The 288,358-nt window shown below is 41.9% G+C and overlaps 1 protein-coding gene and 2 long non-coding RNA genes across 7 annotated transcripts; 1 reads left to right on the top strand and 2 right to left on the bottom strand.

Moving 5' to 3' along the window:
- Positions 1-76,482: 76,482 nt before the first annotated feature.
- On the bottom strand, positions 76,483-94,353 carry LOC128350327 (uncharacterized). 2 transcript variants are annotated; one of them, XR_008319261.1, is made up of 2 exons: positions 94,146-94,353; positions 76,483-76,704 (listed from the first exon to the last, which is right to left on the bottom strand). It is a non-coding gene; the product is annotated as an uncharacterized LOC128350327 (long non-coding RNA). The 2 variants fall into 2 exon arrangements; XR_008319262.1 differs by lacking the exon at positions 94,146-94,353 and adding an exon at positions 92,744-92,857.
- Positions 94,354-120,471: 26,118 nt separating this feature from the next.
- On the top strand, positions 120,472-279,258 carry TIAM1 (TIAM Rac1 associated GEF 1). 4 transcript variants are annotated; one of them, XM_053308446.1, is made up of 27 exons: positions 120,480-120,609; positions 123,864-124,024; positions 134,693-135,672; positions 166,323-166,767; positions 170,480-170,652; positions 178,760-178,993; positions 184,113-184,298; positions 185,294-185,440; positions 189,657-189,731; positions 196,267-196,437; positions 202,933-203,037; positions 205,072-205,153; positions 213,240-213,326; positions 215,677-215,901; positions 228,954-229,057; positions 244,504-244,683; positions 246,282-246,350; positions 246,654-246,779; positions 248,111-248,219; positions 254,615-254,794; positions 256,128-256,246; positions 261,025-261,133; positions 266,730-266,788; positions 269,610-269,712; positions 273,014-273,101; positions 273,430-273,602; positions 276,420-279,258. In XM_053308446.1, exons 3-27 carry the CDS (start codon positions 134,704-134,706, stop codon positions 276,902-276,904), a joined length of 4,803 nt encoding a protein of 1,600 aa, XP_053164421.1. In that variant the 5' UTR covers positions 120,480-120,609; positions 123,864-124,024; positions 134,693-134,703; the 3' UTR covers positions 276,905-279,258. The 4 variants fall into 4 exon arrangements, with proteins under 4 accessions (XP_053164422.1, XP_053164420.1, XP_053164421.1 ...); XM_053308447.1 differs by lacking the exon at positions 123,864-124,024 and having other exon boundaries at positions 120,472-120,609; positions 273,430-273,575; XM_053308445.1 differs by lacking the exon at positions 123,864-124,024 and having other exon boundaries at positions 120,472-120,609.
- LOC128350326 (uncharacterized) lies at positions 120,598-148,293 on the bottom strand. Its single transcript, XR_008319260.1, has 3 exons — positions 148,063-148,293; positions 127,680-127,764; positions 120,598-120,795 (listed from the first exon to the last, which is right to left on the bottom strand). It is a non-coding gene; the product is annotated as an uncharacterized LOC128350326 (long non-coding RNA).
- Positions 279,259-288,358: the final 9,100 nt, after the last annotated feature.

Genomic DNA, 288,358 nt, shown 5'->3' with positions numbered 1-288,358 from the left:
AGAACAAGTGTGACTCTTTGAGTATTGTGTATGCTTGTGAATTTCTGGTTAAAGTTGGCCAAATCATGCGTCAATGGTATTCACAGCACATAAGTAGTGTATATAGAAGGATCAATTCAGTCTTGGTGTTGAGCGGTGGCTTCCTTTTCCTGCCTCCAATTCTGTTTTCTTGGCACCTCAAATAAATTATGCCTTGTCCTTACTATATGGCCATCTGCTTCCCTTTGCACACTTTGCATTCTGATGAGACTCGAAAGGTGTGTTTAAATGCTTGTAATGAGACCTGACGGGTTCCTGATGTCTTAAAAGAAACTATGCTCTCTTTGCTGTCCAGTAGTATGTTTAAAAGAACAATAGTCACATTGGAAGTGTTTGTGACTTTGTTCATGCATCTGTATGAAAATGCTTGGTGGAGTAAGGGGTTTTTATATCCTCTAATCTTAACGGTTTTTTGTTTTGTTATGAATTGTCTGGCGTTTCTTTCAGCTTATTGTTTTATATGTATGTTTGTATAGTATTTTTATAATTAAAATTTTAAAATGCATGGTAAAGACATTTTAGAAGATACTTGGTCAGAAAAAAATATTAAATGGTAACAAAGCATCCCTGTGGATTTCCTTGTTGTAGCTGCAAGTTTAAACTCTAAATGTGTACATTGCCTACATTCTACATGTAATACTTATATTTTTAGCACTAATCACAGAAGAGTATTTGGCCCATGTCAGACATAAGAAATTATAGTTTGTCATTGGGAGCTGAGAATGAGTTGCAGAATGGAACAGGCTTGCGCATGTGTAAATGTGTGTGTGTGCACGCACGCATGCATCTTGGTTTTGTTGTAAATCTGTCAGGCTAGCCAGACGGAGCGTAAAACAGGCAGAGGCAGAAGCAGAATAACAAAGTCTTATAGGAAGAAATTCTCCAAACCAGGTTCAGTCCGAGTCAAATTCAATCAATCCAACAGAGTCCAAATCGCAGTCCATGGGCAAGGTCAATACAGTCCAGGGTCCAAACATGGTCAAGGCAATACACGAACACAGCCAATTAGCTCACAGGAAATTGATGTAGCTATCATCAGGGTAGCTGTGGTGCAGTCGTCTTAAATAGGCTGACCCCCGGTGCTGTTAATCAAGACATCCTGAGTCAGCAGCTTTGCCTGTTCTACGCATGCGGTTCCTTAACTCTTGCTGTCTCTTGGACTGACGCCTCTCCGCAGCTGAGATCAGCCGCGCATCCTCCATAAGAGCTGCCTCACCCAGCTCTTAACTCATTTTCAATTTCCCGTGCGTCAGACCCACTCTCCTTTGCAACTTTTGGTCCTTTCCTTCCCTCCTCTGCTGTAAACTCCATCTCCTCCTCCAGCTCCTCTGCGGAGTCTTCCATCATGTCCATGACAAGTTTATTTGAACTAACCATAGTTAGAACAAAACACAGTTTCCAGTGTCCATATGTTATAGAAAAATGGAAATTTATTCATAACTCTTTCAAACTCCTCACCTCATACATGGAAGAGTGGCTGGGGAGAGCTTGCAAGCCTAAGTCTTGTTCACAATAGTCTACAATAGGTTACAGTGTAGCTTTGATACAGCTACAGATAGATGCTGGAGATGTGGAACAGGACAAGGTACATTTTCCATATATGGTGGGACTGCATGCTAGTCCAAAATCATTCTGTAACAGATGAAGGGAATTATAGGTTACGAGATACTTGTGAACCCAGTTATAGTGGAGGAAAGCTATCTTCAAGGACATCTTAGGAAAAGAGTATCATTTAATGATTAACTATGTATTGTCAGCTGGCCATATATTACTGACACAAAATTGAAAAATGACATAACTCATCTTTGTTGTGTTATGAGAATATGGAATATTATGTTTTAATAAGATCTTCTGTTGTGAGAGGGAGAAATCCAGGAAGCAAAGTTATTCAGGAGAAATTAGCACCTGTTTCTGAGTTGCTGGAATAGAATTATGCAAAGGAATGTTATGTAAGGATGTTATGCAAGGAATTTGGCGTATTCTTTAGTATTGTTTCTCTTTTGGATTGTTGGGAGTGGATAATATAAAATAGTAAATATATTGCTCTTTATAACAGTGAATATTTTAAATGTCTGTTGCATTTATTGTGGTGTTTTTGTGCCTGTACACTTTATTGTGGTAAAGTAAAAATTAAGTATATTTGGTAGTATAGTAAAATACCTCTTGATGTTTTATAATGGGAGCTTAAGGGTTTATGTCCATGTTCTTCCAATACATACACTTTAAAATACTGTCTACATTAAAAACAACAACACAGAAAACCCAAACACTAAGCATTCTGTTGAATTTTGCCCACTACTGTGTTAGCTTTCAAAGGTACCTGGAGTCAAAACTGGTTGCTTAGCAACCTGTTCCAGTTTAGGGTGTTGGTGAATGGGTCACTGATTAACTATTAGATACATCTTACCAAATGGGCTATGGTCCACAAAAGCTTATGCTGTGATAAATTTGTTAGTGTCTCATGGCACTTTGAGCACTTTTAATTATCGTATACCATCAAGGTTTATAAATGTAAGAGAGTCTTCAATATGATCTGATATTTGGAATATTTGAAAAGTTATAGTGGTTGACGTTATGGCAGTTGTAAATGAATGTGTAGTAGATTTAATCAATACACTTATTTAAGAGGGTACAGAACAGAAGGAGTGCCCTTTCCTGTAGTAACATAAACGTTGCATAAAAGTATTGTTTTCTGGAAGATCTTTTCTATTTATATTTGTTGCCTTAAATTTGGTTCTCTTGAAACTCTTGTACTATTTGCCAGAATTGTTCTAAGGTAATTCACAATCTTAGTAGTAATTTACCACAATTGTAGCCCAAACAAAAAGCCACATTTAAGAACTTCTTAGCGAGGAGAGGGTAGATGGAGTCTTCTTGCCCTTCTCCATCTTGGAATGCAGGAAGATCTCATTAGGTGGCCTCGGGAGGCTGAGAGAGAAACTTGGCTTGCCTGTCTACAATAAAGTGATGATAATGTGGGTCATAAGGACTACTAAGTGAATGTAAAGTGCTCTTAACAATGAGTTAAATAACTATATAAATGCTAAGTATCAACATATTAATGCTTTAATAAGATTGAGTAACCTGTGTTCATATAAGAAACTCTGAGCTCAGTGGAAGAAAGGTGGGGGATATAAATGTAATAATAAGATGAGGAAGATGGCTGAAGGGATACTTGCCAGTAGGGGTGGTCCGAAATTGATCCGGTGGTTCGAGGCAGCACTGCGGGGGGTGGGGCGGGCGGTGCGGTGAGTGTCATCTTTAACAGTAAAGACGGAGGGCCTTACCATTGGGACCACCACTCCAGGCAGCTTCCTGCTGTGGTGGCATTCTCCAAAGCAGCCTGCGTGTGGCAGTACAGGTCCACCACTCACCTGGCATGGTCAGCATGGCCTCAGCATGTGCAGAGGCCAGGTGAGTGATGGAGCTATGCTGCCACCACATGCAGGCTGCTGGGGGGAGTTCCACATCATAAGGGAGCTGCCTGGAGCAGCAGTCCTGCTGGTAAGGCCCTATGTCTTTACTGTCACACTCTCTGCCCCCTGGTGCTGCCTCAAACTGCCAGACTGGTTCGAGGTTTAGCTGAACTGGTCCGCCGGACTACTGCATGAACTGCAGTCCATGCACGCCCTTACTTGCCAGTTCTTTTCTATATACTGGCAAAAGCGGAGGCTAGTGTAGGATTCTGGTTCTCTGAACCAGGGCTCCAATATTTTGATTTATGTTAGGGCATTCAAAACTGCTTACAACAGAAATACTTTTAAAAGGCACTAAATAATCAAGGTAGTTTTGTAGTTCTGAAAGCAATAATGTGTGCCTTCATTTGTGGAAAATAATTGAGTTTAATTGTTAAGCCAGTTCATTAAATATTTTGCACACTTATATTTTTGTTTCTGCATCTTGCCAAAGAATGGCCATGTGATTTAATATATTGTCTCTTCCCAATTGTACTGAAGCATTTCATCTTACTTTATTTACTTTCAGATCAGAATACAGCCATTAGTTTCTGCGTAGCTTTTTGTAAGATCAGGCATCACCTTTTTGGCTCAGGCTTTTAAAGTGGAATTTAAATTAAGTTATTGGTATTAACCTGTAAATTATACAAAAAACCTGGTAACTTTTATTTGTCCCTTCACATGAAAAAGAATTTGGATTTAACTGAAGCATGCAGAATGCTTAAAGCAAAAAAGCTAGGCATTATGGCTATCAAACATTGGCCAGAAACAAATAGCTTTCGTAGTTTGATCTTGTATCTTAATCTGGAAGCATGCCTAGAACACTACAGTACCATATATTACTCAATTAGTATTTTACCAAACAGATCAATATCTAGCTAGAAATGGTAATTGATGTTGCATTAGCAGCAGTACCTAAAATCCAAAGATTGCTTGGAAGAAAGGAAGAGAAGAGTATATATTTTACATAGAACGAAATCCAAGTCAAAGTAGAGTAATGCCTTTATACCATAAAGTTGTGAACAAGCTTTAGAACAAAACAAAATACGATACAAAAAAACCAACCACAAAAATAAGTACTGTATAATGAAATGCTATTAAGCTACTCACTCAGCAAAATCCAGTCTCTTATTTCTTGTAAGAATAAGTTTATATTTACAATTTTCATTTAATGAATCTACCATCATAAAACTAGAGAGACTGCTTATCTATCTAGCCAGCTTGCATCATAGTGAGATGACTGTAGTCTTTTCTTGGCTCTGTGAGGTCTCATTCCCCATTCTGTTCAAAGGTTGAGTTTTTCTGGGGAAGTAATGGTTTGTTCTTTGGGATTTGGGAATTTTTGGTAGTCTGGGCGAGCTCTGGAATCTACCTGCGAAACAACATGTTTCTATCTTTCGTGGTTTGGTCTGGGAGTTTCATGCAGGCCAATGAGTGAGTGATGCCCAAGAAGCGTGCTCTCTCAGATGTACTGGGCCTGGACAGAGAATTATTTTGTAGTAATTTCTGTATTGCTTTTACCCTTTGGAGTTCCAACTTCCCCTTTCCCTTTTGGATGTTAAATAAAACAACTAAGTTTGTGGAGTGGCAGAAGAGACCTAGGGCCATAGTATATGGCTGCTTCCTATGTTCCTGAGTCAGACCACAGGTCCATCTAGCTCAGGATTGTCTACATTAGTGTTTCCAACCACTGGTCCGCGGACCGGTGCCGGTCCGTAAGGTGTTGGGTACCAGTCCGTGAGGCATGACTAATAAAAATCACCCCCCAAAAACCAATTTTGGCCTGGTGAGGGCCGACAGGAGCTCTTTGGAGTTCATTTCTAGGCAGCCTTCACTGCTGGATAATGTTCATTTTGCTTCTTCGAAATGAACATTATCCAGCAGTGAGGCCTGCTTGGAAATGAGCTCCAGAGAGCTGCCCAAAATTGGTTTTTTGGGGGTGTCTGGGGGTGAGGGGGGTGACCCCCTTACTAACTGCTGGTCCAGGAAACAGCACACGAATAGTGTGCTGGTCCATGACTTCAAAAACGTTGAGAAACACTGGTCTACACAGACTGGCAGCAGCTATTCCTCCAAGGTTGCAGGCAGGAGTCTCTCTCAGCCCTATCTTAGATGCCAGGGGGGGAACTTGGAACCTTCTGCTCTTCCCAGAGTGGCTCCATCCCCTGAGGGGAATATCTTACAGTGCTCACACATCACGTCTCTCATTCATATGCAACCAGGGCAGACCCTGCTTAACTAAGGGAACAAGTCATGCTTACTACCACAAGACTAGCTCTCCTCTATCAGATAGAGACAAAGTTGGTCTTAATGGAAAAAGCTCCAAAGTCTGCAGTTTGTAACTATCCAGGCAAATTCATTTGCCAGCTTGCCTTTGGTGAGTGCCCCCAGACCTCTGGAGAGCAGAATATCCAGCACCACACAGATATCTTCACCAGAGCTCTTGTTTTTAGGGATGTGTACGAATCAGTTCGGAGGCCCTTTTACAGGGTCAGGTTTGAACTGAGCAGGTTCGAACTTTAAGGAGGGTGCACTTACCCCTCCCTCCGCTTTCTCTCTGCTGGCGCTTGGTGTTTGCAAAGTCCTACAGGGTGGCAGAGTACCTCCCTGTTGCCCCGTCCGTTCCCTGGCCGGAAGTACCTCAGGCGCGTGCAGATGCTGGGTGCATGTGCTTGCACACCATGCTCACGCGTGAACCTGGCTAACGTGCAGCAGCTTTGTGAAATACACAAAGTTGATATCATTTCTTTTTCTGCATGGCAAGAGAAAGAGATTGCATAAAGTTCTGTAGAAAATGTATAGTAATCTTTGATATGGAATTGTAACAAATTGTAGAGAAACCTGCCTTGTGCCAGATGCCCAAGACAGACAGAGGAAAATGTCAACATACCACAAATTCATTATCGGAAACATTTCTCACATTCTGCGCTAATAAATGTAGACCCACTTGTAGTACTTTCCCATAATGCTAAATAAATCTCAACATGTACATTGTGTGTTTTGACTTTTATACTTTACTAACACTGAACACCCTGTTCTATCACACGAACAACTGTGATTATCTCTGCTAGCTCATTTAATAGTGCTTTACCATCATTGCTCCTATGGTGAGCAGTGGGAGATCTCTTTGAAGGTTATTTACCAGGAATCCATGGTTTCTCCTTTCTACAGAACATTTATGCTTTCTGCATTTTGTAGTGCTTTGCTCTGTATGATTTATTGTATTTTTGCCTTTCTGCTGTGATGGTGCTGCCCCCAGGAACCTGCGCATAATGGCACCGCATGCGAGTTTTTGGGGGCAGTGCCATTGCAGCAGGAAGCTGCATGCAGCAGCCGAGAGCCGGTAAGGAGGACCTGCTCTCCTCTTTTTTAAAAAAAAATCCTGCTCGCCACTCTTCTCCCTGTGGTACCGAACTGGTGTCTGCGTGCACATCCATAGTTGGGTAATGATAGTTCTGGGTTCTATTACTAGGAAACATACATTGTGATTATCTTTCAGCTTCTGAAAGATCACTGCTCCTGTATGCCATACTTGATTTTTTAAAAGCTTTTGGTTTCAGGATGTTGGTACATAAGCAAGATTCATATTCTGACTGGGGCACTTTCCAGATTAGCTGCTCAACAGCAGCAAAATGCTTCCACTCAGGCAAATCACATTTGAAACTTCTACAGCAGGGGGAGCAGTCTCGCGGAAACTAACAACCTGAAAAACCAGCAACTTTTTAACATCCGATACATGACATCATAGCACTATATTGCAGCGATTAAATTCGAAACAAGGCATCGGAAATGTGAACGGCACCCTGCTGTCTGCGTAGGATCCACCGTGACCCCGTTGCAGGGTGTCATGTGGAAAGTGCCTGGTGCTCTTACCTATTGTGAAACTGTGCAAACCTTTAAGCAGCTGAGACTATAAGCACTATGGAACAGCACAGACTACCCATTTTAAGACCTGTTCTTAAGATCACCTATAACCACTGAGGCTTAGGGGGATAAAACCACTCCTTGCAGCTGTCTTATTAGGTGGAACCTAGTGCATGGGAGTGTGCGGGCCTAGCAAAATAGCATTACTTGCCAGATGGCAGCCCACAGGCTGCCTGAGGGCTGCTGTTTGATTGCTTGTGGTGGTAGGGGAGAAAATGGGAGCTCCCTGACCATTCAGATTGTTTATCTGAAGAGGCAAGCACCGGAACTGGGGAATATTCTTCCCAAGATGTGGAATGCTGGGTGTCATCCGTGTGGGCTGTGGCTAGCTAGTGCCCTTCCCTCTGTTGCTAAGCACAACTTATCATGACTAAAAGAGCTGCTTCTCTCCTGCCCCAACCTCTGTTTCAGATGACAGTGAGGAGTAGAAAAGATAGGGGAGTAGAACTTAGTTTGCCAGCAGGGAAGAGTGACTTGACCATTCACTCCTTTTTCTGACTTAATCTGTTGAACTAGCCCACTGGCAAAGTCAGAAGCATAGACAATGAATGTTCCACATAAGATGAAATTTGTGACATCTGAATAGGAGCAGCAGGTACAAAGATTAATACACAGACAAATTGCCAGACTTGCAGTAGAGGGTTTTGATGTGTTAGTGAATAGAGGTTGTGACTGTTCCTCATTATTGTTGAGGGTTCTTTTTCCTAAGTAGGTTGCTTTCACAAAAATTGGTGGATCATGCAGGGATGTGCTTCTCTGTCTTGCTCCCTTAACTGATGGGAGCTCTCAAAGGAGGTGACCTTGGGTGGGGGGAGATATTTGGGGTGTGTGTAGAGAAGATGCAGAGACTATGTCCCCTAGATCATTAGGAACTGCTCAGAAATTAGTAGAATGTTACAAAAAACAAAACAAAACCATGGTACATGTTCAGACCACATAATTTGTGGGGTATGTGTGTCTTTATTAATATTTCAAAAGCAATGGAGTTGTTTGTCTTTTGCTGTTGACAATTTCCCCCCTAAAAGTGTGCACTTTGTCATAGAAAAGCATCTTCCCTGCAGTTTCCATGGTAAGCACTCCTCCATAATTGAGTCACAGATGCAGAAGGTTATATAAAGGAAGCAAATTTCTGGGTCCTAACTGGTAAAGCTTCCCCCTGTCAGCAGCATATATACGTTAAGCTTTTTCACAACAAATACCATTGGGAGCACCAAAAGACTTGCTGGCAAAGCTGTTTAACCCATTAAAAGTGTATAAAGCTGTTTAACGCTTTTGATTTTTAACAAAAATCGGAATCATTCTTGCCATCTGAAGTCATTTTACTGCAGTATATTCAGGGCAAGGATCACCATGTTATCGATGTTACAGTATTTGGTGTGTGTTACATAATTAATAGGAGACTTACTTAGCAGGGGTCAGGTGATTTGCAAGAGAGAAAATAACAGGATTTGTTTGTGTTTAATTAGGTGAGTGAGACTTCCCTTTGTGATATTATCTATTATTTGTATATCCATCCTCGTATATTCAACACATTATATTCTTTAAAAAAATAATAATTTCCCCTTTGGAAAATGAGTTTCTGCTGCACCAACTATCTGGAGAAGTCTGAATAACTTGAAATATGAACGTATTCCTGAGAGCAAGAGAGAGCCTCCCCTATCCTTACAATGTGTGACTTCTTTGGGGGTGAGTAGCAGGAGTCCTTGGGTGACAAACACACTGCTAATTCCTCCCCACCTCCACCTTCCTTGAAGTAGTACAATTTGTGGCCACCAAGTTGAACCATATCTTGTGATCTGTCAAGTGCTTGATAGTTCACCTGCTTTTGCACTTCTCTAGGTAAAGAGCTTCTGGAAAGGATATTTAAGAAGCCTTTGATGGACTACCATACATGTGTGGTCAGTCTTGCATTGCTAGTAAGAACATAAGAACAGCCCTGCTGGATCAGGCCCAAGGCCCATCTAGTCCAGCATCCTGTTTCACACAATGGGCCACCAGATGTCGCTGGAAGCCACAGGCAGGGGTTGAGGGCATGCCCTATCTCCTGCTGTTACTCTCCTGCAACTGGTAGCCTATCTCTCTGTGCAACAGTAGCTGGGACTGGTAGCATCCTAGCAGCCTACTGTTCTGAGAGCTCTGTAAATAGAAGAGAACTTCCTCATGTCTCTTTTTTCCTTCTCACCCTCAGATAGATTTGATTTAATGTATGTTGAGTGTCCCTCCTAGTTTTACACAAGAAAATAAAAGTATGTCAGCTCTGTCTTGGGGCTGGAGTCTTTACCTAAGCCATGAGGTTAATCTCAGTGAACATGTTTTTTTTTCTTAGTTAATTAATTAAATTAAAATATTTATATGATGGTGTACAACAAAACCAATACAAATTGAACAAAAGTTAAAAGGATTAAAACATTGAACTCACTTAAAACTCAACATTAAAAACTATTAAAACTATAAATCTAATTAAAGCCTGGGTTAACAGTAAAGGAAGCACCGGTGCTGAAATGGGTAATCAAAACATTAAGGGGGCACCAACCTATGGGGGCACCTTTCCTGCTGGAAATGGGTCTTATCCCCTTACAATGTTTGTATTGGATGGAGGGATGAAGGATGGAGGGATGTAGTAGATGAAGGATACCAACCTTTGACTGATTTGGTAATATCCCCTTACAATAGTTCCTTATTCCCTTACAATAGTAGTTCCTTAGTTATAATAGTTCCTTAGTTACAATAGTTGTTCCTTATCCCCTTGTTTGTAGTAGATGAAGGATACCAACCCTTGACTGATCTGGTAATAGAGCTGCAGTTCTATGCCTTCAAGAGAAGGCAGGGCACACTAATGTTGATTTTAATCCCCCAGCAGCCATTTGGCCCCACCCTTAGAAGGTGTGTATGTGTGTGTTTCTGGAGCTGCCCTGTCCAGCAGGGGGGTAACCATGGGGCTTCCTTTCAGCTAAGATTACAGCCTGGTCCAGCTGCACATAGTTGGCACAGCTGAGAAGGAAAGGAGGCAAGATAACTGGGAGAAGGACAGGAACAGGGGACAAAATGGCTTGAATAGAGGGGCTGAAGTCTGGGCCATAAAGAAGAGGGGAAACTCAGCCTTAGTCTTTCAGTGAGCCTGTGGAGAAATGCCTGCCAGGTTTGGGCTGGCCTTGTTTTTGGAGTCTGGAATGAAGGATAGCTGTTTTGGGATAAACAGTCACAGTATACCAGATAGAAGGATCTTGGGGGGAAATCCATTTACTTTTGAAGACAGAGAAGGAAAGCACACTTGTAGTGGTATTATGTAATACTAAGAAAACTTGACTACAGTTCTGTGTCCAAGCTTCTTTCCATTTGGCATGAACAATTCTAGTGTGGACCTCCCCACTCCTCCCATGGGAGGGGAATGACAAAATATCAGAACAGCTTGCAAGTTTCAGCAAGTCCTTTGAAGTTGTACAATATCAGCTTACGAAATGGAAAGACAGGGAAAGTTCCGCCACCAAGACCAGATATAGTTGTTGGCAAATAATCTCTCTATCCTGTTACCAGGTGTGTTCAGTAAGAGGAGAGTGCTAAACACCTTCTTTTATGCTATCTTTTAACTCTGGGAGCACCATCTAATTAACTGATTTGCTGTTTAATCTTAGACATCGTTTGATTAGGGAGAGAGAAAGATCCTTAGATCTTTAAGCATAACAAATTTTTGGCTGGCCATAGTTCATGGCTGCCAGAGTACAACACCTGAGATCTTGCACCTCTCTTGAGTACAGAGGGGTGCAGGGAGAGGTATGGCCTCCCCTCTGACATTTTTCTGAGTTTTGAAGTCACTCAGAAGGCAGTGTGAGGTGCGCTACTTTTGCACACTTCCAAAAGCAGAGATGCAATGGCAGAGATGAGCCCCTGTAAGCTTGGAGATGGGTTGAGCTCATCCTCATAATGATGTTGAGGTTCAGAGCTTCTTGGAAACCTGCTTTATTAGCATCTCTGAAGTTTAGTGCAACTGTTGGGGGAGTTCCCAGCTTCTCCTATGCTCTGTTTTCCAGATTAAATTGTATGGTTGCACAAATGTGCTTGTCAGGGACAGTGACTTGCCAAGGGCATTGCAGAGAATGACTGCCTGCATATCCTATATAATAAAAGCCCTGTGTGTGATCCCGTGCGCCCGTGTCTTTTTCGGCAGTTCTGGGCATGCGCAGAGCGCATGCTCAGAACTGCTGAAAAAGATACGGCCGCCCAGACACGGGCGGCCATGTTGCCGAAGTTTAAGGGCCAAATCGGCCCATGTAATTGCCCCCGCGGCTGCTGCCGCCGACCACTCCTTACCCACACCAGACCTCCACAGCCCCGGCCCACGTCCTTCGCTCGATCACAGTTCCTATTTAGAGAAGGAGAGAGGAGCTCGCATGCAGAGCTTTGCGCCCTTTGCGCCCAAAGCGCCAGTTCGGGAAGAGGCTTTAAAGAGAGAGGAGCTCTGCTTGCGAGCTCCTCTCTTCTTCTCTAAACAGGAACTGTGATCGAGCGAAGGACGTGGGCCGGGGCTGTGGAGGTCTCGGCAGCTGGGAGGGCGGGCGGACGGTCGGGCATGCAGGCTGGCGGCGGCGGGAGGGGGAATGGCGGCGGGGGGCCAGAAGCGCTGTTACTAGCGCCCGTTATTCAATGGGCCGAAATTCACTAGTTTAGGCTATAAAGCAGAATAGAAAACTGCAAACTGTTCTTCATAATCTGACTGGTTCTGTCCTGAACCATAGGCCTTCTGTGATTCTCATTAAGTGCTTCATGTACATGGTTCCAGACTTAAGACTTAGTTGTGGCCTGTTGTAATCTGAAAGAATGGCCCTTTGGAGCAGGACTGCACAACTATGGCCCTCCAGTTGTTTTTGGACTACAGCTCCTATTACCCCCGGCTACAGTGGCCAAAAGTCAGGGATGATGGGAGTTGTAGTTCAACATCTGTAGGAGAGTTGAAATTGTGCAGCCCTGCTTTAGAGCACAAGGAACTAAACCAACTAGACACACAAACTTGGATGGTGTGAAGAGGCACAAAGATAAATTCATCTTGGAAAGGTTAATTCGATGAATTTTGTGCGTGATGAGTTCAACTGTAATGGCTGGAATTGGGGAAGGCCTTTCCTTCAGGTCAGATTAGCTAATGATCCAGAGTTGTTTGTGTTTTGCCTTGTGGCTTGAATTGGTTTGAATCACGAGGAGCTGTTCTCTAATGGTATCCCTGTTTTCTGCTCATAGTATTGTTTGAGCTAGATCAGGCCTGCTCAACTTAGGCCCCCACCCCAGCTGCTTTGGGGCTACAACTCCCATAATCCCCAACCACAGTGACCAATAGCCAGGGATTATGGGAATTGCAGGCCAACATCTGCAGGAGGGCTGAAGTTGAGCAGCCCTGATCTAGGTTGTTCAGGTGCATCTCAAGGGGGTGTCGTGGGGGAGGAGGGAGACTCATGGGTGGGTCGTGGGTGGCTCTGTCTTGATCCCTTAGGCTGTAATTTGAGCTGAAAGGATGAAAGAAACTGAGACCAAGTAAATAACACTTTATCTGAACACATTGTGGTGTGGGGTGGGGGCACAAACTAGAACAGGAATGGCCAGCAGGTGGCCTACAGGGAGCATTCATCCCATAGTATGACTTTATGCAACTACCAAATTGGGAATACATTGCTGAAGGTGCAAAACAGCCAGATACTTTGTGGGGAGTATGGTTTTAATGGGGTAACACGTTCCCTGTGGTGCTGTGAGAGGGGAAGTCCTACTACGACTACGACTACTGTACTGCTAATATATCACTTCTCAACAAAAGTTCTCAAAGCGCTTTACATGGAAATAATAAATAAAGATGGAAGCCATGCTCACACCCCACCTCCCACGTCCATAGATGTGCAATATCATGGCTGGAGAGGTGTTAGGATTCCCCTAATGCCAGTTGCTTCACTGTTGGGTGGGAGGAATACATCTGTCCCCAAGCAACTTGACTGTATACTAGGTTAAATAATACTGCATTGGCCCACCAGATACACAAATTCAGCACAAAGTGGTCATTCTTGTCTGAAAGAGTGCTACATTTTATTCAGGGCTTATTTTAGATTTGTGACTACTTACTGTTTGGGAAACCTATAAGCAAGAGCAGCAACATACTTTGTCTTTAGGGCATTTTCATTAGAGGACTGTCTGCCTGTCTGTCCATAACTATGAGTATCTGTATACTGCTTTTCAACAGTTCCCAAGGCGGCTTATGTAGTAAAATAAACATATAAGATGGTTTCCTGCCCCCCAGAGGGCTCACAATCTAGAAAGAAATGCAAGATATACACCAGCAACAGCCACTGGAGGAATGCTGTGCTGGAGCTCGATAGGGACAGCTACCTATCTATCCATCACACTTTAGATGGATAGCAAGGGTCTTTGCTCTCCAGGGAGAGCTTCCGACTTGCCATGATTGAGTAGAGTTTGTTTTCAAGCCCTTCTGACCAAAGAGTTGTTAATAAAAGCTGCCAGTAAAAAACTCCATATTGCAGCAGTTAATCATCATCCCTAATATTTTCTGCTTGCAGTGGAACAAATGACCCTTGCTAGAAAGTGAAGGTTAGTTTCTCTTTTTTCTTGAGTGACTGTAGTACTGGAAGACGCCATATCTAGTATGACGCTAGTGGAATAACTTGTTTAGTGTAACATTTTCTGTTCTTGTGGCTGCTAACATGCACTTGCCTTTTCTAAAGAGGATACATGATATGTTCTATAACGGTATGTTTCTAGTGGCAATATTTGGAATATGAATTATTTTCATCAGTTTATATTAAAATTGATCCATAAATGTCTGCTTCTTTTCAATATGGACATTTATCTCTTAATCTAGATTATACCAGCACAGCAATCTCTGTGCTGTTAAGCAAAACCGTACAATGGATTTCTGTGGAAATTTCCTAATGAAGTCTTATTTAGTCTAACAGAAGAGCTGTCATCTCTGGCTTCCAAATGCAGGAGTTCAAGGAGCTCTGACTATCCAGGGAAAACAAATTTGAAGAGACTTCTGTTTTCCTTTGTGGCATTTACACCCTATTAGTACAGCTTGTCAACTGCAATCTGTACAAATTCATATGATTCTGAGCAATCTGACATTTTCTATTGCATAACTGGCTAGGCATTCATGTTTAAGTGTTGTTTTCCTGATCTATTCTCAATGGTTTTCCAGGAGAGTTACTCAAGGGAATACACTTTGCGTCAGGGAAAAATAAAATGCCATAGAAACTGAGCTTGGCAAAGGACTTAGATGTTCTGATTTGCCCTATAGAATATTTGAATTTCCTTGGGAAAAGGTGAATTTTTGGTGGAAATGAACAAGTCACAGTCATACAGCAGACCTTGATAAATTTTCTTTGGATTGAGGAGCCAGCCCAAATATTTAGTGGCTAGACAATGGACACTTGACAAAATTACTGGACCTAGTGATGGACATTGTGGAGGGGGAGGGTAGATGAGATTTTCTTTATTTCCTGTACTTAGACAGAACTAGGGCTACCTGGGTCAAATCAAGATTCTGTAAAACAGCTCTACCTCTGAATATCCTAGTCTAGGTACCACTATCATCATCAATTTTATTACAGCCATTGGCCAGCATCTAGCTAACACTATTAGATTTCTACGTGCTATGGCTCCCTGGTGCCTGAGATTTTATTTATCAATTTATTTATTATTAAATCTTTTTATACCGCCCTTCCAAAAGGCTCAGGGTGGTTTACAGGCCCTGCCATATAGTTTTGGAATACAGTACTAATTGATAATCACTGTATTACTATTATAAAATTATTGGACCTAGATGGAATCACTTTGTAGGGTTACATTAGTGCTAGGCCAAGTCAGATTTACTACTTTGTTGGTCTTGCATTGATTTTTTGAAAAACGTAGATTTTGCTAACTTGCACCATACTTTGCAAATGACCTGGCATTTCCTACAGCCTTTCACAGAGGAAAAAGTAAAATATTTGCATTATCTGAACAGGTCTGGTAGTGAACACATCGCCTAGGCAAGCCATTTCCATTGTACTGAAAGAGTTGAATTCACTGCCCTTAGATGTTTTGAGATAAGCATGGACGTATATATACTTCTGTTACAACCCAGAAATTTCCCTCTTGCATTGGATGTCAAATAATGTATTTTATTTCAAATACATTATTTGTATTTTGGATGTCAAAGATAATGTATGCATTATCTTGGATGTCAAAGATAATGTATTTTCATTATCTTACCAGTAAAAGTGTCAAGTTTCAAAAAGGTGTGTGTATTAAGAACTGGTAAGTAAAATTAGCAATTTGTAAAATATTTACCTTTTTAGAACTTCACAGACTCCACAAAGCTGTGGGATGTAGTTTTTAAGGAAGCTGGTCAATGTATTGGGCAAAATCCCTGTCAAAGTGTCTGGCCATATCTAATGTGTATACTTAAGTCTGGGGACCAGGGATAGACTAAGACTCTTGTTGGTGTACTGCTGCCCAACAGAGTTCCTAACTGAGCTGACAAGACTTGGTTTCGGGCTTGGTGTTGGAGTCTCCCAGGCTTATGGTGGTGGGTTTACTTATTGGTCCACTTCGAGACTAATTTGTCTGCGGTGGCTCAGGAGTTCATAGTGGCCATGACAACTATGTGCCTATCCCAAGCAGTCTTGGGATCATTGCATATTACGAGTCGCATGCTTGATCTGGTCTTTTACTCTAATCAGAGTGGTGGTCTGTGAGTGGGATCTCCTGTGATTTCCCCATTGTCATGGATGGGCCATCTGTTTAAGATTGGACTCACAATCAGCAGGGTTGAGGGTCAAATGAGGATGGTCCACCTGAGAAGGTTATTGGATCCTATAGGATTCCAAGAAGCCTTGGAAGGATTTAGTGTTGGCTCTGCCAGTGATTCTGTTGATGCCCTGGTAGAGAACTGGAACAGCAGACTCACCAGGGCAATAGACGTGATTGCTCCTCAGTGTCATCTCCAACCCACTTCTAAATTGGCCCCTTGGTATATGGAGGAACTACAGGAGCTGAAGTGGCAAGATAGATGAATGGAGTGCAAATCCACAGAAAGACTCAACTCGAATCCGACAGATTACAACTTAGAGCACATTTGAAGACTTGTGCTCAGGCAATATGTGCGGCAAAGAAGCATCTCTTTTTTGCCCATATTGCATCCACAAGCTCATGCCAAGCGGAGTTGTTTAGGGTTTGAGAGGGCTAGTATATGCCCCTCCTCCTTTGAATCAGAATTTGGAACCATCAGTTACTGTTGTGATGTTTTAAATGAGATCTTTGTGGATAAAATCCCTCTTATTCAGGCTGACTTAGACTCAAACTCCACAATTATTGCAGAGTCTAATGCAGATGTTTCCAGCAACTTCTCTTATGTAGTTATGCTGGATCAGTTTCAGTTTGTGACTCCTGATGATGTGGATAAGCTGCCTGGAGCGGTGCGGACTACCACCTGTTATCTTGACCCTTATCCTACATGGCTTAAATTATCTGGTAGTGGGGTTGTTGTAGAAGGCCTGGTAGATATAAATACTTCTCTTAGGGAGGGTAGGATGCCTTCCTTTCTTAAGGAGGCAATTAATAGACCTCTTTGGAAGAAACCTGCATTGGATCCCTCAGAGTTAAGCAACTATAGGCCTGTCTCCAACCTTCCATGATTGGGCAAGGCAGAGGGTAGGGGTGTCATGCCCCCACTTGCGGACACTGGAGAGGAGTGGGGTGCAGGCAACTTACTAGAAGCGGGGAGGCACCTGAGGAGGAGCAGGCTGGTGATGTGAATGGGGAGATAATTGAGACAGGCCAGGGTGAGTGTTTGGCGCAGGAGGGGCCAGCAGGGCCAGGTGACCTTTGTAGAGAAGGGTCAGGACCTGAGCCAGAGTTTGAATGGCCACCATCTCCTCGAGGATGCAGACGGGAAAAACGTCAGCAACAGGTGAGAGAATTACGGAGGAGTAATCGGCTCACGAGGAGGCTGCAAGAGCCAGATTGAATCTATGGCAGCTGGTGGGGATGGAGTGTTGATTAAGTACACATGGCTGCTGACTATAAATCAGGCAGCCTTTGCCTTGAACAGCTGCTGGAAACAACACGTCAAATCGGCTTGAGCCTCTGCCAGAGACATGGTGACGTTGGAATTTGGGCTTCTCACTCCTGTATCCCTGGTGAGACTGTCAAACCTGTCTATTAAGCAATAAAACTGAAACCTGAGCTACTGGCTGTTGTATCATATATCTCTGGTCAGAGTCTGCCGTTGAATGAGCTTGTGACAAGGGGCTAGGGATGTGCATGGAACCAAGGGGGGATGGCTCGAGGGTGGATACTCTTTAAGGGTGGGGGAGGGTGCTTTTATCCCTCCCCACATTTCACGAACTGGTGATACACTTGAAAAAGGTCCGGTGGGGCAGCAGCATACCTCCCTGCCCTGTTGCCTCATCGGACCAGAAGTGACCAGAACTACCGGGCGTGTGTGTTCACATCAGCACATGCCTGATGTGCACACATGCACCGGATACTTCTGATCCAAAAAGCCAATGGGGTGGCAGGGAGGTAAGCTGCTGCCACGCCGGACCCTTTTAAAGTGCAGTGCTGGTGGGGGATATGTGGCAGGAGGGGTAACAGCACTCTCCCCATCCTTAAAGGTATCCCCCCCCTTCGAACCAGCTGAACTTGAACCAGCTGAACCGCCAGTATTTCAAACCTGTTCGGAGGCCCGTAAAAGGGTCTCCGAACAGGTTCGTGCACATCTCTATTAGTGGCCTCCCAGGTCCAGATAGTCTTGGAGGAAACTGATTTCAGACTGGTTTTCGGGTGGGCTGTGGGATGGAGACTGCCTTGGTTGGCCTTATGGATGATCTGCAATGGGGAATTAACAGAGGGAGTGTGAGTCTGTTGGTCCTTTTGGATCTTTCAGCGGCTTTCTATACTATCGATCATAGTATGCCTCTGGATCGTCTGAGGGTTGGACGTGGGAGGCACTACTGTTCAGTGGTTCCGCTCCTGCCTCTCAGGCAGATTCCATCTGGTGTTATTTGGAGGCTGTTGTTTTTCAAAATTTGAACTTTTATATGGCATCCTGCAGGGCTCCATACTGTCTCCAATGCTTTTTAACGTCTACATGAAATCACTGGGAGAGATCATCAGGAGATTTGGTGCAGGGTGTTATCAGTATGCTGATTACACCCAAATCTATTTCTCCATGTCAACATCATCAGGAGAAGGCATAACCTCCCTAAATGCCTGCCTGGAGGCAGTAATGGGTTGGATGAGGGATAACAAATGGAGACTGAATCCAAATAAGATGGAGGTACTTAATATATCAGGTTGGAACTCAGAAGACAGTTTTGACCTATCTCAGAAGGAATAGATACACAGTCTGAGGGTGCTTCTGAATCCAAATCTCTCCCTGGTGTCTCAGGTTGAGACAGTGGCCAGAAGTGCTTTTTATCAGCTTTGACTGATACACCAGCTGCGTCTGTTTCTTGAGATAAACGACCACAGAACAGTAGTACATATGTTGGTAACTTGACTACTGCAGCATGCTCTATGTAGGGCTGCCTTTGTACATAGTCCAGAAACTGCAGTTGGTACAGAATGTGGCAACCAAGTTGTTCTCCGGGTCATCTTGAAGAAACCATATTACTCCTATACTAAAAGAACTACAGTGGCTGCCGATAAGTTTCTGGGCAAAGTAGAAGGTGCTGGTTATAACCTATAAAGCCCTAAACAGCTTAGGCCCAGGGTATTTAAGAGAACATTGTCTTCGCCGTGAGCTCCACCACCCACTGAGAACATCTGGAAAGGTTCTTCTGCAATTGCCACCAGCTCGTCTGGTGGCCAAACAGGGCCGGGCTTCTCTGTTGCCGCCCTCAGACTGTGGAATGTGCTCCCTGATGAAATACGAGCCTCCCTATCTCTGACAACTTTTAAAAACTCATTAAAGATGTGTTTATTCATCCAAACATTTTAACTAGGCTCCCCAGAGATGAAGGTTTGGGGCTGTGCACAAATATAATAAATAAAATCCAGCTGAAATTAACCATCTTTAAGAACCATGGATCTCAGAATATATGTGTAACCTGTACCATTTGAAATCAATGAGACTTAAATGTGCTTAACTTTGGTTGTATTGTACCCATTTTGTCTACAAAACTGGTATATGTGACAGATTTTTTCCAAACTGCCCTAGCACATACAGTGGGGGGAAAGGGTTCTGTGTATTAAGTACAGTTGGAGGTTTGGATTGGCTCTCCATGTGACAAATACAGCCACTGTAAAACGTACTCAGCCAATACCATTTTACTTGTATTGACAGTGGACAGAACTTTCCTATTACTGTTTTGAATTCAGGCTTGAAGAGGGATGAAGGAAAAATTGTTGAAAAGCTGAATTTGGTCCAGAGTGTACTGCAATGCTAATGCAGTATAAATTTTTTAAAAAAATTATAATTATTTATAAATTAGGGCATACGAGTTGAGCTTTCATATGGTTCACAAACAATAAGCTCACTTAGTGTGTTTGTGTGTATATGCTCTTTTCATTTGCCACAGATACTGAACTGAGAATTTACTGTGTGACCCAAACGAACCAAAAGTGCAGGTCGGCACATGCTGTGCATTGATGGCTTCATGTGTATTTTTTTTTCCAGAGTTAAAGCTGTGAAGTGAAGTGATGATGCCTGCATTTCCTATTTCCCAGGCTGGTATGTGTAATAGTTCCTTTTGCTCTTTGTTTACCTAGATCCAGGATAAATGAAAGCTCCTTTAAAGTTAAGGTACTTGTTTAGACTGGATAAGTCTTTGTCTGGTTTCCCAAATGCATTCCAGTGATGATCTTTTTGTTTGAGGTGTGGGATAAAAAGAACATTGCGAGATAAATGGAATACTTCAATAGTATACATATATCTGCAGGAATTGTGAGAATTTTGGAAAGGATTAACCATTTAAGGGGAAAAGATTTAAAATGAGAAAAAAGCCTACCTTGGTGGTCCTGTTAGCAGTGGGGAAAATAAACCAGCTTTGCACTGGGGTGCATGAAGGCTCATTGTAAGTTATGTTTGTAGTAGTTGATTGCTCTAGACATATAGGAGCTCATAATGGGCTCATTTCATTGCAGGGAGTACTTAAATTGTTCTCAACTTGGACTGAATACAACGAGCTTATGTTGGAGACAGGATTCACAAGCAGGCGCCTGCCAAAATCTAGCCCCCAACTTGTTAATATTTTCCTGAAACATTATGTAGATTTAAAGTCTCAGCATGACGACTTTCCACAGGAATAATTCCAAAGGCCATTCAGGAGATGTAAAATATCACATTTGAGCCAGTCTTTAAAAACTCCAGCTTCCAGGGTAATTTCACTTGTCATGTGCAAATGATGCCTCTATGAAGGGATCACTTATCCAGACTGTGAACTGACTTGGCCGCGCAATGAGCCATCAGCCCAAAGGAGCAACACTTTGTTTTCTCTATCACTTCCAGCAATGGCCTTCATTCCCCCCACTTCAGGTCAGGGCTGTTCATCCATCCTTTGATCTTTCTCAGATCCTCTCCTGTCACATACCTATCCCTGCAAAAGGAGAGGAGGACTGGTTCCTGCGTAAGTGTGGCAGATTTGTTATCCTCCTTCTTACATATTCATTCAAATGCTCCTGGACTTGTGTTTTGGCCAGCACCAACACTTCTTTATAGGTCTTCAGCTAGTGGACCACTTTTGCCCAGCAGTCCTCTGACTGGCTGCCAAGACTGCCTCTTTCCCTTGACCCTGTTATGCCCTCTTTTCTTATGGCTATATATACTCTTGTCTGCAACCTTGGAGAAGCTTCTGCCAGTCTGTGTAAACCATACTGAGGTAGATGGACCAATGGTCTGACTTGGTATATAGCAGCTTCCTATGTTCCTGTGTTCTAATGTCTAAAATGAATTATTACCTACTCAAAGAATAAGGACAAGATGATATATACAGAGAGAGTCCTCAAGTCCATTTCTTATACTTAGCAAGTCTTTATGGGTTTATTTTATTTACTTACTGTTTTCGACATGTCATTTTTGTCAGTCACAATATATGGTTGCAAAAACAGGTCAGTTACATCCTTCTAAACACAGAGTTAGGGTTGGTGAACTTGGCAGTGAAAGCATGTTATTTCATTTCTTTCCAGTAGGTTTGTTTGTATGTTTTTATTTTTCAGGTGCCATGGAATGTTTGTTCAGGGCCTTGACTCTTTGCTGACTGGTCTACAAAGTTACCATACATCTCTTGATAACTACCCATAAATTTGGACACATTCTTCTGCCCTTTTCTTAGATTTGGATCTAAACCAGCAGTAAATTCAATCTTTCATGGGTAAGGCTTGTAGTTGAACTGTTGACTTATCTCATTCTGATATTGGGACTCCCCATAGCAAAAAATGAAAAATGTGCTGCTTAGTAGCGTTATGCAGTTCCTCTCTGTCATAAGTAGGACCTTTCCCCCTGCCACTGTGAAGACCCTGTCCAGTACCTATTGTAGCTATTGAAGAGGCCTCTTGAGAGCCAGGTGTTGCAATCCTAGTTACTTTTCTAGTTGTTTGTATTTGTTGCATCAGCATCTTCAGATGCTTCCATATCTTATGAACTAGTATATTTTTCTTTCATAAAAACCAAAAGAGATGATGTAGTTATACAAGTTGCCATACTGGATCAGACCAAAGGTCCAAATATGGGCAGATCTTCAGTACATAAAGAAACATTTTGTTTGTTTTTAAAGGCTTATACCCTCTCTTTTGATCTAAAAGATCCATAAGGCAGCTTAGAGCAAGTTATACTGTGCAATAAAAGTGGCACTGCTGGGGCAGCTAAGAGAAATGCTGTGATTAAGTCTGCTGCTCTTCAGGGCTGGTGGTGATCTCAGGAAAGAGCCTCCCTCCAGGAGCATACAGCCAGAATGTGCCAGATGATGTCTAGATTGGTGCCTCTCCTTACACAGGCCAAGGTGGAAAATGATGCCTGCATAAATATAATGCTAGTACTACTGAAGCTCTTTGCACACACCTGTCTAACCTTCATATCCCAGAGATTTCTGCAGTTCTCTGGTTTGACTCATCAATGAAAGACACTTAAAACCTGCTAAATGTTACTAGGCACCGGTCATGTAAGCCAGAGAGAAACACAAAGCGTTATATGATTCTCTCATCCCCAATCGCTTAGTGCATAATTACATCATCTCTACTGCCAGCCATGAGGGAGCTATACTTTTAATTACTTCATCTTTCCTATGCCATGAAAGGCATTCGCTTGAAAAGAAAAGTTTGACAGTTTTTCAGATCTGATATGCATACTTTCTTACAGTTCTGCTTTACTTGGGTACAGTGCTGACCTAATGAAAGAAGATTCGAGGAGCAAACACAACTTTACCCTCTTAATTTGACTGATAGGGATGACTTTCTGACAAAAGCTACTAATAGCATCAATAGTCTTCACTGTGAACACAATTTTAAATGGCTGTGTTTATTGTCATGTATGCTTGTAATGAAGGAGGAAAGCACAGTTCTTGGACAGAATATGAAGGAAAAAGTTGTTGCCACTGTCTTACACAAGTGGCAAATAGAAGAGTATTTGTTGTACACTGTAATGATTTCAGAATGATTCAAAATGCATTTTCTAAAGCTCCTAAGATTGGAAACAAGATTCACCAGATACTGAGGGAAGGATGAGATGTAATTTATGATCTGGTAGAAAAAGGTTAATTTCCCAGTTCCATCATCCATCTTGGATAATTTTGGACAAGTGTTATTTCTCTTGCTTCAACAGAGTGAGGTGTTACAACATGTGAGGCAAGACTGGTGTGTACTAAGGGAGCTTGGCAGCTAGGGCTAACCTGAGCGTAGAGACTGGAGCAATACAAACAGGGACAACAAGCTTCTAATGTGAAATAATCAACATTTTATTAAAAAGCAATCAAAATACAAGCTTGGATATTTTAGTGGTCACTCTAGGTATGAGGTTCACTCCTAGAGGCGTATTCTAATCATGAGGTGCTAGTCTTCAGCACTGTTCCCTCTAAGGTGTGCGCATGTGTGTGCGCTCTCACACATTTTCTGATGTCCGCTCAGTTAATTTTAGATCCCGTTCAGGTTGAATCAGGAAGGCCCCCCTCTGAATATATATACGCGCACATTGCCTTGATACTGCCGTCCAGAACAAAACTCATTCTGCACACAGATGTAAAATATTAGAGAACAGTGGTCCTCAGGGCTAATCTAATTGCTAGTAGGAAATAGTATTCACACTTGTAGGGAGGAAATTGCTCTTAGCTGAGGAATTTATTTACTTTACGATTACCTTTAATTTCCTGGGGGAAGATATTTTATTATATGCATTCCAAACTTTGTTACTGTTGCATCTAATTTTCTTTCTAGGGTCTTCCCAAGTATTTGATTGCTCAAAGACCTGTTTAGCTTTTTTATTATCAAAAGAAAACCACATGGCTCTGTGGTTGCCAGTAGTCAATACCGACTTGAGGGCACAACTTTAGTTTATCAAGCAGAGGAGAGGGGCATTGATGCCAACCGTCTCTCAGATTCCATTGCAAAATGTATTTCCCTTTTTGGTTTCTGGTATTGCTAGTGTGAACCTGAAAAGTCCTGGTTCTGCCTGGGGGTTCCTCCCAACAGAGGGTAATTATAGTTTGGGAGAACTTTTTATCATAAGTATTATTTAATGCTTATGGGTCTGAAAAAATGGCCAGTAAGATATACTTAAATCTATGCTCATGGCTTATAAGTAGGTTCGGGTACAATAGGTCTAAAAGTTTCAAAATTACTTTCAAACACAGTTCTCTTCTTCCCTCAAAAAATAAATTTAAAAATGCAGCTCTTTGATTAGATGTTTCAAAATTCCTTTTAGGGCTTATAAGACCTGAAAGAAATCTTAAGAAAGTTTTATGACTGTTTGATGCTAGTTCATTGTACATGGAAATGAGCCAGTGGATCTAGATTTAATCCCAGTTTGACCATAGGTTTAATAAATTAGTTTCTCTCTCTTGCACAGCTTGTTTCTCTTCCTGTAAGCATTGTGGCCATTATGGTCTTCTGTCTAAGTGATGCTGGAGATGGATGAGAAATATTGTGAAACACTTTGAATGTTAACAGCTTGATCCTAGGCACATTTTACTCAAAAGAATGTCCCACTGAGTTAAAGCATTAGTTAAAAAAAATATACAATAGGTATTCTCTGAACTTGTAATATCAGTCTTCTGTAGTATTGATGTAGGGACATGAGGTGTATGAAATAATCTGATCATAATTTTTGGTTAATCAACTTCTAAAAATCCTAGAAAGCCCTTCTGCGAGGCATAGTAGGAAGTGTATTTAATAAGCTGCATAGCTCTTCCCTACACTTAGTGAGAAGTGTATAGCTCTTCATTTATCAGGGTCATGGCCTACTGTGATCCAGCAACCCTGCCTGGATGATCATTTGTACTTGATAGGGTACTGCTTTTCTTTGCTTGCTGGATCATCTACTATAAGGTCAGAGTGCAGGTGTTTCAGTTGTGCTGATCTGTTTCTCTGTAATTACAGGACGTGACTATATACATTTCCTCTCAACCTTGAATTTAAACCTTCCCATCCCCAATTTCTTTTGCAAATCAGATTCTGCTTTGTAGCTGATGCATGTCATTTCCAAAGCCTTCCCTAGCAACCAGATATTGCTAATAATAGCCCCAAGCCCAGCACCAAAAATATTTAAATGTGGCAGAGTATCTCTGAATGAGGATATAACACTGCAGTCTTCTTTAAAGCCTTCAGTCTCCTGCCTGAAGTAATTGATTCAGAGGAGGCTGTACCGTAAGTATAAACAGACTGTGAATAGAGTAAGGCTGGTTGAGCCATATGAGATTCCTTCTGATGCTTTTATAATAGAAAAAAATTCTAGCTGAAGTGGGAATAGTTTTTTTGTTTTGTTTATTGGTAATGTATATCTATGTGTGTGGTTTAATTTACAGCTTGCAATCTGAACAGTCATCTGCTTGGTGAGCACCTCCTCTTAGGAGAGACATGTATTGTCTTGAAAAGCCGTGCTATACTTTGATGTGATTGGTGTACGTTGTTGCCGTTGAACCCTCTGTGTATATGTTACTTGGAAATACCATACTGTAGGGTGACAACACATCAAGAACATTGAACTGTTTTTCTCATGGAGCAGAGGTATGTATTGACATTTTTGTTGTACTGCCTTCTCATTCTGTGGTTGCTTAAATTCACAGTATTCAGTAACGAGCAGCTTGTCTTTTCAGTACAAGAGCTTCCAAGTCACAGAACTGTAAAGGTACAAGCATAATTTAGTTAAGGCTTCTGTTCCAAGGCAGGTACTCTCATTTATAAGACACAATAACCCTGCTATGTGCTAACCCATGTCACTGCACTGTGTCAGAATGTGTTTGACTAATGAACCAGTTAGGCTTTATATAAAGAATAGCTGCATGTAAATGGAAATAACAAGCAGAAAGCAGAGTAATTAAGGTTCTCCGTGCCAGATGTTTTCACTCTCACTTAAAGTATATCAGGATAAACAGTTCAGATGGCTTGAATAAGTGAACCAAGCCACATGTTGCAGAGGAAAACTACCCCCTTCTCTCTCTCTTCCAGTCTTCCTAAATTCCAGATTTCAAATATTTAACCTTCTAGTCCCTAAGAATAACAAAAATCCCATGCACTTAACCTTTAGAAGAGAAAATTTATCTCTGCTCTGCCTTCCATGTAATTACAATTTCATCTCCAATTATGGTGCATCATGGTGGAGGAAAAGAGAAGAGAGCTGGTCTTGTAGTAGCAAGCATGACTTCCCCCCTTAGCTAAGCAGGGTCCAACCAGGTTGCATATGAATGGGAGACCTGATGTGTGAGCACTGTAAGTTATTCCCCTTAGGGGATGGAACTGCTCTGGGAAGAGCAGAAGGTTCCAAGTTCCCTCCCTGGTAGCACCTCCAAGATAGGGCTGAGAGAGATTCCTGCCTACAACCTTGGAGAAGCTGCTGCCAGTCTGTGTAGACAATACTGAGCTAGATGGGCCTATGGTCTGAGTATATGGCAGCTTTCTATGTTCTTATGGTGCCCTAAGAACATTTTTTTCATTACGTGGAGGAGTTGATAAGCCAAAGTTGATTATCTGTGACTCTCCACTATCTTCTCATCAAGGCCCCCAAAGAGCCTCTTGTTGGGTTTAACTATCAGGTTGAAGTTCTGTCATAGGTCCCATAATTGAGGTTTGCTTTATATACCACTCTTTTCCGATGTGAAGGTCAACAAAAACATATACACCACCATGCTTGGTGTAACTCTTTATGCTACAAATATATGATTTGGGTGTTATCTTTGAGATGCTAAGATTTTGGATAGGTACTTCCTCTGAGAGGTTTCTGGAAATTTATGTGCTTGGTGAATGAATTATGACTGTAGTGGAGGACTAGTCATTTTCTACTTCTGAGGTTCAAATATTTCCCCTTTTGAAAGATAATATACAGTTCTGGATTTTGCTGTTAATATTCTTCCTGATATTCTTTCCAAACTTCTGTGTGTGTGTTTTCATCACAGCAAGGTATGTTTATTTAGTTCCACTTAAGCAGTACCCTTTTCTGACAGTGTTTTTCTTTCTGTTCTGCTACTGTATAATCTACCTTGTATGATAGGATAGCAGTTTGCCTAAGGTGTTTGCTTGAGCATGTTATATTGAAATCCAAATTTGTAATGTCTAATGCCTACCCATTTTTTTTAGGGGAAATTAGAATATTTTATTTAATTTTTAAAAACCACACCCATACCCACATATCCATTACCCACTCCTTACTGAGCAAATTCTAGTCTTTCCCAGATGCTTCTAGACCCACATCTTGATAGGCTGCCATCACTTTCTTAGCTTGCACTGCTAATCTAGATTCAGTGCTGCAAGACTTGCCTTCTCACATCCCTGTTCTCCTTGAGGTGTGTACTGAGGGATAAGAGTTGTTGCTTAACCTCATGTGTTGTTTGATATACTGGATTGTCAGACTGGTTGAGATTCTAGATGGAGAGTGGAAGCTTATGACACTTGTGGAGTGCATCAGCTAATTTTGATGCAACTTTCATGTTCCTCTTTCCACCTTGCCAATAGGGACTGACTGTCTGTCCTAAGCAACAATCCGAGAAGCAACTTTGGGCACACTGCATATGTCCAGTGGGAACTTGAATCTTGAAATAATAGATCTCCATTTCATATCCCCACACATGATGTGTGGTGCACATGTCAGTATTTCACTGTGTTGGGTGTGTGTGGTGGTGGGGAGGAGTAATTGTCCAAAAATGGTATTAGAGAAAACATCCAAAACCAATGCAGGCATACAGAATGATTTATGAAGCCACTTGGCGGCTATTCTAAGACACTATATGACCTGAGGAAGCCCTGATAGGCTAGACACTCTGTTTGTGGCACACTACTATATGGATGGCATAGGTTTGTTTCCTTCAATGCAGGAAGGTTAACTAGAAGTTTCTTAGGTCATTTTCAGTCCTTCAGTTCAAAAAGGAAATTTAGATAATCAGGCTTTCCCAACAAGGGTTGACCTTGTTCAGGATCAGGTGAAACTAGGTTGTCTGACGGAGTCCAGTAACTCTGAGCTCCACAGCTACCACACACTGGAAAAGCAAAAAATATCTATAATGTGATGGCTGCAAAGTGTATTGTTGGATCAGTTAGTGATATGGAAACCACTTTGTCCCCGACCTAACTCTGTGAATACACTTTAAAATCATGGACAAAAGGGCAAAATCCCATTCCTGCATGCCTTCTGAGGCAGCCAACTCCACTATTTATGTGGCACTGTCCTCATGGGATTATGTCCCTTCAGAATGGGAAATAACGTGTTAAGCTCTCCCTGAACAAGCAAAGGTCAGGGAGAAGACCCCCCCCCCACACACACATTTATTGTGATATGGCATAGTCCTGGAGAATGCTATATCGAATGCCTTCTTTAATTTTTAATGTGTCTCTTAGATATCCAATCAAGAAAATAGCAAATCCCTTTGTAGTGGTATATCACATATTGGCTATAATTTGTGCTTGGAGCCTTCTTAAGTTACTGCCTCAGTCTTGAGAACTGGAAATGTAGCCATGGGCTTATGTGTGCAGATAGATAGATAGATTCAAAGTGAGCAATTCATAATTTTCACTAACTTTCAAAATAAGGTTTGAATTGGTCTCTGGACCATAGTTTGGAGTTTAGCTTAACCACAGCTGCCTGATTTGGATGTGATTACAAACTAGTGATGGCAAATTGGATAGTTCAAGCAACACAGAAATGGAGGTAGGAATTAATGTGCAAGGTACATGGAGGAAACATACAAGCTGTTGCATGTTTTTAATCCCTCAGATTTTAGGGGTGATGTCTGAATTTGAGTGTTTTCTCATTGACCAGGCAATGAGATGATAGATTTCCTTCATACTGATATTATTAAAACCAGTGACAAAACAGCAAGTATGTGCCTTGATCTCCATTGCTAAATGTTAAGCATGGCACACTTTTTCTAGTTCTTAGAAAAACAAAGCATTTTCTTGAACATCTGCTGTCACCCTTCCATTACTGACCGGTTGCTTTTAAATTGTGAGGAAACAGTTGAGGGAGCGGGGGAGGAGCAGTCCTTTATGTGGTTGAGTTTCCTTCCTGACATGTGCAATGATAGGACTGCATCCTGAAGTATGGGGTTGTGTTACTGCCAACATTGATTTCATAAAATGTTATAATAGTGCTAGATAACATTTAATGCCTTTTGCTTTTTTCTTCTCAGCAACACAGATTAAATCTATTCCAGATCTCACGCAGCACATTCACTATAGGATGATACTGCAAATCTTCATATTGTTTTATGCTCCAATGATTCATAGGGAGGATCAAATATATTTTTATTAAATCACAAGCACAGGGCTGATAATTAAGCTGTATTCCCCAGCATATTTCTCCCTTATGCTTTTAGTTTCTGAAGTTTAACCATATACAACATCTGTTAGTCCCAAATAATACAATATTTATTACTGAATTAATATCAAGCTGTGTATTTTCATTGCCATGAAAAGAGTCAGAAGTTAGCTGGCTGTTCTTATGTGAGCACCACTAGAACCTCTGAATAACTCTCATAATGCTACACATTTTATAGGATTTAATCTTAACAAAAGAGTGTCCTGACTAAATTTACTCAAAGTTCTATTGGAATTAAAAGGGCAAGATAGGCATGTTTAACTTGTCCCTTTAAGAATGGAACTTCTTCCAGTGTGATTGGGAATTGTTCCCCCTGCAGAGCAAGTGGAAGCATCCATGGATCCAATCTATTGTCTCTTTAAGAACAACACAGATACTCTTCTATTGCTCTCGCTTTTGGTATTTACTTCCTACTTATTTGCTGTCATTTTATAGATATCCAGAGCTAAAATTGATTCATCAGATCAAAGGGAATCTTCAGACTTTGTCACACACAGTTACCTTGTTAATTGAGAAAGAAGTAAATAATTTCTCATGAAGTTTATTGTTAATATAACAGCACTGTTTATTGCATCTAAATAAAAATTGTATTGTCTTTTTTGTGGTGTTTTGGAGACCACTCAAGAGTTTTCTGTTTATTTATTTGTAATATCATATCACTGTGTCCAATAGCTGGAACTAGCAGTAGTATGTAGATCTGCATCCTGGAAATGCACAGGGATTGTTCTATTATTTTAAGGCCTGTTCTCAGTTTGCCTGCAATCTTGTGAACTACATGGCAGTAAGCCCCATTGACACCGACTGGGCATACTTCTCATTAAATATGTCTAGGATAAGCCTGCAAGCCCTAGAAGGTGCTAAAATTTTCCTTCAAGAGATTGATTGCCTGTTTTAATAGATTGTTAAGGTTCCTAATAAATCAAGAATTAAAAGTTAAAGGCTGGATTGCTGTCATAAGTGAATACTCCAAGTTGTCATGATTGACTCTTGGACAGCATCTTTGAATGCCCCCTATGTTACTAATGTTCCCTTGCAAGCAGTTGCTATGGATTTCTAGTTATGGGAACAGAATGAGCTGATCTTTATAGAGTCTATATGGACTTCCTGTTGTTCTTGGGGGACACTAACTAATTGCATATAATTTAATAACAAGATATGTACCCTTTTGGAAGTGTTGCAAGACTTTGGTTTGAACTGAATGTTAATAGTTGAGATTAAACAGGTGTGAGGTAACTTTTATACATGTTAACTACCTTGAACCTTGGGAAAAGGCAGAATAGAAAGCTGAAATAAATAAATATGTAATATTTCTCTTTTGTGCGGAATGGAACACTTTTTGGATACTTCAGAACTTCAGAAGCAAGGCAGAAATTCTGTGAAAATTCACTGTGGTTGTTATCCAATTAAAGTGCTCATTTATCTTAAAACAGATGCGTTTTTAGTTGCCTTTTTGAGTCCGAATTTGTAGATGGGTAAAAACAAAAGTTCTGAAATTAAAAAAAAAAAATTCAGATGATGTATGGATGTGTTGTAGCAAGTAAAGTCTTAGAGAAATTTCTTCCAGTTTTATTTATTTCTATGTAAACCACTTTGGGAACTTTTGTTGAAAAGCGGTATATAAATATTTGTCATTTTCATATCCAATGTGGAGGAAAGGGGGAATTAATCTTAAAATGGTAGTTGCCATCTGCAGCTTTTCTAACAAATACTTGAATTAACATCAGAGGCATAGTGAGGGGAGAGTGGGCCCATTTATACATAGATAGCCTTCCCACTTGCAGTGCCCCCCCCCGGTGGCAATGCTCATGCACTCCTACTCGCTCCTCATGATTGAGAGGGGCCGCCGAGCTCCCCCCTTCCCCTGGCCTTGGCTCATGCCACTGCCTCCACCAGCCACCTGCAGCAGATGCTGCAGGCTAGCCATCTCCTTCGGCTGCTTGCCCAACTCTTTCTATCCTCCTTCCACAGTTTTTAGTCAATTAAATATTGCAACCCTAAAATTCACTTGATTTCACATTGTCTGGATCTTAAGTCAGGATCTTGTGTAGGAAGAAATATAAAGCTATCCCCCCTTCAGAGGTAGGTTTTTAGTAGCTTGCCTATGTGTTCAGTGCCAGCTGCTGAAGGAGAGCTGGCGCTGTGTGGACACATACAAACAAGTGACTCAAAAGTGTCATGTAAATTAATGGAGGAGAAAGGGGAACAGAAAAACTTCACGTCAGTGCACTTCTCAAAGCAGTGTGACTTATTCTTGACAGAAGAGCAGTTAACTGATTTCTAGAAGGTAGAAATCATAGCAAAGGAACTTGCTTGTGGTGGCATTCTCCAACTCTGGAGCTCAGTCTCTTGAGAAACTCACCTAACCAAGCTTTTCTTTTCTAGTTTTCAGCATCCAGGGAAGTCTCTCTCTCCCCCGCCCCATTAAATTCTGTTAGCAGTTTGGGTCTTTTTATTGTTAGATAATTCTTAGCTGCTTGCTTGGAAGGATGGTTTGTTGTTGGGCAGATGCTGTTCCTTCTTCTGCTGTTTGAATATTTTACTTCTGCTTTAGAAGTTTATTTTTGCTGTTTTAGATTTAAATTGGGGGTTTATATGACAGAAGCAAGACTAGGTAGGTTCAGACTATGTCCCTGACCCAACAAACCATGGTTTATTAACTTTATTTGGTTGTTTGAACCAGCCCAGTTTGTACTAGCTGTTGCAAGTGCTATCTCATAGCATATTGGAAATGGGAGATAAGACTGTATCAAATCAAAATGTGAGACATGCATTGAACTGATTGTGTAAATGAGAAAAACACCTGGAAGAACACACCATCTCTCTCTCTATATATCTCTATATGATTTTAACCCTGGTACAGGAGCTGATATTTCTGCTGTTCACCTAGCTTCTGGCACTGGATGTATGATGGAGGAAAGAACTTAAAAACAGTCTTACAAAATAGGACGTTCATCTTCTTGCATTTTGACTTGATTGACTTCAGCCTAATAAAACTTGGATGCTGATCTCTTGACAGACAAGAGTTCCAGAACTGGCATTTTTTAACCCCCCCCCTTTTTTTGCCATGGGACAAAATTTTGCCAGTCCTAATTTTGCCATGGCAAAACCATTGAAATGAGAGATTGATGGTTTGTTTGTTTTTTAAAGGAAAAGTGTTCCAAAATTTGTAATGCAAATGCAAATGTCAGTTTCCAAGCTGTGAATTCAATCTACATTTCTGTTCATTTTCAGAAGCTGAAGAGGAGTGAAAGCACAATACTCATGAGCAGAGGAGAGGTTTTAAGAGCAGTTTCCTTAATTGAGGAGGGGGAGAACATTTGCACCCTTTCTAAAATGAGAAGTGAATACATTGCATCTGCTTTGTGTGGGAGTGCAGTCTCAGACTTCTATCTGACAGCTGCAGTATCCAGATAAAATTGCCGTTTTCTTACTCCTACATTCTGAATACTCTTACACTCTTTCTGTTCAGTTGAAATCCACCCCCTATTGAGCATAGCAGAACTAAGCCTGCTGGGCACTCGGGCCTGAGTTTGTTGTCTGTGCAGGAGATAATTTCCATCATGCCATGAGCAAAACCATATACTTTGCATGTACTCTGCAGTCATGAAGCTATGATTACAAAGAAGGCATAGTTTTGCTTAGTTTTTAATGACCCCGCTTGAGATTGCACTTTTTTCTGAAAGTGCTTTGGATTTTGTAAAAAAGAGCAAAGTGATGTATCATTTTTAAGTTGGAGATGTGGGGAAGTTGAGGCCATGTAAGTTGAACTCTTCTAACAATCTTACATCTGACAAGATGCTAGAGTTGGCAGCAGAATCATGGAGCATGCTTCTGAAAGTCTGTTTCATGCCTTCATTGCTCAAGAAAGCAACTAGGTAGAACAGTGGAAAGCACATACATGCGTAGAAGCGCGCAGAGCAGTGAAGGTTGTGTGTGAATTCTGATAGGCACTGAGAAGCAGCTGAGTAGCTTCCTTAAGACGACCTTTTGCCAGAATAAAGAGTAGCAACAGCTCCTGTTGAAGGAAGTGGGAGTTAATTGGTTCCTGTTGATCCTTCTAGTCAAGTAATTCTACCCAGAAGTGTGGAGGAGAGTTGGTCTTGTGGCAGGAGGAATGAATTTTCCCCTTTGCTGAGCAGAGCTTGTCTTAGTTTGCACTTGGATGGGAGACTATATGTGAGATAAGATATTCCACTTATGGGATGGAGCTGTTCTGGGAAGAGCACCTGCCTGCTTGCATGCAGAAGGTCAATCCGTGGCATCTCCAGGTAGGGCTGGGAGAGACTGCTGTCTGAAACCTTGGAGAGCCACTGCAAGTCAGTGTAGGCAGTACTGAGCTAGATAGACTGATGGTATCTGGCAGTTTCCTGTGAGTTTCTCTGCTTGCTTGAAAAGTTTAGTTAATCCTTCTGACAACTGTTCCGGTGGCCCAATGAGTAAGGAAGTTAATGCCTGACTTCCAGAATTCCTGGGTCAAGCCCTGCATGCTTGAAACTCAGAAATAGCAACCAAGTCTGCTGTGATAACTGGTAGCTATTGCATTTGTTCACATGATGGTTGCCAATGGAGCTATACAGATGTTCACAGCAACTTGTGGTTTGGAAAATCCCCAGCGATCAAAACCAACAGTGAAGGAGTGTTCACAATGATGTTATGGGTAAGGAAAGCCTTGAGAGAAAATAGAGTAGCGCAGTGGGAGCCTTTTATGGACTATCAGACCCTCGGCATTAGATGTTCAGGATAGTGCTGGACAAGGGACTGAGTCGGGGATGATAGAGATGGAGATATAATCCTAGTGCTGAAAAGGGTTATTTTAATTCAGAATGATTGTACTATGTCCAATCTGTTTTGATCACATAGCAGCCCAGAAAGCAGAATAAAGTTTTAGACAGAGGAAAGTGAGACTTTTAGTAGGGATGAAGCTGTAAGGTGGCAAGAATGGTTAATAGCTGATGGAAAAGAGCAGAAAGCAAGTAATTTTGGATGAAGCAAAAAGGCAGGAAGTGATGAGGTCAAGGAGAACATTAAAAGTTGATATCTGATTGAGAAAAGGAGGAAAAAGACAACAGGATTAGTTAAACGATGGCCACACCTAACTTGATTGTGACAGCATAAGTGTGCAATGTATTTCTTAGGAAAATGGGCTAAATTGCACTTACTCTTCCCACTATTTTCTCATAGGAATATACCAAAGGGAAGCTATTTGCAAAAACTGCTTTTATTTTGGTCACCTATGCATTCAGAAAATCATGAGGTTTGTACAGTTCTTCAAGTAAAATGGTTGCTCAGAAAATCATGAAAGTATCTGGGCAGTATCTTTGAAAAATATGGCTGATAGCCATACAATTTTTGACAACGAAATAGCACTATATGTTGTATTTTGCATGTCTTTAAAATAACAATTCCAAGAAATAAAATTTGCGTGTTCAATGTATCTTAAGAGTTGCTCAGAAAAGGCAATGCAATATTGCCATTGATTATGATAAAATTTATTTTCAAGAACCTACTAAAATGCTTTTAAACATAAAATTAAGAGGAAATGTTTTTCATTGTTGAAAACTAAAGAACTTGCATAAATATTGCATTTTTTTCTTTAGTGGATACAAAACTGGCTAACAATTATAAGTTCTTAAATTAATGTGTCAGTGGGAGTATGGGTAGTGGTATTAATGGTATGAAGTGTTACATTATTATTTGTTCTCTGCTCTTATGAATGATTTGGTTCTTAAGTGCTAGGACTTTATTTGGTAGGGCTCTTTAGATTGCTGACACAGATGTTTCTATAAAACAAATGAAGAATTTTCTACAACTCATTTTAGGTTTTGAGCTGCCAATAACTTGGGTGTGCAATGTGAAGTAATGGGATGATGTAAAGTAAATTGGATAACTATAGACAGACAGGTGCTGCCGTCAGCAAGGGAGGAGACAGTGTTAACAGGCTTTAAGTATGTGATGTAAATGTGGGTGATTCAGAAAATACAAATGTGGAAGAGCTGGGAACATAGCCATTTAAACTGTACCCTTTTAAAAAAAACTCTTGCTGGTGCACCTAAAGAAGGATATAGGCAATTTCCTTAGAAAATTAGCAGTCCAGGCTTGCTTTCCTGGTTCCTTGCAGATACAGGAAGTACAAAAGTGTTCCAGAAATGACAGATATTTGGTATCCATTGTGGGTTGCCATTTTGCTGTTACTTTCTGAAACACCCTTTTCTGTCAGTGGAGTCTTGGATAAAAGTAACCGACTGGATATTTGGTAAGGATGTGCACGGAATGCTTTGTGCACATCCTAGAGGGTGGGGAGTGGTACCATTTTAAAGGAAGTGGTACCTTTTTAAAGGAAGTAGTCCTACCTGCTTCTCTGGTGAGGCCCCCCCCTCCTTATTGCGGCACTGTCATGCTTTAAGCTTAACTTAAAAGCAGTAGCCGCGCTGCTGTCCTCTTTAAAATGCCACACCAATGGGATGCTGCTCCAGTGGCCCTCGCATGGCATCAGCACACAAAAGGCATCGACACAGGCGCTGACGGCCTTTGCATGCCGATGCTGCACGAGGGTGGCTGGGAGCAGCATCCCATTGGCGCGGCGCGGCATTTCAAAGAGGACAGCAGCACGGCAGCTGCTTTTAAGTTCTAAGCCCAACAGTGCCACGATAAAGCAGTGGTGGCTCACAGGAGCAGCGGGTAGGACCTGCCTACCTCCTTTTAAAAGTACCCCTTCATGCTGTGCTGAAACGTTTTGACTTCAGGAGTCCGAATCAGTTTGGCGGCTCTACAAAGAGGCACCGAAATGATTTGGGCACATCCCTAATATTTGGTGATACTCAGAAGATAAGGCGATAATTTCCTGCCCCGACATGTATTTCTGGCACTTAAAACCCCCCTGACTTTAAGGTGTCGGGTCCATCCTCTTACAAGTTTTGAGCCCTTTATAATTTTCTGTGGCTTGTGATGTTTTCATTGGTACACGTGTGGACCTGCAAGAAAATGTTGCAATATATTCTTGGTGTGCATGTGTTACGTGAGCCCGTAGCTGAGCATAATGAAAAAAAACAAGTTAATTCCAATGATTCCCTGCTGTGACTTGGGACTTACTTCATATGCATTGTTTGTTTTCAGGTGGGGTTTTTGTGGGGAGGGGCACTGGTATTCTATTCCAGCTCCTTTTCATCCTGTTATTGTTCTGATGAAGTATCTTTTAAGCTGAGGAACTTCACACTTTTTTTCCTTCCAAACCTTCCTTGCTCCTCTGCCTGCTTGCCACTGAGTTCCATTACCTTTGCTCACCTGGTTGTCTGTTCTATGCCCTCTGAGTCCATTGAGTTACACCGAAGCAGTTTGGGATTTCAGGTTGTTGGGTTTTTTTTGGCCTCCTTTTAAGATTTGTTTCTCCTCCAGGTTTTTGTGAAACTGGTGTGTCTGCAGGTTATCCCAAGTCTGCAGGTTATCCCAAGTCTGCTGGTAGCTCCCTCTTGCCTGTGGGTGTTCCGGTTCTGTGTCCATAAAGATAATATTTCTAACTCTATTAGAAATAGATATAAAATTACTGGCTGTTTTTATGGTCATTATAGTGTTGCCTTTAATGGTGTTTATTCAGGGATGACTGCAAAGAGTTGCAAGCATCCCTCCTCTCAATATTTCCTGCTCCCCCTTTTGCTCCACCATCAACCAGACTGGAACTCAAAGCAAACTGCCAGACAATACAGTAATAGTGTGTTGTGGTCTTTATAGCTTGAATTAATTATTTTGAAATGCCTCTATTATTTAAAAAACTCTCATCCACTCACTCCTCTACACCAGAACAAGCAGCAGAAACTAGTGCAGCAAGCTAGGTGGGAGACTCCTCCAGCCTCTCAGGAGCCAGACCAAACCCTCTAATGGTTGCCAGCTTGGCAGTCACTCTTCCATCCTGCTATGTGGCTTTGTCACCGAACCTTAAATTACTTGTGTTGTCCTCAAATCATCTCAGCTGCATTGTGGCACAGTAATAGGAGGGCCCCAAATGTACCCTCCGCAGTCCTTGCAGTGCTTCATGATTGGCATGAAACACAACTACCAGGACAGGCTAAGATATGTTTTCAGTTCTGTTATTTATTGTTTTATTTTATTTATTTTTATTTTACATATTTTAATACCGCCCAAAACTTAAGTCTCTGGGCGGTTTACAACAAGATAAAAACAACATTAAAACATTTGTTAAAAACAATAAATTTAAAACATAGCAATTTAAATTTTTTAAAACAATATTCTAAAACATTAAAAACCATCAAAACAGTATCAGTTAAAAGCCTGGGTGAACAGATGCATCTTTAAAGACTTTTTAAAAATTGTCAGAGATGGGGAGGCTCTTGTTTCACTAGGGAGTGCATTCCAAAGCCTCAGGGTAGCAACGGAGAAGGCCCGTCCCCGAGTAGCCACCAGACGAGCCGGTGGCAAATGCGGACGGACCTCACCTGATGATCTCAATGGGCAGTGGAGTTCATAATGAAGAAGACGTTCTATTAAATGCTCAGGGCCCAAGCTGTTTAGGCCAAGGTGCTTCCAATTTGCAGTCTGGAACAGCCAGACTAGCTTATGGGTTTGTCCCAAATACTCTCTTTAACTCTCGTAAATATTGTCTATGTGTTTGTGATATGCAAAACCTATAACAGTGGCAACTGTCATTGATCTTAGAATTAAGTATAGTGAAGACTGGAGATATCAAGAACATAATAGATTAAATTGAGAGCTTTCAGAACACAGTTTAATTGGTTTAAATAGTGCACCAAGAACAGTACATTTGGGTTCAGGTTAGGGTGTAAGTGTAGCTGATTTGGTAGCAGATGGTGTTGCATTGAAGTAGAAAATGTGCATTACATATATGCAAGAATGAAAGGTCAGTGATAAATGGAGAATTTTTAAAAAGATGAATGTATGGCACAGATCTCTAGCTCTGTCATAATCTAGGCTTGGATTGCTTTATGGCCTGTGCCAGCAGACAGGTGAATTGTGACACAACTGAGTCCAAGATAGTTTTTTGTTATATTGTTTTGCAGCATTGCTGATGAGGGCTTGACGTTTATAATGCTCCATTTACACAGAACTTCTGATCCAGATCACAAGCAATGCCCAAGGATAGTGGGTTTTTTAAAACATAAGATAGGAAGAGCCTTGGCAGGCCACATGGTCCCTTCCCCTTTCTTCTTCCACGAGATACCTTGTCTGTTTTGAAAAGTCAGAGGATTGAGTGGTGACCTTCAGCTTGTTTTAGTTCCCCCTTTTAATAGCATCAGCATTTCTGGCTGCCTTACTTATTGATGAGCATGGCAATTTGACACATCCATATTAATTCAACACAAGTGACAATTACCTTTTGAGACATTGTTCTTCATCCCTGAAATCTAGTGTCTTTGTACTCTGGAGACCAGAGGCCTAGTTTATTTGCTCCCATCTATTCTGTGGTCTGTTCCTGCTTCTTATGGTGCTGGCTGGCCTGCTGCTATGCACTTGTTGTGGCACCTCGTGCTTGTGCAGAAGGAACATCACACACTGTTATGGGGAAACGTAGAGGAGGTATGCCATTGGGATGAGGACTAAGCTTGTTCCATAATCTTGGTGACCTCGGTTGTTGAGAATCCAGCCTTCTCCTATCAGCATAGCCACTTCCTGGATCTCTCTCTCTCTGTGTGTGTGTTAGATTTCTTGAATGCATTTGGCATTATTTTGTGGTTTTTAGGTGGCAGAAATTGTCATAATTTAGTGTGTGAGTCAGGGCTTTTCCTTCAGCTATCTATATATTTATTTCTCCTAGGTGTACCCGTTGCTAATCCCATGTGTGGCAGCTCTCACGAGAGTTCGCGAGCAGCTGCCGGACTAGCGATGGGGAATGGGAGAAAATGGCCACCAGAATGAGGAGGCGGCGGCGGGCCCAGAATGAGGAGCCGGCAGTGGCAGGCCTGGCCTGGCCGCCAGGAGGAGGCAGAGGAGGGATGAGGAGGCAGAGGCGTGCCTGACTGGGCTGCTGGGATGACGAGCTGGCAACGGTGGGCCTGGCAGCTAAGATGAGGAGCTGGCGGTGGTGGCCCAGCCTGTCCGCTAGTAGGCGGTGGTGCTGGGCTTGGCTCCTGGTACAAGGAGGTGGTGGCGGGTTGGCCCAGCCACTTGAATGAGGAGGCGGCGACAGGTCAGCCCAGCTGCCAGGAGCAGGCAGTGGACAGGAAGAGGGGCCAGGCTGGTTTGAAAGCCGTCCAGAAACCACGGCCAGGTGGGTGGGGGGAGAAACCACTGGTATGAGAAGCTAGCGGCAATGGGCCTGGCATGGCTGCCAGGAGAAGGCGGTGGCCGGCCCAGCCACCGGGATGAGGAGTTGGTGGCGGGTTGGCCCGGGCGCCAGAATGAGAAGTTAGTGGCAGGTTGGCCCGGCCACTGAAAGCAGGTGGCGGGCAGGAAGAGGGGACGGGCTGGCTTGAAAACCAGCTAGAAACCACAGGCAAGTGAGGGGAAGAAGCTGCCCGGGCGGGCCGTCAGAGGCACAGATGCTCTGTGCCCAGCCCAGCTAGTTCTTATTGATGCTTGTTCTCTTTCTAGCATAGATACCTACAGCACCACTGGAGGCAACAGACAGTGGCAGAAGGGTAACTTTCTGTGGATTTCTTGTTTCTTCTTATGGTAGGATAACATCAATATAGTTTTCCAAACGCTTGTTGAGTTTTTGGTGGTGGTTGGCTCTGTGTGTGTGTGTGGGTGTGTGTGTGTGTGTGAGAGAGAGAGAAATACAGAATTCAGTCAATCGGCATGCAGTTCATACTCTGTACACTTTTACAGATATATTCCTTGCTTTATTGGAAATCTGTTAACTTATTAATGGAAGACCTGGTTTATCTGTTCTGTTGAATAAATTGAAGAAAATACTGTGTTGCGAATTGCCTAAAGACTTGAAACATTTCTTGTTTCCATGAGTGAAAAATGATTTATGGTTATTGCAGGAAGACAGGGAAGCATGTCCATATAGTTAAATGAATAGATAACAGGTTGTGATTCAGAAGTGCGTTAAATTGACATAGTTTGCCTGAAATAAATACAGCTATACAAATTTACTCTGACTCTCTGCTTCCTGTACTTCAGAACTTATTCCATGTGGAACAGATATTTTTAAAGATTTCTTGTCAAAGAATTGTTACCATTAGCAGTTTTCATAATCTACTTAGCAATCAAAATTTGTCATAATATAACACTGCTCACCAGTATCATTTGATTGATGTAGCATTATGAATGTATAAAATAGCAGTGTGACCCAGACTGTCTGGTTGCTATGAAAGCACGAGGAGCTGCCTTATTAGGTTTAAGTTACTAAACCCGTCATGACATGTTAACTTTTTGAATGTTAAATTATTTGGTCACTTTTTTAAAAAGGTACTGTTAAATGGAGGTGATTGAGACATGGTCATGGAGATGAAAAGGTTTCTATAATATCGCTGCACTGATTATTAATACTGTTCATGCAAAAAGAGAGAAGACTGCACAATGATGTAATTTTTTTCCACCCATGTGGTGTGGTTTTGGGTTTTAGAAGAGAGCAATGAATTGCACTTTTTCCCAGGCATTTTACCGATGTCAGGAAAAGAAGAATTATAATTTAGCCTGACAATTTGATGCATTTTCCTTGGACTGTGAACTCTCAGGCCATATCAGAAACTGCTTTTAAAACTGCCTTTGGATAAAAAAGGCAATTTGCTATGTGGCTTTTTGGGGGGGGGGCATGTGGCTGTTACAAACCCCCAAGAGCTTGCTGATTTCATGATTTGTTAGATATGTGTGTGTTTTCATACCTCTTGCTTTGTAAAATGCTTTAAGTACTTTGATGAAAAGCAACATATACATGTTTTTTTTAACAATAATACTAATGCAATTGATTATTAATTACCCTAAATATAGGCAGCTGAAACTTTATAAGGCAGTTCACATGGTGATAAATAGGGTAGGACAAGTGTACTACTCAAATTCAGGAGTTTTGTGCGCTCCTGATTTTTGATAATTTGAAAGGGGGAAAGCAAGGTTGGAAGTAATTGTGTCTGAGGTTTGTGCTGGATAATGAGGGCTCTCTCCTACCCAGCAGCTGAACCCAGGTGCTGAATGAGGTAGGAGGAAAAGCTGTTAGATGAGGCAGGAGGAAAAGCCCTCATACCCAGCATGAGCCTCACACATGATCACTTCCTACCTTGCTTCTTCCTCACTGACAATCAAAAACCGTGACCTGTAGTGTGCTTTCTGTAGTTCTGTGCCAAGCTTGGCAAGAAAGCAGCATATGGACCTGGTGCTGCTGCTTTATTCATTCCTGGTAAGGCCTGAGCCAGAGTAAAGTTTGATGGCTGCCATATGAATAAAAAAGCTGGAGAAGATTCATAGTGCTCTAAAAAAGATACTTTACACATTGGATCATGAGAAGAAAGTCTGAAGGAACTGTTCATATTTGAAAGAAGTGGACAAAGGTTAAGGGAAGGGCATGGTAAATGGTTTCAAATACCTGAAATACCTCATAATAAAAGTGTAGGAACATATGTAAGTACCAAGCTCTCTGAGAGAAGGCTGAAAAGAAAAGATGTCAAGCTGCTGCAAATCCAGTTTAGGTTTGGCTTTCAGGAAATGCTTCCCATGAGCATGATGAATTGAGCAATGCAGCTGCCCAGGGGAATTGTGGAATCTCTTTCTGGAGAGTTTTACGATGACAAGGGACATTGGCCTGTCAAGTAAATCTAGGGAACCTTGATCTTGCCAAAGGATGGTGGACTAAGTGTTCCATAAGGTCCCTTCTCATTCTTGCTATTCTGTGAACTTGTGTGATCTGTGACTACTCATACAATCAACTGCAACTACTCAAGTAGACTCCCAAGCTATTCAGATGAATGAAATTATACTGTCATATTTCTACTATAGTGTATTTATATTATAATCTGTACACTTAAACACTGTTCAGCAGATCTTTTGTAAATTAAGGGGAAGGAATCCATTTGGGGCACATTAGAAGAATCCTCACGACTGTTTTTATTTTACTGTTGATTTCAGTAGTGTGACATTGGAATGCAATTTTTGCCTGTTTAACTGGTGGGGAATACATGGGGCACACTCCTAAATAAAGTGGTAGCAATAGGGGTTGAAATAATTTAAATCAAATCAATGTAATCATTGATTTATCAGCCCTCGACTCAAGAAAATTTTTATTTATATATATATATATATATATATATATATATATATATATATATATATATATATAAATGAAACCTGTTGCAGACCTTCACAAACTGTGTCCAAGGTTTCTGCGTTATTTCAGTTTTTACTTCCACAACATTGAATTGATTTTTTGCCTCACAAGAGTGTGTTAGCACAGCTTTATCTACAGCAATCTGATGTGCATAGTTATGTGCACTTTAGGGATTACATCATGTTCTGTGCACCTGCATTCTTTCAGCCAAGCTGAGCTCTAATCTCCCTTTCATAAGCAGTTAATTTGGCTGGTTTATAGGTTTTCTAGGCAAATCTCTCTCCTGCATCTTCCATTCAGTACTAAATTTGATGTGTAGAACTGAAGAACTTTCTCACTTAAACTGATAATTACTTCCCTGCTGGTGTGCTGTGAGGTTATAACTGAATTGGCTCATGGTCTAGAAATAATTTGTTCAGGTCACCAAGGGCAGCATTTTTTGCATACCAAAAGCATGTTGCATTTGGCTCCCCTCCTCTGCCACAACTGCAGTTGATTTAAATCTAGCTCATAATTGAGTAGGCCTGGTTGCAACCCTCTCCCTGCCTATTTGTGACTAGGTATGTGGGATTCCAGATATCAGTTTTTTAAAGGCCCTTTATGGCCTCCTACATGGACCTGTGGCTAGTAAAATCTACAAAAATGGTGTAGAGCTGTGGAAATGCATAGAGAGAAGACAATGCTAGAATGGAGGAAAGGGAAGGTTAACAGAGAGGCCTGTGACTATGCAGAGAGTGAGAGTGCAGAGATAAAAGGGTTAAAGAATGAGTTAAAAAGAGATTCGTTGAAAAAACCCACCACATTAAATTTTTAATGCTAATTTCTCCGCATAAGAACAGCCCTGCTGGATCAGGCCCATGGCCCATCTAGTCCAGCATCCTGTTTCACACAGTGGCCCACCAGATGCCACTGGAAGCCTATAGGCAGGAGTTGAGGGCATGCCCTTTCTCCTGCTATTGCTCCCCTGCAACTGGTATTCAGAGGCATCCTGCCTCTGAGGCTGGAGGTGACCTATAGCCCTCCAGCTGGTAGCTGTTGATAGACCTCTCCTCCTTGAAGTTATCCAGACCCCTCTTAAAGCCATCCAGGTTGTTGGATGTCACCACATCTTGTGGCAGAGAATTCCACAAGTTCATTATGTGTTGTATGAAAATGTACCTCTGTTTGCTAATCCTAAATTTGCTGGTAATCAATTTCATGGGATGACCCTGGTTCTAGTGTTATGTGAGGGGGAGAAGAAATTCTCTCTAGCCACTTTCTCCACACCATGCATGATTTTATAGACCTCTGTCATGTCTCCCGCAGTTGTCTTTTTTCTAAACTAAATAGCCCCAGGTGTTTGTTTTTATTTATTAAAATAAGGAGCCAGTGTGGTGTAGTAGATAGAGTGCTGGACTAGGACTGAGGAGATCCGAGTTCAAATCCCCATTCAGCCATGATACTAGCTGGGTGACTCTGGGCCAGTCACTTCTCTCTCAGCCTAACCTACTTCACAGGGTTGTTGTGATGAGAAACCTAAGTATGTAGTACACTGCTCTGGGCTCCTTGAAGGAAGAGCGGGATATAAAATGTAAAAAGCAAAAAAAACCCAACACCCCAAAACAAAACCCCCCCACATTTTTATACTGCCCAAAACTTACGTCTCTGGGCGGTCTACAACAGAATAAAAACAAAGCAAAACATTCGTCAAGACAAAAATGGGGGAGGGGGGACACACACATCACAACAACTTAAAAAATTTCAAAATAATATTCTAAAACAGCATTAAAAGCATTAAAAGCATTAAGACAACATTGATTAAAAGCCTGGGTGAAGAAATGTGTTTTTAAAGACTTTTTAAAAGCTGTCAGAGATGGGGAGGCTCTTATTTCACTAGGGAGCGCATTCCAAAGCCTCAGGGCAGCAGCGGAGAAGGCCCGTCCCTGAGTGGCCACCAGACGAGCCAGTGGCAGCTGCAGACGGACCTCTCCAGCAGATCTCAGTGGGTGGTGGGGTTCATGCAGAAGAAGGCGTTCCCTTAAATACCCTTGTTGTAGCCTTGCTTCATAAGAAAGGTGCTCTAGGCCCCTGATCATCTTGGTTGCCCTCTTCTGCACCTTTCCCCATTCTACAATGTCCTTTTTTAGATGTGGTGACCAGAATTGTATGCAGTACTCCTGGTGTGGCTGCATCATCATTTTATATAAGGGCATTATAATATTAGCAGTTTTATTTTCAATCCCCTTCCTAATGATCCCTAGCATGGAATTGGCTTTTTTCACAGGTGCCACACATTGAATTGACACTTTCAATGAGCTGTCTACCATGACCCCATGGGTAATGGAACATAGGAATCTGTCTTATATCAAGTCAGAGCATTGGTCCATTTAGGTCAGTATTGTCTACACTAACTGGCAGCAGCTTCCAAGGTTTCAGGCAGGAGTCTTTCCCAGCTTTACCCGGAAATGCCAAGGATTGAAAACGGTACCTTCTGCATGCAAAGCAGATGCTCTACCACTGCACTACACAGAGGTGTAAGTACAACTGGGCAAGGGGAGACATTTGTCTCAGGGCCCACTGCCTTGAGGCCCCCCTGGCAAGTCACATGATCACCGTTCCGGTTCCCCATCTATCTAGCTCGTGATATCTTAGCATGTATCTAGCTAAGCAGCATAAATACTCCTACCTCTAGTGTTTCTAGTGTGTTCCAGGCATTAAAGGTAGCACAAATATATAGTATTCAATGTATATCACTATATATTGTGAAGTGTGCGTGTGTGTATTCAATGAAATGTATTTCCAGGCAGCATACTTATTTTGAAATATCAGACTTAAATCCTTGAATTAGTTGGTTCTGCTGTTATTTACACCTTGTAACTAGTTGGGATAGTTAGCAGAGGCATCAGGCCAGGAGAAGGAGAGGAAAGCAGTGAGGGGGGGGGCATTTAAAAATCTCGTTGATTTATCAGCCCACTCCAACCTTGCTATGCCCCTGGCACTACAGCGTCATCCTGGGTAGTTAGATTAGTTGGCTAGATCTTTATTATGGTCAATGACCAGCAACAGAATAGAAAAGAAAAAGATACTGTTACAGATGCACAAGGTATTCTTATATTTCTGACCAATATAGTCTAAGCAGAAGCAAGAATACAATAAGCTGTAGAAGCTAAAAAGCAGAATTTAGTTATTTATAAGTCACAGATGAGTCTTTATCTAAAATAAAATTAAAATAAAAGTCACCCAGGTGACCTGGAAATTTCTCTAGTATTGGTAAAATCAAGTCTAGCCTAGATCACGATAAAAGAAACACTGAAAAAGGGCTTGTGGTGTTCACTCAATCTCACCAGAGCCACAAGGATATTGGCATTGTAATACAGGTATATGCTGGAATCTGCATTCTAATTATGCTGAGAGAAGGGCATTAAAATTTGCCCTAGAAAAAGCCCAGCAATATTTTGGGTAGGTGAGAGAATGCTAGCACCGATCTACAAAGTTCCCTCAGCCGCCCATAGGAACTAGGCAGCAAGCCTAAATCATCCTGCGGTTAGATATCCAATATATGATGTTGGGTGATAACTTTAGACTTTTCATGGCCCAGAGAGAGTAGAAAATCAGAAGAAAGACCATAAGAGAGCCATTTGTGTTTTATACCCTTCTGCCAAGCAGATTGAAAATTACCCGACATAATTAGAGGTGTGATTCCTACAGGGATAAAATTGAGCCTAACCCAGGAGAAAACAGTGGCCATCCAAACTCTAGCTTATCCTAGGTAGTTTAAGTGACGTTCATATAATGTGGTAATATGGGCCTCTTTGAGTTGGTAAAATGTATAAGTGGCCTCAGAGGGATTTTAGTTGTGCTATCCCTGTTGTAGAGGTTGTTCTGCATATTTCTCCCTATTGCAAGGTACAGTATCTTGTTTGAAGATAAACTGCCATATTGCTGTTTTGGATAGTACTTTTAATCTGTTGTGATTATCCATTGTTGTAAGTGTTGTTGAGGTGGAAAAGCTGGATATAAGTATTTTAAATACATAAAATTATTTCCCAAGCCCACACAATGACCAATCTGTCAGAATCATCTCCACGCCATTTGAGGGTGGGGAAAAGAAGCCATATAATAACTTTGATGCATTTGTTTTTGCACAACCTTCTTGAATTTCTGTGGGATTTGGTCAGATAACATTTGCTGTGATCATAATCCAGTGTTTCTCAAACTGTTGAGGGCGGTGGCACCAAAAGCTGGAGGCAAAAGGGATTCTCCATATGATGTGTGAAGGATTGCCAGCCTTGGCTATCAGTGGCTCACCAGTTTATAGTTTTCCTCAGATGAGGGCAATCAGCTTTTCCAGTTGGGTAGCAACCGAGAGAGGAAAATATGGCACTGTCTATCTCAAGACCTCCCTTGTGGCTGCCTCTTCACTGCTCCCAAATATCAGTGCAACTCAGCAAACAGTGAGGCTATTCTCATGACCGCTGGAAAGTGCTCCGCTAACCCTGTTTTGGTGATTGTGTGTTGCTGTTGCATGCCTCAGCACTGCGGAAACACTAAAGTTGAACCTCGACTGGGAGGCCACAACAAGCCTCCCTTTGTTGGGGGTCCCCCCAGAATGCTCCGCACACTCACATGGGGCATGCTGGGACTTCCAGGGGGCAGACGGCCCCTGATCCCCACTGCACCAACCAGGTCCGTGATGGAGCCGGTAATTGTGTGGGCGGCCGATCCGGCCCCCAGGGAGGGCAGAATGCTTGTGTGCGGGGAAAGCGGGCCAAGCCTGCTCGTCAGCTCTCCACACTGCTCGTGTGGAGAGCCTCAGTGGTTGCTCATTGGGGACCCAATCAAAGGCAAAATACTCCAAACCAGCAACTTTCCCCATGTGGTTGAGGGGCCAAAGACAGAAACACTTGGAAGCCTTGGCACATAGATTAAGTTCTATGTACAGCTCTCTTCATCCCATGCTATATTGGAGGCCTCAAAGTAAAAAGCATTCAGAAGTTGGGAGAGAGAGAACAGGTTGTTTTTGTTGAACACCACTACAGTAGTCTCTTTGTCACATGTGACTATTTCTGATGTAAAAAAAAAAAACCCTGCTTACAATGAAACACTCAAACACCAGTGTAACTCCTATTCCTTGAAACTCTTGTTCTACTGTTGAGATTCTACACTAATTAAATCTATCAAAAATGCCCTTAAACAATCGATACACGGGGGTGGGGGGAGACATAAACGAGGGGAAAAACCTTTATAATTTTTAATATATATGTATATTTCAATTTAAAGAGCCACATGTCAATTATAGTTTAGTGCTGAATTCCATAACATTTAAAACTTTGTCAATGGAGCAGGAAATTAACTGAATATAGCCCATCAACTAACCTTTTGGGGCCTGATGGTATACAAATGTGAGCCCTTTCTCAAGATCGATGAGAAAGGGTTCACGGGAGAGCAGCAAGGAAGGCTGCTTGCACTTACCTCCCTGAAGATGATCCCTCTTGGCTTTCTGGACAGACAGATCACCTGTCTGCATGATTGCTGGCAGCTGCTGGCAGTGAAGAGGATAGGGGGTTGGGACATTTCATCTCAGCCCCCAGAACTCCCATAATACACTGAGCGAGTGTGCTCAGTGTATTATGGGGATTCTCCTGATGCTGGTCAAGAGCCCCGCAAGTAGCCATGGCTGGCAGACGATTGGAAAAATGGGGCTAAATGAGCACTTGCTTCTTTAACCTTAATTTAAAGGCAGGCTCTGGAGGCAGGTTTGCCACCAAGAGCTGCACAGCTCCTGGCGGTTCTGACAATCAGCCAAGATAGGGCTTGACTTTCTTAGCCTGGTTTTGGCTGATTGTCAGAACAGCATGTGACTAGTTCTCCACTCATGACTAGTCATTTAAACTCTAGCACTGCTGAAATATTTGTAACAGCCGGACCTATAATTACGTAAGACCAGCCTCTCCCCCCTCCCATTAACAACACCCCCCCACCATGTTATAACAATGTAATTACAACAAAAAGGTGGGGATATGAGGAAAAAATCAGAAACAAACAGAAAAGCACATGTGGAAAGAGAGGAAGGGATTTACACAGTTATTGATTTGAAATAAGCAGAGGAAATTATGCAAATAACTTTAAATAGTCCTTCCATATCCTTGTATGGGAGTCCTCTTTCAGCATACAACGGTAAATTGTTATTTCAAAAGTTGCCAGATTAGAGAGGTGGTCTATCCATTGATAAACTGAGGGGCTGAAATGATATTTCCAACAATGTAAGATAATACACTTGGTGACAAGTAGTGCACGGAACAACCATGATCTGCTCTCCCATGAGAGATTCCAGACGTGGTAAACAACCACGAAGAATTGTTCAGTCACAAAACTTAAAATTGGAATTCAAAACTAGGTTGATTTGGTCAATCATGTCTTGTCATCAGGGAGCTATTACATTGCAACTCCACATCATATGAATTAGGGAGCCCTCAGCAACACCAGAGCACTACCATAAGGGAGAAGCAGTGATATGTTTACGGAATAAGCATCCAGGTGTCCAGTAGGCACGGGATATCAATTTTTGTTGGATAAGCTTCAGTTTAAGATCTAGGGTAGAAGATTTTATGCTTGCTAGATCGTTGGTCCCCTGGGCTGAAAGCATTTGGGTTTCCAATTCCTCATTCCACTTATCACGTAGGAGCGATAAGTCATATTTATTGTGAGACCAGCCTTAATCACTGCCTAACATTGTATAAGGTGGTCCTGTTTCTTTTAGAACCTAAAACCCTCTGACTGTCCCAAGTGAGGACTTAGCTGAAATGTTTGTCTTCCCTACCTACCTTCTTCCTTTTTAAAGTAGCTTTTTTGGACAAGTCAACCATCAGAGCTCATGAAAGAGTTGCAGACAACTCTGGAAGAACTGAGAACTGACCTTTATGGAATAGTCTGCTCTACTGAGAATGATTTAGGACAGGGTGGGCAACAGGTAGATGGTGGTTCATCTAGCACAGAGCTGACAACTTCAGCCCTCCAGCTGTTTTTGGACTACAACTCTTATGATCTCCAGTCACAGTAGCCAGGTATGATGGTAGTCCAACATCTGCAGGAGGGCAAAAGTTATGCAGCCCTGATCTAGTACCTGCTAGTTTCTGGGATTCTGGCAAAGAATGCTGGACTAGATTGACTTTGGAGTGATCCTGCAGAGACTTCTTTAATCTTTAAGTAGGAGTGCATACTCAGGATTGCTTAACACAGTTAACCTTAACTCTTAATAAATGCTGAATATGCACTTTTGCTGTAAATTTAACACACATGTGGACATAGGGATCCTTGTTTTGCTTTGATTTTTTAATTGACACAAGACTGAGGACAACCCACTCTTAATCTAGAAAACGTAAAAGAAGAAAAATCAGTGCTGTGGATGCTCACAGCTGAAGATGTAACAGCACATCTTCTTAAGGCCAAAATGAAGATTCCAGAAACTTCACTTGTCAGTATGTAGGGGAGAGACAACACCTGAAAATTAAAGATAATTGAAACTGAAGGTTACTCTTGGAAGTGAAGTTTGTGAATTACAGTGGTACCTGAACAAGAAGAATAAGAGAATGTTTATTTCTTCTACCAGACATTTTAAAATGATGCATGTGATATTGATCGATGTCACTGGGCTATGACTAGGCTACCAAGCTGAGAGCAATAAGTCCTATTTCTTAAAAGAGTAAAAAAAAGGACTGGAGACGTTGTATGAGAGAGTTTAATAGAGCCAGCAGTATGGAGGCTGTTCTACATAATAATTTTTGAATACTGAAGCACTGAATCCGGCTGCTAAGAAGGGCACTTATTAGCTGTTCTAGGAAAGTAAAGAGCTGCATTATTGTCAACATACTGTGAGCCCTTTCCCACAATCATGAGAAAAGGCTCGAAGGGCTGAGGGGAGGAAGGCTTTAAAAGCTTACAGTCCTCAAGTGTATGGCGCAAGCAACAGGGACTGGCAGAAGATTGGGGGGGGGGAATGAGGTCAAGGAGCACTTGTGCCCTTAACCTCATTTTGAAGGCGAGCTCCCCAAGTGGTTTTGCTGCTGTGCTGCCACCAATGATTCTCACGTGCAGGCAAAACCAGGTTGGGCTACCTTAGCTTGGTCTTGCCTGTGCGTGAGAACAGCCTAAATATATGGCTCTAAAAAGAATGTTCCTAGCTTCTTCCTTAGACTTACATTTTAGGGAGTGGCATTTTAGGGTGCCACTGTTCCCGTCTAAGGCGGGTGCATGTGCATACGCTCACATTTTAGCTCCCGCTCAGGTTGAATCAGGAAGGTCCCATTCTGAATGCAGGTGGGCACACACTGCCTTGATTCTGCCGCTCAGAACAAAACTCATTCCACACAGAGATTAAAAAATAAAATAAGAGGGACCACTATTGGGGGACTATTTTAAGGTAATGGGGAGAAACTCAAATGAATTACTGGACCCCGTACTAGATGGGAGCACCAGAGGCAAATTGACAAGTGCAAAACCTCAAAAATTGTACTTAATTATCTACTTTTTGTGTGGATTTATTTATTTACTTACTTAAAACATTTATACCCCATCCCTCCAGTACACTACTGCTTGGGGCAGCTCACAACGATAAAATAGATACAATAAAAGTAATAAAATTAACCAAATTAAGTAAACAAGCTAAAAGTCTGGTTTAAAAACCACAATCAGTATTAAGTTTCAAATTAAAAGTTATTTTAAAAGCTAAAAATTGAGAATTATAAAAACAAAAGAACCTACCATATATAACCAAAGATGGAGCATTAAAAAGCCTCTTTAAAAAGATGTGCTTTTAGTTGTTTTTTTAAAAACACTGAGGGAGGGAGCATGGCGAAGCTCTTCAGGGAGGGTGTTCTAAACCGAGGGGGCCACAAACAAAAAGGCCCTGTCTCTAGTCCCCACCAACTGGATCTCTATTAGGCCACGAGCAGGGCCTGAGACAATGAACGGAGGGCCCTGGCAGGTTCATATGGGTTGGTTGGTAAAAGGCGCTTCTCACACCACCGCCACCTGCGCCTCAAAGGATAATGTTGGGTCTAGAAGCAACTCCAAGCTGCAGACTTTGTTTTTCAGAGGGTGTGTGACCCTGTCCAAGACCAGAGTTACCTCATTACTCAGATGATCAGTTCTACCAACCCAGAGAACTTCTGTCTTTTTTTTGCATTTTAAATTTTATTAGCTTTTACAATAGCTTTACATTCAAATTACATTCATTTGTTTAATTAAGTAAATATTGATTTCCCGCTTACCTATCTGTGCGGTTCTCGTTAACTATACATATAAACCATTGCTATAATAATTCAAAACATAGATACTCCACTTTACTACTCGATTTTACCCTACCCAACCTGCTGTTATTACTATATTTCAAACCCTGCTGAAAAGTCCATATTAGAAAAATAGTTCTTTAAGTAAAGTAAAAATGGTTCCCAATCTTTGAAACATTCCAAATTTTTGTCCCTTATAAGTGCTGTAAGCTTTGCCATCTCAGCATATTCCAAAATTTTTATCAACCAGTCTTCTTTTGAGGGCATTTTAGTGTCTTTCCATTTCTGCGCATATACTATCCTAGCCGCCGTGGTTGCATACATAAAAAATGTTAAACAACTTATGGAAAATTCTCCTTGAGTTATTCCCAGCAGGAAGGATTCTGGCCTCTTAGGAAATGTCATTTAAATTTTTTTCTTCAACTCATTGTACATCATATCCCAAAAAGCCTTTGCCTTCCTGCATGACCACCATTTTTGGAAAAAAGTTCCTTCACATTGTCTACATTTCCAACATTTGTTTGAAACATTTTTATACATTAATGCTAATTTTTTTCAGTGTCAGATACCACCTATACATAATCTTATAATATTTTTTTTAAGTATAACATGCAGTAAATTTTAAATCAGTTTTCCATAATTTTCCCCAAGCAGCCATATCTATATTATGACCCACATCTTGAGCCCATTTTATCATAGTCGCTTTAACCACTTCATCTCTTGTCTCCTCCAAAAGCAACATATACATCTTAGAGTCATTTGGTCTAATCTTTGGTCATTTTCACACAGCTCCTTCTCGAATCTCGACATTTGATCCACAAATCCAACTTTAATATCCTTTTTATAAATTTCATTTAGCTGATGATACTGAAACCAATTACTGACCAAATTTTGTACTTCATTTAATTTTTTTAATTTACAGCCCTTCTCTTGAAAACATAACAAATCCCTATAGGTACCCCATTCAGATTGCATATTTGTCTCTTTATGTGCCAAAGCCTCAATCAGGGATACCCATAATGGAGTTTTACACTCCAACCATTTTTTATATTTTAGCCAGCGTGGTGTAGTGGGTAGAGTGCCGGACTAGGACCGGGGAGACCCGAGTTCGTCCCCATTCAGCCATGAAACTAGCTGGGTGACTCTGGGCCAGTCACTTCTCTCTCAGCCTAACCTACTTCAGAGGGTTGTTGTTGTGAGGAGAAACCTAAGTATGTAGTACACCGCTCTGGGCTCCTTGGAGGAAGAGTGGGATATAAAATGTAAAAAATAAAATAATAAATAAATATTTTGCCCACTCTCCCATCAGACTCCTTCTTATATAGTAATTAAGAAAGTCTTTATGCACTTTCCTTTTATCATACCACAAATATGAGTGCCAGCCAATCCTTCTATCAAATCCTTCAAAATCAAGTATTCTGGGATTTCTTAATGTTATCCATTTCTTTAACCACGTCAAACAAACAGCATCAAAATGCAGCCTTAAATCAGGAAGGGTAAGACCACCTCTTTCTTTAGCATCTGTTACATTTTTAAATTTAATTCTTGGTCTTTTCCCTTGCCAAACAAATTTAGTTATGTCCTTCTGTCTTACCTGGTTTAAGTTTCAGTTTGTTTGCCCCCATCCAGTCCAGAACAGCCTCCAAGCCACAGTTCAGAGCATCCACTGCCTCCCTGGTGTCTGCTGACTGAAAAGATCAGTAGATTTGGGTGTCATCGGCATACTGATGGCACTGCAGCCCACACCCATGGATTACCTCTCCCAGAGGTTTCATGTAAACGTTAAACAGCATGGGGGACAAAATAGATCCCTGTGGCACCCCATAGGTCAAAATGTGGAGTGGAGCCACCGTATATCTGTGCCCCCAAGCCCCAACCCGGAGAGATGTCCCAGAAGGATACCATGGTCAATGGTATCGAAAGCTGCTGAGAGGTCCAGGAGGATCAACAGAGTCATTCCCTCTGTCTGTCTCCCGGCGTAGGTCATCCATCAGGGCAACCAAGGCAGTTTCCGTCCCGTATCCAGGTTGGAAGCCAGACTGGGAAGGATCGAAGTAATTAGATTCATGCAGGACTGCCTGGAGCTGAGATGCCACAACACTCTCCAACACTTTGCCCAAGAAGGGGAGGTTTGAAACTGGTCAAAAGTTATTTAAATCATCTGGGTCCAATGAGGGCTTTTAAAGGAATGGCCTAATGACTACCTCCTTCAGGCGAGGGTGGACCACCCCCTGCTCTAGAGAGGCATTCACCACCCCCACCACCCATGGACCCACTCCCTCCCTAGAAACTTTCACAAACTATGAAGGGCAGTTGATAGATCTCAACCTTCCAAGCAGCCTGTCCACCTCCTCAGGCAACACAGTCTGAAAACCATCCAATATAACAAGATCGGATGGTGCATTGGCAACATCTAGTTCCGATGCCGCAAAAATCTTAGCATCCAAGTCAGAATGGATATTTATATATTTATTTTGGGTAAGCTGGTGATTTATTTTTTACATTTATATCCTGCTCTTCCTCAGAGGAGCTCAGAGCGGTGTACATGGTTATTTTTATCCTCACAACAACCCTGTGGGGTAGGTTAGGCTGAGAGAGAAATGACTGGCCCAGAGTCACCCAGTGAGTTCCATGGTTGAATAGGAGTTCAGACTCGGGTCTTCCTGGTCCTAGTCCAACACTCTAACCTCTATGCTATGCTGGTATGGTATGATATGAGCGATTTTATCTGCAAAATGTAAGGCAAATTGGTCTCAGCAGGCTGCCGAGGGTTCTGTTTGGTGGTTTTTGATGGTCCTCACCTCGGAGGCCCCGAACAACTTGAAAAAGCTCCACTGTACAAACATTGAGCTGACGCGATGACTTCACATGATGGAGTTCCAGGATATAAGAAGTTCACTACATCCAATTGAAAGGGAGTATTTGTTTCTCCTTCAGACACTCAGCAATTTGTTTTGATTTTACTTAGCTCCTCTTATATCCCATAGCTAAAGATTTTAAATTGGCTAACTATTCCTGATGACACACAGTGCTATTAGAACTGAAAGCACTGGAAGACCTAACCAAATCCAGATTATATATTTTCTTCCTGACAGACTCAGCCTTCACCCAAACCATGAAATACCATTTTGCACAATTCTTAGAAGCAAATACCAGAGAAAATGCTTCTTGATCACTCCTTTGGGACACTAAAAGCTAATCTGTAAAGATTAATCATTACAGGAGTACAGCATGTCACAGGGAAAAGATCAAGCTAGAAAGCAATTGCCTTAGAAACCAAGCTTAAACAATTCCTTGAACTCTAGGTTAACTCAGTAACATCTGCAAGTGCTGATGTTCAAGTTGGAGAATGATACAGGATGCATTCGGGCCAAGCTTAAGATATTCTGTCCATCAGGCAAACATGCTGAGATTAAGGGACAAAAAGCTGGTAAACCTTTAGCATTCAGTTTCAAAGAGCTATGAACACACATGTATGAAATTTGTGCCAGTTAATGTTTTCTTCATATAATTCAGAAAGCAATAAATGATCAATTCTTAAATAAATAAATAAATAAAGGCCCTGATGCTAAATCATGATATTATTCACTATGGGAGGCAAATCAAAAGAAATTGGGGGAGTTGTCCCACGGAGGAGGAAGCCTCAATTATGGTGCTCTGGTCTATAGCAATGGCGATCATGCCCCCAAATCCTGGGAACACCACTGGCTGGGTGAATACTGCTACAGATAGTCCATTCTCATAAATACAAACCAAGTAGACTTTGTTCCTAAAGAACAAGGGACAAATAACATCATTACCAAGTAAATTGGATTTATTGTTGCTATGAAGATCTCCTAGTGCCATTGTTAGATGCTGAGACCTCCCAACTATGGTGTTGGGAGAAGGTGGGGGAAGGAAAAGAAAAGCCAAGAGGTAACCCGCCCCCGACTCATTTATTAAAAATCCAACATAGAATTTTTTTAGAATATATACTTTGGCACTTGTGTTTTGTACCTAACACAAAGGGGGAAATACTTAAATCTAAACAATTTGTAATGTTCTATAAGAAGTTAAATTTCTATGCACAGATATTGGGAAACTTTGATACACAGTGAAGTTGTTTACATGACCAAATGGCGGGGTAGCTTGGGGAAGGCAGGATCCTACCTACCTTCCCCTGCTGGCTCTGTGACGGAGCTGGCAATTGTGTGAGCAGCCACCCCGGCTGCCCAGGGATGGCTCCCTGTCGTGTCCATGACAGGAACAGCTAAGCCCGCTCTCCCTGCACTAAACATTGTCAGGCTCCCCCTCCCTTGCCTGAAGGACTGGATTGCCTATCTGGTTGGGCGACAGCATCACGGGGAGTCTGGGAAGCTATGGTGGAAGCAACGGTCCATTTGGCTCTTTCCCCAGGCCAGGGGGAGAAGTGTGTGGTGGAGAAGTGTGTGGTGGCTGCCCTTGGGTGGGTCGGCACAACCCGGCAGGCTGCTGCATGGTGGCAGCGAAGAGAGTCTTGTACCCATGCTGCTGCTGCTGCAGCCTGGCTTGATGATGCAGCAGTGGGGATGGGGCTGAAGAAGAAGGCCCCTTCAGAAGCTAGGGATTGGGTGGCCCAGTCAATTGCCTGGCCTGGGCGGGGAGGAGCAAGGATTAGGAGGTCAGTCAGGATGGAGACTGCCTAGTCTGGATGGCTCCTGGGGAGGAGCGTAGCTCTTTCCTCCCAGTTACAGGTGAAAGAGGGTAAGGGTGTGAGTCAACCCCCTCCCCACCAACTCTGAGGCATCTCTGGACCCCAAAATGCAGATAGAACGGCCCCTATGACCCTCTTGCCAGGTAGCCAGTGGTGGAGCAAGACAAACATGAATAACTTATATTTCATAAACTTATCCTGTAACTAAAATAAAAAATAAAAATCTAATCAGAGAGTAGACATTTCAAAAACAGTCCAAAAATGGACAAAAAGAATCACTGACCCAGAATCCACTGCCAGCCACAGTGCCTGCACTGCAGTAACATCATTGGTACAAGTTGCTCTCTCTCACACAGTTATGACTCTTTGTGTTACTTCTTTCTGTTTTTGCATAAGCTCAACTAGAGCAACTTCAGTCACATTTTGACTGAGTACACCTTGCAATGCAGATTGCAGAGCAGACCATACTAGAACAGTGAGTGAACTACAAGCTAGTCTAGAGACCAGATATGGAGCTCATCATAGCAATCATCAAGAAATTTCTCAGAGAGAGAGAGAGAGAGAGAGAGAACAAGAGAGAGAGAACTGCCACTGTCCATTTATCACCACAACTATCTCACGAACAAACCAAATCACAATTCTAGCCGGCAGGCACCCAAGTTCTGCCTTTGGCATTCTGAGATCCAGAAAAACTAGATAGTTATAGCAGCAATAGTACCGCTTGGTGCTGAAAAAACACAACCTTCCTTGATTCCTTCCTCTTCTCTGTCCTGATGTATCCTCTTCAAGAGAGGCATACTATAGGGGCTCTCTCTGCCTCCTTTGAATACATTTTGAATTTGAAATTCCCTCCAAATGTGTCTCCCCTCTCCCACCCCCCAGCCAATGGGGGTACAGTTGCCCATGACTACACTTGATTTGTATGATGATGAGCCAACTAAGAAGCAAGGAGAAAGCAAGCCATTCGGTAGCTAGTGCCAGAAAACAAATCAGGAAGGGGAAAACAGGCCTCCAAAATGGTGCTTGGAAAATAAAAACATTTTGACTCAAAATGGGGTGGTTTCATTCCGAGCTCAAAGCAGGCCCTGTAATTGAAGGGTGTTCTGTTTCAAATTCAAAATGGCCCATTTTGAGTTTAAACATTTTGCTGTCAAAATGTACTGAACATCCCTGCTTTCTAATAGTCATCTCAACAGATATCTCAGTACTTCAATATTTTCTTTCTCTCTGTCTGCTGTAGAGTTACTGAGGAAACTTGCCACATTCCTTATACAGTGGTCCCTCAACTTACGAAGCACTCGACATCCGAAGATTTCGACATACGAACGACCAAAAATACCGGAAGTCGTTGCCGGTTTAGATGCGGCTTCCTCGACCTATGAATTTTTAGATGCAGTTTCCTCGACTTACAAGTGTTTCCAGACCTCCGTGGATGCACTTTTCGTCTTACGAAAATTCCGACCTATGAACGTGCGTTCGGATCGGATTATCTTCGTAAGTCAAGGGACCACTGTAAATGTTCACTGTCAGTGGGCCAGATGGAGATGTAACAAATAAATAAAAACTAGCCTGGATCCAGAATAATAAACCTATCCCTTCAATGTAGGATTAAACCCAGGCCCTGCTTATAAATCTTTCAATCAGAATCCAGTCGTATATCCTAAAACTTATTTATAATGCAGCTAAGAGTATCTTGTTTTTAAACTGAAATCTGCCTAAACCACTACATTGCCCTTAGTTCATTTGAGTGTTAAAGAACTCCTACTTTGTCAGTATTCCACAACCTTTTCGGTTCTTGTATTTGGTTTGATTTGGTTTGATTTTGCTGCTGGTTTTGCTGCTGCTTGTTTTAGTTGTGTTTTATTTTATTAACAATTTTTTGATTGTGAGCCATCTTGGGCTTCATCTTAAGGAAGAAGGTAGGTTGTAAGTACATTTTTGTATTTTTTTAAAATAGAATTTGGTAAGTTCTACGTGTGCAATGGCTGGGGTAGGGTGCTTGCTAATTTCTGTCTCCCAACTGCAGCCTGCACTACACCACACCCTCTGTTATTCTGGAGGGTCCACTGACCTCAAGAATGATTTTTCAGGCGAAGCAAGGACTGCCACAGGAAGGGAGGGGGGAAAACCCCATTGCATGATTGGAGTTCTTTGCATTGACGCCAGAGTCTGTTTCAAACACATTAGGAAATTAAAATGTATACTGAGAACAGTTGCTTAAACAGTATCAAATTATGTTATTATAACTGCCCATGTCCCTTGTTGGCTAATGCATTATGTGCAGAATTGCCTGATATGCTAATGCACAGCTGGCAACTCTAGCTGCAGTGTTAAACACTCTTGCATTGAAGCTAGTTCCATAGAGATTAGCTGTGTTTGCTGCCAAATAAACATGTTATGGGTTAAGGTGCAAGCAACTTCTCTAGCGGAATTTAGCATTTATTTCCCCATTTTGGAAATGGTTATCATATTTTTGGCAATTAAGCAGTTCCTCTTGTCAAAACATACACAGTAATTAGGTTGGGAGGTGTTTGGGGAAGAGCCTACGATTCCTCCAGCAAGTGTTTGCATCTCCCTAGTGACGTGTACATTGCTCTGAAAGATTTCAGTTTTAATAAAGAGCCAGTGGCTTAAGGCTGTCAACTGTGTCTGGTAGCACCATGATGGGATCCATCTCTTGCCTATAATGAGTTGGACAGATAGAAAAAGCCCCAAGAACAGCTGTTTTACCTGCACCTCCTCATCCTATGCCTGGTGTGTTTAGATGGAACAGAAACTGTTTCTCAGACCCTGCTAAATGGACAAGTGGTAGTGCTCACATAATTAGCAGTGGGAGAGTAACTGCCTATTTGGCCCAGCCTGCCATCACTCAGTGGCTATTGCAAGTGTCTACCTTGTGTTACTTTTGATATGGTGAGCTCCTTTGAGACAGGGAACCATCTTTTTATTCCTTTTTAAACTACTTTGAGACCTTTTTTATGGGAAAAGTGGTATATAAAGGAAGTTGCTTATGAATGTATTAATTGGTGCCTTAACTTAGGGATGCTTATTTTGATGCATTTTGAGACCCTTTAAACTACTGGATGAGTTTTGCCTTGATCTCTGTATTCTGAGGTAGAGAACCAGTCAGTTCTGAAGAATGTGGACTCACCTCCCTTTAATTAGGGAAAATAAACTAGGATATGTTCCTTTATAGTGGATTATTTCTCTAAAGCTAAACCTCACTAGCTGTTTGTACATAGTATGCTGTTTCTGATGTTAATTGATCTTGACGTTCAAGAAGTGTTTGCATGGGGAGTAGCTTTGGGGATGCAAACCAGGATTAATAGTTGCTTCATGGCAACTATTCTACATGGAAAAGGCCTTTTATTTGGTGCCATTCTCCCCTTGGTGTCAACCCCACTATGCCAATGGAAGAAGCAAGAATGCCCATTAGAGGCACAGAGCTTCTTGCCCTCTCCCAGAGTTGCATTGCATATTAAAATCACGTAGAACGCAGAGTGAAAGTTTTCCATATTTATAGCATTACCATTCTGACTGTAGTGGGTAACTTGTATGCATAATAAAAGCAATAATAGTATTTATGCTGCCTGTAACAAACTCCGCACAGGTTGGCAATTTAATTTGCAGTACAGAGGTTTGTTTTACAAACCTTCAGCACATGAGGCAGTTTGCTTATGAGCCAGTCCTCTTCTATTAAAATCCAAGCAATCCTTTGCAGATTCTCATCTTTATTTTTTATTTTTGCAGCATGGTCTTTCTCTGATTTCTTTTCTCCCACTTAAACCAACGGCTGTCAAGATTCTATTTGTGAAGGCCCTTGATCTACACTAATTCTGATTCCTCTGTTATTGTAGTGCTCTGTGTGTGTGTGTGTGTGTGTGGTGGGGATGGTTTTTTCTGTTTTCTAGAATGGCCTTACCTGAAAGTATATTGGGACAATTACATCTTCCTTCCTTCATTGTTAAACTTTTGTATCTTTCATTAAAACAATCTCAAGGTGGTTTACAAAACATTTAAAACTATATAAAGTGATAAAACAGTTACACAATAAAAATATTAAATTGGAATATAATCCAATCCAATCCCCAGTGACTGACTGGGCCAGTCACTTCTCTCTCAGCCTAATCTACTTCACAGAGTTGTTGTGAGGAGAAACCTAAGTATGTGGTACACTGCTCTGCGCTCCATGTTAACAAATGTTGGTAGTAGTAGTAGTAATAATAATAATAATAATCAGCCAATTACAAAAAGCAGCTTTACTGGGAACAGCCTATATTCTGCGACGATATCTATAACGATTGACAATAAAATTCTGGCATCCCAGGTCCTTGGGAAGGACTCGATGTCTGAATAAAACAAACCAGTCAATAACACCTGTCTGACTGTGTAAACAAGCAATAATAATAATAATAATAATAAATAAATAATTAATAAAATAATCCCAGTAGTAATTGGCGCCCTAGGTGCAATTCCAAAAGATCTTGAAGCGCACCTCAACACCATAGGGGCCACAGAAATCACCATCAGCCAATTACAAAATGCAGCTTTACTGCCAGCCTATATTCTGCGACGATATCTATAACAACAACAACAACAATATTGATAACAAAATTCAGCCATCCCAGGTCCTTGGGAAGGACTCGATGTCTGGATAAAACAAACCAGTCAATAACACCTGCCAGTGTAAACAAGACATCATCATCATAATATAATATAAAAATACAAATCTAATTAAAAGTTTTAAAAAACATACACAATGATTTTTGTGTACAGTCCTTCCAGATTGTAAGATATAAGTGGGATGCTGTATTTCATGCATTGTATAAAGGAAGTTGTAGTTGGTGAAAAACTGAGTTTCAGAACATTTGGTCTTGCATTCCAAATCACAAAATTTTTATTTGGAATATTTTGCAAGGTTATGTATTAGTATGCTAGAAGAGTCCAGTTTTCTGCTGAACAGGTTCTACTTCAGTGCAGCTTTATAAATGACAAGTATTTTTCAGCCCGTTAATCTAACGGGTGCTAGTCTGCGCCCTCAACCGCCACCTCCTCCCACCCGGGCCCACCGCCTCCTTCGGCCGGGGCCAGCGCCATCTGGGGCCGCCGCCGGCCTCCCTGGCCGGGCCAGTCCCCCGCCACCTCAGGCCTCCCACCTCAGGCCCCCCGCCACCTCAGGGCTCCTTTACCCTCCCCACGGCCGGTCCGGTTCCGCGGCTGCCACCTCTGGGCTTCCCGCGGTGGCCGCCACCGCCAACAAACCCAGTCCTCCCGCCGCAGCCAACGCCGCCAGGGGGCCCAGTCTCCCGCCGTGGCGGTTGCCGCCAGCGGGCCCAGTCTCCTTGTGGCCACTGCCGCCACCATCGGGACCAGTCGCCCCGCCGTGGCGGCTGCCGCCAGCAGGGCCAGTCGGCCCGCCACGGCCACCGCCGCCTCGCCTGCACTCCCGCCGCGGCCGCCCCCGCCATCAAGGCCAGTCGCCCCGGCACAGCCACTGCCGCCTCGCCCACACTGCTGCTGCGGCGGCGGCGGCTGCCATCGGGGTCAGTCGCCCTGCCGCGACTACCGCCTCCGGCCTTCCTTCCAACATGGCCGCCCGTGTCCCTGCGGCTGTATCTTTCTCGGAGCGCATGCCCAGAACGGCTGAGAAAGATACGGGCAGGGACACGGGATTACACTCTAGGGCTTTATTATGGAGGATGTAAATCCCTAAGTATATTAAAAATAGCATTTCCTGTGTATGAGCGTAAACTTAGGAGCAACTCCATTGGAATGAAACAGCTTAATATACAACAAAGCTGTGGCTTTCACATTTTTTATTCCCCCTCCCACACACCTGTCTTCCACACCGAGAAATCAGATTGAATACAACATGCAACCAAATCAAGAAATGAGTGCCAGCACCAGGTCATTTCTTCTCTTCTCGGGGTTTTCAGAAGAGCTTGGCAGAAGGAGACCTCTGAATATCTCCAAATGCAAACCCACATGCAGGATAACGAACTGTTCTGAACTCAGTACTCTGACTTTAAGCAATATCTGGTGTATTGACCTCCTCCTCCTCCTGCTCCTCCCCTTTCTTCAACTGGGAGCCATTTTATTTATTTATTTATTTATTTATTTATTTATTTATTTATTTATTTATTTATTTCTATCTATCTATCTATCTATCTATCTATCTATCTATCTATCTATCTATCTATGTAAACAGCTTTGGGAACTTTTGTTGAAAAGTGGTATATAAATATTTGTCATATTCTTCTTCTTCCTCTTCCTCCTCTTCCTCTTTGTAATGCACACATGATTATAGAGATGTTACATCCATTGTGCTGTCCTATAGGGCTGTCTAGACTATCTAGAATAGTCTATCTTAACTATCCAGAATTTCTCAAATTTGTTTGAAGACAAACCTGACAAATCTTTGCAACCTGACAACTGGATAATATTCATTGAAATCAAACCTCCACCAAACACCCACTTCTTCCCTCCCAGTCAAAACAACTAGATCATCGGCACTTGACTTTTTGTTTTGAATTAGGAGGCGTAACAGTGAGAGTGAAACTAATGGAGGCCTGAAACAGTGTGTTGAGGCAGAAGGGAAAGATCTAAGAGCAGACACTGAAATGATTTGGAGATATCTGGGACAGAAAAATCAACTGTGTATGTTTTTCTTTGGCAAGCCCTCGAGGGTGGGGGAGCTTTGTAATTGTTAGTGTGCTTTTTGCATCTTTTGGTTTCTATCTTTGTTATTGCCACTGCTCTCTGATGAGTTATGTGCCTTGACCTTATGTCAGTGTTTGAGCACTAATTTTTTTTTTTAATTTTAATCTCACAATAAAGAGATATTAGAAGAGTAATGAATCCCACTTCTTCTTTTTTTTACTTGTCTGAACAAACCTTGAATTAGCCTAGTCTAATGCCATTGGAGTTCATTTTGGTGGGAGAGGAAAAGCCCATGTCCAGATAAAAGTATACGTTCTTGGCAGGCACATATAGATCCTCATCAAAAGCGTCATATCCGTGACAGTGGTTTTGTAGTTTGGCTAACGGTGGTAGATGACTGAAAAGGATCAGGAGTATGAATTATATTTATCAAAATGTGTTTATTGACTAATAACTAATCAGAAATTTGTAGTTATATAAATATTAAAATCCAAATAAATCATGGTCCAGATAATCTCTATCCACATAAATAACCACAGGTATTCTTATAACAAAACTTGATGATATATTTCATACATTAGTATAAGGTCTAACAACCTTGCTCATTTCTATACATAAAAATTTTGCAGGGTTATAATAAGAAATGCTCCCAATGTCAAAAATATTCTAATATCCACATATTACCTTGACTGTACTACAAATCCTTTGATTTCCCTAATTTTCAGTGTACATCAGATGATTTTCAACAAAAATGTCTTCCTCCAGACTTTTCTAAATTACATTTCATTCACACAAAGGGCAATTATGCAATTCCATTTTCTATTAATAAAAAAAATAAAAATAAAAATAAGAACAGCCCTGCTGGAGCAGGCCCAAGGCCCATATAGTCCAGCATCCTGTTTCACACAGTGGCCCACCAGATGCCTTACTTGGGGATTCAGGCAAGAGGTATGTCCATGCCCTCTCTCCTGCTCTTGCTCCCCTGCAACTGGTATTGAGAGGCATCATTCCTCTGAGGCTGGAGATGGCCCCCAGCCCCCAGACTAGTAGCCATTGATACACCTGTCCTCCATGAGCTTGTCTAAGACCCTTTTAAAGCTGTCCAAGCTGGTCGCTATCGCCATATCCCATGGCAAAGAATTCCATAGCTTCCATATGCACTGTGTGAAGAAGTAATTCCTCTTGTCGGTCGTAAATTTCCTGACCTTCAGTTTCATGGGATGACCCCTGGTTCTACTGTTGTGAGAGAAGGAGACAAAATTATCTCTGTCCACTCCATGCATGATTTTATACACCTCGGTTATGTCTTCCCCCCTCTTTTCCAAACTAAAAAAAACCCAGATGCTGTAGCCTAGCCTCATAAAGAAGGTGCTCCAGTCCCCTGATCATCTTGGTTGCCCTCTTCTGCACCTTTTCCAGTTCTACAATATTTTCTTAAGATATGGTGACCAAAACTGTATGTCGTTTCCAGATGTGGCTGCACCATAGATTTGTACAAGGGCATTATAATATTAACAATTTTATTTTCATTCCTCTTTCTAATGTTCCCTAGCATGGAATTAGCCTTTTTCACATCTGCCATGCACTGAGTTGACAGTTTCAATTAGCTGTTCACCACGACCCCAAGATATCTTTCCTGGTCAGTCACAGACAGCTCATATCCCATCAGCGGATATGTAAAGTTGGGGTCCCCCCCCCAATATGCATCACTTTATACTTGCTTACATTGAAACACATCTGCCATTTTGTTGCCCACTCCCCTGAGTTTGGATAGATCTTTTTGGAGCTTTTCACAATCTGTTGTGGATTTTACTACCCTAAATAGTTTAGTATCATCTGCAGATTTGGCCACTTTGCTGTTTACCCCAACTTCTAGATCATTTATGAACAATGATCATAAACTGCCCTGAGCCATTTTGGAAGGGTGGTATATAAATTGAATAAATAAATAAAAATAAATAAATAAATAATAAAATAAGTTAAAGAGCACTGGTTCCCGTATTGATCCCTGAGGGACCCCACGTCCTACCTCCCTCCATTGTGAAAACTGTCCATTTATTCATACCCTCTGTTTCCTGTCCTTCAACCAGGTACCGATCCACACATGAACCTGTCCCCTTATCCTATGATTACTAAGTTTGCTCAAGAGCCTTTGGTGGGGAACTTTGTCAAAAGCTTTCTGGAAGTCCAAGAAATGGACTTCCAAATGTCCTATGTCAACCAAATCACCTTTTTCCACATGCCTATTGACACTCTCAAATAACTCTTAAGATGTTAGTGAGGAAAGACTTGCCCTTGTAGAAGCCATGCTAGTTCTCCTTCAGCAAGGCCTTTTCTTCTATATGTTTAACAATTTTGTCCTTAAGTATGCTTTCCATCAATTTACACGGCACCAAAGTTAAGCTGACCGGCCTGCAATTTCCCGGATCTCCTCTGAATCCCTTTTTGAATATTGGAGTTACATTGGCTAATTTCCAGTCCTCTAGTACAGAGCATGATTGCAGAGACCAGTTACATATTTTTTGCTGGGAGATCAGCAATTTCACATTTGAGTTCCTTCAGAACTCTTGGGTGAATGCCATCTGGCTTTGGCGATTTGTTGATTTTTATTTTTTTCCAAGACAGTTTAGAACATATTTCCTTGTCACCGCAGATTGGCCCAGTTCTTCAGCCTCTAATCCTGAGAATGACCAAGTAGTGTTAAAAGTATCTATACCCCCTGTTTTATTACATTATACTACTAGTTTTAAGCTAGGTCAAAGAGATAACAACTTATTCCTCTTGAGCAATTTTTAAAAATAAATCCTTCATCATAACTGTAAGCCTCTTACTAGGGGCAGATCAATAATTGAGTGCTTGTGAGTTCTGTACACAGTGGGGGGAGCTGCTGTGCTCACCCACCATAGTGACCCCCTGCTCACTGCTACCCAGTTTGCCAATCCAGATGAAAACTCAAACTGTAGTTTGCCTTAAACCAAGAAAGGAGGGAGGGAATTGCCAACTCTGGTCGGAAGGAGCAGGGGCGTAGCCAGGGGAGAGGGGGCAGTGTTCATCCCTCTCTCTGGCAGCCCCCCAGAGTGAGGGAGATAATGAAGAAAATAGGGAGGGATGGAGTTGGAGGGCCCTTAGGAGCTGGGGGCCGGTGTTCTTTGAACCCTTTCGCTCAATTATAGCTACGCCCCTGGGAAGGAGTGTGCGAGACCAAGACTTCTGAAGGCTTGTTCTTGTAGCACAATGTTTTGGTATTCTGTCTGAACCAAACCAGTGTGAATATGCTTTTAAAAATTTAGCTTTGTTTCTGAGTGTGACTCAGGATTGTCAGAAGGTTTTCATTCCTAGATACTTAACTGTGGGAGTTGTAGATACTAGTAGCATCTCTTGCTTTGGGCACAAGATCAAGCTGGGAAATGCACTCCTTCATCCCACCTCCTGATAGCGACTTTCTTGCCTTGCGTAAGTTGCTCAGACCCCGGACCTAACTGTTTACACTGTTGTGCCTGTTTGAAACATTGACATGAGCTCCATGCATTGCCAGCATCACATCATGTAATATTGTGCTTCTGCTGTACCTGGAATGCTCCATTTCTAGCACTTTTTTTGCTAGGCAAATTCTGGAGAATTAAGCTGCTAATCTTTATTTCTCCATCTCCAAAATGGAGTTAAGATACTTCCTGAAGTGCTACTGAGGCATGAATCACTTCACCATCTGAAGACGGAAGTGCTACGCAAAATGATTTTGATTTTCACTGTTCAAAGGAAGCCTTTTGATGGCAAGCATTGGACTAATATGTAACAAATTGTTCATGATGATGATTAAAAGGCAAAAGCAGATGTGCCTCTGCTGCAGTATTGCCCAGATCCAGAGAGCTCATTTTCATATTGCTAAGGAACTGAATACATGCAGCAGGGCTCTTTTTGATTTTTTTAAAAAAATAGAATCACAGCTGCTTGATTCTCATATGTGATTTGCAATATAGGTGTAAGCATGCTTTGAAAAACAGCTCCTACTGCATACTGGAATGTAATGTATGAATTGTGGCACTCATACGTGATAAGAGAGCCAGCGTGGTGTAGTGGTTAGAGTGCTGGACTAGGACCAGGGAGACTCGAGTTCAAATCCCCATTCAGCCAAGATACTAGCTGGGTGACTCTGGGCCAGTCACTTCTCTCTCAGCCTAACCTACTTTACAGGGTTGTTGTGAGGAGAAACTCAAGTATGTAGTACACCGCTCTGGGATCCTTCGAGGAAGAGCGGGATATAAATGTAAAAATAAATGTTAAAAAAAAGAGAGTTTTAGCCTTCAATTCCAATCTCCCCCCCAAAACCCCCCCTCACATTTTGCATTAAACACCAGTGTTGGAGAAGGAGATTTGCGTCACTACACCTTTGCCACTGATAAAATTCTGAGCAAAATTTTGCAGCAGAAGAGGCATTCTGATTATAAAGGAAATGTGTCTTTAAGTGTTTAATCTGTTCCTTAAACTTACAATCTATTCCTTTTTAAAAAAGGGAATTTTGACGCTTTTTTATTACTGCCCTGCAGTAATTGGTTTGCAGGATGGAAGAGACCAAAAAGCCATAAAACTAGAATATATAGCCTGAGGCAGGAACCTCTGCATATCATTCCCCCTACAGGCAGGTCCACCGTGATATAATAATCTGCCTCAAGCTCTGTCTTGATTAAAGAAAGGTCAGGTCCTCAGGTGTGCCATTAAGTAAGAAAAGGAGTAGATGTAGTAGGTTGTTGATCTGCAGTAATTGATCTTACCTGTAAGATATGAGCCATATTATTTTTGAGTAGGTTGGTGCTAGGATAAGGAAAGTGTCTGGGTTTTGTGCCTTTGTAATTGGAGGTTTTATTTCTGAATCTTCTAGAATTAAAAACAAAAACAGAACTACACAAAGATGCTGCTGTGAGGTCTCATCCACATAATTAATTGACTGCAGTTTGCTGCCAGTTAAAGCAGGGGAAATAAAGGCAACTTAAAGCAGGAGAAGAGAAGTAGATGTGGCTATAACTGATCAGTTAATTGGCCTGTATTGTTCTGAATATTGTTCAGGCGGAACTATATTGTTTATATTGTTCAGACTGAACTACGCTGTTGTTATTACAGGGAAGTGTTATATATTTTTAATGTTTTGGAGAAATGTTGACTAGTTCTAATTTCTCTTAAAATAATATTAAGAACTTTGTTGCTTCACAAATCCTTCCTTCAACATGTGAAATATTCCTCAATAAAAGGTAAAATGTGAGACACTATTATTCTAGCTTTTAAAAGGGTTCATTCACTCTATATGTTCATTTTTGCAGGAAATAATAGACTGCAGCATCTATCAATTTATCTATCCTGTCTATCTGTCTGTCTGTCTGTCTGTCTATCTATCTATCATACACTAAGGTCCTACGTGGCAAGCCCTGCCCACACAGTGCTTTACCAATCGGAAGTAACAGAACAGGAGCATCTTGGTGATTGGTGATGGGGATTCTATATGCAGATAGGGAAGAGAAGCAGGTAGGGCGTGAGGGAGTGAGTGGGCAGGGAGGAGGCAAGCGAATGAGCGGGGAGGAGGTGAGCGAGTAGGCGACTGGCGGGGAGGGGGCGAGTGGCAGGGAGGGGGCGAGTGAGTGGTGGTGAGTGGGTGAGTGAGCAGTGGGGAGGGGCGAGTGGGTGAGCGAGCGGTGGGGAGTGTGCAAGCGGTGGGGAGGGGTTGAGTGACAAAGTGAGCAGGGAGTGTGCAAGTGAGCGGCAGGGAGGGGGTGAGTGAGAGTGGGTGGTTGATACTGCAGTAAAGCAGGGGCTGTGGCAGGGAGCAAGGAGAACAACAAAGTCCTAGTGCACAGATGATCTGTGTGGGTTTAGCTAGTTTTTTTAATTACTAGCTAACCTGCACAAGCAAGAAGGTGAGAAATCTGGCTTTTCAGAGCTCCAGCTTAGTTTGCAGGATTAATAGCTAGGAAAATACACATATAAATGCATTTTGTAACATGAGTAGCTTTAATGAGAACTGTTCTGAAGAACAGAAATATGCACACCTCATTCACAGCTGCAATGCATATTTACTTAGTTGCATTCCTGCTTACATTCCCTGTATAGTATCGGTACAGTAGCACAGAATCGGTTGAAGTCAATGTCTACTTTTTTGTTATTTATTTATAGTTGTGCAGGAACAGGCTTTGCAATCTCTGTCTTGGAAAGTCATTTGTGGAGGTGATACTTTTAAAGGATACATGGAAAGTGATCACCATATTAAAAATATCATGTTGTAGCTGATTTTTCTTCTTCCTGCTGATCTGCAGTTCACATCTTAATAGTGTGGGGGAATGCCTGCTCCTCATCTCTGCTGGATCTGTCTTGTGACGACCTTAGTGAGAGAGCGCAGAGGTTGCTCAACCCTGCCCCATAGTAGTTACTAGCCACAAATGAACACATTATTCTCCTTGATCAGCTGCACCATCGGTCATTATATGTGCTGCTGTAGGTCTACTTCCCTCACCACACTTATGACCAGAAACTGGCTCTACCTTCCCTAGATCCAGCTGTCACACCTGGTCAAATTGTAAAACCATAGTGACTCCACAAACTACTTGTACTGTTGAGCTTAACACTTCCAGTAATGACGACACATGAATTTGTGTTGGTTTCCCCCCTTCGCTTTGTTTGTAAATCAGTTCCTCTGATTGTAAATTAGTTCCTTGGGGCACATTATCTATATATTTATTTCTCCTAGGCGTACCCGTCGCTAATCCTATGTGTGGCAGCTCTTGCGAAAGTTTGCGAGCAGCTGCCAATTAGCAATGGGGACGGGGGAGAAAATAGAGATGCTGGCCACCAGCAGGCTAGCCAGCGGTGGGCCGCCCGGCCAGTGGAAGCAGGTGGCGGTGGTCGACTCGGCCACCAGGAGCAGGTGGTAGCAGGCAGCGGGCCAGGCCAGCCACAAGGTGCAGGTGGTGGTGGCAGCGGGCCAGCCCGGCTGCCGGGAATTTGACAGTGGGCAGGAGGTGGTGGCCTCCTGGCCAGAAACTGTGGGGGGGGGAGAGAAGTGGACCGGCTGGGCCACGGAGGTGCAGATGCTCTGTGCCTGGCCCAGATGCTCTGCACCTGGCCCAGCTAGTTATACATTATTATTTACTGAACTATACTAGAATTGGAAATTCATGATTCTGGGGTATAACACATGAATGGTATACTCTTGTTCAGAGATTTTATCTGTTGCAGTGCATGCACAATATATTATGCTAGCATATTATAGGTAGTTCATAAATATTACAGGGTGATGCAGAGGCTTATGTTGCAACAGCAAAAGCTGTCTCCTCTGTAGAGCTGTTTGCTCTGCTGACCTCAGACTGCTGTGGGGAGAAAGAGAGAGGCATCCTTGCTATATGTTCCAGGTGCTAAAAGATTGAATAAGCCATGATTACACTGGCAGCCCTTGTGTAGTCAAGCACAAAGTGCTATGCCCTTTCTTTCCCAAGCCCCTGGTCATATATGAGAATTTAAGTTTACACTCAAAGGCTGCAATTCTATCCATACTTACGTGGGAGTAACTCCACTGAACACAACAGAACGTCTGTGAAAATCCTAGGATTGCTCTGGAAATGTCTTAAACTGTGGAACTCATTTGAGAAGCAGATAGACCTTTTGATAGTAACACTTAGGAAGAACCTCAGTTATTAAGCAGCAAGTGCCCTTGAAAACCCTGATTTTGTCTCTTTAAAGCTGTACTGCTGTTAGACATGCTGCCTTTTCATTCCCAGTTTCACTGATGGTCAAGTAATTGAATGATATACATTTCACATGTATTGTAAGTCCCAAACCTGCTTTTGATCCAAGTGGTAGTATTTAAACAATGGGTTAATTCATGATGCAGAAGTTAATTAGCAGGTGTTTCAGGGTGTGACAGCCCATTGACATTTATTAGGGTTCAGCCATGTATCTTCCCAGTGCTCTGTTTAAACATGCATCGGCTGTGAATAGACTCAGTGATCCCTTTTTTATTTTGTGTGTCAAGCACCAGATAGTGACTTCCTCATCATGTCATGGACAGGATAATGTTGAACAAGCGCTTCTCTTGCTGCTCCACAGAAGCAGATCCAAAGCTTTGGATGCCTGATTGTATTGCCTGAGCATGTTGTTTGTCTCCAGTTTGTCTGGGAAGTCTGTCTTGTGACATAATTATGGTAAGGAACTCTGCTGGAGCAATATTAATGGGAACTTGTAAAATTTGAAATGTTTTATGTTCATTAATTGTGAGATTTTTTCCCTACCCCAGATGTATGATGTAGGTAACTGATTAGGTATCCAAAAAGTTTTTTTAAAAAGAAAGTGATGCTCAAAATATATTTCAAAGAGATCAAGTAAATTATAATCAGATTAAGTTGAAATTATTTTTGTTCAGCATACAAGGTCCAGAAAAAGCTATGGTGTTAGTCCAGTTTTCTCTGGAATACATAGCAATTGATTATTGTATTAACTTATATGTAGATTGCTGTATTATATATATATATATATATATATATATATATATATATATATATATATGACCCAAGGTCAGCATAAGATTGCTGTATATTAATATATAGCATAGTTAGATCAAGGTGCTAATCTGAACAAGCAATCTTATTTGTCTATGAAGAGTGGGGAATACAAGAAGGGAGAGTATTGTGCATATTTTGGAGAAGAATTGAGAGAGCGGGAAATCTTTACGGTCCTGAGCTGCATATTGTACATTTGAGGCAAGAAATTGGCAGCCTCCAAAGCAAATCTGGCCTGTACAAAGGCTGTCTGTTCCTTCACTGTGATTGCTATGCCTTTTTCTCTGCCTCGTCTATTAGAGACTAGTGATGGTGGGAGATCTCCATCTCAATATTCAAGAGTTGGGGAAAGGGGAAGAGTGCTGTGGCTGGACATGCTAATATGTCACTAGGGTGTGGGAATTGCCCCATTAGTGGTATTACTAGCTTTTCACTAGGGTGTAGGAATTGCCTCACCTGTCTCACTTGTTGGCCCAATGTTAATTAGTTCTAGCCTACTTTGTACTACTTGATATTATACTAACCTGTAGAGTACTCTGTTATTCCAGGATTGTATTTTTAACTACATTATCAAGGTCCACCATCAAACATTAGTTCCAGCATGCACTTGGTGCAGATTTATTTATAAATTTTATCTATCTATCTATCTATCTATTTATTTATTTATTTAACATATTTTAATACTGCCCAAATCTCACATCTCTGGGTGGTTTACAACAAAACAAAACCAAAATAGAAAAAGTTAAAACATTAGATAAAATAAATAACAGAAAAATTAAAACACTGGTTAAAATGAATAGTACAGAAGAAGTTAAAACATCACAACAATTTAAATTTTAAAACAATGATAAAACTGTTAAAACAATAGTTAATTAAAAGCCTGGGTGAACTGATGTGTCTTTAAAGACATTAAAAAAGTTGTCAGAGATCGGGAGGCTCTTATTTCAGCAGGGAGTGTGTTCCAAAGCCTCGGGGCAGCAGTGTAGAAGGCCTGTCCCCAAGTAGCCACCAGACGAGCTGGTGGCAACTGCAGACAGACCTCTTCTGATGATCTCAGTGGGTGGTGGGGTTCATGATGATGAAGGTGTTCTCTTAAATACCCAGGGCCCAAGCCATTTAGGGCTTTATAGGTTATAACCAGCATTTTGTATTTTGCCCTGAAACTTATCGGCAGCTAGTATAGATCTTTCAATACGGGAGTAATATGGTCTCTCTGAGATTGACCCAGAGACCAACCTGACTGCTGCATTCTGAACCAGTTGTAGTTTCTGGACTACACACAAGGGAAGCCCCACATAGAGTGCATTGCAGTAATCCATTCTGGAGGTTACCAGCAGATATACTACTGTTCTGAAGAGCAGCTGACGTATCAGCTGCTTAGCCATTTAAGGAATGTCATCTGCATGCTTAAAGTTGATCACAGTCATGTGTTAATATGCTGTTGTGCAGTGTGGTATAGCTTAGACCAGGGCTGGGCAAACTTGGATCTCCAGCTGTTGTGGCTGGCATGATTTGTAGCTGGGTATTATGGGAGTTGTAGTTCAGCAGCAGGAGGGCCAAGTTTGGAATAAAATAAAAATTAAAAATAAATAGAATAAAATAAAATAAAAGGTGAATTAAAAAAGTTTGCCCACTGTTCCCTTTAAGGCGCACATGCTGATGTCTGCTGATGTCCACTCAGTTAATTTTAGATCCCACTCAGGTTGAATCAGAATATATATTCTGAATTCCTCTGAATATATGTGCACACACACTGCCTTGATACTGCCACCCAGAACAAAACTCATTCCACACAGAGATGACAAAAACTCGAGGGACCACTGCCCCTGGCCTAGACAGTAAAACTGTACATTTTTACCAGGGTAAATATGGTACAAAATGCAAAACATTTTGGTCCTGCTTCATAAAGTGTTCTAACAGAGTGTCCCAACTTAGCTAGTAGTTTGATAGATGATTGAGAGTCTGGAAAAGCCTGTTCTCAAAATGCAGTGGGCATGAGCTGACAAGCCATTGTTTTGCCTTGAAGAGCCATCGGCTAGGGTGTTGTCAGTCATACTCTGCGAATCTTCAACTGGTATGTGTCACTCGTGATTTTGGAACATGTTCAGACCGTAATATGTCATCCATATGAATCACCTTCTTTTGTCAGACCTAAATGTAGGCATGTTTGCTTGTCTTATAGCTGATTCTCACTGGAGGGAAAGGTTAGCTAAAAACACGGTTGAAATACATGACCAGAGAAAAAGCTATTTATCTGTCCCCACTAGAAAACTAGCTTCTTGCACTTGTTAAACAGGATTAAGCTCTGTATCAGCATAGCATACACCCAGAGTATATTACTGAATGTTTAGCTTTGTGATCACTCCCTAGGCACCTGTTGGCTTTTTATTTCTGATGCACCATACCCCCTTAAAGCTGAAAGGTCAAATTCACTGTGGTTCTCTCCCCCCCCCCATTCTCCACTAATTAAAAGTGAGCCAAAGGTCAAATTGACATGATTCCCTTTGTTATCGGTGTTTTCTAAAAGAGCTCCCTATGGAGAAAAACCAAATCACTAAGGTTTTGTATAGAGGAATCTCAGGTAGAACAAAGACGTAATTTACTCTGCAAAATGGCAGGTCATTTTGTCTGTAATGTTGCCAATTTTTATGAGTGAATGCAAATGAAAAGAGTGCTGACAGAAAGAAGGTGTGTCTTGCTTAATCTCCCTAAAATTTGTAAGTAATTTAAAATAGAGGTTCAGTAATTGGTTTTGGTTGGTGGCAGTTGGTGAAGATCGTCGTCCTTTAGGAACAAATACATAACTGTGTGTTCATGTGTTCCAGTAGCTGCTGCAGAGTGGGGGATGATATAGAATAGAAGTGACTCCTCCATGTACATGTGATGTCTGCAATGCTTCTGCTTTTAGATAATGAATAATATTCCTTTCAGACCCATAAGCCTATAAATGTCCAGTGCTCTAGTGGCTCACTCAGAACCCAGGAGTATGTTTATAACAGTTTGCATTTTACAGCCATCAGTATGACTATTACCAATAAATTACCTACCGTTAATGTACTTGAAAGATATTTTTATTAGGGATACCTTTCAGGGGCCACAGTTAGAACATAAGAACAGCCCTGCTGGATCAGGCCCATGCCCCTCTAGTCCAGCATCCTGTTTCACACAGTGGCCCACCAGATGCCTCTGGAAGCCTACAGGCAGGAGTTGAGGGCATGCCCTCTCTCCTGCTGTTACTCCCCTGAAACTGGTACTCCCCTGAAACAGGCATCCTGACATGAGGCTGGAGTGGCCTATAGCCCTCCGACTAGTAGCCGATGATAAAACTCTCCTCCATGAAGTTATCCAAACCCCTCTTAAAGCCATCCAGGTTGTTGGCTGTCACCACATCTTGTGGCAGAGAATTCCACATGTTGTTTATTCATTGTGTGAAAAAGTACTTCCGTTTGTTGGTCCTAGATTTCCTGGCAATTTCATGGGATGACCCCTGGTTCTAGTGTTATGTGAGAGGGAGAAGAATTTCTCTCTATCCACTTTCTCCACTCCATGCATGATTTTATAGACCTCTATCATGTCTCCCCATAGTCGTCTTTTTTTCTAAATTAAAAAGCCCCAGGTGTTGTAGCCTTGCCTCATAAGGAAGGTGCTCTAGGCCCCTGATCATCTTGGTTGCCCTCTTCTGCACCTTTTCTATAATGTCCTTTTTTAGATGTGGTGACCAGAATTGTACGCAGTAGTCAGGGTGTGGCCACACCATCATTTTATATAAGGGCATTATAATATGAGCAGCTTTATTTTCAGTCCCCTTCCTAATGATCCCTAGCATGGAATTGGCCTTTTTAACAGCTGCAGCACATTGAGTCGACACTTTCAACGAACTGTCCACCACGACCTCAAGATCGCTCTCCTGGTCAGTTACCGAAAGCTCATATTCCATCAGCGTATACTTGAAGTTGGGGTTTTTCATCCCAATGTGCATCACTTTACACTTGCCAACATTGAACCACGTTTGCCATTTTGTTGCCCACTCACCTAGTTTGGAGAGAACCTTTTGGAGCTCCTCACAATCCGTTTTGGATTTCACTACCCCAAAGAGTTTGGTATCATCTGCAAATTTGGCCACCTCGCTGCTGACCCCTGCTTCTAGATCATTTATGAATAAATTAAAAAGCACTTTAAATGATGGAATTTGCCGAACTGGATACTGTCCAGCTTCCATCAGCTATTCCCCAGGCGTCATTTAAAAAGCTGCTCTGTAACCATTTTGATTTTAAACGCCAGCAGTCTGGTTCCATCTTGGTTCCAGTGCAGCCCGTCTCTTTCGTACAGGCCTTGTTTGCCCCCAAATGTATCCCAGTGCCTAACAAATCTAAACCCCTTCTCCTGGCAGCAGTGTCTTATCCACACATTGAAACCCCTCAGCTCTGCTTGTCTCATTGTACCTGCATGTGGAACAGGTAGCATTTCTGAGAAGGCTACCTTGGGGGTCCTGGACTTCTATACGCTACCTATCAGCCTAAATTTGGCTTCTAGGACCTCCCTACTACATTTCCCCACATCGTTGGTGCCGACTTGCACCACAACAGCTGTCTCCTCCCCAGTTAAGTTAGTAGTGGGCTGGGTAACATTTATTTCATTATGTTTTGGTCATCTTAATGGAGGATTAAGTAGATATTTCATATATTAATTTTTGATGGAATTTTACATGGCAAATTTATATTAATATTTTATATCATCCAAGATTTTGAGATACGGTTGGCTACAAATTATTTTCATGAAGAAAAATAAGGAGACTTGTGAACTGTGAGGCAGTCTAGGATGGCTTGGTTTGGGGCACTCAGTTCCCGTCCCTGTAGTGATTTCCTGGTACCTCTGTGGCAGCAGGGCTGATTGTGGTGACGAGGAATCCTGCATGCTGGGCTGCTCTCAGCTAGTCTGTGTAAGAGAAAGTAGAAGAAGGTGAATAAGTAAAGTCTCTTGCTGCAGAGAGATAGAATAATAATAATAATAATAATAATAATAATAATAATAACCACTTTTCAACAAAAGTTGCCAAAAGTTTACATAGAGAAATAAAAATAAAGATGGATCCCTGTCCCCAGTGGGCTCACAATCTAAAAAGAAAAGATAGACGCCAGCAACAGCCACTAGAAGGATGGTGTGCTGGGGCTGGATAGGGCCACTTGCTCTCCCCCTGCTTAATAAAGAGAATCATCACTTTTAAAAGGTGCCTCTTTATTCTGTTAGCAGGGCAAACTGAGGGATGGAGCATACAAGGAAGGCAAACTGCCCGCCAGGAAGGTGTGTGTGTGTGTGTGTCTGTGTCTTAGAACCACAAAACTGTTTTCTTTCTTTACATTGCAAAATAAATGCAAGGTGACCAGGGTGGCAGTTTCTGTCCCATATCCAAGCTTGAAGCCAGACTTGAAAGGTTCCAAGTAATCAGTTGGCCTCTGATTTCACTTGATCATTTGGCATCCTGTTTGTATGCAGGTTCCCCCCCCCCTTTTTAATGTAATAACTCAAAACATTGGACCAATTGAGACAATATTCCAACCAGTCTGTCCTAAACATGTGGGGCAGGAACATAGGCATGCACATCTCCCTCCTGTTGTGCCACCCTGCTATTGCCTAATCGTGCGTGGCAGGGTAATTAATCCGAACTGCACCATAACGTGTGGATTAAATATTATTTTAAAATAATACTTTATCTGCATGTTGGGCGCAGTTTGGACACCCCCCCCCCGTGATTATTGTTAAATTTCTTTACCACCTTTCATTAAAACAATCTCAAGGTCATTTGCACAAAAGTTAAAACAAAAATTACACAATTAAAATATTAGCTACAATATAAAACGATAGATATGATTAAAAGAGTAAAAAACAAGCATAATATCACCATGAAAGATACAAAGTAGCAGCAATAGAAACAATCATATAAAAGCCTGGGTAAAAAGCCAAGATTTCACACGTTTTCTGAAAACTCTGATGGAGACTGAGGAGCAGATGGCCACCTGAAGAGCATTCCAGAATCTGGGGGCAACAACTGAGAAGGCCCTGTCCACATGCATGACAGCTGAGCCTCCCTCATTGTCAGCACCTGGAGTAGAGCCCCCCCCCATGACCTTATCAAGCAGACAGCAAGCTTTGGGAGCAGACAGTCCCTCAGGTATTCAGGCCCAAAACTGTTAAGGGCTTTAAAGGTCAAAACCAGCACCTTGAATTGGATCCAGAAACAAATTGGCAGCCAGTGCAGCTCTTTCAAAATGGGTGTGATGTGATCCCAGTGGCAACTCCAGATAAAATCCTTGCTGCCAATTTTGCACTAGCTGCTGTTTCTGAATATTCTTCAAGGGCAGCCCCACATAGAGCATGTTACAGTAATCCAGCCATGACGTGACCAAGGGGTGGGTAATCGTGGCCAGATCTGTGTTTTCGAGAAAGGGACGTAGCTGGCGCACTAGCCAAAGGCATGCAAAGGCACCCCAGCCACTGCCTCCACCTGAGCTTCCAAAAGCAGAGCCAAGTCCAGCAGTACCTCCAAACTACATACAATACCCCCAAGCTGCATACTGCATATTAGACAGAAGCAGGATGAAGTGCTGGGGGGGAAACCAAGTGCACCCATGTGAATAGGACAGAGCTGTGGACATATAATCTGATCTGTCCATAGAGATACTGGAATGGAATTTGTTTCCTGGCAAAGTAAAAGTGCTGGTTACTACCTTTAAAGCCCTGAATGGCTTAGGTCCGGGTTACCTGAGACAGTGCTTTCTCTACAAGATCCCCACCACTCACTGAGATCATCAGGAGGGATTTGTCTGATGGCAATCTGAGATTGGTCCTTCTCAGTTGTCACCCTTAGGTTGTGGAACTGCATGGATATGAAAAGTATGAAACATATCTGCATGGATATGAAAGTATTATCTTCCTTGGGGGCTTTCAAGAGAGCCTTAAAGACCATCTTTTTAGCCTGACTTTTAATGATATCTAGTTTTAATTTTAACTTTAATCTGTTTTAAATGTTTTTTAATTTTAATTGTTTTATTATGTGTGTTTTATTTTTAATGTAAACTGCCCTGAGCCACTTTAGGAAGGGCAGTACATAAACTGAAGGAATGAATGAATAGATAGATAGATAGCCATCGCACAAGAGTTGGTTTTAATTGGAAGTATCACATGGTGGCAGCATTAGAGCCCTTCAGTATAGTGTCTTTATAGCAGATTGAGGTAGTTTTGTCCCAGTACTTTCTGGCAAATAAACCTCAAAGCAGTTTTTTCTTAGTTTAACATTCTACTTAACTTAATTCCTTTAGTGTCTGTCAGATAATTAGTTTACTGGGTGTGCTTAATGTGAATTCTTAAGAGCTCCTATGGTGCTGTCCTTGAATTAGCTGCTTTTCAGAGTCAAGTCAGATAAAGATCCTATGTGCATTAATCATACAATATTTTAAATGAGTAGTGCACTTCTGCAAGTAACTGAAAGTTTCTTAAATCAGTCACTGTTTGGGGAATCATGGCACTACTCTTGAGCATTTATTTTTATACAGCCAATGCACAATGCTTTGGGATAATTCATGCTAAAAAGTATAGCTTGCAAGACAGTATTCCCCCCTGCCGTTAACAGAAGAGGGGATGCATGTGGTAATATTTATGACAAATTTTTCATATGTTATTCAGGAGAAACCATATACATGCAAAGTGGTCAAGTGTATATAACCTGGACAAACATAATTGTAGTAATGCGTAGAGGTGAAAAATCGTAAAAACAAAGACTGCATCTTCCTCCAAGGTCTAGCAGAAGGGGAGAGAAAAAATTAGCAAGTTGAGAACTGTGGGATAAGTTGAGATTTGTAATGAGCCATTTTTGGAAGGGCAGTATAGAAATTGAATAAATAAATAAATAAATAAATATTATTATTATTTATTTACATTTTATATCCCGCTCTTCCTCCAAGGAGCCCAGAGCAGTGTACTACATACTTAGTTTTCTCTTCACAACAACCCTGTGAATTAGATTAGGCTGAGAGAGAAGTGACTGGCCCAGAGTCACTCAGCAAGTATCATGGCTGAATGGGGATTTGAACTCAGGTCTCCCCGGTCCTAGTCCAGCACTCTAACCACTCAACCACGCTGGCTAAATTGCACTGAGATTTTCTCAATGTTTTTATGAAATAGTGACCCACTCCATTGAAGTCAATGGAACCATCTTATTGCAGAAGTCTAGTGTGGTTTTCCCGTCAGCATTCTAACAGTGGGGGATGGGTAGCAAGGACAGTGTCAATTGAGGCAATTCTGCAGAAGTGTGAGGGTGTGCCTGACAGATAAGAGAGGCTAGTGGAAGGAAGAGCAAAGGATGTAGCAATCCTGGGCAGACTAAGTCAGAAGTAAGTCTCTATACTACTGCTCACCCACTTCGTAGGGATTTGCACGGAATTGGCAGGGGCTTGAAGGTGGGGGGATACCTTTAAGGGCAAGAGAGGCTGCTCTTATCCCTCCTGCTACATTTCCCCCGCTGCTGCTGCACGTTAAAAGGGTCCAGCGGGGCAGCAACATACCTCCCTGCTGCCCCATTGCCTTGTCGGACCAGAAGTACCTGTCGCGTGTGCACACGTCCGGCGTGTGTGCACGCAAATGGCTGGGAACTGGAGTTTAACTTGAGCATCCAAAGCAGGATATGAAACCAGAGTTGGTTTCACATTTGAAGCCAGAGTTAAACCATAGTTCCCCACTATGCATGAGAGCCATGGTTTAAATCAATCAGGATGTTGATATCATGACTTTTTGATTGAGTTGAGGAGGTAAAGGGAAGGAGGAAGTGTGTGGTCTCAAGAGTTAGAAGACGTTAAAAACAAGTTGTTTTAGTAAAAACTAATCAGCCTACTTTCCTTTCACTGTCTCTACAACTGGACTACATTTGGTTCAAATCGAGGTTCAAAAGTTAGATCCTTTAAGTCAGGGAGAGTCAGCACGGGCTGATTTCAGCTCCAAACGGGGCCCTGTGGCCCTGTTTGGGACCAAAATAATGCCCCCATGACTGATGTCAGACATGGGTGTGTGCCTGGGTCCGTGCTTGTGACCCATGTTTAGTGGCGGCCTGGGTTCTTTGAACTCGTTCGCCCAATGGTGGCTCCATCCCTGGGAACAACCCACCTCTTCTCTTGTTTGACTTTCTCCAATGACTACTTGGATTCTGTTTATTGCTCATGGTACACACATATCCCAGTAGCCAAGTACGATTTTGAATATTCAGCCTTTCTGTCTGCTATATTTCCAGTTACTGCCTAAACCTGCATTTGTTTCAGGCTTCTTAATTCAAGAGACCCTGCTGAGGAGTTATGGGTATTTAGATCTGAGGAGACTGAAGAGGATCCTAATAGCTAGCTTTTGTTGCTGTGTGAGAAATTCAAAAAAGGAACTTCAAACTAGAGAGAGGAGGGAGGGGGTGAGAGAGAACCATTTACACACACCCAAATGACCCATCTCTACTTAGCTTGAAGCTTAACAAGTTACACCCACATTCTGAGCCAGAAGAGAATGAAAGACTAACGTTTCCTCATTTTTGTTGCTGGATCTGAGTGCTTTGTGAAATGAGACCAGAGAACATGTCTGTGCGGCTGATTAATGGTAAGCTGCAACCTTTGTTAAAAATGAAAAACCTCTGATAATGTTCTTAGTGGATATAGATTATAACCCTGTGTGTGTGGGAGTGGGAGTGCTGTGATACGTTTGTACTAGACATTGTGGTGTTGTCTATGTGCCGCTTGTATTTTAGCCTTCATCGCTCTTTACTCTGTGATGAAAAGGAGACACAGCTAGAGGCATAAAGGTGGCTGTTTCCCTCTAACGCATACAAAATACATTCTGAAGAAGTAGACTCTTTCAAAGTATTTATGCTGAATTGCTAGGCAGTAACAGAAACGGCACATAGTGTTTTTCATGTTGGGCTCTTTGGAAAAGTAAGTTTGATTTAAAGGGCATGAATCATTTAGTTGCTGAATTTCCTGAGAGGAAGCAGCCAGTCTCATGTTACTTATTAAAGATGCACCTTTCCCCCATGCTGTCTGGCTCGGTAATTATAGGTTACCATCTCTGTAACCATTTAAAGCTAATCTTATGAAAGTTTTGTCATGATTCTGTTATGGGTAGTGAAAACCTGGAAGGTAATTCTACAGTGTATATACAGTACATATACAGTACATGGAAGGGCTTTGAACTGCAGTTGGATTTGCAAATATTTCCGAACACTGTAGAGTACTGTACAAGGACGACTCTGAGCTACCATAAGGCAACTCCTTTTTCTAGATATTTCCAGATGAGCTTGACATTGCCTTTAACATTTTTATTTTAAATTGCTTATGTCTTTTGCTTGTGCCATTTAATTAGATGATCTGAAAACCCAACTGACAAGGCAGTTACTCATGTCAGAAGTGTTACTTTCCTGGGTTGAGTGACATGATCATGCGGGATTCTTATTTTTTTAAACTTCTGGGAGATACTTATGTGGGCGTTTCATTCCTTCTTGAACTTAAACCTGATCGTCATTTCATCTTAAGATGCACAGAAAATTGTTATGATAATTATGTGCTTAGTATAATAGCACATAGAAAGTGTATTCTTGACTATCTGTACCTCTTGGAGACAACTTATTACTCTCAAAGGATAATGCAAATTTCCTGCATGCCTCAGGACAGCTAACATAAGCTTTGTTTAGGTCATGTTCCGGGTGGTTTGCACGACCCACATCAAGTGCTCCTGTACTCAGGAGGGGTGCATTAACTCTTTGCTGCCCGTAGGCAAGCAAGGATTTTGCCGCCCCTACCTCCTCTGCTGCTGGCTGCTCCCACGACACACCACATGAGGGTGGGCGCTTTCCCAGGCAGCAGTGACCTCTGGGCGGGCTGCCTGTGGGAAGGCAGGCCCTGGCCCTGAGGAGCCTGGTATCTCTGGAGTGGAGATATCCGCTGTTGCCAGGAGGCCTACACAGGCACACATTGGGGCTGATGGAAGAGCCTTGCTTCATCACACCCACCCACCACTCTGGAGCCACTCTGCCGTGGCCATCGCATGGAGTGGATAGGGGATGTTGCGAAGTGCCAAAAACACACACACTCACTGGCCTGGAGAACAGGAGGAGGCGGCAGCAAACCCACCCACCCCCGCTTCAGGCTGCTTATTTCCTGCCCAAGCCCAACAAGTCACCATGTTGTGCTGCCGCCCTCCCCATCTGCGCACATTGTTGGTTGCAAATCTCAGTCAGGTGCACCTATTTCTTTATTTATTTCCAAAATTTGCCACTGAGGGAATTTTTCCGCCCTAGGCAGCCACCTCTCCTTTAATCTGCCACTGCCTGTACTTACTGTGGGATGTAAGGCAGCAGCCTCAGTCCTCCCCATGACTACATTATTTGGGCTTTCAGTCTGTAAATGTGTTTGTGACATAAAAGGGTCATTCACACAATCAAAAACTGTATTCTACCCAGGCTGGGAGCTGTATGTGCTCTCAATTTTCGGCTGTGTGGATGCAAGGTAAAAGGAAACCTGGTTAGAAGTGATTGTGTGGAAGCAAGGTAGGAGGAAAAGCTACCTAGGTTTTCCTCTTACCTTGCTTCCACACAACTGCACAGCTCCTAAATCCCAGGTAGAACACAGTTTTGATTGTGTGAATGACCTCAATATTTGATTTTTCTTTCTACAGAGTCAGTGACAAGTCTTACAATGCCCACGGCCTATCACTCAGATAGAATGGAAATAAAATGCCACTTCACTGGGTCATAGACCATACCACTCTATTCTACTTGTTTACACGAAGAAACTTTATAGACTGTTATCCCAGGCTGGCTATTTCATCACAATCTCTGATAACAAGATCAGGGAATTCCAAGTTGTTGATAACTGTCTTGGGTCATTCACAGATGTTTCTCCATGCAACTGTGAACTTGCCAGAAATAAAGAAAGCCCTGGTTCAACCCAACCCCCATTACTAATCTAAGAACGAAAATGAACTGAGCAAATGCAGCCAGGCTGTGGATGCTGCAGACATGGAGGGTGAAGAGAAAGTTATAGGAATCCTACACTTTCACTTTTATTCACAGTTGGTAAGGTTTACCAAGTCTAGACTGAGAATGCAACTTGCCTATAAATATTTACTGTTTGTCATGCCTATTCCAATTTTAATAAAGTATAAACAAATATGAAGATATTATTCCTTCAGCTCAGTAGGTATGTTTTCTGCTGGTTGCTCTGTGGGACAGTGTCATAAGACTTTAAAGAAGTTGGAACACAAAACATTTCTAATAAGCTGAACACAAAATAGCAGCTATTTTGTGAAACTTCCATGGAGAACTCTGTGCAGAAGTGAGAAAACAATCCCATTTCATTTGAGTACACTTTTGTATATGTGAGTTGTATATCTTTTATATGTGGGTTTCTTTGTTTAGAAATTTTGAGAAAGTTTGGACATGTCTGAGCTAAAGCTAAGCAGCCAGAATCAAGTGCTATGGATTTCACCAGGACTTAACACTTTTAATTAAGAAAGAGATGTACTTAACAGGTTGGATGACTAATAAGACTTTTAATAGGCAGACATTAGGAAACTTTGTTAGGCTTTGGCATGTTTATTGTTAAATTATTTATATATTTTATATAAGGGTTTTCTTTATAATATGAAGTGCTAGCAATAATAATAATAATAAGCATTTGTATAACTCTTTTGAGTGTCCAAAGGACTTCATGTGAATCATTGTAATCTTTATAGCAATTCTGTGAGGTGAGTATTAAGTGAGTACTAGCCTACCCTGCACAGAGCATCAGTGTGCTCTTTGGGGCCAGCGGTTACCTCTTCCCCCACACCTTCTGCCCCAGTCTCCACTTCCGGGCCAAGCCGCCTCTCCTCCCCACCGCCACTTCTGACTCCCCTTCTTTCCTCCCTCCTAGGCCTTGCCTCTGGCCTCCACGGCCGGGCCGCAGCAGCGGCAACCAATCCTGTGGGTGCACCTCAGCCAATCAGGTGTGTCCACCGGCCATCCAATCAGCTGGGCTCTGGGATGCACATTCCAAGGCACACCCAGGAGAATTAATATAATAGATAGATTATTCTTCCCATATTCCAAGGCTGAGTGGGAGTGACTTGCCTCAAGCCACCTACTGATTTCATAATAGAGGTGAGAGTTGAACCAGGGAATTCCTGATTCATAGCTCAATCTCCTACACACTGTATTACAAAACAACAAATAGACAATGTTCTTCCTAAATGTTACCTTAATTTATGAAACACAGTACTTGGGAGTAAGCCCTGTTGACCTCTGTGAGACTTTGGATCAAATAACCCATTGAGGCTCTTCTTACGATCAGCCAAGGCTAAGGAAGCCAAGCCTGATATTGGCTGATTGTAAGAACCGCTGGAATTGTGCCAGATCCCGGCAGCGCTTCGGCAGCAAACTGCCAAAGAGGCCAGTCTCTTAAATGGGGTTAAGGGAGCAAGTGCTTATTTTACCCCATTTTTTCAATCATCTGCCAGCTCTGGCTGGGAGAATAAGGGGCTCCTGCTCGTTGCTGGGGGGGGGACCTAGTCCCAGAATGCGTGGCGCACTTGTGTGGTACATCATGGGATTTCCAGGGGCCTGGCCCTCAACCCTCTGCACTGCCTGGGGCAGTGGGAGATCATCTGGGTGCGCAATCCATACACCCAGCTCCTTCAATGGATCAACTGCGGGGAAGGTAAGGTTAGGGAACCTCCCTCCCCACCTGGCAGCCAAGCCCTTTTCATGGATCATGAGAAAGAGCTCGTTGTATGAAAACATGTCACATTAGTGAATTTTGGCCTTTTTTGGTTTAAGAAAAGCTTCTTCACAACAGGGTTCTTTGGTGCAGAGAAACAGCAGGGTGGAGGAAGTGCTTATCTTGTTCCCTGCTCAATAGTTTCCTGTTCCAGATCTCCCCCTCCAAGTGTTAATCCTCAGTAAACTTTCACACAAACATTTGCAGATGGGTGATGGCAGACTTAAGCCTACAAGTATCTTGTGCCATGTATCTCCCAATGTTTTTCAAAGGAGACAGATAATATAATTCAATATTATTCTATGTATTGAATATATACTTCTACCAGGGTAATCAGGTAGGGGTTTGTAGTAGTGTGGAACCTATGGCAGAGTTAAAAAAAAAAATTAACCAAGTGACAGGAAAATAATGGCCTACCAGTAGAAAAATAGGTGTTATGAGGATTTCCCAAATTTACTTGTCAGGCAAGTGCTTCTGGCCCTCTGGTGAGCCCCTGCTCAATACAACACTTGAAAGCCCTTCCCTGACAGAAGATGGCTCTTACATCAGATTGAAAGGGTTTTAATACTGAGCCTGGGAAGGAAAGGGAGATTTCTCACATCATGCTAAGCTTTGGAGCAGACAGATGCAGTGCAAGAGACTCTAGATCTTCTTCCTGCTTCAAAGCCCTGTGCAATATGAGACCATTCTCCCTGAAAGTTCTCTCGTACACATACACGACATGTAGAATGGATGAGGTCAGTGGTGATGAAAAAGTTATGGCTGCCTAGTAAGGCAGGCCAAAGTTTGTTGACCCCTGGTTTATACTCTCTGTCCAGATTTTACAAGTTATTTTGGTACCCTATGAAGTGGATACACCCTGTTCTTGCTAGCACTGGTTAAATGTGAGCGTGCAGCATGAGGAAATATCCTGTGAAAATGGGCTTGGGTTTCCTCCAGGCAACAAACAGCAATAACAAATGATGACAATATTGATTTTTGCTTCTGAATCAGCATGAAGTGCTTATGTGAAACCTAGGGAACATTTTTAGCAGGTTTTGTAGCATTGTTTCCATGTGGGTCATTTACGACTCAGTTCAGTAGATCTTGAGCAAGAAATCTCACGATTGGCAGGTTTCCTGGTGGCTTTTTCTCCCTTAACCAGATTCTGAATAATTCCTAAATAACAATGTGTTCATGCCTGTGTTGTGATACCAACATAAAACCAATTTCACTCCAGAAAATCAATCGGGAAACAGTTGCATTATTTATGCAGTCAGGAGATCCTACAGAAATGATTGTTGTGCTTTTCAGATGCATGAAAAGTTAGATGCATGAAAAGTTAAGGATTTCCAATAAAACATATCTGCCCAGGATCAAAATGTTAAACTAATACAATATGATAAACTTCATATGGTAAACTAATAAAAATACAACAAAATGTTAAACTAATAGAAAGTTGGAATTCAATGCACTTACAGTTATCTCAGTAATCCTTAAACTGACATTAAAAGGCGTGAATTGAACCCAGGACTTCTAGCTTGCAGCTTACATTCTTAGTCATGACACTGCATTAAGTTTCATTCATAGAGGAAGGAGTGTGAAGGGCTGTGCAAACCGTTCTGGCATCAGCAGTCAGCCAGCTTAGGCACTAGCTAAGGGCTTAAACCCATCAAATTGCTCATTACCATCCATGAAGCCCTGGTGAGAAAAAGCTGGTGGCCACCAGCATGGCTGCTGAGAAATGCTCCAAGTTATATAGGAACTTGTACTGAGTCAGACCATTGATCCATCTAGCTCAATATTGTCCACACTGACTGGCAGTGCTTCCCAAGGTTACAGACAGGAGTCTTGCCCAGTCCCTGGAGATGCCAGGGACTGAACCAAGGACTTCTGCATGCAAGTATGCAGATGCTCTTCCACTGAGCTATAGCCCCATTCCCTAAGGGAATACCTTACTGCACTTGCATGTAGCTTCCCATCCAGTTGCAAACCAAGATGGGTCCTGCTTAACAAAGGGGACAATCCATGCTCACTACCCATAAGGCCAGCTCTCCTCTAAGTTGGTACAGGTACCACCAAAGTAAGCTTCCTCCAAGCTCTTGTGGGAGCTTATCTTAGCAGCGATGGTAGAAGCCGTATTTTTTGACACCTATGTTCACAACTAACACTTTCATTTATTTATTATTATTTATTATTATTATTTCTTGTTTACACAGTCAGACAGGTGTTATTGACTGGTTTGTTTTATCCAGACATCGAGTCCTTCCCAAGGACCTGGGATGCCAGAATTTTATCATCAATACTGTTGGCTATTATAGATATCGTCGCAAAATATAGGCTGTTCCCAGTAAAGCTGCTTTTTGTAATTGGCTGATGGTGATTTCTGTGGCCCCTATGGTGTTGAGGTGCTCTTCAAGGTCTTTTGGGACTGCACCCAGGGTGCTAATTACCACTGGGATTATTTTGGTCTTTTTCTGCCACAGCCTTTCAATTTCAATTTGTAGATCTTTGTATTTGGTGATTTTTTCTATTTCTTTTTCTTCTATTCTGCTATCCCCTGGTATTGCTATGTCAATTATTTTGACTTGTTTTTCTTTCTTCTCGACTACAGTTATATCTGGTGTATTGTGTGGCAGATGTTTGTCTGTTTGTAGACAGAAGTCCCATAATATTTTTGCATCTTCATTTTCTACAACTTATTGAATTTTATGGTCCCACCCATTTTTGGCTATAGGTAGCTTGTATTTTTTTCAGATGTTCCAGTGTATCATCCCTGCTACCTTGTCATGCCTTTGTTTGTAGTCAGTCTGTGCGATCTTCTTACAACAGCTGATCAGGTGGTCCACTTTTTCATCTGCTTCTTTACAAAGGCGGCACTTGCTGTTTGTTGTGGATTTTTCGACTTTTGCTCTTATTGCATTTGTTCTTAGTGCCTGTTCTTGTGCAGCGAGTATTAAACCCTCTGTTTCTTTCTTCAAGTTGCCATTCGTAAGCCATTGCCAGGTCTTGGTGATGTCTGATTTTCCACTTATATCGTGCAAATATTGACCATGTAGTGGCTTATTTCTCCATTTTTCTGCTCGGTTCTTGACTTATTCTTTCTTGTAGGCCTGCTTTCTTTCATTGGTGTTGAATAGTTTCACGTTATTGACCATTTGAAGTGCATCTTCTTCACTGTCCTTGATATATTCTTCAAGGCCTCTTTTCTCCTCCTCTACTGTGTGATGGACTTGCAGCATTCCTCTTCCACCTGAGCTGCGAGGGAGGGAGAGCCTATCTACATCACTGCGGGGGTGCAGAGCATGATTGATGGTCATGATTTTCCTGGTCTTATGATCAAGTGTCTCTAGCTCTGCCTGGGTCCAGTCTATTATTCCTGCAGTGTATCTGATAACAGGTATAGCCCAGGTGTTTATGGCTTGTATGGTGTTCCCGCCATTGAGTTTGGACTTGAGGATTTTTCTAACTCTCCTGATGTATTCACTTCCAATTTTTCTTTTAACTTCAGTGTGTGCGATGTTATCAGCCTGGAGAATGCCCAAGTATTTGTAATGTTCTTTCTCTTCCAGGTTCTTGATCTTGCTTCCATTGGGCAGTTCTATTCCTTCTGTTTTTGTTATTTTTCCTCTGTTCATTATTAATGCAGCACACTTGTCTAGTCCAAACTCCATTGCTATATCGCTACTGAATATACGGACAGTGTTTAGCAGTGATTCGATTTCTGACTGGGACTTTCCATACAACTTCAGATCGTCCATGTACAGCAGATGGTTGATTTGACTTGATGTTTTAGATGTTTGGTATCCGAGGCCTGTTTTATTGAGTATTTGTGAAAGTGGGGTCATGGCGATTACAAACAATAGAGGGGATAGTGAGTCCCCTTGGAAAATGCCTCTTCTAATGCTAACCTGTCCAAGTGCCTCACCATTGATTGTTAACTGTGTACTCCACGTGCTCATTGCTTTTTAAATAAATATCTGAATGTTTTTGCTGACACCAGTTGTTTCTAAACATTTTAGTATCCATGTGTGAGGCAATGAATCGAAGGCTTTCTTGTAGTCAATCCATGCAACACTTAGATTTGTTTTTCTTCTCTTGCAGTTTTCTAAAATCATTTTGTTAATCAGCAGCTGGTCTTTTGTGCCTCTAGTGTTGGGGCAATTTCCTTTCTGTTCAACTGGAAGCTGTTTGTTAGTTAATAAGTGTTGCATCACTTCATCTGCTATTATTCCAGTTAATAATTTGAACATGGTTGGCAGGCAGGTTATCGGTCTATAATTACTTGGAACTGCACCTTTTGCTGGGTCTTTCATGATAAGATGAGTTTTCCCAGTTGTTAGCCATTGTTCAATATTACCGCCTTTCATAATGTGATTGAACTGTTTTGATAGTTGTTTATGAAGGCTTGTTAGGTGTTTAAGCCAAAAGCCATGCAGTTCATCGTCACCTGGCGCAGTCCAATTTTTAATTTTCTTTGCTCTTTCACTTATTAATACTGGTGTTATTATTAGATCTTACATTTGTTGGTTACATTTTTTGACCTCTTTCATCCAGCCTGCTTTTTTATTATAATCTATTGGATTGTCCCATAATTTCCGCCAAAATTGCACTGTTTCTTCTTTATTTGGTGTTTCTATGTTTCTTGCAGTTTCTCCTTCTATGCTTTGGTAGAAACGTCTCTGATTCGACTGGAATTGGAGATTCTGCCTGTGTTGTGTAATTCTGGCTTCATATCTGCTAATCTTCTTTGACACTGCTGATATTTGCTGCTTTATTATTTCCAGGACTTCTCTAATTTTCCTTGAATCTAGGTGGTATTTTTGGATCAGATACTGTTTGGTGTTTTCATTCTTCAGCTTCTTGTCTTTCATATATTTCAATTTACTAGCATCTGATCTAAGCCTGGAGATTTGATTTTCTAATCGAATCTTCCATTTAGGTGATGTACTGCTTTCTTTTTTGACAGGTCCACTGATCTTATATCCAAGCTCTTGTGTTGTTATTGTTGCTGCACTGTACAGTAGTTGGTTTTTTTCTTGCAAATTATTGGTTGTTATTTCTACAAGTGCAGCATTGACATCTTTTAATGCCTGAGCGAGTTGTTTTTTTGGCAACTGTTTTTAGAGCTGGAAGTCGAACCCTGGTGGTTGTTTGGTTCATGTGCTCAGTTATTTTTTGCTTTAGTTCTTGTTGCTTTTCTGTTAAACGGCATTCGGGTTTTTGAGGTGAAGGCAAAGGGGAGGTTGCCTGGTTTTGTTTTTGAAATAGTTCAGCAACAGTGGCATCCTCAATTTCCAACACCTCCTCCACCTGCGCCTGAGCAACTTCTTCAATTGGTGATAATTCTTCTTCTATATCTTGAGCCTGTGTTGCTCTTTGCAGTTCTCCCAACTCAACTCCTGTGAATACTTTATTTCTTATTATGAATCTTCTCTGGTCTGCTAGCCTTTGTTCTGTTATTTCTGTGGCTGGATGCTTCTCTTTCCAAATTTGGTACATTCTTTTTAAATAACCTCTTCTAGTTGGACTAGACTTGTAATAGCAGATCATTTTTTCCTTTGTGGCATTTTCCATATATTTTTTTCGGTTAAGCGACGTTTCTTCCAGTAACTTTGCTGTCTCCAGCCCTGGTTCCTCAACTGAAGATCCTGAGTCCTGTTGCCCACTTGCCACCAGATGTCCAGGGACTATAGCACCTGGTGCCGTCCTTGTTGACCCGGGCGACGACCGATCCGGTATAGATTTATTAAAGTTACGTCTCACCATATTGTTGATGGGAGATGCACTCTTTGTCTGGCTCCTCTGGTGAGACCTGTCCAGTATGGTTGGACCTCTGGCATAGCTCTCACCTTCATCAGAGCACACAAGCCCCACAACAACGCCAAGGTATTGCCTCACTGGGGGATTATTATTATTATTATTATTATTACATTTGTATCCCGCTCTTCCTCCAAGGAGCCCAGAGCGGTGTACTACATACTTGAGTTTCTCTTTCACAACAACCCTGTGAACTAGGTTAGGCTGAGAGAGAAGTGACTGGCCCAGAGTCAGTCAGCTAGTTTCATGGCAGAATGGGGATTTGAACTCGGGTCTCTCCGGTCCTAGTCCAGCACTCTAACCCCGCTGGCTCTCTTTACCTGCCTGTCCAGTGTGGGCATTGCATTATAGATGATAAATAGTGGCCGCACTCTGCCCAGTGCTAAGAGGGCCCCCACTGTCTTGATGTGTCGGTGAGTGTATGATTCTGTGGGTTGGGGGCTCAAGATCCTTAATTAATACCACCCTCTTTCTGCATAATTCAGCAGCCTGGGACATTAAGAAGGCCCTACTTTGGTGTAGTGTATGTATGTGTGAAGGAACAGTGAGAAACTGTTGAATAATTATTACCCGTGCCTTCGGAAACACACCAGCTAGACAGGGAGTGGTCAGATCAAACAAATCCTAAATGAAACGATTAAGGCAATAGAATGCTTTTAGTATTGAACATCCCCAGAGCTACAATTTTGGTATAAAATTAAAAGCCAGAAATAGTTTACCATCTAGTTAAAGCAAAGCCACAAAGACCAAAAGCACTGCTAGCTATGATGACACTTAGCCACAAAGTCTGGCTTCATTTTTGGAAGCTTGAGAATGAGAGCAGCTAAGCGAACTTGTGCAGGGGGTGGGGGTGGGGTGGGGACATGGGATATGAAGGCAGGATGTAGGGGAAGACACAGTATTCTGACATTCGTTTGTAACCCCAGTTCAACACAGATGAGCACATACATGCACAATCTGAGTTAATAGTTATTTTTAAGAGGACAATTTATTTGCTGGCATTGCAACATTTGTTCATATCCGCTTCTTAATCTGCCATGGAACCATCATTTTCACTCCTTATTTACACAAATGTGACTGACCAAAGTAATTTATTTATTTATTTGATTTATATACCGCCCTTCCAAAAATGGCTCAGGGCGGTAATATTTTGTTCCCATTACTGATTAGCTATCACGTAAAAAAAACCCAACAACCCAGCAACAACAAAACAAAATACCAAACCTTTAAAGCTCTGATGGCATTCATCAGCGGTTTAGTGCTTAGCACATGTCCATCAGGACTTTTGGTTCTTAATTCCACTTTTTGTTTAGTTTTCTAGCTTTCCTTATCACTAATGCTCAAGAGGGTTGAAACATTTCATTAATAGTTCCATCTTTATGCAGAATATCACTTACCATTATTTACAGACAGAGAACAAGAATGGATAAAGAGAATGACTCCATGCAGCTTTCAGGTCTGAATCTATCATGAGAGCTCAGAGGAAGGCAGCTATTATAGGCTAAGAGTACTTTATTGTGTGACAGGAAGAGACAAGTCAAGCAAGAAGTACAGGCAGGAAGTAGGGAGGCACTCTGCTTCCAATGAGGACCACTACTAGGAAATGCTAGTGCCACCTACTGCTGGACATATTGGAGCAACATTTCCACACACATACCCCCCCCTTTTAAACCAACAACAACAATTATTATTAAAACAGCACATCTAAACAATTGGCAATTCATAGCTCTATTACTCATCTTGAAACATCAGGGGTTTCCGGATAATCAGACCAGAACAAGTAGTGAGCCGAGTACTGGGATCATTGTCAATTTTGGTGGCTGACCCCGGCATAGTCTCTGTAGAGCAGGGGTGCACAACTCACACGTCCCAGTGGGCCAGAAACAACCGTGACAGTGGGGAGGGGGTGGGGGTGGGGTTTGAAGTCAATTTTCAGTGCATTGATTATTTCAGTAAAGATAAATTTTAAAGCAATTACTAGTTAGTTGTGGGTCCTTCCCTCCCCACAGGGGCCCACAGTTTTAACTAAGGATAGTGGCCAGAAAACAAGCCCTATCCTTGCTCAGTCAGGGGGCACCAGCCCCACACGAATGCAAAATTTTGAGACTCCTGCTGCTGGCTACCTGGGCCATCAAAAATGACCCTGCGGGCCAGATCTGGGCCCCGGGCCTTATGTTGTGCAAGGCTACTGTAGAGGAACTTGGGGGCTGTAGGTGCTGTTTCCTCATCTGAAAGTTGTACATTTTCAGGTATGAAAAGGGGATGTTAAAATTTTCTTAGCAGCCTGTACTGCTGTACTGTCTGTACTGCCCTCTCTGCTTTCCCATTTGCCTGAGGGTAGTGAGAACTCATAGTAACATGGTTAAAGTTAAATGACATGCAAAAGAGCTTGAATTCTGCTGCTGTAAACTGAGGCGCATTGTCTATCATGAGCTCTTATGGAATGCCAAAATGGGCAAAGGTGTTCTTCAGTTGTGTAATGACACTGTGACATGTGATCGTGGACAAGGAAAGTATCTCAGTATATCTGGAAAAATAGTCTATGATGACCAAGTAGTTTCAGCTAGGGATATGCAAACAGGTTCGACGTTGAACAAATGACTCAACATGTTCCCCAGATCACTGTGTCCTTTGATAAAAGCAAGCCCTCTCATTGAGCACATTCTGTTTTGTAATGAAATGGGCATCAAATTTAGCCAAGACAGTCTCATAGTCATTCTTTTGACCCTCTTCAGCAAAGGTAAAGGATTTATAGATGCTGTTTGCTTCCTTTCCCATGGCATAAAGAAGGGCACTTACTTGTACAATGCCTTCTTCTTTGTGGAGCTTTGTAGCTAGTCTGAAGCAAGCAAATCTTTCTTTCCATTCTGGCCAAGCAGCAGGATTGTCAAAGCTGAAAGCTTCTGGTGCAGGAAAATGAACCATTTCAAAAGTTTGTGGATTCAAACTTAGACTTCTGACACCATGTCATGAGAGCTCAGAGGAAGGCAGCCATTATAGGCTAAGACTGCTTTATTGGGTAATAGGAAGATACAAGTTGAACAAGAAGTACAGAAGTAGGGAGGGACTCTGCCTCCAGTGTGGATCACTATTAGGAAATGCTAGTGCCACCTACTGGCTGGGCATATTAGAGCAACATTTCCACACAGAATCTGCCATCCACACAACTCTTCAAGACTGTAATCTGGTGCAGTTGTCTCTCTGCAAACCATGGTTAGAAAAATAGGAGTCATCTTTGAGAACATGTACTGTCACTTGCCTTCTCTAGAGTATTTTTCCTCCCTACCCTTGTTTATATTACATGTGGACTGATGGGAACCATGATAAACGCAATCCATATTTCTCTCTTCAACCAGAGATTGGAACCAGGACTGTATCACTGTACATGTAATTCAAATGTCTGGTTAACACTGGCAAGAGAATAGAGTGGTAAATCTTTCTGGAAAGGGATATGGAGAAGATGCATGTCCCCAAGAATAGTTTTCTGATGTTCAAAGCATGATTTGCAGGGAATCAGTGTTATGTTGACACTGAACCTATTTATAGGTATTTATGTTTTAAACTCTGCATAAGGATTAGGTGGATCATATGGGTCTCTTTCTGAGAGCCAGCGTGGTATAGTGGTTAGAGTGCTGGACTAGGACTGGGGAGACCTGAGTTCAAATCCCCATTCAGCCATGACACTTGCTTGGTGACTCTGGGCCAGTCACTTCTCTCTCAGCCTTACCTACTTCACAGGGTTGTTGTGAGGAGAAACTTAAGTATGTAGTACACCGCTCTGGGCTCCTTGGAGGAAGAGCGGGATATAAATGTAGTGATTATGATGATGATAATAATAATATTTATCATATAGGGAGTATTTAGTGATTGTGTTCTGGCTCTCAAGCAACAATATTCCTTTTCAAATAATCTGTGCTGCTTTGAAAAACAACCTCCTCTTCTCACTCGGTTTGCTTTCAAATTCTGTGGTAGTTCTACAAACATGAGAAAATAACTCATGGTTAGTATATCTGCAGTAGGTTAGTATATCAGCAGTAGTGCTAAAACTACCAAGAAAAACTCTCTATAATTGTTACAAGTGATTTCACCTGGTTAATGATTTATTATGAGATTGTAGATGGCCATAGATTGTATGACACCCATTTATTTAAAAATGCATATTGTGTTTTAAATAAACTCATTTTTAGAGAGTCATTAGCCTTTTTAGTTATAAACCATGTGTTTCAGTTCACAATGGGCATGCTGTCAGGAACAATCACAGTTATTTGAGAATATCTTATTCCTCATAAATTATTCTGGCATTGTTTATATACTGTTGCTTTGAACCCTTCAAACCTTGAACTAAGCCATCCGCTTTCTTCGCTCATAACCACCTTTAGGCTTTGGCAAGAAGGTGGGATACAATTCTATTGATAGCTGCCTTTGTGAAACAGCTCAGAATATTAAATAATTTACAGACAGCTTTAGTAATAGGCATTTATTGCTGTGTAGATTATAAGCAGTAGTTGGTGGGTCCTCTTTTGTTTTGGAAGGCATTTATTCATTCTAATGAATTACAGGATCAGCATCAAGCTGCACCCATGATATGCTCTCAGATACATTGTGCCTAATTTGCAAATTTATGCACAGGTTTTTGTGTCGGAATATGTTTGAAGCAATGCTGGTCTTGCAAATAAGAAGTGAAATAAATGTTTGGTATTAGAGCTGGGTTTGGGAAACCCAGGTCACTACTGAAAAGCTAGAAGATGGTGGTGTGGAAAGGGCACAATTTGGAGGGGAGACTTGGCAGGCAGTTGGGGCAGGGGTGTTTAACCCCTTTCTTTGAGGTCACACAATCAAAAACTGTGTTCTACCTGGATTTGGGAGCTGTGTGTGCTCCCAATTTTCAGTTGTGTGGAAGCAATGTAGGAGAAAAACCTGGGTTGAAGTTATTGTGTGGACACAAGGTAGGAAGAAAAGTCACCCAGGTTTCCCTCCCATCTTGCTTCCACACAATCACTTCTACCCAGATTTTCCTCTTTCTTTGCTTCCACACAGCCGAAAATTGCGAGCACATACAGCTCCCAAACCCGTGTAGAATACAGTTTTTGATTGTGTGAATGAACTCAATGAAGCTCTTCTCACAATTGGTGAGAAGAGCTTCTTCGGGGTCTGCGGGGAGAGCAAGCTTAGCCCGCTCTCCCCGCAGATGATCAAAAGGCAGCCCTGGCAGCTGGATCAGCCTCCCACATGATTGCTGGCTCCGTCACGGAGCCGGCAGGGGCTGTGGGGATCAGGGGCAACATGGCTCCCAGAAGTTCCAGGATGCCCCGTGCAAGTGCGTGAGGCATCCTGGAGAGACCCCTGAGCCTGGGAGTCTACTCGTGTGTTGCTGTGCATTGTGGTGACACACGAGCAACCAAATGAGGTTAACAGAGTGCTCGCTCCATTAACCTCATTTAAGGAGAGGAGGAATTAGGCGGGCTAGCCGCCTTGGGAGCACCGGGCTCGCCTGCATGCCCGGTGGTTCCCACAATTCCTGGAAAGCGGGCTAAGCTCCCTTAGCCCACTTTCCATAAATTGTGGGAATAGCCTCAAAGTCTTCTATTTATTCTCCATGCTGCCTGCTTTCCCATGGGGTTCCTATGCATGCATTTGCCATGGTCGTGGTGGTGGGAGGAGTGCAGGGACATTTTGGATGGTGAGGGAAGAGGTAACCCCTCCGCCACCAACCACTTCTTCCCTTCACAGCATGTCCTCCTCACTTTCTGTAGTCCTTTGGCAATCCAGATTCCCAGGCATCTAGTTCAGCCCTAAAATAAGCTGCTAGTTCACAAACAGTGAACCCCTTTTCAGTATGTATTTTATTTTAAAATTGTATTGTTTTAAATTTGTGTGTAAGCCACCATGAATTTTGCCAAAGTTGAGATGTTCATCTTCTAAATAAACGCAAATAGCCTGTCTGCTCACATTAGTTATTTGTGAAAGAAAGGGAGCCAACTTTTATAAGCTTTCCCAATTTGCTCACCTGAAGGAGATTTTTATTTGTCACATGCCCTTAGTAATTCATGCATGTGCTCAAGTATTGCAGAATTGCTGGATGCAGTGTGTCTTCTCCTACAGAGCATTTATGCATCAAACCTTCAATGATGTTTTCCATCCACAAACTGTTTTGTTGAACAAACCTGTTGATGTTCACCGAACGACTCTGAAGTAACTAGAAGTGACATGATTAGATTTTACTACTTATCTTTAAGTTCAGCAGGAATTTGAGGTGATGGAACATATATATAGGAGCTGGTGAGTGAGTGTGTGTGTGTGTCTCTCTCTCTCTGTGTGTTTTTGTTGTCCTAGCAACCAGGCAAGGAAGGTTTAGAGGGGGAAGGATTTAAAATAAAACAGAGAGGAGGAGGAGAGTTGGAGTTAGTTGGATTGGAGTAGGGGGTGGTTTGAGCTGATGGTTGAGAGATTAGGGTGTGTGTTCTGAACAGGAGAGATTGTTCAGGGGGTTGTGTGGAACTTGAATGGTGGATGTGTGGAGGCTAATAGTCTGATGGCTGTGGGACATCTCCAGCCTCAGAGGCACAATGCCTCTCAATACCAGTTGCAGGGGAGCAACAGCAGGAGAGATGGCATGCACATACTTCTTGCCTGTGGGCTCCCCAGAGGCATCTGGTGGGCCACTGTGTGAAACAGGATGCTGGACTAGATGGGCCTTGGGCTTGATCCAGCAGGGCTGTTCTAATGGTTCTGTAACCAGCAGTGTGCTGGGCAGTAACAGACAAGGAGGTCTGGAAGAATTCACTAAATTTACAAGCCCAGTTTTAATTACCTCAGTCCCAGTTATCTCACCCCTCCCCTACATGTTACATTTTATCCAGATGAAAAGAAACACTCAAAGTTGAACAGCAGATGTACCTAGTAACTTGGTAGAGAGGTTTGTGTGCCCTGCTTTGTTGAGAACTTTATTCTAATCAGTAAATAATAAACGTATTCTTGTTTTCATTCATGCTGGTCAAAGACTGAAATAAAGACTTGGACTTGGACTTGTTTTCATTTTATTCCTCAAGTTTTGTTTAATTTATATCCTAAACATATGTGAGGCTACGTAGCCAAAAGGTGTTGAGTACCGAGAGCAGGGGAACAAGAATTTATATGGTCGCAGTGAGGAGAAGTAAAAAGCTGAATACATTCCCAGAACCTGGAGACTAAATGATCATAGAACAATATAAAAACAAATCACCTCCCTGGAATTGAGAGGGGCATCAGGGAGGGACCTTGACACGTGTGTGTATATATACTTTATTTGGAGCTGTAGATGCTTTTTATGGTAGATGAAGGTAATGTGACGTAATCTAAAAGCTTTCATCAGTTTAGTGCATTTTTCCTACTTTAAGAATTCACATGTATCTATCTTAATCTGAAACATCCCTTTGTTGCCTGAGGGAGGTGTTTGGTGTAGAAATGTTGTTTGATTTATTACTTGTTCTTTTTATAGGAATTGTACTTAGCAGTCTTCCTTTAGTTATGGTCCACAAGTTATACTGGAAGATGCTCTCTGCATAAAAATGTTCAAGTTAACATTCCTATAGATGTCTGTGTTTTAACAACTTTGAGAATAGGTGCAGGCATGTTATAGCCTGTATGAAGGATGATAACAAAATGCCTTGATTCATTCCCACAGTCAGTTATAAGATAAGAGACACTGAACTTAAATATCAGGTTTCATCACCATCTGGCATCTCAACTTTTTCTATTGAAACATGTAAAGCATATTTATGGTAATGGAAATATGTAAAGCATATGCATGTTAATGTGTTGGCAGATAGGCAGTATTCCATGTCATAGATACCATTTGTTTGACTGGTTCTCTGCCACTCTTCCTCTCCCAGATGTGTAATCTTCCTATATTACCAGTGCAAGGCCCTATGGAATCTTATGAAATCGGAGGCAGATGCTACTATTCAATATGCGATTACAGAACTACTGCTGTACTAGTACTACTACTATGAATATTTATATACTGCTTTTCAACAAAAGTGCCTAAAGCAGTTTACATAGAAATGAATATATAAGGTGGTTCTCTGTTCCAAAGTGCTTTAACAATCTGAAAAGAAATATAAGGTCGACACCGATAACTGCCATTGGAGGTCGTACTGTGCTGGGATTGGATAGGGACAGTTGTTCTCTCCCCCTGCTAAAAATAAGAAAATCACCACTTTAAAGGGGACTTGTTTGCTTAGTTAGCAGGGGTTATCCACTCTTACCCACTCTTAACTATGACTGAAATGAACAGAACATTAGAGACATGTAAACGTCTAACTATAATTATATTATGCTCAAAGAAATATAATTATAATAATTATTAATTATTATTTTTAAATTTATATCCTGCTCTTCCTCCAAGGAGCCCAGAGCGGTGTACTGCATACTTGAGTTTCTCTTTCACAACAGCCCTGTGAAGTAGGTTAGGCTGAGAGGGAAGTGACTGGCCCAGAGTCACCCAGCTAGTCTGATGCTGTTCTATCATAGTTGTAATAGGATTTAAAAAAAAGAACAGCAGTTTTGGGAAGAACAGATTTTGAGCAAAGAAGGGAGAATAGTGCTTAACATTTTCACCACCCATTGTTTCTCGACTCAAAATTGTCCCCTACTGGCTTTCCCTTGGGATTGGTGTCTTCCGAGCAGAGGAATGAGGACAACTTTGGTTGGAGGATTGAGGTGTGGGGAAGGAGGCAAGTGCTTACACTCATCATTGGGGGAAACATGGTTTTGAATAAGTTGATTTTCTTTCTTGTTTCTTCTTTTTAAAGGGCAGGATCAGAATGGCATTGGGTTTCATTGCATGCACTTATGTGCAATGTATAGTTAAGCCTTAATTCAGCACTGGATTACAGCTTGATCTAGAGCCCCAAAGCTTCTTCAGACATTATCCCTTGGCACTCATGCTTATACCACAGAAAGTGGAGAGAAAATCACTCCTGAACACTGTCACTCACCCTCTCCTGCCAGGCACTCATGGTTATAGCTACCTTTGTATCATGTGGGAAGCGCCGTGACTGTGATGGCTGGCACTTCCATGAGTGGCAACCTGGGGCAATGTGAGAGGGAGAAGAATTTCTCTCTATCCACTTTCTCTACTCCATGCATGATTTTATAGACCTCTATCATGTCTCTCCGCAGTCATATTTTTTCTAAACTAAAAAGCCCCAGGTGTTGTAGCCTTGCCTCATATGAAAGGTGCTCTAGGCCCCTGATCATCTTGGTTGCCCTCTTCTGCACCTTTTCCAGTTCTACAATGTCCTTTTTTAGATGATGTGACCAGAATTGTACGCAGTACTCCAAGTGTGGCCACACCATCGTTTTGTATAAGGGAATTATAATATTAGCAGTTTTATTTTCAACCCCCTTCCTAATGATCCCTAGCATGGAATTGGCCTTTTTCACAGCTGCAGCACATTGAGTCGACACTTTCAACGAGCTATTCACCACGACCCGAAGACCCCTCTCCTGGTCAGTCACCGACAGCTCATATTCCATCAGCGTATACTTGCAGTTGGGGTTTTTCATCCCAATGTGCATCACTTTATACTTGCCAGCATTGAAATGCATTTGCCATTTTGTCACCCACTCACCCAGTTTGAAGAGATCCTTTTGGAGCTTCTCACAACCAGTTTTGGATTTCACTAACCAAAAGAGTTTTGAATCATCTGCAAATTTGGCCACCTCGCTGCTTACCCCTACTTCTAGATCATTTATGAATAAATTAAAAGCACTGGTCCCAGTACAGATCCTTGGGCGACCCCACTTCTTACTTCCCTCCATTGTGAAAACTCTCCATTTATACCTACCCTCTTTTTCCTGTCTTTCAACCAGTTAGCAATCTACGCATTTACTTGTCCCCTTATCCCATGACTGCTAAGTTTCCTCAGGAGTCTTTGATGAGGAACTTTGTCAAAAGCTTTTTGGAAGTCTAGGTATACTATGTCAACTGGATCACCTTGATCCACACACTTGTTGACATTCTCAAAGAACTCCAAAAGGTTGGTGAGGCAAGATTTACCTTTGCGGAAGCCATGCTGGCTCACTCCCAGCAGGGCCTGTTCTTCTAGGTGCTTTACAATTTCATCCTTGAGGATGCTTTCTCTCAATTTGCCTGGAATGAATGTTAAGCTAACCAGCCTGTAACTTCCTGGATCGCCCCTGGATACTCTTTTGAAAATCGGTGTTACATTTGCTATTTTCCAGTCCTACAGCACAGAGTCCGATTGCAGGGTTAAGTTATATATTTTAGCAAGGGGGGGTCAGCAATTTCACATTTGAGTTCTTTGAGAACTTTTTGATAGATGCCATCGGCCCTGGCAATTTGCTAGTTTTCAGTTTTTCCAGACAGTTTAGAACATCATCTCTTGTCACTTTTATCTGACTCAGTTCTTTAGCTTCCATCCCCGAAAAGCCTTGTTCAGGAACAGGTATATGCTCAGTATTCTCTGCTGTGAAGGCGGACACAAAGAACTCATTTAGCTTCTCTGCAACCTCCATATCCTCCTTAATAATCCCTTTCACTCCCTCATTGTCTAATGGTCCAACCGCCTCCCTGGCAGATTTCCTGCTTTTGATGTATTTAAAGAAGTTTTTGTTATCCCCCTAGATACTTTTAGCTAAATGTTCCGCAAACTCTCTTCTTGCCTCCCTTATTGTCACCTTGCATTTCTTTTTCCAGAGTTTGTATTCCTTTCTGTTCTCTTCATTTGAATAGGCCTTCCAGTTTTGGAAGGAAGTCTTCTTCCCTTTTATGGTTTCCTTCATGGTACCTGTTAGTCATGCTGGCATCCTCCTGGACTTAGTGGTACCTTTCCTCCTTTTGGGTATACAATCTAACTGGGCTTCTAGTATTGTGGTTTTGAGTAAACTCCATGCATGCATTCTGGAGCGAAGTGACTCTCCTGATTTCCCCTTTCAGCTTTCTTTTCACCATCCTCATCATTTTGGAGAAGTTTCCTGTTCTGAAATTCAAAGTATCTTTGTTAGACTTCCTTGGTGATTCTCTCCCCGCATGTATGCTGAATTTGATGGCACTATGGTCACTGTTCCCTAAAGGGTCATCGACATTGACATCACGCACCAGATCCTGGGTATCACTCAGGATTAAGTCCAAGGTCTCCTTCTCTCTGGTTGGTTCCATGACCAACTGTTCTAGGGCACAGTCATTCAGTGTATCTAGAGATTTGTCCTCTCTGTCATTACCTGACTGTGAATTTACCCGTCTATGTGTGGGTAAGTGTAGTCACCCATCATTACAACCCTGCTTCTCCTTGAAGCCTCCCTGAATTCCTGCTGCAACTCCCAGTCACTGTCAGTGTTAGGATTCAGAGGGCGATAGCATGTCCCCATTAGCACATTTCCTTTCAGGCCTTGTATTGTCACCCTCAGGGTTTATGTGGAAGACTCCAGTCCTACCTTTTTTATTTTAAGCCCTAGCAGTCTGGTTCCATCTTGATTCAAGTGCAGCCCAACCCTTTTGTACAGGCCTTGCTTTTCCCAAAATGTATCCCAGTGCCTAACAAATCTAAACCCCTCCTCCTGGCACCAACATCCATGCATTGAAACCCCTCAGCTCTGCCCGTCTCACTGTACCAGCATGTGGAACAGGTAGCATTTCTGAGAATGCTACCTTGGGGGTTCTGGACCAATATGCTACCTATCAGCATAAGTTTGGCTTCCAGGACCTCCCTACTACATTTCCCCACATCGTTGGTGCCAACGTGCACCACAACAGCTTTTTCCTCCCCAGCACTGCCTAAGAGCCTATCTAGATGCTGCGTGATGTCCACAACCTTCGCTCCAGGCAGGTAAGTCACCATGTGGTCAACACGCAGGTCACAAACCCATCTCTCTATACCTCTAATTCACCCACTACAAGGAGGCTTCCACACACATACACCCAGGAGTATCCCCTGTGCGAGACGATATGGGCTCATCTTCCACAGAAGGGGGTCTCTTCTAAAGGAGCATTTCCCTCTTCCTCAGACCGATGTCCTCCTTCCCCAAGACCTTCATTCTCCCTGACAGCAGCGGAGCTATGAGCCTTGGAGTAGGATGCCTCTACGACATCCCTGAAGGTCTTGTTCGCATGCCTCTCTGTTTCTCTGAGCTTCTCCATCTGCCACCTTGATCTCAAGGGAACAAATTTGTTCCCTGAGAGCCAGGAGCTCCTCGCACTGAGCACACACCCATGACTTCTGCCCATGGGGCAAGTAGTCATACATGTGGCACTTTGTGCAATACACTGGGAAGTGCCCCCTCCCCTGCTGGCCTTCTATCTTCATACTGGTTTTGTTGGCTGTTTACAGTATTTAGAGATAGTTTATTAGAAGGAGAGGTCTCAGCTGTATTGGTCGGCTATGTAACTGTCCAAACAGCCTTTCTCAGGAATATGAGGGAAGGATCAGTACTTATATGAGGAAGGAATTTGTACTTATTTTCTCTTCTCCACTGGGCTCCTTGTGATCACAGGGACCTGTTCCAGGCTCCCCTGCACACTTCCCACTAAACTCCTGCGAAACTCCAGTGCTTTGTTTGCTATCCTTGTTGGCTATGCTCTGTTCATTCTAAAGAGCTACCTGGTTAAAGAATTCTGGAAGTGCTTCACAGAAGAATCTCCCTTTCCCCAAATTTATCCCTTGGGTACATGCTTGTGTGAACTTGTTCAGTTAAGCAAGAGGATGTAGTAATCTTTCTGCATCCAATTAATTTGAAGTGGAATATTAGAACTTCAGCCTTGTTCTTTAAAACATGAAACATTCTCAAGAAGTAGTAAGTGGATTTGTAACTAGCTATTATAAACACTGTACAAATACCAGTAGTTTTATAGAAGCCACCCACTAGAAGTGTAGGATTCCTTGGATGTTTTGTACAGTTTGAAATGAAGATTCTTAAACTTTTCAGAGTTGAAATGTTTGTGAAAATATTTTTCTTATTACTAGTTGAGTTGTATGGAATCCTTGTCTGAAGAATAAGCAGAAGCAGCGTATCTCGCAGTTTCCTCCATCTTCATATTGGGTTGTGTTGTGGGGAACCATAGCCTTGTAACCCCCACCATACCCCCTGCAAATAGAATTATATGCACTCTCACATATTATCTAGTTACTAACCCCATTGGTATTCACTGACATTTCTTTTCAAATTTAGCTCTACCATTAGAAGATGAGGCTTAGTGGAGCTGGATTTATGGATCTTGGCAATGTAATCACTGACTTCTAAACAGGCAGTTCTACAGGGTGTTCTAGCATTCAAGCCTAATTGCAGGTTTTATCCAGTTATACAAAATAATAACACAGTATCACTCTGCAGGCTATCGCATCATTTTGTACATTGTTCATAATCAATGTAAAAAGGGTGCAACAGTCATTTGTGGATTTTATCCCATTTGCTTGTGTACTTTGCATAAATTCCAGGAAGCTAAACTTGGTCTGAATTAGACTGCATAATTTGCAAGAAACTTATTAGGCACAAATGAATAATGGTTGCTTTGTAACTCCAAATCGTGGTTCTTTTTGGCTGGAACAAACATCATCTAAAATATCAGAGGGACAGCCATGTTAGTCTGTTGCAGCAAAAACAACAAAGTAGCTTGTGATTCCTTGAAGACTTAAATGTATTGTGGCATACATTGTGGGCCAGGGTCCACTTCATTATATCTTTGTTCTCTAAAATATCAATATGTTTTCCACAGCAACATGTTACTACCTGAATACAATGTGGGATCTCACAATATTCTTAAGTTCTTAAACTTGGTTTGCTTAACAAGATCATGGTGGGTGTGGGATCACATAAAACTGCTCTGAATATGTACCTTTGTGGATACAGGGGATACTGTTTAGATGAAGCTATTGATAGTTCTTTTTATTTTGCCATTTATGATGATGATTCCATTTAGGATATACATGTTTAAAGCCAAATTGGTGGAGATATTATGTTGCCAGTGAAGATACAAATAATAAACCAATTCTATTGCAAGGCTGTATGACCTTTAAAGTTACAAATAATTTGGAGTTGGACAGAATAAACATGCATCAACTCTCTTTCCTCGAGCTCCTTTGGGAATGTTCAGATTTTGGGCCTGTATTTGAGGTGCAAAATATATAAATTAGCATATTGGCATAACCTACTTTGTGCTATGTATCTCAGTAAAAGAGGATCCACTTTGGGCAAAAACTTAATCCTGTGGTCATCTCATTTCTCATTCTAATTGAGGGCTACTGCCATCACTTGTATTTTTCCCAATAGAAGGTCCAGGTAGGGCAAAATGTAGGTGTAAGAATCAGCACCTGCATAACATTCTCATTTACTTACAGGGCTGGCGAAGACAATTACATCCTTATCTCACCTCTCCTCTGAGAAGCTCAGGATATGTACGCATTTCCTTCGTTTGTCAGTTTCGGTTGGTCCAATAAAAGGCAGCACATTCTGTATTTATTTCTCTCAAGAGACAAATTGTGTATTGCATGTACAAGTACTGTTTAGAATTGCATTCAGCATGGGAGTGTGATTTTGGCCATAATCCCAGAGGGAAGCTCTCCTGTGGAGCCAATTGAAGTTAATGATAGCTGACTCATTCATTCTGATGAAACTTCTAAAGGAGATCCTTCTGCTGGATTGTGTCCATTGCTTCCTGTATGGTAAAGCTTACTGTATACCAGCAATTGTAACTCAGAGAGATTTTTTAGAAAGACATGAGCAGGCAGAATTTTTATTATTACCTGCTGGTTAGCTCAAATAGAGGTGCATGCAACACATACTTTAATTAAACCCTTCATGAACAATCTAGACATTTTGGCAAATTAAGCATACAAACATTGTATTATTCACAGAACAACTGGCATAGATTGATTGAAATCAGTGGCATGATGCCAGCAGAAGTGCTTTGTGAATTTCCCCCATAGCACTACCTAATAAATTCCCGATATTTTGCTGTGAACATAAATATAAAAAGCACTAATATCTAAAAGTGAAAAGTTGAGAGCATTTGGGAGCAACAAGGACAAAAATAGGATCAGGCCAGCTAACTGAAACAGCACAGCAGTTTCAGGAATCCAGATCTTACAACACAGATGCCCGTACCCAATTTGATCACACCAAGGCTCTAGGGCAAAAATTAATTATTTGATTTGATTGATTGCCTCAGCTCTGATTCTTTGTTGTAATGCCATTAAGTTTGTGGGAATTAGTATGCAACACAGTTTCTCATAGTTTTCCTTATATATTACTATTAGGGATAGAGAAAGAAAAACTCTGATTTCTTTTGGGCTCATTCCATTTAATTTTAATACTATATTGCTTTTTATGTAACTATGCCATTGTAACATTTAATAATGAAAAATGTGTTCCTCTGTGAAACTATATATAGCCATCCACAAACTTTTGGCTTATTTGAATTTGTTTCAAGGCAATTTCTGACCTTGCCACTCTCCTTTCTGTAGCTTATTTTTGTCCATCTCCAGCTTTTTAGACCTTGAAGAGTAGAGGTTCCCTGATAAGATAGGGAATTCTTCATTACCAGAGCTTCTCCAATTCCTAGCCCAGTCAATACAAATTGGCTGGTGTTCAGACATAGTGGAAAACCGTAAGTGGTGGGCACCCAAAGCAGGCAGTGGGTGGCACCCAGCTGTTCAGTTGGCATGGAGTAGGGAGAGGGTGTCCCTGTGCATCTTTGCTTCCCATGGTGTCCTGTAAGGAGATGGTTCATAGCATCATTGAAAAACCTGTTTTTTAAAAAAATGTATGCACTTTTGAAATAGGCAGGCAGAGCTGCCCTTATAAATTCAGAATGCATTTGTTCTCCACTTTTGTAGCTGGTCTCTGCTTTACCTGTGGCTTATATATGTTTATTTACTTTTACATATATCCAAGAAGCCCAGAGTGGTGCACATGGTTACATTTTTCATCCCATCATCTTTATGAGTTAGGTTATGCTAAGAGATAAGTGACTGTCCCACAGTAACCCTGTGAGTATCATGACTGAATGGGGATTTGAGCTTAGATTTCCCCAGTCTAGTCCAGCACACTGACCACTGTACCACTCTGGCTCCAGAGTTCTTGCTTGTTATTTATTATTAGCATTCATTTTTTAAATAATCTGGCAGACAGAGCTCCCTGGTGACTTCAGAATGCATTTACTCTCCACAGAAGCAGCCTTTTGTAGCTGGTCTATGTGCTTTACTTGTGGCGTATACAATTCTTTTCCTATGTGTGCTTGTGTTTTGATCCTGTCGTGTTAGTTACAAATCTACACACTACTGTAGTCCCGTTAAAAACTATAAAGCAACTGATGTTTCCCATATTTCTCTGAATCTCTGCTTATGAGCAATTGGGATTTGTGTGCGTGCGTGTGTGTGTGTGTGTGTTTGTATTTTGATCCCACACATTAGCTACAGATCTGCACTTTGCCAGTTATTACTAAGGTACCTGCCCGCTTAGTCCTGGCTCCATCTCTCACTACCTGCTCTGCCTAGTGCCCCCGCCACACCAGCACTGTTCCCTCTAACAGTGGGAACCAACTGTTAGAGGGAAGAATGTCTGCACTAACCCCCAGGCCACCGGACAGCAGTTTCTGGTGGGCTTGCAGTCTCTGCTGCACCAGCCACCTCTGCCCAACTGCCCAGCACCCCATTTCCCCCTCTCCCTGGCCAGGCCGCCACCACCTCCTCCTCCCTCCCTCCCTCCCTCCCCCGCATTGGCCGGGCACAGCAGCCTGCCGCTGAGCAGTGCAGCAGGATGGTGGGCAGCGACCTCTCTCCACCTCACCTCTTTTCAAGTGACTGCAAGGGTTATAACTCTCTGCAGCATGTTTCTGGCTTTCCTTCCACGTGGAGGAAAACTGGAAACGGGCTTCAGAGAGTAGAGCCCTTGCAGTCACTTGAGAGGAGGGAAGTTGGAGAGAGATCGCGGCCTGCCATCTTGCTGCACTGCTCAGCGGCGGGCTTTCACAGGTTAAAAAAGGGAGCACTCCCCACTGTTTCCTCTAAAAGGGATTTCCAGATGTTGTTCACTACAACTCCCAGCATCCCCAGCTGCAATGGCCTTTGGCTGGGGATTATGGGAGTTGTATTCAACAACATCTGGGAATCCCTGTTAGAGGGAACACTGGCGCTCTCCCCTCCTTGCTCCCCCACCCTCCCTGCAGCCAGCCACTGCACCCCATCCCTCCACAGGCAGCAGCTATCTTTAGGGGGCAAAATGAGGAATTTTCCCCTCACCCCTTCCCCGCAGCTACTGCTCTTTATTTATGGTATGTAGATTAAGCAAGATGCCAGATTAAACCCTTGAATTGTGAAAATGTTTAACGTGTTTGGGAATGTGGGGCTCATTGTTTCTCCTGATGGATTTTGTGCTGTTTGTGTTAGGTATCAATGGAAAATTGCTCCCACAGTTTTGGAGCCTTTCCAGAAGATCAAGTTATAGTGCAGCAAGTATCTAATGGCTATATATTTGTTGTGGGTGATCCAGATGTCTCTCATGAAGGTAGCACTTTGGTTGTGGAGAGATGGCATTTCCCCTACACTCAAATCATAAAGATTATTTAGTCTTTAATACAGTTGATTTAAAGACTTTTATACTTTTTATACAATTATGGAATTATCAGAGAAAAGAAAACATAACTTTTCAGTTCTTTGTGCTTTAGTATTCCACCTTCTCCTTCTCCGTATATGTATTAACATTTGCAGTACTTATATCCTCAATCTGTTGTGCATGTGCAGTCTTTGAAGAACCATCAGTAGGTATATGATATACAGTATACTGCACTGTACATGTGGCTTCCTGTTATTAGATTTGGAGTTCTCCAAGCATGTAGTGTTGCCGTCATTCCTGCATTTTTATTTTTATTTTTGGTTTACCATAGTGTCTCAAAAATGTGATCTTTGCATTGCCCCAAATATGTAATCTGTAGTAATGACACTGTGTGAAAATAAAATTTGTTAGCATGGTTGTTGTGGGCACTTGTTAGAGAGGGCCTTTAACATCCCTAGGGATGACAGACAGAACCCCCCCTGTGCTGTGTTATTTTGTAAATGTTCTGAAAGTTTTATTTTTAAAAAATACATAATGAGTGTTTCTTCATACTAACAGGTGGCAAATACAAGAAATGTACCAACTGTTTTAGCATATAAATGAAATTTCCTGCATTTAGAATGCTGTACTCATTTCTCTATCCTATCTTTAAAAAAAGAAATAAACAATGAAGATGATCCTCCCTCATTGCAGGAAAGATGGCCATCTTTCCACTTCCAGTACATGTGAACTGGAGAGAATATTATTTTCTTGAATTGCGTGTATGGAAGGCACAGCAGACCTGAAACTGCAGCCCCTTCCTGTTTGCATATTTTCGGGACAATTCCCTTTTTTCTTTGCAGCCCTCTTTGTGGCCAACCAGGAGGCTTGGGTTATGTTCAGCCTTGTTCTTTTTGTCTCTAAATTCAGAGACAGGCAGAGGTGGCATGTATCCCTTGCCCCCCCCCCCACATTTGTTATAGCCACTGTTCCCTCTAATTTTATTAAAATCCATTCAGTTAAAAAATCTAATGTAATTAATGTTTTAATTAATTAAAACCTGTCGAGGTGGGGGCCTGGGGGCGGGGGGAGATGTGTGTGTGTGTGTGTGTGTATGTGTGTGTGTGAGAGAGAGTGATGTGCACACACTGCCTTGATACTGCCACCCAGAACAAAACTATTTCCACTCACTGATAAAAATTAGAGGGAACACTGCCCCCCCCCACCCCAGTACCAGGAACCACCAGCTGCAACTGGATCCAGGGGATACCCTTTGGACATTTGTTGGTATTTGCTAGGGAGCAATAATGAATGTGGGGGGGGGGCGGGATCTCGTGCTTGTGCTGTTAGCCTAATACCGTAGCTGCCTCCTTATTTTGTTATGCCAATTTTTTACCACCTTCACCCATCTGTGGTCATTCCTCTTTAAAGCAACAGATATGAAGCAATAGTATATAATAAGAACAGCAGCTCTTAGCCTATACAGAATGCTTTCCCTTATTATTGAGGAACTATCTCCATACTGACTCTGTGTATGGAGATATACACATAAAATGAAGGAGCAGGATATTCTTCCAAGGGCCTGAGCTTTGTCATCTAGAAAAGGGTATTCATTTCACACTTTGCAGCATGCTGAATACACAGTCCAACTTTTAAAAATTCTAAAAGATTTAGCATATCGTGTACTCCCATCTTATTGCAAAACCTTATGACAATACTCTGTAGTTGATTGTATCTGTTCACTTCAGTAACGGCTCAGAAGTCCTGTGTTGCACACTGACGACCATGGTTCAAACTCAAAATAAATACCTCATGTTGCTGAACTTCATATTTTTCCACCATAGCAATGTTTTCTATGTGGTTGTAATTTGTCTCTTTGGACTCTCGTTCCTTTCTTCTTCCCACTGATGTCTCCTCTTAGTGTTTGGTGGTATTATTATTATTGGTTTTAAAAGAGCACCCACTCAGAGGGGTTCCCCCTGTGGTGCTTGCTTGTGTTCTGCCCTCTTTATAGGCTGTGATTAATTCCCATTAGTGATTCTGCTGGTTTTAATTGTTGTTGTTTGGAGGATGTGACCTGTCAAGTAACATAGAAATGCAGGATCTTTTGAGAGGGATAATTATCTTTCTATTTATAGATGTGTGTAGGATTGATGTTCATGCTGGAGAAAGAATTTATTTGACAGGTTTATCTGCTGTTTTGTTTGCAAAGTTCCATGAAGGGATGAATTTGACTGGGAAAGTTGGCTGAAGTTATTTTCTAAAGAATAGTCACAAAACAGGCTTGCATGGCATAAGGCCTGGGGGCTCGACCTGGCTCATGAGAATTCCTTTGCTGACCCTCAGGTAGGAATATCCTGTAGCAACAGCACTCTAGAAAGGCAGGGAGTCACTCTTTCGATCAGTTCCCTCTTCTCCAAGTGCGGGGGAGGAATCCTCTCAAGAAACTGCCTTACAGCACCATTCTGTCACATTTATGTGGAAATACATCCCACATTGCAATAAATGAGGCTTACTCCCAAGTAAGTATGTATAGGACTGCAACCTAAAAGCATTAGTGATTTAGGGAGTGGAGAGGAAAGGGCTTGGTATTTGGGACTGGCATGTACTCCAGGCACCTCACTGACTGAGCAGGAACAGGGCCTATGTTCTGCTACTACCTTAATTAAAATTGTGGGTCCCTTGACAAGCAGAAAAGATCCCCAAGTAACTAATAACTGCTGTTCTTAATGTTCTTAATAATTAATTTTAATGTCATAATGAGCTGAAAATTGACTTCTGCTGCTGCATACCAAGTCATGGTTGGTTCTGGCACACTGGTGCCTTTGAGTTGTGTGCCCCTGCCATAAAATAACTGCTCTCTCACCTCTTCCAGCTGTTTAGGGGAGGATTGGCATACATATAAAAGCTGTGGTAAACAGCTTTTTAAGGCTGGTATTTGTGAATTCACTAGCTAAATCCAGAGTAAGTTGCTCCCAATAAGTCCCACTGAAATCAGTGGCACAAATTAGTCATGTCTAGCTTGCCTCATTAATTTCAGTGAGACTACTTGTGAGTAACATGGTCTGTATGTCGGCCACTGAGTAAAATCTCCCATGAGTAGGGAGGTATACATTACTCCAACACTAATCACATTCCTTCTTTAGACTTCTTGGATGTTCAAATATTTACCAGATTCATATTAGCTATGGTTTACAGTGAGGGATATAAAAAATTAAATTTCTTTTACATAGGCTGGGTTCAGATGTTACAGGAAACCATGGTTTCCCTTTACATCTGAGCTTGTCCGTATTGTTTTTGCAAGCATTTGCAGATAGTGGTTATGCCATGAGCTTGAAAACCTTAACCATATGTTCTAAGCACATAATACTAAATTGTAGCAGAGGATTTTTGTGAATTATGTAGGAGGTAATGCATCACCACCTACACATCACATCACAAAATGTTTTATCAACTTGGACCATGTCTAGATGGGCAAAAAGAACCACTTTTTATTGTTGAATTCAGTGGCAAGAGTGCAAAACCCCATCCATATGTGATGGGTTATGGGGCAATTGCCTTATTGTAAGGCACCTAGCTGAACTGAGGATCAGCTGTTCACTTTTTCCAATAAAAAGTGCTTTAGAGCTGGAAAGATAGATGGCACATAGAACCAAGAATTAAGGGGGGAAAGGAAACAAAAAGAGAAGGCAGCTTACCAAATCGTGTGTGTGTTTGCCGGTTAAACAAACAAAGGAAAATCAAAGCCTAAGTGAATGCTTGTGTTGGAGTGTTTAGCACAGCTGGGAATGCTTAGCCTAAGAATGGCATCCAGAGAAGCCTTCTGGTAGTGGAAAAGGAGCTTTGCTTTTCCACTACTAGAAGGATCAAAGCAAGAGGAGCTTCATCACTACTGCTCTAGCCTCACAACCTCGGATGCACAAGAGGCGGCAGCAAATGTTTGCTCTGGTCCTAGGAGTGCCCTGTGTCATCAGAAAATGTCTAGGGGCCATGCAGCCCAAAGGGACATATTTTCAGGTGACAAAAGGCACTCTCGGAGACAGAGCGAACAGTCAAAATCTGCTCTCCCCTCTTGTGCACCCGAGACTGCCTAGCCCCAGTGCAGCTAGGAAAGCTCTACCTGGTGCATAAGCTGGTGCATATTCCTTTTCAGCTACTGGAAGGCTGTTCTGAATGTCAAATATGTTTCAAAAAATGTCAGTGCAGCAGGAAGGAGTCTTTTTTGTAGATCCCAGATGTTATTATACCAGGTCAGTGTCACAGACAACATTCTCACAGATCTATAGTGCAAACTACACTTGCAGTCTTAGATGTGTTTCCTTGGCTGAGGGAAGAAATGTGTTTTCACTAGCAACTGAAATTTGAATTTTGAGAGTTGGGAAGCTGAGGTGAGGAACCTCACATTCTAAAATGTCACCCCAATTGTGTGTGACTGAGTTACCACTGTGCATTCCTGTGAGGTAGAATGCTCTCCTGTGATCAAGTCCTCACTTGATATTAAGAATGGTGACTTGTGGATAGAAAGGTCTAAAGATCTGTGTTTTGATGTAAACTGGTGCTACTGTGGAGGAAATGGTGTGCACTAACTTCTCAATGGGATTTTCTGCTGGTGGTGGGGGGTGGGGAATCATAGTAGAGCACGTGAGCAAAATGCCCTGCAGCTAAACGAAATTGTTAATTGCCATATGAAAATAATGTCTTCTAGGAACTCAGCTGTTTGGTCTAATTGGAATGTTGCTCCAGTGGCCTCCTCCCCTGGGAAAGCTTTTCCCTTGCTTATCATTTGTGTTTGAGGACCAGAATCAGTAATTTTATGCCATATCACTTATTATGAACTTGTAGTGAAATTTACCATTAACACTGGCCTCTCTTAGAGCCTTTTTATTAGCTGAGAGCAGTTAGTTGAGGGGAAGTAGCCCAGATTGTGAGACATAAGCTGAAAATGTATATTACTAGCAAAGACAATTTGCCCACAAACATTTCTATGCTGAGCTTGTGCTCTTCTCTCTACACCCCACCGAAGGATTGCTAGGCACTAATCACCAAATAGTACTATTCTTCTAAAGGGGCCTGCTGTGAGAACCACCCATCACCCTTTCCAAGTTGGAAAGACTCAAATATCCCCTTGGGTGTTGCCTTTGTTGAAATGATTTCTTTGTTTTTGTTGAGATTCTTAGAGCCTGCTCTGCCAGCTGATTGTGTCAGTGGCTCTAGGGAACACGATCAAACCCCCAAAGAAAGGGAATAGTGCATATTACAACAAAATCTCAATAATGATTGAAACTTCAAATGATGACCTCTCATCTTATGAATTAACATATTGGCTCAGTTCAGATGCTGTCATGCTAGACCATAATTTGGCACTATGTGAACAAGCCTAGACTGCACTTCAAGTTCATGTGTTTCATTGTCCTTCCTCCCAACCCAAGTGCAAACCCAATGCTCCTTCACACAGCATGAAATATGGTTTGGTGTTATGTCGGAACCAGGCTATAATCTTGGAAGAGCTTTCTGGGAAAACATTCTGATCACAGAAAGTGGTTACCACTGCTGCTTTAAAATATGTTTTCTTTCAATGCAGCGTTTGCAAGGAAGTTTTTTTTAAAAAAAACCAAGTATACATATCTTTAATTTTTTTAAAAGGCTGTATACAAGATGCAGATGGAAGAAGAGTTGCCTGTAGGACCTTTGCTTGCCATCATATATCTAGCCTTGTAAATTGTTGGCAGCTGGCATGATAATAAGTTGATTTCAATATAAATGAGCTTCATGTTATTAATTTCTACCAGCTTCTGGGCAACTCACAAACTCTTTTTCAGAGCTGAACAGCAGCTTACAAGAGGGGAGGGGGAGAAGCACAGAGCAGGAAGTAGAAAATTTGGATTAAACAAAATGTTGGTAATTCCTCCATACTACATGAATCCTGCAGAGAGCAAAACTGACCTCTATAAAGAGAAAATCAAGATCATTCTGAATTATTGTTATTATTTTTCTTGGTTTTTTAAAACCCACACCAGGATACAGTTGATTCCTTGGGGGAAACAAAGACACCACTGATCATTTTTCATAGTCCACTCTTATGAGATTCTTTCCCCCAGTGTAGATTCTTTTTTATTGTTTCTTTAGTGTTTTATTACTCTATGAACAGTGTTTTCCAAACTCCAGGGACACAGTGACTCCATATGTAGAGGAGGTATCTCAACAGTCCCAAATTTGGATTACCTCCCAATACAAAATATATTGTAGGAAGGTTGTTTTGCTCCCTTTTCTGAGGCCAAGAGTATCTTTTAAACAGATGAGCAGCCCACATCCTTAAATATGTTTTATTTTTAAAAAGATGATTTCTGCCATGAAGCTTGCAACTTACAATTTAAAAAGACTTATATCTACAGTGTCCTCCCTAACGAGATCTGAGTAGATGTTAGGGGAGACACAAAAGTATCAGTAGGAGAATACCTTTATTAGGATAAATTAAATTGTTACAAAATAGTGAGCAAGTTTTTTAGTTCTATAGAACTCTTCTTCTGCCTGGACATACAGCAATGAATAAAATGAAACCAAAATTTAAGGTATGCGGGAGAAAGCTGAACATAATGGAAAAGCCCTAAAGCCTGTAGCCTAAGATGGCGCATAGGAGCAGCACAAACCTATATATTTTTACTCTGAATTAAGTCTCACTAGGTTCAGTGGGGTTTATTCTCAGGTAAGTGTGCATAGATTTGCAACCTTAATGAGGTTAGATTGTGCTGGGTGCAAAACAGATTCCGGCTCTACCAAGGCTCCTAATGGGACAAAGAAACATTATTACTGTTTTCCCTTGGCAAATATAAAAGCCAGCAGCTGGTTGCCTCTACCTCCAGCACTAAGTGGAACACAGAGGTCCCTTGTAAGACAAAGAAGTGAAGGAAAATGTGGCAGTTCTCATAATTAGCTACAGTGGAGATTAATGCTAGATCAATGTATGATAGGAGATGTGATGTACAGGACTGTGAAAATTGTGGACAGAGGGAAGGAAACTGGAAAGAAAGGTACAATATATAAAATTCAATTCGCAGGTTGCATTTCATTCTGTATTGGGAATCTGGCAGGTCGTTGGAAGACAGATATAAAGAACATCTAGCAGATATGAGGAATTGTGCAAAGAAAACAAAACCCTGGTCATTGCATATGAGGATTAAGCTTGAAGGCCAAATGGTGCCCACTAAAATATCTATTTTAGGGATTGAAAAGAACCTACAAAGAAGGAAAATCAAGGAAGCATTCTTTATAGACAAACTGAGACCTGACATTAATGCCCGGGAGGCACTGGCCAATGCTATGAAGCTTATTAGCCTCTGAGAAGAATTAGGTGTTTTCCCTTTACACACACACACACACACACACACACATCCCCGTCAGGGAACTGTGTGTTATCATGTCTAAGGAATTTAACAGCTGGGGAACCAAGGTTTTCATCTGTTCTCATTTGTTATACTTAATTGAGGATGGTGTGTCACACTGAAATGTCTTATGTTTTTATGTTAACCAACTTTTAGTTTTTCTTGTGTGTGAAATAAAAAGGTCTTTTTGTTGAGGCCTAGGTGGTAAACTAGGTAAAGGTAATGTGTGCCGTCATTTTGGTGTTAGCTCCTGGCAACCACAGAGCCCTGTGGTTGTCTTTTGGTGGAATACAGGAGGGTTTTACCATTGCCATCTCCTGCGCAGTCTGAGATGATGCCTTTCAGCATCTTCCTATATTGCTGCTGCCTGATATAGGTGTCTCCCATAGTCTGGGAAACATACCAGTGGGGATTTGAACTGGCAGCCTCTTGCAGGCTTGCTAGTCAAGTCATTTCCCTGCTGCAGTCATTAGGCAAGAGGGTCAATAAAAGCCAAACTAGGCAATCTTACCTCAGAACACACCCGGACACATGGTTGCAGCTCTAAAAGCAAGTAGGAAGTCCTGCCCCAGAGCTGTCAGTCATCTCCTCTCTCTAGCTGCCAATCCGGGCTGCGATCACAGAAGCGCCTTATGGTTATAGTGGTTATCTCTGCAGATGACTGCTGTTGTGACTGTGAGCTGCTGGAAAGAGCGGGTGATTGAGAGCTTTGGGGCAAAACCTCCTACCTGCTTTCGGAGCTGTAACAGTGAGTCATTTGTGGGGAGGAGACTCTGAATGGGACTTCAGACTCCTACCAATCTAGTGTTTGTTTTTGCCTGTAAGAAAATATGGACAGGAAGTAGAAAACTAACCAACCCTTCTCCTACCTGCTCCGCTCAGAGTGGGAAGGAAAGATTTCTTATGCTGACTGTGACAAAGTTTTAGAATCATGGCAACATTCTTCAGGAATTGGTTTTGGAAGTATTAATTGATTAATTGATTGATTAAGTGCCGTCAAGTCGGTGTCAACTCTTAGCAACCACATAGATAGATTCTCTCCAGTATTATCTGTCTTCAACTTGGCCTTTAAGGTCTCTCAGTGGTGCATTCATTGCTGTTGTAATGGAGTCCATTCACCTTGCTGTTGATCATCCTTTTCTTCTCTTTCCTTCAACTTTGGCGAGCATTATGGACTTTTCAAGGGAGCTGGGTTTTTGCATAATTTGTTGGATATCCTAAAATTCATTCTTAAGCTACTGAAGAGCATGGACTGGTTACAATACAACATCCATAAGACAATTGAATGTTTAAGAGCCTGTAGCATTCAGAATTTTTTTTCTTGTTGCCTTCAATATGAAAGGTGCAGAACTGGGGCCATGTGTGTCTCATTCTGCTAATGAGCAAATGTAGTTTCTTGGTCTATACTGTTATGTATCTAATTGTGTAATCCCTTCCCCCACCCCCCCCTAGAATCCAGTTGAACCAGTTCTTTCAGTTGCAGCTCTTTTTAATTCAGCTTGTGTTCCAAACTTTTGTCAGTACAAAGACATTTCAATAGAATTCTTTGCTTATTGAGGTTGGTTTAGCTAGACAGGAATGTGATGACTATATAGAAGTATTTTCTACTTGGAGTCCCCTTCTGCTTATTCATCTGCTCTTGTTCTTCCCCTCTATATTGTCTCTCATTTAAGCTAAGGATGCAAATGCAGGATCAACCCAAGCTTAGTGACTGAGGCAAGACAAGTGCTGCTACCCCTAGGGTTGTCATATTCAAGCTTTCCAAATCTGGGCACCCTAATTTGTATGTGATGTGAATTAGCTTGCAGATAATTTGCATGTTATGCAAATTATGCAAATTAACCGATGCACTGGCCAGTTGACTTATATTTGATCTAGATGTCTACTAGCAATAGTTGGAGAGGATCTCTTTACCTAACCATTTACCGGAGCATTAAACACCTTGACTTTATATCTCAACATGTTTAATATACAGATTCAGTTTTTAGCCATGCCTAATTACTGACTCGACAGCACGCTTTACTTTTAATTAGGTTGTGTGTAGTGCTGTCATGAATTCCTCACCAACTGCAGACTACCATCCCACTCCATTATCCAATACCTGTATATGCTATTTATTGGTGAATAAGCATGCTATTTATTTGTTTGGATATGCTAATTTAAATATGCTATTTATTAGTGAAGGTGAAGATTCCAGATAAAATTGATGAAAATAACAAATTAAAGCTAATGCTGAGGAGCAGTGCCAAGTGCATTTTCATCACCACTAAATTTTATGATTGGCCCTACATAACTGGCGCTAGGGATTATGGCTTTCATGCTTAAGCCTTATCATGGTCACCATTTACATCCTGAGATAGGTACATCTCAGCAAAATGACTATAGCAGGCCTGCTCAACTTTGGCCTCCCAGCTGTTTTTGGACTACAACTCCCATAGTCCCCAGCTACAGTGGTCAATAGCCAGGGATTATGGGAGCTGAAGTCCAACATCTGCAGGAGGGCCAAAGTTGAGTAGCCCTGGATTATAGTCTGAAAAAAAACCAGGGGGCAGGGATAGTTCATGGTGGCTTAAAGCAAAATTAAACAAGTTGTTCTAGTAAGAACTAATCTGTCTACTTTTCTTTCACTATCCCTACAACTGGACTAAATCTCGTCCAAATTGGTTAGGCCGTTCACAAGTTAGCCCATTTGCGCCTCACAAGTTTACGTGTCCACCATCTTGAATCAGGGTGGAGGACATCATCACAAACTACACCACTGAAGTGTCCCTGTGTGTCACACAGAGCTACAACTGTAGCAGATTTGGTTCAAATCAGTTAGTCCACAAGTTAGACCACTTGTGCCTCAAACATTCACGTGCCCGCCTTCTTGAATTGGGGTGGATGATGACATTTCACACTACGCTGCTGAGGTGTCCCCATGTGTCCTACAGCTGTACCCAATTTGGTTCATTTTGGTCCAGGCATTGCGAAGTTGATAGTGGGACACACACAAACACACAGATACAGACATGGAATGCTGGGTGATCTCATAAGCCTGCTAGAAAGTAGGCTAAAAACACACAAAAATAAAATAATATCTTTAGAAAATAAATGAAGACTACACAAAGTTTGAGATATTAATAGCAGCAATAGAACAAAAAAATACTCTGAACTTTTAAGTTAAGGCTATAATCCTATATACACTTAGTTGGGAAAAATCTGATTTCTTCTCAGAAAATCCGAGAAGTCCAATGGTAGTTCTATAGAATGGAATAGAATAGATAATACTATAAAGCCAAAAACCTTAAACATTACAATGCAGAGGTAGGCACTGATTTACATCAAAATCAAGCTATCCTTTCAACTGCCCTATAGAGATTCTCTGCTGACAAAGAGCAAAAGCAACTCCTCTGGTGATGACTTATTGTGAACCTCACCCAGCCAGCTTCTTGTGCTTTACCTGCCTTACTCAAAGTCCAGCAGTTGAGCAGAATAGTGACCACACATTTTGCTCCATAACTCCACTTCTACAAGGGCTAGAGCTTAGGTTTTTTTGGTTTGTTTTTTTTTAAATTAAATAAAATTAAAGTGAAACCTGGGAATCTGGGCAAGCTAATAGGCTAACTGAGTGCTGGGGGATTTGCTTAAAATCCGGGCACTACCCAGAAATCCAGGGGCGGTGGCAACCTTAGCTGCCCCACACCACGCAGTACATGGCATCATGCCCTGCTAAATGCCTCCCCGCCCCCACTCAGTGGCATTGCTTTTCCTCCTCCTCTAATGCTCCTTGGATTTAGAGGAAGAAAAAGAGAATGGAGTGGAAGAGGAAGAGTGTTGTGGTGGGATAAGCAACAGCCCACCCCCCACTAATTTTGCCACCCAAGATGTCTGTAGGCCAGCCCTGTAACATCTGTAGTTCTACATCTGTGTTAATTGGACCACCCTGTCTCCTATCATATAAGTTTTCCTGTAGCATAAGGATGCCCATATACCTAACTGTGTAAAACAATGTTTACCTTCATAGAACATCTAACCTTATTTTTTCAATCTTTGCAACATTTATTGCACACAAATTCAAAAATATAATTATTATACAATGAAGTGTTAATGTTGTAATGTCTGTGAAGTAAGTGATGAATTATATCCACTTTGACTAATCCTTTTGTTTCTGTCTTTCTCTCTTTCCCTCACCAGGCTTTTGGCATATATTCACAGGCTCCAACAAGATGGTAATGGAGTCTTTGAGTGGCAGGTGGTGACAGATACTGCAGTTCCAATAACTGTTCATTTTGATCGCATTTGCAATTCTGTACTTCTAAATTCCACACTTCTCTCAGAGAAGGTAGTGCTGAATACCAGTCCTGTTTTGTAAGGTATGTATCTTCTGTGCATTTTGTGTGGAAGTTTGCTGCCTGGTGTGCAACTTCTTGGAGGAGAAAGTAGCTTGTGGTTTGTCGTTATACCTGCTGAGCAATACTGAAAAATTATAATTTCCATCTAGTGGCTACTGATGATGTCCTTTCTCCTATCTTTTTCTTTTCTTCCTGCTTTTGAATTGTCTGTAGGACATGTTCAGAATACATTTTACACATTGTGTTTAAAGTGGAGTATAAAACTAAGTATAGCTGTAGACTTAAATTTAAGACTTTGAAATTTCACTATAATATTTTACTGTGAAATGTTAAGGAATAAATATAATTTTTAAACTTTAATTTAAAAACAACAACCCAGAAAATGTTTAAAAGCATATGTATAGGAACATAGGAAGTTGCCTTATATCGAATCAGGTAATTGGTCCATCTAGGTCAATACTGGCTACACTGAATGGCTGCGAGTCTCCAAGGTTTCAAGTAGTAGTCTCTTCCAGCTTTACCTAGAGATGCCAGGGAGTGAATCTGGGACCTTCTGCATACAAACATGCATATAAACATAGCTTTTCTACTGAGCTATGACTCAGTGGCAAATTTCTTACAGTGCTCACATGTAGTCACACATGCAAATGCAAACCAAGACAGACCCTGCATAGCAAAAGGGGCAATTAATTCTTACTCAAAGACTGACTCTCCTCCTCAAGCATCAAGTTACAGTTTCCCTATTCCTGAAAGTCAAACTATAGGAGAATCTTGTATTAGGGGTGTGCATGGTCCGGTGCCCCCCCCCGGTCCGGCATGGGGGGGACTGTTACTTTAAGTGGGGGGTGGTAGTACCTAACCCCCCCCGCTGCTCTTCCCCCTCCAGCGTTGGTCTTTTGAAAAATCTTCTTGGGGCGGCAGAGTTCCTCCCTGCCGCCGCTGCCCCCGTCGTTGTTTGTAAAGGCTTAAAAGAGACGAGCGCTAGCGGGTGGGGGAAAGTTCATTTCTTCAAGAAATTAGCCACAAAATGGCTCCTCCTGTCTCCTCCAGAAAAATGGTGGCCGGAAATGATCTCCACGGCTCTTTAGGAAACCACTTCCAGCCCTTTATAAACCGTGGATACGTGGGTTTAACCCATTAGTATCCACAGATACTGGAAATGGGGGGTCTATTTGACACCCCACGGATACACCGAACCGCAAATAGCAGTTCCGCAAATACAAGATAGGAGTGTGCACGGTTCGGTCCGGGCACAATTGAAAAGACCGCTGGAGCAGTCCGGAGGTCCGGCGGTCCGGAAGGCAGGGACTGTTACTTTAAGCGGGGGGGGGGTGTGGTAGTACTCCCCCCCCGCCGCTCTTCCCCCTCCAGCGCTGGTCTTTTGAAAAATCTTCTTGGGGCGGCAGAGTTCCTCCCTGCCGCCCCTGCCCCTGCCGTTGTTTGTAAAGGCTTAAAAGAGACGAGCGCTAGCGGCACGCATGCATCCTCTTCGGCACGCGTGCTCGTCTCTGACGCTGCCGCGCGCGCAGGGAGGAACTCTGCCGCCCCAAGAAGATTTTTCAAAAGACCAGCTCTGGAGGGGGAAGAGTGGCGGTGGGGGGGGGGAAGTACTACCACCCCCCCCCCCCACTTAAAGTAACAGTCCCCGCCCATCCGGACCTCCGGACCGCTCCGGTGGTCTTTTCTATTGTGCCCGGACCAAACCGTGCACACTCCTATCTTGTATTTGCGGAACTGCTATTTGCGGTTTGGTGTACCCACGGGGTGTCTAATTGACCCCCCATTTCCAGTATCTGTGGATACTAATGGGTTAAACCCATGTATCCACGGTTTATAAAGGGCTGGAAGTGGTTTCCTAAAGAGCCGTGGAGGTCATTTCCAGCCACCATTTTTCTGGAGGAGACAGGAGGAGCCATTTTGTGGCTAATTTCTTGAAGAAATGAACTTCCCCCCACCCTGATTTTCAGTGGTTTGGGGGGGCATTTTGTCCTTTGGGGAACATTCCTGGGCACATGGGCAACTTGCGGAGCATTCCACAGTATGTTCTGGGTCATTTGGGGGCTTAAATCCGCCCCATCCTGGAAGCTAACCCCTCTTTCCCCATACCCCTAATGCCTCGTTATTCGTGGTTCCGTTACTTGCAGTAGTAGACGAGGAATGGAACCCCTGAGAGTAACAAGGATCTTCTGTTCAGATTATCATTACAGATCCACTTGTTTAACCTGGATGTACTCCAATCATGGGAGAAGGGAAGGGTGGGGCGGGGGGTGGGGCTTAATTTTTTTTGTAGCAAAGAGGATTCTAAAACTGGAATGTTAAACAGTGGTCCTCCAGCTTTTGTTGCTTCCTCTTACTCTCACTGGCACTTCTCTTTGTCAATGACCACTGTAACTGGGAATGATGGGAGTTGTAGGCCAACAGCAGCGGATGGGCTACAGTTTGACATTCCTTTGCTAAAGCTTCTACCACTTGTAGTTTGCTTCATATACTAGTGTTTCCCAACCAGGGTCCCTCCAGATGTTGCTGAACTACAGCTCCCAGTATCCCCAGCTAAAATGTATTGTGGTTGGGAATTCTGAGAGTTGTAGTTCAGCAACATCTGGAAGAACCCTGGTCAGGAACCATTGTCCTATACCCTTTCACCTCTCCCCGACCCCCCGCAATCTGGACTCTGATATTGGAAGCTGAGCCCAGCTTAGAGAAAAGCAACTGGGCGGAGACACTTTGGAGAGGTAAGTGCCTGGTACAGGAAGGGTTTGCTTTCTCTTACTCTCACTGGCGCATCTCTCTGTCAATGAGATCTCCACCTGCCTTTTTTAATGCAATTGGGACAGACCAGCATTTAAACAAATAGGTCTGCTGTTCCAAAATGTATTTTGAGCCTAGGAGAAAATATATCACAGTGGATGACTCCTTTTGTTTTTGGAAACAAAGGGCATGCTATTGGTTGGATCTTTCTCCCATTTTCACAGTCTAAAAGCTTAGTTCCAGCAGAAAATGCAGATCTGATAATAACAGCCTCCCACCAGAAGCTAATTTTAAATAGACAATCTGTTGTCTTACAAGGTACTTCATATTTAATGGTGAAGTTAATAAAGTTCATGAAATCTAAAACTTCAGCAACTAAATTAGCTTTAATTTTTCATAATTCTTGTGCATTCTGTTTAGTATAAGCTAAATGTAGTTTAAACTTGCATACTTAGTTTTAACTTATAAATAGTATAATAGTTCAAAATAATATGAATTTCATATAACTTTTGGTTTTGTATATTTAGTTTAATAGGGAAAGGCAAAGGCATTCTGGACTAGGAATGTGCAGAACCGGTTCGCTCTTGAATCGTTCCACTGTGAACTGAGGAGGTTCATGTAGTTCAATCATGAACTGGATTGCCTTTCAGGAAGGGGCTGGGTCTGAGATCGAGCTGAACTGAACTTGGTACGAAGTGAACCGATTCAGCGGTTTGAACGCCAGGCTTGATTGAGGGTGGCAAGGTGGGGGAGGCGAGAGGGGTAAGGATGGTGCCTTGGGGGACAGCAAGAGGCATTTTTCAAAGTAAATGAAAAGGTTCTTACTGTGTACTGAAGCTGCCTGGAGCAGTGGTGCGGTGCTCCCTCCAGCACCCTGCACACCGGAGTCATACTATGACTCCGGCACTCACCTGGCCCCTGTACTTACGCAAAGGCCACATAAGTGCTGGAGCTGGATTCTGAAGCTCATTGAAATCAGTGACATTAAGCATATTTAAATCTGTGCTTGACACATTCAGTTTTCAAAGTTACGAGTCTTATTCAGTAATAAAACATTTTGCTTCTCTTTAAGCAAATCTTGGTGTGCTCATAATTCATTTACATGGTTTAGTAGTGTGAAAATTCTGATAGTAGGAGAAGCACCAGTAATCTTGGACAGTGAGACAAAAGGGACCTATCATTGTGAACAAACATACAGTAGGAGCTGTTTGTTTAGTATTTGCAATTTTTATTATTATTCATTTATAGAATGTTCAAAGTACGTCACATATATTGAGGCTATTCCCACAATCAGCCGAAATCGGGCTAGGGGAGCCTAGCCTGATTTGGGCTGATTGTGGGCGCCACCTCCCAGTGGTTAACCTGCCTAAGTACCCCTCCCCTTAAACTGGGTTTGCAGAGCGAGTGCTCTGCAACCCCCCCTTTTTTAAAATCGTGAGTAGCCACGGTGTGGCTCCGCGCCATGGCTGCTCATGAGTAGACCTCTCGGAGGGGAAGTGAAAAGCTGCCTCCCTGCTCCGGGGGTCTCTCCAGCATGCCCTGCGCGCTCACGAGCATGCAGGGCATGCTGGAGCTTCTGGGGGCCGATCAGCCCTCGCTCCCCCCAGCACCCGCTGGCTCAGTTACAGAGCCAGCAGTCGTGTGGGCAGCCGGTTCAGCTGCCCAGAGCAGACTGTCTGCTCGTGTGTGGGGAGAGCGGGCTCCCCGCTCACCCTTATAAACCGGTTCTCACTGATTGTGAGACATGGCTCAACGTCTTGTAATCCTTTGAATAACTCTGTAGGATAAGCCAGTAAGTACTATTATTCTCGCATTGCAGATGGGCTGGGGGGCAGGGGCAGACAGAGACAGAGAGACACTTTCCAAGAATCATCTAATGAGCTGACATGACAGACTTGCGATTTGTATCAGTGGTGTCCCACCTTTTAGCCGTGATGCTACACCAGTTGCTTTTTGATTGCTATGTAGCTTACTGTATTGTAGCCAGAGGCGTAACTATAGGGGGGGCAGGGGGGGCACGTGCCCCGGGCGCCATCTTTTCTGGTCACATGGGGGGGCGCCGCCATGACCAAATTTTTTTAAAAAAAATTTAAAATTTTTTGTTAATACAAATGTTTCCTGCTCAGTGCAGCAGCGCTGCAGCCGTCAAGGGAGTGCGTCAGTGCCCCCTTCCCCACGAGCGGTCCCTTCTGCGCTGCCTGCGGCCCCCCCCCATTGCTTTGCTGGTGTCTGGCGGCCAGTCAGTGGCCTGGCTTGGCGGCGGCGGCGGGCGCTTGTGAGGAAAAACCTAAGTATAATGTAGTATGTTGGGGGGGGCGACGGGGGGGGCATGGTGGGGGGGGCACCATTTCAGTGCTTGCCCCGGGCACCGTTTTCCCTAGTTACGCCTCTGATTGTAGCCCAGCCCTATATTGCAGCTTTTCAAATGCTCAAAGAAAGTTTCCTTCCTTCCTTCCTTAATATTTTCTTTGTCATCGTAAGGGTGCGTAATGCCGTTACTATTTAAACAGCACTTGTGTCAAGTTAAAAACCCACATTTGCATCGACTTAAAAGTGTAAAGAATGGCCTGCTTACATCAAAGCACACCTTAACAGACACTTTTTGCTTGCTAAAACTTTTCCATTAAAATGGCTGTGGTTTGTATTCCCAAAGATGGTGATATTAAGAGAACCATTATTAGAGCTGCTGGATTTTGTGGTAGCAAATGCATTTCTCCTTGCAGAGAATCACTTTTCTTCCAGCTGTCCTTTTGTTGTTGTTGTTGCTTGCTATAGATTACTCTTAGGTTATTTTGGGGAGAAAAGCTTTTTAAATTTTGTATGATCATGTCCATTATTTATATTTTGTGCAGGGTTCACTGCATTTGCTGAACTGGCAAATTGCATCCAGTTGCTTTACTCAAAGGGCAAGTTGCTGCATGTCCAGGGAATGAGTTTCTGTATACCAAGTCTGTCTAAAATTAGCAGTTCCTCTGTCTTTGTGCTCATTCTTTTCCAACTAACATAAAATAGTGATCTCATACATGCTGGAGGATGATGCATTTAGAGCATGAGTCTTTCCAGTTCTACAGAACTGCAGGTGTATTGAGATTTGGCTGCTTTAATGGAAACCGTTTTATTTGGTAGTTCACAGAATTTATCAGAGTAAATTCCTCTGTGTCTTTCCTAAGTCAAGGCAAGAAAATTAAAACTAAGTGCAAAAGTTCCAGATCACTTGACACAAGTTGGTTACTGCTCTACATGTTTAACCACCCTATTGTCTTTGCATTGGGGTGGGTGATGAGTAATAATTGGAGGGCATTTCTCTGCTCCCGTGCTTTTGGAGGAATATCATTTTTAACAATTAAGAATGTAAAGTGCAGGGTCTGTAATCAAATTCATAAGCCCTTGTGGTTGAGCAGAAAACACAATAAGATGGGACATAAGAAGAGTATGTAAGTAGGATTTTAAATACTTGAAATGTTCTACTGACAATTGTAGATGAAGTTTGAATGCTTTAAGGTATTTCCCAACTTTTCTAAGGGTGGTGTGTTGATGGAGAAATTCTGGGAATTCTGAGTTCAATTCTGATGGCAGAGGCCATCACCATCCATCAGGTTCAAGCTTTTATTGATCACGACATGCTGGGTGTCTCTCTTTCAAGAAGTGAGCACACCCTCAGGCTTTTGGCTTGAACTATTAACATACAGGCTATAGATTGAGTACAGAGCCTATCAGAGGCTAAATTTTCATGGTATATACACCAATCATACTAGTACAAGTTAGCTATTGGTAGACAAGGTGAATCAATTACAAGGCAGAAACTTGCAATAATGCACAAATCAGCTTTAGCTGTGTTTATTCCTAGTCAGGCAGGGCAAGATATGGTCAACAGGTGTTTATCTCTAGTCAGGGGGGCAGAGTATTGCTTACAGGAAAAGGGGCCCTGTAACGGCAGGGTACAGAAACTTGTGACCTTTAGGGCTTATGTAGATAACACAACTAGGTGAAAGAGGTTAGTGGAATTTTCCTTTATCAGTGTACATTCTGTTCTCAAAAATGAACAAAAATAATTTGTTCCAAGACAGTCGAATTCCCTGGGATGCTAGTATATTGAACAATGATACGACTTTCTTGCCCCTCCCATTGTTTGTCTGCAATTTGCTCCTGCTACCACCTCATTTTCCAGTTGAGAAACTTGCAATAATACACCAATCTGCTTTAGCTGTGCTTATTCTTAGTCAGGCAGAGCAAGATATGGTCAATAGGTGCTTTGTGAGCCATCCGGAGCAGTAATGTACTGGAGGGGTGGGGTATAAATGTTTTAAATAAATAAACAAACAATATGCCTTACAGCCAATTACCTGAGATGGATGCAGTGTAACATTTTTCCATCCCTTACACCTAGTTGTACACTCCTTTCACAGCTGGAGAAAGAGGAAGTAGAAGCTGTGATGGAAAGAGGAAGGGATAAGAATAAGACACCAGCATTCACTGGTATGCTAGAAAGCTGTGTTAGTATAAAAAGAAAACTAACAACGTGTTAAAAGTACCGTGAGCTCCCCTTCTATATTACATCTGTCTTCAGACTTAATCTGTTTGTGCTAGTCAATGGGAAGATCAAGAGCTAAAGAGAAGAGCACTGAAGCCCTGCCTTCTGACCACTAAAAATCTTCCTTAGCAAATTATCTGGCCTGTCTGATTTCACTGGTATTACCCACATTTTCAAGCATAATAATCTGAGGACTATCAATTTGCTTTTTAAAATATAAAATCTGTGATTGATGAGTTCTGTGCCAAACGGAAGGTGAGTTCTGTGCCAAAGACTACATCCTGTGGCTTTTCTGTATTCCTACATTGTGGGATACACACTGCCCTGCCTTTTCTCTCTTTCTTTATGCAATCTGTCTGTATTCTACCTTTATAACCTTTTTGAGACTGATGAGCCCAATCCAGTCTCTCCTCTACACCCATCTTTGAGCATGTATAGCTTTTTGTACATGGAAGAGCTGCTACCAAGGAAGTCAGTGGAAAGGTGGTGATTGATAGGGAACTGTTTGCAAGAGGGAAGATGCAGTTTGGAACTGGGCATCTCTTGGGTTTGTAAATTAAGTTACTAGAAGAAAACATTTCAGCATCTGTACAGCCAGTGTTCTGCCTATAAGAGGTTTCCCCCCGACAAAATTAGGAAAGATCAGCAACTCAATATCCTTCTGATTTTTTTTTGCATTTCTTGAATCTTATATAAAATGTTTTTTTATTTAAAATGCTGCATGAAAGCACTGGACTTACTAGCATGATCTGTTGGGTATGACACAGGGCAAAGGAATATGTTTCAAACTGACCTCTCTTCACAAGTTTAAATAATAATAATAAAAAGAACTCTGTTCATAAGCTCCTTGGGAGCTGCAGTGTTAAACTGTGCCTAAACTGAGCACAGATTCTGTGCTCTTGCCCCCAGCTCAGGTTCTGTGTTTAGAAAAAAATATGTAATAATAAGTATATTTGATTCTGTGGATCATATACATCTTTCCCAGACTTGATAAAGCTTATTCAGAACAAAAAGTTTAGTAATCTTTTGTTCCTCAGTATATGCACATTATTTTTTTGATTTTTAGTTTTTAGTTTTTTAGTTTTATTTTGGATGATTGTACAGGCTATTGTGAGTATTTACACTGGTATATTCACAATGACTTCAGAGAGATGGAATAAGAGTGAATAATTTGCTGCACAGATCAAACCACTAGCACCACACTGCACCAGGGGCGTAGCAAGGTTGGAGTGGGCCCAGATACAAGATTTTAAAATGGGCTCCTTGCTAATACCCACAAACAAACACACTTCACAATATACAGTGCACTCACATTCACATCCCCATTATGAATATGGTGAGTATTTATATAGTTATATTTATAACTATATCATTATAAATATAATGATATAGTTATAAATATAACTATTTATATAGTTAATTGCCAGAACTATTATCTCAGGCATGGCCGGACTGGGGGCACTGAGAAGGTGGGGGACTGTATGTGGGGAGACAGCCAGGTTTCGAGCAGAATGGGTGGGTTTCACCATACTTCTTTGGTTTCATTTAATAATTAATTTTTTCTGCTAACTTTTGATATATGACCTCTGTTTTCTGTTACTTATAGGTTACTATAAATACTTCAAATGTAGGATCACTTGTAACTATTAAGAAAGCACAATTCTATACTAATAAAATAGTTTGGATATATGTGTCCTATGTAGCCCAGTTCCTGCAGGATAGTTAGAAATGGATGTGGATGGCATCTTAATTCACTCTATGAGTCACTCCATAATCCCCGGCCCTTCAGTCCTACAATAGCACTGTTTTTTGTTTGTTTTTTAGAAATTAAATTTTTATTGATTCACAATAGCACTGTTTTAAGTTCTTTCTCCCCACCAATTTCCGCAAGATGCCTGCCCTCCCACCAGTCTTTTCTCTCATTCTTACCATCAGTGAGCTGAAAGAGTTTTGTACTGGGTGGCGCTATCAAGGCAATGTGCACCCCTCTCTCTCTCTCTCTCTCTCTCTCTCTCTCTCTCACTCACACACACACACACACACACACGTAAATAGTACAGTGAGGGAAATAAGTATTTGATCCCCTGCTGATTTTGTCCGTTTGCCCTCTGACACAGAAATGACCAGGCTATAATTGGAATGGTAGGTTTATTGTAGCTGTGAGAGACAGAATAACAACAAACAAACCCTCAAAAGCCCAGTGCCCAAAAGTCAGCGATGGATTTGCATTGTAGTGAGGGAAATAAGTATTCGATCCCCTATCAACCAGCAAGATTTCAGGCTCCCAGGTGTCTTTTCACTATATGCAGGTAACGAGCTGAGATGAGGAACACCCTCTGTAAGGGAGTGCTCCTAATCCCAGCTTGTTACAGTACCTGTATAAAAGACACCTGTCCATAGAAGCAAGCAATCACTCAGCTTCCAAACTCACCACCATGCCCAAGACCAAAGAGCTGTCAAAGGATGTCAGGGACAAGGTTGTAGACCTGCACAAGGCTGGACTGGGCTACAAGACTATCGCCAAGCAGCTTGGTGAGAAGGTGACTACAGTTGGCACGATAACTCGCAAATGGAAGAAACACAAAATAACTGTCAATCTCCCTCGGTCTGGGGCTCCATGCAAGATCTCACCTCGTGGAGTTGCAATGATCATGAGAACGGTGACAAAGCAGCCCAGAATTACACGGGGGGAACTTGTCAATGATCTCAGGGCAGCTGGAACCATAGTCACCAAGAAAACAATTGGTAACACACTACGCCGTGAAGGACTGAAATCTTGCAGTGCCCGCAAGGTCCCCCTGCTCAAGGCAGCACATATACAGGCCCGTCTGCAGTTTGCCAATGCACATCTGAATGATCCAGAGGAGAACTGGGCGAAAGTGTTGTGGTCAGATGAGACCAAAATCGAGCTCTTTGGCATCAACTCAACTCGCCGTGTGTGGAGGAGGAGGAATGCTGCCTATGAGCCCAAGAACACCATCCCCACCGTCAAACATGGAGGTGGACACATTATGCTTTGGGGGTGTTTTTCTGCTAAGGGGACAGGACACCTTCACCGCATCGAAGGGACGATGGACGGGACCATGTACCGTCAGATCTTGGGTGAGCACCTCCTTCCCTCAGCCAGGGCATTGAGAATGGGTCGTGGATGGGTATTCCAGCATGACAATGACCCAAAACACACAGCCAAGGCAACAAAGGAGTGGCTCAAGAAGAAGCACATGAAGGTCCTGGAGTGGCCCAGCCAGTCTCCAGACCTTAATCCCATAGAAAATCTGTGGAGGGAGCTGAAGGTTCGGGTTGCCAAACATCAGCCTCGAAACCTTTCTGACTTGGAGAGGATCTGCAAAGAGGAGTGGGACAACATCCCTCCTGGGTTGTGTGCAAACCTGGTGGCCAACTACAAGTCGCGTCTGACCTCTGTGATTGCCAACAAGGGTTTTGCCACCAAGTACTAAGACATCTTTTGTGAAGGGATCGAATACTTATTTCCCTCACTACAATGCAAATCCATCGCTGACTTTTGGGCACTGGGCTTTTGAGGGTTTGTTTGTTGTTATTCTGTCTCTCACAGCTACAATAAACCTACCATTCCAATTATAGTCTGGTCATTTCTGTGTCAGAGGGCAAACGGACAAAATCAGCAGGGGATCAAATACTTATTTCCCTCACTGTACGTACGCAGAACACGCAGAGCGTGACACAAACTGTGGCACACAATTTTTTTGTGCAACAGAAAACACAATTTTTGTGCAGAGTGTGGCACACAATTTTTTAAAATCTCACTACTTTACAAGTAGTAAGGTCTCCAGGATACCTGAGAAGAGATAAGTATCAGCCTCTCAAGCTATATTATTTTAAGGCATATAGAAGAACAGGCTCATTTCACATGGGGTTATGAAATCTCATGATTCCTTTCTGTCCCTTACAGATACATTTATACACATGCTACATGGAAGATGCTGAAAGGCATAATCTCATACTGCACAGGAGATGGCAATGATAAATCCCTCCTGTATTCTATCTAAGACAACCACAGGGCTCTGTGGTTGCTAGGAGTCGACCCCGACTCGACAGCACACTTTACCTTTACATGTTCAGAACAGAGTGAGAGTATTTGTGTGTGAGATATATATATATATATATATATATATATATATATATATATATATATATATATACACACACACACACACACATAAACTGAGGTGTAACATATAAGTAAGGTTTGCACTTCACAGCAATTCACTGACCAGCATGAACAACCACCTCACAAAATTCTTCTTACTCCCCTCCATCTCCTCATTGAAACTTACACAAGATCACAAACAGCCTTTTGACTTTGTGCCAATTAGTCTCAAATAAGTACCATCGAGGATCTGTCTTCACAATTACTAATGCAAATTATATTTTCCACTTCACTTTAAGCGTGCGTTGAAAAAGTGAGGAGGGGACACACTCTTCTCTCATTCCTTAAACTGCAAGTACAAGGTAATGCGGTGGGGGTGGGTGAGGAGACGGTAAAAAGTTCGCATTAAGTCATCTTGAATATGTGATCCGAGCTGAAATTTGGATCCAGGAGAGTACGTGCCTGATTTCTGAAAGGCTCTCCTTTATTTTGGGGGGAGACATAGGTCTGCAGAATACCCAGGAGGGAAAGCTCAAATAGAAGGATGGTGACTAGTGATCAGCTCATTGACAGCCTCTTTAATGGAAAGGCATTTCAGAAGTAATCTCTTGGCCACAACATGCTTTTTCCCTCCCCTTTAGGTGGCTGGGAAGGGCAGGCTTCATTTAAGATGAGTTTCCCCAGTGGAGGTGCCACAGAATTTGGATAATTTATGTTCAAACTATTTTGGGGAGAAAGAAGATGGGAAACCCCCACAAACCATTAAAGACACCCCAAAACGCCTACATGCCCCGACCTGAGGCAAGGGAAGTAGTGGGGGCGGGGAGATGAGACAACAAGCTACTGACACCCTTCTCCCCCTTCCCTCCTCTCCCCTTATTAGCTGCATACAGGAAAGGCAACCAGGATAGGTGGGAGGTTTCCCCAGCTCCTTCTCTGTCATTCTCCCAGCGCAAAGAGATTTCACTGCTTGGGAAGGGGTGTGTGTGTGAAAAATGGGAAGGTGCGGCAGGAAAAAGAAAGGGGGACAGTGCAGTGACTGTGGGGCTGCAGGATACTCACCCTCTCATTCTCTTTTATTTGGAAATATGTATCCAGCACATACACGCATCAGCGTTCAGCCCCCTGCCCTTCTGTGTCTGGTGGGCTGGTGTTGGACTTGGGAGTTAGAAAGCGCCTTTCGCGGGCAAGAGCTTGTGATAATTCTGAGTGGGGCAGGAGGAGGGAGCGGTTGGAAGTGGAGTGGGGGAGCTAAGAAAACACAGACCTTCCCTGCTCAAAGCTCACAATAGATACACAGAGAGGCATGCACGTGTATGTGTCCAAGGTGGGGCTTCTCCTTCGACTCCAGCACTTTATTCCAGATCTGGGGGGTGGTGAGGATGGGAAGAGGAAGTTTATGCAGCCAACTGACTGGTGTAGCATCATTTTCTCATACTAACAGCCCCTGCCCTACACCAGAATTATTGCTGCTACTCAAACCGGCTTCTCACAGCCAATCAGGAGGTGGGGCTCTCTGGACAGGGAGAGGGAGAAGTGGGGAGCTGAGCAGCTGCGGGGGGTGGGGGGGGGGAGAGCCCAGCAAGCATGGCAGCCAGACACCCACCACCACTCCTACTAGTTTATAAGCCCATTGCCGGTGCTCAGGTTTTCAGCAAGATTTCACATAATTGGCTATGAAGGATGGACTATCGCCTTCTGTGGAAAAGCCCTTTTACTTAGATAGATTAATACACTTTCTCTCCGAATTAAGCTCCCAGAAGTAGACCATCATGTAGTTGGAGGACTCAGCACCCTCCACCAATGCCGCCTCCTCTCTCTTCCCCCACCATCACCCACCACCAACTCCTCCTCCTGCTGGCCGCTCGCCCAAGCCTCCTCTGTCATTGTGATAGAGCCTGTCCAGGGTGACAACAAAAGAGTGAAGCACCCCGCCACCAACTCCCTTACTGAACATAGTATGTTCAGTAAGGGAGTTCAGAGGTGGTGGTGCTTCACTCTTTCATTGAGTAAAGCATCACCTCAGCTAGTGAACATGACCTAAACGGGAATAAACGGGAAAGCACTAAGAGTCAGAACTACCAATTAGAGTGGTGGGAAGGTGGGCTAAAAGGCGAGAAGATCGCACTGATTAGCCAAAGAGGCAGTCACTTATCTCGCTCAAAAGTGGTAACAGAGCCAGCCCGTCAAGAACTTGGTCAGAAAGACCAAGAGGTGGGCAGAGGCATGGCTTGTTCACCATGGCCATACATACCTCTTTTTTTGCAAGTTAAATACATAGTAGCTCTATATATGTGGAGCCAGCGTGGTGTAGTGGTTAGAGTGCTGGACTAGGACCAGGGAGACCCGAGTTCAAATCCCCATTCAGCCATGAAAACTAGCTGGGTCACTCTAGGCCAGTCACTTCTCTCTCAGCCTAACCTACTTCACAGGGTTGTTGTGAAAGATAAACTCAAGTATGTAGTACATTGCTCTGGGCTTCTTGGAGGAGGAGCGGGATATAAATGTAATAATAATAATAATAATAATAATTAATATACATATGTGGAATCATGGGTTCACTTCACCTTCACAGTGTTGACTGTTAAAAGAAATCATAATTTGTTTTAAAAAGGAAAATAATCTCTTTTAAAATAATATAGTTCTGATTTTGTTGAATATTGCATTTGTGACATTGGCTTTTTCTGTTCTTGCAGACATTAAAACCATGGGAAATGCAGAGAGCCAAAATGTAGAACATCAGTTTTATGGAGAAAAGCATGCTAGCCTAGGACGAAAACATACATCACGCTCACTTCGCCTATCAAACAAAGCATCTCGACGAACCAGACACGCTTCCTCAGGAAAAATTATTCACAGGAACTCAGAAGTAAGCACACGCTCCAGCAGTACTCCCAGCATCCCTCAATCATTGGCAGATAATGGTCTGGAGCCTTTTACCCAAGAAGCTAACTTGGAGGATTTTGGAAGTCCGATATGGGTAGACAGAATGGACATGGGCTTAAGGCCAGTTTCTTATCATACTGATTCTTCCGTCACACCCAGTGTGGATAGCAGCACAGTTCTCATGGCAGCATCAATACAGAGTATGCCAAATTCAGAAGAAGGTAGAGTTTATGGGGATGAGTCAACATATTTGGCTGAAGGGGGTAGTCGGCAACATCCATACTCATCCAATGGCACCAATTTCTTGGAGCCTATGAGCTTCAAGAAAAAACGTTCAAAATCTGCAGATATCTGGAGGGAAGACAGCTTGGAATTTTCACTCTCTGATCTCAGTCAAGAACATTTAACAAGCAATGAAGAAATTCTAGGCTCCGCTGAGGAGAAGGATGGTGAGGAGACTCGAGGGAGGGAGGCTGGCAATAATCATCAGCAGCTGGTCTCCTGTCAACGTGCCAATTCCATGAGTGACTTGTATTCTCCCCCAAACTCTAATGCAACAATAAATGGTGGTCCACGAAACACGTTAGGAGGCTACTGTCGGAATTTCGTGTCTCGTATCCCAGATGTTGAGAGCCACAAAATGTCAGCAGCAGCACTGGAGAATGTTCCTTCTTACAATAATTACAACACGCTCCCCTGCAGGAAATCTCATTGCCTCTCCGAAGGAATCGCTCACCCGAAGATGAGCCATAGCAATAGTATGCATGGAAGACGAGCAAAAACAACTCAGGTAAAAGACCCATGTCTTATTTCAAAATTCAAAATCCCTTCAAAGTGTTCACCGATATGCTATACATTCACTGCTCTATATTTGATTAAGATTGTTTTGGTAGCTCCAGAGGGTAGATTCAGAGGTATTCCTTTCTCTGCCTGTCTATGCCCTTGTGGCGCAGGCCATGTGGAGCCAATCACATTCTATTTTGTATTGTGATTTTTATAGGGATGCTTGTCTTAGTTTGTTTTACTCTTTGTTGGCCAAATTTATAGGGCACCCCGCTGATTTTTATTTGAAGTTTTTACTATCCAGTCCAGATTAAGATGTTATCAATACAGTAGCTAGGTACTGTTATATGATCTGTACATTCCATTCAGATTCTTAGTAATATTTATGTTCCGATTAACCTGTTTTATATTTTTGCTTTGATTAATCTGCTCTGTATATTGTTTTCTATTATTATTATTATTAAATTTTTATTTATGTGTAGTTTTGCTTTGTATTCTGGTCAATGACTGTAATAAAGATTGGATTGGATTGGATTGGTAGCTCCAGCTAAACTCTGTTTACTATTAGTTCCTTACTGTCTAATAAAGAGGCAAACTGGGCCTGGGCAGAACCAAGACCTCACCTAGGAACTGTGGTGTTCGTAAGAAATTCATACCATGATCTAGGCCTGCTTCTGAACAGTACTTTAGGTTAGTTTCAGCCTAGTCCAGTCCTAGCCTTGGGGAACCAGGCTGGATTGTTTGAGGTGTGAAGAACTAAAGGACTTTCTTTATTAAACTCCTGGGTTTTTTAAATTTTACTTTACTGCCTCATCCTTGTGTAGCCCAACCCTTAGCCCTACAGGAGACAGGTTCTGTCCTCTTCTACATAATCTTTTCTGGGAAAAACTATACTCTGCCAATGGCAACATAACTGGCCTAAGACGTATACTTTAGTTGCTTGAGTAGATAGAACTAGTGCAGTTTTTAAGAGTGCATTTTCATGAGAGAAAAAGTTAACCTAGTATGGATGGTTAAAAAAATAGCATTGTATGTATGACCACTGGTTTTGTTGTCAGTGAAGATGAGCCATTGATCACATTAACCCTTATAAATTCAGATAATATATAGTCAGTGATGGAAGGAGAAAATAACTACTTGCTCCTGCCAAAAGAAAATCAAAGACAGGCTGTGGTGGACTTGGAGATGAGGCTGCTTCCAACAGCTCCTGTTGCCCTGCTTCTGTCCTGCATTGCTTCCTTCCTGCTCTGTTTTGTTCCAAGCTCCTGCTTTCATTTTTTTCAGTTTCTCCTGATCTACAGCTGTAGCTGTTATATGAGACCCCAGTCTTAGATTCCCAGTTTTAAAGACTTTCCCCCTGAGTTTGTGGCTGAGAGCATGGTGCTGTCCCTCTAGCCCAGATGGAATTTGATTATTCTTTTGATGGAACTGCCTTGGGGATGATTGGTCGACACCCCCAGTTCGGGCGAATATGGGAATTTAGCTCAAAAGGGGAGACAGTCCCAATCAGACTTAATTTGTGCAAGTGTATGAATTCAAGAAAATTGACTTGAGAGAAAGATTTTAATTAACAAAAAGGAATTTATTGAAAGAAAAATTATAAGAGCAATAAACTAAGTTACTAGGTGGTCCTAACGTAAAAGCAATACAACTGTGTTTAAAAACAGACTATAATAAGGCACATTTAGCTTAAAGTTCCAGATTGTGTGTAAGGACTTCTTCTTCAGAGTAAGAAATAGCACAGAGGAAAAGAGTATAAAGCCCAGACACAGCTAAGTGAGCCTGGTGGGATATAGTGCCCCCCCGCCCCAAGTTATTAGTTTGAAATCAGCTGACCCTTGAATTTAATAATTCACCTCCATGCTTTCCATCTATGTAAATGCCAACATCTCAGATGCATTTAAATTGTATTCTTCTGCTTGAAGCACAATATCCATTAAACCCAAATACAAACTGACTGCTCGAATAGTATATTTAAAGTTTATTACAACCAAGGAGGTTTTACAGCTAATGGCAGCTGTCAAACCGAGGAAAAGAGCTGGAGTTTTCTTTTGCTTTTAATGAAGGGAAGGAGAACCGTACCCTTTTCTTATTCCTGTTTACTTTATGATAAGGTTTTTAGAAACTTCATTAAAAGGCTTTAAAAATAATTTTTAAAGGAGGCCCCCCCCATTACTATTCAAATAGTATGTTTTGGGTTTAACATGCTGCAAAATAGAAATTACTTGACCCACTGAGTTAGTTTTCAGTATTCTTATTTCCTTTCTTATTTTGTTGCTACTGTAAATTTCAATGATTGGTTCCATCATTCACTATTTACCTGAGTGAATTGCTCTGCATGTGACACAGTTCTTTGCTGCAGTTAAGTATAATCACAGATATGGGATATGAGCCAAGGCAAAAATGAAACTAATGCCACATTCATGCAATATATACTCAACACCCAGCTGGTCCCATTGAAATATTTTTGCAATTAATACCATCTTTGCAGCATTCATCTTTGTGGAATCATGCAGCTATTGTTATAATACGGTAGTATGATGTCTCACAGTTTTCTGTATTTGCCCTCTGTAAACATCTGATGTGAAATGTAGCCAGCAGAATGAAATCGAATAATCCAAGAAAAAGCCTGAACAAATAGGTCAAAGCTAGCGCTAGACCGTGCGCTTCGTTGACTAGCCTGAGTTTATTATATGTTCCATTTTGGTACATATGTAGCAGAGAATGCATACTACATCTTGTGACCCAGAAAGATAAAAGCATTTCATAATGGTTTAGGACAGAGGAATGATAAACTCTCTTGCATCCTTATGCTGAGTTGTTTTTGGGGTTTTTTTTTGCAATGTACCCCTCTTAAGTGCAATTAGATCTGGCAGCGTGAGCCAGTCAGCAAGTGTAGGTGTTGGGATATGTTAACGTAATGCATCAGTGAGTGATGCCCACTGGATGGTGAGCGCAGAAGCCTAAATGAGCAACAATATTTGTTGGCACTAACTGTTGTAGGAGGTAACTGGAGGCGGGTTTCTGGATTAGCAGCCTGTGCTTGATCCATGAAGATGTGTTGCTTCTAAATATAAAAATGACATTCTAAGACAGATGCTGCTGTTTTCCAACAGCAGAAGCTCTATATTTTTAAAAAACCATTTCTTTATTTTGGGGGGCATGAATACAGCATCAGTAGAGAATCTCTTCACTGTTCTGACAGGACTGTTGAAGAGAACACAAGCTTAAAAAAAATAATTATCAGTTTTCCCCGAGCTAAATTTAACATTGCTTTCTCATTATTATTACAATGAAGTTTGTATCTTACTTCATTCTTCATTGAGGTAGTACATTTAGCAAACTTTCAGGCAATTTTGCTTCCCTAGGTTTACCATTAGCTACTGTATATCTATGGAATCATACTCATTTCATTAGGTCTCAGATTTGCTCTCTAACATGGTTTCAGGAAACCTTTATTCATTTGTTTGTCTCTCAGTTTTAGACTGTGACCCTTAGGAACCTTTGCAGCAGTAACTACTGCCAAAAAAATAAAAATATTTTTTTAAAAATAGAGCTACAAATCTGAATGTGGACTTTTTTCTCAGCTGCTCTAAACTAAAGGGAAATGTAATAAATAAAGAGAAGAACCAAAGCCAGTGGATCCAGAAGTTAACCCTCATTTAGAATATTGTGTCCAGTTCTGGCAACACATTTTAAGGACAGTCAATTGGAAAGGGTTCAAAGGAGGGCAACAAAGATGATAAGGGCCCTGGAAACCAAGTCCTATTTGGAACGGTTTATGTAGCTGGATATGTTTATCCTGGACAAGAGAAGACTAGGGTAGATATGATAGCTATCTTCAAATATCTGAAGGGCTCTCACATAGAAGTTTATCTTTTCTCTGTTGTTTGTGAGGAGAACCAGTGGTTTGAATGTACAAGGAAAACCGCTCCCCGCTGCCGCACTTCACGATAAAGCGGGGGAAGGCGGAGTTACACAACTCCTGGCCCCATCGGCAAGCAGGGAAGCGGCTGCACAAGGGGCCGGTTCCCTTCGCTCATTCTCAGTTGCCCTGGGCAAGGCACCCACCCGCCCATCCTGTTTCAGTGAGGGTTATCCAGTTGCCTTTTGAGGGCCAAGTAGGAATTTTTTGGGTCACACCCGATTGGCTTTGGGAGTGGGCTTTTTTCGCCTACTTATCACTAATTCTCCTGGTAGGGTTTCATTGTCTAAGATGTTTGGTCACTTTGCAGGTGAGTGTGGGTTGGGGTAGGTTGTCTCGTATTGGTGTTTGACTGGAGGACCAATTAAGATGAGTGGGAGGCCAACAAACAGCCCTTGAATGTTTTGTGGCCCTTGGGCTGGGATCTGCCCCTACCCCGGAGGCTGGCTTGGCCTACCACTCAGTGTTTTGTGGCCTGGGTAGGTTGGGGCAGTCTGGCCTCCCTTCAATGGGGATCAAACATCGCGGTTGTGATGATGTCCTGACCTGGAGCTGGGCTGAATCAACACCCAGTCCTTCACCCTGTTATGGGTAGTTCTCCTTATGAGGCTAACCCACAAGGGTGGTACTCTCATCCCATTTCGTATGTTCCTCATTGCCAGTTATTTGTAAAGTTAATTAATAAAGTGGCCCTAGTTCTTCCAAATTATACATGTCTTGTCGTTATTGGTGCCTGGGTGTGCAAATAGATTTAGGCTGGATGTTAGGAAGAATTTCCTAACTATAAGACTTGTTTGATGGTGGAACAGTTTGCCATGGATGTGGTATCAGATTCCTGCACTGAACAAAAGACATCCAAAATACCTTCCAGCTCTAAAACTTTGTAATTCCAAATCTTTCCTTCTAACTTGTAGGATTACTCAGTGATAAGGGAAAGATGTTCAGAGAACAAGTAGAAGCGCTCTTCCTCTCCAGGTGTTCCAGGTGGAAATAGGAAACAGGAGATGTTTAAGGGCCCAGACTGGCTTTTCCAGGTGTCCCAGGTATTAACATGGCTTCCTTCTGAAGCCCTCAATTAAAATTTAGTCCTTTCAGCCCTCAGTTGAAATTTAGCACCGAACCTGGTCTTCCATTATTCTAGCTGTAGTCATGACCTGATTGTACACACCTAGCCAAAGGGAATGTTCTCTTTGAAATTATGTTACGTAAAAATGATTAGTATCTTTTTTATTTTATTTTTAGCTTTCTGTGACTAACTAGTAGAACTTGTACACTTCTTAGCATCCCTTGTTTAAAACTGAAGCTTAATCGTAGAAGTTGCTTTAATTGGGAGCACTTTTTAGTTCTTTGGAATAATTAGTGTCAACACATGCAAGCAATTAATATCTAAATGTCGTTTTGGGGCACCCACACAGCAGCTTTATTTTTAATTTTAAGAGTTCAGTGTAGCTGAGCTAGGCCTCCTGTAGAGACACTGTTTGGGCTTTTGCAGCTGATGACATGTAGATGTAAGCACTAAAGAAGATCCACTTACTTCATCCAGCTTTGTACTCTTCCTTTCTTGTTTTTAAAGCACCCATCAATAGAGCAGATACCCTGACATTGAGCAGCCATCTGCTAGGCTCCTCTTCCTGTTCCTCCCCCTGGAAATAAAGCTGTGGCAGAGGCTTTACAAGCCAGTGAATGAGAGGATGTAATTTTTGTGAATGGTGATGATAGGAGAGAAAAAAATATTATTCTAGGAAGTGCTTTCCTTTCTGATCTCCTTCATGTTTGCTGTCTCTTTTTGTGTGGTACAGACAGAGGCGCTCTTATGGCTGGATTTCCGGGCTGAAGTCCAGGGCCTCCACAGCCCCTGGGGCCCCTCAAATCCTCTTTAGTCTGTCCTAGGTGGTGTAGTCGCCCAGCTGAGCATGATGATGCGTATTTTGCGGGGGGGGGGGGGGGGCTCCAAAGGCCTTTAGGTTAAGGCTCGAAAATTACTTAGGTGCACCTCTGGGTTCAGCTGTCCAATGGAGAGAGAAATGTAAGGAATCGCTGCAGTATAGAATTCAATTCCCTTTCACCAAGGATTGCAGGGGAGCAAAGGAGGACAGATCCCCTTGTCTTTGGTTCTCCATTGTTACTTGCTCAGAAATGTGGTAGTAACCATCCCTTGTGACTATATGGGGCTTGTGAATTTCATCCCCTATAATGGGGACTGAACTTGGGGACCATAGTTCTGGGAGGGTCTCTCACAGAAAATTGTCAGCACCCCATATCAACAACTCTCAGGATTTGCGGGGCTGGGGCTAAATGGGGAAACTATGGGCCACTTTGAACAATACATCCAAGCTGATTCTGCCTAGATACGATAAAGAACTTGAATAAGCATATCCATCCCCATCCCACCCCCCAGCATGCTGTTCCCTTTTTGGTGGTGTTTGAACCACTTCCTCACATGTGGTCTTGTGTAGGGGAGGGTAGTCTGGACAAACCACTCCCCATTTAATTAGGAGTGGGACATGCTTGTTCACATCCTTAGTATTGTTTGGGTGGAGCCAGTTTGGATATATCATCCGAATCAACCCCCATGGCACTTAATGGGATAGAAAACCAATATAGTTTTTAAAAAATATCCAACTGGCTTTATATCCGACTGCTTATATACCAGTCGTGATATATAAATCAAATAAATAAAACTAGCTGGGCCGGGTGCAGAACATTTGCACCTCTCGTTTGCCCAGCCTGCCGCCTGTGCTGCTGTTTTCCTCCCTATCTGCCCGTCCGCTGCTGTTTTCCCCCCCTCCTCTGCCATTTTGTTTCCCACCTTGCCTGCCTGTCCGGCGCTGCCGCTTTCCTCTCCCCCTGCTGGTAGCTCGCTTGCGAACTCTCGCAAGAGCTGCCATGCATGGGATCAGTGACGGGTACGCCTTAGAGAAATATATGTAGGGAGAGATAGATAAATAATTTTGTGATACAGATGTGCTTTCAGAGTTTGGGCCCTATGTAATATATCATGAAACTTGGTGGTATGAGACTCATGACTGAATGCAACTCATAATACCTGAAGGACATAGCTTGTTCAAAGGGGGGGGGGGACAGAAAAGAAAGAGAGTGGGAATTGCATTGTTTTTTTAAAAAACATATATACCTGTACAGAAATCTATAAATCTGAGCATGGAAGCCCAGTTGAAAATGGGAAAAATTTCCTAACTGCAAGAGCTGCGCAACAGTGGAGCAGACTGCCTTATGCAGTGGTGGGCTTTCTTTTGCTAGATGTTTTCAAACAGAGGCTGGACAGCTTTCTGTCAAGGATGCTGTAGCAGTTTCCTGCACTGAGCAGGGGTTGCACTAGAACAGTGTTTCTCAACCTTTTTGGAGTCAAGGACCACTAAATTCCTCGTGCAGAGTTTTAAGGACCGCTACATTCTTCATGCGCAGTTTCCCAGACCAGGAGTTAGTAAAGGGTTTTCAAGTTTAAGTCTGTCTGTCTATCTGTCTATCTATCTGTCTGTCTGTCTGTCTGTCTGTCTATCTATCTATCTATCTAATAGAATCTATTGAGCATATTCTCTTATCCTGTAAATTACATAGGCAACCAAGGGAGCACTTAATTTTACCTCTGGTCTGTAAACAGACAGATCGATCTGCTGAACAACTTGTTAAATACTTACTTTCTGATGAAAATGTTTTAAATTTTAACTCCGTAGCCAAATTTTGTTATATTGCTTTTAAGATGTATAATGAGAACCTATAGAGTTTTCTATAAATTGTTCTGCTGTTTGCATGCATGGATTGTTTGGTCTAGGACCGTAAATAAAACTTGACTTGACTATCTATCTATCTATCTATCTATCTATCTATCTGACTTCTATACTGCCCCAAACTTGTATCTCTGGGCAGTTTACAGTTAAAATAATATAAGCATTAAAATCATTAAATTTGGAATCTTTTGCAAACATGGAATATTAGGGGTTCTCAACCTTGGGTCCCCAGATGTTGGTGGACTTAAACTCCCATAACCCCCAACCACAATGGCATTTGGCCATTATGGCTGGGGATTATGGGAGTTGAAGTCCACCAACATCTGGGGACCCAAGGTTGAGAACCCCTGAATCTAAAAGCCTGGGTGAACAAATATGTCTTCAGTATGTGCGGGGGGTGGGGTGCTTGTGATTACTCAATGGAGAGGGGATGTCGGGTCAAGCAAAGCAAAAAGAAGGTGAGGAGAGAAGAGCTGGGCAAGTTGTCAGTACCAAAGTCTACAGTTTAACCCTCTCTTGATGGAGGTGGAGTTTTAGCCGGAGTTGTGTAGTCGCAGGGCTGGATCCAGACCACGTTAGTCAGGACCACCCACTGAAATTAATTTAGTCATCTCTCATTTGTGTCAATGCTGCTTGGTCATGATCACCTGGCTTGATCTGGATCCTGCTCTTAATTGTGCACTTTGTGAGGCAGACCTAATGAAACTCGTGCAGCTCCTCCAAAACTCCTTAAAAACAGTTATGTGGCAGGCGCTGGGAATGGGGTTTTTTTAATGGTGAAAGAAAACGTGAAGAAGAGTGGTGGGGACCTGGTGTTAAAGGGAAGAGGGCAATTCTGAGATGGCGGGGGCGCGGGGCGTTGTAGTGGTGGATGGCTCGTCTTCCTCACTGGGGAGACGAGGCACTGTTCAGGGTAGGCGAGGCAATGGTGCACTGGACCGTGCTTGGAAGGTCACCTGGGTCCAAGAGCTGCCGCCGCTGTGCTTGTGCACCAGAGTGTAGCAGGTGTTCCCCCATTCTTTCTCACAGCGCACGCTTCTGTGCCCCCTCCCAACTCCCCTGCATGTGCCAATCACACCAGCCTGCCTTTGGGGCCACACAGCTCACGTGGCCCCACATGCTGCCTGTGCGTTGCTGCGAGGCAAGCCAAGGCAGCCCTCCTTTCTCCCTCCACTGCTTAGCCCTCACTGCAGCGTGATCCCGGCCAGAGGTTGTCCCCCCGCCCGGCGAGGTCATAAAATGGACTGCCGTCTTCCACCGGTGGTGCAGACCAGGGGATTATAGGGGGCCAAGGGACCACAATGCCCCACCAATGCAAGAGGGAAATGGCGTTCCCTCTGAAGGTGCCTTGGCCGCAAAAGGCAGCTGGTTTTAAATTGGTTGGGATCGGACACAAACCGCACTGGGCATCAAATCCCCAGGATAACTTCATTCCAGTGCCATTCATCCAATGACCCTTTTGCATGAATGCACAAAATGGTCTCTTGCCTCTCCCCCGCACCATGCCGCCTCCCTCCGCCACTTAGCCCTCCTTGGTACGTGTGCTTGCTCCCTTCCCCGAGTAAGGTCCACTTGCACTCCCTTTCTGTAAAGCCCGAGCCAAGGCGGCACTGCTCCTTCCCTCCACCGCTTAGCCCTCACCACAGCATGATCCCAGCCAGAGGTTCCACCCCCTGGCGAGGTCACAAAGGGGACTGCTGTCTTCCACCAGTGGTGCAGACCAGGTGGTTACAGGGGGCCAAGGACCACAACACCCCACTGATGCAAGAGGGAATCAGGGTTTCCTCTCAAGGCGCCTCGGCCCCAACAGGCAGCTGGGTTTCAATCAATCCACCTTTGGCTGCAAATAATGAGCATGCAAGAACCATCAGCCCTTCAAATGGAGCCCACTGCCATACCTTTTCCTCGATGCCCCCACGCAGCATACAGTTTGAAGTTGTAAAGGTAAAGATAGCTGTAGGAAGAACTCAGCAGCACGTGGAGGCAAGGAAGAAGCAGGGTTCCGTGCCTCCATGATACTCCTCCTCTCCCGCTTCCGTGCCATATGCAAAATTGAGGAAGTGAGGGCCTTGATTGCAGTTGTTTGCGAGGGGGAAGGTTGACTCCCAGTCAGGGACTGGCACTCAATCCTTCGGGGACTGGCAGTGGTCCAGGGACTGGTGGTTGAGAAACTGTGCACTAGAAGACCACTAGTGCTGCTCCTGTTAATTGCGAATTTTTAAAAAGTGATGGGCTGCTACAGCTGTGCACCCACAAAGGATTTAGTTAGTGTTTTGACTCCTTCAGACCTTTTTATTTTATTTTATGTTTGTACAGTCTTCCATTGCCAACTGCAACTTTTCCATTCTGGGAAAACCTCACGGTTGATGAATTCGCGGTAGACGAGCCATTGAAATCAATGGCAAACAGGAGGTTAGGGAAATGACGGCCGTTAAAGGACCACAAAATACAGTAAAAAGTGGAAAATATTTCTCTCAAACCACCAGGAATGAGTAAGAAGAGTGAAGGGGACCCCTGAAAATGACAAACACCCCCAACATTTTTTTTTTTTAAAAATCTTGCCAAACCGCAGACATTCAGGTTGCGATTGGGAAACCCGTGGCTGGCGAGGGATTACTGTAATAAATTAGTTGATTTTCCACTGGAATTACCATTTTGCAATCAATAGCAGTTTTGTATTGTAAACTTATGTTAATTCCTCTTGAAATAAGGGGGTAGGTGAGAGCTGTTACTCGTTACTTTGATTACAAAATAAATGGCCACATTTCAAAATAAAAGTATAAATAATTTCATATCACTGGAAGTAGGTGCAAATAGTCAGACAACGTTGGGTCAACCTGAAAACGCTTCACAAGAATTACATACCAGTTAGGTTTTCAAATGAGGTATTTGCAGTCTTTGTTTTTCAGATCATCCTCTAGCTGTGACCAGCCAGATGGAAATCAGATGTGTTTTTCAGAAGGTGACCGACCATCAGTGTTGAGAAATCTGCCACTAAGTTGGTAGACTGAACTACACTTCATTAAAAATAATGAAGGGTGGAGAGACAAAGCCTGAAATGGCTATTGAAATGCTTATGACCCCTCTTGATTATAGAAAAACTCTGAACTGAAGAGGATTTGGGGAGCTTTGTGCACCTCTAGTGACTTGCCTCCATAAGAGGTTTTGTAGTCTAATCCGCCTGGGTTTGCAACAATGGTAATTAATTTGTATTTAATGGTATTAATCAGAGCTAAAACACTAAGATTAAAATTCTAGGGCAGAAAGCAACATTGGGATTTAGGATGAGATGTTCAGCGTACTTATTGGAAGTAAGCGCCATTGAAACTGAAGAGATTTACTTCCCAGTAAAGGTTGTTGGGATTCGTCTGAAACATGCAATCCAAAAAATACCTATCCAGAATTATACAATATGGTACTCTGGCTGAATTTGCTTCCCAAGTAAACATCCCGAGGATCAGATGGTGGAGGACAATTGTAATGTACTGCCTTTAGGTCTTGCAATTAGGAGATCATCAGAACAGTAACTGCTGGGCAAAATTAATTGAGAACATGTCTTCTTTAATTGAGAACATGGAAGTGAATAGGAATTGTGCAAGAACACAACTCAGCTAAGCTGTATGTTTCATGCAACCGCACCTTTTATAGCTAAAGTGATTGAGGGTTGTACTTTTATTTTGAAATATATATCCAGACCGATTTTGGATGAAGCCTGTGAGTCGATCAGCATAGGATAATTTCTCACATTATACTTTGTCGAAGCTGGCTGGAATGCCCTGGAATATTTGCTTCAGAGAATCAGGTTGAACTTTTGTTTGGGTGATCTGAGTTAAGATCCATAATAGACACATCATGGACTCACACAGTTGTTATCTGTGTCTTGGCTGTACAGCCCTTGGTCTGGCCTTCCAGGGTTTTTAATTAGTTTTAATTATTTTAATGCTGTAACCTGCTTTTCAGGGTTTTTTAATTGTTCTGATTGTTTAATTGTTTTTTATGATGTTTTAATTGTTAATGGATGTTTTATATTGTTTATATTTCTGTTTTAACTGTTATTGATTTTAATGGTTTTGTTTTTAATTGTAAACTGCCTTGAGCCATTTTGGAAGGGCGGTATACAAATTGAAATAATAATAATAATAACAACAGGCCCAAGCTCTTAGGTGTTCCAAGATGAATTTTAAAAATGAATGTTTGTCTACTTTATGTATAAAAGTGTTGAATAAATTGCCAGTTGTGCTTTACTTCTAATAACATGTTTACTTAATCCTTTTAATACTTACTACTACCACCACTACTACAACAAATATTTATATACCACTCTTCAACAAAATTCTCAAAGCGGTTTACATAGAAAAATAAATAATAAATAATATGGTCCCCTGTCCCCAAAGGGCTCACCGTCTTAAAAGAAACATAAGATAGACACCAGCAACAGTCACTGGAGGGATGCTGTGTTGGGGTTGGATAGGGCCAGTTGCTTTCCCCCTGCTAAATATAAGATAATCACCACTTTTAAAAGATGTCTCTTTGCACAGTTAGCAGGGGTTTTATAATCTTAACCCTGCTTAAAATATAGGTCTCAACATGTTAAAGATCTTTAAGTTAAATTAAAATTACAGTAGTGGTGTTATTCCTCACCTTTTGACTCAGTTGAGTCCCCAAGGTAGCCTACAACTGAATTAAAACATCATAGTACATCATAATATAACTAGCAAGCTCTCACCAATACAATTCACTGAAGCTGTTCTCACACGCAGGCAAAACTGGCCTCAGGAAGCCCAGCCCGGTTTCTCCTGCATGTGAAAATTGTCAGAAGCCACTTGGCTCCCAGTGGTGGTGCAGCAGCAAAATCACTTAGGGAGCCCGCCTTCAAAATGAGGTTAAGGGAATAATCACTCCCTTGACCTTGTTTCTTCAGTCGTCTGCCAGCCCCGGCTGCTTGCAGCCCGGACACTGGAGGGCTCCCTGCTGGCACCAGGGGAATCCCCATAATGCACCACACACTTGCATGGTGCATTATGGGAGTTCTGAGGGCCTCCAGGCCCCCAAACCTCCCTGCTGCCAGCAGCAGCGGAGGATCGTCTTGGTGTGAGATCTGTACACCCAGCAAAAAGGAACGGATAGTCTGCAGGGGAGGTAAACTTTTAATGGCTTCCTCCCCTCACTCCTTCGAGCCCTTTCTCATGATCATGAGAAAAGGCTCGGTGGGTGACTTTCAGCCCTTCCACAGAAGACTGCCATTTGACAAAAGGAGAGTTGCCTTTTGCCTCCCGTGAACAAAGGACCTCCCATGAACAAAGTTGCCTCCCATGAACAAAAGAGAGTTGCACTCGTGTGAAGGTTTCTTGCATCCATGGAGATCTTTGTATAAGTGTAGTTATCACTCTGCTTCCATTGACAGTGTACAGCTCCATCGGACCTCTGAATGCCACTCACTAATTTTTTTAAAAACCCTGAGCCAGCCAACAAATTGCCCTATATTACCTTGCTTTCCACAGATGAGCTAGAATATCAAGCAGTTGTTAAAGTAATTACCTCCCCCACTTCTTTAAATTGATGGCTGACTATTAAATCCAGAGCCTTAATGCTGAGAGTCAGCAACATGTTTCTGATCACAAACAGCACTTGCAAGTATTAGGGCTCTGGCACAATAGCACATGCATAGGAGGATTGGGGGGAGTTTTGTGTGGGCTTCCGGTGTGTACTTGTAACCCCTCCTAATATGCACATTTCAGTATTCAGGATGTCAGCCACTAACATTATATTGTCCACACATGGGGTGAAAAACAACAACCCACTTTAATATGTTTAAATCCTGAAAAGGAAAAACTTTAAACAATGGGCCCATAGGTCAGCGGTAAAATACATATTTTGCACGTAAAAAGTCCCAAGTTCAGTCCTTGGCAACTTTAGTAAAAGATATCAGTTAGTAGAGCAGGGAAAGACTCCTGCCTATGAGTTTGAGATTGCTGTTCTCTGTTGGAACAGAGTGTGAGACAGACTATAAAATAGTCTGTTAGAAAATAAAATTTTTCTTGAGATGCAAGGTGCTATATAACAGAACTTAAAGCAGAGAGATCTCACTTTCATCCTAAAACTTCAATCCCAGGAATCTCAAGTCACCTGTTGCTGCTCTGCTTCAGAGGCAAATTGAGCTATTGGGAGGGTAGAACTGTATTTTTGTATGGCAATGGGACCAAAGGAAGAAAGGAATGGAGTCTTGCTTGACTAGCTGGGAAGGTGGACAATGCACATGGAAGCCATTTGGTGATATTGCCAGTCATGGAAAACTTGTTAATTGCAAGTCAGAACCTTAAAAACAACTTTCTTACTACTGTTTTGATGATGCTTCACAGAAAACAATGCTTCTGTTTTCTTCATTTGACTGTTGTACATTCAAAATATGTATGAACGTTTCTGAGTAGTTAGACTTGACTATGCTATCACCAACATCTTATTTGGTTTGAGGGCAGCAAGGGATGTTCAGTTTTATTTATTTCTAGAACTATTTTTAGACCCCACTCTGTTTACCATGAGATTTCAGCACCTTACAATAATGAAAAACATTCAGCTATAGCAAACATTTAAACTCAAAATAGCACCTGAAACTTCACATACTGGCCAGTTTTAGTCCTTAGTTGGATACCAGTTTCCCCCATTTGTCATCAGAGAATATTTTGTCTTTTGAAGTTCAATGACAGCTGCAATGGATGTGACTCCCTAGTAAACTTAAGCAGACAAATCTGTGCTATAACTACAAATATTCCGGTGGTGGTGGGGAATAGAAGAAATAACGTTGGCAGGTCAGCAGGCTGTTCCAGGAGAAGGGTAGTCAGAAATCTAATAGCTGTCCCCGCTTCCAGCTGTCCTGCCAGCTCTTTGACCTCGGGGAGTAACTGCCAAGATCCCACATAACCTTACCTTGCTCCTCTGCAATGCCAGGTCGGTCCAAAATAAATCAGAACTCATCCATGATTTGATCATGGATGAAGGGGCCGACCTGATGTGTATTACTGAGACTTGGTTGGGGGAGGCTAGTGGTCCAGTTTGGTCCCAGCTTCTCCCTCCAGGATATTCTGTAGAGGAGCAGATGAGGGGACGTGGGCGGGGAGGTGGAGTGGCTGTGGTCTATAAGGATAACATCTCCCTCACCAGGGTCCCTGTCAGGGTATCGGACCATATTGAATGTGTGTACTTGAGTTTGGGGACCAGGGATAGTTTGGGACTTCTGTTGGTGTGCCGATCACCCCGCTGTCCAACGGAATCCTTTACTGAGCTCACGGACTTGAACGCGGAACTTGCGTTGGAGTCTCCCAGACTTTTGGTGCTGGGGGACTTCAATGTTCATTTTGAGACCAATTTGTCCGGGGCAGCTCAGGAGTTCATAGCGGCCATGACAACTATGGGCCTATCGCAAGCGGTCTCTGGATCAACGCATATTGCAGGTCAAACACTTGATTTGGTCTTTTATTCTGATCAGGGTGGTGTTCCATGGGTGGGGACTCCTACGATCTCCCCATTGTCATGGACGGACCACCATCTGGTGAAGGTTGGACTTACAACTGCTTTCCACTTTCACAGGGGCGAGGGGCCTATTAGAATGGTCCGCTCAAAGAAGTTACTGGATCAGGTAGGATTCCAAGAAGCCTTGGAGGGATTCAATGTTGGCTGTGCTGGCGAGCCTGTTGATGCCCTGGTTGAGAACTGGGACAACTTGCTCACCAGGGCAGTAGACACGATTGCTCCTAAGCGTCCCCTCCGACCTGCTTCAAAATTGGCCCCTTGGTATACGGAAGATCTACGGGGGCTGAAGCGGCAAGGTAGGCGACTGGAGCGCAAGTGGAGAAAAACTCGACTCGAATCCGACAGATTATGACATGGAGCACACTTAAAGATCTATGCTCAGGCGATACGTGCGGCAAAGAAGCGGTTCTTTTCTGCCCGTATTGCCTCTGCGAGTTCACGCCCGGCAGAGTTATTCAGGGTTGTGAGGGGACTAGTATCTGCCCCCTGTCCCTTGAACCAGAATTTGGAAGCATCACTTACCCGCTGTGGTGTGTTTAATGAATTTTTCGCAGACAAAATCTCTCGGATTCGGGCTGACTTGGATGGAGACTCCACGATTAATTTGAAGTCAGAACTGGAGGTGTCCGACAACTCCTCTTATACAATTCGACTGGATCAATTTCAGTTTGTGATTCCTGATGATGTGGACAAGCTGCTTGGAGCGGTGAGGCCTACCACTTGTCCTCTTGACCCTTGTCCAACATGGCTTGTTCCATCTAGCAGGGAGGCTGTTGTAGGCGGCCTGGTAGAAATCATAAATGCTTCTCTGAGGGAGGGCAGGATGCCTCCTTGTCTTAAGGAGGCAATCTTTAGACCTCTTCTAAAGAAGCCTGCGTTAGATCCCTCAGAGTTGAGCAATTATAGGTCAGTTTCCAATCTCCCATGGCTGGGCAAGGTAATTGAGAGGGTGGTGGCCTCTCAGCGCCAGGCGGTCTTGGAGGTTTTCGGGCAGGCTATGGGGTGGAGACTGCCTTGGTCGGCCTGATGGATGATCTCCAATTGGCAATGGACAGAGGAAGTGTGACTCTGTTGGTCCTCTTGGATCTCTTGCCAGCTTTCGATACTATTGACCATAGTATCCTTCTGGAACATCTGAGGGTGTTGGGGGTGGGAGGCACTGTTTTAACAGTGGTTCCACTCCTACCTCTCGGACAGATTCCAGATGGTGTCGATTGGAGATTGTTGCTCTTCAAAATCTGAGCTTAAGTATGGTGTCCCTCAAGGCTCCATACTTTCTCCAATGCTTTTTAACATCTACATGAAACTGCTGGGAGAGATCATCAGGGGATTTGGAGCTGGGTGTTACCAGTATTCTGATGACACCCAGATCTTCTTCTCCATGTCAGCTTCTTCAGGAGTTGGCATATCCTCCCTAAATGCCTGCCTGGAAGCAGTAATGGGCTGGATGAGGGAGAATCAACTGAAGCTGAATCCAGATAAGACGGAGGTACTTGTTGTGCGGGGTCGGAACTCTAGAGATGATTTTGATCTGCCTGTTCTAGACGGGGTCACACTTCCCCAAAAGGAACAGGTCCGCAGTCTGGGAGTACTTCTGGATCAACGTCTCTCCTTGGTTTCTCAGGTTGAGGGGTGGTTTCTATCAGCTCCAGCTGATACGCCAGCTGTGCCCGTTTCTTGAGATCAGTGACCTCAAAACAGTGGTACATTTGTTGGTAACCTCCAGACTTGACTTCCGTAATGCACTCTACGTGGGGCTGCCTTTGTACATAGTCCGGAAACTTCAGTTGGTTCAGAATGCGGCAGCCAGGTTGGTCTCTGGGTCATCTCAGAGAGACCACATTACTCCTTTGTTGATGGAGTTACACTGGCTGCCAATAGGTTTCAGGCAAAATACAAAGTGCTAGTTATAACTTATAAAGCCCTAAATGGCTTAGGCCCTGGGTATTTAAGAGAGCGTCTTCTTCCACCGCCCATTGAGGTCACTTGAGGAGGTCCGTCTCCAGTTGCCACCAACTCGTTTGGTGGCTACACAGAGACGGGTCTTCTCGGCTGCTGCCCTGAGATTGTGGAATGCTCTCCCTGCTGAGATACGATCCTCCCGATCTCTGGCAATTTTTAAAAAACGCCTGAAAACACATCTCTTCAACCAGGCTTCTCAGCTTTTTAAAATTTGTTTTTAAATTGTTCTGATTATTTAATTGTTTTATGATGTTTTTAATTGTTAATCTTTATAATTTTTGTTTTACTTATTAACTGATTTTAATGGTGTTTTAATGTAAATCGCCCTGAGCCTTTTAGAAGGGCGGTATAAAAGTTTTAATAATAAATAAATAAATAAACAAATAAACATAACATTATTATTACTGGGGAGAGGAAAACCCTTATAGATTAGTCTTTTAACAAACTTTGTCTTTTTAAATTTTACACACGTTTTTTCTATAATGGATCACAAACCAAAAGATGGAAAAAAGTAAAAAAGAAAACAACATCATGAAGGACAAGATGAAATAGAAGCAATTTTTCACTTTAAAAGGAGTTCATTCTAAATCGCTGCAATAAAATAAAAGATTATTTATTATTCATATTTATACACTACCTAAAATATGCATGTCTAGATGGTTTCCATAAAAAATTAAAATATAGTAATTATTAAAAACAAATGTAATAGCTGTAGAGGAAAAATTCATTATTAGAATACTAAAATTCTAAAAACTAGGCCTTGCTAGCTTCTTGTAGATGGATTTTGAAGAATTTGTGCACATTAGAAAAGAAAACCATTAATTCAGAAACAAAAACTTTAACACAGGATGGTAAGTTAGAAAGATATGTTATCTGTTATTATTACTTCTCATATTACTCACATTACTTCTCCCTGCTAACTTGGCAAAGAGGCACCTTTTAATGTGGTGATCCTCTTTATTTAGCAGGGAGAGAGTAACTGGCCCTATCCACCCCCAGCACAGGACCTCCAGTGACAGGTCCTCGTGTTTCTTTTCAGATTCTGAGCCCTTTGGGACAGGGATCCATCTTATTTATATATTATTTCTCTGTGTAAACCGCCCTGAGCCATTTTTGGAAGGGCGGTATAGAAATTGAATAAATAATAATACATAATACATAATACAGTAATAATAATACAGCCTATATTCTGCGACGATATATATAATAACAGCAACAACATTGATAATAAAGTTCAGCCATCCCAGGTCCTTGGGAAGGACTCGATGTCTGGATAAAACAAACCAGTCAATAACACCTGTCTGACTGTGTAAATAAATAATAAATAATAAAAATATTTGTTCATACCATTCCTTGGAGCACTCCTACATTTCCTTATATGCAGTTTGTGTATTGAGTGTAAGGAAAATTGTTGCTAAACTAAAGCCACTTGGAAAAGAGCTGTTTGCATACTATACATGAGTAGCACATAGTACTGATAATTAGAGTAGAGTAATACATAATACTGATAATTAAAGGATGGTGGTTTTCTGCATAACATCATTAAAATCTACTAATGTTTCTTGCACTTGATTCTGTCTATAGTGATAAATATGCTAGATTAACAAGGAAAATGAACATGATGAAAGACTTGGAGCACATTTCCTCATATTCATGAGGTATGGGTCTATCAGTGGCTAATAACTATGATCACTAAATAGATTGGCCAGGGGGTGGACACAATATGCCACTGAATAACAGTTGCTGGGGAGGAGGCAGCAACGGGGGTACCTCTTGCCTTCATGTCTTGTTTGTGAGCTTCTCAAGTATGTCTGGGACAATAGAATGCTAGACTAGATGGACCTTTGGTCTGATTCAGAAGGGCTGCTTTTACATTTTTGTGTATTACTTGGTAAAAATAAGCTCACCACCACCACCCGTGACTATACATGTTCGATCTAAGGGTTTTTGTTTTTGTTTTTAAGAGGGAAACTAATTCTTGCATTTTAATCCTGAACATTTGCCCTGCTGACTTCTGGAACTGCATTCATGCGGAACATGAGAAATAAAATTCTCCTTTGCTCTGTCATGTGTCTGGCCTAATGAACATAACATTATGATGTCCTAATTCGAAAAGCTGGTCTAGCAGCTGTTTAGTCTCCTGAAAGCATGACCTGGAGGTAATTCTTTCAGAGTCTGGGATAATAATCTTATATTAAATCAAGTGGGGATGTATATTCTTGTATGAAATAAACTATTTGAACTCTTAGAATAGATCTTTGAAGCCTTTTCTTTGCTCCTCTTTTTTGTTCAGTTAATTAAAAGTTAATGACTCCAGATAATGGTTCCAATATTTGTTTTTGTACGTGTCTGAGCTGTAGAAATTTGACACTTAAGACACCTGAAGATTTGAAAAAAGCTCTCTTGATTACATATTATATGTTTCAAGGACTTCCATGTGAAAACCCACAAGGAGCTGCCACAGGTGACAGCCTGAGAATAGAGATCAATTAGATGGGTATAATTTGCAACAGCGAACCTTTCCATTTAAGTGTATGTTTGAAATACTTCCTTTCAAAACGTCTTTGAGCATTTTCCTATGACCTGGCTGTTATCCAGTATAGCTAGCCTATCTATGTGGTTACTCATTTATTTGATTGTTCAAGTGAACTCTTCCTAGAATTTGCTTGAATTGTTCACTTCTGTCACATTTCAATATATTTAATCTTTGATAAGACTGGAATCATTAATTTCATTTTATTGACCATATTAAATCCTGAGCATGATCTCCTCCAGCATGCTTTTGGATCTAAGATTCTTTTGCTTGTAGATTATCTATTGGTCTAATAACTGATAGATTGGTGGTTCATTCTATTGGTTATTCAATACAACAGAATTTCAGGCCTATTTTATATATTATGCAGAGGTGAATCTGGATTTGCCATCAAGTGTACACTCAGCAGTGCAGCCAATCGCAGCTCCCCGATGAACGAACCTGTATCATGCACATTTTTGTCGCATGCACGGTTTAGATTTTTAGGTATATGTGTTTGTTCTTTAGATGTGCTCTAGAATATTTTAACAGATAAAGTTTAACATTTCCTCAGTACAGATGAAATTGACTGAACAATGTCAGTCATGTAGAAAATTGCCGTGTAGAGAGAAATCCCCATATTGTTGAATAAGAGGATCCAGTTCTGTTTCTCCTGTTCTCTTGGATCCATGGGAAATGATGGCTATGGAGGGTGAAAGGAAGAGAAGAGTACACAACTGGAGGAGGAGGGGAGTGAAAACTCCATCAGTAATTATTTCCAAAACTCTGTTAGATTATACACATCTCCAAAGGCAAACCCCTCCCCCCCAAATGCCTCCTAGATTTGTATTGAGATTATCAATCTGGCTTTTGGTTTGTTTGCCAGACTTGACTGTGAATTTCATAATCTTTGCAGCATTCAGTGACTGCTTGCATTAAATATGGTTTTAACTAACATGATTCTTTGAAGCTTGGGACATCTGTGTCCTAAATTTCGAATGAAGCAGCATTGGAAAATTTGCAAGATGCTCTCAGTGCATCTGTCTTTTTTAATATATGCAAATATATAAAAACAAAATAGAAAAGTATATGGTATCTTGCAAGTCCGTAACCAGCTGGAAAATCTTGCTTTCATGTGAGTGTAAATGTGATATTTGGTCTGACATACTTTGAATAGAGCCCGATTTGTGAGCATAGGAGCCCACAAATCCTGCAGTTAAACACCAACCTGCCCCCTGAGTTCTCTGGCCATACACTGGCAAACAGGAATGGCAGAGTTAACCTCTCACTTTTTCCCCAGGTTTTGAAGAAGGGGAGAAACAGAGCAACTTCTTTCCACTCCTTCCACAATGTTTGGTGTGAAGTGAGAGCTCCCCACCACCATCACCACCTGCATTTCCATCAGTGACCTTGATCTTTGTCTTTAACAGAGAAGTGACATTCTTCTTTGGGAAGATATTTTTTACTATGGGCCATTCATAGTACAAGTATGAATGCCCCCCTCCCCAATTTAATATAGCAGCTAAAGAATTCATTCCAACTAATTTTTAAAACCCCCTAACTATTCTATATTTATGGACTTGTTAACAGAGAATGAAAACCCTTGTATATGCTTCAGTGCTGGAATTGTTTGTACAATTGAGGAGTAAACTGGAAGATGAAGAGACAAGGGTATAAACATTTGCTCAAACACACAAAGAGGATGCACCCACCATGATGTCACTGAAAGATGTCCTGACACACTGTTGGGGTCTCCTTCAATCACATTTTGAAGTGTTCATCCAAATGACTCCTAAACATGCACTCCAATTTTGAAGAACCCCCATACACAACTGAAGGACACCCTGACAGTATATCGAGATGCCCTTCAGTTTCATCTGGGCAGGCATGCGCTCTTTGCGTGTTTAGGCTGATGTTGATGTGAACCAGCCCAAGAAAACAAGGACAAAAGTCTTGGTGTAATGATGAAGGCTTCTTTCCTTGTTTGGACATTTTGGGCTAGTACCCAGCTGCGTGTCATTACTAGTAGAAGAGAAATTTATTCCTTCATCTCTTGCTTCCATTAATAGGACAATAGATGGAAACAGGGGCATTGCTGACATGTGGAACAGTCATAATACGGATCCCTCTTATATGATCTGGGGTTTCACAGTGTGGGAAGGAGCCTTGCAAAAATAATGTGGAAAAGGGGGCCTTTGTCACACCATTGCAAATAAGGCAAGCTGAGCTCATACATAAATTATGGGATTATCACTTGTCCACATACTAAACTTCATAGCTCTGCTCAATCAGCAAGCCCTCCTTGGATTTATAACAGGAAGAATTTAGAGGGAGATTACCTTCTCTTCAGGATGACTCTTTCATGAGGCAGGCAGGGTAAGGCAATAGCCTCAGGGACAGGTATGGGGAGGGGCACAGGGATGGAAATTGCTAGGCCTCTATCACATGTAACTTTGTACTCCATTACCACCACCCTTTCTCACCGCACTGAGGCATGCTTCACCCTACTGCAGTGCGCCTCTTTTCCTCCACCTACAAATTGACCTGGGAATGTCCCTCCCTGCTACCACTGGTGGCATATTCTGCAAGTGCTTGGATACTGCACTGTCATGGCAGCAACGCCTGAAAATGTTGAGCCCCCAACAGGTGAGGTGTCCTATTGTCTGCCTAAAAAGAAAAATGTCTTGGACTGCTGCTGTTTCCCTTTCTCTCCATTGTATGTTGCCCATGAATTAGGATCTCTGTTCAGTTTTGTGAGAGGTAAGGGTTAAATACTCCTTTACTTCTTTGATTGTTGCTTCTAGAGAAACAGCTTGAGACAAAGCTGGAGATTACCCTGAGGCAAACCTAAGCAAGAGAAGCTGTTATGCAATGAGCATATGGAGCCTGTGGAGTTTCACACAGGTGAAGATGATGAATTTCTTGTAGAGCTGAGACTTGAACTTTATTTCCTGGAAGGCTGTAGAAATATGTAGTAAGTTCCCCACATTTTGGAAAGCTGTTCTGATTTCCATCCAACTTTCTTCTGGGGGTATCTATACATCTTGATGCAACCTTCTAGCACATCAGATCCAGAGATAATATTTAAATATTGTAAATACTTTCCACCCTGAAGCAGTTTTGGTGTGTTATTTACAGCACTCCATTATACAGTGAGGGAAATAAGTATTTGATCCCCTGCTGATTTTGTCCGTTTGCCCTCTGACACAGAAATGACCAGGCTATAATTGGAATGGTAGGTTTATTGTAGCTGTGAGAGACAGAATAACAACAAACAAACCCTCAAAAGCCCAGTGCCCAAAAGTCAGCGATGGATTTGCATTGTAGTGAGGGAAATAAGTATTCGATCCCTTCACAAAAGATGTCTTAGTACTTGGTGGCAAAACCCTTGTTGGCAATCACAGAGGTCAGACGTTTCTTGTAGTAGGCCACCAGGTTTGCACACAACCCAGGAGGGATGTTGTCCCACTCCTCTTTGCAGATCCTCTCCAAGTCAGAAAGGTTTCGAGGCTGATGTTTGGCAACCCGAACCTTCAGCTCCCTCCACAGATTTTCTATGGGATTAAGGTCTGGAGACTGGCTGGGCCACTCCAGGACCTTCATGTGTTTCTTCTTGAGCCACTCCTTTGTTGCCTTGGCTGTGTGTTTTGGGTCATTGTCATGCTGGAATACCCATCCACGACCCATTCTCAATGCCCTGGCTGAGGGAAGGAGGTGCTCACCCAAGATCTGATGGTACATGGTCCCGTCCATCGTCCCTTCGATGCGGTGAAGGTGTCCTGTCCCCTTAGCAGAAAAACACCCCCAAAGCATAATGTGTCCACCTCCATGTTTGACGGTGGGGATGGTGTTCTTGGGCTCATAGGCAGCATTCCTCCTCCTCCACACACGGCGAGTTGAGTTGATGCCAAAGAGCTCGATTTTGGTCTCATCTGACCACAACACTTTCGCCCAGTTCTCCTCTGGATCATTCAGATGTGCATTGGCAAACTGCAGACGGGCCTGTATATGTGCTGCCTTGAGCAGGGGGACCTTGCGGGCACTGCAAGATTTCAGTCTTTCACGGCGTAGTGTGTTACCAATTGTTTTCTTGGTGACTATGGTTCCAGCTGCCCTGAGATCATTGACAAGTTCCCCCCGTGTAATTCTGGGCTGCTTTGTCACCGTTCTCATGATCATTGCAACTCCACGAGGTGAGATCTTGCATGGAGCCCCAGACCGAGGGAGATTGACAGTTATTTTGTGTTTCTTCCATTTACGAGTTATTGTGCCAACTGTAGTCACCTTCTCACCAAGCTGCTTGGCGATAGTCTTGTAGACCAGTCCAGCCTTGTGCAGGTCTACAACCTTGTCCCTGACATCCTTCGACAGCTCTTTGGTCTTGGGCATGGTGGTGAGTTTGGAAGCTGAGTGATTGCTTGCTTCTATGGACAGGTGTCTTTTATACAGGTACTGTAACAAGCTGGGATTAGGAGCACTCCCTAACAGAGGGTGTTCCTCATCTCAGCTCGTTACCTGCATATAGTGAAAAGACACCTGGGAGCCTGAAATCTTGCTGGTTGATAGGGGATCAAATACTTATTTCCCTCACTGCAATGCAAATCCATCGCTGACTTTTGGGCACTGGGCTTTTGAGGGTTTGTTTGTTGTTATTCTGTCTCTCACAGCTACAGTAAACCTAACATTCCAATTATAGCCTGGTCATTTCTGTGTCAGAGGGCAAACGGACAAAATCAGCAGGGGATCAAATACTTATTTCCCTCACTGTACATATCTTAATCATTCCTCAGGCCTATTCCACTTTGTATTTTGAAATATGGAGAAGAGTTTTGTCAAGAGTGTGCAGCATCATGACTCGTCTTGAGTAAGCGCCATCAAAATCAGTGAGACAAGTTAGTCATAATTAATGTGAGTTTCATTAATTTCAATGGCACTTAGTCATGATTAACTCACTCTGGGTGCTTGTTGTCTCCAGAGTGAACATTTATTCCTGCAGCAATATATAGCACATCTTGCCAGTTCCAAACTGTTTTTTCTTTGTTGGTCTGGTGTAGTGTAGCTGCTAAGAATGTAGCCCTGTTCAGGCATTCAGAGAATGCCATTGAACATGCTTGCAGGACTGGAAGAGTGTTAGAAGTCTCACCCCTTCCCTGTCACACTCTCCTGACCCACTCTTCATGCTTATCACAGCGTTGGCTGTGCTAATTGTGAAGAGTGAGTTGGACAGTAAGTGACAGGCTGTGGGCAGGACTTCCAGCCCTGCAAGCATGTTTGGTGGTGTTCTCCCAGGATGCCTGAACAAGAATTCTGTGTCGAGAGTTGGCATGTCCTTGGTTCAAATCTCACATCATCCAAAAACTCACTGGATAGCCTTGATTGATTGACTGATTGATTGATTAGGTGCCATCAAGTCGGTGTCAACTCTTATGTGGTCTCTAAGCTACATAGATAGATTCTCTCCAGGATGATATGCATGGGTGTAACTATAATAGGGCAAGGGGAGACAGTTGTCTGGGGGCCCCCTTCCTTGGGGACCCCCCAGAGGCAAGTCACATGACTGACTCCCCCAGCCACACACCCACCTGGGCTTCCTTCAGGTGTATTCATCCTCCGAAACTGATGTGAGTATTAAGACCTGGAGCTGCCAGAACAGCATGTCTTTCTCTAGTACCATAGAATGACTTGCATCTTCCACAATTACTTAATTTAAATTAGGATGATGTTCTATTGTGGTACATAAGTGATATATATAGATATAGATAAATTTTACTATGCTTTTTGTTACCACTATTCAGCCTCATTTAAGATTTCTTTACTTCATGAGCTGAGCTTCAGTGGGGGGAGGGCCCATTTTAAAATCTTGTCTCTGAGCCCACTCTAGCCTTGCTATGCCCCTGATTATAATTCTTCAACTTGGCCTTTAAGGTCTCTCAGTGGTGCATTCATTGTTGTCATAATTGAGTCCATCTACCTTGCTGCTGGTTGTCGTCTTCTTCTTCTCTTTCCCTCAATGTTTCCTAGCATTATGGACTTCTAAAAGGAGCTGGGTTTTCGCATAATGTGTCCATAGTATGATAGTTTGAGCCTGGTCATTTGTGCCTCGAGTGAAAATTCTGGGTTGATTTCTTCTATGATCAATGGATCATGTTTGTTTTCCTGGCTGTCCATGATATCCTCAAAAGTCTTCTCCAGCACCAAAATTCAAAATCTGGAATACTTTTTCTATCTTGCTTTTTCAAAGTCCAGCTTTTGCATCCATAGAGTGTCACAGGAAAAACCATTGTCTGAACGATTCTAATCTTTGTAGGTATAGACACGTCACGGCATCTAAATATCCTTTCCAAGGCCTTCATTGCAACCCTACCAAGTGCTAGTCTGCAGCGTATTTCTTGACTGCTGGATCCTTTACTGTTGATGGTTGATCCTAAAAGCCAGAAGGATCACCTTAGCAAATTAGTATTTTCTTAACTGCACCATCCTTCTATTAATAGGAGATAGTACAGATTTGCCTCATTAGGTTCCTGTAAAGATTGTTGAGTTAATGTACATGATATACTTTGAACACTCAAAACTATATACAGTATGTGCTTACTATCCTTGCCCCAGAGCTCTGGAATGCACTCCCGAATGAAATCAGAACCACACCATGGCTGGCCATTTTTAAGCATCTCTTGAAAATGCACTTATTTTATTGGCTTTTAGTTTATAATGTTTTTAAATTCTTTTGATGGTTATTTTAATTTGTCTTATGTGATTTAAGGTTGTGTGTTAAATTTTTAACCTCCCAGAAATTTTATATGGCGGTATATAAATGCAATAGATAAATAAATACCACACACCCCACTCTCCCACCACCCCTGAAGAAAGTAATGTATTTGATGGCTTACTCATGGCATGCCTTTCTGACTTTGTCCTGTTTCCCATCCAGAGCAACCATTATATAATAATGCTCCTTAAGGGCATTACTTTTATCACAAATCTGTGGGGAGTGTAGTTCATCAACTATATCTCATAAATTATATTACTCCAAGTACTGTACATCATCCTGAGTTCCATGGAGGCATATAGATTCCCTTCCTTTCAGTGTTCTCTCTAACAGGGATTTCCAGATGTTGTTGACTTCAACTCCCAGCATCCCCAGCTGCAATAGCCTTTACTTGAGGGTTATGGGAGTTGTAATCAACAACATCTGGGAATCCCTGTTAGAGGGAACACTGCTCCTTTTCCCTAATGTCATACTAGAATGGGCCATAAAGCTTATTGGGTGACGGGAACAGATGCTATTTCTCAATATAACCTACTTAGCAGGCTTGTTGTGAGGATGAAATATTTTTGTTAAAGGATGATAATCTTCTGTGACTTTTAGATGGACTCTAATTAAAAGTGAGAAATGTATGAATTGTAATGTTTTTAAGTGTAGGAAATATCGTCGTATTCTTAGCCTTTACATAAAGCATAAGCAGCTTACCCATTATAGCACAATGTAGAATGAAGATGGTCATAGCATTTTTAGAGCAGTGAGCCTGTTTGGTACGTGCCCTCAGTCTAAATGTTCCTCTTCCTTTCCAGAGCTGAATTCTGGAAAAGGCTGTTCTGCAAACCTGTAGCAGCAGAAGCCAGCTCTGGACAGCACTGGCTGGAAACTTCCCCTAAATTCTTGGAACAATTATGATTTTAAAAAGTTCTGTTTATTTTTGTGTTAAACTGATAAGACAATAAACAGATATGCATTGATGTGAAGCTATTAAAACAAAAGTAAGCTGCCTGCTTGAGGTAGTATGTGGGTAGGGCAGTGGAAAGATATAGCTGAACCAGTATTTGAGTCATTGCTATGTATGTATAACTATCATTCAAACAGTAGATGTGGGATGAAGCCTATACCCACCCCATGGCCAAGGGGCCCGCTATGAGTTCCCTTTTAGTATTATATCTGTCTTCACCCTTCAATGTCACATTTAAAAATACCTCCTAAATGAATTCAGCTAGCTTTCTTGTAATCTCATGGAGCAGATTTACTTAAATTATTAATCACCCTAAATACTACATTTGTAAGTTCTAGACGTGAACAGTATTTCATGAATAACACTCACTTCACTTGTACTACCTATATCTAATAAGGCTGGCTGTTTAAAAGCAGGCCAAAACCATGGGCTGCTTATACCATTTACCTATTACCCTGTCCAGTATAATAACATTTCACTCTATTTTCTGTTGCTTTAATATAGTTCTATTTGAGATTATCTATAGAGTACTTTGAATTTAATAAGGGAAAGGACAGAAGCACAATGGCATGGTTACAATTGCCATTTTCCTAACATACTGGGAATAAATTTGACCTACCAAATCAATTTTTTAATGTAACATTTCAAAACGATATTTCTAATGTGTCTATTTGCTATTCTAGTTTAACAGCTCTTTATTTAAAAATATGCATACTTTTTGGTGTGTTTTCTGGACTGAAGAAATACAGATCACTAAAGCAATTCTTAAAAAAAATAGACAGCGATATATAGAAACAGAGAAAATAAACAGAAATGTTAACCTAGAAAAAGAGTGTTTAAAACATCAAGTAACCATTTCATAATGATGAAAGTAGAAATTAATTACTTACAAGGGTGACCCACTTTTTCTTTAAAAAAAAAAAAAGCACAAGAAGCATTTAATCCTTTTAGAAGAGAGCTTCTATATATATTATCCATTTTGACAGCTTGGTCTAGAGTAACCACAGGGATTGCGTCTGTATAAAACTGACATTTAGAGAGGCCTGCTATGCGATAGAACAAATCACCTTGTCCTAGAGCAATCTATGTAATTCCTAAATTGGAATTCCCTTATTCTCTTTCACCCCATTTTCTTCCTTTAGTTTAGCTTAATTTTACAGTATATATTTTGACCATTTCCCAATGGTCCTCCTGTTCTAATGTGTTGCGAGGAACTGAGAAACCATTTTATGATACTGGTAATTTTCACATTTCAATGCATGAAGTAAAACAGTTTCATAAGTTATATGAAACTGTATATAAGCCAGTAAATGCTTATATACAGACCCTTAGCCACTGGGGGAGTGGGGAGATGGGCTATGGATGACTTGCCTCTTTAGGAATATTCCATCCTGCATATTCAGCTGACGCCAGCTCTTTTTTTGGTGCCCTTTTCCTGCTTTCCAGTGAACACAAAGAGACCAGGATTACTGTCAAGCACTAGGCCTTCCCTCCCTTTTAAAAATATTTTATTAAACTAAAATGTATTTTATTAATATTCAGTACATTTAAATAATTTTGGCCACCTGTATTTACATTTTGGCAGTTCTGCAATTATCCCTCACACCCTCAGTCCCCTTTACTACAAAATTTCTAGCTATGGGCCTGCCTATATACATTGAGTATTGGGGAAATTCGGACAATGTTGTGCATTGCATTTTCAGATTTCAAGAGGTTTCTCAATACCAACAAGGGTGACTCTGGGGTGCGGGGAGTGCCCCACCAGAGAAGTAGTTTGCCATCCCACTTCCCTGACCCCCACCACCCACAGTTCTGTTCAGAAATTGAGTCTGTGGGACACAGTGCACCTAACCATACATGCACTTTGCCACTTCTGTGCCGCCCCCTAATTTTCCCCTCCAGGAGCCACCACTGAAATGCAAACTGATGGGAAAACTGATTGTGTGTGTGTTGTGCTGAATGTGAAATGCCTAGCTGACTTACTTCAGAGTAGTAAGTGACCTTAATTGTTTGGGTGCTGGGATATTACTGCACCAGGGCCTCTTCTCTGTGAGAAATATATGTAAATAACTATGTTATGTCAGATTTTGACATACTGTGGGTGCAGAGTTTTCTTGTGCCGGAATTTGGGAGTGTCTTTCAAGAATTCTTATTCATGCCCAAGTGTGTCAAACAGGCTCATCAATAGGCAGTCAATATTCACAGTATTTCAGCATTCAGAAACCTCTTGGCTCCAAGTAGTGGGCTTGTTTCTTACCACTTCAAAGGGAGTTCTGCTTTGGGAGCAGCTGTGCCAGTTAGTTTGCTCAGAGCATTCTCTTGTGCTGCAATCAGATTTGCAAGAACTTCTTTGTGATGCATTAACTGGAGTGCTTCCCTCTTCCTTCCTAGTCTCAAACTGTTCTATGGCTACAGTTCTTTGGGGGAAGCTTTAATATCTTAAGAATATAAAATTCTAGTTTTCTGAAACTATCCTCCAGTCATAAGGAGACAGAAATTCAGCGGTTTTTAACATGTATCTACTTCTGAAGATAAATCATCAAATGTTAATCTGAAGAGATACCAAAGATGAATCTTCACATGTAACAATGCATCTATATTTAGAATTTCCCCCTCAGAATATTCAGCGACAATCATCTTTCTCCACTGAGGCTTATTATCTCTCCCCTCCCTCCCACCTCCATATCATTCACTTTTTGGGGAAGAATGCTTTGTTCATTTAAATAAGCATATTCACTGTCTAATATTATTAAGATGCAGAAACGATTTTAAACACATTTAGGAATGGTAACCAAAATGCTATATTTTATCTGTGCTGGTTATTTGTCTTCCTGTGATGGAAACTAAGATGCTCTGAAGCCCATGCTGTAGAAATGTGAGGACCCTTGGGAATGATATGGAATGTGGAGAACAGGGAATTGGTAGAAATCATGGACCTCACTACTGCGTGAGCAGAAATGGCTTCTGCTCATGCCAGAGTCCCTTTGGAATCAATCCAGGATTTTTAATTAACATGCAGCTTATGTTTTCTGCATATTCTAAGAGACATCCATTGCAAGGTGGTTTGAAATGAAATAGTAGAATGAAAATATTTCAATAAATAAATGTGTTACAACATATTCTAAAAGAATAGCCAGCCGGTCAGATAAATAAAATGCATTTTACATAGCTTTGTGCATGGCAGGCTTTGTTCACTAACTATTGATCTGAAGTACTTTCCCATAATGTTTCCTTTCTTTCTTCTTCTTATTTTCTTAAAACAAGGATGTTAATACCGGCGAAGGGAGTGAATTTGCTGATAGTGGTATTGAGGGTGCAACGACTGATACAGACCTCCTCTCCAGACGCTCAAATGCCACAAACTCCAGCTATTCTCCAACAACCAGCCGGGCCTTTGCTGGCAGCGACAGTGGCAGCTCTTCGACTGGAGATGGAGCACGTCAGGGAGTCTATGAGAACTTTCGGAGGGAGCTGGAGATGAGCAGTACCAATGATAACTTGGATGAAGCTGGCTCTGTCCTGAGTGATGAGCAGAGCAGTGGGACCTTGAGTTCTCCAGGACAGTCGGACATTCTCCTTACAGCAGGCCAAGGGACCGTGCGGAAAGCTGGAGGTCTTTCAGTTAAAAACTTTCTTGTCCACAAAAAGAACAAGAAGGTGGAGTTAGCTACAAGGAGGAAATGGAAGCAGTACTGGGTTTCCTTAAAAGGTATAGTGAATACATTTTCATCCTAGACATCAGATCAGTACTGAAATAAAAACTGTTTTAGAGCAGTGGAGAATATTTCCTCTGACAATGAAAGAAGATTGTGTAGTTGGGCTTGTATGTATATATGTGATTTATTTATTTATTTTTAAGCAAGTAAAATATAATGCGTTTGAATATGGGTTAAAATAATTTTTGCTCAGTTTGTTGTAGGGCTGGTGATTTTTGTTATATTGTTAATATTGTTGAAGAACCTTGTTTTAAGAAGACTACTGTCAGTATGGTACAGTGGCTAGAGTGCTGAGTTTAGATATGGAAATCCAGATTCAAATCCCACGTCGTTCATAAAGCCCAAAAAGTGGTCTTGTGCATAAAAGGGTTGTTGTGAGGCTAAATTGTTTTTCTGAGTCTCTTAGATGAAGGACACAACTATTCCCCGCCCCCCAAAGCAAACCCCAAAATTTGTTTACAGTGTGTGCTGACATTCTTGTGAGCAGCTATTTGTAAATGGGTGCGTAGATAGTCCAACAATAAAGTTAGAGGAAGCTGTCAGGAAAGTATCCTTATGCTTCTAGGATGTGTTTTATTTTATTTCCAGTAGTTACTCGTTTCCTTATTTTCGTTGCATGCACAATTTCAAAGTTAGCAGTGCATTACATCAATTGTTGTCATATTCAAAGAAAATACAAGATCTGTGCTGACAGTCAAAGATTTTTTAATTCACGGATCTTATCAGCTAAATGTCTTTCCTATTTAAATTTTTGAATTCTATGCCTCTACTGTATAAACCTGAAAAATATACCTGTGCTGACTCTAGCAGGAATAGTGTGATGATGTGGCAAGTTCTAAGACTCATAAGACATTATGCACCACATAAACTTGTTTATTTGGGATAAATATTTGGGATAAATACATATTTTGGACATAAAGTTCAATTGATTTAGGAGACTTTATTTCCAAGCAAGTTTATCTAGAATTGTAGTGTCCGATTCTATTTCTAATTCTTCTATGCAATCTTAGCTGCTTCCAGGTTCAGCTGCCTCTGGGTTGATACTGGTAGGTTAGGTTGACCACCTAACCTTAGTGGCGCTTCAGAAGTGGATGATTTTTCAGGCCAGTATCAGTGGTGGGATTACTCTGAATTTGCTTGCATGGAATTTGCATGAACAACAAAAAGGGTGAGGGATCTGGAAAGCAAGTTATTTGAGGAATGGTTAAAGAACTGATTTAGCTTGTAGAAGAGATGACTAAGGAGAAAGATGGTGGTCATCATCAAATATCAGAAGGGCTATTGCAAAGGAGGAGGAGTGGACTTGTTATCTGTTGCTCCTGAGGTACTAGAAACACTGGATTGAAATTACAAGGAAGCAGATTCAGTCTAGCATTGGGATGCATTTCCTAACTGTAAGAGCTATTCAACTGTGGAACGGACTGTTTTGTGCAGTGAGCTCTCCTTTGCCAGCTGTTTTTCCAACAGAGCCTGGATGCCCATCTATCCAAGATGCTGTAGCAGATTTCTGCACTGAGCAAGGGGTTGGACTAGAAGACCTCCAAATACCTTCCAGTTGTAAAATGATGTGATTCTGTGAATGTATGCACTCTTTCCACAACTTGGTTTTATCACTTCTCCCTCGCAAGAAGGGGAGTCTTTGGTGTAGCTGAAGATGGGGTATGTGACAGGAGAATATAGGGCTTCGGAACTGTTTGCTAGATCTGCTGTTTTGAAATGCCCAGGTCTCTGAGTCTTGCCATATTCAGCATGCTCCTCTAAGGAGGCTGAGAGAGCTGGGAATAAGTTCCTACCTGTATAGGTCCCCTTGGCCTATTTGTGAGGCTTATTTCAAACTGAAAATTCACTGCTAAGTCTCACATTTTCAAATATTATCTGCACAAGAACTGAGAATAAGGTGTCAAAATGAAAACCTGCTCAAACCAGGTCAAAGGGAAAGTTACATTGCAACCAAATTCTCAGTTTTATTTTGAAAAACTGGGAAATTACCTGCCAAATACAGGTGGACTTTGTGATTTCACTATTACACTTTTTGGTATCGAGCACTGTCTGAAGCAGCAGTTTATAAGCAGTGCAGGTATTTGGCAGCTTCCATTGCATTGCAACTGAGGGCAGAGAAATAGATCAGACACTTAACACGGCTGACTGAGCAAGGAGGATCATAATCATTGTAGCCCAGGCAGATCGAGACATCTTTATACATACAGTGAGGATTTGCATTAGGAAATGCAAAGGACCTATTTTTGCCTGCTAAATATTAAGACTTAGTTGCATCCTTCAAAGTCTATCTTAAATGAAATCAACTGTTTTCTTCTACAGTATATTGACACATTGATTACAGCTAAAATAGTAAAATGAAATTTAACCTTCATGGCGTTTTTCCTATTGTTTTCCAATCAAGCTAGATGAAGCTCCCTCCCCTCCCCCCTCCCGGCTTTCCTTTCAGATTTCTAAAAACTTAATATTAAAGTTTCTTTTAAAATTTTGTTTACATTTGTTTACATTTGAGGAACTTTTATCAGTTTTCAACTGCAAAATAGCTAAAACAGATAATTGTTTTTTCCCTTTAGGGTATAGGCTGCTTTACAAGTCTGATTGTGTCAATGTACACTCTTCTGGCATTCTTTAAGACTTCAGTGATTTAAGATGCTGGCTTCTGCACTTCTTTGTTTCATTTATGGAAATCTGTAGAGTAATGTTTACCCAGCTAACCCATTTGGTTTAGCATGTGTAAATGTGTCTCCCCCTGTCAACTCAGTATATCATTTTATGCAGCTGGCAAAGTGAGCTCTAATCCATGAAAGCCTCTGCCACAATGAATATGTTACTTTCAGGTGCCAGAGGACTTATTGTTTGCAGTTATTTATTTATATAAGATATGTTGTTATCATTTCCCCCTTGATAGTGATTGGTCCCTCCCCCCATCCCGCCATGCTCGCTAAAATATGCAACTGGCACCAGCTTTATTTTAGGCCTTTGAGGGAGGAAAGCTGGCAAGCTTCATGTCTGTTTCAACTTGGATAAGGTTTTCTGTTTAGTTGTGGTAAGCCAGTATGTTTTATATGTTATGGGGGCACCGCGGGGAGGGAAGAGGAATGTGCAAAGACTAGTTTAGTTCTAGCTATGGTTGCCCTCCGCCCCCCCCCGTGCCAAATAAAACATACATAAAATTTAAAGGAATAATTTTTCTGGCTGTACAATTAATTTTGCTACAGAATGGATGGTTCTGAACAGAGGAGGTGGGGTTTAATTCAGATTTCAAAAAAATGCTTGAAAAAAGCAGGCCCAGAATAGCTGTCTGAAGAACTATCTCAGGTCTGAATAACTGCAGCTTTTAAGCAACTAGCTGATGTACAGATACTTAATATTTATTGTATGTTTAGAATGCCGCCCCCCCCCCAAGATGCTGTATATGACGAGTACTATAGCTAATTAAAAAAATTAAGTTCCTGAGAACTCAACACCTAGAGTAACCCATAATACGTTGAAAGGTATTCATAATGTTTTGTAGCAGACAGGTTATAAAATGCCTATGCAATTAATCTTATTTAAACAAGATTCATTTCATGTATTGGATTATTTGTACGTATTATTCTGATTGTTGGCTTTGCATAATTCTCAAACATGAAACTCTTTCTGTAGAAAGGCTGCGATATTACATTGTCCAGATGTGCACTTTTCTAATATGATGCTGCTTTTCTTAAGGATGTACATTATTCTTCTATGAAAGCGATGGCAGATCTGGAATAGACCACAACAGCATCCCAAAACATGCAGTCTGGGTAGAAAACAGCATAGTGCAAGCAGTCCCTGAACACCCGAAGAAGGACTATGTATTCTGCCTCAGCAATTCGCTTGGAGATGCATTTCTGTTTCAGGTTTGTTCTGTTCTTGTGCAATTGTGTACACAATTGTGTAATAAACCAATGGCATTCCTTCAGAAAAGGAAAGACTTGAATTGATGCCCCAGTTCGAGGATGGGTACCTTGGCAGCTAATTATGGACCTGCTTAATTACTTTTAACAGTGGGTGGTCTCTGTGCAGCAGGATCCAAAACACTTCAGTGCTGGGATTTAATAAAACTGATGTACAATTTTATTCAATCTGGTCAGTAGGAAGCAAAGACTAATTTCATAGCAAAGGTGGATTTATGTAGAATGGTGACTGTGTTATGACATATTTGGGGCACCATCTCCTGTTACATGGAAGTAACATGGGAGGGGGATCTAAGGAAGATCAGAGGAATGTTCATTCAATGGCTCTAAGCTGAGGGAAGAGAAAAATATACTTTATAGTCCAATAATCCTTTGATATTCTAGGTCATCTTCTAGAATGGTACACACAGGATTTTGTTTTCAGCTCTGATCTCTGCAAATATAATTGTAGAGGATTTTTTCTCTCTTGCAAGGAGGGAGCTGCTACAAAGATCATAAAATAGTGGCCCTTAGAGCTTTTTTAAAAGGGAGGCATTTATTGGGATAGATCAGTGCCTTTTACCTGCCAGCAAACGCTTCCCACATATACTTGTCTGCCAAGGATTCCCTCAGTGTGTTGCAGAAAATTCTGGGGCAATCACTTTCTGTGGGCAGATTGGGCTTCATCATTGGCCTGTGTGAACTAGAATTACATCCTGGAACACACCCAGTACTCTCCTGCCATTGGACAATGCAATGGGTAGTAGGCCAGCAAGATTTATTTCAGGGAAACGTATCCATCATTGCTAATTTTGTCACTGAGTAATCCTGATAAGCTTTAAAGGTATCCCAGGGTGTTCCCAGATTACAGGTTGAAAATGATTGGACTAGTATTCTATATGCCCCTCGCTAAATTATGATTACAGGAGAACCTCGTTATTCACAAGGGTTCCATTCCTTGCCTACTAGCACGAGTAATTGAACCGTGAGTAAGGAGGCATTATTCCAATGGGAAATTGCGGGTTTGGTTCCAGGATGGAGAAAAAGTGCTTAAAAAGTGCAACCCCCCACAAAATTCAGTACTGTACTATGCTCTGCGGGATCAGCCTGTGCCCAGGATGTGTCCAGAAATGCGTGGAAAGCGTGGAAAAGAGCAGAAAAAATGAGAAGAAATGAGCCACAAAATAGCTCAAATGAAAATGGCAGCTGGAAGTGACTCCGCAGTCACTTCCAGCCCTCTAGGAACCACACATATTTGGGTTTTAAGCCTTTCCTATCCACGGATACTGAAAATGGGTATCAATCAGATACCCCTGCGGATACAGAGAACTGAGAATAGCAGATCCATGAATGATGAGGTTCTCCTGCATATTGTTTAGAATGATAAAATTCTATTTAAGGTTATAAAAATAAGGTGATGATATTGACCTCATTTCCAAAACCCTGATCCTACCATTTCATTTGTTTTAGTGATTAAGGGTTATTCTGCCTAGTATTACTTTCTTATGTGTCTCCAGTTTCAGAGCCTGCTTTAGGAAACATAGGAACATAGGAAACTGCCATATACTGAGTCGGACCATTGGTCTATCTAGCTCAGTATTGTCTTCACAGACTGGCAGCGGCTTCTCCAAGGTTGCAGGCAGGAATCTCTCTCAGCCCTATCTTGGAGAAGCCAGGGAGGGAACTTGAAACCTTCTTCTCTTCCCGAGCGGCCTCATCCCCTGAGGGGAATATCTTGCAGTGCTCACACATCAAGTCTCCCATTCATATGCAACCAGGGCAGACCCTGCTTAGCTTGTGGAAAAGTCATGCTTGCTACCACAAGACCAGCTCTCCTCCCTTAAAGGTAAAGTGTGCCATCAAGTCAATTTCGACTCCTAGCACCCACAGAGCCCTGTGGTTTTTTCTTTTGGTAGAATACAGGAGGGGGTTTACCATTGCCTCCACCTGTGCAGTATGAGATGATGCTTCTCAGCATCTTCCTATATCACTGCTGCCTGATATATGTCTGGGAAACATACCAGCGGGGATTTGAACCAGCAACCTTCTGCTTGTTAGTCAAGCATTTCCCCGCTGCGCCACTTAAGGTGACAATTGGTATTCTCAATTGGTATTTTTTTTCTCACCAAATCACAATTTAAGGAGTAAATGAAATACGTGGGTGTGTGTGGGAGGGATTTTTTAAGCACCTTCTTTTCCATCTCTTTTATCGAACATACTTTTCTTATCAGTGAATCTTAAATAATGAACTTTGGCAAATCAGTCCAGTCCCCTAAAGACACAGTGTAGGATTGTAAGTTCAAAGTAAAGTCTTTGGGAGGAAAATTATTCCAGCAGCAGGACTGCCTATGTTAATTATGTTTTTACTTGTACTGTAGTACAGATGGAACTCTTCCAGTGCCATAATTTTCCTTGTTAAGATTTCCCCCCACCTTCCCTCCTCCACTTATACTTTTCCCTCATGCATTAAGCATCTTTGTCACCTTGGAGTGCTTCACTTGAGTGGCAGGCAGTGGGGAATAAGTACTGGGGCATGTGGAAACAGCATTGATGTAATAGACTGTGAAGATGGTCCTCAATCAGATCTACTTAGCCCATTGCAAAGTCTTACAGATGCATTTCGTTTGGAGAAAAGCCTTCATTCTTGGAAAACAAATGTCATAGAGGCTAAATACTGAAAAGGTCACAGGGATTGCATGCATTATATATTTCAAGTTCTCTACTGTCACATTAGAGCTAGGTTTCCCTGTAACCTCATGTGGGAAAGAACACAAAGCAACCTCTCCATATTTAAAATGAATAATTTTGTGGATTATTTTTTAAAGATTTGTGTAACTATTTATTCCAGCTACATGCAAAGCCCTTATAAATCTAAAGGAACAGATTTAGAGGGTGAAATGGGGGTGCCTTTGCGGGGGAGAGAAGAAAGATAATTATGGAAATGATCTGCAAGTTACTGTAGCCTCTAAGCTTGATTTGTTATGCAGCGAATCACTAGAGTGTGTAAGCTACTAATAATATACCTTTGCCCACATAATTCATGAAAATTTATAGTAGTATGTAAACAGGGTTCTGAAGTATGAAAGGTTTCTTCTAAAGGCATTGTTGTTGTTTATAATTTTCAATATATAACTCCCTGACAGTCCTTATCTCATTTACCACTCAGTGAATGCTGATGCGACTGAATGCTCGCTGGGGAAGGGGGTGGGGGTGGCGAGAATTTAAAAATGAAATAAAACCTTTAAAAGTGGTTATTCAGTGCAGCCAAATTAGATATGTTGTTGTAATCCTCTTTTTGCTGTCTTGCATCCCAACATGTCACACTCCTCCTACTAAGTTCCTCTTTAGTCAGGCTTGCACAAATCCACTAAATTTAAGACTCACGTGGTATCACTAGATGCTTACCACATCTTTTAAAACTGCATACTCATATTTCAGGTATGTGTAGTTCCTTGCACCTTTCCTTTGCAGACTGAAAACCTTTTGTCCTCAAAGAGCTAGTCTATCTACACTCCTCACCTTAACCACTTAAATTACTAATAATGTTACCTTTCTGTGACCATCACTGCCATAACTAAAGACTGAATTCCTTGATGTGGAAAATCATTATAATTTGACCTTCACTCCAGGGGCGTAACTATAATAGGGCAAGGGGAGACAGCTGTCTGGGGGCCCACTGCCTTGGGGGACCCCCAGAGGCAAGTCACATGACTGACTCCCCCAGCCACACATCTGCCTGGTCTTCCTTCAGTTGTATTCATCCTCTGAAAATGATATGAGTGTTAAGACCTGGAGCTACCAGAACAGCATGTTTTTCTCTAGTACCATTAAATGACTTGATTGTCCACAATTTACAAAAGCTTTTAAAATATAATTTAGGATGATATTCTACTGTGGCACATAGGTGTTATATAAAAAATAAATTTTACTATGCTTCTTGTTACCACTATTCAGCCTCATTTAAGATTTCTTTACTTCATGAGCTGAGCTTTGGGGCGGGGGGCATTTTAAAATCTTGTCTCTGGGCCCACTCCAACCTTGCTACGCCCCTGAACTCAGTCATAACTCTCCCTCCGCCCCGCACAAGAACAATTGAGTATTTTTTTTAAGTATCTAATATTACAATACAGAACATATGGAGCTCTCTAGCAGAGAGCTAGGTGAGGTTAGGAGCTCTCTTCCATATTCTGTGCAGGTGTCTCCACTGCTGCACTTCGTTTCTGGAAGAGGTCATGGAGGATGGAGCTGGTTGATGAGATTCAGGGCTCTGAGCAATTCATTCTGGCCCATGCCCCTACTGTGCACAGATGTGAGCGGCTGAACCTTCCCCTCCTTCAGCTTTCTCCCTGTGCTCCACTATTCTAGGCACTTTTCTACCAGCCTGGCTGGGATTCAGATACCAGAAGTGAGAAAGACTAGAGAAAAGCCTCTGAAGTGACAGGGTGCAGGGAAGTAAGACCGCAGAAGGGAGTCAGCTCCCTCCCTTGGTTTGCAATCCCATCAGAATAAAAAGCTTGATAGCCAAAGTGGATCACACTTTTGAATGAAATTCAAAATGTTTGTAATAATGAGGATGCATGTGATGTATATTGAACATAATATCTATTTTAACTGATTATAAAATAGATAAAATAAAACACTAATTTTCAGGAGCAGCGGAATGATCTCCAGGATCTGGCAATGGCAGTTGTGAGCTGGCTTGTGGTCAACACAGACCACAAATGAGTTAAAGCAATGTACTTTGATTTAAAACAGTGCAGTCCTCCTGGAACCACTGTGACTAGGCTAACACAAAATATTTGGGTTGCTCTGCTATGTGGATCACAACTTGAATGAAGTTCCTATGCCAATTGGAAATGACCCAGTCTTTTGCACGATTACTTACGATGATTTCTTTGAGAACAAGGTGAAGAAGTTATAAAAGCCTTTGTCGATGGCAGTGACTAGGAATTCCATCCCTGACCTTAAAGACTCTCTCATACTTTGAGAACAATTTCTTGTTCTCAATCATGAATCCATTGTAGCCTATCATTAATCCATTGAAGCCAAGTTGTTGCAGCTGAATGCCACGCAATGTGTACAGTGTGAATGCCTTATCCTAGATATATGATAATTGGAATGGGTGCAACAAATGTTCCAAATTTACCTATGTAACTTTACATTTGCCATTTGGTCATCTACTGTCTTGTTCCAGCAAAATTCAACAATACTGTCCCTGAAGGCTTTACAGACAGGGCTCCTACTCCGAATCTCCTTCAGAAGAGAGTGTGTGTGTTCACACACCAGCCAAACTTACCCCCAAGTCCCTTTGAGATCCTTGGACCAACTCTACACACAAATTGGGCATTGTCTTGCGAATTCTAGCTTATCTGGAGTCATTTCCAGGTTCCAAAAATTCTGGTTTTAAGCTACGTTTTCTGAAAACACTGGAGCAGGGGTGTAACTACCATTAGGCAAGGGGAGGTGGCTGCCCGGGGGCCCCCACACCTCGAGGGGGCCCCCAGAGGCAAGTCACATGTGAAGTGAGTGTGTGTGTATAAGCGAGGGGCCCATTTAAAATTTTTGTCTCTGGGCCCACTCCAGCCTCGTTACGCCCCTGCTTCACTCCCAGTGTTTTCTATGCAATATGAATCAGGACTCTTCTGCTAATTTCTGTAACTAAAGAGATTCTTTTAATGTACTGTTCCCAGACTTCTCCACCTTAGAGGCATCTTGTTTTATTACCAGTTCAATTTGTTTCCATTTAGCCTACATACTGAATGCTGCTAGATGTGTTGGCTATAAGATGAGGGAAGGGTGAAAGAGTGTAGCACAGAGCATTGCTGTACAAACGCTGATATTTTTTAATTTTAATTTTATTTTTTTAAAAAAAGTTTTATATCCCACTCTTCCTCCAAGGAGCCCAGAGCAGTGTACTACATACTTAGGTTTCTCCTCACAACAACCTTGTGAAGTAGGTTAGGGTGAGAGAGAAGTGACTGGCCCAGAGTCACTTAGCAAGCATCATGGCTGAATGGGGATTTGAACTTGGGTCTCCCTGGTCCGAGTCCAGCAGTCTAACCACTACACCACACTGGCTCCCTACATTTAAAAATGTTTACTTTATAATGAGATTTAAAACAGACCAAATAAAAGGGGTAAGAGATTAACAAGTAATTTTGAACTGAACTCATTTATTTACAGTCAACGACCAAATAAACACTACAGCAAAGAGCATACAGTACAATACAATAACATAAGTAAAAAATTAAAAACCAGTTTGCAGACACCTTATTTTAAATGCCTCCGAACAAAAGCAAGCAATCCTATGAGTAACTTCTTCACTAGTAATTTTGATTTAGGCAACAGATTTCTGGGTTGTGCTTTGAACGCGAGCGGGGTCAGTTCATACTTCAACTTTAACCATGCTTAAGGGATTGGTCTGTGGGATTTTATTTATTTTACACTTATAGCACTTACATTTATATACCGCTCTATAGCCGAAGTTCTCTAAGCGGTTTATAATGATTTAGCATATTGCCCCCCAACATTCTGGGTACTCATTTTACCGACCTCGGAAGGATGGAAGGCTGAGTCAACCTTGAGCCCCTGGTCAGGATCGAACTTGTAACCTTCTGGTTACAGGGCAGCAGTTTTACCACTGTGCCACCAGGGGCTCTTTTAATTTTATATCTCGCTTTTTCTCCCAGGAGCTCAAAGCAATGTACATAGTTATTTTTATCCTCACAACAACCCTGTGAGGTAGGGTAGGCTGAGAGATACATGACTGTCCCAGGGTCACCCAGTGAGTTTCATGGTTGAATGGGGATTCAAACTCGGGTCTTCCCAGTCCTAGTCCAACACTCTAACCACTACACTATGCTATGCTCCCTTCCCTCTTGCACATATGCCCCATCCCACATTAACATTAACTCTGATTAATGTTTTAACCAATATTAACCATGATTTATGCTAAACAAGACGTGCTCTTAACCTAGGATTTGAAACCAGATTTGAAGCTGGTTTCATATCCTACATCAAGTGCATTGGATTACCTCACTCTTTGCCTTTCAGTTTTAAGAACAGCACTGAAACTGGTAACCTTTTTTTGCCAACTGTATACTACTAGTAAAACAACAAAGAATAGCTGACTTATGGAGTGGTGTTTTTTGATCTCATAATGGCTTGAATATTTTAAATGACACTCCCTATGGTATGCCCTGGGGAAAGGACAAACTATGTAGATGTAAGTGGTTGTTTGGCTTTTGATATCCATTCCAGTTAAGGAAACTTCACATTTATTTAATTTTGTTCTGCCCAGGGGAGCAGAACAGGTATTTCGTTTACTAGTTAGAATTGGGTAAGTGAGTGAGTTTTTCTAATTGTCTGTGGCTGTTATGGGTGAACATCATTTTCTTTTTGCAGGTATCCATCTTGGTAGCATGTTGTGGACTTATGATTCAAACTCAAAAGTAGTTCTAATGTAGCTCTTCAAGCCACTTGCTCTTTGATGTTGGCTATTTTGTTCATTGCTGGGTTCACTCTTCAGCTATAAAGCATAGACTGTCTCACAGAGGTACTGTGGGACTCCAATATTTAATTATTACAAGCTTTCTCAGCAACGAAGCACTATAATTCTCACCAGTGTTACAATATCCAATGACCACTATTTTTATTAAGTATTGTATGGATTGTTACGGACAAATGGTGTAATCATGCCATAAAACTACACAGGCATGCATTCTGGCTAGCTCACTGATGCTGCAGTCTAAATCATTGTAATTATTAATATTGCATTAATTGCATATTATTATAGCAGTGTGATGGTCAAGAAAGGTCATTCCTGAGCAGTTGCTGGTGGACATTCTGCAGATGTTAACACTGATAAAGGTTTTATTCTAATGCTGAATGCAGGGCACCAGGTTAAAAAGGATGAATTAAATACTTGGGCATGTGAATATACACGGTGTGTGTATTTATTTATTTATTTATTTATTTATTTAATTGCATCTGTTTATAAGCGAAAAGAAGAACAGACAAATCTTTTTTAAACTTCATTAATCAAAAGGATTCTGGCTTCCCTTTTTTCCAGACCTCTAGTCAAACAGAACTGGAGAACTGGATTACAGCAGTTCATTCTGCTTGTGCCACAGCAGTAGCACGGCAGCACCACAAAGAAGACACTGTCAAATTGTTGAAAACAGAAATTAAAAAGCTGGAGCAGAAGATTGACATGGATGAAAAGATGAAGAAGATGGGAGAAATGCATTTCTTCAGTTTGTCCTCTGTCAGAGACTCCAAAAAGAAGAAGACCATTCTTGATCAGGTAACCTTCCCTGTATACATTAAATGCACAATTCTAAAAAAAAAAATCAGATGTCCAAGAGCGCTTGTTGCTGTGATGGTCAATTTCCCCCAGCATTATAGACTTCTCAAGGGAGCTGGGTCTTCGCATAATGTGTCCGAAGTATGATAGTTTGAGCCTGGTCATTCGTCCCTCAATTGAAAATTCTGGATTGAATTGTTCTGTGATTCATTTGTTTGTTTTCCTGGCTGTCCATGGTATCCTCAAAGGTTTTCTACAGCACCAAAGTTCAAAAGCGTCAATGCTTTTTTTATCTTGCATCTTCAAAGTCCAGCTTTCTCATCCATAGAGTGTCATGGGGAAAACCATGGTCCAAACAATTCTAATCTTTGTAGGTTTAGACATGTCATGGCATCTAAATATCCTTTCCAAGGCCTTCATAGCAACCCTACCAAGTGCTAGTCTGCAGCGTATTTATTGACTGCTGGATCCTTTACTGTTGATGGTCGATCCTAAAGGCAGAAGCTATCCACCACTTTAGTGTCTCCATTGTCAATTCTGAGGCTAATTGCTGTACCTGTTGTCATTAGTTTAGTCTTCTTTACATTTAATTCTAGACCCCATTTTTCACTGTGCTCCTTGAATTTCATTACTAGAGCTTGCAGATCATCCATATCCTCAGCTATCAGAGTGGTATCTTCAGTGTAGCTCAGGTTATTGATGTTTCTTCCTCCGACTTTAAAACCTCGCTCATCTTCTTCCAATCTAGCTTCTCTCAGTATATGTTCAGCATATAAATTGAATAAAGAAGGAGAAAGTGTACATCCTTGTCTTACTCCTTTGCCAGTCTGGAACCAGTCTGTTTCACTATGTTCTGTCTGGACTGTGGCTTCTAGGGATGTGCAAACTGGTTTGAATTCGAATTGGTTCGAATTTGAACCAGGGTGGTTCGAAGGTTCAAATTCGAACCGAACCAGCCATCAGGTTCAAGCTGCAGGTTCGAATTTGAACCGAACCAGTGAGTGGTTCGATTTGAACCGGTTTGAACCGGTTCTGACATCCAAAAATTGGTAGGATGGTATCTGGCACCCAGGGGTACCTGCCACCCCAACCCCAAAGCAATCGGACGTACGATTTTTTTTATGAATTTTTGAAAATTATTATTATTTTTTCTCATAGGGTATAATGGGACCCGAACCAGCCCATATCCCCTATAGTGGAGCTCCTAGGGGCATAAAAGTGGGGTGGGTGGTAGACAACCAGGGGTGCCTACTATCCACAAAGTTCCAAGGCAATCAGACACTCCTCTGATTATTAGTGAATTTTAAAATTATTTTGGAATTCCTCATAGAGAATAATGAGGATTGCAGCAAATGTATAGCTTCATGTCAAGGAGAAAGGGGTGTCCTAGAGTGGAGTGTGGTGGGTGGTAGTTCCCAAGGTGGGCAAGGAAGCTATCAGAATTATTTGAAAGGAATTGGGCAAAGGGCTGGTTTTTAAGTGATTTTTGAAGTTTATGCGTCTTTAAGGTTTTTCTCCATAAAGAAGCATGGAGGTGTCAGCAAATGTATAGCTTCCCGCTGGGGGCAAAGGGGTGGCCTAGAGCAGAGTGTGGTGGGTGGTAGTGCCCAAGGGGCCCCAGGAAGCTATCAGAATTATTTGAAAGGAATTGGGCAAAGGGTTGATTTTTAAGTGATTTTTGAAGTTTATGTGTCTTTAAGTTTAGCAGATGAGAGTGGATTCATGGTTTGTCATTAAAAATCTTTTATGCTACCAAAGAATCTACACTCAGAACACTTCAGAGACAACAAAACCCAGTACTCCATGGGTTAGCAACCCATGGGGGTGGTTGGCACCCTCTTTGCACTAGACCACCTCTCACTCTGGGCCACCCCAGCACTCCACAAGTGGCTTTAAGGTTTTTCTCCATAGGGAAGAATGCAGGTTTCAGTAGCCCCATAACTGCACTTGGGGGGGTACTGGGTTTTGTTGTTTCTGAAGTGTTCTGATTTTAAAATTCACCAATAATCAGAGGAGTGTCTGATTGCCTTGGAACTTTGTGGATAGTAGGTACCCCTGGTTGTCTACCACCCACCCCACCTTTGTGCCTCTAGGTGCTCCACAATAGGGGATATGGCTGGTTCAAGTCCCATTATACCTTATGAGAAAAATAATAATAATTTTTTAAAATTCATAAAAAATAGTATGAGTGTCTGATTGCTTTGGGGTTTGGGTGGCAGGTACCCCTTGGTGCCAGCTACCATCCAACCAATTTTTGGATGTCCGAACCAGTTTGAAACGGTTCAAAACGGTTCGAATTCAAACGGAACCAGGGGGAGGTTCGAGCAAAACCAAAACCGAACCACCCCCTCCTGGTTCTAACCTGGTTCGAATTCGAACCAAACTGGGCAAACCGGTTTTGTGCACATCCCTAGTGGCTTCGTGGCCTCTGTATAGGTTCCTCATGAGAAAAATGAGATGTTCTGGGATGCCCATTTTCCTAAGGATATTCTACAACTTGATATGGTTGATGCAATCGAAGGATTTTCTGTAGTTAATAAAGCACATATTGGCATCTTTCTGGTATTCTTTGGCTTTCTCAATTATCCAGCATGCATCAGCAATGATGTATCTTGTTCCTCGGCCTTTTCTGAAACCAGCTTGAACATCTGGAATTTCCCTTTCCACGTAGGGCTCTAATCTGCATTGGATGATCCTGAGCATTATTTTGCTAGCATGTGAAATTAAGGATATTGTGCAATGGTTTGCACAGTCTGTTAAGTCTCCTTTCTTTGGTATGGGTATTTAGACTGACCTCTTCCCATCTGTTGGCCACAGTGTTCTCCAAATTTGCTAGCATAGTTTGATTCGAGCCTTGACTGGTTCTTCTTCTGTTGCCTGCCATATTTCTGTAGGTATTCCATCAATTCCAGTGGCCTTCCAACTTGGTAATGACAGGAGTGCTGATCTAACCATCTTCCCATACTAGAGGCTCTTGTGGGTAGGGAATATCTTCTAGAGTATCTTGGATGTTGACATCCCTGCTGTACAGATTTTCAGTAGACTCCTTCCATCTCTGTTTGATCTTCTCTGAATCAGTTACTATCTGTCCTTTGGCATCCCTTAATGTACCAATTCAAGGCTGGAACCTCCCTTTGAATTCAGAGATCTTTTGGAAAACTTGCCTTGTTTTTCCATGTCTATTTTCATCCTCAAGGTTTTACAGATGTCATTATAGTATTGTTCCATGTCTCTTCTAACAGCTTTCTGAAATCCCCTATTAAGTTCCTTCCTGAGGTCTTTATCTTTCTTGACTTTGGCTTCTCTCCTCTTCCTAGCAATTTCCACCATCTGTTCTGACATCCATTTTGTTTTCTTCTGTATCTTGGTCTTTGGCAGTCTCTTTTCACTTTCGTCCTTAACAACTTCTTTGATTTCATTCCACAGTTCCTCTGGTTCCTATCAATGAGGTTCAGAACTTCAAAGCGGTTCTTGATGTTCTCCTTGAAAATGGTGCGAACATTCTTAAGATCAAATCATTGAAGCTGGATAGCTTTGTTTTTCCACTTTAGCTTGTCTTGGAAGTTGCACATGAGCAGTTCGTGATCAGTTCCACAGTTGGCCCCCAGCCATGTCTTTGCTTTTATAACTGAACTCTTCCATCTCCTTGCACTAATCATGTAATCAGTTTGATTTCTGTGTACTCCATCTGTTGATGACCATATATATAGACGCCGCTTTGGTTGTTTGAAGAATGTGTTAGCAATGAAGAGATCATTGGCTTGGCAGAAACTAATAAGTCATTCTCCTGGTTCATTTCTGTTTCCAAGGCCATATAGGCTGACTGTGTTTTCCTCCTTACCTTTTCCAACTTTGGCATTCCAGTCTCCAACCACCAGCATCACATCTTGCTTGCATTTTCTGTCAATTTCAGATTGAACTTGAGCATAAAACTCATCAGTTTCCTCTTCTTCTGTATCAGTCGTTGGGGCATAGACTTGAAGAGCTGGTACCTTTGGGTAAACCCAGAGACCAATCCGGCTGCCACATTCTGTACCAATTGTAGTCCCCATACTACATACAAAGGCAGACCCGCATTGAGTGCATTACAGTAGTAAAGCCTAGATGTTACCACCATATTTACCATCGTTTTAAGGTCATTTGTCTCCAGAAATGGACATATCTGGCATATCACCTGAAGCTGATAAAAAGCACTCGTGCCACTGCCTCAACCTGAGAAACCAGGGAGAGTTTGGGATCTAGGAGCACTCCCAGCCTACAAACCTGATCTTTTAGGGGGAGTGAACCCCATCCAGAACAGGTTTGTGTATTTAAACTGATGTTAAGTACATGGTGCTTTACAGAGTTTCATATATAAGAAACAGACAGATCTCTGTCCCTCTGAGAACTTTACCAAAGAAAATGTTTATGGCAGATACCTGACCTGCTGTTACAATGATATTGGAAGTCATATATGAAGTCCCCTTGAACTGAGCTGTAGCAGTTTAACTAGGGCTGCTGCAAAGTGTGTCTAGAATTCTAACCAAAGAAATATGCTGCATTATGAAGATTTCTAGCTCTTTGAAAGCATCTCCTTCTAGCAATATGCATTGCACTGTCTGATGATGACACTCTGCACCTAACAGATGTCAACCTATTCTACAAAGTTTTTCATTTCCTTTTTGTTTGTTTTTTTAGAATGATGACAAATTTCACTGATTTTTGAGCTGCTCTTGTTGATGTCTAGGGATTCGTTTGCTATATGAGATCTCATGTTTCTGATGTCTTTCATATCCCTATTGTGTTTGCATAAAAACAATCTCTACTCTGCCGGAGTTGAGTACAGAATCCTACGGCAAAGAACAAATTAAAACCAGAATGTTAATCTTGTTAATTTGCACTGTATCAAAGTAATTATTGTTTCAGGACAGCTCTCATTTTTATAACAAAGAGATAATTTTGATATAATTTAGACGATTGAATTATTTTTATATTCCTCAGGAATGTAATCAATGCATACAACAGAAAATATAACTTGATACAATCTAATGTTTGTGTATTGGTATGTGCTACTTTAGTTTTGTTTGCCACTGTGATCTTTCCCCCAATTTCACTTCCTAATCTCGACTGTTCTTTATAGATCTTTGTCTGGGAACAAAACCTGGAACAGTTCCAAATGGATCTCTTTCGGTATCGTTGTTACTTAGCAAGTCTCCAAGGAGGGGAACTGCCAAATCCAAAAACGTTGCTTGCATTTGCAAGTCGTCCAACTAAAGATGCAATGGGTCGTCTTGGAATCTTTTCCGTGTCTTCTTTTCATGCACTGGTGAGTTTGCCATAGGTCATTGCTGCTAAAATAGAAATCACTTGATGCTTTTATAAGAAGATTATAACACAAGAGAGATGGTGTAGCATAATGCTAGGAGACTATGTTACAAATTAGGAAGTCTCTAGTTCAGATTTCACCTGTGCCATGAGTCGAAGGCAAACTACTCCCTCTCGGCCTACATCATTTTCATTAATTATGTAGTTGCTTTAGTTCTCTAATTAGTCTGAGCCAGGCCCATGAATTTTGGCTTTTGGTACCATCTCAGGGGATGAATGCTCATAATGTGTTTGGGCAACATCTGCCCCCCTAGAGATGGAAAGTAGATGAAATACAGAATTGTCTGTGTTATCATCTCTTCTTTATCTCTGCCCTCAACAATTAGAGTCATTTTTGCACACAGGAAAGGGTTAGGGTCAGAGATAGGGTAACAATGAACAAATTGTTGTACTGTCTCCATGGAGTAATCTTTGGAGGATGTTGCTGCCAATTTTCATTCCTCTGACAATACTGATAAAACTTTATTGTAGTTTTTGTGTGCTGAAAACTTTTGAAAACTAAAAACACCATTACATATTTAGCCACTGCAGGCCTGATGATTTATTGGGCCACTGCAGGCCCAATAAAACCATGATAGCACAATCAAAGCAGAAGGTATTGCAATGCTATCATCTATTTTTCATCTCTAGGGGTGTAGCCCTTGTCAAAAATCACAATGAGCATTTGTCCCCGCACCCCACCCACAGACGGTACCGTCCACCCCTGCTGGCTCATGCATTAAAATTGTTTATGTGTACAGACTGCCTCATCCTGAAGGCTCTGAGTGAAAAATTATTCCTTAAAATGCTAGGTTAAATTCAATAAAACAGCTAAAACTTTGTCTTTATACATCTTAACATGTTTGGGTTTCCTAAAATGTGCCACATGTGAAGTGATTCTTAGCATTTGATATCTTTGTGGTTCTTTTGATTAAGAAATGTTATGGTACCTGGCAGGTGGCAGCTCGCACAGGAGAATCTGGTGTCAGGAGAAGGACACAAGCAATGTCCAGATCAGCAAGCAAACGAAGAAGCCGGTTTTCTTCTCTCTGGGGCCTTGACACTACTTCAAAGAAAAAGCAAGGGAGACCAAGCATTAATCAGGTAGCCCAAGCAGAAGACAGTGCTAAATTATGTTGTTAGGTTCACAGTCTTCTAAATCAATGTGTGTAGAAAAGTTTACAGATACTACTTTTGTCAAGCAAAGACCATATGTTGATACAGAAGGTTTTAATTTAGGTGGTCTGCTCTCTTGGTTTAGGGCCTTAATTTAATGAGTATCAGGCTTGTTTCCTGGTAATAACATGTCACGAGCTTTTCAAAATCACTTTTTAGATATAGAACATACATATGCATTTACACGGCACAAGCGTGATTTAGAGGTCACACTCTCTTAAAAAAGTAGCTGACATATTACTGCTGTTTTTGCAGTGATTTAACTGTGTTCTGTAAGGATCAGGATGTTATAGCCACACTGTGGGTGTGAAAGGAGGTTAAAGTGTGTCTCTGTGTGTGTATTCTAAATGAAAAACTTGAATTTTTATGAAATATTGTGAATGAAGTTAATAACAGAACTTATAGTGACAATTAACTGTGTAGAAGAGAGAGAGAGAGAGTTCCTGATCTATTGCAGTAAAATTTCCTTTTCAAAGATTCCTTTGGAGAAATCTGTTTGTAATAACTCCAGGTATTATTAAAACTGTTAACATCTTAAACTTCAGTAATTGTAAGCTCCCAATGTTGATAAGTCCTGCTGGATCAGGCACAAGGCCCATCTAGTTCAGCATTCTGTTTCACACAGTGGCTCACTAGATGCCTCTGGGGAGCCCACAGGCAAGAGGTATGTGCATGCTCTCTCTCCTACTGTTGCTCCCTTGCAACTGGTATTGAGCGGCATCATACCTCTGAGGCTAGAGATGGCCCACAGCCACCAGACTAGTAGCCGTTGATTGCCGTTGATTCATGTCCACCATGAATCTGTCTAAGCACCTTTTAAAGCCATCCAAGCTGGTGGTCATCACCACATCCCATGGCAAAGAATTCCACAGATTAATTATGCGCTGTGTGAAAAAATACTTCCTCTTGTCGGTCCTAAATTTCCTGATCTTCAGTTTCATGGGGTAACACCTGGTTCTAGTGTTGTGAGAGAGGGAGAGAAATTTCTCTCTGTCCGCCCTCTCCACTCCATAATTTTATACACTTCGATCATGTCCCCTTAGTCGCCTCTTTTCCAAGCTAAAGAGCCCCAGATCCTGAAGCCTAGCCTCATAAGGAAGGTTCTCCAGGCCCCTGATCATTTTGGTTGCCCTCTTCTGTGCCTTTTCCAGTTCTACAATATCCTTCTTGAGATATGGTGACCAAACCTGTACACAGTACTGCAGATGTGGCTGCACCATAGATTTGTATAAGGGCATTATAATATTAGCATTTTTATTTTCCTTTCCCTTCCCCATGATTCCTAGCATGGAATTAGCCATTTTCACAGCTGCCGCGCACTGCGATGACACTTTCAATGAACTGCCCACCGCAACCCCAAGATCTCTCTCCTGGTCAGTCACCGACAGCTCAGATCCCATCAGCGTATATGTGAAGTTGGTGTTTTTTGCCCCAATGTGCATCACTTTACACTTGCTTTCATTGAACCGCATTTGCCATTTTGTCACCCATTCCCCAAGTTTGGAGAGATCTTTTTGGAGTTACTCACAATCCATTGTGAATTTCACTACCCTAAATAGTTTAGTTTCATCTGCAAATTTGGCCACTTTGCTGGTCACCTCAACTTCTAGATCGCTTATGAACTAGTTAAAGAGCACTGGTCCTTGTACTGATCCCTGGGAGACCCCACTTCCTACCTATCTCCTTTGTGAAAACTGTCCATTTATTCCTACTCTGTTTCAAATCCTTCAACCTGTTACCAATCCACACATCAACCTGTCACTTTATTCCATGACTGCTAAGTTTACTCAAAAGCTTTTTGATAGGAATGCCTTATCTGTTTGTAGAAATCAGCACAGCTTCCATAGTATTTCAAAGGTGGAAGAAGGGCTCTGTCCTCACAGAGCAGCAAGAGCCTAGATATCAGTATTCCCTCTAACAGGGATTCCCAGGTGTTGTTGACTACAACTCCCATAATCCCCAGCTGCAATAGCTTTTGTTCAGGGATTATGGGAGCTGTGGTCAATGACATCTGGGAATTGCTGTTAGAGGGGACACTGCTAGCTGTGTTTAAGCCATACCCAGTATGCGTGGAGGAAGAAACAATTTTCGCTACTCTCCCCTTTCCAAAAGCCCTTCTCACTGCCAAAAATGTTTCTAAGGATTGCGCAGCCCTCAAGGACATATTTCTGGTAGAGAAAAATTGCTTCCCCCTCCCTGTCTTCTGGCACTGGGCTGTCGAGTAAGGCTTCAGCGCAGCTAGGCTCCTGATGCTCTGCAAGGGTGTAGATCTTCTTTTGCTGCCATTGTAGTGCTGTGGAAGTTGTCAGCCAGTGGGCTTTCTTTGGGAGAGGGTAGGGAATTCATGGTACAGATGTTTGCAGTCAGAAGGTAGAGAAAATTAAAATACACTAAATCCAGAGTCAGATCACCCCACCAATGTCTTACATTTTGGACCTGGGCCCACAATATTTGCATACACTGGCTGACATGAGGGACAGCCCTCTGTGTAGACTTGTTGAGGCTGCCTGGCAATGGTTTGAAGGCATTCCACAGCAGCCTGCGACTACACCATTGGGGCTGCCTTTGAAGTTCTGCAGCAGCTCTGATGGGTCCCTGCCATCAACAGAAGGCTGCCTGTCATGTTAGCCACTTCTGCTAACAACATATTATTGTCTGTTTCTTGCCCATTCCTTGTCTTCCCGCAGCATAACATTTGCTGTGGTTTGCGGGGGCGGGGGGCAGGGGTTTCTGTGCCTCTCTACTGCTGTTTCTCCCCTGCAACTGGTACTCAGAGGCATCCTGTCTTTGAGGCTGGAGGTAGCCCTCCGACTAGTAGTTGTTGATAGACCTCTCCTCCATTAAGTTATCCAAACCCCTCTTAAAGCCATCCAGGTTGTTGGTTGTCACCACATCTTGTGACAGAGAATTCCACAAGTGATATATTCAATATTTTGTAGGATTTGGAGGTCGGGTAAACCCTTACATCTCTATGGGTGAGTCAGTGATGGGAGACTTTGGGATGTGAGTCAGTGATGGGAACTTGCCACATAACTCATGACTGAATTCTGTCCCCTTCTCTCTCCCTCAGGGCAGTCATAGCTTGTGTCTACAAACAAATATTGGTTCTTCCATTCTTCTACCTCTTCCACAAGCTTGTTAATCAAGTAAATATAAGGTTAATCCTGCACATCAAATGAGTTTTTTCATCAGATGAAAAGCTTCCTTTTACCTACCGAACCCGGCGCTGTTTCATATGCCTGATCCATGAAAACTCAAAAATGGCATTTGCTCCCCTGTACACCTTCCTGTCTTCTTGCTCTTCCTCAGCAAGCCCTCAGGAGGGAATTTGACAGTTCCACTGCCCTAAATTGATTCTAGCAAATAGAAATAGTGATGGCTGCCACAGCCTCGTCCACTTGCTTCATTTTATATAAACACATATGTCTAGAAAGTTCAGTTGACTATTCCACCAGACAAAATAAGGGAATGATGGGGATAATATATTCACATCTTATGTTGCAATAAGAGAGAATCTGGAGACTGACTTGGAACTAAGGATTGTTCATAGTTGGTGAATTGGTACCAGTTGGTGCATTCTCAGTCCAAGTTAACTCCTGCATTCCAGTTTAAAGAGTGGACCTCTTCTCTTGCGGTTGTGCAGATATATTCCACACCGTGAAACCTTGTTTGGGAAGTATTTCTTGATGGATGAGTGTGGATGCCAGCTTTGGCTCTAGTATAATTTTTCAGCAAATCTGTGAGCTCTGAATTTCCACACAGAACAGGAACTCAGAGTGACAGATCTTGGTAAGTGCCTTGAATTTGCCTGCTTGTAAGAGCATTCATTTCCTTCTCTGATTTTGTCTTCCACTACTTTTTGGTTTAACTGTTCCCTCACACTTCCCTTTATGAGTTTCAGTAGATCTTGATTTAGATCAGGCACATCTACAGCTCACAAAATTGTCAGAGTAGACGAGATAACTAGTTGCATTTGGCTATTTTCCTAATCCGGATTTTTAAAATATCCAGTTTTAATTGCTATGGTAATTTCCCCCCCGAACACATCTTCATTTGGCTCAGTAACAGGAGATGACTCCAAATTTAGATAGCATTTGCATCATCCTATTGTGTTTTAAAATAGCATTTCTTTTTGCTTCTGCAGGTGTTTGGTGAAGGAGCTGATTCAGTAAAGAAATCTTTAGAAGGAATATTTGATGACCCTGTACAAGAAAGCAAGGTAAAGTAATGGACACTATTGATTTACACAAAAGAGTTCAATTAGCTTGTAAGTCTGTTTTTAGAATGAAAATATTTCTTTAGGACAAGGAAAGTGAAGCAACAATCCCAATGAGAATAGAATGTCATGCAGCAGTAAAGCGTGCCAGATGCCAGGTTGTCTGAAATATAGCCAAGCATGAGGTACAGGGAACTTGCTACTGCTCAACTCACTCTGCTCTGCAGAGATAGACACTCTTAAACATTTATTGGCATTTAAATGAGGGAGACCAGTGGTTCTACATTAGTGGGTATTGGTGCTGGGCAAAATTCTGGCTCCATTAAGATTTATAGCAATGTTCTCATTGATTGAAACAGGGCCAGACCTTTACTTACGAATAGTATATGGCTAATAACATCTCCTTATGAAAAGACTTAGTACGCCAAACCTGCACTGACACTTGCTGCGATAAATATGAGATGGATTTCTCCATCAGAATATAGAGATAAGACATCATCCTGCTGAATCAGACCAAAGTTCCATCTCTAGCATTCTGGCTGCAACCCTGGCAAACAGGAAGTTTTTAAACAGGGCATTCTGATTATTGCCTCTCCCTCTCCCCACATAAACACACCAATCATATGCAGTTGGTTGGAATGATATCTCACCTAAGTACCATCTTGCTTTTAGGATGTTTGTTTTTAGAAATGAAGCCCTAGTATCTGAATTTTAGCAGAAAGTTTAGAAAAAGAATGTTAAAGAAGAAATAATTGAGGAGGAAGTACAGGGGAAATGTTTGTTCTGGACTGTAAATTTAAAGAATCTGGTGCTTACTGTGCTATAGCTCTTTTTAAAAGAGAGAGAGAGAGAGTGCCTTCCTGCCTCTAAGCTGAATCTGAATCCTGTTGTTGTCCCTTAATCAGTGCTGGATATAGGCACGTGCTAAGTAAGCTACAGTTTAGGGCCTCACATTATGAGGGGCCTCTGAATAATTTTTTACAAGACGCAATTTCAAGTTTTACATAATGTATTTTCATTTAAAGGTATTTCTAATGCAGACAGAATTACTGCAAGATAACTGTTTTTGTTAATTATTACTTTTTCATTGCATCTTTGCCAATTATGTTGGCAAATGTCAATATGTTTCCAATAAGCCGGTATGCATCTGAGCGAAATACAAAGTGCTTGTTATTACCTATAAAGCCCTGAAAAGCTTGGGTCCAGGGTTTTAAAGAGAACCCTTTGTAATGGGTTTCCCCACTTATTTATTATCCTCATCCGGGGAGGTCCAGTTATGGCTACCACCGGCTTGTTTGGTGGCTACTTGGCACTGGGCCTTCTCTGTGGCTGCCCCGGGGCTCTTCTCTGTGGCTGCCCCGAGTTTCTCCATTTCTTGCTGTTTTTAAAAAGACCCTTAAGACACACCTGTTTTCTCAGGCTTTAATTAATTTTAATTGATTTTATATCATAATTGTTTTAATCATTTTATTCTATTTTTATGGTTTAACTTATATACACCGCCTAGGGATGCACATGTCAGGCAGTATAGAAATATGATAGCTAAAATAACTAAATAACAAACTATAAAGCTTTATTGTTTCTATTTCCATTGTCATTTCTCTTAGAGTAATGATATTTTTTGTAACGCTATTGGGCCTTTAAAAATTGTCATAGTTTAGGGCCTCAGTTTGTCATAATCCGGCCCTCCCCTTAATCACTAAAGGCATGATCCTAATTTCTCTAGGTATGAAGTGGCTCCTTTAGAGGCAAGTACTTGCTTATTGCTTGGCACCCACTGATATGTAGATGTGCTTTACCATAGCCCAATCACCAACTACTGCAGAAGGAAGGATCCTTCTGTACCTCACACTGAATCATTCAGCCACAGCTTCCTTCCCATGCCATGCCACCACATACAGTTTTATGCCTGCTTCTTCCAAAGCAGCTTGAGGCTTAATTCATATTTATAAATACCCAGCTTGGGCCCTGGGTATTTAAGAGAACATCTTCTTCATTATGAACCCCACCGCCTATTGAGATCATCAGGAGAGGTCAGTCTGCATTTGCCACCAGCTTGTCTGGTGGCTACTCAGGTACAGGCCTTCTCCGTTGCTGCCCCGAGGCTTTGGAATGCGCTCCCTAGTGAAATAAGAGCCTCCCCACTCTGACAATTTTTAAAAAGTCTTTAAAGATGCATCTGTTCACCCAGGCTTTTAACTGATACTGTTTTGATTGTTTTTAATGTTGTTTTTAGAATATTGTTTCAATTTTTAAAAAATTGTTGTGTTTTAAATTTCTTGTCGTTGTTTTTATCTTGTTGTAAACCACCCAGAGATGTAAGTTTTGGGCGGTATAAAAATATGTTAAATGAAGAAATAAATAATATTATCCAACAAACCACAGAGGACATGTCTGTGTATGCTGTCTTCTGTCCCTTCCTGTGGCAAGATTGGGGTGGGCCTGTTGATGGAACTGCCTTGGGGATGATTGATCAATGCCCCCAGTTTGGGTGAATGTGGGGAATTTAGCTCAAAAGGGGGGAGAGTTCCAATCAGCCTTAATTTGTGCAAGCATATAAACTCAAGAAAATTGGCTTGCGAGAGTGGGTTTAATTAACAAAAAGGAGTTTATTGACAGAGAAATAATAAGAGCAATAAACTAAGTTACTAGGTGGTTCTAATGTAAAAGCAATGCAACCATTTTTAAAAACAGACTATTATAAGGCACATTTAGTTTAAAGTTCCAGATAGTGTATACATTCCCAGGCGGGCAAGAGAAAGAGAGACTAAAAGAGGGGAAAGGGGGGAGTTTGAATCAAAGTGATAGATTGGGGTCCTGAGAGCCAGACAACCGCTATACTGTACCTGTTTCTAGGCAACAGGGCTTCGAGCAGGAGACTCACGTCCTTCAGGGACAGCGAGGTGAAGGGTTGTGTGTGAAAGGGGCGACTGCGGGGAGACATGATAGAGGTCTATAAAATCATGCATGGAGTGGAGAAAGTGGATAGAGAGAAATTCTTCTCCCTCTCACATAACACTAGAACCAGGGGTCATCCCATGAAATTGATTGCTGGGAAATTTAGGACCAGCAAACAGAAGTATTTTTTCACACAATGCATAATCAACTTGTGGAATTCTCTGTCACAAGATGTGGTGACAACCAACAACCTGGATGGCTTTAAGAGGGGTTTGGATAACTTCATGGAGGAGAGGTCTATCAACGACTACTAGTCGGAGGGCTACCTCCAGCCTCAAAGACAGGATGCCTCTGAGTACCAGTTGCAGGGGAGAAACAGCAGTAGAGAGGGCATGCACTCAACTCCTGCTGTAGGCTTCCAGTGGCATCTGTTGGGCCACTGTGCAAAACAGGATGCTGGACTAGATGGTCCTTGGGCCTGATCCAGTAGAGCTGTTCTTATGTTCTTAAGGATGGATGCCCACAAGATAAGTGTCTCAGTGGACCCAGCTCCCTATGCCTGCTAGGGAGGCTGGCTGGAAGGACACATGGACCGATCCAGGTAGTGATTTCAGCTTGGTTGGCACCAATGGAGAGGGGAATACCAAGGTGGTCTGCTGGAGTTCTTGTTGCATTGGAGTCCCCAGTGTGACAGAGAGGGGAACACAAAGCTTGCTTGTTGCAGTCTGATGGAGTCCCAAGTATATAAGAAACACACTGAGTCATGGGGTTAGGGAAATCCCAAAAAGTGCCTTGGGGGCATTTTGCTCAGCTGAATAGGGGATACTCAGCTGAATAGGGGAGTCATGCTCAGCTGAATAGGGGAGTCCAGACAGGCTTTTTTGGAATGCATTGTGTCTGATCGTCCTTCCTGAGTAGGAAGGTGTGTGAATCACCTATTGTATTCAAGGCTGATTGTGAGGACAATTGTTTTATCAAAAGTTTCGATGGGGACCTCTTCAAAGTTACATCACTGCCTCATCCCTATTGTAATGGAATCTGCTGTTGCACCTGTCTTATCTGCCTTCACTTCCTGGCCTAATTGCTTCGTTAGCATCATGTATCTCTCTTGCGAGAGGATGAGGGGAGTTTTAGAGTTCATCCTAAGTCCAAAATGACCTTGGATGCCAGATAATTCACAGTAGTTAGTTCTGGAGTTTGCTTAGCTGGGCCCCCACGTAGGGAGAGGGGATGTGAAGCTAATCCCTTTTGCAATTTGTGTTACTTGCGGCCCAAATCTAGGGGCGACCAGTCCACTGCCAACTAAGTGACTTGTCCCCATGCATAACATAAACTGTGAGCTCACATTGCGGTGCGGCGATGTGAACATAGCAAAAGTGCAGTCTCCAAGCCTGGAGATGCAACTACAACCAGGGAAGTTTCTGGGAGCAGATGGAATAAACTCAGCTGGTAACAGGCCCTGGGACAAAACATGAAGTTGGATCTGTGTACTACCCCCCATCTGGCTCTTAAAAGAGGCTGGGGATGGGGAGAGCAAACAGCCTTGCCCCCCATGTCAATTGCAACTATGCCCCTATACTCAGCTAAATGCAAAGCTGTTAAACCACAGTTTCCCATGACATGACAAGCTAAGAAACTGATTTAAGCAATCCCAGCAAATCAGGATATCAAACCAGGCATGTGAGGGGAAGAAGAAAGGAGAGAAGGATATATGCAAGCTCGATGGCTCATGCAGGGTCTAATAAAACTTACATTTGTCAGACAGGAACATAGGAATCTGCCTTATACTGAGTCAGACCATTGGTCCATCTAGCTCAGTATTGTCTATACCAGGCCTGATCAACTTAGGCCCCCCAACTGTTTTTGGACTACAACTCCTATAATCCCCAGACACAGTGGTCAATAGTCAGGGATTATGTGATGTTGTAGGCCAACATCTGCAGAAGGGCCAAAGTTGAGCAGCCCTGGTCTACACAGACTGGAAGTGGCTTCTCCAAGGTTGCAGGCAGGAGTCTTTCTCAGCCCTATCTTGGAAACCTTCTGCATGCAAGCATGCAGATGTTCTTCCCAGAGCAACCCTTTCCCCTAAAAGGAATATCTTGCAGTAATCTCATGTAGTATCCCATTCAAATGCAAGCCAGTGTGGACCCTGCTTAGAAAAGGGGAACTATTCATGCTTGCTACCACAAGACCAGCTCTCCTCCCTGCTGAACCAGGCCTGATTTTTCTTTCAGAAATGGTATTAGATTGTTCACAGTTGGAAGCTATTTTAGCAATATCTGTTTTTCAGCAGTTTTCAATACATCATCATTATTAGTAGTAGTAGTATTTCGATTTCTATACCACCCTTCCAGAAATGGCTAATTAAATATTTCTTACATATTCAAGTCTGACATCATGTCACAAGAGGATAATGACATGTGAACAACATGATATGCAACTGTGAAGTGTAAATGGAAATTGAACATTTTCATTGTAAGAGAGGATTTATTCAAACAGACCACTTCTAAATTGAGTTGATTAGTACAGAGAAACACAGGATTCTGTGTACTTGATCGATGTTTACACTTCAGTGAGACTTTGGTTTCGCCAATTACAATTCTATCCTGTCCCTCACTCTAAGTCCCTAAAGGAAACCAGTCTATGAAACACCATTAAGTCATTGCCAGGAGGCACATTTCTAATCGAGCAAATGGGGATTTAACTGTGTGATTGCATTTTAAACTAATGGGAATTCCATAATATCTATCATTTGCTAGAAATGTTATCCCTCAGGGTCCAACGTTGACCTATAAAAACAAAGAAAATTTGGATTACATGTTGAAGTTTGATTTTGGACAGCAGCAATCATAGTTCAAACAAATTCATAGTGACTTTTGTCACCTTTATTTCTTTCTGTTGTACAAGCAGAATAGCATTTTAGCTTTAACTTGATAATAATGCTTATGTTCTTTTACTTGCATCTAATCATAGTCTACTTTCTGTACACATTACCCTGATCCTCAATGGACAGACCAGTGTTTACAAAGAACTTTATCGAACTAGACTTCCCCATTGACTATTTCAAGGGATGGGGAATGTGCCAAGGGATTGGACTGTAGCTTAATGATAGTGTGTGTGTGTTTCACTCAAAAGGTTCCAGGTTCAATCTCTGGCACCTCCAGATGGGATCAGCCACTGTCCGAAAGGACCACTGTCTGTAGAACTCCAACAATCAGTGTAGACAATCCTCACTCAAAAGGTTCCAGGTTCAATCTCTGGCACCTCCAGATGGGATGAGCCACTGTCCGAAAGGACCACTGTCTGTAGAACTCCGACAATCAGTGTAGACAATCCTAAGCCAGATGAACCAGTAGAAGGCAACTTCATATGTTCAATTGTGCTGTGTGTAATTGTGATGCAGCTGCCCCTCTACCAAAGTAAAGAAGTCATGGAAGGAGAGAGGGATTTGGTAACGGGAGAAGCAGCTAATAAACCTTAGGGGTTGAATTCCACCTTTAGAGTGATTCATTGCTCATCCATAATATCATGCTTTAATCATAATTTAATTGGGTAAAAATTGCCTATTTTATGTCTCTGTCTGTAATTAACTGTCAAATAGGTGGAATGATATGTTAACAATTTTTAATTTTTATTTTAGAGGGAAAAAGAAGTAGCACTGACCACTGTTCATCCACATAATGCTGATTCTGACATCTGGGTTCATGAGTATTTTACACCGTCATGGTACTGCCTGCCAAACAACCAGTCTGCTTTGACTGTAGTCCATCCAGGGGACACAACAAGAGATGTCCTGGAAATGATTTGTAAGGTAAAAAATAGATTTTGTTGGAAAAGCTTTTTGAATGTTATGAATATTTTGTTTCAGTTCCAAAACATTTCCGTGGAACTCTGCTGTGGTTTAATTCAATCAAATTGCCCCCAAATGTAAAACTTGATGAATTTCTTAAATTGAAAAATAGTGAAAACCATAATTCTATGTTTGCTTCAAAAAACACCATGTGTGTTCTGGTACCGAATGGAGGTACTTGGGATGAGTGCCACCCCAACAGGAAGCTGCTTGGGTGGCAGAGAGCAGGTAAGGACCTGCTCTCCTCTTTCTTAAAGCTCCCGCTCCTCTCCCTGTGGTGCAAAACCAGTGCTCAAACCACAGTTTGTGCACACTCTTATACCATGCTGCTCAAACCCAAAATCATCATCTATTGGAAGATTATGGTTAAGCTCTGTTGCAATGAACTTTTACAACAGCATACTTTCCTAAATGTAATGTATTTTGATTTCACTCTTGATAAATACCTTGGTGGCCATGTCCAGCTGCACCTCCCCTGACTCTTTCAGATATTTCATTTGTTCAGACACAAATAATATCTGTGCTTGTATGTATAGCAAACATGTTGTCTCCAGTCTAGTTGGTATATGCTGTCACAGATATGATCCCTCTACATTTTTCATCTATTTTTTACCTTTGCATACCAAACAAGTCTTCAAATTCTTCAGATCTTAAGATACCATTTGGTTGTTCAGTGACAACTGCTAAACAGAATATTGATGGAAGGTGTGCTGTAGATGTGGCATATGTAAATTGTATTGTAGTCAGCATGGGGTTCCAAGTGCTTCCAGGCCAGTCTGAGATTTTCAGGTGTGGTTTACCCATATAGTCAGAAACATAAATGGGTCTTCTATCTGCAAACATGTAATCTTTGAAAGTTCCCCAGGTATTAGGGATGTGCACAGATTTTTACATTCTGTTCCAAGCTCAGAATGCCCCAGAACGTTTCATCATGAATGCCCTGGAATATTCCATTGGAACAACCAGTCGAGCCAGTTCTGAAGAAATGAGCTTGGAATTCTCGAAACGTTCCTAGTGCCATTTTGGCCTCTGTGCACGTCTGGCAGCCATTTACATGGTGGTGCTGACCACACATATGGCTGTTGCATGTGCACAGACTCCAGAAGAGTGCCATTTTGGAGTCCAAAATGGCGCTTGGAACACTCTGACTTGGAATAGGGTCGTTCCATTCTAAGCTTGGAACAGGCCCTTCATTTGAACGGTGTTCTATTCTGAGCAAACTCAAATGGCCCATTTCGAGTTGGAACCTTCCAAGATTGGAACATTTTGCACATCCCTACTAGGTACTGTGCTTTCACTTTTCACAACTTCTTCTCTGTTTTCACTCTTAAATTCATGAAAGGCGATGTCATTAGTTTACTCTTGTCACATAAGCTTATGCATGTTTATTAAAATAAGTTCCACTGCATTCACTGGAGCTTCTTTCTAGACAACTGTGCATACGGCTGTGTCTAAATTAGAAATTATCTGACTGCTGGCTGCTCCCCATTTGTGGATTTGTAGGCAAAACTCTGAAAAATAGAGGAGAGTCCTTGAAATAATCTTTGAACCAAGGGAATCGTTTGACTTGCATTGCATTTAAATAGGAAGTGTGTTCCAGATTCCTTAAATATAGGGAAAGGTTTGAAGTATTAATATGTGACTTTCATTTCCCACAATAAAATTAATAATGGATCCACAATTATGAGTTTAAAATTTAGGAACTATCATCTTTGTAATCTGTAGCTGTCTTTCCCAATAACATCCACTAACCAACTCAAGAGGACTACTAAAAGCAATTTGCATGATACTTTGAAAATGTTTTTTATTCAGATGACACTTCCAGAAATAAAACTTTGGGACTTTTAAAGAAAAGCCAAATGTTGTATAGAAGATGTGAAGCAAAACTTCTATTTAGGGTAATTATATGTTGTACTCATCAGAAAGTCAATTTCTATAGACTACTGATGCTCTTAGGGGAAAATATCCCATTGTAACTACAGATAAATGACATTTTTAAAGAGACACACAATAGGCAAAGTTTATGAAGTATTCTTCGTAATAGTTTTATTTTTAGGGCTTTTACATAAGCAGTAAGAAAGTTTCTCAGCTGATAGACAGGGCTCCTTTCCCCTTTAGCTTGCACTTTGTGGAGAGAAATTTCTAGGTACATGTTCAGCTTCCTTTTAGCAACAGCACTCCAAACTAGTTAGACCAGAGTTGGGAATTTAACTAATTTCACTTCTTTGTGGTTTATACTGTCTGTCTCTTTCTTTCTGAATCTAGGAAAATGCTCTAGGAAAATACTGATTACTGCATTCTTTTCTGTAACATCTAATAATGAATCTCTTTCTTCTGTCTCTTGCATTCAGCTCATTCTTTCCCCTTTAACTCTCTGATCCACATCATTTCACATCAATTTGTCATCTGCCATCTGAGAACCAGTCAAGTTCTGGTACAGTAAACATTTCAAGCTCTACATTTCATGTGAACCTCTTCATGCTGTAGAAGTTGTTAAGACTTCCCATGTTGTAATTCTTGTAAAAAAAAAAAAAATGGTATCACAAATCTAGATTCACTAGGTGCCCAAGATGCTGTGGCTAGATGCTAACCATAATATTTCCTTTGGTTTTGTTGGTGTTGCATTGTACTTTAGTGTGTTGTATATGGCTTTGGATAGTTGGGGATCTCTGATAATGGGCTTATTGTTGTTTTAAAATAATACAGAAAAGAATACAGATGGACCTTGTTATCTACAGAGGTTCCATTCCTACCAATTTCTGCAGATAACAGAAACGCGGATAACAAGTCATTGAGTGAATGGGAATTGGAGGGTTTGGTTCCTGGAAGCAGAAAAAGTCAGAAAAACTGTGAAAAGGGGCAGAAATAATTAAAATAATTAAAATAAAGTGCTGTACTATGCTCCGTGAGACTCCATCTGTCCAGCAAGGCACCCCAAATCTGCCAATTCAGCAAATTTTCAGCAAAAAAAATCACAGAAAGAAATCTTTTTTAAAACCAGAAGAGCCACAAAATGGCTCCTTTAAGCAAAATGGTGGCTGGAAATGATCTCAGAGGTCATTTCTGAGACATGGATATTAACCCTTTTGTATCCATGAATATTGAGGCTGGGTGCATATTCTCCAGCCGTGGACATGCTGAACTGCAAATAGTGGTACTGTGACTATTGAGGTTTGCCTGTATTCTAGGTTTAGCAGGGTTTTTTAAAATTAGTCCAAGTCCTTTGGGCCTCAGGGAGGAGCTTGCTAATAATTAACCCCTTCCAGAGGTATCCTTCATACTGTGAGAGCAGTGGCATAGTACCCAGAATGTTGGGGGCAATATGCTAAATCATTGTAAACCGCTTAGAGAGCTTCGGCTATAGAGCGGTATATAAATGTAAGTGCTATTGCTATTGCTATTGCTATAGTCCCCAGGGTAGGAAATAAGTCCAAGAATTGCTGTTCATCAGCATATAGCCATTCACATTTGTGGTTAGCCTGATGCTGCCTAGACACTAGTTTCTATGCGTTCTCAAACATGTCTGACTAAATCTCACTGATATGCCTTTCAGTCATTGCTTCCTTTCTGACATCTCTGAAGTTGAATGAGCTGTGGAATGTACACAAGGTTCCCACTGATTGCTGACTGACAGAAAGAGGCTGTTGGAAAGAGGCTAGTGGGTCATTGGTTCCATTCACGTGGTTTTATTTCCCAGTTCTTGTGCTGGCTTGTCACATTTCATTTTGAAATGTTCTCAAAAAGAAAGGCTTTTCTGAGTCTCTTGTTCACTGATATGTTTTGTAGCTAAGCTGACTTCAAAGTCCATCAACACTGAAAATCGTTTGAATTCAGTTAGTTTTCTTTTTTAAGAAGAGGAGGTGTTTGTACATTTTTTTAAAAAAAGCAATAGGTAGTATTTGACTTCCAAAGTTCCAATACATATGTTGTTGTGCATATATTTGGAGGGATACTATATTCAGAACAGATTTTGAGACTGATTTTGACTATCATAAACAATGCTACAAATTAGACCTGTGGCAAATTCAGGGTAGCATTTTTCACATGCCTAAGGCAAGAAACAGTTGCCCTTGGGGGAATTTATGCACAGCAACACTCCTTTTCTCATTCCTGGATGCCATTATGTTTTTTTCCTGCAGACTGAAGGGCATTATAGGACAACTGGGGGCGGGAGGGTGTCACATTTCATTTTAATCCTGAAAGAAATGCAGCCCTCCTAGCATCCTAGTTCTGTGGTGCTATTTCCAACCTTGGGAAGAACATCACAGTTCTACCCTAGATCCCTCTTGAAAAGAGGCACCTTAAAAAGAGGCTGAAGCCAGAAAAGGCTTTTAGGATGGCTACCTTTTAAGCACTGAAATTTCCCCTGTGCTGCTGTTTTGTTTTGGGTTTTTGTGGTGTGGGAAAGATTAGGAATGTCTTTAATGGGCCAGTAATGGCAGCTCTTTAATGGAAGAGATAGAGCATAGTATTCTTTCCATATAGACAAAACAGCACTCTGGGGGCAGAAGGAGTAGGGGTTCAATGACAGAGCACCTGCTTTGCATGCAGAAGTCCCAGATTCAATCTCTGGCTTCTCCAAGTAGAGCTGGGAAATACTCCTGCCTGAAATTTTGGAGAGCCACTTCTAGGCAGTATAAGGTAAAGGTGAAGTGTGTCATCAAGCCAGTTTCGACTCTTGGCACCCACAGAACCCTGTGGATTTCTTTTGGTAGAATACAGGAGGGGATTACCATTGCCTCCTCCCACACAGTATGAGATGATGCCTTTCAGCATCTTCCTATATTGTTGCGGCCCAATATAGTACCAGCAACATTCTGCTTGTTAGTCAAGCATTTCTCTGCTGAGCCATGTAGATCAGGAATTCTCAGCGTTGGGTCCCCAGATGTTATTGTACTTCAACTCCCATAATCCCCAACCAAAGGCCACTGGGGCTGGGGAGTATGGAAATTGAAGTCCAAAAACATCTGGGGACCCAACGTTGAGAAGCCCTGCTGTAGACGATACTGAACTAGATGGACCAATGTCCTGACTTGGTGTCCTAGGTTCCTATGTGTAAGAAGGAAGAATGAGCAACCAAACAGCAAGCAGGGGGCAGCTAGGCAAGCTGGCTTTCATTAATTACCATGGAGCAGAGGGAAATCTAGATACCATACCATTTTTATTTTGCTATTGTTCTTCTGTGACCGGGAGAAGAAGTTGCACTGGGTCGTGGGATTCTTTGATTGCTCAAGGGCTTCTGAAGTCATTTTAAAATGGAATTTTGGTAGCGATCACATATAAATTCCCATTCTAGTCTAATTTAATTGTTAATAAGTAATCAGAACAGAAGGGTGTGTGTGTAAATGCCATAACCTTCCATTAATTATAACTAACATTGTGTGTTAATGATGCAGACTTTTTTAGTTGAGAAATAATTTGCTATGTGCGTCAGTTGTGTTTGGTTTGAGCATGCTGTTACATAATGCATGGGATTTAAGAAGCCAATTTTGTAATTTTAAAAATGCAAATTGCAAGTAATTGAGGTGGCAAATTGTAACAAATTTCAGAAGCAAACTAGTTCCCTACATACGAATGCTTTGTTGTATTGCCAGATATTGGGAGAAAGCTATTCTCATTCCTTTTTTCTATGAAATGATTCACTTCTTGGTGATAGCCATATTTTCATCCACACATGCTAGGTGAATAGAGCTGTGTTAGCAGTGCTCTCACTCGGAGTAATGTTGTTATTCAATGGTGTTAGAAGCCCTGTAGCTGTCCATGTTCTGGACCACATGAGCACCCCCCGCCCCGCACTGCCACACCAAGCACTCCATTTTCCTCCGTGATCATGTAGGGTATCCATGCTGGCTCCTCGGTGCCACCCCTTGTCTTGCTGCTGCTGCCATCTCCTGCTCCTACCTCCACTCTGGTTGGCTATTACCAGCAATTGGGTGGATGGCTTGCTTCTTCTCTGATTCCCAAGAGAGAGGAAGCAACCGCCCTGAGACCTTGGGTTAGGGCGGTATAAAAATGTGCTAAATAAATAAACCAATCTGCCGGCTCACTAGCAAGAGCCGTAAAAGTGACAGATGGGCAGTGGAGGTAGGAGGCAGAGGAGGTGATGGCAAGGCAGGGAGTGGCACATAGGGCCCAGCACCTGGTCCCCACATTACAATGAAAGGGAGTGGGGGGTAGCTCCTCTAGAGTAGGTGGCTCATGTTCTTCAGATGCATCTGCCCAATTACAGCTCTGTCCCTGCTTTTATCTGTGTAATACCAGGAAGAGGTTAGGTGAGCATTTATTATCTGGTTGGGAGATAAGCTACTTCTCTGGAGTTGTTTAGGCAATATGTTCAGAACCTTCTTTTAATAACAGAAGACCTTTCCTTCACTTTACAGAGACATCTTTCACTTTAAAAGAATGGTTACATGTATTTAACTTTTGCTTTAACTTCCCTCTGCCTTTTTGTTTCAGGCACATCAGCTGGATTTCTCAGCCCACTATTTGCGTCTTAAGTTCCTGACAGGAAACCAAATGCAATTCTATGTACCAAAGCCAGACGAGGATATCTATGAGCTGGTAATGCCAACTTTTAAATAATTCTTTGGAATTTTGTTGCTTTTAAAATAAAAGGGGAAAAGCCATTGTGTTACTCTTCCTCTTGGGTAACTGACTGCAAATTCTTGATATTCGTAAATATAAAGGACTTTTAAGCCATTAGCAAAATAGTGTATGTGTATGGAACAAAAGGTTTTTATTTTTAGTTTAGTGATTAACTTTTAAACTGGATACTAAAACTCGTTGTTCATGAATTGCTCATATTGAAGGAGGAGAGGGAAGTGTCTGGACAGATAAAGGGAGTAAGCTTTTACAGTCATAGGCAGCAGGCATGGAGGAGTGGGTGCAACTGGAGAAGGGGAAAGATCAAAGTTTGGCCATACAAGCTAGACAAAAGAAATGACCAGGAAATTTGACTGCAAATAGTCTATACAAGAACATGCTTGAAAAGAGGATAAAGTTATGTGCACATCTTTAAAAATCCACAACACAGTGAAATGTTTGATGTCGAGAATAACATAAATGGAAACAAGTAAATTCTGACCCCTAGGGGAGATGTGTGGAACCACAGAATAAAGAAAGAATTCTTTGCTGTTACTCCTGGAGTTAAATCTAAGTACTGAACACAAAGTTTAACATGCTTGCCATACACACACACACACACACACACACACACAATTATATGCTATTAATCTTTAGAAATGCTACTAATATTCCTCTTTATGCGGTTGCTTTTCACATGGCTATATATGGAGGTCCACATAGGAAGACATGCATATTTTATAATCGTCATGTGTGCTTTTTGAACCAGATCTTTGTTTACAGTGCCAGACACATGTATGAAAAAATACACTTCTACAGCTGTTCTACATGTATCTTGACTTCTTGTACATGAGTAGGGATCTGAATATGGAACTAACAGGGCAGGTGGGGGGCGGGCGACAAGTCTGACTGCTATTTAGGTGAAACATTTCATTTTTCAGAAACCACACCCCACCCCCAGTCACTATGCTACATATGTACAATTCATGATGGAGGTAGAATCTACCTGAACTATTTATGGGGCATCCCAGGCAGCTCTTTCTTAACTGAGTCAGCTAGGCTGTGTCCCTACCGTGCTGCTAGATGAGACCTGCCTATTAGGCAGTGATATCTGCAGAGGTTGTACATGTTAGCTAAACGTTGCTTTCTCTGCATTCAATCAGTTTTTCATAAGTGAACTGCTGTGGAAGTATGCTATAAATTGTTTTGTAGCACCAGTGAGACATTTGAAGATTTATTATGCATAGATATTTGTTTGTTGTTTCTCTGTGTAAACTGCCCTGAGCCATTTTTGGAAGGGCGGTATAGAAATGAAATCAATCAATCAATCAATCAAATAAATAAATAAATAGATAGATAGATATACAGTTTTGTCCATCCAAACTTCCTCCTGCTCTTTCAATACTGAGACTTTAAAGTGCATAGATAAACCAAACGTTTCTAGTAGTAGGGTGTAGCAGGTTCATCTCCTTGCTCTTTTTCTTCTTTCATTGTTTTCTCTCTTAGGTTGAGATTAAGAGGAATATATACCTCAGCAGAGTCATTTTTTTTTAAAAGGTCCTCCTTTTTTCTTCCATTAAGTGATTAGACTTATATAAAAAGAGAGCTCACAGTACATTCTTCAGACTGACTTCAAGGTTGAACTGGCAGTCAAACACACCAGCAAACTGAACTCTGGTTAATTTTGTCAAACTTGTCTTTTCCTCTCGACTCCTCCCTCCCTCGCTGCCGCGTTCTCTTCCACCTCCTCTTGCTCCCTGCAGCTGGGTGCCCTTATCAGGGATCCTCTGTAGAGCCCTTTGTTAGTTTTTTCTGTGGTGACAAGGAGGGAGGGGTCAAAGAAGGACAAGAGTAGCATCTTGAACCCATGTTCAGTTTGGTGGTTTTGTATGTCAGTTTACTTGTAGCATATTCACAACATATGTATGTCATGTCTGCTGTTTAAAAAAAAACCAAAACGGCAAGCTTGAAGCAACAATATATTTCCTTGTAACAGATTTTTTCTCCTTTCAGTTATATAAAGAAATAGAAATCCTTGAGAAAATTACACAACAAATTCATATTGAAAAATCTGTCACATTGTCTGAAAACTATGGTGAGTACAAGCTTTAAAAAAAAATTCTTCATGAAATGATTTCTCTTTGGCAATGTGACCTTAAAGTTATTTAATTTACCTTTTGAAGATTTAGTGGGTAAACTGTGAGTGGATCTGAGGATTACTATTCCCAAATTGCCAATTGCAAGACTGACCATCTTTCTGCTGTAAGAATGGGTGCCTGAACATTAAACATACCTATCAGTTACAGCAAAATTCATCTTTTTAATAAAGCCCTTTGTAATTGGGATGTAGTGCTGTATTAGTTTTTCATGGATTTGGACTTCACTGTAGAAGTTGCCAATGAGGGTATGCAGAGTTCCCTATGAAACACAACTCATTCTTTTGTGAAACATTACTTTTTGTAGTGAATAATGGTGAAAACAAGTACCACCTGTTTGGCCAGCTTTGGAGGAGGCAGGATCATGCTTAGCTTGCTTTCACAACCATAAACTAGGTAGTACAAGCATCCTACCCAGGTTCAGGAGCTGTGTTTACTCTTGATTTTTTTATCACGTGCGAGCAAAAGCCTAGGTAGGCGTGGGGGGAGTGAACATGTGGAAGCCTCACAGTGGGTAGGATGGCACCATCTTTCCCAATACTTGTGCCCAACTGTTTAATGAGGTAGGAGCAAAAGCTATCCTGTGCAATGCGAGTCTCCCACATGATCAAGCCCCCTCCTTCTACCTAGGTTTTACTTGCACACAATCAAAAATCAGGAGTGCGCATAGCTCCCCAAACTTGGTAGCTTTTAGGTTCAGCATTACATAGTTATCCTTCAGCTTTTTCAATTTCTAAGCATAGCAACCTTTTGACTATCAAGATTGCCTTGCGGTCAGACCAATTCTCACTTTGCATTTGCAGTCTATTGACTGAGTGATCTAAGTCTCTGGGCTACTACACTTTAATCTTTAACATTTCCAAATCCCTAAACTGCTTATTATACAGCTGCAGGGCAGAATATTGAGCTGTGGTACAAAGTAGCATTGTGGGATCATATTTGAAAGTAAAAAGCTTACTAACAGAATTTTGACATTGAGTTCCTGAGTCTTGGAACATTGTTGATGGGATCTTTCTATTTTCCTTTTATTAAGCTGTGTATATATTATGTTGTTGACTTTCTTTGTCTTATGACATCACAAAATAAATGCAACCATGGGATCAGAAGTGTCTGTCTTTTAAGTCTCATATACATATAAACATTTTTCAGTGTTTACCATCTTAGATCCCAGCATAATTTATTTATGTAATTTTAAATATTATTTTAAAAGCTGTGGGCATCAATTGAAATTCAATTTCTTAATAAGATTTTAAGTTTTTTAATGTAAACATCCAATGATTTTCCAAAAGAATACTGTATCACAAAAACAATGAGTGTTCTCTCGAGCAATGATACATTGAAGGCATATGCGTAGCATCTATTGGACAAGGGGGTGCGACTGTCCCTGGGCCCAGACTGATCAGACTGGTCCAGCCCTTTCCTCGTGCAGCCGGGGCACAGTTCCAAAATTGACATTTGCATGACCTCCATGCATATTTGTAAATGTACCCTACCCTCTCACTGCCCACCCTCATCCCCAGCTGCCCTTTAGAAGACTTTTGAAGCCAGGATTCCCCTTTGCTTGTAAAGGGAAATCATCACTGGATTCCCCTTTACAAGCATAGCCCCTCAAACCTCCGAACCTGTTTTCCCAAGGAGCTCAGAGCAATAGGATTCCCCCTATTGAAACTTTCTAGGATTAATCAAGTAATAAGGAGACTGATTTGGTAGTTGCACATAGAACAGAACAGATTAAAAGGAATGAGTTAACAGTTATAAAAGGAGTTTACATAAGAAAAGTAGCTTTTCGGAGCTTTGGTGTAGCAGCAGATACAGTATATACTATGCAGTATGTAATAATAATGTATTTTGTGGTCATTTACTCTTCTTTTGCATGTACCAGTTCCTTCCTGCATTTCATACATACTAGGAAGTCTGAATTTTGCATACTTCAGTAGCCACTAAGTATAATTTGCCTTCAAACCAGAACTGGAAACCACTGTTTAAGTGAGTTTCTGAATCTGGTTTAGAGGCAAACTGTGATGAGCAGTAACTGTAGTTTTGTCCAGTTCAGATCTCATAGCAAGCTGTGATTTACCACAAGCCAGGAAGTGGGGAAAGGAACTGGAGAACATGAGGGAAAGAAGTACTATACATGCATGGAACACGATCCCAGTGCTAAAACTATGGCTTGACTATGGCATCTGAATGGAAACTGTGATAGCAAGGGCATATAACATTAGCCCTATTCAAATGTTATTCTAAAGACAGTGTACACGAGCCCAAGTCCTGTTCTGCCACATCACTCAGCTTCCTACCCATACTCTTCATGGTTACAGCAGCATTCGCCTGAAGAAGCACATGCCATATCCATGATAGTAAGCGTTTCCATGGTGAGGAGGTTGGGGTGCCCCAAGCTGCCTATCACAGAACATCCACCATCACAGACAAGGAGTTCACCTCTTCAGATGAAAGTCCCCGTATTTGAGAGTAGGGTGCTGCTGGGAAAGAGTGACAGGCCATGGCGGGACTTCCGAACCCACTTTTGATGCTTGTGCTTGCATACGTTGTTGTCAGGATAATGTCTGAATGGGGTTATTCACTTCACTGTATGACTGATTGCTACAGATAACCAGATCTCCAGATGGCTGTAGTCAGTGCTTGGAGAGATTAGATATGGTCACTACCCAGCACCTTTCAACTGAAACCACCCTGTTGTCTTAAGAGACCCTTCATAATTTCTTTATTGAAATACTTGTCACTGAAGTTATAATAATTGCACTCTTTCTCCCCTCATTCAGTGTTCCCTCTAAGGCATATGCGTGTGTGCTCACTCACACGTTTTTTTGATGTCCACTCAGTTAATTTCAAATCAAATAAATTATAAACAAATAATAAAAATTTTAGATCCTGCTCAGGTTTTGCATGTGCGCACACACTGCCTTGATACTGCCACCAGAACAAAACTCATTCCGCACACAGATGAAAAAAATTAGAGAGAACATTGCCCTCATTCCCATTTTCAGTTTAGACAGTCCTGCCTAGAGTGTAGATATCAACCAAGTCTTTCAGTTTGCTCTCTTTGCCTTGAAGAAATTGGATGCAGATTTTGGTATTTGGTAATACACCGTGGTGTCCCTCCTCTCTTATTTTCCATCCTCGTTTTGGGGGATGCTCAAAGATTTTGAAGGCAGTTTGATTGACAATAGTTTCTTATCACTTTTTCCCCCTTTTGCTGATGGCTAATTCTATGTTAAATGCATTTCCCCCCTTGAAGGGCCATAACTATTTTGCTTAATGAACAAAAAAGGAAACTGCTGCTTACATACATCTGGAAGCCATAGAATTTCAGAGCAGCAAATGCTCCATTTTAGAAAAGCCATAGCAATAAATAATGCATGATAGTTAACATGTATTTACATCCTGAATATTTAGGTGCTGATGATACAAACTGAATCCACCTTGAGACAAGGACAAATGCTGATATACAGCACAGTTGTCCAATGCACACTTTTTAATTCAAGGTTTTGACAGTGTGTTTTATTTCAAAATATGTTCTTTTCTGGACATATTTAACTATAAAAATGTGCTGTTATTTGTGATTTGACAAATAATATATTACGACAAGAAAACATCCAAAAAGAACAACAAACTCTTTGCAGTCTTGCAGTTATGCTTTTAAAAAAAGGGTTATATATTTTATTTTATATATTTAGAGAGAGGGAGAGAGAGAGAGAGAGAGGGCAGTAGTTGTATAAATCAATGACCAGTGTCCTAGAGCAAAAGGGTATCTTTTAAAGCCTCCAATGCTGGCCTTAATTTAAAAAATAATAATTATTATTTGCATAATTTTACATTTATTTAAACTTTTTAATTCTTCCATTTTGGTACTGTAAATTTACTTTCAAGGGTAAGCCCCAAGGAGAGCCTGATCCAATAAAGTTGTTCTACTCTTTTATGTGACTTAAGTATATATGATTAGCAGATTTCCGTGCTATCTGGGCAAAGAGATGTCTTTTAAACTGGTGCCAAATGTAGAATAGGGACATTAGCAGCTGTCCCTTTTAAATGCAGCACAACATCCTTCCCAGGGGCTGTTACGACTGTCTCTCCTGTGTTTCTTCCTCCTGTGCTGAGCACCTTTCGTTTAGGAAAGCATTTTCTTACTTCATTTGCTCTGTAAATCACTTTGAGAACCTTTTTGTTGTAAAGCAGTATATAAATATTGTTTATAATAAATAATGAGTAGCATTCACTGTTGTTCTTACTCTGGAACAAGAAGTCTTTACTCCAGAGCAGGGGTGTACAACTGAATATCCTCCTTAGCTATCCAGAAGTTTGACTTCTGCCCACAAATCATGCGTGAGCAGAAGTCAAACTTTAGCACATTAATTATTACATGAAAAAGAAATTAACAATATTAATGAAAGCATTTATTTGCTGCTTCTGGATCTTTCCACCCCTCAAGGGACCCACCAAGGAAAGCAACCAGAAAACAGGCCCTGTCCCTGCTCAGTCAGTGGGGAACCTGGAGTGCATGACAGCCCCAAACATATATTTCATCCTTTCCTCTCCCTATATCACTGTTGCTTTCAGGCTGCAGTCCTTGTCATCCTTACTTGGGAGTAAGCTTTACTGGGTACACTGAGGGACATATTTCCAAGTAAACATGCAAAGGATGGCATTTTCAAGCAGTTTCTGGAAAGAACAGAGGATGGCCCCCATGAAGGAAAGCGAACTGACCGAAAGAATTATTGGAATTATTTATACCCAAGATGCCCCGTTAGCCTTGCCTGGCCAGAACTTAGCTATGGGGCTCAGGTTTGTGTTCAGCTGTTTGCCCACTGCTTAGAAAATGAAGCACACACTCAAATAATAAGTTATTTTTTAATTTAAATAACATTTAAAATAGTTTAGAAGAACTAATCTTAGAGAGTCTAAACATATTAAAGATTTCAGTAGGTATCTCACCACTCTAGGCTGTCTGCAAATCAGTCTCAGCAACACAAAGGATTGAACCCAGAACAGTAGACCCAATGAAAAATCTGAAGAAAAAAATCACAAACTATAGCCAGAGCTTAAAGCTTTAAGTTAGGAAAATAAAGAAAAGGAGGGGGAAACTTTAACACTAAAATCCATGGCTTAAACTCTCAGTCTTTTTTCTCAGGGGAAGGTCTTAGCCTCCCAAAGGGATGATCTTGAGGTGCTTGTTAGTTTTTGATAGCCATCTTAATCAGAAAGATGTCATTTAGAATATGATTTTTTTTAAAATTACTATTGCATCGTTTGCAAAAATATAAGACTTATCCGATTGTGCAAACCATCGCACAATATCCTTAGTTTCACATGCTAGCAAAATAATGCTCAGGATCATCCAAGGCAGATTAGTGCCCAACATGGAAAGGGAAATGCTGGATGTTCAAGCTGGTTTCAGAAAAGGCCGAGGAACAAGAGATATTATTGCTGATGCATGCTGGATGAATGAGAAAGAATACCAAAAAGAAGTCAATATGTGCTTTATTGACTACAGAAAAGCATTTGATTGGATCAACCATGTCAAGTTGCAGAATATCCTTAGGAAAATGGGTGTCTCAGAACATCTCATTGTTCTCATGAGAAACCTTTACACAGGACAGGAAGCCACAGTCCAGCGTCTATTTCTCCTTATTTATTCAATTTATATGCTGAACATATACTGAGAGAAGCTGGATTGAAAGAAGATGAGCATGGTTTTAAAGTTGGAGGAAGAAAGATCAATAACATGCACTACGCTGATGACACCACTCTAATAGCTGAGAATGCAGATGGTCTGCAAGCTCTAGTAATGAATGTCAAGGAGCAAAGTGAAAAAATTGGACTACGACTAAACGTAAAGAAGACTAAACTAATGACAATGGGTACAGCAATTAGCCTCAAAATTAATAATGAAGACATTGAAGTGGTGGATAGCTTCTGCCGTTTAGAATCGACCATCAACAGTAAAGGACCCAGCAGTCAAGAAATACGCCGCAGACTAGCACTTGGTAGGGTTGCAATGAAGGCCTTGGAAAGGATATTTAGATGCCATGACGTGTCTATACCTACAAAGATTAGAATCGTTCGGACCATGGTTTTCCCCGTGACACTCTATGGATGCGAAAGCTAGACTTTGAAGAAGCAAGTTAGAAAAGGTATTGCTGGGTTTGAACTTTGGTGCTGTAGAAGACCTTTGAGGATACCATGGACAGCCAGGAAAATAAACAAATGGATCATAGGACAAATCAGTCCAGAATTTTTACTCGAGGTATAAATGCTCAGGCTCAAACTATCATACTTTGGACACATTATGCGAAGACCCAGGTCCCTCGAGAAGTCCATAATGCTGGGGGAAGTTGAAGGAAAGAGAAGAAGAAGATGACCAGTAGCAAGGTGGATAGGCTCGGTTTTGACAGCGATGAATGCACCACTGAGAGACTTCAAAGGCCAAGTTGAAGACCGATCATCCTGGAGAGAATTTATCCATGTGGTCACTAAGAGTCGACACCAACTTGACGGCACTTCATCAATCAATGAGCGATCACTTAGTGGGAATACCCCATCTGTGTTCTGTGGTATTTCCAGTTCAAGACAGCCTAACCATGACACCTCATTTGCCTAACTGACCAATAGCCATGTTAAACTTCCCTTTCTTCTTAGCTACAAAGCTTGCAAAGCAATCTTAAAAATCATATGTGCTGTTAGCAAGGCCTGTATGAACCAACTTGAAATGAGGTCTTTGGACATGGATTATTGATTAGAAGCCCCGTGTGTGTGTGTGTGTATCTTTCTTTCTTTCTTTCTTTCTTTCTTTCTTTCTTTCTTTCTTTCTTTCTTTCTTTCTTTCTTCTATATCTATAATCTGTCTCTCTATGTATGTGTATGTGTATATATGCAAGCCCCATTTTCCTTCAGAGTGACTGATCAGTGCTTGATGTTGCCACTTGTCAGCTGCACAAGCAAATAAGTTTTCATGGATCCTTATATTGCTGCAGAGTATTCCTATCTGGAGCCACCTAATGGCGCAGCGGGGAAATGCTTGACTAACAAGCAGAAGGTTGCCGGTTCAAATCCCGCTTGTACTATATTGGGCAGCAGCAATATAGGAAGATGCTGAAAGGCATCATCTCTGACTGCATGGGAGGAGGCAATGGTAAACCCCTCCTGTATTCTACCAAAGAAAACCACAGGGCCCTGTGCGTGCCAGGAGTTTAAATTGACTTGATGGCACACTTTATTATTACCTGAGGCCAGCAAAAAAGTCCCTGCCGGTAGGATCCAGCCTCCAGGTCTTATGTTGTGTAGGCCTGCTCCAGAGCAAACACTCATCATCTAGACTAAGGACCTCTGCGGATTTAAATTGCTGTCAAATTTAAGTTGCATTTTAATTGGCTTAGAACAGATTCTTAGCTCATAAGAGCCAGCTCAGCATCAAACTTTTTCAGATTTTGCACACGTGTGAACATCAAATATAGTATGTGAAGCTGTAATCTTCTTTGGTCAAGCCCATATACTGTGCCATTCATTATAGTATAGATGTGTTTTGTTAGCAGGTGAGATCTGTGTGCCACTCAATATATTCCATTTTTTTCTGATTATGCCAAGATTCCAGCAGCTCATGTATATACAAAATATACAAAATCTTTATAAAATAATCATGAAATTAGATCGTAAACCAAAATAATTAAGCATTTGTGTTTTCCAGTAGTAGAGGTATACTGATTTGGAGAACTACTTTAATGAGTATTGTGCATATGGTCTCTACTGCAAATAAGGCTGCAGTTCTTAGCACACTTATGAGGGAGTAAGTCCCATTGAACTAACTGGGACTTGTTTCTGAGTAAACATGCTCAGGATGGTAATGTAAGATTTTTCTCCTCCCCCCTTAAAAAAATATAGGGTCTTGCTCCATATTATAAATTATTTTGCTTGGATAGAACAAAGTACTTAACTTCAATTAATGGACTGGATATTTTCATTTACATAATTAAATTAAAAGATGCTCAGTTTTGTTACTGGATATATCAACAGGATTTTCTCTGTCCTCTGTGGAAGAAGAAGGGATTCGTCGGCTTCATGTGAACAGTGTCAAAGAGACAGGATTGGCTTTCAAGAAAGGTAGGATGCTAGGGAATGTTGCCTTCCCTGTTAAAACTTTTTCTGAGTCCCAGCTCTTTGTTTCCGCTATCCAAATTAAATTTTCACTTCTACCCTGTCAAAAATAGGGAATGACTACAAAGTCCATCCAACCCAATCACTTTTCAGTAGAGATAGGCATGAATTGGATTTTGTGATTTGATTCGCGCTCAAATCGAATAGCAAAATTCTTGAATTGGTTTGTTGAAACAGTGACCATTGTCAGCTATTTTGACAAATCAACTTGAATCGATTCGAATGATTCAAGTGATTCAGCCATAGGGAACAATGGGGAACTTGAATCACCCCATTGTTCCCCATGAGTAGGTCCTAGGTACACCACAGTGGGTTGGCTATTAGGGCATGATGTGTGCTACCTACCACCCAACCTTCAAGAGAAATGGGCAAGCAGGTGATTTTAAACAATATTTTAAATCTTTTCCCCAAACCCCCATAGGATCCTATGGGTGTTCAGGGAATTGGGGTTTTGACTCAAACTCAAATCAGCCCCTTTATTTTAAGGGTGTTTCATTTTGAGTTTGAATCACTTGAAACAGTCCGATTCAAGCTCAAATTGATTCAAACTCAAATTGATTTGCACATCACTACCCTTTAGTTCATTTATTAAATGTGAACAGATGTACAAAGCCATTCTAAAACTGGCAACAAGATAATGTTGAAGGGTGACCACATACTCAGTGAAAAACAGTATCCTTATCTTTGCAGTCTCTCAATATCTTCTTGTGTACCTCCCTAATCAACATATAACAGAACCTTCCTAGTTAAAATGAGCACAAGAAATAATCCCAGAAGACAATGTTTGGTGGACCTAAATTGTCTTACTGGGCCTGTTCAGGCATAACATGAAACCAAGATTAAATCCCGATTTGTTGCAACATGTCCTAGTTTAGGAGCTCACACCCTCTCTCTTTCACCTGCTCCACTCGTGTATGAGGCTTGGAAGAATTCTACTTAAGAATAAAATCCCAGCTTCAGATCCTGGTTTATTTTGAAATTCTGGTTAGAATTTGTTTGGTTTTCTTGGTTCAGCTATAACAAGCAATCTTGGTTTATTTTTAACTGGAGTATTAATTCTTCCAAGCCTCACACATGAAGGGGAAGGAGTGTGTGTTCTCAAAGCTGGGTGTGTTTATTTCTGGCTCTGCATTATGTCTGTACCAGCCAAGTATTACTTTACTCATTCTGCTACTCCATAGCTATATGGATAACTCGGGGACAAAAAACATCTCATAGACTTTAGGAAGAACTTTGAAAACAGAACAGCTATATCAATTTCTTATTAAAATTTTCATAAATATGACAGTTCCACTCTGAGAACTCTTCTGCCATATGTATCAGGAGCCATACTGAATCTGTTCTAAAAATGATCTTTGTAGTCAGCAGGAGTGGCCCTTTAACAAGGCAGGTGACAGATTACTGAGGCACCAGCGGGGTGGCAAAATGTCCCTCCGACCACTGACATCAGAGCAGCTCTTCAGAACTGATCTGACAGTTGCAAGATTTGTGCCACTTCCCCTCTCCGTACAAAGTTTGCAAGAAGAAAAGAGGAGGCTGCTGATAACCTCCATTCCTCCCCCCCCCGCCAAACACACTTTTGATACTTACAAGGGTCAGTTTTGAAAGGGGGCTGGCCCTTGCTAGGGGAGTGGATTAAGACAGCATTTGGCACGTCACCTCAGGCACTGCAATACCTTGGACCAATTAGAAAGAAATTCAGTGTTCTTAGAATTAGAGATACCTAAGCGAAAGTCCTGGCTCAAGTCATAAATTCATAGGGTTACCTTGAGCAGGATTAATTCAGAGAGACTCTACTTTAATTCCTCCATCTACAAAATGAGAATAATTCTTCCTTACTGTGTGTTTGAAAGGACGAACAAGAATAAAAACATTTTGCACATGGAGGGGAAAATGTCCCTCCCTCTATGTGCCAGTGCAGTCATTAGAAACCAACACTCCATGTGTTGCTAGGAACTGATAATCCATGACCCATTGGCTGTGCAGTTGGTCAGAAAAATTAACAAAATCTCTTCACCAGGAACAGAACAACACTGGTGTCTGCACATCCTAAGGGCCATGCAGTATCCAGGTACCAAATATCCCTGGGCTTTGCTGGGGTTCAGCTGCTGCTCCAGTAGTACATCTAATTATTGGTTTGTATTGTGCCCTGAAAGTGCTTTACTGATCGATAATGAAACTTTCATATCTGAAAATACTGCATCTGCCTTTGACACAATTATGAAACCCTAATGCAAAATAGAAATCCAAGCATAACTTACTGTGTGAATTTTAATCTGCTACTTTCTCTTTGCAGGCCTGAAAGCTGGTGATGAAATTATTGAAATGAATAAAAAGGCTGCTGAAGAACTGAATTCAGCCATGCTAAGAGATGTTCTTGTTCAGCCTTCTCTGTGCCTTATAGTACGTACTTATCCTGAGAGAGAGCCGGGGCACAAACTAACACAGCTACCACCACGCCGCACAGATGGTTCTCTTGACCTGACTGACAGTCCCTTGAGATCTCTCAGCAGTAGCCAAGGTACTCGTGTTGACCGAACAAAGAAAGGCATGATGGGCCTACACTCAGGGCAGCTGTGCATGCTATGGTGACCTCTCTAGGATTAGTTCATGTTGCAATTTTATTTTGACAGATTCCAGATATTGCTGGACCTTGTGAAGCTGCTAGCGTTAGCAGTGAGTCACAAATGATCATGGCCTCCTACTGTCTAAAATGGGAACCAGGCTGGGAGATGCTAAGAGGGAAAGTTCCATGATTCATCATCATGTTGTGTCTGATTCTATCAGTTTGAAAGAATGAATTCACCCATGGTACTGGACTTAGACATAACTAATTACTGATGGCCTTAGTGACAAAATATCTTATTCATCTGCTGTTTTCTGCTTGCAGGCTAGAGAGAGAGACTATATCCCCATCTTAAGGCCCACATATGTAGAAACTTTTCTGTTGTCTTTGTCGATATTCACATCCATAGAGATTTATAACTGCATGTGCAGAGATAAAACCTTTGTACCCCGAGGTTGTGTCAGTGCTTTGGAGCAGCTTACTTTCTGATAGTCATCCATGTGTCAGTGCTTTTCAAGAGACAAAGAGGCCAAATACAGTTTTGACGTGTGGAAGGTGTGACTGGAACAGAAGCACAAGCCCTGGCAGTGGTTTTGTACAGCAGTATTCTGTCAAAATTGATTGGGGCATATATGTGTAGTATGTACTTACTAGGGCTGTGAACAGTAAGAATTGTGCTATAATTGGCTTGTTTCAATGTTTCCTCTTGCCAAAATATTAATCTCCAAAATAGATTTAAAAGCACAGTGATTTTTAAAAATAGTTTTTCCAAGTGCCGGGGGCAGTTGGGGAGGAAGCAAAGTTGAGAAATACTTTTTTTCCATTGCCAAAAAATATAAATAGATTTATATAGCACTTATAACTGCAGTTATAGCACTTTATAATACAATTATAATAGCACTTATAGAACTTTAAAGATTTTCTGATTTTTTTTTGAGAGAGAAAATAATAAAAAATCAAAAGATTTACCAGTCTTAATCAAAATTTACTCTGTCCTTTACTACATGTGTCCCAAACTCCAGAACCTTCTGTCCAACTAGTCCCAATTTTATATTCCCCCCCACCTCCGCAAAAAAACCAAAGACCATTTTATGGCTAACTCTTTGGTTAGCTTAGGAATAGGAACTGAATGAATGCTTTATGCTTACAAGCACAGCTTGTGCTCGTATTTATTTATCTTTGTGGGAATAAAAGACTCTCACTTTCAGTCATTAAGGGATTAAAGAAACAGAAAGCTGTGAAGTATTCTTCTTTCTGTTTCTGCTAACTACCTCTCCGATCCTGACCTGCATAGGAAAGGGAAAATGCAGTAAAAATCTCAGGATTGGCTAATTTCCTTGAAATTAAAAAGCAAACACATACCGGAGTCCTGCCATCCTGGACTACACGTGTGCCCAATTTCAGAACTCTATGCCCAGCCATTAACAAAAAATTTTTAAATATTTTTTTTAAGAGTTGGGCAAAAAAGGAGCACTGTTGCACTTTTTCCTAATGGCAAAGGGTAGAGTCCTCCACATGGGGGTGGAATGGAGGATGCAGGAGGAGGATACTGGAGGTTTTGTAAAGTTCTGCTGTGAAACAAGCCAGATTTAGCCATTTAAAAAGAAAAATGCATTAAAAATTGGAGGATTGGTCAACCCCTGCTAACTTGGCAATGAGTCACCGTTTAACATGGTGATTCTCTTTATTTAGCAGGGGGAGAGTAACTGGCCCTATCCACCCCCAGCACAGTACCTCCAGTCACTATCTTGTGTTTCTTTTTAGGTTGTGAGCCGTTTGGGAACAGGGATCCATCTTATTTATTTATTATTTCTTTGTGTAAACCACCCTGAACCATTTTTGGAAGAGCTGTATAGAAATGAAATCAATCAATCAATCAATCAATCAATCAGCTTCAAATTATATACAAAGAGTTCTGCCATTTTGTACTACAGGTGTGCCCAATTTCAAAATCCTAGGCCCAGTCATTTTGTTTTCTTTAATTTTTTTCCATTTCTCCAATGAAAATCCAGGACTTTTGGGTTGGATTTCCAACTGGATTTCTAACTGGAAATCCAACACTGATCCAATTTCTGACACCCCCAGGGGTCCTAAAATCAGATTTCAATATTTCAGGATTGGATCCAATATTTTCAATGGTGCACAGCCCTAGTACTTACTAATCAGTTATTGTATTTGATTTTTAATAATAGTTCATGTAATCGTGAATGGACCGTTGATACACTTGTTTTCTTCTTTCTAGTAGTGCTTAGCATAGGAAAAGGGAGTCTGAGAAAATACAGTTGCCCCTGGAAAGTCTATCATGATAATTATTCCATCACTATTAGTATACATAGTGTTTTACAGAATGAACAAAAGAGACTTGAAGCTAAGGTGGTCTAGGTCCAGGCAGTGGCTGCCTGGATGCCTTCAGATTCAACAGTGAAAGGAGCAAGGATATATTAATATAACAAGTTAATGAATAAATTACAAAGCAGTTAAAGATTTTGTGCAACGAAGATAATGATATCAACAGGACATTAATATATTTAGGCTGGAGGTAACAAAAATGATTTTTTGGTTACCAGAAGTATAAACATGTGGAACCATCTCAGAAGGAAAGAGGTATGGAAGCAAAAAGTCTTGCTCCTTTCAAAAGTGGAGCTAGGTACATTTATAAAATATACTAGCTGACATGTTGCACCATGAAATGTGGGGTGGTTCTTAAAACTACCTGCTTTTAGAATGAATGAATGAATGAATGAAGCAGCTGCAGGGGCGGAGCCACCATTGGGCCAACAGGTTCAAAGAACCCGGGCCGTTGACCAATCAGGAGCCGCAAGAGCAGCCCCAACACGCTCCCCCATGTCTGATGTCAGACGCAGGGAGGCTAGTTTAACTCCCAAGCGGGGGCCGCGCAGCCCCTTCAGGAGCTAAACAAAGGCTGGTGCTGCGTTCGCAGTGCCACCCAGGACCAACTCTTCCCTGCAAAGGCAGGGAAGAGCCGCTCTTGGTTGAGCTCTGCGAACGCAGCACCAGCCTAAGTAGCTCCTGAAGGGGCCGCGTGGCCCCTTCAGGAGCTAAAAGACTGGAGCTGCCTTCGCAACGCAGCCCAGAAGCAGTTCTTCCCTGCAGGGAAGAGCTGTTCCTGGGCTGTGCTGCGAAAGCAGTGCCAGCCTTCATTTAACTGCCAAAGGGGCCATGTAGCCCCTTCAGCAGTTAAAGAGCAACTGAGTCTCGGCCGAACGGAGCCTCCAGCCTCCGTCCGGCCAGACCACGTGGCTAGTCCCTGCATCTGACATCAGACGCGGGGGGTGGGGCTAGCGGGGGCGCCCACCGCGGCCACACACAGGCCGCCGGCGGGCTGGCTATGGCCCTGAGCAGCAGGTGTTCTTATCCAAGAACATTGTTGCACAAATACTTAAACCGGCATGTTTGTACTTCCACAACACTACTCACCTTATTTCCAATGTAAATAGTGTCATGGAAGTGCAATCACACCAATTTAAGTATTTGTGCAAGAGTGTTCTGTGTGCCCCACAGTTATTTTTAGGTGTGTGCAGTGGCATGTTTTACTGTGCAAGATGTTGGCCACTTCTTGGCTTTCATTTCTGTGCTTCAGTTGGTGCACTCCTCTGCCTTTCCTACTAAGAATTTTAAACTTTTTAAAGCCCCTTTTTAATGCATTTTAGACTACTGCTAGACAAATCACCCCAATATATTTATTAATGTAGAAAGTTCCAAATTTATTATTTATTTATAGAATTTCTATACCACTTGATACAGAAATCTCCAGGTGGTGTACAAGTTAACATAATATAATAACAATATGGAACAGTTAAAATTCATAAAACAGATACAAATCTCAATAAATAAAAACACATTAAAATGTCGATTTCATTTGAAAGCTTGGGAAAACAGGTACATCTTCAGGGTCCTTCTAAAAACCAACAGAAAAGGAGATGCTCTTATTTCAGCAGGGAGCACATTCCAAACCCCTGGGCAGCCACAAGGAAGGCCCGGTCTCTAGTTGCTACCAAACAAGTCGGTGGCAACTGTAATCGGATCTCTCCAGATGATCTTAATAGGCGACTGGGTGCACAACAGAGAAGGCACTCTCTTAAGTATCCTGAACCCAAGCCATTTAAGGCTTTATAGGTAATAGCCAGCACTTTGTATTTTGTTTGGAAACGTATCGGCAGCCAGTGCAGTTCTTTCAGAATCGATGTTATATGGACCAGTCTGGCTTCCGCATTCTGTACCGGTAATTTCCAAACTACATACAAAGGCAGCTCCATGTAGAGTGCATTACAGTAGTCAGGCCTAGAGGTTACCAGCATGTGTACCACCGTTTTAAGGTCATTTGTCTCCAGAAATGGACGTATCTGGCATATCAGCCGAAGCTGATAAAAAGTACTTCTGCCACTGCCTCAACCTGAGAAACCAGAGAGAGTTTGGGATCCAGGAGCACTCCCAGACTATGAGCCTGATCTTTTAGTGGGAGTGTAACCCCATCGAGGAGAGGCAGGCTCTTGGCTCCTGACTCCTTACAGACAGTACCTCCGTCTTGTTTGGATTCAACTTCAGCCTGTTATCCCTCATCCAGCCCATTATTGCCTCCAGGCAGGCACTTGCGGGGAGGGGGGGGTCATGCCATTTCCTGATGAAGTTGGTATAGAGAAATCCATCTGGGTGTTGTCAGCATATTGATAGCATTCCAGATCAAACCTCTGGACGATTTCTCCCAGCGGCTTCATGTAGATGTTAAAAAGCATTGGAGACAGTATGGAGCCATGTGGAATTCCACACTTTAGCTCTCGCTTTGAAGAATAACAGTCTCTAAGCAACACCATCTGGAATCTGCCAGGGAGGTAGGAACGGAACCACTGTAGAACAGTGCCACCCAATCCCACCTCTTTCAAGCGACCCAGTAGGATATCATGGTCAATGGTATCGAACACTGCTGAGAGATCCAAAAGGATTAGTAGAGTCACACCCCTCTGTCGATCGCCAGTTGAAGATCATCCATCTGGCTGACCAAGGCAATCTCAACCCCATAGCCCACCCTAAATCCAGTTTGGAATGGGTCTAGATAATCTGTGTCATCCAGAACTGCCTGGAGCTGAGAAGCTACCACACACTCAATTACCTTGCCCAACCAAGGAAGATTAGAGACAGGTTTGTAATTAGCCTACTCTGAGGGGTCCAAAGCAGGTTTCTTCAAATAAGGTCTAATAATAGCCTCCTTAAGACAAGAAGGTATTCTGCCCTCCCTCAGAGAATTATTTATGATATTTTCCAGACCATCTCTGATAATGTGACTGCTAGATGCAATAAGCCAAGTTGGGTCAGGGTCAGAGAGCAGTTGGTAGGGTGTACAGTCCGAAGCAGTTTGTCCAAATGCTGCTTGGCTCTCAAGGTTTGGCAGCTGCAGGTTTTGTTCAATTTATTTGGTGGCTTAAATACTACTCTCTGTAGTTGGCCACAAGATGTCAGCATTGCCCTATGTGAAACCAGCTCATTTGTAGGACTGATGTATCATCTGGCTACACTTTGTTAATAGCAAAACAAAGATGAGCAGGTTCTTTATAGTACAGAAAAGAATGGACCTCTATGGAGCCAGTTAACATTTGTAAGGGAGTCAAATGCCTATAAGTGTGCAGCTCACATACTGGGGAGAGCCGGTCTGGTATGTCCAAATTGAATGCCTCTATTTATTTCTAGATAAAAAGCTTCTCCTTCAAACCCTATTGTATTTACCAGGAGACATGCAGTGGACTAGTGACAAAATCATTACTGTGTAAAGTGTGGACTGGAAATTTTGTACTGAATGCTGACATGGAGAGAGGAGATGAAGGAACAGGAATATGGCATTGCCTCAGTGTGAATATTGCAAAAGGAGAGCCCCACTTTCCTTTTCCCAGTTTGCTCTGCCCACCACACAAAAAGGTTTCTTGTCTGGTGAGAAGCATAGCAAAAGTGAACTCTAAGATATTCTCACATAACTTAAATGAACATGCCTCTCTCAAGGAAGAAAATAGCCCTGAGTCCATTTTTTAAGAGGAAATAAGGCATGCTGTCTTGAATAACCTATTCAGGACTTCTCTCTGCACTTGTGAACATGGGGTTTGTGTGAATGTGAGGGCTTGAGGGAGCGGTTACTTCCTGAGCTACTGACCATGAATAATGAATGTTCTATTCCAGCTTTAGGGAGAGGCTAGACAAGGAAGATCAGTTTCAGTATCATTGTTCTCTTTCCTTTTACCTGGCCTTTGGAGGTGGACTGGAGGCAGGGGTGTAGCTATAACTGAACAGATGGATTCAAAGAACCTGGGCCCCGAGCTCCTGAGGGCCCCCCAGCTCCACCCTGCCCTATTTTCTTCATTATCTCCCTCACTCTGAGGAGCCACCAGAGAGAGAGGTGAACACGGTCCCCTCCGCCGTAGCTACGCCCCTGACTGGAGGAAGCCCTTGAGTAGGTTGTGGAAGTGCCAAAAGAACAGTTCCAAGCATCAAAGAAAGCAAATGCAGAAGCAAAGCTCCCCTGAAAATGCATACAATCAGAAGCAAAGCTCCCTTGAAAATGTATACATACATCTGTTTTTAGAGCTGTATTGGCATTAGCGGAGGCTATTCTTAGCCTTTTTAACCCTTGAAGAGGAAACGGAGGCTTTCCTTATCCCTGGGAGGAGGCATTCATACTCTCGGACCTTGGGGCCCCGGTCTGTGGCCTTATAGTACAGGGAGGAGCTTCTGGAGGGGGCCTCAGGCTGCCACCCTGCGCCTGCCCCACCGCTACCCCTCCCTGCCCAACTGCCAAAATGTACCTTAATTTTAGCCACCAGTGTTCGTGACCCGGCTGAGGGGGCATGAGCCGAGCAGGCCTCCCCCTGCCCTGTGATGGCGGCTGATGAAGCAGCCTCTGGGCCTGACCGTCTGGCCCAGTGGCCCTTGAAAACTGTGATGCACTCCAGCGTGCCGGTGTTGTGTTTTCCATTTCCCTCATGCTGCTGTGCTTGGGGGCCCAACTGGGCATGACTTTGTCATGTAGTTTGTCCTTCCTTGTGTGTTTGGGTATCTCCTCCCATCCCCCTACTTTGTAAATAGTGGACACAGGGGTCCTGATTCAGATTGAGACCATGTTTTGGGGCCAGAGATTACCCATTTCCCACTGTGTTGCAGTCCTGATAAAAACCACTGAAGCAGATATTTACATCAAGAGTCATTGCCCGCCTCTCCCTCCACTACTGTGATCCTGATCTGAATGGGGGTTTCTGCAGCTGCTATTTAAAAACAAGCACAAATGGCAAACGATGTGTAGTTGTCATGTGTGTTTGGCCCTGTCATTAATGCATAGTTTGAGATTTTTGGAATAGGAACACAGGAAGATGCCTTATGGGTATTCAAGATTGGTAGTGTTATTGAACAGATTTGGTGATGTCAACGACAGGGGATAACCTTTTAAAGGTCTTTAAGAGGCGGTGTAAGGGTGATGAGATACACATCTCCACACTTCAAAGCTTTTTCCAATTACCTTCTTTAATGCGCAATTGAAAGTTTAAAGTTTTAAAGTTTTAAAACATTCAAAAGTTTAAAAAGATTCAAAAATTTAAAACCTTAAAAACTAAACCCCAGATGTAGCAAAACAGCAAACGTTTCCATGTAAGACATCATCCTCAGTGCTATACAAAGGTGGCTGAGGTCTTGTTCTTAAATACAACTCCACACTATGATTCAGCTAAAGAACGGAAGGCAATCAACCAATCCTTTGCAGCTCCTAATATCACATACAGGAAAAACAGTGGAAGGAGGGGAAAGAACACAAAAGGATAAAGAAGTTCATACACTCAATAACCAATGAATTTCATTGCCTCCCTCATTTCCTCTTTAACATTTATAGTTGGTCTTTAAGAGGGTATGGATTGGTTCCACAATGAGAGGTGACCTTTGTTAAATAAACTTCTGTGTTGCTTTCTCTCCATCTGGGCAATTTTATTATGTAGAAATTAAAAAGGCATTAAATATTAGCTGTTACGTTAGCTGTTTTTAACCAATTTTTTTAAAAAAAATACCTAGCCAAAAGTATGATATTTGATATTGGTTGTTTTTATGATGAGTAATAGGCAAACCTGTCAGCCATCACTATTTATTTTATTTTATTTTACTTTACTTTACTTTATTTATTTATTTATATCCCACTCTTCCTCCAAGGAGCCAAGAGTGGTGTACTACATACTTAAGTTTCTCCTCATGACAACCCTGTGAGAAGTAGGTTAGTCTGAGAGAGAAGTGACTGGCCCAGAGTCACCCAGCTAGTTTCATGGCTGAATGGGGATTTGAACTTGGGTCTCCCTAGTCATAGTCCAGTACTCTAACGGCTAATCCTTTCATTGTAATAAAAATAACATGTTCATGAAAATTGTTCAGAATTTTTATACTTCCTTGAGATTCATCATATTCGGAAGAAATAGCATTCATTACAATGAGTTATTTTTTCATTTATATAACAACTCTTGTTAAATTAATATCTATTACAGATGTAGTGATTTAAGCATAGTTAGCCACCTTGGATGTGTTCAAGAACTTTTTTACTAATGAAGAGTATCTTCCTAAAACAGTTCCTCAGCCTTTGGTTCAGAATGTAATGATTATTCTCTCATTAAATTCTGAAACTTGCTTTTAGAAACCTATATCATGGTTTATTTTATAATTAACATCTGAGTATTGGTGTTCGCAATAAAATGAACTCTTGCTGTCATGTATTACTTTAGAATTCTTAAAGATAAATGGTAATTGGCACTCTTATGTAATCAGAGTTCAGAAATCACACTGTGCAGTGAAATCATTGTGCTATCTTCAGAAAGATTTTTGTATATCCTATTATACTATCAAATGCTCCTCACAGATTTATGTATGTATGATTACCTGATTGTCCCAGCCAAACTTCAATGTTGGTAATATTCATTTTGCTTATATAAATCCTCTTTCTGTGGGACATTTAGGGAAAAGGGAAACTGCCTTAAACGGATGTATTTCCATGCCCTCCACCCCCATCCTACAGTGTCAGATACTTGCCAGATTTCACCTAAAATTTTGCTGCATTTCAGTGTTGAGGGAAATGATTTTTAATCTGTGTGTGGCCATGTTTCCACCCATATTTACCTGAGTACCATTTTCTGTGTAGTGAGCAGCACTTGAAGTATTAACTAGGGGACTGGTGTCACCACAATTGAAGATAAACATCTGGAAATACTGAATGAAATGGAGAGACAACTTTATTTACTGTATTTATATCTCACTTTTTAATATTTCGATAACTATATAGTACTGTACATTATATACCACCAATTATTAGCTTTCAAGCTGGCTTACAAAGATATAAAAAGAATTAAAACCAATTAAAACTGATTCCTTTGATATTCTCTTTTATTCCAGCATTTTATGTATGTAGTAAGGTTTTCTATTGTTTCTTAGTTGCTACTCTTAGATAAAAACAAATGGATTAATTGGATTTTAAATTGTAAACCGCCCTGAGCCAGCTCAGAAGGGCGGTATAAAAATCGAATAAATAAATAAATAAATAAATAAAATTAATGTCTTACTGTCATAGATAACATTTTTAGGAAAGGAGGGAAAACTTCTGAGACTGCTAATTATTCACCATCCCAATTTGCTGCGCTATCACCCAGTCACTCACCACTTTTTTGGATTGTTTTTCAGTGTAATTCAGAGACATTTAGTTTTTGTCACGACTAAACAGTGAAGTTCAAATTGTTAGACTGCCTCTTTTCTAGAGTTCTATGAACAGGTAAATAAAGATGTTCTGTAATTGTTCAATATAATGAATTTGCCATTAATGGGACAGGTAGTGCACTACTGTTTTTGGCAGCCAAAGAAACATATACTGCTGACTGTTCATTAAGGTCCAAATGAACAATTGTGCTCTCTCTGGGATTGCACTTTATTCTGGAGGAAGTAGATTATAGCATGTTTTTCCTAGAGCAGGAAAGAATGCCAAGATAGCTATGAAAAATGTTGGTTCATTAGCATAGAACGAAAAACAATTGAAAGGATGCATTTTCATATGGCTTGAAAGGAACTGCTTATCATAGCAAATAAAACTGCTCAACCAATGTAGCGTGTGTTATATGGTTTCTAAACCCCTGCTAACTGGGCAAAGAGGAACCTTTTACCGTGGTGATTCTCTTTATTTAGCAGGGGGAGAGTAACTGGCCCTATTCACCCCCAGCACAGTACTTCCAGTGACTGTTGCTGGTGTGTGTCTTAAGTTTCTTTTTAGAATGTGAGCCCTTTGGGGACAGGGAGCCATCTTATTTGTTTGTTATTTCTCTTTGTAAACCGCCCTGAGCCATTTTTGGAAGGGCGGTATAGAAATTGAATTATTATTATTATTATTATTATTATTATTAATAATAATAATAATCTTTTGTTGTATATTGGGGAAATATAAGTTCTTGAATCTCTACACTTTAGGAAAGGGGGGCTGCCCCTTTCCCTGATACTGGCCATGACATCTGCATGTCAAATGCAGGAGAGGCTCGTCCCGTCCCGTATTGGGAAGAGGGACATCTCCGCCCCTCTCCTGATGCTTGCCAGTCAGCACTTTATTCAGCAAGCAAGCACTTGAACCTACCTCACTTTTAGCTTGGGTTTAGAATTCAGGCTATCCAGCAGAGGAGCACTGGGATAAGGAATGAGCCTGACGGTACTCATGACCAGTCCTATTTGGGCTAGCGCTGTCCTACCTGGGTAGGGCTGGTCGTGAGAATGACTTTGATATCTGTTCGACTTCTTCTCTGAGGTAGAAGATCTGAGACAGTTTTCTTTCTTCAGGTCTATAGTGTGATTGGCATGATTTTTTTTTTTAAATACCCTTGCCCCAGTGCCTCCCCCCTCTCTTTTAATGGTTTATCTGCTGTGTTGCCTACTATTTTGTCTCTTTGATTTTATTATTTTTAATATTGTGCTGTAAGCCACTTTGTGCATTTCAGGAATAAAAAAGGAAAGTTATGTTTAAGTGTGATAAAAATCAAATTGTTTTGTTATCAAAGTATCCTTTTTTTGTTGTTGATATGCTATTTTCTTCCTTATTGATATTTTGAAATTTAACAAGTACATTGCAAACACACTGTTTCAAGATACTTCCATGATGTATATCTAAGCTACTTCTATTTTAACTACCTAACAATGTAAGAGAGCTTCTCATATATACAATAGATGCCAGACAAATAAAATCATGGCTACAATTGTGAACCTGCCCTTATTGATCCCAGAATTCCTGGCATGACTGTAGAGCAGGGTTGGCCAACCTGAGGACCTCCTGCTGTTGTTGGACTACTGCTCCCATACCCCCTGGCCAGGGTGTGATGGGGGTTGTAGCCCAGCAGCAGCTGCAGAGCCTCAGATCAGTCATCCCTGCTGTAAGTAAGTAATAGGACACAATACATTGATATTCTGCTAAAATGTTATGCTCAGATTTATGGTAATAGTCTGCTACTATATTTTGCAGAGGTTTCTGATATGCCAAGTAAAACTACACTGTGTAATAAGAATAATAATAGTAAACTATTTGTTAGCTGCCCCATAACAAATTGTTCTCTGGGCAGCTTACAACACAACACAACATTAAAATATGAAATGATAAATACACAACATATTAATTCATAACAGACCAAAAGAGGGTGCGGGGGATACAAAATACAATACAGAACAATCTAAAAGACATTATTAAAATATATTAAAATCAAATCAAAATTTTAAAATTTAAAAGGCCGAAGTGAACCAAAATGTCTTCACCTGCTGTCTAAAAGAATAATGTGATGAAGCCAGGCGAACCTTACTGGGAGGCTATTCCATAATCGGGTGGAGTCACTGAAAAGGCCCTCTCCCCAGTAGCCACCTGCTACTGCTACACCTGCTAAAGTAGCCACCTGCTCTTTTAATTCTTGAAAGAGAAAACTGAGCTTCAAGTGATACACACTTTCTGCTGACAATTTCTTAAGTATTACTGAAATAGTATCTGTATAGTTTCTTTACAAATCTCTTACACTGTGTATGTGTGTGTCCATCCGTTCATCTGTCCATCCAATCCCAGTGACTTCACTGATCTACTTTATACATCTATGTCATTCCAATTCTGCAGTCCAGGTAGCGTAAGGCTTGTAAAGCATGTATGGCTTTAATAGGGCACAGCATAGGCACAGCAGCTAACAATATGAATATAATTTCAGTATTAACCCTACTGTAAATACTTAAGTTTATTCCCATTAACTAATAAATACAAATCTAGCCCATCCATGTTTGTAAAGCAACTTTACTTCGCATAAACTCCAATATTATTTCATCATTAAAACTGATTTAGAAAAGGTGGATGAAATTGAATTATCCCCAGCTTCCAGACGGTTAAAAACAGTTGATCAGACAATGTATAAAGCCTGCTGATTGAACCAGAGTATTTATATGGTAGTTGGTTGGAGTGGTTGGCACATCGTGAGCCCAGAAGGAGCTGTTTCTCTCTTTGGATTGTGGGTAACTCTAAGCCTGCATTATACAGTCTGAGATAGTCTATTTGAATGGTAAACACATTTCAGGAAGCAGCATATTGTTAATACAATATAAATGATATTCAATAATACATGGGCTACTCATGAGCAGAAGTGCAGGTAAATCAAACTTTTTAGATTTCCAGGGAAACTTCTGAGTGCTACTCTCTTGCAGTTAAGAATACAATAAATGTTTAAGTTATGTTGTTTCATATGATCAAATCTACACTTTTGACTGAAAAATACTAATTACTACTCTGATCCTATACTGGTAATGTATTCTGTTGAAGATCAGCAATAGTAGGTTCCATCAGAATCAGGTTTTTTCTTTGTAGAAAGTGTTGTAGTTATGGGATTGGAGAGATAAAAGGTGGTGCTATTTGCTTGTGACGTATTAGTGTTTGCTGTGGGATACTCTCAAAGTTCCTCAGCACCCTCTTTCACACTCGTTTCTCATTCTGGCAGGTCACTCACTCTGCAGTGAACAGGACAGCTGTGCTGAGACAACTCCAGAAGAGGCAGAAATGCATGTCTTGGAGTCCTCCGATGAGGCTGATAAAACAAGCAAGGTGTGAAACTTTCATTTTCACATTGTAAATAGTAGAAACACTGCAGGCTTAAAGCTAGCATGCTGACTTCACAGCTGTGTGTGATTAGAGCATGTCTGCCAGGAGAAGGTTGCTCTTATTTTTAAGGTGTTTACAAATGATATGAAATGAAACCAATTACAGCCCTGATTACAGCCCATTATCACCCGCTGAACCCAACCGATCCCCCTCCACCCTTCATGAGTGTGCCAGTTGTGTGGTGGTAATGATCTTGAACATTAAATACTAATATTTGTTGCTTTCCCTTTTCATCATATGAGCCTGTCTGAAAGACCCTGAACTTGCCACATTTTCATTTAAGCTCCCCGTTCAGTTTTTAATATATTAAGCAACAATTTCATGGTGGCACCTAATTTCTAAAGTAATCTCACCCAATCTACCTTTGATTGAAACAGAACTCCCTAATTATATTAATCTGGCTGAACAAATGGATTGCTAATTGCTGCCCATTAACAGATGTGCTTGCCCGTTTATTTTTGTCTGTGCAGTTTATGATCAGTGAAGAAGAGATTTCTCTAAAGCTGCATGTGTGGAAAATATGTGGCTTTTAAAAGACATGCACTTCAAATGATACATAAATTTTGTAAAATGAGTAATGTTTGAGAAGTGTCTTTAAAAAACAACCCTCAGTTAATATTGAGTGTACTGTATGTTGTAGACTACAGAATTATAGTAATCAACAGATGAATAAGTCAGTCTGAGGTCCCTTGACCTTTTCTGTGTTTCTAGTTGTGTTCTCCCCCCTCCCCATGATTATTTTGCATGTCTTTGCACAGTACAACTTTGACAATATGAAGGAAAACTAATGTGTGGTGGTTAAGAGATGCGTTAAGAAACTTGCATTTTGGGTGGTATACAAATATGTTAAATAAATAAAATAATAAATAATGCACAATACTAATTTCCTTCAGCCCACAAACTGAACCCACAGACATCCATTAGCATGAGCTGCATTTGGTGGTATGCCACAGAGTGTCCACGTAACAAAACAAACGTTTGCCCTTGTCACATGTGGCTGTGCACGTGTGGTATATCCTATATAAAAATTGTAACATAAATTTATCCTGTGAATTTCGCCTCCTGTGAAAAATGGCATTGAGTCATGAAATGATCCACAAATTATGTTGCTGGGTTATCATAGTGGAAAGGAAGGAAAAAGCTCTTGGCCTCTTATTTCCTGACCCTTTGTCACACAAGCCTATAGCCCTTCCTTTGATAGATAAACAGCTGAAGTCAGCTAGCTGAAGGAATTCCCAAGCTAGAAAGAGCTACAAAACTTGCATTTGCTACAAAAGCTCAGATGCAGAGCTCGTATGTCATGCAGAAGGCAACGTTCCTACTCTGGTTTCCTGCAGAACCAATTATAGTAAGTGATGTTGTGTGTGTGTGGGGGGTGTTCTTTATAAAGGGAGGACCTGAACTAGGTTTGCGTGATATATATGAATTTTAAAACTTTAAGTGTGGTCTGTGCTGAATTGGTATGAGATTAGAAAAGTGTGCCTCATTTTTCAATGCAAGTAATGCAGAAGAAATGAGATATTGAATTGAAATGTATTCTTTTTGATGTCTGTACTCTACCTAGATTCCTAAATTTTTACCATGGGCTGTGTCCCTGTGCAGCTTAATTTCTCCTTTTTAAAAAAAAAAAGATTAATGACAATGCAATTTAGAAGGAAAAGGATTGCAGTGGCTTAATGATTATCAAATCAGCTATATGAAACAAAGCATACATATTTTATGAGCAACTTGCTGTAACTATCAGAGTCATTAATAATCACTGGGCTTGACTGCAATAACCTTTCCAATGTTTATAATTTCTTCTTAGACAGGAGAATACAGTAAGGATGAAAATTTTTTATTCTGGATTTTAGTGAAGTAGAAACATTAATTGGTATCAATGAAAAATCAGTTTTCACTGTTTCTTAACTCTGGAATGCATGATGTTTTTATTTTCAAAGGTAATAGAACTTTATTTGTTGTTTTTTTTAGTTAAATCTATGTTAGAGATTTGTTACACTAAAAGATTTACTTACGCATGGCAGCTATATTTATGTTTTGACTTGAAGATTCTCATAAAGTGCTATATTGTATAATATGATAGCATATTCAGCATTGTTTCAGAAGAATATTCTTCTATGTTCTTGTATTCTTGTGTAATTTAAGAGTCTTAAAACAACAACTGAAACGTCTTATGACACAATTTGGTTAATTTCTAACTTTGGAGGGAGCTATACTTGAATGATTTTTTCATTTCATTCGCAGTTCCTTTGTTAACATCATGCTTCTGTTGGTTTATAATATCTTGCTCTTAATAGGTGTATCATGATCATTCTAAAATAAGATTGTAAACTGCATCATATAGATTGCATGAGCAATCTCAACAGGGAAGCCTTGAAGATACCACCCAAAATGGTTACTAGCCGCCCCCAACATATTTTCTAGAGTACTTGTTCCACACATGCCAATGGCATTTAAAAAGAAAAAAAACTTTAAAGTAAATTTAACCTACCTGTGGGAAGGGAGGAGGCAGAATTTTCACTGGCCAACATCCTGACAAATGAAGTTCCACTAGTTGCCCCAGATGCACACACCAGAGACCCACAGATATTTGCATTTAGTGGCAAATTTAATCAGTTTAAATGAATACACATTTATACATATAGTAGGCTCCTGATACTGACTGAATGAATTCTGCTTGAGATCAGAAAGCTGCCATTCTGTTCTCCTCAATAGTTCAGTTTTTACTCTCTCTATTTTTATCTTGAACTTCATATTCTAATTTCTTCACAAAGGTTACTCCCTCCCTCCCTCCCTATGGCAACCCTCCAGGGCCAAAAATAATTCACTGTACTCCCCATTCAACAGAGGGCTGTACACACTCAGGGTTACAACAGAGGTGGTGGTTATGTGCAGGTGTGCATGATTTTTGCCTATCTCTCCTACCCTCAGAAATTCTCCCTGCAACCCTCAAGCATGACCCTCAGGGATCCACTTCTGGGTTGCAGGGAACACTTCCAGTGAAAATCATCCCCATCCACCTCAAGTGAGCACTCTGCCTTAGTCTGTGGGGCAGCACCACACACAAAGCACTAGGGATGGGCAAATCGATTCAGGTACAAATCAATTTGTACCTGCATCTAGCTGATTCAGGTGATTTGGAGACAGAACAAATCGCCCCTGTGGTCCATTGGCTTCAAGTCCAAATGAAATTGCACCAGATTTGATTTGAATCATTTTGAGATTTGGATACTGCCTATTAATTTCCCCAGATTCCTAGCTTTCATTTTTTTTAAAAAAGCTAAGCTCTAGCCCTTGTAGAAGTGGAATTATGGAGCAAAATGTGTGGTCACTATTTTTCAAGTGTTTATATTCTTTGGTGTATAATAACTTTTCTCAATGAATCACTATGAGGATTCATTACACACCTTCATTTCTTCTATTCATTTTGACTGTCTTTGGACAGTGTCAATTGCCATATGCCAGCTACACCCCCCTCCCACCCATAAGGCAGTGGGGTACTACTGTTTATGTTCTAGGATTTCCCCCCCAAGTGTTTAGACTCTTTGGTGTCTAATAACCTTTCCTCATAATGAATCCCTATGAGGATTCATTACACAACAAAGAGTCTAAAGACCTCAAAAATTCCTAACATATAAACGGAGTTTATATTTAATATAAACCAGTGGGGGGGGGGTAGTTGGCACATTGGATGCCTCTAATTCCCCACCCTACCCACAAAGCAGGGGTGTCAAAAGGAACAGAAGAAATGAAGGTGTGTAATGAAGAAACCAAAGAATCGAAACACTTTCAAAATTCCTAAAAAATACACTACATATGCCAGTGTGTGTGGGTGGGGAGTACTTGACACATGGCGGTTGACAGTTGGCGCTGTCCAATTACAGTCAAAATGAGCAGAAGAAATGGAGGTGTATAATGAGTCCTCACAAGGATTCATCCTCATAGGGATTCATTATGAGGAAAGGTTATTATACACCAAAGAATACAAACACTTGGAAAATAGTGGCCGCACATTTTGCTCCATAACTCCTCTTGTACAATGGCTAGAGCTTAGCTTATTTATTTATTTTAAAATTAAAGCTGGGGATCCATGTTAGGGTTAGGATAGGGCGACTTCGAATCCCCATTATTTCCTATCGCGGAAGTATACAAAATTGGTAAAAACTAAAAAAAAAAATCAACCAAGTGCCCCACTGCCCTGAAATTTGGTTGTTAGGTGGCACCCATGGGGACCTACCCATCACCCAAATTTGGTGCCCCTAGGATCTTTATAAGTGGTCTGAATCAATCTGAAATCAAATCCAAATCAAATCTGTGGTAATTCGGAGGGACAGATTTGGACACAAAACAAATCAGTGGTGATTCAATTCAGGCATGAATTGAATTGAAAAAATTATTCAGAGTGTTGGCCACTCTTTGCAGAGAAGTGGGTATCTATAAGCTATTTTCAAAATCAGTCTGGGTTAATTAGAGTAAACCTCATATTTTCATTCATAATGGACAAATGAGATCCTATTTTACGCAGGGCCAGCATTTGGGTTCAGCACTCTTGGTCAGCTGCTGAAAGCCCAAGACCATCAGAGGACCCATTACTGAGCCTTGAGATCCTGCCTGGTGCCCACCTTCATGTGGCAGCAGAATGAGTCACTCAGTTGAGAGTCACTCTTACACTGCTTCCTCTCTGCATTCTGTCTGCAAATGGAAGCATCCCCTAGAAGCTCTGTATCGTTATGGGGGCTCCTGTATCATTGTGTGGATCTTCTCATTTGCAGATGGGGGTGTGGGGGAGGAGACAACAGAGTGACTCTCAGCCAAGAGAATTGCTCCATCACTGCTCCTTCCAGAGACCCCTGCATAGACCCTCTGGAACATTCTCACATTTGCAGAAGGAGAGGAAGCATCTTTAGCTCTGTTGGCACTGGCCCAGGGAGAAAAGTGTGCAGGGCCAAAGCAAATGTTATTCCCACTTTGAGTTTTGGAAGCATCCACATAAGAGGCAACTTTCAGAGAGCTCGGAAAAGATTTTATGACACCAAGAAGCAGGACCGAGAACAGGGACATGCAAATAAAGATTTAGATTATGCCGAAAAGGGGTAGCTCTATTATTCAGGGCACCTGTTGAGTTATGGGATAAAGTAAATGGAGTGCAATCTCTAGGACACATCTGAGTGAGGGCGAACCCAAAACATATACTATATGTTAGACTTGCCAGAAGCAGAGATTAGGTGCAGCCCCTATTCCTGTGATATCCCCAAATACATGTCTTTGCTTTGTCTCAAAGAAAATGCTACTCTTAGGGATAGCATTGCAGTCAGAGGCTCACTAACTCCTGGACCCTGGGGACTCGGTCTGGTTCTCCAAGGTCCTGGGTAGCCTCCAAATGGCCGGGGCCAGGAGCCTTTGGCAGCTGAGCCCCCCCGCCCCCCAAACTCCTTTTTTTAAAAAAAAGTCCTACCATGTCTGAGCGGTGGCTGCGGGGGGCGGGGGAGCGGAGCAGCTCTTTTCCTTTCTCCCCCCCTCCCATGGCGGTGGTGGGGTGGAAGCAGGAGAGATGCTGGCCTCATTCATTTGGGCCAGCATCTTTAAGCAACTGTGAGGTGCGCCTGCACAGTTGTGATCGTTGCAAGCCCGTGATGTCATGGGCTTGCAACAATCTCTAAACTGCACAGACATGCCTCGCAGTTGCTTAAAGATGCTGGCCCTAACAAATGGGGCCAGCATCTCTCCTGCTTCCACCCCACCACTGCCATGGGGGGGGGGAGAAGGGAAAAAAGCTTCTCTGCTCCCCCCCCCACAGCCACCCTTTGGCCGCGATAATACTTTTTTTAAAAAAAGCAGAGCTTTGGTTGGGGGAGAGGGCCCTCACACAGGGTGGTCCAGGCACCCAAGTTACCTTGGTGCACCCCTGATTGCAGTGGAGATAAAGCTCTCCGTTTACTTCTGATAGTGAGTGGCCTGGCCTTCACTGACAGAGACCTGGAGTTATGGGGGTGCAGTGGAGGAATATGAGTGAAGAGAGATTCATTACACCAGGGTTCCTTCAATATATATGTATATAGAAAGGCTTTCCTGCCACACAAACACACTGCAAACACGGACTGTTTCTCTCCCCACCCATTAAAATGTTTGGAATGAAAGAGAGGTTTCAGAGATGAAAAGTTTCATGAACCACTTTCAGGTGCTTCTTCGCAATCTGCAATCTTCTTCGCAATCTTTACTTACCCCTCCCGCCGCTTTCCCCCTCCGGTGCCCGTAATTCTTTTAATAATTGGGGCGGCAGGATACCTCCCTGCCGCCCCTTCTTATGTTTTGCTGCTGCTGCGGGCTACACTGCAAAAGGATTCAATAAGCCTGTAGTGCACACACGCTTCACGTCTCCGCCGATGTGTGTGCACGCTACAAGCTTATTGAAGCCTTTTGCAGCGTAGCCGGAAGCAGCAGCAAAACATAAGAAGGGGCGGCAGGGAGGTATCCTGCCGCCCCAATTATTAGAAGAACTACGGGCGCCGGAGGGGGAAAGCGGCAGGAGGGGTAAGTAAACCCTCCCCCGCTCTTAAAAGAACCCCCCCAGCCCAGTGCCGGACCGCCGTTCTGCGGTTCCGTGCACACTCCTATCAGTCAGGTGAGAAGGCAAGAAGTATTTTGGTAGCAAATGTCCTTATCAGAGAGGGAAATGTTTCCCCTTGGTATGATTTATGTCCAAAAACCATACTGAGCATTCTATTGGATATATATTTCCTTTTCTCTAAATTATTTTATTGATTGATTGATTGATTGTTGAATTTCTGTACCGCCTTTCATTAAAAACAACCCCAAGGCAGTTTACAAAAGTTAAAAACATACAATAAAAATGACAATTAAAATATTAAACTAAAAATATAAAACAAATTTAATTTAAAAACTATAAAATACAAGCATAAAAATTATAAATGAGTAAAAACACATTGAAGCAGCAGTAGAAACAGTTATATAAAAGCCTGGGTAAAAAGCCAAGATTTAAGAAGCTTTCTAAAAACTGTGATGGAGTCTGAGGAGCGAATGGTCACTGGGAGAACATTCCAAAGTCTGGGTGCAGCAACAGAGAAGGCACTGTCCCGAGTGCACGACAGACGAGCCTCCTTCATTGTAACAAAGTAAAACATTAGTTAAGACAAAAATGAAAAATTTAACACATTACAACAATTTCAAATTTTTAAAAATATTTTAAAACAGCATTAAAACCATCTATATATTTAATTTTCTTGGGACATGCATGCCCAGGATTTGGCAGCGGAACTCTCGCGACATGCTGCGAGAGTTCCGAAGTGATGACTGAGGAGGAGAGGGGGAAGAAATTGCCGGTGGTGGACGGCCGGCTGGCAGGCGGAGGAGAGGGGAGAGAAAAGGGGTGGCAGGCAGCAGGCGGGGGGAGAGAAAGGTGGTGGCAAGCAGCAGGCGGGGGGAGAGAAAGGCGGCGGTGGCAGGAGGGCAGAGGAGGGGGAGAGAAAAGCCGTGGCGGCGGCAGGCGGACAGGAGGGAGAAAAAATGGCTGCGGGGCCCTTCTTGGCCGCCCACCGCAGCTCTGTGTGGGGAGAGGAACGGGAGGGGAGGAGGGCTGGAGAGCGCGGGGCCAGAGGGAAGGGGAAGAGAGGAGAGACTGGGCAGGAGGAAGAGGGAGGGGGAAACAGCTGGCCCCAAAGCACCACACAGATGCTTTGTGCACGGTTGGCTAGTATTAATTAAAAGCCTGGGTGAACAGATGCATCTTTAAAGACTTTTAAAAAGCTGTCAGAGATGGGGAGGCTCTTATTTCAGTAGGGAGCTCATTCCAAAGCCTAGGGGCAGCAGCGGGGAAGGCCTGTCCCTGAGTGGCCACAAGACGAGCCGGTGGCAGCTGCTCACGGACCTATCCCTCAGACCTCAGTGGGCAGCGGGGTTCATGACAATATATGCCTTTCATCCCAAGACTTGGTCTGGGGGTACATGATACAGCTGAAGTTGATTTAGCCTACATGTGGCCAGTGCCTCTATGAATGATTGTCTGGAAATCCCATGTATATTGTCTTGAAGTATGTGATGGAAGAAAGGTGGATATAAAGGTAAAGTGTGCTGTCGAGTAGGTGTCGACTCCTGGCGACCAGAGAGCCCTGTGGTTGTCTTTAGTAGAATACAGGAGGGGTTTACCATTGTCATCTCCTGTGCAGTATGAGATTATGCCTTTCAGCATCTTCCTATATTGCTGCTGCCTGATAAAGGTGTTCCCATTTGGCTGCACCATTAGATGACTAAGGTGGTTATAGCATGTAATAAATAAATAACATTCATTTAAAAAGGTCTGTGCTCTTTCCCTCTCTACAAAAAAGTATGATATTTATTTTTTTTAAAAAAAGCCTTCCCCAGTTTTCTCTAAACGAGTTGGCTTTTGGATGTTTCCTAATTGGCAACCTGCTTTATTGCTTGATATTTTAATATTCTCAAGCAGTGCAGGTTTGTAGCCAATCAGCTTTCCTGAGCCACAGGCAATAGACATTTATTTTGCACTGGGGATTTTGCTTCTTCCTTTCAAGTTTAAGCTGCCCTTGCTTGAGTTCTTTTTCAAAAGCTCCTTGAAAGAGAGAATTAAGAACTGAGTCTGCAGCTTAAATCTGAGAATTTCAGTCTTGTTGACTCTATTCAGACTGTGAGGTCTGAAGAGGAATACAAAAGACATACAGTAACTGTCCTTCCTCATTAACATGCAGGAAGGTATCCAGCCGCCTGGAATACTATAACCTGGAATGAAGAAAGATCTGTGTGTTGTGTGTGCGTGTGTGCATGTGGAAGTAGGTCAAGAAATCTGGATTTTGGTGTGGGTTTTCATTTGATTGCTGAAAATGGCGAATAGTGGAATTATCAGTGTAGCATCGTTTTCATGATGTCAGCTCTTTGGAGAGTTAAACGTAAATCCAGAATTGAAGGCACTGAGAGAGCATCTGATTCTCTTCGGCATTTGCTCCATTTGGTGAGATCTAATGTATAGTACATGTAACAAGAGAATGTTGTGTTGCACTTTAAAGCAATAATCGACTGATGCTATCAAAGTAATGGTGTGGTTTTCAGTTCTTGCTTAAATATGCAGCATTCTGGGTCACCAGAGTATTACACTGAGAGTGAGATTTGCCTGAAGTTTGTTTATCCAGCTGAAAGAACATTAAATAATTAGTGAGATTTTACATTGTGGTGTTATGTATTTAGATTTAGTGTCTTTTTGGAGAGCATTTTAAAATTGCATTTATTGAAAAACAAAAGATATTTTTTAATGTGGCTTTTATTACTTTGGTGGATTCGGTTCTCAAACTACTACTCACAATCAATCCCTATAAAAATGCTGACTGTAGCCACCAATGTGAATGAAGATTTGGATAGTACCATCTCAGTCAATTGTTACTGCTCTTTAATCTATGCTGGTCCTTAAAAGATACACTTTTAAAGAAAATAGGTATGAAGATGAGCCAATAGGTTATTTTTCTGTCCATTAATTTTAAATATATATGTTTAAGTGTTCCCAGATGAAGTAGACTCTTGCCTATAAATCTTATGCCACAATAGATAAAAATTATTTCACAATTGTATTTTGGAAATCTTAAATATATTTAAGAATTGCATATTTTCTCTAGATTTAATGCAAGGCAATTAAAGAGGAAATGCTTCTGTGAAGTTAGAAAATGTTGTATGGAGAAAAAGATTAACAAGTATTTTTTCAGGATATAGGTTTTTAAAAGTCTATTATCATAGATACCCAAGATGTGTATATTATGTATAGACTGATACCAGTAGAGACTATACACGTGGCCACCACAGTTTGCATGAGCATGCCGGCCCTTTTTTGAGCAGTCAATTGCCCAGATTGTGAGAGCTGATTGTAGCATAGTGGCTACAACCTGAGCTGCAACTCAGGATTTCCGCCATTCAGATTGCATATGTGCCATGAACTCACTAGGTGGCCTTAGGCAAGCCACTCCCTTCAGCCTCAGGTTCCTAGCTGCAATGTGAGGAGGAGGAGGAGGAAGAGGATGATGATGATGATATTAATAATAATATTAATAATAATTATTATTATTATTATTATACAGGCAAACCTTGCCATTTGCAGCCTTGACATCCGCTGTTTCTCGTATTTGTGGTTGGGGAGTTGACACCCAACCTTGGTACAGATAAAAAGGTGTTATATTTCATGTAGCCGTGGTTTCTTGGTGGCCGAAAATGACTTCAAAGGTCATTTTCAGCCACCATATTATGGCTCTTTTTTTGAAAAAGGAAAACATTTACTGTGCTTTTTCATGGAAAAATTGTACAATGGTGGCTTCTTGGGGATATTGCTGGACAACTGGGGACCCACAGAGCATGGTACAGCACATTATTTCAATTATTTCCCCCATTTTTTGCTGTTTCCCGACATTTTTGCCCTGCAGGAACCTAACCCCCCAATTGCCATAGACTTAATGCCTCATTACCCTCAGAAATACCCCCATGGATAACGAGGTCCACCTGTATTACCGTACAGGCTTGTTGTAAGAATTACATCAAGATAATTCATGTGAAGCACTTGCATACTCCAAAAGTGCTATACAAATTCTTCACCATCATGTAATGCTGGTTCATTGAATTGGCACATCCATTTGGTCCATGCTGGATTGTGAGCCTTCTGGCAGGCCCTTGCAGTCATAGGAGGGTACCAGCCATCAGCCATACTTTTTGCCATACCATCTGAAACATTTCCAGTGTAAAGATGCAGAATACAACTGGATTCCTTCTGCCTTTTTTTTTTTTTTTAAAAAGCAGACTATACTCAGATGACAACCTTTTTATCACCAATGGTTTGTAATGAATTTTAAATAGACTGAATGGATTCCAAAGTAAACATGTTATGTATTAGTGTTTACATCCTGAGTTATATATTTAAATTTATTGGTCTTCATGTACTTCACACAAAAACCAAACACAGAATTCAAGTTCTGAAAGTAAGATAATAAAGGTATCTTGCTTTGTGACTCAGCAAACAATAAACTTCATTGTCAAATACAAATGTAGAAGAACATAGTAGTTTAAGATCAGGGGAAGAATTTTCGCTTTCTGGTAGCACAAAATCAAACCTGAAAAAAAACATAGGAAAGGTTTCTAGGGAGTAGGGAGGGAAGGATGAAGTTGTAGATCTCTCTCCCTGGAGAAATTAACCTCACTGCTTCCTTGCTATCTATTATTCATCAAGCTAAGACAACTTAGCTTTTCTGGAGAAGTTTTGGGGTGACTTTTTAAATTGGTTGCTGCTACTTACTTGAATTTTAACAGTTGTGCTCTCGAGCACACATCAGGAACTTCTGGTCCGATGCACACCAGGGCAGGAAGGAGGTATGCTGCTGCCCCATGCCGGACTGTTCTAAGCACAGCGTCAGCATGGGAAATGCAGCCGGCGGGGGTGGGGGGGGAGAGGAAGAGTACCTTCCCCAATCCTTAAAGGAGCCCCACCCCCATGTTCGAACCGGATCGAATACCGGTTCCCAAACCAGTTCAGTGTTCTAGGAACAGAATGCTGAACTGGTTCATGCACATCCCTAATGCTCTTATTTCAATAGGTAGTATATTCCCAAGCCCCAGAGCAGCCACAGAGAAAGCCCAGTCCTGAGTCACCATCAAACAAGCCAGTGGCAACTGCAACTGGACTCCTCCAGAAGATCGTAATAGGCGGCAGAGTTCATGACAAAGAAGGCACTCTCTTAAATACCCAAATATTTGCTTTTCTGTGTGAGAGAGATACAATGTTTGAAGCTTTTTATGCCCTGTAGGAGTCCCATTTCTTACTTCCCTCAACTTATTTTATTATTTCATTTCATTTTTACCCATATATCCCACTCTACCTCCGAAGAGCTCAGAGTACATGGTTATTTTTATCCTCACAACAACCCTGTGAGGTAGGTTAGGCTGAGATATTCATGACTGTCCCAGAGTCGCCCAGTGAGTTTCATGGTTGAATGGAGATTCAAACTCGGGTTTTTGCTCCAATTTTTATTATTTTGCACTAATACAGAGGGTGCAGTTTCATTTAAATCCTAAATCAGATGTTTGTGAAGCCTGTGTGCTGACTTCACATCCATACAGACCCTGACAGTTCACCATTGGTTTATAGATATTAAATGGAAGCAAAAGGACTGAATTTATTTAAACCCTTTCTTGCATTTTTAGCATTCAAGTATTTTACAGTTGGACTATACTTTAAACAGACTCCTCATACACAGTCTTAAATGAAAAGAGCATCATAGGTGCACGTCTCCCTCTCCAGTTGCCTAATTGCTCAGAGGGACGTGTCTGAACTATCCCTCAACACAGTAAACATTATTAAAATGGACTTGTCTGAACTATCCCTCAACATTATTAAAACTTCTTATTGAGGATGGTTCAGATGAAGCAGTACCTTGCCATGAGATTAGGTGACAGCATGCCAGGAGGGAAGATGTGCATACCTGTGCTCCTTCTTTCACATGTTTATGTGTTTTCTTCTGAGTGTTGTCACATTGAAGTAACATGGGGCAAATTAAGCATGTCCATGTCAGCATCTGAAATTTTGTGTTATCACAGTTCACATCACAGTTCAGATGATAGTTTTAAATTGTCTGCAAAACTAGGGCTTTGGTGAAAGAAACTTTGAGCTCAGAAACAAATGTTATGAGCATACCAGAGGAGGAAGTAATTGTGGTCACCCAATAGCTGTTTACAGAGGCGTAACTATAGGGGGGGCAGGGGGGGCACGTGCCCCGGGCGCCATCTTTTCTGGTCACGTGGGGGGCGCCGCCATGACCATTTTTTAAAAAATTTTTAATTTTTTTTGTTAATACAAATGTTTCCTGCTCAGTGCAGCAGCGCTGCAGCAGTCAAGGGAGCGCATCAGTGCCCCCTTCCCCACGAGCGGTCCCTTCCGCACTGCCTGCGCCCCCCCCATTGCTTTGCTGGCGCCTGGCAGCCAGTCAGTGGCCTGGCTTGGCGGCGGCGGCGGGCGCTTGTGAGGAAAAACCTAAGTATAATGTAGTATGTTGGGGGGGTGGCGAGGGGCACGTGGGGGGGGCGCCATTTCAGTGCTTGCCCCGGGCACCGTTTTCCCTAGTTACGCCTCTGGCTGTTTAGAGACGCTTCTGAATGGTGAAATATATTTAAAGTGACCACAACTGTTAAGTGCTTCTTGCAGCTCTTAAGGTGTGACAAAATGGCATATAGTAGTACTGTACTATAGTACTACTAAAGGCAAATGGCTCATGGTACTTACTAGTAAAACCTGCCAGTTTTAAAAGTGCAAAATAAAACAGCCATACTCTGGGGAATTTATTATCTATATATTTAATTCTCCTGGGTGTGCCTTTCGAACATGTGTCCCGGCAGCCCAGCTGATTGGCTGGGCTGCAGGGGCACCTGATTGGGTAAGGCGCACCCAGGAGAACGGCGGCAGCAGCCATGGCCGCTGGCGGGCCGGCCTGGCAGCGACAGGGAGGACAGGGCGAGGAGCGAGGAGGCGGCAGTGCGGCGGGCCCCAATACTGGGGTGGGGGTTGGCAGGTCTGACAGATGGCGGCGGCGGCTCTTGGCAGCCCCCGCTGGCAGCGGCGGCTCTCAGCCCAGTGGTGGGCCCGCCCATGGCGGCATGCCGCCGGAGACTGGGGTGGGGGGAGAGAGGCGGCGGGTCTGGCCCAGCCGCGGAGGCGAGGCGGCGGCGGGCCGAGCCACGGCACTCGGCCCGGCCAGAGACTGGAGCAGTGAGGAGAGAGGTAGCCGGCCCCAAAGAGTGCACAGATGCTCTGTGCAGGGGTCAGCTTGTTATTATTATTATTACATTTATATCCCGCTCTTTCTCCAAAGAGCCCAGAGTGGTGTACTACATACATAAGTTTCTCCTCACAACAATCCTGTGAAGTAGGTTAGGCTGAGAGAGAAGTGACTGGCCCAGAGTCACCCAGCTAGTTTCATGGCTGAATGGGGATTTGAACTCGGGTCTCCCCGGTCCTAGTCCAGCACTCTAACCACTACACCATGCTGGCTCTCTTAGTGTCTCCTCTGCTGGTGCTGCTTTGTGTGAACAATCTTGTGTCTTGAAATTGTTCCAGATTCCTAGGAGTGTGAATATTTTAGTAATTGGCATATCGAAGCTAAACATTTGATCCAGTTCTCTAACTGTGGAACCTGAATAAAATCTCTGCACTGTGGAATATTACGTGTGAAATTTCTGAAGCTGTTGGTAAACCCAGCCCTAACCAATTATTTGCTAGCGAAGCAGATTTCAGGATGGGGCTTTCAGGGCAATTTACTCATATTGTGAATAAGCCCTTTAAAATTAATCATTTGTAATCCATGTAATTAATATTATTTTGGTGCTGACATGCTCTCTCACATCTTGCATGCAAAGAGCACAGTAATGTGAAGTCCCTTAAATAGGGAGAAATATTAGCACAAGGCAACAGTGGCTTTTCCGATGGGCCAGTGCTGCTGTGCACGAAGCAGCCAGCCCCAGCAGTGGTGTGCAAGTACTTAAGAACATAAGAACAGCCCTACTGGCCCATCTAGTCCAGCATCCTGTTTCAACAGTGGCCCACCAGATGCCACTGGAAGCCTACAGGCAGGAGTTGAGGGCATGCCCTCTCTCCTGCTGTTACTTCCTGCAACTGGTATTCAAAGGCACCCTGCCTCTGAGGCTGGAGGTGACCTATAGCCCTCCGACTAGTAGCAGTTGCTAGACCTGTTCTCCGTGAAGTTTTCCAAACCCCTCTTAAAGCCCTCCAGGTTGTTGGCTTTCACCACATCTTGTGACAGAGAATTCCACAAGTTGGTTGTGTGTTGTGTGAAAAAGTACTTCCATTTGTTGGTCCAAAATTTCCTGGCAATCAATTTCATGGGATGACCCCTGGTTCTAGTGTTACGCGAGAGGGAGAAGAATTTCTCTCTATCCACTTTCTCCACACCATGCATGATTTTATAGACCTCTATCATGTCTCCCCGCAATTGTCTTTTTTCTAAACTAAATATCCCCAAGTGTAGCCTTGGCTCATAAGAAAGGTGCTCTAGGCCCCTGATCATCTTGGTTGCCCTCTTCTGCACCTTTTCCAGTTCTACAATGTCCTTTTTAGATGTTTTTTAAAAGAGCACACCTGCATTTGCACATGGAATTTATGTTGTTTCCAAAGTTAGCAGCTCTGCAGTGTGTGGACGCAGTGTTTTAAATACCACTGGGGCTGGCTTCCATGTGCACAGCAGCACTGACCAATTGGGACTGGTGTTGTTTTGCACATCAGGTGGGCAGTTGATGATAGCTTAATTAGGACAATTCAGTGGGGGCATAATGTTGACATTATTGGTTGCTGAAATAATAAGTTGTGTCTTTTCTTAATTTTGAAGAGCACAGAACAGGTAGCTGCTTTTTGCCGCAGTCTTCATGAGATGAATCCACCCGACTCTAGTGTGAACCCTCAGGAATTTACTGGGCCTCAGCAAGCCACTACGAGGCAACTAACAGATGCTGATAAACTGCGCAAGGTTATTTGTGAACTCCTTGAAACAGAGCGCACATATGTCAAGGTAAGCTGTTGCTTTAGATCAGGGGTACACAACTCCAATGTCTCAGTTGGCTGGAACTAACCGTGACTTGGCAGGTGTGTGGGGGTGCCAAACTTTGCACTTAAAAGCACTTTTACAGTGCTTTTAAGTATTGCAGTAAAATTAATTACAAAAGTAAGTGTTAAAGTAATTCCTAGTTATTTGTGGGTCTTCCACTCCGCCTAATGTACTAATATTCACTGGTCATGGTTGATGCTGAAACCACACAACAGGTGTATTATTTAATTGCCTCTATATGTGCATCAGTTTAGAATGTTTGTTTGGCATGTCAGAGTCCACTGCTTAAGAACATAAGAAGAGCCCTCTTGGATCAGGCCAAGGCCCATCCAGTCCAGCATCCTGCCTCACGCAGTGACCAACCAGGTGCACTTGGGAGGCCCACAAGCAAGGAAAAGGGGGAAACCACCCCCTCCCTTTGTGCTCCCTTGCACCAAGGGTGTGCCAATACAGGCATGAAGAAACTTCCTAGATGTTGGCAAATACATGTGACAGTAGAATTAATGTTACTCCCATTAATACTACCTCATAGATTAGAGAGGAAAGGGCCAATCACAGTCATTGAATAAAATGTCAATTGGCTCTCAGAAAATCCTTACAACAGCTCTGTAAGGCAGGTCATCCTTGCTATCTTCATTGTAGATGAGGGCTGAATTTTGGCTAAACCATTGACTGCATTTATTTCAAGGATTTGATATTTATTGCAATGATTAGAACTGGGGATGAGTTGCACATAGCTTTTACTACTCCAGTTCTATTAAATGATAACTTTATTGTCACATTAAATGATAACCATAGTGGTGTTTATTTCATTCAATGTTTGCATTGTATGAGGTCTCTTGCTATAATTTATTTACCCCAAAATGATTGTATAACTTTGCCCTATAGTAAAAGTAATACATGCTTTAAAGATGATATCTGCCATATTATGTACAATCTTAGAAGTTGCTTCAGGTTCACTGCACTGGAAACTGCACTGGGGGAAATGAAGATGGACCGTGCTTTATGAGGTGGTCTCTGTAAATCTCTGTAAATAAGTGGTGATACGTTGTTTAAGTGAAGATAAATATAAGAACAGCCCTAGTGAGTTCATCTAGCTCAACATTCTGTTTATAAGTAATAGCCAACAGATGCCTCAGGGAAGTTTTAAATGCCATATGTTGGCAGTATCTTTTTAATGCCCAGTATCTAGTGATGAGAGATACTCTGCAAATGTTGTAACAGGGCCAGTTCAGGTATCACACAGAACCTTGGTTAAAGCCAAGCATGAGGTGTCTCTGAATTCTGAGTGCATGTGTTCCTCCTCCCATCCCCACATTAGTGTCCATTTCCTATCTAGGTGAAAATAAACCATGATGTCATAACCAATGGTTAATTTTCACCAAGATAGGAAGTGGACACTCATGTGGGGATGCAGGTGGAAACACATATGCCTGAGGTTAAAAGACATTGTGTGGAGCCCAGCTTTAACCAAGATTCCACATGATGTCTGTGGAACGCATAGTACTAGAAACTCATAGTTTCTAGAAAATACACCTAAAGTAATATTCTTTCACTTTCAGGACTTAAATTGTCTAATGGAGAGATATCTAAAACCTTTACAAAAGGAAACTTTCCTCACTCAGGAAGAGGTATAGTATCTGCCTTAATCTTTTCAAGATATTGTTCAGGATTGAAATGAAAATATTGATATTTAAAATATTTTTAGAAATATTGATTCTTACTATAAATCTTCAAACTGATTATGTATCATTATGAAAGTAATAATTGATGATACTCATTTCTAAGCAATTTTTTTTTAGTATAGAATAAAATAGACCACTGACATTTAAGTGTCCCAAAATGCACGGTTGATGTTTAATGATATATTTTGTGTGGCAGAAATTAGGAAGAATAATTTCCATCCTGTTTTTAAAATGTTTCTGTCTTATCAGCTTGATGTTCTGTTTGGAAATTTAACTGAAATGGTAGCATTTCAAGTAGAATTCCTGAAAACCCTTGAAGATGGGGTGAGATTAGTTCCAGATTTGGAAAAACTTGAAAAAGTTGACCAGTTTAAGGTAAGCATATTTGTAACCATTTCTTTTAAACAAATCATTCACATTGATAATTCCACAGCATAAGACTTCAGTTCAGGCAAGGCTTTTCCACTTGGAAAATCAACTCATTGAGGGAACACTTCTGAACTGTAAATTGCACTCAGTATGCTCTTGATCAAAAAGCAGGAAGAAAGGTTGCTTGCTTGTTAGCCTTCTCTTTTACATTATCAGGAATTACATATCATTTAAAAGGAAGAAAATCAAATTAAAATTTAAAATAGTGGGGAAGATAAGTGGCAAAGAAACAAGATCAGAAACACTGAAAAATGGCTTAAGGTATTGCATTACATAGAAGTGGCACTGCATGATGATGTATGCATATTCCATAAACCTGTTGTAATTACAATTTATGTGCAAATTATTTGCCATCTGACCTCAGTAAGATGATAGGGTTGTATGGTAACTGATCCCCAGGTGCTGGTTTTATCTAGGACTGAATTAAATAAATAATAAGCTCAGTCTAGCGGCAGTCATCTTTCTCTTTGTGCATGTTTCTGAATTAAAATGCAAGAAGATCCCTGCTGGATCAGACAAAGGACCATCATGTTTCAGCATCCTGTTTCCAACAGTGGCCAACTAGATACTGCTGCAAAGCTCACTGGCAGGATATAAAGGGAACAGTCCTTTTTTACTATTGCTCCCCAGCAGCTGTTGTTCAGTAGCACACTGCCGCTGAACCTCGAAATTCCCCTATGGCCATCATAAACATGCGGTAGCTGAAGATCTGTGCACACTAACCAGATAGCTTCTCTTTTTCTTTTGGAGGTAAGAGAGCATTATGAACTGGGACCAATCCCACATTCAGAAATGTGAGGACCTACCTTTTAAAAAAAAATTAAAAAGCTATGAGCAAGACAAAAAAAAAAATCTGTCATGAAAAAGGGTCGATTACATATTAAAATAGAAAAATGTAGAACTCACAGTTAATTCTCTTTGAAAGAAAGGGGAAGCACTAGAGTCCCTTGTATTCATACAATCAAGATTTTTAGAAGTAGACATTAGTAGCATCTAATCTGCATTAAGTGATCTTAAGTTATTTTTTCTTTCTTTCTCTCATAATCCTGGAACTTGGGGCTTTTAAATGAAGTTGATTGACAGTCAAAATGTTCTGAATTAAAAGCCCCCTGCAGTTATGGTCTCAAAAGTTCTAGTCATGTGATAGAGGGAGATGAGGGGAAATCATTTATTGTATGCTTTTTAAAAAAATGTTGTGGTTAAATTGCATGAATTCAGGCAATCTTTCAAATAGAAAGCTAATTAAACTATTGTTGATTACATTCTCTTGATCCTAGAAAGTGTTGTTTTCCCTGGGTGGGTCCTTCCTTTACTATGCTGACCGTTTCAAGTTGTACAGTGCTTTCTGTGCCAGTCACACAAAGGTTCCAAAAGTACTTGTGAAAGGTAAGAGCTACATGAAATCTGTTTGTGTATGTGTTTGTCTGTTTGTGTGTGCACATGCAACCCTATTCAGATGAGAAAGAGACTGTATACCAAAAGTGCATCAGAAGCCCCATTCAGCATGTCATACACTCCCTCCTCTGGCACGTCAGTCACGCGTACAGTGTTTGACTGAAAAGGCAAGCACTGTAAGTGTGATGGCAGGCACTTCTAGGAGCGACAGGCTCGGATGCCTGTGCCTGCCATCACAATTGCAGCATTTCCTTCTGCAGACAAATGGCAACATAATTGAGCAGGGCAGTGAAGAAGGTTGAATGATGTGTTGAGTAGGACTTATGGATCATTTCAACAGTGTAATCGTGTACACCATCATTTTAAATAAAGTCTGAATAGGGTACGTTTGCGTGCCATTTTCAAAATTATATCCTAGCTTTTCTCAAGTTCAAAAATGCTGTACATTCTAGCGAATCTGGGTGATGCTGGAAAAGAAATGAAGTTGATAAGAGGCTGAAAAATTCTCTTTTAAAGGATAACATTTACTGTTATGGAGGAAGGCACGGACAATCTTTTGAATAATGTCTGCAGTACAGAGTATAACATCCAAGTTGGTTTTATAAAGGCAAATATTGTTTTAAAAAGTAGGGTAAATAGACATGGAATATTTTATACCCAATTGTTTTTCATATAACAGTAGGTTATATGAAAAACAGTAGCTTGTCGTGTTGGGCTTGAACATCCAGAAAAATGGTTTTCCCTTTCTGGCTGTGGGAATCCCTTTGTTCCCATTTTGGGTGTCCTCTTTTAATCTCCCTGGGGAAAGACAAACTGTCTTCCCCAATTGGGGATGAAGGGACTTGGGGCCCTCTTCCCCTTCCCCCAGGAAGAGAGGATTGGAGCCCTCTCTTCCCACTTCTTCTGGTTAAATATAGGCTGCACGAACGGTCCCTCTACCTTTACCCATACATGTGCAGAATGAGTTTTGCTCTGGGCCTCAGTATCAGGGCAGTGTGTGCGCACGTTCTTTCAGAATGGGGCCCTCCTGAGCAGGATCCAAAATCAACCAAATGTACATTTTAAAAAGTTCTTGCACACACACACATGAGCACGTCTTGACAGGAACACCATGCTGCACCTGGTGATACCAACCCTGCCTGTTGGGGACATTTTCCACACAAGCACACATTCTATATTAGACTTTTGGAGGACAGGTCTATCAATGGCTACTAGTCTGGTGGCTATAGACCATCTCCAGCCTAAGAGGCAAGATGCCTTTGAATACCAGTTGCAGGGGAGCAACAGCAGGAGATGGGGCATGCCCTTACCTCTTGCCTGTGGGCTTCCCAAAGGCATCAGGTGGGCCACTGTGTGAAACAGACTGCTGGACTAGATAGGCTTTGGGCCTCATCCAGCAGGGCTATTTATTTTCAGTGGGGGAAAGGGCTTTTTTGGAAGGGGATGAAGGGAGTATTGCGCACACTACTCCCAATTGGGGTTATCCAATTAATGACTGATTTCAAGAACACATTCCACTGCACCAGTTGGATACCTCCTAAAAAGTGGGACAGGCTATACACTTAGTATGCTTTGAAACAGATTCCCACTTGCAAATTATGGCAGCCAAAGCAGTCAATTGTTACCAGTCCAGCAGTGTTCCTTCTCAGGAGTGGGCATGTATTCATACCCACTAGCTTTCTGATCTGCGTACAGTGAATTTTATATATTTCACAGGTTGAATCAGGACAGCTGCAGCCTGAATGCATGAGCGCGCACACTGCCTTGGTACTGTTGCCAAAAAAACCCCACTCGTTCTGCACACAGGTGCAAGCAATTAGAGGAATCACTACTGTCCACGTCCACTGTAAAACAACACACGCAACCCTTTTACAGAAATGGCTTCCCTGGCAGGTGTACTAGATTGGGTGTTAGATCAACAACAAGCTTCCTCGCACATGTGCCTCTTTGCCTTCTTTAATTGGAACCTGTCACAACATTTTCAATAGCAATTCTAGCCAGAGGTCCTGCATGCCAGGCAATGTGCCAAGGGCTGCATTTTAGGCTGTTCACTCATTCCAAGCCTCTATCTCTCTTGGTACTAAGTACACCACAGACCAACCACTCTCTTCTTCAGAGCAAGTCAGGCTTTGCCCGTCCAATGCCTTAGAAGCCTTGCCTTTTAAATGTCAGCACAGGAAGAGTACTGCAGAGCACCTGACTTTCTAGTCTCCCACCAAATGCCAGCACACAAGGCCTGCTGTTAATGAATAGGTGCAATTGACTCAGACAGACATCACATTTGTTGGGAAAAACGTTCTGTCTTTAATTTACTGAACAAGAAGGTCACCACAGGTGGGGCTACTGATGTAGCTTTGATGGAAGTTCAGCTGTGCATGGAGGTGGCGTCCAGGTTTCCTATGCTTTAAAATCGGTGTGCTCTCCCATCACCATGCACCTGCCTGCCTTGCTGTTGGGGTGTTGGAAGATACTTCCAGGCATATCTTGAGAAAGGTGCTCTTACTGCTCACGCTTCTCTGGTACTGCTTTGACTCCTCTCTGCCAGAACAGGGATAGGTGCTGCTCCCCTGTCTTGCTTCTGCATCTGGCCACTGCCACTACCATTTGCCTGAGGGGCTGGCAGTTCTGGGTGGTCTGTGGGCAGACCGTCTCCCCTCTACTCGCAGATGTTGTGAAGGATGCAGCAGGCCACTATGACTTGTGGAACCAACTCCTTCTCCACATCCAGCAAGGTGTAGAGGACAAGCCAACAGAACTTCAGCCTGCCAAAAGCCCACTCCACAACCATTCTTACACTGCTGTGGCGGAAGTTGATATTCCACTCCCTGGTCCCCAAATATCACAGGCTTGACTGCAAGGCCACTGACATGGAGGTGGTATGTACAAACAAAGCTCCCATTCCTCAGTTCTACTTAAAAAGGGAACATCCAGAAGATCACTGTGTTGTGGCTTCTTTTGGACACAAACATATACATTTATGTAATGCCCTGTGGAGTCCAACAGTTCTTGCAGGGTCATGCTGTATGTAGTAGTGCTTGTTGTTGTAATACTCATCTTGGCAGCCAGGGGGTGCCATAATTTTGACATGTGTACCATTCGTATACCCCAGAAGGCCTGGAAAACCTTTCTGCTGGAAACTTGCCATCACCTCCTGGGGGTTGCCCACCAGGAACAGCTCATTCAGCAGGAGAACTACATCATGGAAAATCTCACATGCCGTGGCGGTGCCCACCGCAAACAAGTTGCTGAGTGTCAGATCTTACTGGAGGCCAGCTTGTACTAGGGATGTGCACGAACCTGTTCGGCGTTCCACTCAAGGAATGCCGAACAGGTTCAGAACCCCTGCATTCAAACGCAGGGGCTGGGGTGGCTTTAAGGCACAGGGAGGGTGCTCTCTTTCCCGCCCCATCTGCGCAAAACCAGAACTGGTGGGTGCCCATGCACCTGCCACTTCCAGTTTTACATTGACTGGGGTGGCAAAAGGGTGCCCCACGCTAGAATTTTTTAAAGCAGCATCGGAGGGGGAAATAAGACAGGGGAAGTAAGAGCACCCTCTCCCACGCCTTAAAGCCATCCACCCCCAGCCTTCTGGGTGTGCACATAACCAGTTCCATGTGCACCACTTCTGCACTGGCCCAGCATGGCACATAGTGGTGTCCTGGCAGTGGAGAATGGCTCCATTTCACTTGCAGAGATCTCAAAGCTCTGTCTGGACATTCTGAAGCTGCCCATGAACCACTGGTCATCCCACTCAGACACATCTTCCATGGACTGCCAGGTGCCATTGTGTCTTGGCAGTGCCCACCTCCTGTCTGCAGACAAATCCTCCTATAGAAAGTGCGCCAAGGATGTGTTGCTCCTGCACTTCTTTGCACACTTGCAGTGGCAGCTCTTGAGCATGCAAGCAATTCGTCCCATCTCATGATGACATCACTGAACCTCAGAGTTTTCTCACAGGCAGCAACTGCCCCCACCCACCCAAAGGTTCTGAAGATTAACAGTATTGCTCACCTTTGCTCCAGTCTAGTTCTGGCTTCCTCCTCCATACCTTCCAGGACCATTTTCTTGGCACTGTGCTCTGGCATGCTAGGTGCTCTGCCCGTTACACTGAGTTATTTAATTTTCATGATTTTTAAAAACTATTTTTTAATTTAAGTGTTTTATTTTAGATTGTAAAAACCTATTCAGAACTCTGTTCAAGTGACTAATCTTTATAAACTCGGTAGCTTATATCAGTGGACTACTCTGATGTTGGACTACTGCCTCCCCAAAACTAGATAAGATGGTAGTTCCATCTTCTTAAACTCCATAGGGATAAATTTTTACAAACTGTCTACAAAATTATGCCTACCCATAAGTTACTCATGAAATATTTATGTCTACAAGGAAAGTATGCATTTACAGCACAGCCAGCATATCCCTAATACCTATGCATGTTTAATAAGGCTGACTTGTAGGCAGGGGAAGCCCAAGGTATAGCAGTGCTTGAGGCAAGGCTTCAAATCCTGCCTTGCCCCATGCCTGTGGTGGGTGCCAAACCTTTTCAAAACCAACATTATCAAGCTTTGAAAATGGCGTGGGGGAGGGAATGTTGCCAGCAACCTCCTCTTCTGTCCTTGTGTTTCCTGTAAGCTTTGCAAGGAGTGTGGGAAGAGACATTCCTTGCAAAGAACAGAGTCCCAGTGGTGGCAATGGAGGGCATCTTGTCACCCTATTGGTACTGCAATTATCTGCCACCTCACCACACCTCATGAAAAGACTGTCCCTGCTTCTAGGTGGAAGAGGAAGCTGCACATTTTGTAGCGTAAGGCTGGATTTGTGGTGTTTGTGCAAAGAAAAGGGAAAGTCCCGGCACTGAAATTTGGATTATGTCACATCTGATGTCTCTTCACATGTCAGCTGGGAGAGGCCAAGGAAGCAGCAGCAAGTGGTTTCCTGAGGCATAGCTGGCCCAACCATGTTCCTGGGCAAGAAGGCCACCTCAGGTGGCAGGGTGCCTGCTGCCTTCCTCTTCCGGCCCACTATCATACCAGCTGCCACCATTCACTTCTGCCTCTCCCACCCCCAGCATTTTCACAGCCAGAGGGTAAGAGGTGGAAGAAAGTGTGGAAAAGGATAGTATTGCCCTGGGCAAAAGTGGAGATGCTCTAGCACAGCACTTTACTGTCTTCTTCCATGCTTCATTCCTGCTCCTCGGCTTATGGGATTGCCAGAGTTTGGAGTGGTAGAGGAGGAAAAGGGTGGCTACATTAATATTGGGGGGAGGGGCTGGGGGGGATGGTGCACTGTGTACGCTGCCAAAGAGCTCAGAGGAGGTAAGGGAGCTAGGTTGGGGGAGAGGAAAGTACATTTTGCCCACCTCCAGAAAGATAGGTGGAAGAGAGGAGGAATAGTGAGAGGGCAGAGAGTGTCCTGTGCAGAAACAAAGCAAGGTGTACTTTGACTCTCCTCCCTGTACATACCCAATGCATGCCAGCTGACTCCATTTATAGGTCCATCATCAGACATGTTGTACTTGTTTCCATTTTCACGAAGTTGCATTTGCAGGTTTGATATGCATGTACATTTTGTTTTTTTTAATTTATTGTTAAATTTGTATACTGCCGTTCATTAAAACAATCCCAAGGCAGTTCACACAAAAATTAAGAACAAGACTATAAAAATGACACAATTAAAATATTAAGCTAAAATATCAAAGTTCCCACTCTCAATCCTTCTTTCTTTTTCTAGTTGATGTTGACATTTGATTAACTCTGTTGCTGCACAAACCATGTTGTTTGCTGTAAGGGTGTGTACAAACCACAGTACAAGCACTGGTTCGGCACTGTGGGGAGGAGAGTGGGAGCTTTAAGAAAGAGGAGAGCAGCTCCTTATCTGCTCTCTGCCACCCCATGCAGCTTCTTGCTGGGGTGGTGCGTGTCCCAAATACCCCGCACAGTGCCAGGACACACATGGCATCCACGCATGCGCCAGTACCATTTGTGTGGTCAGCAATACCATGCTGATCCTAAAAATGGTGCCTGTGCATGCACAGATGCCATATGCATGCTGGCACTACACAGGTCTACTTGGGATGCACACCACCCCAGCAGGAAGCTGCATGTGGCAGCAGAGAACCTGCTCTCCTCTTCCTTAAAGCTCCTGCTCCCCTGCCTGCGGTGCCAAACCTGTTCGGACCTCGTCTAAATCAGTTTGGCAGTACTCAAAACATGGTTTGTGCATACCCTTAGTGTGTGGATAAAGATTAAAGTTGATCTCCTTTCTAATATTATTGTAAAATGGGTCTCAGGAACGGCTTCAGACAGAGAAAACAGCTAAGAAATATGAATATCTTAACAACTTTTTAAATCATGTCTTAATAATTGTTTTTCTTTTTGGTCCTCTAGCTAAGACAGACACAGCATTTAAGGCTTTCTTGGATGCCCAGAATCCTAAACGACAACACTCATCAACGTTAGAGTCATATCTTATCAAACCGATCCAGAGGATATTGAAGTATCCTCTTCTACTGAAAGAACTCTTTGCACTCACTGATGCAGAGAGTGAAGAACATTATCACCTTGATGGTAAGCTACTGCTCTACATGAAAAGAAAACTGTGTGTGTACCTGTTTTTTTGCAACCTTTCTCTAGACCACTTAACCATGCCAATGAAAGATGGGTCCCTGCATTTCCACTGTGGTTCAACAATATTTGAAAGTCTTTCATATATCTGGAATAGGTGGTAAGCTTCAGCTGGAGCCTCAGGTAGTTCCTGCTGTTTCAGGAATTGGAGTGAAAGGGTGCCTGTTGCATTTTTTCAAATATTATATGACTATCCTTCAAATAGTACAGAAAATATACAGGCAACCCACACTGGAAAGAAAAGGACTCATTTTTGCTGTAACTTGTGAAGCAGTCCTACGAGTCAGTTCCTCCCATCTTAATTTCCACTGCCTGTCTTTCAGCCAGGTTTGTGATACTGCCCAAAGACTGTATCTGTCTTGTTTAGGCACCCCAGTTGAGAAGTTCTTTGCTCTTGAAGGTAATCCTCTAAAGCCACATTCCGACATTGCATGAAACTTGAGATACATGTGACTGGGGTTCGTGTAACTGTGTGTCTGAAAGTGTGAAACCGCAGTTTGGACCCTAACTCAAACCACGGGTTCACTGACCAAACTCCAGTTTGGACCCTCAGTTTGAAGTGAGGTTCACTGCTTGGGCCCCTGGTTTGTGGCTGCCACCATTATGTCCGAATGCAGAACTGGAGGCACCTTTCCCTGGGAATGGAGTGGAGGGAAGGAAGCTACTCCCTCTCTCTATCCTGATTGGCTGCCGTTTAACATGTGAATGACTTTACTTGTGTACAAATCTGTACCTGTGTACACTATACACACATACAAGTGTTGAACATAACATGTGAATGGGCCATTTGTTTGGCTGTGCACTTTATTTTATTTATTTAGCATGTTTTTATACCACCCAAAACTTACATATCTGGGCGGTTTACAGGGATGTGACATGCTGAAAATGAAATATGCACAGCTGCTCTCCATCAGTACCATAGAGCCTGGAGTGCAGATAGACCTACTTTAATTGTCACTTTTTCACACACTATATACAACATCAACAAACTTACTTACTGTGGTTGAAAATTATATCAACTACAATATAATGTATAATGTAGACTGAATAACTGAATGAGGGGGTAATGCAGGTGGAAAGAATCTGCCAGTGCCTTTGCTAACATATCATATGCATCACTGATTAAGAGTGTGGCATCACAAGCCACAAGATGGTCATCTAAATGCTCACAACACACATTTTAAACAATGCAAAATGTATGGCTCCTTCAGTATGTGGCAGTATGGTCATTTATTTATTTATGTCCTGATTGTTTTCTGTTTCCTTGTTCTCCCAGTGGCCATAAAAACAATGAACAAAGTTGCCAGCCATATTAATGAAATGCAGAAAATCCATGAAGAATATGGTGCTGTATTCGACCAGCTTATTGCAGAACAAACTGGAGACAAAAAAGAGGTAGGCATCTATTCTTGATGACTTGAACCATTTTCATTGGGAGTTTTTTTAAATGCATACCTTTTTGTGATTTAAATGCAACTAGAACTTGAACATGTACTATAGCTAATCCTCATCCAGATTTTGGGGTAGATTTCCAACCCCAGCTGCATAAAGCTGTGTGAACAAGCAAACCACTGCACCCCCAGCTATGCTCTTGTTGTCAGACTCTTACTTGCACTCTGGTACATGATATATCCACAAGTATGGCCCCTCAACAAGTATGATATTTATGTTACTAATAAAAATATGACACAGGGTATAAAACTACCCCAAAATGAATGGGCTTTCTATGGTGGGGTAGTTTCTATCCCATGTTAAGTCAATTGGCCGGGTTGAGGGAACCACCCCAGAAATGGACTCTCTATGTTAGAGTGGTATCTATAGAGATAACCAAACAACCCAACGTGACTAGAACAGTAGAAAAAGGAGTACTCAAACCATCAAGTTAACTCCCACAATTAATTTATCTGGTAGACATATCAGAGCCAAAGTGGCTTGCACACTAAACATAACAAAGTACATCAAAATGTAACAAGGAGTCTTCCCCCAGATGTATAGTACAGCTTCACATATAGGAACAACCAGTTCTTATCCTGTAGAGCTGTTAGTCCACAGTAGAGATACAAATCCTGTGGAATCCAGTGGGGAGGATGTTCCTCTTCATAATGTGATAATGTGGTACTACATCTCCTTCTCTATCCCCTTCCCATGTTAAGCCCTTGGGAATGAAGGAGAACACTCTGTTTCTCTTTTGAAACTTAAGTTTCGTTTCCCTTGATAATAATAGTGTCTCAAAACCAATCTGAGACACTGCATAGTTCTGGGCTCTCAAGTTAGGGCAGATGAAACAAATCCCTCCCACAATGTCAGAACTAGTGTTTGGAACAAGTAAAGCATTTGGAAGCATTCCAACCTTGAAGAAGCAGGGATTTTAGCCAATAGAACAAAGCCAAGAGGATCACAACAGCAGCAATCACACAACATGTCAGCTTCAGTAAGCCTAGTATCATCCACCGAACATCTCTGGTCTTATCCCATTTCTCTTAGTGGGATACAGCCCAGAAGCTGTAGAGGTGGGGGTGGGGTGGGGGGGTTGGAGTTTGGTTCCAGGTGGAGACAACAAGATGGTGTAGAGTTGGGGTGTTTGGCACTGAACAAGTCTGCTGAATCTCACTCGCCTGCCAATGAAGATACCGAGATAATGGGCTACATTATCAGCAGAAATGGCAAACAGTGGTCTACAACCAGTCTATCACTTGCCCACTGCACAGTGATGAATGGGCAAGTGATAGATTGTCCCTTCTGACAACACATGACAAGCAAACCAAAGAAGTACAGTTTGAAATTATGGTGGTGCTGTGATGCAAATACATCCTACCCACTGACAGGAGATGTTGACCTTGGGAAGCAAGCTGGAGGACTGCAACAAAGACAAGTAGGCCAGCAGGTTGTGCAGCAATGTGTACAGCCATGGAACAACTCTTGGGGCTACTTTGGATGAATTGCCCCTCTAAATGTACTTCAAAACCTTGTTGAAGCATGCATATGGGGTGATTCAGATGACCATCCCTCTCACACAATTGAAGAATGTGCCAAGAACATATTGGTGCATCCACCAGTCACATCAGAGCAGATATATTCTTGCAACAGACCTGATGTTCCTGTGTGTGCAGGACAATGTTAGTCTGAACATGCCCCCAGGGAATTGTGGTGAGGCATAATGTTTTCCCCAGCGAATACCTGGCAGAGGCTCTCCTGAGCAAGGGATTGACCTGTATAGGCACCATGAAACTCAACAAGCCAGACATACCTCCAGATATGCAACCACATTCACAAAGGGAAGCAGTGTCATTTGTGTTTGACTTTGATGGACATGATGTTGGTATTGTATGTACCCAGGAAATTTGTGCCCAGAACAGCTGACAAAAAACCAAGTGAAAGATGTGTTGATTGTGGTTGACTGGCCTGTAGAATGCATTTGACCAGCTCGCACATTACCTTTAGGTCAGTTACAGTGTGCCCTTTCAGTTGAAATGCTGAAAACTGAAATGTTGAAGTATGGATCTGACTCAGTATATGGCAGCTTCCTATGTTCCTATGTATTTGGGAAGGAGAGCTGGTCTTGTGGTAGCAAACATGACTTGTCCCATTATTATTATTATTATTATTATTATTATTATTACATTTATATCCTGCTCTTCCTCCAAGGAGCCCAGAGCCGTGTACTACATACTTGAGTTTCTCTTTCACAACAACCCTGTGAAGTAGGTTAGGCTGAGAGAGAAGTGACTGGCCCAGAGTCACCCAGCTAGTTTTATGGCTGAATGGGGATTTGAACTCGGGTCTCCCCGGTCCTAGTCCAGCACTCTAACCACTACACCACGCTGGCTCTCTTGCTACCTGGCTGCCTACCTTGCAACATGGCAAGTCTCTTGCCCTGCACCATATGTGCTGAGAGGATGGAGAATCCATCTGCATCCACTTAGATAGATAGATTAGAGATCCTAAATCCTCACTTTCCTATCTAGAATGGAGTTCCTTAATAAATGCCTTTTATATTAATTTGAAACTATGAACTGGCTCCAAGTTACTTTACTCTCAGCACACACGCATGCCTAACTAAATCCACTGTTTTTGTGCCTCTGTGCACTCTGCTATATTGAGAAAGGGATTCTCTCACCACGGAGAATTTCCAATTAGCTAAGCAGGGTCTGCCCTGGTTGCATATGAAAGGGAGACTTGATGTGTGAGCACTGTAAGATATTCCTCTCAGGGAATGGAGCCGCTCTGGGAAGAGCAGAAGGTTTCAAGTTCCCTCCTTGGCTTCTTCCAAGATAGGGCTGAGAGAGATTCCTGCCTGCAACCTTGGAGAAGCTGCTGCCAGTCTGTGAAGACAATTACTGAGCTAGATAGACCAATGATCTGACTTAGGAACAGCTTCCTATGTTCCTACTCGTGTGTAAAAAATGACTCCAGATGTGGGTTAAAGAAATCTTAGTTGATTCATTATATCCTATCTGGTTAATTGATAAAAATTGCATATTCATGAACCCAAAGGTTACAAATAATACATTTTCCTTATTGTAGCCCATTAACAATCCATTACCTTAAAAATAATAGGAACTCCTAAGATTGAAGCTGCTGCTACTGCTGCTTCTTCTCTTCCGACCAAAAGTCACTGCAGCCGTCTCTTCCCTTCCCTTCCCTTCCCTTCCCTTCCTTTTCATTCTCACCTCTTCACAGCACCAGTTGATGCTATGTGTGTGAGCTGCCTCCACCTTCTTCCTTTCTTCCCAGCAGAAACCGGTGCTCAGTGCACAAAAGGGTTATTGCCTGCTATCAATGCATGCCCACCCCTTCCATCCTGAACCAGTCAGAGGGGGGCATTGTGCAGCAGGCAACATTAGCTCTCATCCTGGGCAGTAGCTCATGCTGGGGCAGGTGGCAGCGGTACATAGTAGAAGAGGCAACTTGCACTGAGCGGGGAAGGGAGGAGCAGATGGCACAATACTTCCGTTCATGTGGGACGGGAGTTGTAGTGGGATATGAATTTGCATGTTTGGACTGAGCATTGCAGTACCCAATTAATTGGTGCTTGTTTTAGAGATTATCTTTATTACGTTTAATTGGCTTGACTAATCAATTGAAGTTGCAGCACTCCTTAGGACTGCAGCTGAAGATGTTCCACCTGCTGCATCAAAATGGTTTATCAAAGTGACCGACAAACAGCTGCAGCCCGTGTTTTAGTCTTCTGGAAACTGAGAATCTAGAGGCATTGATTAGGCACTTTTTTCAGCCGTGCTTTAAGGTAGTTGCCTCTATACTAGGAAAGCTACAGGAGAAGCATACTTAAACTCTTACTTCTAGAAGCCAAGACTCTGAATCGCAATCTCTAAATTTTGAAAACTTGTGCAGATTGTACCAGTGGTATGCACATCCAACCTATCAGGCTAATTTGCACTAAGACAGCAGTGTTTGATTGGGTAGATGAATCCATTAAAAAGGAGCCCCGATTATTCGGGCAGCAGATTTTACTATTATTATTGCAAACGTTTAAAAGCTTCAGATGGCAAGCACAATCTTAAGAGGCATCTTCTCTCTCACACAAGGGCATGCTCCTTCTGCAATAATGTGTGCTATTGTTTGTTTGTTTATTCGATTTCTATACAGCCCTTCCAAAAATGGCTCAGGCCGGTTTACACAGAGAAATAATAAATAAATAAGATAGATCCCTGTCCCCAAAGGGCTCACAGTCTAAAAAGAAACATAAGATAGACACCAGCAGCAGTCACTGGAAGTACTGTGCTGGGGTGGATAGGGCCAGTTACTCTGCTCAATAAAGAGAATCACCATGTTAAAAGGTGCCTCTTAGCCAAGTTAGGAGGGGTGACACTCATGTATATCAGCTGCAAAGTAATTGTGCCTGAACTGTTTTTACTTGTATGCAAATGTATACAGATTTATTCAATCAATTTGATAAATACTATTAATCCCACGAAGTTTTCTTTAATTGAGCAACAATTAAAGTTGCATGCACAGTGGCTCTGCATCCTGTTCTCTGCATATATCAATAAAGGGCTTGTTCATGTCCTATGATATTTAAAGTGGCACCATCTATCTTAAAAATCACAGTCCAAGTATTAACTGCTAAAATTTAGTCTCAATAACTTTGGTGGGGGTGATGATTACCTTATATTTTGTTAAGATTTGTCCCCCCTCCCTTTTGTGACTGGCAGGTTGCAGATCTTTCTATGGGAGACTTACTTTTGCATACTACAGTCATCTGGCTGAACCCTCCTGCATCTCTTGGAAAGTGGAAGAAGGAACCTGAGTTGGCAGCATTTGGTATGTACTTTTCCCTCCCTGAAGGAAAGCAAATGATAGTGTATAACCTAGAACTAAAATAAAATATGCAAGTAATTGTTTCCAGGGCCACATCTGCAAGGGAGTTTCCTGCCCTTTCAAGTTAGTGCTTTAGCACTAAACATGAAGTCTATGCACAAGTACCAAAATAAATAGCATTTGTTGGGATATGGGCATTTCTGTACCAAGATTGCTCTTGTTGGCGTGTGTTGGATGTGCTGCCCACTGCAATAGGCATGAAGATCTGGGTAGTTTGAGCACAGGTTCTATGTGCCTTAAAGGATTTGATATGCACCAGTATGTCCAATATACTCCCATTTTCTCACATGGCTCAATCAGGTTATTCTCTACATACGCTGCAGAGAAATGATACTCAAATTGTCAAGCATTCTTGCTAGAATCTCACCTTATTTTCAAATGCTTCAGACTGCCTGTTAGTGCTCTTGTTTTAAAATCCATTTTATAACCCCAATTATAAAATTTGGCCTTGCAATAAGGGTAAAGAATCTGCTGTACAAATGTGAGTCAAAGAGTGGTTTGGTATGGAAATTTTATAAACCAATAACATAGGTAATCTCACTGCAATAGATCTTGTTTTAAATTCATGAAACCATTTGAAAACTCATATTTTCAATACTGGCAAGTAAATGAGTTTTAAAATATCCGCCGTCCTTCTGCTACCATTCAGCGCCTCCTTCCAATTCCAGTGTAGCTCCATCAGGGTTATTGTCCTACATCTTGCTTTTATGTAAAAGTTGATATTATTTCTCTTCCTAAGCAAAGCAGTGTGACAGAATTAATTGCCTCCAGATGAAACCAGGAATGCATGTCAAAATAATAAGATTAGTAATATGGATTTTTTAAAAAAAACTTTATGAATTAATACATTTGACTTTGTAACTTAAGAATGTTTGAAAGTTCTCAATTTTGCCCATATAAACCTAAGTGCTACTATTGATTTCAATTTTACTTATAATATAAGGTCCTTAAAAGCACTTAAGTGGCAAATAAATGGCTTACTCTTGAGTAATCCTGTTTCAGTGAATGGAATTCCTCCAAAAATAAGTGAAGATACACTCTAAATGTAAGTGAAGATACACTCTAAATGTAAGACTTTAAATCCAATGAACAAAAGGAAGTACTTTTTCACACAGCAGGTAATAATCTATGGAATTCTTTGCCACGGGAAGTGGTGATGGCCGCTTGCTTGGATGGCTTTAAAAGGGGCTTAGCCAAATTCACGGAGGACAGGTCTATCAATGGCTACTAGTCTGGCAGCTATAGACCTCAGAGGCAATTTGCCTCCAAATACCAGTTGCAGGGGATAACAACAGGAGAGAGAGGGCATGTCCTCACCTCTTGCCTATGGGCTTTTCAGAGGCATCTGGTGGGCCACTGTGGGAAGCAGGATGCTGGACTGGATAGGGATGTGCACAAAACTGGTTCGCCTGGTTCAGTTCGGATCCGAACCGGGTCCGAACCAGGAGGGGGTGCTTCGGTTTTGGTTTTGTCCGAACCACCCCCTGGTTCGGTTTGGATCCGAACTGAACCGGTTAGGACCGGTTTGGATCTTGAAAAGTAGCTAGGATGGTAGCTGGCACCCAGGGGTACCTCTCACCCAAACCCCAAAGCAATCGGACACTCGTACAATTTTTTATGAATTTTTGAAAAATATTTTTATTCTTTTCCTCATAGGATATAATGGGACTCGAACCAGGCCATTATTACTTATTGTGTAGCACCCATGGGTGCCAACAACCATGCAAACCCTGAAGCAATCAGACAACCCTATGATTTTTTATGAATATTTGAAATATTTTAATTATTTTTCACATAGAGTATAATGGGACCCGAACCAGTCCATATCCCCTATTGTGGAGCACTTAGGGGCACAAAAGTGGGGTGGGTGGTAGACAGACAGGGGTACCTACCACCCAAAAAATCCCAAGGCAATTGGACACTCATCTGATTATTGGTGAATTGTTAAAGTATTTTTAAATTCCTCTGAGAGAATAATGAGGATTGCAGCAAATGTATAGCTTCACTTCGGGGGGAAAGGGGTGTCGTAGAGTGCAGTGTGGTGGCTGGTAGTTCCTAGGGTGGGCAAGGAAGCTACCTGAATTATTTGAAAGGAATTGGGCAAAGGGGTGATTTTTAAGTGATTTTTGAAGTTTACGCGTCTTTAAGGTTTTTCTCCATAAAGAAGCATGGAGGTGTCAGTAAATGTTAATTGTTGAAGTTTACGCGTCTTTAAGGTTTTTCCTCATAATAAGTTATAATGGAGCTTTCAGCAGCCCCGTAAGTGCACTTGGGGGGTGCTGGGGTGGCCCAGAGCAAGTGGTGGTGTAGTGCACATAGGGTGCCAACCACCCCCATGGGTTTCTAACCCATGGGGTACAGGGTTCTCTTGTTTCTGAGGTATTGAGTGTGGATTCTATGATAGCATATTAGAGTGGATTCATGGTGTCTCATTGAAAATCTCATTTGCTATCATAGAATCCACACTCAATACCTCAGAAACAAGAGACAATTAACCAAAACAATTAACCAAAAATCAGCCCTCTGCCCAAATCCTTTGAAAAAATTCAGGTAGCTTCCCTGCCACTAACCGGCACTACCACCAACCCCACACCGTTCTAGGCCACCCCTTTCCCCCCGACGTAAAGCGATACACCCTTCATTATATCTAATGGGGGGAAACCTTAAAGACACGTAAACAAAACTTCAACAATTAACCAAAAATCACCCCTTTGCCCAATTCCTTTCAAATAATTCAGGTAGCTTCCTTGCCCACCCTAGGAACTACCACCCACCACAATCCACTATACGACACCCCTTTCCCCCCGATGTGAAGCTATACATTTGCTGACACCTCCATGCTTCTTTATGGAGAAAAACCTTAAAGACGCGTAAACTTCAAAAATCACTTAAAAATCACCCCTTTGCCCAATTCCTTTCAAATAATTCAGGTAGCTTCCTTGCCCACCCTAGGAACTACCAGCCACCACACTGCACTCTACGACACCCCTTTCCCCCCGAAGTGAAGCTATACATTTGCTGCAATCCTCATTATTCTCTATGAGGAATTCAAAAATACTTTAACAATTCACCAATAATCAGAGGAGTGTCCAATTGCCTTGGGATTTTTTGGGTGGTAGGCACCCCTGTCTGTCTACCACCCACCCCGCTTTTGTGCCCCTAGGTGCTCCACAATAGGGGATATGGACTGGTTCGGGTCCCATTATACTCTATGAGAAAAATAATTAAAAATATTTCAAATATTCATAAAAAATCATAGGGGTGTCTGATTGCTTCAGGGTTTGCATGGTTGTTGGCACCCATGGGTGCTACACAATAAGTAATAATGGCCTGGTTCGAGTCTCATTATATCCTATGAGAAAAAAATAAAAATATTTTTCAAAAATTCATAAAAAATTGTACGAGTGTCCAATTGCTTTGGGGTTTGGGTGAGAGGTACCCCTGGGTGCCAGCTACCATCCTAGCTACTTTTCGAGATCTGAACAGGTCCAAACCGGTTCGAAACGAACCACCCCGGTTCGGAACCGAACCGGGGGTGGTTCGGTTCGGATCCGAACTGGTTCACACATCCCTAGGACTGGATGGCCCTTGGGCCTGATCCAGCAGTACAAATTAGACATAAGTAATAAATATATTTTATATATTGTATCCATTTTACATTTTACCTATCTATCAAATTTTTAGACCGCCCCTAACTTCTGTCTCTGGGCAGTTTACAACAACATAAAACAAATTAAGAATAAAATAAAATAAAAACATTAAAACCATTTAAAACTACAGTCAAGTTAAAAAGCTTGGGTGAAAAAATCTTTAAGGACTTTTAAAATGTTGCTAGAGATGGGGAAGCTCTTATTTCAGCAGCGAGCACATTCCAGAGTCTTGAGGCAGCAACAGAGAAAGCCTGTCCCTGTGTAGCCAACAGATGTGCTGGTGGCAACTGCAGATGAACCTCACCGGATTATCTGAGTGGATGATGGGGGCTCACAGTGAAGAAGATGTTCTCTTAAGTACCATGGGCCTAAGCTGTTTAGGGCTTTATAGGTTATAGCCAGCACCTTGTGTTTTTGCCCAGAAACCTATTGGCAGCCAGTGTAGCTCTTTTAGTACAGGAATAATATGGTCTCTTCAAGATGACCCAGAGACCAATCTGGCTGTTGCATTCTGTACCAACTGCAGTTTCTGGACTATGAACCAAGGCAGCCCCACATAGAGCCAGCCCCATATAGTGGTGTCATTTATTTTCTATGCTCATTAGAAATAAATGCTTTCCTTAGTAGGACTTAGGGGTGTGTACAAAACCGGCTGGCCTGTTTCGGTTTGAGTCTGAACTGGACCTGAACTGGACTGGGCCAGTTTGGTTCTGTACCCCTCGAACCTACCCACCCCCTTCGGTTCAGTTCAGAGGGTTCAGGATCTTTAAAAAATAGAATTTCCCCCTCATCTCCTCCAGCAGTCTTCTCCAAGGCCGTGGGGGGGGGGGTGTGTCTCCAGAATTCCCCCTTCCCCCCACCAGCCTCCATGGAAAAAATCACCCTGTCTGGGCAGTCTTCAGCCTGTTCCAGGCACGCCCTGTTTCATGGTGGCCATTTTGTAGGCTGCTGCACATGTCCAGTGGGCCTCTGCATGGCTGGGTGATGACTTCAATCATGCAGAGGCCCATTGAGCATGTATGGCAGCCTCCAAAATAGCTGCCACCAAAATGGCTGCCACCAAGCTGGGCAGGCCTGGAACAGGATGAAGACTGCCTGGACCTGGTGATTTTCACCATAATGGAGGCCAGTGGGGGAAAGGGGGATCTCCAGAGACCCCTGTGGCCTTGGAGAAGCCCCCCGGAGGGGGTGAGTAATAAAATAAAATATTTCTAAAAGACTGCGAACCCCCCCCCCCAACATCCAGTGGGTTTGGTTCAATATCGGACCGTTGAACCAAAGAGGTTCGATGTTGAACCTGTTCATCATCGAACCTGCTTGCACCTTCCTGGTAGGACTGTTCTTAAAATAAATGCATGATCATGTTTCTGTAGTATTTTTACTAGGTTTCTTTGTTGTTGTACAGGAAGTCCCATTATTTTCAAACATATAGCTAGGTATATGTGTCTGTGCTAGATAATTGTTAGCTTCCTTATTTTTTTAGAATATACTGATGTCAAAATATATAAGTAGTTGAAATTTCCACGGCTGGTCTTAGCTTGGGTGCATGGGATAGGTGCTTTGGAATGCACTCCCTCTCTTGGTCCCTCTGGGGGTGGAACAGTAGCTCAGTAGTAGATCATCTGCTTTACATGCAATATGTCCTAGTTTCAATCCCTTGCATTTCCAGGTAGGGCTGGGAAAGCCTTGAAATATTGAAAATATTGAAATATTTCCAGCCTTAAAATATTGAGTCAATGTAGTTGATATTGAGCTAGATGAACCAATGCTCTCACTTTGTATAGGGTAGTTTCCTATGTACCCTCTAGTCCTCTTTCTTTTGAAATCTGTTTGTATGTGGAAGTATAAGGGGAATTACTGACTTGCGTTATGTTTTTGCTTTTCTATAGTATTCAAAACTGCAGTGGTTCTTGTGTATAAAGATGGCTCCAAGCAGAAGAAAAAACTGGTAAGTTTCTCATCACTATAAGTTACCTCAAGGAGAGACTAACACTGCTTAATCTGGAAAGCATGTCACAGTGTTTCAACTACTTTTATCAGTCTCTTCAAAGTCAAAATATGTCTTGTATATCCAGATTTATTACAATTCCTTGTAATTAGTGACTCAGAATATAATTATTTCCATGTGGGTCTTATTTGTTGTTTTAGTTTTTAATTCACCATGTAGGTTTGATTGGTAATCTCCTACCAGTTGAAGCAGCTTATAAAACAATTAAAAACAGTCAAATAATTCTAGCAACAAACTGTGCAGAGGTGGTGATATACACAACTCTGTAAATCTCTCCCCATTTTTAAATTGAAAACCAGTATATAAATATTGAGCATAATAATAATAATATAATACAAATCACTTAAGAGAAGCCATGAAATGCACTGCTAACAAATGGAATGCAGTAGAGCTGTAATTCCACACATTTTTGTTTGACATGAGCCCTATATGGATGTCCAGTATTCAGATCACAGGAAGAAACTCTCCTTAGGGTACAGTGTTTGTCTCTGGAGACTATCCCTGTACTTGGGGAGAGCCAGGACTGTGGCTTCAGGATGTTTCTGCACAGGAGAGCAAGGCTAGCCAGTGCGCTCTCTCTCTGTCTTCTGTACCCAGATGCAATAATGTCTGTATAGGACTTTACTGTTTAGCCATTATTAGTGGTCACAGCTGACCTCTTTCCTCTCTAGATTTATCTAGGAGTTATCTAGGAGCCATTTGCACATAACTTGGAAGAAGGTGGTGGTTGATCCTTTTGTCTTCTGTAAAACCTCAGTGAGATAAGCTACCCATTCCTTTCCCTGAGGTCTCTGTGGGTCAGTTCCGACAATATTCCGAACCCCTTCTAACTTGGCAAAAAGGCACCTTTTAACGTGGTGATTCTCTTTTATTTAGCAGGGGGAGAGTAACTGGCCCTATCCACCCCCAGCACAGTACCTCCAGTGACTGTTGCTGGTGTCTATCTTAAGTTTCTTTTTAGACTGTGAGCCCTTTGGGGACAGGGATCCATCTTACTTATTTATTATTTCTCGTTGTAAACCACCCTGAGCTATTTTTGGAGGGGCGGTATAGAAATCAAATAAACAAATGAAATAAATAAATATGTCTGACTGACCTCACTCACATGTGAAAGTGCCCAAATAGCTCCTCATGATGTGACGTGGGAGTTGAGTCCATTCATTCTGCCCCCCTATCGGCACATCATCCTTCAAGCTGACAGTCATATGGAAGGAGCAAACCACCACCCACATGCAAGTTCAATACAGTACTATATAATGTAGTATTTAAATGGCATGTGAGGGACAGTTTGGACAAACTGCTCCACCAAGCAATTATGAAGCAGTGAGATGGTATAGTGAAAGGAGATTGGGACATGTCCCACATAGTGTGGGAGGTGATACTGGTCAAACATGTCATCTGAGAGCCAGTGTGGTATAGTGGCTAGAGTGCTGGACAAGGACCGGGGAGACCTGAGTTCAAATCCCCATTCAGCCATGATATTTCCTGGGTGACTCTGGGCCAGTCACTTCTCTCTCAGCCTAACCTACTTCACAGGGTTGTTGTGAGGAGAAACTTAAGTATGTAGTGCACCACTCTGGGCTCTTTGGAGGAAGAGTGGGATATAAAATTATTATTATTATTATTATTATTATTAATAATAATAATAATAATAATCTGAACCACCCCTATAAACTGCATAGAACTCAGAGGAGAGAGGGAGGAGAGGTGTGTTTTCTCTCTTATTGGATTTTTGCAGAAGATAAAAGCATCTCAATCTCTAATGGGTTACATTTCTGAGATGGCAGAATTGGGTGGAGGGCGGGGGACTAGAAGAATAGAAAGGGGGAAGTTTCTGGCATATTTATTTCTACCTGGATGTAACTTCAAAGGAACAATTATCTCATTCCCCACATAAGGTGTCTATGTGGGGGAAGGGGAGCATAAAGAAAGACAATAAAGAAAACCAGGGCCAAACTTGCATAGGAACCTTGTACTGCTGGCAGCTGTATGCATATTACTGATCACTGAAGACAGCATCAGAATCTACTTTAAATGCTATAGCTCAGCAGTTAACACAAATATTAGAGGACATCTATCTGCAAAAAGCCATCCCTATTCATTGAATAACTATAAGCAGTTTTCAGTTTTTTTTTAAAAAAAAGCTCTGCAATAAACTGTGCGCACAAGCTATTCCGAGCAACTGAAATTAATGTTTTGGATGTACCAGTAATTAGTAATCAGCTACTAAGCAGACCACAGTGCTTCACTAGGAGAGAGATACCCTTAGCAGAGTTTGAGTCACTACCAGTTCCCGATTCTTAACTAGGTGCAAAAAGCTATTCAGCAACACTATTTGCAAGACAAAATAGGAAATTTCCTCCATACCCTTGAGGCATGTGAAAAAAAATGCAATCTCAGTTTTGTACTATATAGAGAACAGGAGAGGGGTGTTCAGTTGACAATTATTCAAAGGTGTTTAGGGCTGGTGTTCACAATTGACACTGGTGACTAGGAAGAGGAAATGTGGAACCCCGATGCTGGATTGTCTAGTAACATCCTTTCTTAATTAATGGGAAGAGATTTGTTACTGTGAGAGGTGAGGCAAGTGAACAGGCAGGGTTCTATCAGTTTCCTTTGTTCTAGCACTAATGTCCAGTGTTTCATGTTCAAGACCCTGATGACCTTTCTAGCTAATTTATTACCTCCTCAAATATCTGGTGTGAAACAAATAATCAGTGTTTCATACATCAATATTAACAAGCTTTCTCCCCTCATGTAGGGAGGATCACACAGGGTTTCAATTTATGAAGACTCAGACCCATTTCGTTTCCGCCACATGATTCCTCTAGATGCATTGCAAGTTCGAGCACTGGCAAGCGCAGGTATTGTTGAAATGTGTTTGTATTTGTATTTGTATTCTCTCCTGACCTGTTGTGCCCTGCCGTATATACTCTGCCTTTCAGAACTATTCTGGAACTTTGAATCCTTACTGGACACTATCCATCCACAAGACTGTTGGTTTTAAACTTTAGCCTTTGGTGCTGGACAGAATGATGACAAGTTGACCAATCATAAGAAGGAAGGCCACGCACAAACCAGTCAGGCTTTTACGGTCTCCTTAGCAACACCAATACATTATAGTTGGAATCCAGTAGAGATTGCCTCAATGTGATAATAAGCACTGTGGGCTAGTTTGGATGAAACTTTCCCCTCACCACACTCCAAAGGAGCCTACATTATTAAAAGGGGATGTACCAAAAGTGCCCCATCTTGATGTCTTTGTTGAACATCTTGATGTCCTCCAGACAACATTCCCTTCAATGCATGAGGACATGGTATGTCTGAACTACCACTCTACAGAGGACCAAAATATTGCTCATATTTTGGTCACACGTAGCAAAATAGTTTGGATCAACTTTCCCCCTGCCCCCATCTGCCACTCAGTAAAGGAATATGCCAGGATGATGTCAGGATGTCTGTCTGTCTGTTTGTTTGTTTATTTATTTTATTTAACAAATTTCTATACAGCCCAAAACCTACGTCTCTGGGCGGTTCACAATAAAAACACAATCAAAACAAAATTTAAACATTAAAACAATTTAAAACTTAAAACAAGTTAAAAGTATTAAAACTGTAAATCTAATTAAAAATGTGGGTGAACAGATGTGTCTTGATTGACTTTTTAAAAGTTGTCAGAAATGGGGAAGCTCTTATTTCAACAGGGAGCGCATTCCAAAGCCTCGGGGCAGCAACAGAGAAGGTCCGTCCCTGAGTAGCCACCATACAAGCCTGTGGCAACTGTAGACGAACCTCTCCAGATGATCTTAATGGGCAGTGGGAATCATGGCGAAGAAGACGTTCTCCTAAATACTCATGGCCTGAGCTGTTTAGGGCTTAATAGGTTATAACCAGCACCTTTGCCCAGAAACTTATCAACAGTCAGTGTAGCTCTTTCAATATAGGGGTAATATGGTCTCTCCGAGATGACCCAGAGTCCAACCTGGCTGCCGCATACTGTACCAGCTGCAGTTTCTGGACTACATACAAAGGCAGCCCCACATAGAACACACTGCTGTAGTCAAGCCTGGAGGTTACCAGCATATGTACCACTGTTTTGAGGTTATTTACCTCAAGAAATGGACACAGCTGGTGTATCAGCCGAAGCTGATAGAAGGTGCCTCTGGCTGCCGCCTCAACCTGGGGAAGCAGAGAGAGGTTGGGATCCAGATGCACCCCCAGACTACGTACTTGTTCCTTCTGGGGAAGTGTGACCCCTTCCAGAACAGGAAGATCAAACTCATCTCCCGAGTTCCGACCTCACACAATAAGTACCTCTGTCTTATCTGGATTAATTCTCAGTTTGTTATCCCTCATCTAGGCCATTTCTGCCTCCAGGCCGGCATTTAGGGTGGTTATTCCTTCTCCCAATGATATTGACATGGAGAAATAGATTTGGGTGTCATCAGCATACTGATAGCACCCTGCACAAAATCCCCTGCTCATCTGGTTTCATGTAGATGTAACTCCGTAGAAGGCAGCTTCCTATGTTCCTGTATAGTCTGAACCAGAACAATGCTATGTTTGGTTCACCCTGAAGCTAATCTTTAAGCTATTTTCTAGAGAAATAAATAATAATATTTAAAAGACCCACAAGAAAGATTTTCTTCACAGTTACCTACTTCTTTTCCAGCCAACTCAGACTGGTGGACACAATCTGGGTCCTGGCTACCTGAAGGAAGCCCTCTCACATATATTCCTCCTTGGGCATTAAGATCTTCCAAGGAGGCTCTTTTATGTTTATGGATGCCTTTGCCATATGTAGTGCAGCAGCGGGTGGTTTAATTATCTAGAACCTTCTCAGTGTTGATCTGGAATTCCCTGATCAAGGCATTTTGCCCGGCCCCCACTCTTTTAAACTAGATGTTTAAACCTAGATGCTTAAATGTTAGTCTTAACGTTTGCCTGGTTGAATTTTAAATATTAGATTTGGTTTTTGGGTGTTTTTTTTCTAAGTTTTTTTTTTTTATTGAAAGCCGTGGAGAGAGCTAGGTTATTGAGCAACGCACATATTGAATGCATAAATAATAATAATCACCCTGCTGTGATGCCATGTCTCATTACTCACACTCTCATTACCACATTCAGTGAAATGCCTGTTTGAGCAAAGAGGCATCAAAAAAGCTTCATTGGGGGGTTAATCACCATTGCTCCTGAATTACTTAAAAGATTTGTTGGAAGCAGCAGAATAATGTGCTCGACACAGTTTGCCTTATTTTATAGCTTTCTTCGTTTCTTTCAATCATTATGCACATGCTGTTGGCAAGCGTTTTAAAAATACTTCATTTGCAACATACTCAACAATCATTTAAACAATCTTTCAAGCTGTTTCTAACCTGGAGGTTTAAAGTTAGTTTGGATTTGCATTGACACTCATCTGATTCTTTTCTGGCTAGAATACACATGTCATGTTGCTCTATATAGCAGTCTAAACAAATGGCTGTGTGGCCTAAGCTCCAAAAACTGATACCATGGGGTCTAAATAGGGTAATTCAAAGACACTTTTAAAGAAGTGCATGAAACAAGTATTGCTCATATGGGCTTCCGGTGTGCACTGTATGGAGCCTTGTTAGATTCACTACTGTGAAACGAATCTGACTGAGCAGCTGGAAGCCTGGAATATAGCAGAGAAGCAACATAAAACTTTAGAGCAACATATCTGTGGCTACAGAGTTTCAGTCCTTTTCTCTGTTGTTCTGTGACATGGTATAAAAGCGAGTCTCCATAGTGGCACCAGCCTTTCTATGGAAGGCGCAGGACTGACATGGATGTCTTCCTCATCCAAACTGTAAAAGAACTCACATATTATAGTCCGAAAGATGGAGTTAGCACCACAATGAAGTGCTGCTGCGCAACCACTTTTGAAGGGAGGGGAGAGAAGTGAAAACCACTCCCCTTTCCCCCTCTGCCCATGCTCAGCAATAAAACAAGCCGCTGCAGCCATGCTATAGCCTCTCTGCGCGGGCACAGCCCTTCTGCCTTCCTATGACTGTGCAATATGTGGACCACTATAAACTAATTTCCACCATCACAATTATTTCTGGCTTTTATGCATTCAGTACAGTAGTAAGTTATGGAGAGCTTAAAATGATATTTATTAGAAAATGTTCTTATCTCTGTCTCTAGATGCAGAGACTAATTCTGTCTGTGAGATAGTTCATGTGAAATCAGAATCTGAAGGCAGGCCGGAGAGGTCATTCCACCTTTGTTGTAGGTAAGAGTGCACCATTTTTAAAGGATCTCTTTTTAAAAGATGTGTATGACTATTGTGGATAAAGATCTGGAAGACATGGATTCAAATCCCATCTTGAATGATCCTGTTCAAGTCATGGACTTATTATGTAGCCTTACTATTACACTCTCTCAGCCAGTCTGTAAAATGAGGTTAAGTGTCTAAACCACAGGTTTCTTGTGAATGAGAACTCAATAAAGAGTGCAAACACTTTACAAAAATAAACAACAATTTCAGCTAAGCTAAATAAAATAAAAACACAATTTCTGCTAGGTTGGTGCCTAACTCTTTTCTTCTTCTTCTTCTTCAGTTCTCCAGAACATAGGAAGGATTTTCTGAAGACTGTGCATTCAATATTACGCGACAAACACAGAAGACAGCTCCTTAAAACTGAAAGTTTGCCATCATCACAGCAGTATGTTCCTTTTGGAGGAAAAAGACTGAGTGCTCTAAAAGGTGCAAGGCCAGCTATGAACAGGGCAGGTACTGTAGGGTTACAGATTTTCAAGATTCCAGTAAACCCATCACCACTGTAAGACACACCTGAGGTTTTTATTTATGTAACACTTATGGCCAGTGTGGAATGTCTCCCACTTCTCTAGTGCACCTTGGTAAGAATTCTTATAATCCTGTTTTTGCAATTGGAACAGAAATCCTTTAAGATTAAAATATACATGCAGAATTATTTTCAAAGTCCATCAGATGTGTAATCAATAGGCAAACAGTTTAGTTTAGCAAAGCAAAGGGTTCCGTGTTTTAAAGTATATATTTCAGTTTTCAATTTTGAAGCAAGGGGAGAACTTAAGAGTTTTCAAAACTCTAAAAGATGTTTTATCTTAGAGAAACCCTAAGAAGTTTTCAAAACCTCTTCAGTGGAGGTTATGGCTCCTTTCCATACATTACTCAAGGAAAAAGGGGCGGGGTGGGGGGGAACCAAACAGCCTACTTCTATCACTTGTTTTTCCATGCAGAGATTGGGAGGAGAAGTATGTATCATATAGTGGTTACATTTTCAATTGACCTTCACCAAAGAAAATAGGAAATCATAGGAATTTAGAAACCAAGATGATGGGAAAATGCACTCCAAAAAGAAGAACATAGTGCTTGCAGGGTTTTTATACTGGTTCTGAGTGGAAAGTTAACCTAGTCTCCTGGGCATTTTGTTACTGCTCTTATACCAATAACATTCACAGCAAGACTTCTTGTGCAGGACTCTACACCTCCGAGACATGGTTAATGATGAGCTCTGAGGAAAGACAAAATGGTATTTTGTTCTGCAGAGCCTCTCTTACTCTGTGCTGACCTGTTTTCTAAATATCAGGATCTTTGTCTCAAGAGTGCTGGAACTATGCACAGCTCTCTTGCTTTCACTCTCTCTCCTTTTTCAAAATTCTTAAACCTGAATCATTAAGATCATAACTTAAGGTTTTGGAATGATAGGTGCTTGAGAAATTTTGATTCAGTCTGAATTAATCAGCCTATAATTAAATTTAAAATAACTCAGAAGCAAATAAAACATGCTAGAATAGTTTGATTCAGTGGTTTACTGCTGTGAGGAGAGCTATTGAGACTGAACAGATGGCTTTGCTTCTGTCTTGAAGTATAATATTCATTTTTGAACTTGTACGTTCTTCTCTTGGGCCTGTTTAGCTAATTCTCACTTCCTGGAATCTCTGTGCACAGTAAGATTGGGAGCGTTTTGCATGCCTCCCCCACCACAACCCTAATTACCTGTCAGATGCAACCACCAAACTGGAGGATATTGCATTTATTTATAAAAGAGATTATCACTCACCCTGAGATCCACTCCCCACTGAGTCATGGCAATTCTGTGTTTGAATAAAGACCCACTCCTGAGCTTGTTATGCATACAGTTTCCAGGAGTGTTTAGTTGTGTTATCTAAATACACATCCTGTATGTCAGGTCTTACAGTCCACACTCCCCCTTTCTCTTCTTTCCATATAAACACAGTTTCTGGTTCATGTCCTTGAAACCTCAAAAGGATATTTTTCTGTCATGAGCAAGAATGTAGCACAATTTGCATTTTATGTATGGTACATTTTAGGCTGCTTCAGTTTGTGGCAGATATAGATAGATATTATTTATTTATTTATTTGATTTCTATACCGCCCTTCCAAAAATGGCTCAGGGCTGTTTACAGAGAGAAATAATAAGTAAACTAGCCGACCCCGCACAGACCATCTGTGCGCTCTTTGAGGCCGGCGGCTACCTCTCCCCCCTCACTTCTGCCCCAGGCTCTGCTTCCGGGCCCAGCTGCCTCTCCTCCCCACTGCCACTCCACCCCCACCCCCACTTTCTTTTCCCCCTCCTGGGCCTTGCCTCTGCAGCCGGGCCACCTCTGGCCTCCACGGCCGGGCCACCACTGTGGCAACCAATCCTCCTGGGTGCGCCTCAGCCAATCAGCTGGAAGCTGGAACGCACATTCCAAGGCATACCCAGGATAATTAATGTAAATAAATAAGATGGCTCCCTGTCCCCAAAGGGCTCACAATCTAAAAAAGAAATATAAGATAGATACCAGCAACAGTCACTGGAGGTACTGTGCTGGGGGTGGATAGGGCCAGTATTTACCGTGCCACATGGTGACTATTGTGATATTTGGAAATGCATTTCTGCAAAAGTGCCAGGGAGCCATTTCCAAAGAGCGATGTACCAGGGAGTCATGTCCAGTTCCAGTTCTCTGTGCATGTCCCTTTGCTTGTCCCTCTGTGTCTATACATGGAAGTCTTCTCTTCAAATGTTATGGCATTCATTGCATTGCCCATACAACAGACATACTAAAGTCTGTTAATGTCTTGTTATAACAGACATCTTGGATGTCTTGGTATAACAGACACACCAAGGATGCAAGCAATCCTTGGAATCAGAGCTGGAGGGGACAAAGGGACATCAAGTGCAATCTTTCCACAAGGCAGGGCTTTCCACAAGTTAGGACACCATGAAAACCTCAATGTCAAAGGTCAACTGTAAATATGCATGTTAGGCCTGCTGAGCTTTCCAGTGGGAGGAAAGACCAAAATCATGTCCCATTATTCTAGTCTGAGGAGCCTTGCAAGAACTGGATTTTAAAAAATTCACTGACAAAAATGATAAGCCCCAGAAAACAAATAGACTTGCCTGTTTATAAAACATGTGGTGTTGAGATTTTCAACTCTTCTGGGGACTTGGTCCCCAACTAATTCAAGTTGAAAGTGCATTTAGAAATTAAATTCTAAAAATGAAGGCTTAAAAAAAAAGTTTGTAAAAGCATCTGGGGTTTTATTTTTGTGTGTGCACAGTGTCTGCCCCAAGCAAGTCTCTTGGGAGGAGGCGGCGGTGGCTGGCTCGAAACAGATTTACCATTGATTCGGATGCCGTCTTTGCCAGTAGTCCTGAGAAAGAGTCCCAGCAGGCAACTAACAGCAAGGACACTGACTGCTGGGTAGAGGAACAGTTTGACCTTGGTCAGTATGAGGAACAAGAGGACATAAAAGAAACAGACATTCTCAGTGACGATGATGAATACTGTGAGCCCCTGAGGAGTACAATGGTTGAAAAAGAACTTCAAGAACAGTTGCAGGCGGCCTCCATTACAAGCAGCCGGTCATACCAGGGAGACAAAGCACGGTATGCTGTGGGCACACATGCTTCCAGAATGGCTCAGTTAAAGAAACAAGTTGCGCTGTCTGGAATTAATGGGGGCATGGAAGGCAACAGTGAAGAGGTCATCTGGGTGCGCCGTGAAGATTTCGTACCCCCAAGAAAGCTGAACACTGAGCTTTAGACCCAACACTATCTTGTTAGATGGTAGGCACAGACATGCCCCCAACCCACCCCTTACACATTGTGGAGAATGATCCCCTAGAATGCACACTTGCACATGCAGTAATGGCAGCTAAACTGGTTGAAACCACACAGCCTCTCTCCTTGCCCCTACCCCTGTTTAAGGTACCTTTTTAACAGGAGAGTCCTGTTAAAAGGTTTTTTAAAAAGCAAAACAAAACTTTGAAATTGAATGAGCTTGAGTCCTCTGTACATTACCAAGGGCTTTATTTATTCTGAATAATCAGGGGCTGCATATTAGAATGGGATGCATAGATATTGCTAGAATACACATTGCTGTGGGTGTTGTTTTTTTAAAAATATGTGCAGCAAATCAGTTTAAGTAATAGCACAAGCAACAAATGAATTTTATATGAGACAATGTCAATCATAGGTTCATCTCCTTATCAAGGAAGCTGCCTTCTCAGTCTCTATAGTTGCAGTATTCTTAACCTTTTCCTCTTAAACTTCAGAGAATCTCATTCTGATTGAGCAAAGGCGATCAATGTGCAGAAACAGACTTCTGTGCATGAACTGTCCTTCCTAGTGGGGTCCCACAAATGGAAATGGTGTTGAGTGAGTGGAGGGAGGGAAACCTTGCACCCAGGGGTATGCATGGGGTGGTCCTGCAGCACTGTGCATGCACTATGGAACAGATGTTTGGCACTGTCAGCTCTGAATAGTCCAGCCACTTGTTTAAGTGGGCCTTCAGTCAGGCTTCCTTCCCCCTTTTCTCTCCCCCAGTAAGTGATAAATACTGACAGCACCAAACAGCTGTTTGGCAAGGGAGACCCTCGTACACAGTAGCATTCATAAAGCTTACTGTCGCAAGTGAGGATCTCTGGATCCAGTGACATTATGTATATTTTAGGAATGAGTGAGGACAAATCTGGAATTTATGTTGTGCTGAGTTCTTTTTGGTCCGTGGCTAGTCTAATTTCATGTCAATGTTGGAAGTTCTAGTTTTACATAAAAACTATAAAAATGCCAAACTCTTTTTAAATGAAAAAGAGACCCAAATTAAACACTTGAAAAAAAAGATATTTTTTTGTATTTTACCTGAAAAGCAAGGGCACAAACGGATGGGAATTTTACAGTGTTAGTTTTGTTAAAAGTCTAGGATGTAAGGGGGCCCTTTTAGAAAGGGTTGAGTATGTTGGTTTTATAGTGTAATTTTGAGCTGGAAACTCTTAGGGATAACTTTTCCTTTCTTTCTTTTCCTTTTCTTTTTTGTAAAAATGAAATGGACAGCTGTACATATTTGAGACTGGAATTGCAGTGTCAATAAATAACTGAGAAACCAAGATGGTTGAATTAATTCCAGCTGTAATTCTGTTCGAACTAGCAGGGTTACAGCTAGGATGAGTTTGATCCTCAGTGGTTGATGAAGTTAGGGCTCAGGAAAAATTGAACATTTTATGGCCAAAAAACTGACCTCATTATATTCTTATACTTTGTGAAACATATATTTACTTGATTTTCCCCTCCACCCACCTACTGCTATATAATATGAACAATGTTCTAAGTGGACAAACCTCTTTACATTTTTAAACCTTTTATTTAATACACATTTGACAGGGTAAAATGTGATTAACTCTGATGTTCAGTAGATTTCCAAATAATATTTAAAAGCACTTTTTTCTTTTTAAATATTTATATAGCTCTCCCATTTTAATTTTGATCTGCAAAAAAGTGGGGAAAATGTTTTTTGGGGTGTTTCTGTTTCTTTTTCTTTTTTTTGAAGGGGATCTTTTTTGTACCTATTGATGTTTGACACATTAGTGGGTACATTGAAACCTAAAATTTTATAATAGCTTTAAGGATTATATTTTATACAATCAGCTGTGGATATATTTTGAGACGTGAACAGAAAACATTACTCAGCAACATCTGCTGACTTGTGTCCCAGCCAATATTGGAGTCCCCACCCCATTTGGTTCTCAGTGCACTATACGAAGTGTTTTGAAAGTTTTATTCTCTCAACTTTTGCTATCTTTTCATCATTTTCTTAAAAGGCTTTAGCAAGATTTCTATACCCTGTGTATCTCACCATATTTAAACTCAAGTCAGTTGTGTACCAACTTATTAGACATGACAATGTTTTAGCTGTCCCCAGTGGAATACAATAAGCCTGTGAAATGCTGGACGTCCTGTGCTTGGAGGGTGCCATGGTTCTTGTACATAATGTCATGACCTGTCGATGTCAAAGTTCTTATATATTTCTTTTATAAGCTGAAAGAAGGTCTATTTTTATGTTTTTAGGTATATGAATGGAAAGTTGTAAATGCCTGTCAAATAAAATAATACTGAAAAATATCGGAATAGTGTTGTTATGGTGTTTGTAGCCATCCTGACACAGTGCATTTGTCCAAAGTCAAGCACTTTTAAGTCTCCATGATTTCAACAAAGTTTATGCTCATCTGTAACTCTTTCATGGAAACCAGTGGGACTTAAATGTGCATTTGGCTAGACAGAACCCATGGTTTCTACTGCATTTTCAAGGTCATTTCATATCTCTGTTTTTCAATCCTCATATGTATTTTCTTAATACGAGTCCTTGTATATGGGCATTGGTTTTCAGGTTGGTCTGGTGCTGATTCAATTCATCAAAGCTTAAATTGTGTTGTCCTCTTACATGGCTTATTAAACAATTGTAAGTGTAAGAAGCAATACTTGTGAAAAATAAAAAAGGGGAGGGATGAAACTTGGAATGTTGCACAATACCATCATTCATTTTCTCCATCTATGAATTAAGCAGGTTGGCACAGGCACAATTTCATGTCTCTGTTGAATGAACAATTTACTGTCTCTTCCACACTTTTCATTAGCACATTTTGTTATCAATCAACTTTTTCTCCTTTCCCCACTCTTGACCCCATGAGTTCTGCCACATTGTTCTTTCTGCCCAGAATAGTTTTCCTGTATCTCAGTCAATCACAATCCATTTTTCTCTTAAGACTCTCAAGATGAATGAACGTAGTTTTATTTTGTATAGCCAATGACCATAACAACAAATTTACACAAAATATACCAAGAAAAAAACAAAACCCAGGCTTTAAATTACACTGATTGATGATGATACAATTCTCCACCGTGAATTTAGAAGATCCCCCTAACAATCTACTTTTTATCAGCTTTGACTGAAGGGCCAACAGTGCTCTTTCCTGGAAGTGAGTGACCTTAAGACAGTGGTGCACATTCTGGTAACTTCAAGGCTTGACTACTGCAATGCACTCTACGTGGGGCTGCCTTTGTACGTAGTCCGGAAGCTGCAATTCATGCAGAATGCTGCTGCCAGATTGGTCTTCGGGATGTCTGTAGAGACTATATTACCCTGATTCTAAATGATCTACACTGGCTACCAATAGGTTTCCTGGCAAAACACAAAGTGCTGGTTAAGCCCCTTAAGGGCTTGGACCCACAGTATTTAAGAGAACGTCTTCTTCATTATGAACCCCGCCACCTATTAAGATCTTCAGAGCAGGTTCATCTGAGGGTGCCACCAGCTTGTCTGGTGGCGACTCAGAAGTGTGCTTTCTCTATAGTTGCCCCAGGACTTTGGAATGCACTTCCTGCTGAGATTAGAGTGGATTCATGGTGTTTCATTGAAAATCTCATTAGCTATCATAGAATCCACACTCAGAATACCTCTGAAACAGAACCCTGTACCCCATGGGTTAGAAACCCATGGGGGTGGTTGGCACCCTATGTGCACTACACTACCACTCGCTCTGGGCCACCCCAGCACCCCCCCAAGTGCACTTATGGGGCTGCTGAAAGCTCCATGCATACCCTATGAGGAAAAACCTTAAAGATGCGTAAACGTTAACAATTCCCCAAAAATCAGCCCTCTGCCCAAATCCTTTGAAAAATTCAGGAAGCTTCCTTGACCCTACCTGGCACTACGACCAACCCCACACTGCTCTAGGCCACCCCTTTGCCCCCCGCGTGAAGCTATACATTTGCTGACACCTCAATGCTTCTCTATGGGGAAAAACCTTAAAGACACATAAACATTAACAATTCCCCCAAAATCAGCCCTCTGCCCAAATCCTTTGAAAAAATTCAGGTAGCTTCCTTGACCCTACCTGGCACTACCACCAACCCCACACTGCTCTAGGCCACCCCTTTGCCCCCCGCGTGAAGCTATACATTTGCTGACACCTCAATGCTTCTCTATGGGGAAAATCCTTAAAGATGCATAAACTTCAACAATTCCCCAAAAATCAGCCCTCTGCCCAATCCCCCTGAAATTTGGGTGGTAGCCTCCAACCATTGGGCACTACCACCCCACCCCACTATTTTGCCCCTGGGACCCGTTTTTCATACCCAAATCGAATCGGATTCAGATTTAATCCAAACCGAATCAGGGGTGATTCAGGTAGCCCAGATTTGGGCACAGAACAGAACGGGGGTGATTCGGTTCAGGTCCCGAACCGAATCACCAAAAACCCAAATTGCACACCCCTAATTGTAACTGCTCTGAGCCATTTTGGAAGGGCAGTATAAAAATTGAATGAATGAATACATCAGTATTGGCTTTTAGGAAACAACTGAAGACACATCTCTTCAGCCAGGCTTTTTAGTTAGTTGGTGGTTTTATGGATATTTTAATCCAGTTTTTATATGTTTTAACTGATAAATTCTTGGTTTGTTTTATTCTTGGTTTATTTTATGCTGTAAACCGCTCAGAGACTACAGTAGTGGGTGGTATATAATAAAATACAATACATTTAATAAAACAAAATACATACTTTTGAGACACAAAAAGCTTGTGTTTTCCTTACTGCTAATGCAAAGAATGCAACCCTGCAAGTAACAAATGTATCCACATCTGGCAACAGCCAGCAAATCTTGAACTCATCAGAATGCCCATCTCAAAAACTAAATCATGCCTGGGTAAATTATAGGATCATCAGAAGCTGCCTTACTTCAAGACAGGCCATTGGTCCATCTAACTCAGCATTGTCTACACTGACTCGCAGCAACTCTCCAGGGTTTCAGACAGGAGTCTTTCCCAGCCTTACCTGGAAATGCCAGGGACTGAACTTGGGACCTTCTGCATGCAAGCAGATGCTCTGCCACTGAGCTACAAACCCATCCCTAAGGGGAATATCTTAGAACATAAGAACAGCCCTACTGGATCAGGCCCAAGGCCCATCCAGTCCAGCATCCTGTTTCACACACTGGCCCATCTTAAAGTAGACAGTGCTGACACAGAGCCAGTGTGGTATAGTGGCTAGAGTGCTGGACTAGGACCGGGGAGACCCGAGTTCAAATCCCCATTCAGCCATGATATTAGCTGGGTGGCGCTGGGCCACTCACGTCTCTCTCAGCCTAACCTACTTCACAGGGTTGTTGTGAGGAGAAACCTAAGTATGTAGTACACCGCTCTGGGCTCCTTGGAGGAAAAGCGGGATATAAAATTAAAATTAAATAAAAATTAAAAAATAAATAATATAGTCACCTATTACATGCAAACCAAGGTGAACCCTTCTTAGCAAAGGGGACAATTCATGTTCGCTACTGGCTCTTCTCCCTAAGGTACAATGGACACAGTAAGATGTATAATATCCTCAAATGTGATCTGACAATGATGGCCATTAACTGGCCTTCAGGAATATTCCCCGCAAGATATTATGTAGGCATAATTTGGAACAGGATCTGAGAAGACATAACAGGTTAGTTTTCTCAGATAGCCCTCTTATGATCAGATATGATTCTGATAAGGCTAAGCTTCTTTGTGTGAGTCATCTGATCAAGATCCATCTTAGCATCCATCACAAAGACTATATCAAGTATCTTATGGTCAGAAACCTCCTGAAGTGTCATTGCTGGAGAAGTAAAATAGCTTAACACTAGGCACTAGCATAATTGTGCCCAATCTGCTCTATTTTGTAGGTCCAGAAAACATCTCTATGCCTGATCAATATTTAGCAAAAGCATAAGTCTCTTCCTCCCCCCAATATAAGATCATAGCTTTATGAATTAATGCCTTGAAAGAAGGAAGATCTGCTTTGGGTCAGAGGAGCTATCAAGATGTACTTGGTAAGTCCTACATAAATTGCTGTTGTAGCAGGGGACCATTTCTACATGGTCCAATCCCATTTCATTATGGTAACATCTGTGCACACTGGAAGCACAAACTAGGTGACCCATAGTTACCTTACAAATACCATTGTTTCTCTGTTGGGGTCTGGCAATGCTATATTTATTAATTAATAAAAATAAAATACATAACTCAATTAAAAATTAAAACCATTTAAAAATCATTGAAGACCAGACTAAAAAGAAGTAGCTTTAAGGTTCTTTTAAAGGCTGCTAAAAGACCTTAAGCCTCATATATCTATATGAAGCACATTCCACAGCCCAGGAGCAACTATAGAGAAGGCCTGATCCTGCATCGCCTCCAGGCAAGCTAGTGGCAGCCGGAGATGGACCTGTCATGATGATCTTAATGTGTGGTGGAGATCATGCTGAAGAAGGCACTCTTCCAAATAACCTGGTCCTAAGCCATTTAGGAATAGCCACCAAATGGCGCAGCAGGGAAATGACTTGACTAGCAAGCCAGTGGTTACCGGTTCAAATCCCCGCTGGTATGTTTCCCAGTCTAAGGGAAACACCTATATCGGGGAGCAGCGATATAGGAAGTTGCTGAAAGGCATACTCACATACTGCATTGTGTGGGAGATGGCAATGGTAAACCTCTCCTGTATTCTACCAAAGACAACCACAGGGCTCTGTGGTCGCCAGGAGTCGACACCAACTCAACAGCACACTATACTTTAAGCCATTTAGGGCTTTAAAGGCAATCATCAGCATTTTCTATATTGGCCAGATTGACAGCCAGTGCAACTATTTTAAAATAGCATAATATGATTGTCCTGACATAGTCTTTGACAGCTGCAGGATAGGCAACCATTAATCAAGAGCTGTCTTTCCAAACATTATAATGGGGTTGGCTGGCAACCGCAATACAGGCTTGGCAAAAGCAGCATTTTGTATTCACTGGGGCAGGAGAGAACTGCTTGGCATTTTTCATCATTGACAGTAATTTGGGGAAATAGATGTCTGGTACTTTAAAAAAAAAAAAAAAGGTAGCCACACATAATTTCTATTTTTAAATCAATCAGTCACACAAGGACACACCTGATTTAACAGGAAGTCTTAATTATAATGTAGTGATGCTGTAATCAAGACATTTATACCTGGTCCATTGCACTGATACCTTGTTTTTACAGGTGTTGCCCTTGATTCACAGGTGCTGTGGAATGGATGACATTTTGATGAACTATAGAAAATCTTTGCACATTTTGAATTCCAGAGATTCTCAGGCTAAAAGCTATTTTTCCTTTCAAAAATTGCTTGGAAAACTGAGTATATCATTGGTTTAGAACAAAAATCCTGTTTCAAGCTTTCCGTCTTGGCGGAATTAATATAAGAACTGAATAAGAGCAGAGGTCCAGCACTCTGGTCCAAATCCAAAGTTACGTTTGTGCAGTGACATTTCCAAATCCCCTCTGACTTACCTGATATTTCTTGAAATATCAGATGCAGTGTGGGAAGCTGCTGTTGGAGAGAGGAGTGAGAAGACTTGGGTGCATATGTACAAGGATTTGCATAGCTTTGAATGAGTTCTATGTATTGTGGCCTCTGTTTCCAGGAGTAGCCAGCCATATGTAGATCTACAACGGAAGATATACCTGAAAAGACCTGGATTTCTGGACCTCTGTTAGTCTGCTACCTGCATGCAGTTTTAGCCAACTGAGCAACAATATTTGGTGAACTGATCTACCGCTATCTCTGACCTTTCATGTTAAAGTAGAATATGAGATACAAAGTATTTCATTAAGGTAGTACATTTCCCCCAGCAATGAGCTGGCATACTGTGTGCCCTGTCCTTCTGCCTCACGGCTGATGGCTGATGGGGAGAAGTGGAGTCAGCTAGGCCCAGAATCCTCCTCTCTGATTACTCAAGTGACCCCAGAGAGCCAACAATATGTCCCTGGCTGATGGTCCCCAATCTGCTGTCCTCTGTTGTTCTTGGCAATTCATCACTAATTAGGCCAAGTTATCTCTCTCTGCATTGCTAGACAGCATGGGCAATCATCTTTTTCAGCCATTATTCTGTCCTTCTTCCTTGATCATTGAAACCTTTAAAAAAAACTTCTCAAAAATTGTTTTTGTATTTCTTCGGCTAATTTATCTCTGGAAGGGCTGCAGGCTAGAAAGCAGGGTTGCTTCTAATCATGCATAAAGTTGTGCCCTCGAATCAGTGTTGACTCCTGGCGAATACAGAGCCATGTGATTTGCTTTGGTAGAATACAGGAGGGGTTTCCCAGTGCCATCTCCTGTGCAGTGTGAGATGATGCCTTTCAGCACCTTCCTATATCTCTGTTGCCCAATATAGGCGTGTTTCCCATAATCTGGGAAACATATTCTGGGAAACATACCAGTGGGGATTCGAACCAGCAACCTCTTGCTCTCTAGGCAAGTCATTTCCCCACTATGCAATTAGGTAGCTTGCATAACCCTGGCTATTTTGTGCTCCAGATTGAATGATCAATTAGCTAGAATCCCTGTTGGCGCAGTGGTAAAAACTACCGCCCTGTAACCAGAAGGTTACAAGTTCGATCCTGACCAGGGGCTCAGGGTTGACTCAGCCTTCCATCCTTCCGAGGTCGGTAAAAAGAATACCCAGAATGTTGGGGGGCAATATGCTAAATCATTGTAAACTGCTTAGAGAGCTTCCAGCTATAGAGCAGTATATAAATGTAAGTGCTATTGCTATTGCTATTGCTAGATCACTCCAACAACATTTGTAATAGAGTGGCATTCTATCTGTAGTTTTGTAGGTGTATTTTGCCTAACCTCAGTGAAAGAAGCTGTATTATGAGCCCCTGCTCATAATACTACTTAATTGGGGTGCAATTAAGGACCCCAAGATGAAATTCTATCTCTGAACAGCCTGTTGGTGGTTAGAAGGTAATTTGCTGTTATAATACACAATGTGCCCTCTATTGTGCCAGGGGAAGGGAAGGCGAGGGTTCGCTAGGCGATGCCTTCTTCCTGTCATGGACGGGCCCTCTTCTGTATGTGTTTCCCCTGTTTCCCCTCATTCCGAAGGTCCTGCACAAACTGAGGATGGATCAGGCCAAGGCAATCCTGATAGCCCCGTGGTGACCCAGGAGGCCTTGGTTTCTGGCCCTGAAGCACTTGGCAGTGGACTGGAAATGCCTGACTGCCCTACTGGACCTACTGTCCCAGGAGGAGGGACGAGTGCTACACCCAGATGTGCGGTCCCTCCAGAGATATATGTAACTGTCTGTTGTCCCTTAAGGAGTCTGGTTTAAAGCTCTCATCACTTAAGGTGTATTGGGATGCCAGTGTGGTGCGTTCTCCCGTTAACTGGGCTTCATGGTTTAAAGATCCAAAGGGGGAAAGTTTTCTGAAAGGTTTGACACATATGTTTCCAGATGATCCTGTTGTGTCTCCTGCCTGGGACCTATCAGTGGTATTGGCAAGTCTGCAACAACCACCATCTGAGCTGTTGGCTTTGATTGATTCCCATCTCCTGACCTGGAAAGTCACCTTTTTGGTGGCCATTACCTCCACCAGGAGGGTGAGTGAGTTGAGGGTCCTGAAGGTTGACCAACCGTACCTTCAGTTCCATGAGGACAAGGTCATACTCAGGCCAGATGTCCAGTTCTTGCCCAAAGCGGTGTCCATGTTTCACCATTCAACCCCGCTCACTTTGCCCGTGTTTTATCCAAATCCTTCATCGGATGTGGAGAGAAGTTACATCGTTTGGACGTTAGAAGGGCACTACCCTTCTACGTCTAGAGGTCAGCTAAATGGAGGAAATTTCCTGACTTTTTTGTTCTGTACAATGGGCCTTATAAGAGTCTCCAAGTGTCGGCCCAATCCCTGTCCAAGTGGATAGTTTTGACAATTGAGCTTTGTTATCAATTGGCTCATAAGCAGTTGCCTGCAACAATTAAAGCTCACTCAGTTAGATCTGTGGTGGCCTCTGTGGCCTTTGATCGTGTTGGATGGTATATGTCAGGCAGCAACCTGGGCTTCACCCCATTCATTTATCAGTCATTATGCAATTGATGCCAGGGCATGAAATGATGCTGTATTTGGCAGGAGTGTCCTGCAATCCATTTTTGGTTGATGTACTTGTTCTGAAATAAATACTTCTGGCAGATTACATGTTGTTTCTGTCTCCCTCCTGTTGAGTGCTAGCTTGTTGTGCGCCCATTTGTGTAAAAGACAGAGACTACATTGAAGAACAACAGGTTACTCACCTGTAACGTTGGTTCTTCTAGTGGTCATCTGTACATTTACATGCCCTCCCATCCTCCCTGCGGGTTTCACTGAAGCTGGACTCCGTGACTGAGGGGATGAGGAGTGGCGCAGCTGCATATAGTGGCTGAGGGTGGGGTTTCCACCCGAAGCAGGAGAATTTAGCTTGTTAGATTGCGACGAGGTCTCTGCGCAGGCACATCGCCCATTTGTGTAAAAGTACAGATGATCACTAGAAGAACCAAAGTTACAGTTGAGTAACCTGTTGTTCTTGCAAGTAGGGAATATCTTCTAGACTAGAGTATCTTGGATGCTGACGTCCCTGCTGTACAGATTTTCAGTATACTCCTTCCATCTCTGTTTGAGCTTCCCTGAATCAGTTACTATCTGTACTTTGGCATCTCTTAACATAATAATTCGAGGTTGGAACTTCCCTCTGAGTTCAGAGATCCTTTGGAAAATTTGCCTTGTTTTTCCGTGTGTATTTCCATCTTCAAGGTCTTTACAGATGTCATTGTAGAACTGCTCCTTGTGTCTTCTAACAGCTTTCTGAAATCCCCTATTAAGTTCCTTCCTGAGGTCTTTATCTTTTTTGACTTTGGCTTCTCTCCCCTTCTGGGCAATTTCCACTGTCTATTCTGACATCTATTTTGCTCTCTTCTGTTCCTTGGTCTTTGGCAGTCTTTTTTCACTTCCGTCCTTAACAACTTCGTTGATTCATTCCACAGTTCCTCTGGTTCCCTATCAATGAGATTCAGAACTTTCGAGTGATGTTCTCCTTGAAAATGGTGGGTACATTCTCAAGATCATATCGTGGGAGCTGGCTAACCTTGTTTTTCCACTTTAGCTTGACTTGGAAGTTACACATGAGCAGTTCGTGATCTGTTCCACAATCGGTCCCCGGCCATGTCTTTGCTGTTATAAGTGAGCTCTTCCACCTCCTTGCACCAATAAGGTAATCAGTTTGATGTCTATGTACTCCATCTGGTGATGTCCATGTGTATAGGTGCTGCTTTGGTTGTTTGAAGAATGTGTTAGCAATGAAGAGATCATTGGCATGGCAGAAACTAAGAAGTCATTCTCCTGCTTCATTTCTGCTTCCAAGGCC

The sequence above is a fragment of the Hemicordylus capensis genome, chromosome 3, assembly GCF_027244095.1.
Source record: "Hemicordylus capensis ecotype Gifberg chromosome 3, rHemCap1.1.pri, whole genome shotgun sequence".
Taxonomy (NCBI): domain Eukaryota; kingdom Metazoa; phylum Chordata; class Lepidosauria; order Squamata; family Cordylidae; genus Hemicordylus; species Hemicordylus capensis.
Note: the sequence above shows the minus strand (reverse complement) of the source record. Positions and strands in the feature narration are given on the sequence as shown.

What these genes read in the sequence shown, in the direction of transcription:
- TIAM1 (XM_053308445.1), top strand. Translation starts at nt 134,704, where the DNA reads ATGGGAAATGCAGAGAGCCAAAATGTAGAACATCAGTTTTATGGAGAA. An exon ending in GAGATGCATTTCTGTTTCAG is followed by an intron (nt 170,653 to 178,759) that starts GTTTGTTCTGTT and finishes CCTTTTTTCCAG; the next exon opens with ACCTCTAGTCAAACAGAACT. An exon ending in ATCTCTCAGCAGTAGCCAAG is followed by an intron (nt 215,902 to 228,953) that starts GTACTCGTGTTG and finishes TCATTCTGGCAG; the next exon opens with GTCACTCACTCTGCAGTGAA.